This window comes from Canis lupus, chromosome 7, assembly GCF_003254725.2.
Source record: "Canis lupus dingo isolate Sandy chromosome 7, ASM325472v2, whole genome shotgun sequence".
NCBI lineage: Eukaryota > Metazoa > Chordata > Mammalia > Carnivora > Canidae > Canis > Canis lupus.
The window spans coordinates 13827704-14077380 of NC_064249.1; the positions used below are offsets into that span (position 1 = coordinate 13827704).

General features: G+C 36.2%; 1 protein-coding gene, 2 long non-coding RNA genes and 2 pseudogenes across 7 annotated transcripts; 2 read left to right on the top strand and 3 right to left on the bottom strand.

The window, feature by feature from the left end:
- The first annotated feature begins 11858 nt into the window (after positions 1 to 11858).
- Positions 11859 to 230057, top strand: XPR1 (xenotropic and polytropic retrovirus receptor 1). Of its 2 annotated transcripts, XM_049112115.1 has the most exons (16): positions 11867 to 12147; positions 40663 to 40714; positions 88505 to 88535; positions 143683 to 143784; positions 156181 to 156404; positions 158475 to 158624; positions 158891 to 158974; positions 163519 to 163600; positions 172156 to 172346; positions 172559 to 172738; positions 176454 to 176625; positions 177761 to 177955; positions 210011 to 210177; positions 214297 to 214436; positions 220763 to 220984; positions 224185 to 230057. In XM_049112115.1, the coding sequence occupies exons 1-16, from the start codon at positions 12143 to 12145 to the stop codon at positions 224243 to 224245; spliced, it is 2058 nt and encodes a 685-aa protein (XP_048968072.1). In that variant the 5' UTR covers positions 11867 to 12142; the 3' UTR covers positions 224246 to 230057. The 2 variants fall into 2 exon arrangements, with proteins under 2 accessions (XP_025285749.1, XP_048968072.1); XM_025429964.3 differs by lacking the exon at positions 88505 to 88535 and having other exon boundaries at positions 11859 to 12147.
- Positions 26890 to 27159, bottom strand: LOC112648448 (60S ribosomal protein L37a-like; annotated as a pseudogene).
- Positions 92550 to 103201, top strand: LOC112648633 (cullin-4A-like; annotated as a pseudogene).
- LOC112648452 (uncharacterized) lies at positions 203442 to 226044 on the bottom strand. 3 transcript variants are annotated; one of them, XR_007411858.1, is made up of 4 exons: positions 225971 to 226044; positions 212392 to 212500; positions 211727 to 211848; positions 203442 to 204697 (listed from the first exon to the last, which is right to left on the bottom strand). It is a non-coding gene; the product is annotated as an uncharacterized LOC112648452 (long non-coding RNA). The 3 variants fall into 3 exon arrangements; XR_007411857.1 differs by lacking the exon at positions 225971 to 226044 and adding an exon at positions 220749 to 220887 and having other exon boundaries at positions 211727 to 211800; XR_003129058.3 differs by lacking the exon at positions 225971 to 226044 and adding an exon at positions 220749 to 220887.
- Positions 230058 to 230420: 363 nt separating the features above from the next.
- Positions 230421 to 237838, bottom strand: LOC112648451 (uncharacterized). Of its 2 annotated transcripts, XR_003129057.3 has the most exons (4): positions 237711 to 237838; positions 237092 to 237225; positions 236199 to 236349; positions 230421 to 230550 (listed from the first exon to the last, which is right to left on the bottom strand). It is a non-coding gene; the product is annotated as an uncharacterized LOC112648451 (long non-coding RNA). The 2 variants fall into 2 exon arrangements; XR_007411855.1 differs by lacking the exon at positions 230421 to 230550 and having other exon boundaries at positions 236059 to 236349.
- Positions 237839 to 249677: the final 11839 nt, after the last annotated feature.

The following is a 249677-nucleotide window of genomic DNA, read 5'->3' on the forward strand; positions in this document are numbered from 1 at the left end:
TACATTTGATAAGAAAACCCCCATTCCTTGAATGCTTCAGACTTCTCGATTTTCTGGATAGTCTATATTACCCTTTGCTTATGAGTCTCCAACTCCGGCTTCAGTTTCTAGCCCCAAGTATTGGGGAAAGAGCTTAGATTCTAACAACATGTTGTAATAACAAGAATGGATCTTCTTGGATCCAAAAACTGCTTTTTACTACTGGGGATGGAAAAAAGCATATGTTAAAGAACCTATTTATATTACCATGTGGAATCTACTCTGTTAAGTGCTGTTAAGAGTGAATAGGATATGGATGGTTCCTGTCCCTAAGGAGCTAGCTGTAATTTGGGAAAGGTTATTTCTCCAACTTTAAAGATGTAAGTGTTGGCAGAAAACAGCAAATCTCGTCCTTTGATCAAGACATCTGTGAGACTTTATAAAGACAAAGCCGTGTCAAAGTGAGCTACATAATGGCCTACAGCAATTTTTATAGCCTGAATAATAAGCAAAAACTCTTTTAAGTAATGAAAACAAATAATCTAAACCACTCTTCCCCAACCATTTTGATTTAATAACAAAATAAACATATTTATATTTTTTCAGTCTTTGCAGTACTGTCTTTGTTTTGCTTTTTGGTCAAGGCTTAAGCACAGATAACAGAAAACCACTATAGCAATTTTAAGCAGGAAAGACTGAACACAGGGAATTAGGTGCTTACAAAACATTGGAAAGGCTGGAGGAATGGGCTGCTGTCTGAAGCAGCAAGAGGAACTCCTGGCTTCTTGGGGATGTTCATCCCTCTTCTGGTTTGGTCACAGTACCACCTTCATTTCCTGTAACCTAAGGTCTAACTTATAAAGCACACCACCTCCAATTCAGTAAAATGAAATACTAGAGAAAAAAACGGAAGGGTAAGCAAAGGAAGTTTATTTCTATTTGCATAACAAAGCTAGGAAGAAAATGGGGTACCTAGTACAGGCCTTATTTCTGTATTTGGTCCCAAAGGCCCATAGTTGGTGTTTATAACTTTTTTCCACTCCTATTTCTGGTTCTGTTTTATTTTGTTTTTTTGTTTGTTTCTAATTTGTTTTTAATTATTTGTTTATTCATGAGAGACACACAGAGAGAGGCAGAGACACAGACAGAGGGAGAAGCAGGCTCCATGCAGGGAGTCCGACGTGGAACTCCACCAGGGGTCTCCAGGATCACACCCTGGGCTGCAGGTGGTGCTAAACCCGCTGCGCCACCGGGGCTGCCCTATTTTGTTTGTTTTTACCTTCAGCCAGCTCATCAGCTAGTCATGCTACTTTAACTGATGGGGTAATTCAAATTTTCATTTGAAGGGGTCTGAACCTTTGGTGATTCTGCCTGTATTGGGCTGGGCCATCTTCAATGAACTTTTTACCCCTGGACAGAGCAGCACAAGGGAGTGCCCTGGAGGTTCCCCTTGGTTTTAGATCCACTCCTACCCATCCATTCTGTTTGGAGGAGAAATTCTGTTTTCCTTGAAAATTAGAACTGTTCACTCCAATAATACAAGAACCCCCTTTTGCTTGTTGATTTAACATCACAAAAAGCCCAGATTGGCAACAGCTTCTCAACTTCCCCTTTAATGGAACCATTGTTTGGTGTTCAAATGGAAGCAATTTTTCTATAGGTGAAGACTTCTAACTAGGCAGAGAGCAAGCATTACAAGCAGCAGAAAAACAAACAAACAAACAAACAAACACTTGATGATAGTGTTCTTATATATAATAATAAAAGGTGATGCTACTATTCCACTCTTGGGCTTCCAGACTCATGTCATCTGACAAGAAGCAGCAGCAGCATGTATTGGCTATTGGCTAGAGCATTATCTCCTTCTATAGCATAGCCCTCCAACTACTCAGAGCGGTGTCCCTTAGCTGATACCATAACTGAGTCTTCAAAAGTTTTAATACTATCTTGTAAGGGCACATGCTTATAGATGATGGGATACATGGTGAAACCAGTGAAATCCATAGGTATCGTCCCTTTCTTTCAGTTCTTTGGTAGGAACCATATTAAATGGGGCACTGTAATGGTAAATAAAGATGTTCACAGATGGTATTGCTGGCAAAAAAAAAAAAAAAAAAAAAAGATAGCTGGCAAAAAAGGCCAATCCATATCTAGAATCATTACCTATTGCAGTGAAGATAAGTTACTTTCTCTCTCTCCAACTCCCATGATGGATAAGGATCAATGTAATCAATCTGCCACCAGGTATCTGACTGGTCTACCCCCACCCCAAATATGGCTTTAAATTAGAGATTCAGTATTGGTCTCTTCTGGCAGGTTAAAAAATCAGCAGTTGGTAGATCAGCCTTGGTGTGGGGAAGGCCATATTTTGGAGCCCTTGTATATCTCCTATCACTGCTACATTTGATCCATGAGCCCATTGACCAAGCCCCAGGGTGGATGGGAAGAGAGGCTGACTGACATTCATAAAAATCGTTATGTATATCTGATTATTGAGTACCCCCAGAAAACAACTGTAGGCAAAATTCTTAATCTCTATCATGCATTCAGAGTTCTTGGCTGTATGAAAAAGCTGACTCTTGTTAATTTAAACAGAAATTGATTTTATTGTATGTCTTTGGGTTGCTTACAGTATCACTGTGAAGGCTGGTGAACAAATCTAAGAAAAAGGCAGAAGTCAAGAAAAAGGCACAGCCAAGAACAGAGCAGAGGTCATGCCAGAAAACAATTGGGTTATGACTCTGCTTTTGACAGTCCAACTTTGGATGCTCCCTGCCATTGTCACCACTGGATTTTCAAATGTGCTGCAGCCTCTGAGAATATGTTTTTCTGTTGCCACATCTTTAAGAATGTCCACATGAGACAAAATTCCTGGCAGAAACATCATACTGGCCAATTCCGGGCCCTCAGGCTTCTTGCCAAGGAGTTGGCATGGGGATTATCTGCCCACTTTAGGCTTCCTGGGAGCTGAGGTCTCGCCTCCCATCAAGACCTAAGTGACGGGGTATCCTGCCATCTAGAAAAATAGCCCTCAAACCTGACAAACATCTACCCTACCCCCCAAAGTTTTAGTTTACTCACCAGTAGAAATATCCTTTTTTAATTTTTACCCTTTGCTATGATATTTTAACCTAATATACTTTTTATCCTTTTCCATTGCTATGAGGATTAAATTAAATAATACATGTGAAATGCAATAAATCTTAGCTGTTATTATTTTGTTTCCATTAGTATTTCAATGTTTTTATCTCCTTGTCCTGAGGCAATTTCTGCAATTCCTAACCTTGGATCACTTCACCTATCCTTTCCCTTAGCTCCTGCTCCTTGACTGCTGAGTACTGCTGGAAAAAATTGATATAAACTTCCCAGTTGATTCTATCACAAGTAAATAGTTTCCAAACTCAAGGGGCCCTCCATGCTACTTGCATACCTCTTGTCCCACTCTGCTCTCATTTTCCCAAGCAAAATGGATGAATTCGTCTCCTTTAGAGAGAGGTAAGAGGGATTTCTCAAATTCCCTCCTTTTCATCTACAAACTTATGTGTTCCTGTCCCAATAATTACTACCACCTCTAACCCCAAGTCTCAACTGATATCGAGTCTCTCTTCCTTTTAAGGGCTGATTTTTGGTCTGCATTCTTTTTCCTCCTCTGGGCCCTTGCTTGAGCCTCTGTCCCCTGGATTTTCTGGGTCACCTTGCCCACTGGTATCTTCCCTTAGGCAGGCAGTATCAAATGCTGCAGAGACAACTTTTCACACTCCTTGGACATTACTGGTTCTAGGATTGTCTAAATAGAACACTTACTGTTTTTGTAAATTTGATAAATGTACTTTGTAAAAGTGAAAGCACAGAAAAATACAAGGAGTAAAAATCCCTTGATATCTCTAGCCCAGAGGTAACCATTGCAAACATCCTTCTTGATCCTGTCTCACTATTCAAACACAGGTGGATTTTATGTCTAGTTTTACACAGAGAAAATTTATGTCCCCTTTCTTTCCTGTATAATCATTTTTTTTTCTTTCTACACTGAATCATTTCTACCAGAATATATACATACCGTTACTTCTCCAATCTTAAAAAAAAAAAATCCCCTCTATTTTCACATTCCAATTTAACTATTACCTTATTACTCCATTCCCCTTTACAGAGATATTTACTGAAAAAATGATCATTTCTCACTGCATTGGCCTCCTCTCATCCTAATCTCTTCTTCTTGGTCTCCTTTGTGGATTCCTCATCTTCTGAACCTTTAAGCACTGAGTACTCCAGGGATCTGTCTTCACACCTCTTTTCTATCTATACTCACGTCCTGGGCAATCCCATGAAATCTCACAGCTTGAAATATCATCTTGATTCTGTTGACTCACAAATTTATATCTCCATCCAGTGCCTCCCTGATGACCTCCAAACTCTAAATTGCCCGTTGGACATTTCCACCTGCATGTCTGACAGGCATCTTCAACATAACACACTCAAATTACACTCTTGAGTTATACCCTACACCTCAAACCTGCTCCTTCTGTAACATTCCCCAATCTCATTCTTATAATTACTCAGGCTAAAGAGCTCAAAGTCATCCTTGAGGCCTCTCTTTTGTTCACATGCCACATCTAAACCCCAGTAAAGCCTATTGACTCTATCTTCAAATAGAAGCCAATTTCCAATTTTTCTGATCCAAACCACCATTATTTCTCCCTTGGATTATTCCAATACTAGTGCTCCTATATTGTGGGCTGGCTTGTATTCCCCCCTCCAAAAACAAAAAGATGTTTCAATTCTAGTCCCAAGTACATGTGAATGTGATCTTATTTGGAAATAGGGTCTTTGTAGATGTAATCTAGTTATGATGAGGTCATACTCAATTAGGGTGAGCCCTAATCCAATAAGACTTTTGCCCATATAAGAACTAAAAACAGACACAAGTGAGGGAGAGCAGCCCTGCAAAGATTCAGAGACATACAGGAAGAATATCATTTAATGATAGAGGCAGAGATTGGGGTCATGTAGCTGCAAGCCAAGGAATGCAAAGGATTGCCAGTCACAATAGAAGTCAAGAGAAAGGCATGGAACAGATTGTTTGCTGGAGACTTTGAGAGAACATAAACCTGTTGAACTCTTGATTTTGGACTTCTAGCTTCTAAAACTGTGAGAGAATACATTTCTGTTGTGTAAGTTACCCAGTTTGTGGTTATTTGTTATGAAAATGCTAGGAAACTAATTCACCTTGCTTTTTCTTTTTCCCCTCTGAAGATTACTTTCCATACAGAAAAAATTTATATATATATAATGGTATTATATAGAATTATATATATTATATGTTTTAAATATATGTATATAGTTATACATATATAATCATGTATATATGATTTATCTGATTAATGATGTCACTCAAAAAAGTTAAATGCAGAATTACCATATGACCTAGCAATTCCACTGCTAGATATATGTCCCAGAGAATTTAAGGCTGGGACTCCATCAGATACTTGCACACCCATGTTCATAGTAGCATGATGTGCAAAAATCAAAAGGTGGAAATAACCCAAATGTCCATCAACAGATGAATGGATAAACAAATGAAGTTTATTTTATCACTAACAAATGGCATAAATGATTATTGTTCACCACTAACAAATAATATATTTATCTCTAATAAATGGTTAGAGTAAAATACTATTCAGACTTAAACCAAACACAGAAGGACAAATATTGTATGATTCCACATATATGAGGTACCTAGAATAGACAAATTCATAAAGACAGGAAGTAAAATAGAGGTTATCGGGGGTTGGGGGAGAGGAAGGAATGGGTAATTATTATTTAATGGGCATAGAATTTCTATTTGGGATTATGAAAAAGTTCTGGAGATACATAGTGATGATGACTGTACCACGTTGTGAATGTACTTAATGCGACTGAGTTGTACCCTTAAAATACGATTAATATAAAAAATTTTGAGTTCTGTATGTTTTACTACAATTGTTAGAAATGCATAGAAAAAAAGGTAGTTATTGCTGCATGTGAAGGGAAAAAAAAAAAAAAACTCCAAAAAACTAAAAAACATAAAATCTCCAAAGGTTCAATTCACTTAGAGTCCAAGTCTTTACCTTGGCCAACAGGCTTTAAGTGATTTGGCTCCCAACTACCTGTCTGATTTGATCTTGCTTCCTGAAACATTCCTTCACCATCCTGCATCCTTGCTATTTCTCCAACACACACAACAAATTCTAGTCTCAGGGCCTTTGCACTTGCTGATTCCTCTGCATTGAATCTTACTCCCCAACTTGACTTCCATTTTCCACCCATATCTACATAGTTCTCTCCTTCCCTTCCTTCAGGTCTCTGATTAAAAATCATCTTATTAGTAAGGCTCTTCCTGACTACCCTATGTAAAATTATATGACAATATTTCTGTACCTTATTCCGTTTTATTTTTCTCCATAAATTTGTCCTCATCTAACCTATTGTATACCAGTTGCTTTGTTTGTTGTCTGTATCCTCCCATTTGAAAGCAAATTCCATTAGATCAAAGACTTTGTTTTATTCACTACTCTATCTAAAACAGTCCTTAGAACAATGCCTGGTAAGTAGTAACTGCTCAATAAATATTTGTTAAATTAATGAATGAATACTTTAAATGCTCTTTTGTAATTTGCAAAATGCCCTCTTTGCTCCTTAAAAAAGCACTCACGTTCTATTTAATCAAAATTGTGTCCAAATAAAGGTATTTCTAGAAATTACTGAATTGAATCATTTGAAACTTCATTTGTAAATTCTTTATGTTAGTTTTTTTTTGGGGGGGGGGTTGTTTCTTGAGAGACACAGCCTTGGTGCTGTTTTCTAAATATTTTTGGAGTGTGGAAACTTTTGGGAAATTATGTGGATCCTTTCTCCAGAAACACATTCAAATAATACACAAAGTTTTACATGTGATTTTATGGGGGTCATAAACCATCTGAATTCCATCTATCGAACCTCTAGTCACTCTATAAGTCTATCATATTTTATTTTTTTAAAGACTTTTATTTATTTATTCATGAGAGACACCGAGAGAGAGAGAGACAGAAAGAGAGAGAGACAGAGAGAGGCAGAGACACAGGCAGAGGGAGAAGCAGGCTCCATGCAGGGAGCCTGATGTGGGACTCGATCCTGGGACCCCAGGATCACACCCTGGGCCGAAGGTAGGCACTAAACCACTGAGCCACCCAGGGATCCCCTATAAATCTATCATATTTTAAAGCTGAACTAGGCCCCATAATTCAGAGTCTGGGATGTATGGAGAGCATGGCCTTTACTCCTGTGACACCCCTGCTCGTTCAGCCTCAATGGGAGGTGTAGTTCAAGATTTGATCTCTCTGCAGGCCCTTACACTTCAGCATGATCACCAGTTTCATTTGCTCAAGCAATAACAGTTTGACTTTATATTTATCACACATAATTTTAAGCTTTAGAACAGTTACTTTGTGGTAAGTATACCTGTTCCCAAACTTAGAATTAGATGTGATAAATATAAAGTGTTCAGACTCAGCACTTATGAATTTCTAGATAGATTGCTGAGTATACTATTAAGTTCTCACTCTTGGTTATTCTACAACTTGTACACAGAATAAATGCAACTTAAGATATTTGAAAGCAAAATGCCATTCACTGCTCAGCCTTCTGCAGCCCTTCATGTCATCAAAGCCACTTTCTCTGAGGTTACCAGTGACTCTTTAATTGCTAAGCTCAACGGCCTAGAAGTCATTCTACTCAACTTCTCTGTAACATCTGACATTGTTGATCACTGTTTCCCTTATGAAACTTTCATCTTTTTTTTTTTTTAATTTTTATTTATTTATGATAGTAACACAGAGAGAGAGAGAGAGAGAGAGAGGCAGAGACACAGGCAGAGGGAGAAGCAGGCTCCATGCACCGGGAGCCTGACGTGGGATTCGATCCCGGGTCTCCAGGATCATGCCCTGGGCCAAAGGCAGGCGCCAAACCGCTGTGCCACCCAGGGATCCCCGAAACTTTCATCTTTTTATGGCTTCTTTTATACTACTGTCTCCTAATTGTGTTGTTACCCCCTCTGGCCATACCCTAGCCTCCTTCCTTGTCTCATCTTTTCTTTTCTTTTTTTTTTTTTTTTTAAGATAAGATTTTATTTATTTATTTGAGAGAGAAAAAGAGAGCATGAGCAGGGGGGAGGGGCAGAGAGAGAGGGAGAAGCAGATTCCCTGCTGAGCAGGGAGCCCAATAAGGGGCTCCATCTCAGGACCCTGGGATCATGACCTGAGCTGAAGGCAGATGCTTAACTGATTGAGCCACCAAGAATCTTGAGCAAGAGTCTTAGGTACTCTGTCTTAGTTTACTCATCTGTAAAATGAGAATAATGACAGTAGCTACCTCCTGGGGTCCTTGTGAGGATTAAATGTGTTTGCATTTATAAAGCACTAAGAACAGCATCTGGCACAGAGTAAGTGCTATATAGGTATTTGCTCATAAAGTGGTCTCCGATTTGTCCTCATTCTAGTCCATCTTCCACACTGCTTACAGATGTTTTCAAGGAGCTGCTCATTATTGAGAGGTCAACCAGTCATTGTGGTAAGGGCTTTATAAGCAGAATTTCATTTAATCCTCATAACAACCTGCTAGGGGGGTGTTATTATTCCCTTTTGAGGGATGAAAAAACTGAGGCATTAAAAGCTATTGTACTTTGGGGTGCCTGAGTGGCTTAGTTGGTTAAGTATCTGACTCTTGCTTTTGACTCAGGTTACGATCTCAGGGTTGTGAGATGGAGCCCCATGTTGGGCTTCATGTTCACTGCAGAGTCTGCTTGAGATTCTTTCTCCCTTCTTCTCCTTCCCCCTCTGCTCTTTCCTTGCTCATGTGCTCTCTCACTCTCAAAATAAATAAATGAAAAAAATCCTAAAGAAAAAAAAAAAAGCTAATATACTTTGCCCAAGATCACAGAGGGAACAATGCCAGAGTTGGGATCTTGAATCAGGTCTGTTTACTCCCTGAGCTAGTGCTCAAAACCAGGAATCTACACTACACTGTTTTCCCAAATGTGAGTTAGTCACTTACTGCTTAACCATCTTCAGAGACCCCATACTGCCCATGCTGTCATGATATATTTCTTCAGAGTCCTGTTCCAACTTATTTCTTGTAACTCCTCTCCATGCAAGCTGCCCTTTCCTTCCTCCCCCTCCTCCTTGCCACATTCTTTCTTTTGTTTCTTTGTTCTTCAACATTTACTGAACGCCAGGTACCATGCTAAATTGGAGAAAACAAGAGAAACAAACAATTTGTCTTCAAGGAGCTCATAGTCTGACACAAAGTACCATTGACTATACAGTGAGGGGATTGCACCAGGGCAAAGTGGGAGCCAGACAGGGGAAAGGAGGGATGAGACCAGGGAGAGTTTCTCTGAGGAGGGGACATTTAGCTGCCTTAAAGGATATTTCAGTCAGACAACTTCTTGCCATTCTTTTTTTTTTTTTAATTTTTTATTTATTTATGATAGTCACAGAGAGAGAGAGAGAGAGGCAGAGACACAGGCAGAGGGAGAAGCAGGCTCCATGCACCGGGAGCCCGACGTGGGATTCGATCCCGGGTCTCCAGGATCGCGCCCTGGGCCAAAGGCAGGTGCCAAACCGCTGCGCCACCCAGGGATCCCACTTCTTGCCATTCTTTACCAATCCTGACTTCTTGCTTTTTGCCTTTGAGATTTTTGAGGTGTTTTTCTCTCCATTAGATTGTTGTTTAAGACTATATATTTCAAAGCCACCTTTTCTTGAATTCCATCCTTTCTTTCCCAGTCTGTTGGATGTTTGTTTCCTTAAACATACCACACATTCAACCTGTACCACTGTAGTCTAGTTATTGGTCTATCTGCCTTTCTCTCTAACAAAGCTGTGATGTCCTTGGGGCGGGCGAGGGAGGGGGGCAGATAGGCAGAGTCTTACTTATTTTTGAACTGTCCTTCATTCCCAAAGTGGCATGACAAGCATATTATAATACTCAGTATAATTTTGTTAAATTAACAGTTATTTGCCTATTTACAAAAGAAAGTGTAAGGCAAGGGGCTTTTCTGATTCAAAGTAAAACTATTTGGACTATTATTTATAGTATCTAGCACAGTGCTCTGCAGAGAGTAGGTGTTTAATAAATACTAAGTATTTGATGGTTCTGTCAGTGAATTATCTGAAGTAATGTTAGGAATAAGGAAACATTAGATCTTCTTCTGTAGATACATGAAGATTTTCATGTCTAGCTGAGTATCAGGGCTCTGGATCAGGCATGAAAAAAATTAAGAATTGTTGGCTATAGAGCTAGTATTGAGGATTTCCTTCCTTCCCTGGGTCAAGGCCATGTATCCAGAATCTTGTGCACAGCTAAGACAGTAAGGTATGGCTGTTGGGAGCAGGATGCTTGGTCAGCAGGAGTTGCTGCCAAGAATGTGGCATTCTAGTCCATACCTGGCTAAAGGCCCAGCAAACTCTTTTGCACCTGCTTCTGGTTCCATCATTTTAGGTGCACCATCCCGTCATTTCCTCCCTGTGATTGTGTTTCCTTACTAGGAATGTTTACCTCCAATGGAGAGGGGATTGTTATGGTGGGGAGAGGAGTTATGGTCTTGAGGTGAGAGGAGTCCTCACTTCTGTTCTTCTTCTTACTGTGGCTACCCTTTCACCAGCATCGAAGCTTTTGAGTCAGAAAGCCTCGTAGCCTATGCCTATTTTCCATCATGCCTCATCCCTCTCCAGAGGAAATGATTGCAGAACCCCTACTGGCATGACTTAAGAGGAAGGGAAAAGGGAAAAATACATGGAGAGAGAGAGAGAGAGAGAGAGAGAAAAGTCAACAGCAAAGATTGATACCTCAGAATATTGTCCTGGTCACAGTAGTCCCCTGGTCTCTTTGGGTTTCATCAAAATTGTTAGAATTAAAGGACAAAGTACACGTAAGGGGTTTAGAATAGTGTTTGGAATGTACACTCTGAGTACTTAACGAATGTTAGCAGATATTATCCAGGGCTCCTTCACTTAGGGAAGGATCTGGGTTTCTGTCCCAAATCAGGTCCTCTAGGACAATCATTCCCACGCTCAAAAGCAGCTCCAAACTATGTGAGTTAGCTATTCCCTATGCTTCCCTTGGACAGTTCAGTCTGGACACCAGATGCATTTCTGGTCTCCCTAGGGGGTGGGGTTGCCACGGTATCCCTAGGGGATTCTCTTTCCTCCCAGTATTGGTTTCCCTCTCAACCTCACCCGGAATCCCCAGGAAGCTCAGCATAGGCCCATTTGTTAACTTCCCCCCAGAATGCCCCCTCCCAGTAGTGATTTGGGTGCAGGTGTTGTTATTGACCTTTCTGGTAGCCCTGGGACTAGATAATTACATTGAAATTCAGAAACAGCATGCAATTTTTGGCACTGACGTCTTTAATTAAATCCAACAAGCATTTATTGAGCACCTAGCGCTCAACAAATTGTGTACAACACAATTCCTTTAAATACGTTTGATCCTTAACTACTTAGCCTGTTTTTACTCGCTCAATTTGGATTAAAGTTGATCCATTCCTCAAGAGTTTTATGAAGAACAAATATCAAAATGAGAAACTGTTTGCACAATTCTTTGCAAACATAAAACGTCTTGTACGACTTATTCTCGCTACGGTATTAATATTAATTGCAATAACAACCCGGCCGCTTCCCAGGCAGGCGGTAGAGAGCAGCTGGAAGGCCAACGCGAGTCAGACGGAAGAGGTCAGGGGAGGCGCCTCAGCGCGCCCGGCCCAGGAGGGGCGGGGCCTCGAGGAATGTGCCCCAGCCCCACCCCTTGCCCCGCCCCTTTCGTCGGTGCGGCGTAGGCGGTTACCATGGGGATGACGTCTAGAGGGCGGGGCGGGGCGGGGCTATGGAGAGGAGGAGGAAGATGGCGGGAGGGCGGCTCTGAGGAGACCTCGGCGGCGGCGGAGGAGGAGAGAAGCGCAGCGCCGTGCCGCGCCGGGGCCCATGTGGGGAGGAGTCGGAGTCGCTGTTGCCGCCGCCGCCGCCGCCGCCGCCGCCGCCGCCGCCCGCAACTGCTGGACCCGAGTGGGAGTGAGGGGGAAACGGCAGGATGAAGTTCGCCGAGCACCTCTCCGCGCACATCACTCCGGAGTGGAGGAAGCAATACATCCAGTATGAGGTACCGGCGGCCGCCGGGGTGTGGGAGGACTCGGAGGGGCCACCATCTCGCCAGTCCCGACCTCCGCTGCCGCCTTCCGCTCCCGCTGCTGCCTCTCGGCGCCCGGGCGGACTTTGCCCCGGCGCCGCGGGGAGCCACTGCGGCATCCCCGCCGCGGCCGGCCCCCTGTGGGCCCCGCTGACCTTCCCCTCCCCCGCAGCCCCGCTGCCGCCGGGGTAACGGATATGCGGGCGGCGGGCCGGCAGGGAGGGCACGGCTCGGCCGGGGCTGCGGAACCGGGGTGGGAGGGCGAGCCGCAGGTGGGGGGGTCGCGGCGGGAGGGCAGGCCGGGGTCGCGGCGGCCCGGCGCTAATCCCCGCCTCCCCGCTCGCTCTGACCTCTCGTCCCCGCCCTGGGCGAGCGCCCCCTCGCCAAGGTTAGGTTTTGTTTCTTCTGCTCACCTCTCCCCGAGGATCCTTCTCTTCGGAGATGAGCCCCTTTAGTGATTTTCTCCCTCTCCACGGAGCCCTTCCGCTCTTCCTCACTTGTCCACTGTTGACAAAGGCTTCGTAACAAGGGTTGAAACTTGACTTAAACGTACATATCACCTTTGCAGTGGTTCCCGTGGGCAAACGTCTTGTAACCATCTATTCTGTTTTGGTAAGACGGTGACTGGTCTTTCTACTGATTGCATGAAGTATACAAAGTAATCACATCTCTGGTTTTGACTCTCCCCTTGTTTTGGAATGGAGTGAAGGGGGAAGAGGAAGCAGGGAAGAGAAGATCATTGAAAATTTCAGATTTTTCTCTCCTGAGATTTTTGTTAGCTTGGGAGGAAACTGTTGTAAACAATTACTTTTAAACATACCTGTGTATTACAGATATGCCCTCCCCGCGCCCCCCCCAGCCCCCCCCCGTCCCCCGTCCCCCAATTTCTGCAATAACAGCTCCAGGAGAGTATTCGATAGATAGTGATAAGGAACCTTACATTAATATAGGGAAAAGTAAAGGTAATGAACCCTTTTATATGTTCAGAAGGCAGGATACCCGAAGAGCTTCAAGAACTGCAATAGGTTATTCTCAGTAGCTGGCAATTCAGCTCCTGGATAGAGAAAGAAAGACTTCTCTGTAACCTCCAGGAATTCACATCTATGTGTGTGCAGGAACAAAGAGTGTAAAATCAATATGAACACAGATAGGTTAGCTACATTTTGTGAGTTGCAATATTTTAATTCTCTTTTTAATTTCTATTTAAGTTCAGTGATAAGGATGTTTAGGCAATAACAAGTTTATTTTTCACATAGAGTTGTAATAATTGAAGAAGACAGGGAAAGGGGTGTGTGTGTGTGTGTGTGTGTGTGTGTGTAGGTAAACAGAACCTTGAAGATTGTAAAATAAATTCACCTTGTAAAATGCAGTATTTGATTATTGCTAGAAATGAAAAGCCCAGAATTATTAATGCTTTCTCGTCAGTTAATTTTCTTACAGCCTTTTGTGGCTACATTTTGTAAGAATGAAATAAGGCACTAGCTTCTCAGCCTGTGGAGTTTTTGATTTATTGTTTCTAATAACATTCGGTCAGTTTTAAAACCTTGGCTACAGTCCAGATGATGGTTTTTATTGAAAGGAGGGTATTGGTCTTTCATCTTGTAGTAGTAATTTTCAGCACCACTGCCAGTTCTTCATAGAGGCATAGGACACAGCATGCTGAAGCAACATCTTATACTTGTTATATAGTATGGAATGCTTGATTTGGGGAAAAGTAATAGTGGCTGATTGTATGCTGTGATTCATTTTAAGTATTACAGCACTTAACCGTTTCATAGAATTATATTAATTTGGAATATCTGAAGCTGGAAGGGGAAGCATCAGGTTTAGTTTGAAAATGCAGTTACCTCTTGATTTGTAATGTCAGCTTTCTGGCTGGAGTAACCACAGTAATTCTGGGACTCCTCATTCACTCCGTTTGGACACTAACACTAATTGGTTAGGTTGGTTACAGAGGGAATGTGACTGGATTGTCTTTCCTGGGGCAATTATAAATTGTTTCTTTAAAAAATTCATTTATTACGGATGATTGAAATTTTATTCTGCAGAGTCCCTGCTACATGACTCCTGTCCCAGATAAACTCATTGTTTGGTAGGCAAAAATAAATAAGGAGGACTTTTCTTTGTGAATTGAAGCCGTTAAAGACATCTTAAAGGGTTGGGGTCTGTGTTGTATATTGTTTCTCAAGAGCTGGTGCTATTCCTTTAAAAATACTTAAAGGGCCATAAATAGGAGTTTTCCGAGTCCAGGCATTTTGGCAACTTAAAAACTTTGGGGAAAAATGACATCTTAAAAAAGCTTAGCTGTTGCTAGAGAAAAGAACCTTCTTGTAATGCAGTAACATGTAGTTGCTCATGTATGAAGATCATGCCCTGAAACACGGCTAGTAGAACAGAGTTGAATTTGTTTTTCAGGCTCTGATGGTGAAATTTTGGAGTATTACCCCTGATGTGTAGCCTATGGTGCTTTCTAGTGCTGTGAACCACTACAAACTGTTCAGCCTCTTTGGTTTTTATGTCATTTCACTATACTAAATTTTATTTGAAATAAGAGCATTAGAGAGAAACTGAAGATTTTGTTTTAACTCTATAATTATTTGTATTATTGTGTATACATGGTCACACAACAAATGCTAGTTCTTGTATATGTTAGCCATGAGACCCTGGGGACAATCTATTCAGGGCTGTTTCCTTTTTTTCATAAGATAAGAATATAGGGCCAGAGCTTTCCAAGGTCCATTGTGGTTCATAGCTTTTCGGTTTAACTTTTGGTGGTTTTTGTGTTTTGGAATGTTAAAAATTATTAAAGTGACTCATCAATACCCTAATAATTATTAGAGTTTCTCCACAATAAATTGTGGAGTTCATAAACTCAGTTTTCATAGGCAGAATAATTAAGCACAAGAGAGCAACAGGAAGAAACCATACAAAGAAAGTATATTTGATACATTTGTGAATAGCTTTTACAGAGAGTAAACACAAATGAACAGAGACCATCCCTGTTTCCAGTAATCTATTTGAGTGTAAATCTTGGCAGAGAAAATAAAACATCAATAAATCTTTATGAGAGCACTTAAAAAAAATTTAGAATCACTGATTGCAATTTTAGAGCTTTGTAATTGATTAATCAAAATTAACAGACCAGTTTCAACCACACAGACTAGTAGGACTGTGTTAATATTTTACAGAATATTAGCAAAAGAAGCAAATATATTTGGTGCTTTAGGCTGCTGACTTGTGTTTTCATCCCTAGGGTCCTGTGCTGCTTTGATTTCTGAGGAATTAGAGATGGTTTTTTCAGTGTATACTGTAGTTTTGTAAGATACTAGAATAATGAGGTCCCTAAATTTCAGGATTTTAGAGTTTAAAAGGAATTTAAATATTAGCTGCCTCCTTGTTTTTTTTTCAGACAGGGAAACAAAGGCCCAAAGAGGTTAAGTTGTTTGTCCAGGATCATTTATAGATAGATAGTCTCTTGAGCGTAGATGTGTAAGCATTGGGAGTCAGGCTGCCCTAGCTATGTGACCCTGATGAAATTACTTCCTCTTTCTGGGCTTTAGGTTCTTCATTTGTAAAGTGAGAGAACTGGACTTGATGGTTTCTAAACTCACAGGGCTGTATTTTCTAAGGACCCATCTAGCTTTAAATTTCTGTATGTTTTTTTTTTCTCTTAATTTATATATTTATTCATGAGAGAGAGAGAGAGGCAGGGAAACAGGCAGAGGGAGAAGCAGGCTCCATGCAGGGAGCCTGATGTGGGACTCGATCCCAGGACCCCAGGATCACGCCCTGGGCTGAAGGCAGGCGTTAAACCGCTGAGCCACCCAGGGATCCCAAATTTCTGTATGTTTTTATGGTTTAATTATGTTTGATGTATGAAGAAGACTTAAATTTAGGACTATTACTAAATTTTTTAAAAATTGGAATTCACTTTAATTAACATATACTGTATTTTTAATTTCAGAGGCAGAATTCAGTGATTCATCAATTCCATATAGCACCTAGTGCTTATTAATTCAAGTGCTCTCCTTGATGCCCATCACCCAGTTATCCTATCCCCTCACCAATCTCCCCTATGGCAACCCTCAGTTTGTTCCCTGTAGTTAAGAATCTCTTATGGTTTGCCTCCCTCTCTGTTTTCTAGGACTATTATTAATAGCGTATTTTTCAGGTTAAGGTTCTTTCAGAAAATTTTGAGGAGATTTTAATCTGTGAAAGGAAAGCTGACCCAGTGAAACTTTTATTTAACTTAAATAAATAAAAAGTGATAGTCCTGGATTAATTTTTTTATCGCAGGATTTGGAAAAGGAGAGATTCTGTACAAGCTATACATCTCTTTTTTTCAAGTGTAAGGAAACATTGCCCTGACATTATTGTGATTTTCATTTATAGAACTATCCCATGAGAACACTTGTGTTGCAGGCTTCAATTTCCCAAAGGTATTATGTTGATTCGTTAGGGTTAAGTTGTCTTGCTAGAACTTGTTTGAAATTTCCAGTTTGGCCACCCGATGGGGCACAAACCACTTTTTCTTTCAGGCACTTCTGCAAATGAAAGTACAGTATATCATATTTAAGATAACACTTGTAAATAAGATGCTTGGCATTTACCGATGTTTCTTAAATGAGTAAATGGATGTTGTATAAGGCAGGAACCTATTACTATTCCTTATTATCTTCGTATAATAATGTATGTTAGGGTGAGTATCCTGGAAAGATTATACTTGTCCATCCATCCCTGAAGGTTGGTTTTGGATCAGCTTTTGGGTAAAGGCCCAGATCATAAGAACCTAAGAATCTTATTTGACCAGGGGTGACCATGGAAAATTAGTCCTGGCTTCAAATCCAGTCCTAATCTGGAAAGCATTTGAGAGACTGTTGAGTTGTGCTGATTAGGGTTTTTAAGTATATTTGGGTCATAGCCCCCAAAGGAGAGTACCCCAAACTCCCATGGAGTAAGAGAAAGATAATAGTTGAGCTATTCATTATATTCGTTTTTATTCTAGTTATATTCATTTTTATTCATAAGACAAGGAAGAAATAGAATTTTACTAATATTTAGTAAATGGATCAATTTGATGACCTTGTTAGGAGGTCTTCTGAGAAAAAGAGAGAAGGATTCCTTAAGATAATCCTTTGAAATAAGATTTTACATCCACTGTCATCCACAATGAACTTCACCCTAAGCACATATTATGCATTAAGAGTATCCTGCCTTTGTGAAGTCTGTTTTTCAGTTTATAACCATTATTATTAAGTTTCACAATCAACTAATTCCTGAAGTTTGAAGTAGAGCTTCGAAATACTTTATCACAAAATATTAAACTCAGCTTTTAAAAATAATAAAGCGTTTCAGTTATGTTGTTCTCTGAAATATTGTTATTGATGGTAATTTCTTAGATTAAAAATATTTTTTAATATAAGTGAAACAAAAATTAATTATTTTATCATTGTCTCAACTTTTAGAAACTTTAAAAAATTCTGTTTTAGGAGTATCTAGGTGGCTCAGTTGGTTAAGCGTCTGACTTAGTTTCAGTCAGTTCATGATCTCAGAGTTCTTGGATCAAGCCCCACGTTGGGCTCTGCACTCAGCATGCAGTCTGCTTGAGATTCTCTCTCTCACTCTGCCTCCACTTGTACGTACTTTCTCTCTCAAAATAAATAAAAACTTAAAAAAATGTTTTATAAGAGACACAGTTGTAGAAGGCTATAATTTATCAATAAATATACATATACTGGAGGTACATAATAAGCTTTTGTTTTTGTATTTGATAGGGATATGGTATAAAAAAGGGTTTGGAAGACTTTGCTCAAGTTGTGCAGCTTATTAACCTAAGCTGGTTTGTGGGTTGCCTGGTACTGAACTGGCTTTAGGGATTGAGAGAATGTCAGAATTCACTAGGTTATGATTTGCCTTTACACATATTCCTGTTACCTAGTAAATGCTGAAAGAAGCTAAGATGACAAAGCTCATGAATAAATGACTTAAATTATCCATTCATTCCAAAAAATATTTATGGGGGTTCTATTTGCTGTAGGCTGATAGATTTGTCCTGAAATTCTAGCTCTCTCATTATCTTAAAAACCGAAAAAAACAGTTTTTGGTTTTGGGTTTTATATTTCAGTCAATGCAATGTTTTTAGAATTAAAAATGGTGTAGAAAGGGAAGATTGCAGATGGAGGACTTGGAGCATTGTTATAAATTTGGATCACTTTGTAAATGATGTGGAAGATTTCTCCTTAGCTTTTCAAACTTTTTATGTTATACACCTTTAAATCTAATTTGTTTTTATTTTTAAAATATTTATTTATTTTTAGGGAGACAGAGAAAGGAAGGGGAGGGGCAGAGGGAGAGAATCTCAGGCAAAACTCCTTGCTGAGCAGGGAGTCCAACTCTGGGCGAGGTTTGATCTCACAACCCTGAAATCAGGGCCTGAGCCGAAATCAAAAGTTGTGTACTTAACTGACCGAGCCACCTAGGCGCACCTAAATCTAACTTGTTTTAGGAGTAGATTTCTTCCCATCACCATGCAGGTGTGATTTGTCTATAGGGAGTGATCAGAAAATTTAAAAAAAATTGTTCATTTATTAGAGGCCAGAGGAAAGGATAATTAACCTGCTGTAAGCATAACTTAAACCTGTATATAATAGCAAGAGGACAATACGCTTATTATTGTCAATACTTGTTGAGGATGACCTGCAGTATTTAGAAAGACCATAGATTAAGAATGAGAAGATAAGGCCTTAGACCTACTTCTGTCACTGACTGTTCATAAAGAATTGGTGAACAAGTGATTTTTTTGAAGATTGAAGGGCTGAAATGTAATCATTCAGGAAAGTGGGAAGTTTTTAGATTATTCTATGACTTAAATTTAGGCTAAATTGGTAAAGTTGTAATTTAGAGTGATCCATGTGCTTTCTTGGCTTTTTCTGTACCTTAGAACAGTGGTTCTTAAACTTTTTGGTCTTGGGACCATTTGAAACTTGAAAATTGTTGAGGATTCCAATGCCTCCTGATATATGCTGTATTACAAATTAAAACTGAGAAATGCGTAAAACACAGGAGTAGCACACCTACTAGAGACATGTTCTCTCACTTCATGCAGCCTCTGGAAAGCACTGTTTATTTGTGAAAAAATGAGTGAAAAAAATGAAGTTTTGTACTATTATTAAAGAAAGTTTGGATCTTTTGGGCTCCCTGAAAGGGTTTCTGTTTTTTTTTTTTTGTTTTTTCTAAAGATTTAATTTGTTTATTCATGAGAGAGACACACACAGAGAGGCAGAGACACAGGCAGAGGGAGCAGTAGGCTCCACACGGGGAGCCTGATGTGGGACTGGATCCCGGGTTTCCAGGATCACACCCTGGGCTGAAGGTGGCGCTAAACCGCTGAGCCACCAGGGCTGCCCGGGTTTCTATTTTTTTTAAGTTTATTTAATCTGTACACCTAATGTAGCGTTCAGTCTCACAACCCAAGATCAAGAGTTGCATGTTCTTCCAACTGAGCCAGGCAGGACCCCTCCTTGAAAGGGTTTCTGAGAGTTGCTGCCGTAGACCATAGAACTCCTTTCAGAAAGTTCAGAGATGGCCTGAGAGAGTTCTCTAGTTTTAGGAAGCACATAAGGGGTATAAGGGAATCTCTTGGGTCAGAATTCTCTGGTATTTCCCCTACTACAAAGGATGTTTTTTTGGGAAAAGTGAAGGCGGCTTCCTTGGGATTCCCAATTCCATTCTCTTTTCTTTGAATTGAATTGAATTTAGTAGATATGTGGTCAGCTTGTCATTAAGGAGAACGGAATTAATATTTATTGAGCAGTTAGGAACCCAATGTCAGCTGCTTTCCATAGGTTAATCTCACTTAATCTTCATAAGATAGATGATTTATTACTTTCATTTTAGAGAGATTAATCAATTTGTTCATGGCTACACACCTAGTAAGTAGTAGAGCCAGAATTTGAAATTGGATCTGTCATACTTTGGAGCTCTTGCATTTATATAAGAATTGTAAATAATAACAGTGGTGATAGCAGGGGCAGTAACAACAGCTGTGATTTTTTTTTTTTCAGCTGTGATTTTTTTTTTTAAGATTTTATTTATTCATGAGAGACACAGAGAGAGAGGCAGAGACACAGGCAGAGGGAGAAGCAGGCTCCATGCAGGGAGCCGGATGTGGGACTTGATCTTGGGACTCCCAAGATCACGCCCTGGGCCAAAGGCAGGTGCTAAACCACTGAGTCACCCAGGGATCCCCAGCTGTGATTTTTTTGAGTGCTTATAGTGTTAGGCACTGTGGTAAGTTTTAAAAACATTATCTCTCTCTCTCTCTTTTTTTAAGATTTTATTTATTCATGACACACACACACACACACACACACACACACACACAGAGAGAACATAGACAGAGGGAGAAGCAGGCTCCCTGTGGGGAGCCTGATGTGGGATTCCATCCCAGGACTCTGGGATCAGGTCCTGAGCCAAAGGCAGACACTCCACTACTGAGCAACCCAGGCACCCTAAAAACATTTTCTCTTTATAGCAAGCTATTTAGGTAGATTCTGCTTATAGCTGGGGAAACTGAGTCTTAGGTCCACTGAGGAAATAATATGCTAATTGTGGGTAGGCTTCTCTTAATTCCTACATCCTATTGCCTTATGAAAAATAAATCAATAAATTCATTCATTTATACGTATGTACATACATACATACATACAGTTAGATGTGGTCTGATCTGTTCTTGAGCACCTGTTGAAGTAGTGACTGGTCTGTTTTTAGTCCTGTCTCAGTCTGCATGATTTGGAGGTAGTAGAGGGGTCTGGAGGTCAGAGTTAATTTATATTTTCCTCAAGGTTTTCTGTGTAACTATTATTAGATAGGCAACTGATAAATAGAGGACCTTATGAAGATGAGGCCATAAGAAAACGATAATAAGATATTAGTGATAAGAGTGAAAAGAGGAAGATAAAGAAAAATGGGCATAACTATTGCTATGCCAAGTTGTGGTGTTTGGCTTCTAGATCATAGATCATAGAATTAATTAGACTTTTTGAGGAATTTCAGAGATTAGCCCAATTCCCTTTTTTACCTAAATGGGAAATGAGGTTTAGAGGGGTTAAGTGATTCAAAGTTACCTGGTATGGTTAGTGGCTGAGTTAACACAATTACTCTGATTCATTTTATTGCTTATTATTTTGCCTCATATGCTAGTATGTTCATAATGCACATAGAGAACAAACTCTGAAGCCAGACTGCCTAATATTCCAGCTCCACAATTAGCTTAGAGACCTCAGGCAAGTCATTTAACCTCTCTCTGCTTCAGTTTCCTTATCTGTAAAATAGGGATACTAATAGCTTTTATAGGACTTTGTGAGGATTAAAGGGATTAAAATATGGAAAGTCCATAGAGCAATGCCTATCAAATGCAGGGAGCCCAATGTGGGACTCTATCCTGGATCCTGGGATTACACCCTGAGCCAAAGGCAGACTTTCAGCTGCTGAGCCACCTGGGTGTCCCTATATATTTACTATTAAAATTATTTCTCCATCAAAGCTCAATGGTATTAAATAATGTTGGTTTAACAGTATCTTTGGAAGGGAGACTAAGCCTTAAAGCTTGTCACTTTATGGTTATCCAGTTCAGGTTTTCTTGGAAAATGTCTTTATTGATTTTAACTATTACTCCTGTTATCTGTGATACTTTTATTAATAAATTGTCCTTAACCATTTTATATATAGTAAGAAAATCAGTCGGGAACAATTATGTAGTTTTGAAAATCCATGGTCGCTTGTAACTTAGACCTTATTTATTTAAATTATAGACCCTCTCTGTTATTTTAGTTTTTTTTTTTTTTTAATTGGGGTAAAATTCATACATGTACTCTTAAGTATGACCAAATAGCTTTTTTTTTTTTTTTTAATTTTAATTTTTTTTTTTTTTAATTTATTTATGATAGTCACAGAGAGAGAGAGAGAGAGAGAGGCAGAGACACAGGCAGAGGGAGAAGCAGGCTCCATGCACCGGGAGCCTGATGTGGGATTCGATCCGGGGTCTCCAGGATCGCGCCCTGGGCCAAAGGCAGGCGCCAAACCGCTGCGCCACCCAGGGATCCCTTGACCAAATAGCTTAAGTGAGCTTGAGTTTTTAGTTCAATTTTCTAATGAAAATTTAATTTCTTTTTTTTTTTAAAGATTTAATTTATGGGACGCCTGGGTGGCCCAGTGGTTGAGCACCTGCCTTTGGCCCAGGGCGTGATCCTGGAGACCTGGGATCGAGTCCCACATCGGGCTCCCTGCATGGAGCCTTCTCTCTCTGTCTGTGTCTCTGCCCCTCTCTCTCTGTGTGTGTCTCTCATGAATAAATAAATTAAATCTTTAAAAAAAAGTTTTAATTTATTTATTCATGAGAGACACAGAGAGAGAGAGAGAGGGGGGCAGAGACACAGGCAAAGGGAGAACCAGGCTCCATTCCATGCAGGGAGCTTGACACGGGACTCGATCTGTGGTCTCCAGGATCCCGCTCTGGGGTGAAGGCGGCGCTAAACCGCTGAGCCACCCAGGCTGCCCGAAAATTTAATTTCTAATACTAGAATTGGGTTTAGAGTTGAGAAAGTCTTTTCAACCCCTCTATTTTTTTTTTTTCAAGATTTTATTTAATTATTCATGAGAGGGAGAGGCAGAGACATAGGCAGAGGGAGAAGCAGGCTCCTTGTAGGGAGCCCGATATGAGACTCAATCCCAGGACTCTGGGATCATGTCCTGAGCTGAAGGGAGACACTCAATTGCTGAGCCACCCAGGCGTCCCATCAACCCTTCTATTTTACAGATGAATAAATTGAGAGTAGAGAGGCCAAGATTATGTGGTCAGAGTCTTAAAAGTAGTTGATAGGAGAGCGTGGAATAAGAATATTGGCCTGTTGCTCACTGCTGTACCTTGCTGATGCTTGTCACTGCTGTGTAAATTTTTTTTTTTGGTTTTAAATTTTCAGAATTAATTTTCTTTGTAGGAGTCAATTTAAATGTTCTAATGATTATTCAAATACTCTGCATTAATACATTTATCTGACTAATCCATTAGATCACATTTTCAACCCAAGATAATTCTTGTGTGTGTCAGTTAAAAGACTGAGTAAATTAAGAGACTTAAACCTTAAGAATACTATTGTTTACTCAACTACAGAAAATTAGCCATTTTCCTGTCTTGGTAGAAACCTATCTTAGTTGAGGAGACAGGACTGAGAAATTATGGTAAAGCTTGAGAGGTTAGGTAGGAATGAGAGCAAGGTTCAGGAAAGTTGAAAAATCATTTGGCCATTCCTCTGTAATATATCTGTGTTTGAACATTAACTTAGGTTTATTTGTTATCTGTACATGAGGAGTAACCCTCCCTCCCCATTAAGACCTCTTATTACTTGTTACCAAGCCAAATCAGGACATATATGACTAGAGAAGATTAGAATATGTATTTTTTTTTAAAGATTTTATTTATTTATTCATAGAGACACACACACACACAGAGTCAGAGACACAGGCAGAGGGAGAAGCAGGCTCCATGCAGAGAGCCTGACGTGGGACTCCATCCAGGGTTTCCAGGATCACGCCCTGGGCTGCAGGTGGTGCTAAGCTGTTGCGCCACCGGGGCTGCCCTAGAATATGTATTAAATCAGTTCACAAAGTATTCATTAATGACTGCTTCCTTTTTTTTTAATTTTTAATAATAAAGAAATAATAATACTACCAGCTAATGTTGACTGAGTGTTTCTGATGTCAGGCATTTTACATTTAATCCTTATCCTCTAACTCTAAGGTGGGTTTTGTTATCGTGTTTTTTTTTTTTTTTAAGATTTTGTTTCTTATTCATGAGAGAGACAGAGAGAGGCAGAGATATAGACAGGGAGAAGCAGGCTCCCTCTGGGGAGCCTGATGTGGGACTTGATCCCAGGACCCCGGGATCATGCCCTGAGCTGAAGGCAGACGCTCAACCATTGAGCCACCCAGGTGCTCCACGTTATCCTTGTTTTAAGAAGACACTGAGTCTTTGAGTATCACCTAGTGAGTGATTAAAGCCAGAATTCAAACACAGGTATGTCTTATTTCAGAGCCTGGATTTTTAAATATGGTATTACATTGTCAGCATCATGCAAGGGGCTAGAGAAGTAAAGATAAGAGCCTGCCCTTGAGGAGCTAATAACTTGAGTGGGTTTCCTCATCATAGTATACTGTGATTGTGTTACAGAAGAATACCAATTGATTTTGCTCTGGATATCTTTGAAATTCTCACAGAGGTGATATTTGAACTGGGTACCAGAGATTGAGTAAGGTTTGATCACATAGTGAAGAGGAAAAAGGGCACTGGGGGCAATCTAGGCAGATAGAATAATATTAAACAAAGGCATAAATAGGTGAAAATAAGTGTATTAATGAACTCTGGTTTAGTAGATATGTTGGAGAACTGATGGGGTAAGGTTGGAAAGGGGGGGCTAGAAGGGATCAGGGGGTGAAGGGATGAGTATCTTTCTGAGTTTAAACACTTCCTGGGTGTGAACCATCAAGAATTTTATAGGAGAGGTTAGTGGGGAGGAATTAGTACATAGTGAGATATATAATTTAGTTCTTGGAGGATGGCTTGGAGAGAACAAAACCAAAGACCCAGAGGCAGGAAAACCAGACAGTATGGCCAAACATATTGAGGGCTTGGATCAATAGCTTATTTAATCAATTTTAGTGTGTATTTTTCTCATATTTTAACACTGAAGTCAGGATACATCTTATAATTAATGCTGTGTCATAGATTAATTGGCAGACATGTTTTTTTTTTAGAAGCACAAAAAATAATGATGTATGTTACTCTTAGTGACATTTTAGATTTGATTAAATTTGATAGTAATAATATATAGTATTTACTTAATGCTTACTGTGTCTATGTCATGCAGAGTAGTAGATACCTGCCAGCATCCAGCATCTGGCAGTGTCTGCCATATTTAGCAACTTTTTTTTGAAATAACAGAAACTGACCAAAAGGCTTGGGTCCCCCTGAGATGTCATTAAGGGTTGAAAAAGAGATTCATAAGAGTATGGTTGAAGAGTGAACGGAGAAAATAAGAAAAGTTCATGTTTGTCCTTACAGAAATTGGCTAGAGCTCTAGAAAGAAATTATTTTGGTATCAGTTTAGAGTTTTCTTGTTTTGTTTAGTCAGTGAGTGCAGATTTAGCCCTTTTATGTAAGTAAACTCAAATGCAATCACTGATAATGAAATTGAGATACAGTCTTTCCCTTGTTTTTCAAATGTTTTTATAATAGGTAGCAAAGGTGTTTATAAGCAGGTGAGATACCACTTCTATCACAGAGCTCGTACATCTTCTGATAAACCTTTCTTTCTTTCTTTCTTTCTTTCTTTCTTTCTTTCTTTCTTTCTTTCTTTCTTTCTTTCTTTCTTTCTTTTTTTAAGATTTTTTTCATTCATTTATGAGAGACAGAGAGAGAGGCAGAGACACAGGTAGAGGGAGAAGCAGAGTCCACGCAGGGAGCCTGACGCGGGACCCGATCCCGGGTCCCCAGGATTACGCCCCTGGCCGAAGGCAGGCACCAAACTGCCGAGGCACCCAGGGATCCCTAAACCTTTATTTTTGACTCAAATATACTTACTGGAAATATGAATATTGAAATATAAGTATCTCAAATTATACTGCCATTAGATATTTGCTAGAAAGGGCTCTAGCCTTTTTTAACCCTGTATCAAAAATTATTAATAATAATTTCATGCATATTTTGTGAATCTGCCCTGTTAAATACAGAATATTCTATTAAGGTTAGTATCTTCCTTCCAAATGTATATACACAATATTATAGTAGTTGGATCATTTTATTATCATTAATATTTGAAATTAAATAAAGCTATCATTGGGCAGCTCAGGTGGCTCAGAGGTTTAGCACCGCCTTCGGCCCTGGGCGTGATCCTGGAGACCTGGCATCAAGTCCCGCATTGGGCTCCCTGCGTGGAGCCTGCTTCTCCCTCTGCCTGTGTCTCTGCCTTGCTTTTTCTCTCTGTGTCTCCCATGAATAAATAAATAAAATCTTTTTTTAAAAAAAATAAAGCTATCATTGGTAAAGATAAAGTAATACTATTACACTTTTTTTTAAAGAGGAAGGGGGAGGGGCAAAGGGTGAGAGAGAATCCCAAGCAGGCCTCACACCCTGAGATTATGACTTGAGCTGAAATTAAGAGTTGGACACTTAACCTACTGAGCCACCCAGGCACTCGCTATTAAACATTTTTGAATGCATCACTTTCTAGTACTTAGCACAGTGATTTATTTTGTCGGTGCCTCAGTGTTTATACATTTTATAGGGGTGAAGGAAGGAAGAATTCACTGTAAAGGTTCAAATCTAGGGAAACTGGTAAAGAATAGTTACTTTGGGGGATGGTAAACTCATGAAATTAGAACTTAAATAGGCTTGATTTTATGTGTGAAATGTCTATGTGTAAAGAAGGAGCTAGGATTTTAAAAATCGTGTCAACAGATAAGATTATCATAATTGAGATAGTAATACAGAATTAACTCATTTCAGGGAAAATATTTAGGCAGAAAAGTAGAGATGCAAATAGAGGAAGTCTTGGAACATACATTGTCACAAGAGTCAAGAGGGTTTTTTTTTTTTTTTTACATAAATTAGCTGATTTATTATAGGCTAGCGGTGTTTCAAATGGAGCTTCTACTGGTCTTTCAACTTGTCTTCAGTCTTCTGATGGCAGACTTTACTGTGACAGCAGAAGTGGTGGTATAGGTCCAGGCGCCACCAGCTACGGTTTTCATGCAGGAGCCACAATGCCAGATGCCCACAGCTCATCTTTTCATGTTGGTTTTGCCAAGGAAAGAGCAAGTGTACTTGGCGGGCTGGCTAATTTATGTCTGCTTCACCATTTTCTGGAGGGAGGCACCATAACGGGTCCCGTATTTACCCACGATTCTGACCTTCTTGATGCGTTTAGCCATGTTGCTGCAAACTAGGTCCCACAACAGTCAAGAGTTGTAAAGATAAGTGGATTATTAGCAGTGACATGCTCTGTATATAGGTCAGTGAGAATGAGAATTAAGGATAGGCCTTGAATATGACAAAAAAAGCTTATTGGTAGATTCTGAACATAAATTGTCTTTTACAAACTGTCTTCCAGGTTTTTTTTTAAGATTTTATTTATTCACTTATGACAGAGAGAGAGACACACAGAGACAGAGACAGAGACAGAGACAGGCAGAGGGAGAAGCAGGCTCCGTGCAGGGAGCCTGACATGGGACTCGATCCCAGGTCTCCAGGATCACACCCCGGGCTGAAGGCGGTGCTAAACCGCTGGGCCACCGGGGCTGCCCTGTCTTCCAGGTTTTAAGAGGTTAAAGTCATTGAGCAACATGTGTGTAATTTTCAGTTGAGAAATGTGGCTCTTTTTTTTTTTTTTTCCAAAGATTTCATTTATTTATTCATAGAGACAGAGAGAGAGAGAGAGGCAGAGACCCAGTCAGAGGGAGAAGCAGGCATTATACAGAGAGCCTGATACGGGACTCGATCCAGGTTCTCCAGGATCACGCCCTGGGCTGCAGGCTGCAGGCTGCAGGCTGCGCTAAACCACTGCGCCACCGGGGCTGCCCGAGAAATGTGGCTCTTAACAGAGTGAGGAAAAATAGGATAGAACCTTTAGGAACAAGTAGAATAAAGCAAAAGGTTCTTTGAGGATATATGAGATCTGTTCATATATGAAGGCAGTGGAGAAAGTGGCTTTAATTTTATCTAAAGTTTTGGATTTATTTACATTTCCCTCAGTTATTCGCTGTGAGATATTCACAAAATTATATCTCTGAACCTCAGTTTTCTTGTGTGTTAAATGGGGGTACTATTTAGCTTTCAGGATTATTGTGAGAATTAGATATAATATATGAAAGTGTCAGCAATGGCCTAAACTATAGAAGATGCTCATCAGTAAAGTATAGCTGTTAATTTGTCATTATTAAAAATTAGCCATTGGAGTAACTTATTCATTTATTCAACAGTCATTTTAGAGTATTAGTACTTAATCTAATAAGACTCTCTTTGAATCTTATGAAATTTCTTGGAAAGCAAATGATATAGCTGGACTTTTAGAATCCATTGCTTTATGGGTGCTTGGGTGGCTCAGTTGGTTTGGTATCTGCCTTCAGCTCAAGTCTTGCCAGGATCCTGGGATTGAGCCCCTTGTTGGGCTCCCTGCTCTCTGAGGAGCCGGCTTCTCCCTCTCCCTGCTGCTCCCCCTGCTTGTGCTTTTTCTCTCTCTGTCAAAATAAAGTCTTAAAAAAATCCATTGCTTGAGGAACTACCTTTTGACAAGATGAAATATTGTATTTCATAGATTCTAGGATGTACACATCCCTCTTCCACAATCCAACACCTTTGAAATTGGGATTTGTCTTACAGATGGCATAGTGTAATTGGAAGTGTTTTTCTTTCTTAATGATTCATAAAATAATGGTGTGCCTTGACAATTGATGATGTCTTAGAGTCAATGAAATACAGTAGTATTTTATTAAATACAAATATCTTCGTGTATTTTGACAAGTGGTATTTTTGTGGGAAACATTATTCAACCTATAGAGAATACCTTGTCTATTAAGGTTTTGTGATATTGAAGTTAGAGCTGTGAAGTGGTTTCACACCCCTAGGTTAGAAACCATTTTTTTGGGCACCTGATTAGCTCATTTGGAAGAGCACGTGACTCTTGATCTTGGGGTCGTGAGTTTGAGCCCCATGTTGGGTGTAGAGATTACTTAAAAAAAAAAAAAAGAAACCATTTGTATAGACATATAGGAAACACCATTGCAAAGCTTTTGGATTCCTTTTTGTTTTTGTTCAGATAAACTGGCAAACTGTTACTAAGAGCAAAAGTGAGAATTTTATGTTGTGATAACTATTATTTTTGGGCAAAATCCAACATGTTTTACCAACCTGTATAAAACTTATATGTTAAAGAGAGCTGGAAGCCAAAAGCATTAAGAGCTTTTCTTTTAACTAGTAAATGAAAATGGTTTGATTTTTGTGTAGAAATAAAAGATAATAGAAATTGGGAAACATAAGAAAGGACTTCGTGTTTTGATACTTTATGAAACTGGATCTGCTATAAAAGAATTTAATAAAAATAATAGTAGCTAGCACTTTAAAAAATTAACTGATGTGCTGATATTGGACATCTATCTAGGTTTTGTGTGATAAAGTCTGTGAAATTTACCAATCCATTTTAAATTTGTACTGTGCTAGATACTGGCATATAAAAATTGAAGTGAGATTGCTCTTTGCCTTCAGAATTTATAGCTGTTACTATAATATGTAAGAATGAGCCATATAGATTTAATTAGAAGAGAGTATTTATTGTCAGCGTTATTTTATAATCAGAATAGTGCCCTTAGACAAGGAAGATGCTGATTTATCTGTCAGACCTTCTCCAGCTTAGAAGCGTGGCTGCATGACTTCCCAAGGGCATTCAGTGTAAGTTAAGTTATAATGGTGGTGGCTTTGACATATGGGAATGCAATTTTGTTTATTAATGTTAAATAAATCACTTAATTAAAGTTGTCATAATTTTCCTTAACATAATTTTGTATATTTGTGGGAATAAAAATATTAGCTACTTTGATCAAGACAAGCAGATGTTGGTGATTATCTAATAACATGTACATTCTGTGTTATAAAGATGTTTTTCAAATCTACCTCATCTATTAACTGTCTATTGCTATATTACAAGTTACCTCAAAACTTAGTAGTTTAAAACAATAATAAACATTTATCTCATGCTGTTTCTATGTGTCTGGAGTTTGGAAGGAGCTTAACTGGGTGTTCTGGCTCAGAGTATTATGTGAGGTTGCAGTTAAGATGTCAGCTGGAGCTGCAGTCATTTCAAGGCTTGACTGGGCCTGAGGATCCATGTGGGTTTTTGTTTTGTTTTGTTTTGTTTTGTTTTGTTTTTGTTTTTCAGGAGGCCTCGGTTCTTTACCACTCAGAACTCTCTTTTTTCATGGCTGGCTTCTCTCAGAATGGGTGATCCAAGAGAGAGCAAAATGCAAACCACAGTGTCTTTTATGACCTAGCCTCGGAAGTAGTACTCTGTCATTTATGCAATATTCTGTTGATTATACAGGTCAGCTCTATTTTGTGTGGGAGGGATTACACAAAAACATTATTACCAGGAAGGAATCTTTGGGAGTCATTTCAGAGGCTAGTTGCTACACCTGATAAAAAAATCTAATGGTTAGGAAAAGTTTTGGAAATAAAAGGAAGGATATCAAAAAATTGAGTTGCCAAAAATAGAGGTAAGTCTTAGAAAATAAGGTTTCATTAGAAATAGTGGCCTATATGTCTTTTTCTTAAGCATGAATTATAGAATGTGTAATACTTGGGCAGGCTACTTTAATAATCTGAGTCTCAGATCTTCAGTGGTAAAATGAGAAGCACAGTTACATTCAAGAGTTAAGGCTCTGTGTTTTAAGAGTTAATGCTTTAAAGAGTTAAAGCTATATGTTCAAAATACTCAAAACGATCTAATAGTAGATATTCAATATATTCAATAAATGTAACTGATTGATTTTTTATTGATCAGTATTTGTGGCCATCATTTCCTCAGCTCTCATGTATACTCATTCCCATCTAATCTAAGCCTGATCACTCTTCTGAAACCATTTATTGATGGTTACGGATGAGTTCCTGATCCTCAGATCTAATAACTTCACCTTCTCTCTTTCTTTTTAATCTCTAAGCAGCTTTTTATTTTTCTTTCCTTTAAGGTTATATGTTTTAAATCTTACATATGGATAATTTAAATTACAGGCTCTAAAGTAGAGAGTAAAGAGTGTAGGCCTTCTAATGTTAGCTGTTTTTATTTATAATTCAGTTGCAGCTTTCCAGTTAGATAGGGAGATGGCATTCCAATTAGATAGAATAGACACCTGTATTCACCATCCAGCTGAAGAAACAGAAGAATTATTAGTATAATGAACCCTTCCTAGATTGTTTTATTTAACTCAGATGTTTTCAGTTTAATTTTTAAATTATTTTTCCAACTTTCTTGAGATGTAATTGACATATGACACTGTGTAAATGTAAGATGTACAACATACTGGTTTAATACATTGATATATTGTAAAATGATTACTATTGTAGTATTAACTAACACTTCCATCCCATCACATAATTACACTTTCTTTTTTGTGGTGAGAACATTTAAGATCTGCTCTTTCTACAACTTTCAAGTCTATAACACAGTATTATTAGGTGTTATCATCATGATGAACGTTAGGTCCTCAGAACTTACTAATCTTGTAACTGGCAGTTTGTACCCTTTAATGAATATTCCCCGTCCCCACGCCAATACACATGTGTGGTAACCACCACTCTATTCTCTGTTTTTCTGAGCTTGTCTTTTTCAGGTGCCACATGTAAGTTATATCATATGGTATTTGTTTTTCTCTAACTTATTTAACTTAGCATAACGCTGTCATTATCCACGTTGTTGCAAATGGCAAGATTTCCTTCTTTCTTGTAGCTGAATAATATTTTCCATTGTATACCACATCATCTTTATTGATCCATCTGTTAACACTTAAGTTGTTTCCATGTCTTGCTTGGATATTGTGAAAAATGCTGCACTGAACATAGGGATGCAGAGATGTCTTTTCTAAGCAGCTTTGGTAGTTTTTAAAGCACTTATTTCTTTTTTCAGTGTTACATTAGTTTCAGGTATATAACATAGTGATTCCATAACTTTGCACATTGTGCTATGCTCACACATGCACATCAATGATCTGTTACCATACAACACTATATATTAATTTTTATGGTCCTGTGTATATATATCTGATTTTTTCCTCATTGTCATCTCTGCTGCTTTGTATTCCAAAAATTTATGTCCTTGGCCCACTTCTCACTTTCTGAAAATTTCATTTACCTAGAACTTATGTCGTTTCAAATCATCTTAATATGCAGATAATTTCCAACTCGTAACGTAACTCTGAGCTATCTTTTAAATTGTAAATCTCTATTTTCATCTGTTCACTAACAACCTCAGTTATCCTGTGGAAACCTAAAATGTTTTGTCACCCAAACTCCTATCTTTTTTTTTTGCTCAATTTTTTTCTTTGCTGTTTTTTCAGGTCAGTTAATAGTATCTGGAATCATCCTTCTTTTTACCTGGGCTCAGAATTTTGGAGATCTTTAATTCCCTTAGTTCATGTTTAGTTGTTTTTGCTTTTGGTATTCCCTTAATGCATGTTTAGTTGTTTTTACTTCTTGGTATCCCCTTCTTTCCCATATTTCACTTTTTTTTTTCCCTATTCCTACTGCTTTAGACTTTGAATATGCTTTGTTTATTTTTTTAAAAGTATTTAACATGTCATATTCTAATTTACCTATTTATGTGACTTTGCCTTGTTTGAGTTATCATTTCTTTAGAGCCTGGCATAGTATATAGGGTAGACACCTAGGGGTGTTACTGAGTAAATAAAACTTGGTAATTTCCTTAATGATGAGATTAGTAATCTAGAAATATCTATGGTGTGCCTTTTTAATACAAGTACAAGCAAGGTGTCCAAAACCCTGACTTTACATTAATGTGTGAAACAAGTGATATGGATAACTAAAACATAAGGTAGAGATATTAAGTGCTATAAATGGTTTCAAATAGACTACTAAAGGATTTCAGGGGAGGGAGTGATGATTTCCAGCTGGAGTATCTCAGACAAAGCATAAAAGAGGTTAAATTTGTTGTAGACCTTGAAGAATGGTTAAGATTTGGAAATTAGATTTTAGGGATGTGGGTAGGGTAGGGGATTTTAGTAGAGGCAGTAGTTGTTGAATTATAAAAATAATTCATTTTGACTTGAGGATCAGGTTATGAAAATGAAAGTTATTTCTTCAATTTGGAAGATAAGCCTAAAAAGATAGTTTGGACCATTCTGGGTACCTTGGAGATCAGCAGAGGATTATGATTTTTTTTTGTGGCCATTGGGGAATCCTTATAAGTTTAAGGAGGAGAATCAGACTGGTGCTTTGGGAAGGTTAATATGGCAGCAGTTTGTAAGATGTTTTAGTTTTAGAGAGATGAAAACCTATAGGTTGGTAAACCAGTGAAGAGTTTACTGAAATAGTGTAGGTAAAAGGATAAGAGAATGAATGTAAGTGAGGTTGTGATAGTGCCATTCACTGAACCAGATCACTAAACTCATAGGTAGAAAGGAGAATGTAAGAATGTTAACACTGCTAGGACAGGGATTTTTATTTTCCTCATGATGTATTCCAGGTGTCTAGAGCAGTGCCTGGCACACAGCAGATACCTAATAAATGTTTGTTGAAGAAGTGATAACTGAGATTGTGAATCTGTGTGGTTTGGATATTGGCAATAACATTAAAAGAAATACAGAGCATGAGCAGATTTTGGAAAGAAATGAATTGAATTTTGGACATTCTGAGTTTGTATTAGCACACATGTGGCTGAGGATATAGTTTTGGGAGATATCCACATAGATATAGTAAATGCCATGTCAGTGGATGTCAGAATATATTACTGTAGACATTTATAAATGTAAATATAACATGACATATTCCAAATGAGTTCTTCCTATTATATATGGTTTATACATTTAATAATTTCAATTATAATTTAATGTTATAACAACTTTTGCATATTGAATTGCCTCTTGCTGATGGGGTGCTTTTAAATTCCATAAAAATTGAGTCATGTATAATCCTAATATTCTATAGGCTTTGGATTAAGTATGCACAAGAGTACATTACTTTTAAACTTTAATGTATTAGATTATAAGAATTTATATAAGAGTTTTTATTTTACAGATTATTTCTGTCATCAGAAACAGAGCTAAGTTCGTTTATTTGGGGATACAAATAACATTAATTAGTTGGTGATTCTTTGTACAGGACACATGAGAATGCTAGCTGCCTTCTTTTGAGGTTTATAATTTGATTTACAAAATTGCCCTTAACATTTCAGTATCATGAAAACATGACTGATTTCTAGATGATGAGTCAAAAACTAGGTCACATGTAACCGACTTACACATTCACAGACTACCCAGTATTTTTGGTGAAAAAAATTAAAAAGTGAATGCAAAAAGAGAAAGTAGAAGCTGAAAAAGAAATAATTGGAGAATGTCTAGGGTGCTGTAAATAAGTTCATAATGTACATATTTTGAAAAATATGTCAAAATTTTGTTATTTAGGAGTTCCATTTAGAAAAGTTTTCAGATTAAAAAAGTCTAATATAAACTTTATCTAATTATTAAGCACCATTAATAGAGATTATGACTATTTTAAAGGTTTATGACATATCCCTCTCCTTCCTCTTTAAATGCCTTGTTTGTTTTACTGCTTAAATCAATAATTAGATTCTAGTGTGCTTTGAATGAATATTGAAGCCAATGAGAACAACATAGGTTAGATATTTTATTGAGGGGGGGTGTTAATATATATAGTATGATATATATAAGGCTGATGGTAAATTGATAAGGTTTTTTTTCTTTTTTCAGATTTTTATTTAAATTCTAGTTAACATACATTGCAATGTTGGTTTTAGGAGCAGAATTCAATGATTCATCACTTCTATAGAATACCCAGTGCTCATCATATCAAGTGCCCTTCTTTTTTTAAAAAAATTTTATTTATTTATTCATGACAGACACAGAGAGAGAGGCAGAGACACAGGTAGAGGGAGAAGCAGGCTCCATGCAGGGAGCCCGACGTGGGACTCGATTCTGGGTCTCCAGGATCATACCCCAGGCTGAAGGCGGCACTAATCTGCTGGGCCATCGGGGCTGCCCTCAAGTGCCCGTCTTAATACCCACCGCCCATCTAGCCCATCCCCCACCCACCTCCATTTGTCAGCCCTTTTGTTCTCTGTTGTTGTCTCTTATGGTTTGTTTCCCTCTTTTATTTTTTTTTTCCTCTCCCATATGTTCATCTATTTTGTCTCTCAAATTCCATATGAGTGAAATCCTATGGTAGGTGTCATTCTCTGACTGATTTTGCTTAGCATAATACATTTAGTTCTATCCATATTGTTGTGAATGGCAAGTATTCATTCTTTTTGTTGGGTAATATTCCATTGTATGTACCACATGGAAGTAGGAATTTTTCTAGCTTCTGATCTTAGTTTGTGAAAAGGCCTGTGAAATGGCCTGTGCTTTTGGAAATAGATTAATGATCTATAATGTGTAATAAAAAAATAACTACATAAGAAATTTGTAATGGTAGTATAATTGAACATACATGTTAGGTTTGAACTATATCCTATTTCATACAATAGATATGTGTGTGTGTGTGTATTTGAAAGTTTAAATAATATAATTAGGAGACCTTGTTATTTAAAGCATATGCAAACTGGGATTTGCATGTATTTTCTTAGGAGTCTGTAGATTTCCTATAAGAATTAAGAATATAGTGGGATCCCTGGGTGGCGCAGCGGTTTGGTGCCTGCCTTTGGCCCAGGGCGCGATCCTGGAGACCCGGGATCGAATCCCACATCGGGCTCCCGGTGCATGGAGCCTGCTTCTCCCTCTGCCTGTGTCTCTGCCTCTCTCTCTCTCTCTCTCTCTGTGACTATCATAAATAAATAAAAATTAAAAAAAAAATTAAAAAAAAAAAAAGAATTAAGAATATAGTATGTTCATGACAGTGATTTTCTGAAAATATCATAGCATATTCTATCTAGATCATCTAGATGACTGCCTTATAAACTACTAAGTATGAGGAGATTGCAGTGACTGTGTTTATGCTTGTTTGGTCATGTTGGCTCCAGGCAGTATTATACTACTCTATGAAATTTAATAAGGACTGAGGCATATCTAAAACATAAATGAGGGACACTTGGGTGGCTCAGCAGTTGGGTGTCCGCCTTCAGCTCAGGGCGTGATCCTGGAATCCTGGGATTGAGTCCTGCAAGGAGCTCCCAGCATGGAGCCTGCTTCTCCCTCTGCCTGTGTCTCTGTCTCTCTCTGTGTGTCTCATGAATAAATAAATAAAATCTTAAAAAAAAACCCAAATAAAACATAAATGATGTATTCATGTCCAATAGTAGATTGCCAAATGATGCCACAACCCACGTATGATACAAGTTTTTTGATAGTTCATATTGGATTAGCTAACATTCTTTGAGTCTCTTTCATGTTCTAAGTACTCTTCATGTATAATCATGAATTATAATTAATATAAGGATTTGTGTTTTAAGAGTTTTTAATTCTCATAACGGACCTGTGAGATATGTGTGATCACTTCTGTTTTATAGATGAGGGCATTGATATACAGAGAAGTTAATTTTCACAAGCTTACATAGCTATTAAGTGGTAGAGTCATTTTGCATACTCATTGTCTGACTCCGTTGCTCCTACCCACTGTGCTATGCTACTTCATAGTAGGGAGACGTACTAGGAGTATTTATATCACAACTGATAGTCATATAAGTATTCCAAATTCAGAACGGATATAATTACAGTATTGTATTCATTTTGCTAGTTGAGGTTTCAGCAGATATCTTTTTCCTGTCATGTTAATGTTATTGGTTGAATAGTATTGGTTTTGTGGTTGTGTTTGGATTTAATTTGGAAGGTCTTACTGTTATATGAGTTGTTATAAGTACTAAGGACTTTTGTCTTAGTATACCTATATTTATTTCAATAGCATAACAAAAATAATTTAACACTTATAGTAGAGATGCTGATATAAAAGATTACTTTGAATCCTTTGAAAATCAAAGAAATCTATTTTGGGGTACGTGGGTGGCTCAGTCAGTTAAGTGTCTGGTTCTTGATTTCAGCCCAGGTCATGATGTCAGGGTGGTGAGACTGAGCCCCCTGTCGGGCTCTGTGCTCTCAGGAGAGTCTGCTTGAAATTCTCCCTCCCTCCCCCTTTCCCTGCACACTCACTATCAAAGTAAATAAGTCTTAAGAAATCTATTGTAATGCACATGAATGTATATTGATTTTATTACACAAATTCAGAGGTTTTGTTTTAGTTTTAGTTTTAGAAGGGGGAGGGGGAGAGGGAAAGAGAATCCTAATCAGGCTCCATGCCCAGGGCAGAGTCCAACATGGTACTCAATCTTCCAACCCTAAGGTCATGACTTGAACCAAAATCCGAGTTGGACACTTAACGGACTGAGGCCATCCAGGCACCCCCAAATTTAGAGTTTTATGAAAAGTACTGGATTTCCTTAAAGGAAAACAGCATCAATTGAGGAAAATCTTTTTTTTTTTTTTTTTTTTAAGGAAAATCTTTAATGTGTTGTTTTGTGTATTTGTTTTGTTGTTGCTGTTGTTTTGTTCTGTGTATTTGGATATACTGCCCTTAACCCAGGTAAGTGCCCTGTTATAGGTAACAATCTGTAGGTACTAATGTAGGCATTACTTTGTAGGCTTTTTTTCCCCCTACCAATTCCTAATTGGGGGTTGTTCTCCTGTCACAGGAATAGAATGGTATCCTGTTGTGGAGATCTCTAGACACTTATTACAATAAAACACTTAGAGGGACTGTTATTCAGAGGAAAACAAGTAGTAAGAAGCAGAAAGAATTGTCCCTGATTTTATTGAGAATTGTCTAGATTGAAATGAAATTATGATTCAGTTTTATAATAAAAATGAAGACTCATCGTTTTTCTCTTTATAAAATTTTAATCTTTTTTTTTTTTTTTTTTTTAATTTATGATAGTCACACAGAGAGAGAGAGAGAGGCAGAGACATAGGCAGAGGGAGAAGCAGGCTCCATGCACCGGGAGCCCGACGTGGGACTCGATCCCAGGTCTCCAGGATCGCGCCCTGGGCCAAAGGCAGGCGCCAAACCGCTGTGTCACCCAGGGATCCCTTAATCATTTTTTTTTTTTTAAACTTAATTTGGTAACAAGCTTCCCTTTTGCAAATTTAATTTATTTTCATTATATGTCACTGAGGTACTGCTTAGTATGCTTTTTCAGTGTGCTTTGTTCATCTTTAATTTTCTCCAAAGAAGAAAGGCTTTTGAATTCAAGAACTATTTATTGAGCTTCTACTATGTAGAAGCTGCTCTGCTAGTCCTTAATGGTTTATTTGGTTCCTAATAGTATCATTTAATTTTGGTACACCTGTCTTTTATATTTCCAAAGTAGAAAGACTTTATTTAGATATTTGAGTCTCCAATATTACCTCTTTCCATAATAATTTCCATAAGTATTCTCTAGCTGGGTTTATGTGTTCCTTCTTATATTTTTCTATCTAGAGATTTACTTTGCTCTAAGCAATCTTCATTTACTCTCTTAAAATACATAATGCAAGACTGTAAATACCATTCTGTACTTGTGTAGGACTTTAATATAAAATTCTAATCCAAACTGACAAAAATTCTGATGTTTAATAAAATCTTCTGGATTAATTTTTTTCTAGACTAGAAGTTATTGATCCCCCAGGTAGCTGAAATTGTAAAGAAAATAGTGTATGTATGTTTTGTTCTTAAAAGAAGTTCCATACCTTTGTCATACTCACTTTAATTATTAATGGTCAGTAAACATGAGGCTGAGTTTCAAAGGTGATTTTAGAAAAGTTGTGGCCCAATAATGAAGGTTTTGTAGAAAAGATTTCTGTTTGTGTGTTTTCTGTCACCACTTCTGACCAGTTCTTTTTTCTGATAAAGTAACCATTTCACTGACACCAACTAGGTGGTTAATAATTTCAGTTTAATTCTGACACTAACTATCCAGAGTTAGCATAGATCTCATGGGTAAGGGCTTAGTCCTACAAGACTGTTCTCCCTTGGGATGCCAGCTATCAACGGGCTACCCAGGATACCCATACTTCTGCTTGGGTGACTACAAATCTTTGGCTATTGGTGATTGAACTAAATCCCCAGCCATTCTCTTTTCCTCAGAGATCTGAGGGTGGGGCTGAAAGTTTTAACCCACTGATCACATTAGGCAGGCAGTGGTTTTTCTGGGGACCAACCTCCATCTTGAAGCTATTCCCTGTCCCAGCTGTCTCATTAGTATATAAAAAAGATTAGAATCCAAAAGTTTTCAGAGATTTCTGTGAGGTTCTGTGTTATTAAAAATTTCATTCATTAGTCACTGGTGTAAAGCAAATGGTAAATTTACTTGGGAAGAATATAATTTACTAGACTTGAATATAGAATGAGTTACTCTGGAGTTTTATTTCCTCTTTTTTGGGTTTCAACTTGAGTGAATTTAGGGCAGTGGTTCTGGGCATGGGATATGTGTTGATTTTGTGTCCTCCACAGGACACTTGGCAGTGTCTGGAGACTTTTGGTTGTCACAGTTTTGGTGGAGGTGTTCCTACTGGTATCTAGATGGGGCTAGTGGGTTGCTAGATGCCAGGAATGGTACTAAAAATCCTATTATACACAGAACAGCCCCCGTACTTCCCCCAAAGAATTGTCTGACTCTAAATGTCAGTTGTTGAGGGAGTCTGGAGGCCACTTTGGGAATCACCCATGGTTAAATGGTATTTGAAGCCTTAAAGCTATGGGACTGGGTAAAGCTACCTGTTTATAACCGGCTCTTCAGCACTGGAGCCTTATCCACTCAGTTGATTCTACCTTATTGATAGGTATGGGGATATGCTTTTCATTCTTGTCCTGAAAACACTTATTAGGAGACAAACTGCAGCCATTCCAAGTACCTAAATATTACTGATAGTTAATTCACTGATTTGGAAAAACAATAAAACCTGTAAATGTTGGGGATCCCTGGGTGGTGCAGCGGTTTAGCGCCTGCCTTTGGCCCAGGGCTCGATCCTGGAGACCCGGGATCAAATCCCACATCGGGCTCCCGGTGCATGGAGCCTGCTTCTCCCTCTGCCTAAGTCTCTGCCTCTCTCTCTCTCTCTGTGTGTGACTATCATAAATAAATAAAAATTAAAAAAAAACCTGTAAATGTATTTATAGTCTTGAACTCTTATGGGGGACTTTCCAGACCTTCATTGAAGAGTATTTGTGTCCAAGATAAAAAGAATTCTGGAGATTGTCTACACAGCAATGTGATTGTACTTGACACTACTGAATTGTTAACTTGAAAATGGTTGAGATGGTGAATTTTATATTTGTATTACTACAATTAAAAAAAATTGTATCTAGTGTTTCATATTTTCTTAAATAGTGTTCCATGATTTCTCTAGGACCATTGTTCTCAGTTTCTGTTCCTGTCTTCTTTTAGTCGAGAGAATTTATGATCTCAGGAGATTTTTCATTCTTTTCCAAATGCCCTTTAATTTTTAAAGTGTAACTATTAGCCATTTTCTTAAAGATTGGACAGTGCTGGATTTATAAAAAAGTATAGCATTTGGGTTTTAGCTTATTAAAGTTAATTGAATATTTTACTAAATTCTCATTTTAGGGAATCCTGTCATTGGATACTGAAAAAGAAATAATTGTTTAGCTTCAAATGCTTTTAGTGTAAAGATTACTCATGATTTCATGCACTTTTCTTTTTTTTAAAATAGGCTTTCAAGGATATGCTGTATTCAGCTCAGGATCAGGCACCTTCTGTGGAAGGTAAGATGCATTAATCCCTAATTGAGTCACATAAAACCCCTTTAAGGGAAGATGTTTTAAATTGCATAATATAAAACTAAAATATCTTGCTATATTATATAACTCTTTTATGCTTTTTAAAATATATATTGATTGTATTTTAATCAAACTTTCTGTTTGTTAAGCTCACATTTACCCTATGATGGATCTCTTATTATGTCCTTGAATCATCTTAGCATTGTGAATCACAGATAACTGGTTTAGAGTCAAAGTTCTTATCTTCCCTCCCCCCAATATATTTTCATACCATCTCTCCATCTATCTTTCCTCCCATCCATTTATCCATTCATCCATCCTTTAGTGAATCCTTAGTCCATAATTAATCTGGGCAATATAGTTTTTCCTTTCTATTTATGTAATATCTTTAGATTGGGATTAGTAAAAAAACAGTGAATCACATTTACTATGTATATGTGTGTTTAGGCAGGTATATATTTGCATGTGCACAGTTAGGCAGTTGTAAAATCACTAATCGAAGGACAGTAGTCCTCTCTCTAGTAATCTTTATTGATCTTTTCTGTTACCTCAGCTTCTACTCACTAGCTCATTCTTTATGGGTTTAACCTTTGATAGGTTTGGAGAGTTGTAGTTCATAGTTGTGTGAGTTCTTGTGTCATTAAATAATGGAGCTAATTCAACAGTTATTTCTTGAGGAAGTGTTTCCTCTGAGGCTTGGTAATCTTTTAAAATTTTCTCATAAATTTTTTTTTCAGGAGAGATGAATATAAAGTATATGCCAAGAATAATCTAGATAGTGTGTACAGATTAATATATTTATGAGATACCAGACTGTAATTTTATGAAGTCATTCTAGTGACAAGCTTTTGGAGGCTTATTTTTATGACATGTAACAGATGCTGATGTTGTTCAATAAAAATGTAGATCTATAATTAAAAATTTCATTTCTTTGATGAATCACTGAATTCTCCTGAAACCAAAAAAACAAAACAAAACAAAAACTCATTTCTTTAGTGACATAGAAATGTACATCTTTTATCTCTAACCATTCTGAATTCAAAATGTGCTTCCTTTAACATCTTGAAATCTTTATCAGGATTTAGTACCTAAGTATTAGTTTTATAATATATCACTGAATTTTAGATTATAATATATTTAATTTTCTAATGTTTGAAAGCACTTAAGAAAAATGAGTAGTTCTTTATTAGGTTATTATTTCTTATGTGTCTTAAAGAGTACCTCAAAATTTTTTAAAAATAATTTTCTTAAAATTTCATTTTAAGAAAAATGAAATTACATGGAATTTTTTTTTTTTTTTTTTTTACATGGAAGTTTTAACTGGTTCCCTCAACCTTTGTAAGTTGCTTTATTATTGGTTCTTTTAATTTTATTCTCAAGGTTGAACTACTTATATTTGGTTTTTCTTTAAAGTTTTACCATCCAATTTGTAGCAAGCATTCTGATGTGTTTTGGTGATCCTCATTCATCCCTTCATACTGGCTCATGTTGCTGGTATTTTTCATATACTTTTAGCTGTTATTAGAAAAAAACTGAATTCTGTGAAAATATGCTAATGAAAGACAAATGCTTATAGTTAAGAACTTTTTTATTCTCATTGCCTAGAGACATTAACTTCTTTGGACCCTGTTGTAAAGAAAGTATTGTGTGGGCTGATCATGCAGATGTGTATGCTATTTTCACAAGGAAATATTCTAGACTTGTTTGTTTTCCTTCTCTCAGATTAAAACTGTGTATGTAACTTTTATTTCTTAAAATCAATTCTTCTGACGTACTTGAGAATTGAAGGCATTGGAAAGTGGTTTAAAAAAACACTATTCTGTGTAGTATTGAGGTTAGAAAATGTTATTAAAGTGACTATAATTTTGTCTCATTTGGTTGTGATATATTATCTTACTATCTTTCTATAGTATTAAATTTGAATGATAATCATTTCTGTCATTCATTCTTAGTATCAAGTTTGCGTTACTAGGCTTTTATTTAGCTGTTATCTATAATGCAGCATAGGTAGATTTATCAACAAAGTCTAAGATGAGGATTTCAACTTTGAACATTTTTAAAGGCAAAAATGTTTGCTAGACCTCAGTTAGTTTTTGAATATTGTCTTTTTTCTCTTCACTGTCTTTTTTCCCCTATATCTTAAGTTTTTAGTAGACTTAAAACTTTTTTGATGCCAGTGAACAAGTTTTTTTTTTTATCTTAAAACTGAAGTATGTCCTGAATTAGTAGTTCTCAATTCTGCTGTATGTTTAATTCAGTTTACCTGTATTAGTTTTGTTTGTTTTCTACAAATACTGATGCCTGATTACCATCTCAGACCAATTAAAATAGGATCTGGGAGTGTAGCCCAGGCACTGGTAGTTTTACACTCTCCAGGTAATTCTACTAAATAGCCGAAGTCCAGAACCCCTGTCATAAATCTTAAATAATTTTAGATTAATATGATTAGTGCTAACTTCTTTTAGACAGTAATTAGCCAGTAGGTTTATAGGCTTAAGTTCATTGATAGTTTGATTATTCTATTAGAATACAGGAATATTTGTTTATAGTGTCCAGAGGACATTTATATTTTTTAAAATGTTTATTGTATTGAATAGAATCTAAGTAATAGCTGTATTGATTAATTACATGTTGAATGGTTATAACTTAATAATCATTATTAAAGTTAAAAAACATTTTTGCTGGGGTGCTTGGGTGGCTCAGTTGGTTAAGATCTGCTTTTGGCTCAGATTATGATCTCAGGGTCCTGGGATCGAGTCCCACATCAGGCTCCCTGCTTGGTGGGGAGTGTAGAGCCTGCTTCTCCTTCCCTGTACCCCATGTTCACTTGCTCTCTTTCAAATAAATAAAAATCTTTAAAAAACATGCTGACTTTAGATGAGTTATAGTAAAATAAGCAGCTGCCTCACATTTCCTATTGTTTAAGATGGAATGGATTCATAATCATAAGTGAAAGAAAGTCAGTGAAATGGATTCTGTAAGAGTGAAGTGATTTATTGGATAAAAGGCATAGTATTTGAAAGCATTTGTTGATAAGAAGTTGACCACAGACACAGTTTTTTTTTTACTGGTGAATTATTTTCTTGCAACTTTGTAAGAAATTTCAAGGTAGTGACTTTACTCTTCATTAATAAAATGAGCTTTTTCCTCATTTAAACATAAACCAACCAAACAGTAATCTCAGTGCATTAAGAAATTAAGACATGTTCACTTAAAGCTGCCTTTTTTTTTTAACTCAAATATTCAGATTTATGGTATTTTGCTTCATTCATTCTTTGAGAGTGAACTTTGTTAATCACTCATTTATACATTGATTCATGAAAAATAGATTCCCTTTTTATTTAAAATAGATGTCTTTTTAAAAAATGATTTTTATTTATTTATTCATGAGAGACAGAGAGAGAGAGAGAGGCAGAGACATAGGCAGAGGGAGAAGCAGGCTCCTCGGGACTCGATCCCCGAACCTGGGATCACGCCCTGAGCCAAAGGCAGATGCTCAACCACTGAGCCACCCAGGCATCCCAAAATAGATGTATTATAATTGTAATTCTGCAGTGCTCATATTTGAAAATAATATACATAAGAAAGCTTAAGGACTTATTCTTGGGCATTCCTTATCAATTCATATTTAATCTCTTTTGATATATGTTATTACCTAGTCTTCTGTATAATCTCTGTTTTTTTTGTTAACTGTTTACATTTGAAAATATTATATGACTGAGGTGACCTAAAATTCTATGTTAAAGTTTAAATTTATTAATTTTTAGGTAATGGCATAAATAATTAAACATTTTAATATTTAAATTGGTATTTTTTTTCTGCAGTAAGACTTAGAGTAGCATACCATGAAAGTAGAATGAGAATATTAAAGTGACTAGAATTGTAGATTTTTTTTTTTAAGATTTTATTTATTCATGAGAGACAGAGACACAAAGAAAGAGAGAGAGGCAGAGACACAGGCAGAGGGAGAGGCAGGCTCCATGCAGGGAGCCTGACATGGGACTGGATCCCAGGTCTCCAGGATCACACCCTGGGCTGAAGGCAGGTGCTAAACCGCTGAGCCACCCAGGGATCCCCCCCCCTTTTTTTTTAATTGCAGAGAGCAGATACACACTTAGTATCCTTGGAGTCAGTCTTTTTTTTTTTTTTTTTAAATTGAAGTTTGGTTTGTCAACATATACTATAACATCCAGTGCTCAGTCCCATCAAGTGCCCTCCTCAGTTCCTGTCACCCAGTTACCTCAACCCCCCGTCCTTTGTTCGTTTCCCAGAGTTAGGAGTCTCTCATGGTTTATCTCCCTCTCAAATTCTTCCCCCGCAGTTCCCCTTTTTTCCCTTTTAATCCCTTTCACTATTTCTTTTTTATTTTTAAGATTTTATTTATTTATTCATTCATGAGAAATAGAGAAAGAGAGAGAGAGGCAGATACACAGGCAGAGGGAGAAGCAGGCTCCATGCAGGGAGCCTGACATGGGACTTGATCCCGGGTTTCCAGGATCATGCCCTGGGCTGAAGGCGGTGCTAAACCACTGAGCCACCCGGGCTGCCCCCCTCCCGTTTTTTTTCCCTTTCACTATTTCTTATATTTCCTCTATGAGTGAAACCATATGATGATTGTCTTTCTCCCATTGTCTTACTTCACTCGGCATAATACCCTCCGGTTCCATCCACATCGAAGCAAACGGTGGGTATTCGTCCTTTCTGATGGCTGAGCAATACTCCATTGTATATATAGACCACATCTTCTTTATCCATTCATCTGTCAAAGGATATCATGGCTCCTTCCACAGTTTGGCTATTGTGGGCAATGCTTCTATAAATATTGGAGTGCAGGTGTCCCGGCGTTTCACTACATCTGTATCTTTTGGGGTACTCAGTAGTGCAATTGCTGGGTTGTAGGGTAGCTCTATTTTTAACTCTTTGAGGAACCTCCATACTGTTTTCTAGAGTGGCTGCTCCAATTTGCATTCCCACCAACAGTGCAAGAGAGTTTCCCCTATTCTGCATCCTCTCCAACATTTTTTGTTTTCTGTCTTGTTAATTTTCACCATTCTCACTGGTGTGAGGTGGTATCCCTTGGAGTCAATCTTTAGTGTTTTGAGGAACAGTGTTTTAAGGAATAATTTGTTAAGGAATTTTTGGAAAATGATGCTAAAAACCCTTAAACTCTATTGTGTTTTTACAGTTCCTGCTGCCAGTGAGGTATTGGGTATTTGGGACGGATTAAATGAGACTGTCAGCTAATGGTTCCCCAACAGTGAATCAGTGACATTTTAATAGGAGTGTTTTGAGACCAAACAATTTAGTATAGATGTGAAAACAGACCTCTTAATTCCAATACCCATTTGACACAGTTACATTTTCAATGATCGACAACTAGTGGTAAATATAAATGATGAATTGATGTATTTTTTTTCTCTCATACTTTTTTATTCCTTTCCCATTTGGTATCTCAGTCACTTTATGGAATTAATCTACTTGGATAAATATTTACACCTTTTTTGGGGGGAACTTCCCCTTTCCTTAGGGTACTTTTGATTTATATAATTTATATACATATAAATTTGTACACTTACACATATAATTTATACACCATATTAATCTTTTTATTTTTCTGAATTCAAGTAAAGTTTCAGGCTTTGGCATTCTTTTTTTAAAATGTACTATCTTAAAAAAATAAAATGTACTATCTTTTGTTTAGAAGCATTAATGTTTTCTGCTCTTTTGATGGCAAAATATAAGAATGTGAGTCAATTTAGGTCACAGAATTAAGAGATCATTGACCTTCTAACTGAAGGGACTTTAAAAGATCATTTTTGCCTCACCCTCATTTTAGATTTGTGTGATCTGAGACCATGCTAAGGCTGTATGGCTCAATAAGGACAATCAGGATTGCTAATACTATATGTGCCAATAAAAGAATTCCAGAGATAAAACTAATATTGAAACATAAAACAGACTTTTTAATATTGACTTTGCATTTTTATCCAAGTGATATATTTGAATAACATTTTGTAAGTGGATAGTTTTTCAAATCTCTGTATTTTCAAAAGATTTGTGAAGTGTTACTTTTAATAATCCTGAACTGTATGACTTATTGGGAAAAAGCTAATTGTATCTTTCAAGAAATCTCTCTCTGCTCATTTTTGTTGTTGTTACTCCACATGGTTTCCAGAAGTATTGGGGAACATTTATAGAATTAGAAAAAATATATTAGGTATCAGTAGTTATAGAGGTTAGAATACGGGGGAAATTAAGATAAATAACAAGATAAAGTTCCAGTAAGTTTAGTATATAGACTAGATATTGTAAAGAACCTGGAACAGAAAAAGAACATCAAGTAAAAATTAAAGAAATCTTGAGTAAATTATAGACTTGAGTTTGAATACTGTTTCAGTTTTGGTTCATTATTTGTGACAAATGTACGATATTTACATAAGAGGTTAATGAACGGGGAAACATATGGCAACTGTCTGGATTATGTTTGTAACTTTTGTAAATCTAAAACTATTCTAAAAGAAAACATTTATTTAAAGAAAATAGATGCCAAAAAAACAAAATAGATGCCATAAGGTTTTATATAATTGCTAGAAGCGAATTGTACATTCAGCTTAGTTTTCTGGGGTTTAGGGGATAGATGAGAGCATGATTAGTTTCAGAGTTCACATAAAGTAAATTTATCAGGATCACGCCCTGGGCCAAAGGCAGGCGCCAAACCGCTGAACCACCCAGGGGTCCCCGTGAATAGTATTCCTAACAGCAATTTTACAAAGAGCAGGACAGTGGAGTTTCATAAGGCTCCTTCTTACAGTCTAAAGATATAAGGTAAAAATTTATTACTCTGACCTACAAAGCCCTAAATAATCTGGTCCTGTGGTCATGACCTTACCTTTTACCATTTTCCCCCTTGTTTACTAGGCTCTAGTCACATTGCCTTTCTTTCTGTACTTAAATCTGGCCAAGCTTGCTCTTAGAAATAAGGCCTTTTTAGTTCTTGCCTGAGGAGAATCATTTGATCATTCTGTGGCTGTGTCCTTTAAAGGGCCTTCTGAATATCCAATCTACATAGCTACTCAGTCACTTTAAATTGTGTCACCCCATTTTATTTATTACTTTGCATAGTATTTGTCACTTTCTGGTATCTTATGTGTTTATTTTTCTCATTGATTTATTAGTTTTCTTGAGACCAGTAAAAGTCCCTTCACATCAGATATTTTTGTCTTTTTTTCTGTTTTATACCAATTATCTAAAATACCTTACATATTTATTGAGCACAGCAATGAGTATTAATACAAACAAATCATTTTCCTCAATCTTCCTTGAAGCCAAAATACTATTTGTGGGAAAAAAGGGAGTAAATTAACTTAGCTTGCTTCTTGTTTTTATTTTTGTTTTTAAATTTTTTAACTTGCTCTTTAGATGCAGAATTTTATTTTATTTATTTTTTAAAGATTTTATTTATTCATGAGAGACACACAAGGAGAGAGAGAGAGAGGCGGAGAGACACAGGCCGAGAGAGAAGCAGGCTCCATGCAGGGAGCCCGATGTGGGACTCGATCCCGGGTCTCCTGGACCATGCCAAGGGCCAAAGGCGGTGCTAAACCGCTCAGCCACCTGGGCTGCCCTAGATGCAGAATTTTACTTGCTGGTTGGATGGCTAAGCATAGTTGTTGTTGTATAATACTAACATTGTAATTTTATAAGGTATAGTCTGAGGTGACAGGTAGCATTTCTTAAAAACCAGTAGGAAAGCAGATGACATGAGAGCTTCATTTAAAGATTTTGTATTTTTGTGGCATTGTTGTTTTGATGCCAAGCATAGAGTTTCACTTTGTTGCTGAGAAATCATATTTTATAAGCTATTGAGTTGACTATTTTTTGTAAGACATTAACCTACTTCTTTTTGTGTTTTTACATGTTTGATATGCTTTCTTTCAAAGGTTCATGAAATAAAATCATATGAATTATTGGAAACAATTTTTTTCATGTATGTCTGTACAGTGGAATATGAGTTTTAGACTATTTGAACTAAAAGGGAAAGACCTACTGATGCTTCGATTGTTATCCACCTCTTGCTATAAGGTATTCTTTTTGATGAGTATATATATATATATATATATATATAGCTAATATAGCCTAATACAGCTCTGTGATTCAGTTGGTGTAATACAGCTGTCTGATTTTCTGAAGTGAAATGACTAGATACAGTGAAGGACACAGTCATTGACTTCCACCCTAGGCTCTGCTAGTCTGCCTCACCTTTAGTTCCCCCACCCCCTCCCCAATCTTGAGTACAGGTTTTGTTTGATCAGTTTTGCTTAGGTTCCCTCTGCTTCTTCATCTTGGTTAGCAGATGTGTTATAGTCTCCCTAAGCTCCTTAGAATTCAGCTCTTAGTGGCATTGAAGATGAAAGTATGCTTGTAAATTATTCATTCCGATTATACGCTTGAATGGACAGAGTCCACTTCAGGCATCTTCTTCTACCTCACCTCTGTTCCCAGGTCTTTGTTGTTTTAACAGATGTGAGCTTGAGCTTGCTTTTTAGTTCCAGAAGATGGAAGACTGAATTGCATTTTTAAATTTCATGAAGTAGTTCTTTCATGTATATGTTTACTGTCAAATCTATGCATTCATAATGTTACTTTACTCATGTTATTTATAATCTTGTATCTCTCCTCTCCTCAGTATTCCATTTTGTTATCCTGTATCATTATCTCCTTAAAAATTATTTCCGTGACTCTGCTGAACTGGAAATAAAACTGTTTTATACTTATAATAGGGAGAGCTAGATCTAATTTGCTACATATTCAGGTGATCAGTGGCAGGAGACTGCCTTTTCTAAGTTCCACTTATCTGTTAGTGTTGCTTAGTCACTTATTATCGATTTTCAAAAATCTTTCTGCTTGTAATGGGTTAATATTACATGAGAAGGCTATATACCAGCAACTAGCAGAGAGTTTAACCCAAAAAATGAAATATTAGATTCATTTTTAATCATTGCAACCTTGTTTTGAAAGCCATTGAGAACTACAGATGGCTAAGAGTGAAAGTTGAGATAAGAGCCAAGCCAACAAGTTAATTATCATCTCTGTAAGAAGATGGACTTTTAAATCCTCCATTAACTTTAAGAAAGGGTAAAAAAAATCAGATTGATATTCAAGCCATGTAGTGAAATTTTCCTTCCTTCCTTCTGTCCTTCCTTCCTTCCTTCCTTCCTTCCTGGTTTAAAAAAAAAATTGAAGTATTGTTAACACACACTACATTAATTTCAGGTGTATACTGCAGTTGTTTCTGAAAGGTATTATTTCATGTTTACAGTGGAGTTGAATTGCATATTCATTTATATTGTGGAAATGGCCACTTCTAAGTAGTATTATTACTTGAAAAGATAATCTGTATTCTTCAAAGGCCACTAACCTCAAGCTAGTTCACTAATAGAAAAGGTGTGCTTCTGAATAGTATAGTATTACTCTTCAAGTTAACAAAGTTCCTTCTTTTCACAAAAAAAGAATTAAATGTAATTGGATGCTCATTGCTAAAACATGAGATAAAGATATAAATAGGTAGTAAAATTATGTGACAAAGAAGCTTATCAACTTTGAGTAACTGTAAGAAGGTAGATGAAAGAAATGCTTGGAACACAGGCTTATAATCCTTTTTTTTGCACACCACAGAGTAAAGTGTTTTCAGTGTTTCAATTTTTCCTTTCCTTGTAAAAATAACATATAAAGATACTGTCAGTTATCACACTGCTGGTTATTTTGTGGTAAATTTGAGGGGATTATTACAAAACATTAAATCACAAAACAAAAAAAGCTCTGGGAATTATTGGTATATACATGGTAGAGGAAAAGATGATAAACCAAAAGAATGAACCTGATGATTTCAGTTAGAGTTTCCCAAATTAACAATTGTTAAAGTTTCAAGATGGCAGAGTTTTAAAGTAAGGTAAGTTCTTCTTTATGCACTTTTTATTTTCTTTCGGCAGGGCCACTTTAGCTGTTTAATGAAAGAATGCCACCGAGAAAGGTAGAAAGAAACATAAAAAGTTACGATCCATAAGTAGTTTCCAGCAGCAGACATACATCATTGAATACAAGAAACAACAATTCCTGCCCTCAAAATGGAAAAGATGCTCAAAATATTATTTAGATTCACAATAACTTCTAGTTATTGAGCCAACATGAGGAAGGAATAGGTAGTCAATATTTGAAAGAGTAGATAATTCTTTTTATTAGTTTTTGGTGGCTGTTTTAACAATTTACCACAAACTTAGTGGCTTAAAAATGAGAGAAATTTATTCTCTCACAGTTCTGGAGGCCAGAATCTGAAATCAAGGTGTTGGCAGAGCTACACTTATGGAATTTTGGAGGGAGAATCTGCCTCTTCCAGCCTCTAGTGGTTGTGAACTTCCCTGGCTTGTGACTACTTTATTCCAATCTTTGCCTCTTCACTTTGCCGCCTTCTTTGTTTGTTCCTGTCCATGTAAGGCCACCTTGATAGCAGAATGATTTCATTTTGGGATCATTAATTACATCTTAAAAATCCTTTGCCCAAATAAGATAACATTACAGGTTCCAGGGATTTGACATGGGTATCTTTTGGTTAGGGGTAGGGGTGTATTTTTGTCCTACGGTATCTCTAAATCTAAATTGAAAAAAAAAAATACATTGTAATATTCTTACCTTAAATTGTGAACCACATCTATAGGTCCAATGAGGCATTTGCTTTTACATTCTAATCTAACCACTTTGAGAGGAACCATCAAATGAGGTCAAAGAAAAATTCAGGTATGACACCCAGAAAGTGAAAATTTGGCCAATAGATAGATAGTCAGGCTTGAGTTTATAAAATAAAGAACAATTTGGGGCATCTGGGTAGCTCAGTTGGTTTATGGTCTGACTCTTGGTTTTGGCTCAGGTCATGATCTCAGGGTTGGGATGGAGACCCATGTTGTACTCTATACTGAGCACGGAACAGAGTCTGCTTGAGATTTTCTCCCTTTCCCTCTCCCTCCCCTTCTGTCCCTCTCCCTCCTCATGCATGCATTCTCTCTTTCTTTCAAATAAATAAATAAAATCTTTTAAACGATTTTAAAAAATAAATGAGAGTTTATTGGCTTGTAGCCAGAGTTACCTGCGAAGTATTCCAAAACATCCCTCCTAAGAATTTCTTTTATACTTTGTATGTCTGATATCCTTCCTGGGGAAAACAGACGAACAAAAAAAAACCCCAAACCTTTTCCTAGCATACAGCTAAATGTCCCCTCTTCCCTCCAGAATTTCTATAATGGGAATTTTCAGACATGCAAATATAGAGAATGTATACAGGGTCCTATTTACCCATCACCTAGCTTCAGTCATTATCAATACTATGCCTGATCTTTCATTCCCCTCCTCATTAGTTTGAAGCAAATTCCAGAAATTATATCATTTTATATGTAAATATTTTTAAAGGATAGTCTCTGGCCTCATTACCAAAATAAAGTTATTACACATAAAATATTAATAGTAATTTCTTAATATTATTAAATAACTGTCAGGCTTTACATTTCCCTAATTGTTTATACTCTTTAAAAGGATTTATTTATTTGAGTAGAGACCAAAATAAGATCCATCCAAATTGCAGATTGACTAAGTCCCTTAGTTCTCCAGTGACTTATAGCAGCACCATCCAATACAGTAGCCACATGTAGCTATTTAAACTTAGAATAATTAAAATGGAATATTTTAATCCTTAATCATACTACCACCATCAAGTGCTCAGTAGCCACATGAGGTTAGGGGCAACCTTATTGAACAGCACAGAATATTTCTCTCACTGAGAAAAGTACTCTTGGTCAGAATTGATCTGACCAGAGTTTCTCTTCTACCTCTTTTATTTATTTTGCTTTTTCTGTTTTCCTCTTTAAAATTTATTTTTATTGTTTTTTTGGTGGAACAGCAAACTGGGTAGTTTGGTTTTGTCTCCCAGAGTCTGGAATTTACTGATTACATTCTTGTGGTGTACCTTAATGTGGTTTCTGTTATCTCCTGTAAATTTGTACTTAAATCCAGAGGCTTAATCTATAAATTTTTTTTTTTTTTTTTTTTAATTTATGATAGTCACACACAGAGAGAGAGGCAGAGACACAGGCAGAGGGAGAAGCAGGCTCCATGCACCCGGAGCCCAACGTGGGACTCGATCCCGGGTCTCCAGGATCACGCCCTGGGCCAAAGGCAGGCACTAAACCGCTGCGCCACCCAGGGATCCCCAGAGGCTTAATCTAATTCAGATGAACTGTTAGGCATATATATATATTTTTTCCCTAAGAACATTTTATAGGTGCTGGTGTATACTTCTATTAGGAGAGGGATATGAAATACCAGATTGTGTCTGTCTTTGTAATGTTAGTAGCTACTGATGATCAGTGCCTAGCCCTAGATCCATTGAGGTTTATAGAATGGTAATATTCCAGCATTCCCATGTTTATTAGCCAAAATTTTATAAAGAAAAACTCCCTTCGTAAACTGGTTCTCTTTCACTACAGATTTAGGAAAGGTAGGGTAATTGCCTAATTCTTATCCTTTATTTTCTAATTTTCAAAATAATGTTGGTTCTCTAACATTTTCTGAAGATGACTAGTGAAATTTTTAAAAGTGTATTAATGAATTATTACATTTAAACATACTTGGTATGTTTTGGCTCAGTATAGTTTTTATCCTTATTATGGATAAAATTTTCAACTGTGGCCCAATAGGATCCTCTTCAGGTAGTTTCCTCATTTGTTTTGATATGGCTCTCATAACTTTTAGATAGCTTCTTTTCTATCTGATATGATAGAATTTTTTCACATTCATGTATTTCCAAGGTTGGTCCTGTGATTAGCTATTTTGCAAAGGAGTCTTAGTTCTTTTAGTGATAACCAATGATTCTCATTTCTTTAGAAGCCACATACTGGGCACTTCTTTCAAAGTATCAGTGCTACTGAGTTATTAATTGTTTCAGGCTTTCTTTTTTAGCAGAAAGAAATATATACATATATGCTCACACATGCATGCACACATACACACTTAAGATAAAAAACAAAATTATATATATATATTTAAAAGATAAAATACTTGTTCTTTAAAACTTAGATTTTTAGTATACTTTGGACTTGAAAGTATCTACTCTAGGTGAAAAGATGAAATGTGATTAATTTTAAGATTGAGTAATACTTTTGGGCATATAGCCACATACACAGATTTTTGGGATTCGAGTGTTGGGGGTAGGGAATCTACCTATACTGATTAAATTTTCATTTTTTTTTCATTGAAGGTTGAGAGGTGAAATATAGTTTATCACCTGTGAGATGGAGTACCAATTTGTGGTTCTTGATGAGAAATTGATCAGTTATGTGCTTGTTACAAGAGGTGCAATCAGTGAGATTAGAAAGGGAAATTGAATTTTTATTGGTGTGTTATCATATGCAATTAATTTTGCATATACCACAGACACATGAATCTTGAGTTTGAAATATCTACACTTTGAATCAGGCATTGCAAACCTAGTGTGATTAAGTATATTTAAGAGTTTCTATAGCTTGACAGTTGCTGTGCAGTTCCAAAATACATTCTTATTAGGCTCTTCACAAAGGAATCTTTTGATTGCTATAATGAGAAGATGAAATAGCTAAATTTGTGTATTCCTTTTAGAAAGGATGGAACAAAATAAGGTGATTTATATTGTAAGATTTATTATTTTTGTACTCTTATTTTTTCTGAACAGGATGTCCATCATTTTGGTAGACGGATGGATTGTTAGCTTTTTAAAAGACTACAAAAATTAGTCCTTCTACTTAAGGAAAACCATGATACTGTTCACTAATGACACAGTAAATAAATTAGGGTATTTACAGCGAGAGGAGTTTTTAACAATATAAGAATAACACAGTATACTGGGTAGATATTAAGAGCAGTTTATCCACAATGGCCATAAAAAATTTTCATAAATCAAGTAGTAAGAAAATGATAAATGAAAGAGGTGAGATTTGAATTGGGCCTTAAAGCATAGTTACAGTTGTAGGAGAGGGCTTTCTAGCAGAGAGAAGCAACAGGACAAAACCGGAGGTGCAAGACATTCAGGGAAGATTCAGTAGAGCACTTTAAATGAAGTGGAGGGTTATTACAGGTGAATAGTGAGCTGTAAGGATAAGGCCAAATTTCCAATGGGCTTACATTTTTTAAAAGTTGGACTTTATTTGGTAGACCAATAAACTCCAGCATTTGGGCTATTAATCTAATGCAGGTTAGAATTAAGAGATATCATCGGGAGTTCTTTGTTCTACTTCAGCATCCAAAAATAGCCTTGGTGCTGTTTTGAATGGATTTCCCAATTTAGAAATCCAGAGGAATGCAGGCTTTGGTTATGGTACCATCCAGTTCCCAGTTCTGCAATTTTTATGTTTTTTTTATAGTTGTATCTCTTTCATGTTGTGGGTCCTCCAGCTGTCTGCCATTAACAATTAGGGCCACATGCTTGCTTCTTCAAGAGTATTGGGAAAAGCAGACTCATAATTTTTAGTTAGCTATGTGACCCAGAATATGCACAGAAGCAGTCTTTTTTTTGTGTGTGTGAAGCTAACAAACATAACATAAAATTAATGGTTTTAAATGTACTGAGATTCAGTGGCATTTTTAATACATTGATTTTTGTACTGCCATTACCTTTATCAAGACACAGAGCATTCTTTTTCCCCCCCAAAAGCTTGTTTTTGTTTTGTTTTGTTTTAGTAAAATATGTACACCTAACATGGGGTTTGAATTTATAACCCCGAGATCAAGTGTCTCATGCTCTTCCGACTTTGCCAGTCAGGTGCCCCAGGACACAGAGCATTCTGTAAATGGAATTTGCTCAAACAGAAAACAAGATTAACTATCAAGTAATTTTTGACCTGATTTTGCTTGCTCATTTCTCAGTTTGTATCACTTGTAGAATTATTTTTTTTTAACTTCTTGCATTTATATTTAAGCTTATAATTTGGGGGATTCAGAAAAACACTGTCAGAATGAGATTTTTCTTGTTTTGATGATAGTTGAAAAAATAAGCAACAAAGTGAAAAACCTGAATTGATTTTTTTTGTTCACTTTTGAATAGAATAAAATAGTTTAATTTATTGGAAAAATTGTTTTTTAAATTAGAACTGTCCATGGTGGCATTTGGATTTGGATTCTTAATTTTTAGCATGCCTACACAACATTGTCTATCAGGGCTGTGGACTATAGGAGGACCTGATTCTCTTCTATTTTTATTATAGACTGTGTGTTACGGACCTAGAAGAGTAAAGGTTATGCTTCATGATCTTCATTTTCTTTTTCTTATTTTTACCCCATCTCTTCAAAATATCTACACAATGTTTATTTGTAGTATTCCAGTAGAAGAAAAGTGTTGATTATTGTGGGTTTTTTAAAAAAGATTTTATTTGTTTATTCACGAGAGACAGAGAGGTAGGAACATAGAGGGAGAAGCAGGCTCCCTGTGGGGAGACTCATGCAGGACTCGATCCTGGGACCCGGAGATCAGGACCTGAGCCAAAGGCAGACGCTCAACCACCAGCCACCCAGACATCCCAAAGTGTTGATTATTATAAACATAAATTCTGAGCATGTGTGTAAAATATCTTAGAAGGATTTTAGCTTTTATTTCTTAGTAAGAAGAGATCTTTCAAAGGGATTCTGCTTTTGCTTGTGGATATCTTCAATCTGTGTACTAACTTTTTCTGTAATCTCTTTGTTCTCTATGGAGGTGTTGATGTTGGTGCTGAGGTAGTAACACGAAAATGGCAGTGGTATTTCCAATTAGTGTTTCTTATTTAGGTCCTTTTTTTTTTTTAATTTTTTATTTATTTATGATAGTCACACAGAGAGAGAGAGGCAGAGACACAGGCAGAGGGAGAAGCAGGCTCCATGCACCGGGAGCCCGACGTGGGATTCGATCCCTGGGTCTCCAGGATCGCGCCCTGGGCCAAAGGCAGGCACCAAACCGCTGCGCCACCCAGGGATCCCAGGTCCTTAAGAACCACTAGTGAGAAATTAGAATAAAACAATTAGGTCACATTAATTAGAAAAGATAAGTAGATGATTTAAAAAAATATTTTATTTATTTTTCACGAGAGACACAGAGAGAGGGAGAGACACAGGCAGAGGGAGAAGCAGGCTCCGTGCAGGGAGCCTGATGTGGGACTTGATCCCAGGACTCCAGGATCACGCCCTGGGCCGAAGGCAGGCGCTCAACCACTGAGCCACCCAGGGACCCCCGTAAGTAGATGATTTAAGGTCACTATATTCAATCAGTATGATACTGTTTTTAGATTAATAAGTAAAAATGCAGTGTAATTGAACATATATTACAAATATAAATTTTCTGAATTATCAGTTGGATTTAATCACTAGCCAGTAATTTCTGCCTGCCATTCTTGTGGACTTATACATCATCTGTGACTTATAAGACTGGTTCTAAAGAAGTAACTTTAATTTCCTGCTGTTCCTTCACTTAATAAACATTTTTGTCATTATCTACTACAGGAGTATATGCATTTGAGGTAATCAGAAAGTTTGAAAATAGTGGTAGTGGTTGTACAACATTGTGTAGTACATTTAAAAATAAAGTGGTACATTTTATGTTATATAATTTTACTACTATAAAAAAGGGAAGAAAATCTAATCAGTAAATATATATTTCTGGAATGGTTTCTTTGTAGTTATGAAATTTTTTAGTTGAGATTTTTTTACAGGGTGATTTTTTTTTGAAAGATTTTATCTATCCATTCATGAGAGTCACAGAGAGAGAGGCAGAGACATAGAGGGCGCCCAGGGACTCTGTCCCAGGACCATTCCAGGACCCCAGGATCATCCCCTGAGCTGAAGACAGATGCTCAACCACAGCCACCCAGGGTGATTTTTAATTCTAGCATAACTGGCTTCTACTTTTAGCCCTAAGTATTCAGAAGAACAGTTAAATGGAATCTGGTTATGAATTTTCTTAAATGTTTTTATAAATGTATTTATCATGGGATTAAAAATTATATACTGTTTCATAAAGATAACATTTTTCTATGTTGTAAAATTAAGCATTTTGTTTTTATAAATTTTCCCCAAAATAAAATGAAGTCTGTTTCATATTTTATAAAAGATAATCTTTGAGTACCTGTAGTCTTACAAGCATGTAAAGTGACAAGCATTTTTCTGTCTTTTTCCTGGTTAATATATATTTTTAACAGCTTTATTGAGGCCTTTTTCACAAAAGACTGTTTTTTACATCTTTAGTCAGATTTATTCCCAAGTATTTAACGTTTTTTGATGCTATCATAATAGTATTTGCTTTTCCGTTTCAGTTTCTTGTTATTCACTGTTAGTATATAGAAGTACAGTTGGTTTTTGTATATTGATCTTGTGTTCTGCAACTTTGCTAAACTCACTTGTTAGTTCTGGTAGCTTATTTGTAGATTTTCTATGCATACCGTCATGTCATCATCTTTTTTTTTTTTTTTTTTAAGATTTATTCATTTGACAGAGAGAGCATGCATGCACATGCAAGTGGGGCAAGGGGCAGAGGGAAAGGGAGAGAAGTCCCATGCATACTCTGCACTGAGCATGGAACCCAACATGGGGCTTGATCCCACAACCCTGAGACCACCACCTGAGCCAAAGTGGAGAGTCAGATGCTCAACTGATTATGCCACCCAAGTACCCTCGTCATGTCATCTTCTAATAAAAACAGTTTTACCTTTACCTTTCCAATCTGGATTTCTTTTTCTTGCCTGATTTCACTGGACAGAATCTCTAATAGAATGCTGGATAGAAGTAGTAAGAGTGGACATCTCTTCTATTCTTAATTTCCTGAGAGTTTTTATCAAGAGTAAGTAGTGTTAGACTTTGTTGGGTACTTTCTCCACATCTGTTGAGATGATCATACAGTTTCTGTTTTTTAGTTTGTTAATATGGTGAATTACATTGATTGTTTTTTATTTTTTTAAATGTATTTATTCATGAGAGAGGCATAGACACAGGCAGAGGGGGAAGCAGACTCCATGCAGGAAGCCTGATGTGGGACTTGATTCCGGGACTCTGGGATCATGCCCTGAGCCAAAGGCAGACGCTCAACCACTGAGCCTCCCAGATGTCCCCATTGATTGTTTTCTAAATGTTAAATCAACTCTGTATTTTTGGGATAAATGCCATTTCTTAGTTTGCACTCCTCTACCAATGTACTATAAACTTGAGTGGCTTATAAGCAATAGATATTTATTTCTCACAATTCTGGAGACTGTGAAGTCCAAGATCAATGAACTGGTGGCAGATTTGGTGTCTGTCAATGGCTTACTTCTTCACTAATAGCCATCTTTTCACTATAACCTTAACATGGTGGGAGGGTGAGGGAATCTTTTTAGGGTCTCTTGTAAGAGCACTAATCTCATTCACGAGGGCTCAACTCTCAGAACCTAAGCAACCTCCCAAAGGCCTCATCTTTTACTACTATCACATTGATCATTAAGATCCATATCAATTTTTGGAGGATACGAATACTGAATATAGCAGTCTTTGTTATTGCATACCTTTTTAATATAGTGCTGAATTAGATTTGCTAACATTTCATTAAAATTTTTAGATCTGTATTTGTCTGCAGCTGTTTTTTCTGGTATTATCTGTGTCTTAGTTTGGCCTCATGGTAGTGGCTGGCTTTATAGAATGAGTTGGGAGAATTTCATTCCTCTTCAATTTTCTGGAAGAGTCTGTATTGAATTGGTATTGTTCTTCCTTAAATGTTTGATAGAATTCAGCAATGAAAGCGTATAGGCCTAAAGCTTTTTCTGTAGGAAGGTTTTAATAGGAGTGTTTAGATTATCCATTTCTTCTTAATTAAACTTCGGTAGCTGATCTCTTTCAAGTAATTAGTGCACTTAATCTAAATTGTTGAATTTATTGACATAAGGTTGCTTATAATATTCTTGTATAATTCTTTTACTAGCTGTACTAAGTTACCTCATTCATTACTGATACTTACAATTCTCTGTCTTCATTTTGTTTCCTGATCAGTCTTGCCTAGAGGTTTATCAGTTTTATTGTTCTCCTCAACCAGCATTTGGTTTCATTGATTTTCTCTCCTTTTACTTTCTGTTTCCTATTTAATCGATTTCCTTTCTAACCATTATTACATCTTTTTTTCTGCTTACTTGGAGTTTTTTTTTTTTTTAATTTATGATAGTCACACAGAGAGAGAGAGAGGCAGAGACATAGGCAGAGGGAGAAGCAGGCTCCATGCACTGGGAGCCCAATGTGGGATTCGATCCCGGGTCTCCTGGATCGCGCCCTGGGCCAAAGGCAGGCGCCAAACCGCTGCGCCACCCAGGGATCCCTGCTTACTTGGAGTTTAGTTGCTCTTCTTTTTTAGGTTTTTGAGTGTAAGCTTTATTTTCAATATTACCCTTTTCTGTTGGTCATCCTTTTTTTTTTTTTTTTTTTAAAGATGCTATTCATTTTTTTGACAGAGGAAGAGCGAATGAGAGAGAGCACAGTTGGGGGGTGTGGCAGAGGGAGAGGGAAGAAGCAGGCTCCCTGCTCAGCAGGGAGCCTGACGTGGGGCTCAATCTCAGGACCCTGAAATCATGGACTGAGCCAAAGGCAGACGCTTAATCAACTGAGCCACCCAGGCTCCTCCCCCATTATCCATTTTAATCAGTGTCTTTGTTGAGAATGCTGATAGTAGTATGCTATCAGAATCAAATACTTCATAAATTGGAAAGAATAACTAGAATTCTGGAGCATTCATGCTGCTCGAATTTTCCCAATATTAAGTATTACTGCTATCAGTTTATAATTCCCAGGGGTGACTTGTAAAATGCACTCTTTGCAGTTCTAAGGCAGAAATATCTTTTTCTGTCCACATTAGAGCCATTCTCTTCTCTCTTTTTGTTTTTCCTTCTGGATGTCAGGCAGGATCTTTGGGACGATTCCCTAATTCTAGTTTTATAAGAAGAAATAGGCTTTTTCTCTACTTTGTTTAGAAGATGACGTCTTCCCTCTAAAGCATTTCTTCTCAGAAGCATTCTCAGTCTTGTTTTCCAAGTTGGAACTGGAATTTCATTGTTCTTTATACATATTTTGTGATGAATTGAGAATTTTTAATGAGAAATATAACTTAGATTTACAGATGTAAGTAATAAGACATTTCAGAGATTATTTGGTCCATGTTTCATAAAGGGTGTTTTCTGGTATGTTGAAGGATTTATGAGTAAGCATTCTATGGCCAAATAAGTTTGGGAAAAATTTAGTAAAACAAAATAGGATTTTCTACTATTGTTTATTAATTTTATGATTATTATCATTATTAATTCTGGGGCATTTTCAGGGCCTTCCTATTTAATATATATTATATTGTGAATCTCAAAGGAGATACAGTATTTAATGTTTCCCAAATTTGACTATGGAACCCTTTTTTCTTTTTAGGAATTAAAGTTCTTTAAAGCACTTGGGGAAAGACTGACCTTGTCTTTTCCCCTTAATTTAGAAGATGAGGTAACTGAAACCTAGAGAGGTGAACCAAATTCCACAGAGTCACTAGTTAGTGATTGAGTTAATCACAGTTCTAATCAGTTTTGGGCCTCTTGCAAGTAAAAGGTAATATACCTTCTATTTATATTTTATATGTTTCTCATTCATTTATTCTTTTTCCTTACCTCTTACCTACTCTTTCCCCTCATCCAACTCTTTTGCTCTTTTGTCAATCCTCTGTCTTCCTTTTATATAATTAAGATATTTGAAATTGTGGTTTTATGTGGCTTCTTAAATTATTTTTTTCCTCTTGGAATTAAGCTTCCATTTTTGTTGGTTGAAACCTAAATACATTGTATTCTTCAAAGGCATACTCCGTTATATAATTTTTTTTTTAAAGATTTATTTATTTATTCATTCAGAGAGAGAGAGGCAGAGACACAGGCAGAGGAAGAAGCAGGCTCCATGCAGGAAGCCCGATGTGGGACTCGATCCCAGGTCTCCAGGATCACACCCCAGGCTGTAGGCGGTGCTAAACCGCTGCGCCACCAGGGCTGCCCCCGTTATATAATTATTAAAAAATGTCCTGAGAATTGTAGAAATCTTAAAATGGGTGAGAATAATTTTTATTTTCTTTAGCTTCTAACAATAGAAGGTTTGACTCTTAAGGTTGCTGTCATTCTGACATCTAATATAGGCTAACTATGGAAGTTTTGGTTGATTGCTAAGGTAAGTAAGACTATGAAGAATTTGGGACCATGGATTGTTTTGAGGAGTTAAGGTTGGAGTGGAGGTTGACCTTTTTGATATGAATAGCCCTATTTAAAGTTAGTGACCTTAGGAGGCTGGTTTTTCTCCTTGCCATTTGCAATGAGAAAAATGAAATAAAATGTACTTTGCATTGCTAAGATACTAATACTAATGTATGTAGAAATATTTTCAGTATGCAGTATTAGAACAATTTTTATTTCTGGGTATTCTCAATTTCACTTATTTAGTTTTAACTTAATGGTGAAAAAAAATATCTCCGTAAGACATAGTTCCAACTTTGTAAGTGTGTAACACTGCATGGGTTCAAATAATCTTGATATCAAGATTACACAGATCACATACATCTTGAATTTTTATAAACTGATTTTAAAGATGAAAATTTACTGTTGCTTTGAATCACTTGGTGGTCCTCAACCATGTAAGGGAAGCTTGATACCATGGAGGGACATGGAGCTGCTCCCTCACAGAAATGAAGCTGATCTCTTACTTTCTTGGCTCTTGTTTGCATGCCCTTTTACCCGTCTTCACAATGCTTTGTACTCTTATATCCTGTCTTGTAAATGGACCTGAAACTCATTCACACTGAGGTACAAATGACTTAAATGTAATTTATATTTTAACACAAGACACCACAGAGTTTAAAAGAAGTAATGGAATTGTAACAGTGACATTTCAGATTTTATCTAGGAGTTATGTCTCCTCCAGGACATACTTCATTTGGTATATGTAAAGTACAACTTGGTCATTTATAAGGTCAGAGTTTGGTCTTTGATCCCTCTAGACACTTTTCTCCAATTATGTACTTTGCTGATTAGAGAGGTTTTTGTGATGGGTTACTATGGGTATTTCCCATACTGCTCTAAGACTGTAGAATCAGGAAAAATAATCATGCAACTCTTCTATTTCCTTTTTAAAAAAATTCTACATATAAGTGAAATTGTGTGGTATTTCAAGTGAAATCATGTGGTTTTTGTCTTCATAATCTGACTTATTTCACTTAGCATATCCCTGGATACGTCCATCCATGTTTTTGCAAATGGGAAGATCTTTTTTATAGCTGAGTAGTATTTGTGTGTGTGTGTGTGTACACACAGCTGCTGCTGCCCTTTTTTTAAAAATATACACCACATTTTCTTTATTGTTCATCTACTAATGAACACTTGGGTTGCTTCCATATCTTGGCTCTTATAAATAATGCTTCAGTATACATAGAGATGTATATATCTTTTTGAACTAGAAAAGAAATGAACCATCTTTCATTCATTTGGATAAATCATACAGCCTTTAGCAGTTGAGTTCAGCAGTTGACCAGTCAACAGCTAGTTATTATAAATATATTTTAACAAACTAGGTAGGTGCTAAACTGGTGTCTTCCTACTTCTGATCATAATAGTTATGGAGCAGGAGAGGACTGAGATGGAAAGAAGGAATTTTGATTTTTGCTGTAAGTATCTTGCTGTAATTTATTAAGTGGTTATTTTGTATTGTTTTAGCTGAATTTACACCATGGACAATTCCAGAGACAGAGCTAAGCTTGCTGAAATTAATAGATCTGGTTCCAGCCTCTAATAGTGACCATCTAGTATATGCAGTCCTCTAATACGTGAATGTTTGAAATCATCATGTGAGACTGGAATATCTTTTCTGTTTGTTTCAGCAACTAGAAGGAGCTGTGTGATACGCACAGCTATATGACAATGACAACTCAGAATGCTATCTACCAGAGTAAGCACAAGGTTGTCTAATTACCATGCCACTACTCACCAAAAGAAGGTTTTAAGATTAAGGCAATAGGCAGTAATGTATAATGCATCTTGCAATAGTGACCTTTTAAAGACTTCAAATGTCTGAAATATCTTTAGTTCACTCCTCTTAGTTTGGCTGGTTTGATGAGGCATTAAATTCTTTTTTGGAAGTTAATTTTCCCCTCAGAATTTTCCTGCTGACAAGTCAGATGTCATTCTGTTTCCTGTTCCAGTGAATATGAATTTTCTCCTAATTTGTCAGGCTCTCTTTCTCTGTCCCTCTATCACTGTTATCACTTTTCTATCTCTGATGTTATGAAAATTAATGATAATAATCTCAGTGCCTCTTTTTCATTGAAGTATTGTTGGCACAAAATGTTATATTAGTTTCAGATATACAGAATAGTGATTAAAAAACAATATACATTATGCTGTGATCATCCCAAGTGTAGCTACCATGTGTCTTCATAAAATGCTGTTGCAATAGTGAAAAAAAAAAAGTTTGAATAAAATTGCAGGGTACTGTTGGGCAGTTGACCTGGTTTCATTGAACCAATAGGTTAATTCTTTAATAACATGGTAAAACCTGGAGAACTGTAAATCATTACCTGAATTTTTGAATTAGATTCTTTCAGAGAAGAATCCTGAGTGAGATGTACTTACACGTATGCCCTTAAACATGGAAAGGAAGATGTGAGTGGTTAGCAGATGGTAGACCAGCATTATAGTGGAAGATGTTGGGGACATTTGAGCAGACGTCAGTGCACATAATTTATATATATAATGAACATTATGGAAGGACAAAATAATAGTATGGAAAAAATTTATAGACTGATAGATGAGAGAGTAGGAGGAAGGAGGCACCAAGTGAAATAAGCGATATAATAATTTTGTCTAAAAAATAGGAATAAAGAGAATGAGCCAGTTTTGGGAAAAGCCAAATAATAATTTTGGCTTTGTGTAACATGCGTACAACTGATTAGATTGAACTTTTGATAGTTCTTTATTTTTTGTTTAAAGTTTAAAACAGTTTCGGGTACCTGGCTGGCTCAGTTGATGGAACATGTGATTCTTGATCTCAGAGTCAAGTTCAAGCCCTTCATTGGTGTACAGCTTACATGAAAAAAATAAAATAGTTTAAAGTTTAAAAATCTCATTTTTATTAATGTTTTTCTCCCCAAATAGATTGTTAGCTCATTGAATCTGATAGCAGTTCAACTTAAACTTCATTATGTCTCCTTTGTTTTGCTTTGGGGATTTAATAAATATCAACTAATTAATTTTGTTGATGAGCAAAAAAAAAAAAAAAAACCCTGATGGATTTAGAAGACCTTTCATTCAGAGGCAAATAATTATGCTTGGCCTCTCAAAGTTTTTGTGAAAAGTAGAATCAGTTTAGTTCCAGAAATTCAGAATGTCTTCAAAAAGAGCTGTAAGACAATAAAGAGTGAAAGAAGAAATCTATAAGGAGACTTACTGGTCATTAGGTAATGAGCATTCTCCACAAATGAGAAGGATGCAGTTTGCAAAGAATAGTACAATTCTAATTTATTGTTGTTAGAGTTACTACTATTGCTTTTACTTCTGTTTTTAGATCTGTTGTAGACCTTCTGAATATCACACTGAAGCAGTAATTCTTTTCAATAAAATCCTAGAAGTGAGTATGGAGACACTGGTGGAATGAGTAGTTGTAGGTGTTTGTTGATACACTGTCACATTGAGAAAGTTGCCTTTTCTATTTCTGTTTAATGAGGGATTTTATCAGCAATGAATGTTGGTGTTTTTCAAGTTTTTTTCTGCATATATTGAGGTAATCGCTTATCTTTTCTACTTTGTTTTGTTAATGTTGTAAATTACATGGATTCATTTTTGTATGTTACACCTAACCTTGTATTCCTGGGATAAATCTTACTTGGTCATGACATCATCATTATTATTATTATTATTATTATTGCTATTATTATTTTATATATTCCTGAATTAGATTAGCTAAAATTTAGGAAAGGGTTTTGTGTCTTTGTTCATGGAGCATATTGGAATAGTTAAATATAATGTTGGTCTCATAGGATGAGTTGAAACTTGTTTCCCCCATTTTTATGTTTTAAAAGAATTTGTAGTATTATTGTTTTTCTTAAATGTTTGATAAAATTTACCAGCAAAATTATCTATCCCTGTGGTTTTCTTTATGAGAGTTTTTTTTTTTTACTAGAAGTTTAATTTCTTGAATAGGTATCATAGATATTTCTTTTTTTTTTTTTTAAAGATTTATTTATTTATTCATTCAGAGAGAGCGAGAGAGAGGCAGAGACCCAGGCAGAGGGAGAAGCAGGCTCCATGCAGGAATCCCCATGTGGGACTCGATCCCAGGTCTCCAGGATCACACCCCAGTCTGAAGGCGGCGCTAAACCGCTGCACCACCAGGGCTGCCCATCATAGATATTTCTTGAGTGAGCTTTGGTAGTTTGCTTCTGTGAAGGAATTTGACCATTACCTCTAAATTGTCAGATTTATTTGCAAAAGGCATTTGTAATATTCCCTTATTATCTTTTTGATATTTCCAGGGTCTGTAATATAACAACTTGTCTTTCATTTTGATATAGGAAATTTGTATATTATCTTTCTTTCTGATTGGTATATATAAAGGTTAATCAGTTTTATTGCTCTCTTCAAAGTACCACGTTTTGGTTTCATTATTTTTCTTTATTGTTTACCTTGATTTGTATTTTACTGATTTCTGCTTTTTAAAAAATTATTTTTATTTCCTTCTTTTTCCCTCTCTGGGTTAACTTACTCCTCCTTTTTCATAGTTTCTTAAAATATAAGCTTGTTTCTCTGTTAAAAAGTTGTTTCTTTCTTTGGTTCCCAGCTGTAATCCTTTGTATAGACAAAGTCCACGTTATTGGTTTCATGCCAGAGCATCAAATAGGCCAATGGGCAAGTCTTGGCAGATACAGAAGGTCAACTCACCTCTCTTAAGGTTCTTCCCTCTCTGGAATTGGGTCTTTTACCTCTATCTTTGTTCTTTCACCATCTATTTGCTAGTTTTTGTGTTTTTTTTAAAGATTTTATTTATTTATTTGACAGAGAGAGGGCAAGCAAGTGCACACAAGCAGGGGAAGTGGCACATCAAGGGAGAGGGAGAAGTAGGCTCCCTGGAATCATGACCTGAGCTGAAGGCTGACGCTTAACAGACTGAGCCACCGAGGCACCCCCTATTTGCTACTTTAATACAGATTACTTATGTTTATTATTCAGTATCTAGTTGTTTAGCATGTGTGTACTTAACATTTATTTTTGAGTGTTCAGTAAATTGCTCATCTTTTGGGAGTGCGTATTGGTTCACAAAAGGAAGTCATGCTGAACGCACCTATTTTCTTTTGAAGTTGGTTTTCCTAATTGGGTAGGAGAATGACATAAGCAAAAAATTTCGGGAACACAGTTTTTTAACTTGTCATGCCATGTTTGTGGACAGGATGAAAAAATGTGAGATGGCTGATAATATAGTTAGGGGGATTTATGGCTGATTAAACTTCTACTATTGACAGATTTGTGCTAGCTGAAAGGGAAGGTTTCAATTTAATATTCTTAGTAATTATTTTAATGAAAACTAGAGATGGTTTATTTATTTTTTTATTTTTTTAAAGATTTTATTTATTTATTCATGAAAGACACAGAAAGAGAGAGAGGCAGAGACACAGGCAAAGGGAGAAGCGGACTCCATGCAGGGAGCCTGATGTGGGACATGATCCTGGGACTCCAGGATCTCACCCTGGGCCGAAGGCAGGCACTAAACCACTGAGCCACCTAGGGATCCCTTAGACATGGTTTAAAATTGTTTCATGAATCAATTAAAAATTTGTTTCCCTTGATTGCAGACACACAAAAAAATCTTCATGAGTTAAAACAATGATATTTTACCTGGGTGTATCTCTCAGAACCACCTAGAGATTGTTAACTATATACAAATGCTTGGATTCCAGTCTGTATACTACTGCATCAGAATATTCATGGTAGGATGTTCTGGAAAACCCATTTTCAAAATAGGATTCTAAAGATTGTTACATTTTGACCATAAGAAGTAAAATTCTGAATATATTCATAACTTTTAGTTTCTTAATTTTTAATGCATTTGATTTAAACATAATTGGACTTTAAATCAGTTATTTTACTGCTAGTCATTATGAGATTATCATACAAATATTTAATTTGGGTTTCCAGAATTAGAACCTCTGTTCTTAGATTCAATAAATCAGTGTCTGTGCATTTCCTTGGTACTTATACATCCCAGGTTTTCTAAGTGTTTTACAAATGCAGATTATTGAAAATCTGTTTCAGGAAAACAAAGTGTTACCATCCAGTGATCAGTATTATGTTTGTAAAATTAAGCTGAAAAATACATTAGAGTTTATCTAATCCAGTGATTCTCACACTCAGCTGCACAGTATAATAAGCTGAAGGCTTTAAAATATACAGATGCCCAAGTTCCAAAATTCAATTAAAAAGTTATGAATATATTTAGAATTTTATTTCTTATGGTTAAAATGTGACAATGGTAATGGCAAAGTGTTAATAATTGTTGAAGCTGGACATTGAGCACATTGGGACTTACTATTCTCTCTACTTACTCCTTTATTTTTTTTATTTTTTTATTTTTTACTTACTCCTTTATTAATTTTGAAATGTCAACAAACAGCTAAAAAAACCCTCAGCTAAATCTAGTCTTAATACATTAAAAAAACAATGTGTTGCTGGTGTGTCCTCAAAATGTAATGAATTATAATGTAATATTTGCCTCTTATTTTTATTTTTATTTTTTTTAAAGATTTTATATATTTATTCATGAGAGACACAGAAAGAGGCAGAGACATAGGCAGAAGGAGAAGCAGACTCCCCACAAGAAGCCCCTGTGGAACTCCATCCCAATATGCTGGGATCATGCCCTGAGCCAGACAGACACACTCAACCTCTGAGCCACCCAGGTGCCCCTATTTGCCTCTTTTATAATTGGTTCTTTATTTTATATGAATGTAGTCTTTCTAGGAAAAACAAATTATTGGTAAATTACATTGGATGCTTGGAGCAGATACCCTTGGAAGTTCACAAAGCTCTACAAAATTCTGTCAATGAGGATATTAATATCCCTAAGTAAGAGAGTGTAGATTATATTTGCTAATAATATGCTGAATGAGACAGTTTCCACTATGGCCAGAAAAACCCTTGGTGTTCAGAGCTCAGCATCATAATAATGGTTATGCTAATTCCCGGTTCTTTTTCATGCACTGTTTAACTATAGGGATCATGCCTTTAATTAATGAATAGATGGTAATATAGGAAATGTTGGGGGTTTGGAGCTGATGGCCAGGAAAGAATTCTTGAGATATCTTCTGTGCAAAAGGATGGTTTTATTATAGCATGGAGACATGACCTGTGACGTGTAGGCAGAAAGAGCTGCACTGGGTCATGAGGAATGACTGATTATATACTTTCATGTTGGGAGGGGATTGGGGATAGCGTAAGTCTCTAAGGAATTTTGGAAGCAAGATTTCCAGAACTTTAGGGACTAGCTATTATTAGGAAAAGATCATTTATTACAGTCTAGTAAGACCCTAGTCATGAGACCCTTCTGATGTATCAGTGGGCCATATGCTTGAAGGATGATTGCCAACATGTATCTTGGGGAGTAGAGATCAAGGAAGTTTCCAAAGGAAATTTTTTTTTTCCAAAGGAATTTTTGTATCTTAAAGTAGACTCACAAGATCCTGCAGGGCTGGGATAATGTTGAGCTAGGATTGCCTTTTGTTCTTAGCAAAGTATTAACACTGAGGCAGCTGAGCTCCCAGAAGGAAGGTCACTCTACCTGTTTCAGGGACTTGTCAGTGAACTATAAGTTGTAAGGACATTTAATTTTTTTTCTTTTGCCTTTATTTTCCCACATCAGTACAATCCTTATGCTGGGTAGAGGTGATGTGAGGGGAAGCTTCTTTTTCATTTGCTTTTATTTATCTCCCTGAGTTCCTTTTTTTCTTCCTGCCTGCTTTCCTTTCTTCTTCTCATGTATGCTCACTGCCTCTCTCTCTTAATGTTTTCCTCTTTCATTGTTCCTTCTCTTTCCTGGTAGCTGTGTCTGTCTTTGCCTGTCTTTTTCTCCCTGACAGTTTCTTCTTGTGTCTCTGACTTACTCTTTCCCTTTTTCTATCTTGCTTTCTACATAGTGTCTCACCCTGTCTGATCCTCTCTGGTGTCTTCTTGCATTTGCTTATCTGTTTCTTTTTATCTCTCCCCACACTTCACTGTGTCCATGATCTTGACTGCCAGTCAGCCTGTGTCCCTCCCCCTCTTTTGTTTTTTCTCTGTCCACTTGTCTCCCTCTTCATTTTGTCTCTTCCTGTTTGTCTTTCTGCCTCTCTTGGTATGTCTTTCTCTCCCTGAGCACCTGCATCTGTCTCTGTCTCTTCCTATCTTTGTCTTGTTTTCTAGGCTGTGTTCTGTTACAGCTCTTTTTGTTGTTCATTCTTGCTTTCCCATACCTTCTTTCTGTCCCCCCATACCCCTTTAACTCCCTTGCTCATTATGTGTTATGTGTTCAGCCTCTGTTACTAATCTTTTACCCATTCTTTCACAGAATAGAGTCATTGCTGATGTCTACTGTACCTGAAGTACCCACACTGTCTGTGCACAGAGATGCTCTGGGGTGCCATAGGAATAGCAACAGAATTTACATTTTTGAGGGAAATATAAGTGGTCAAACTACTAATTCTAGATAGTTCACAATTTCTCTACATTCCTTTTGATTTTATGTATTTGTGAAGATGGATTTTTCAATGGTTTTGAGATAACATGTAAGTACTGCATGAAAACCCCTGAAATCAGGCATTGACCATGATGGTGTCCAATGTGATTTCTGTGTTTGAGAAGTTACATGGTGCCCAACACGACCTAAATACTTAAGTTATTTAGATCTAACTATTTAGTAAATGGAAGTATTAGGTATTTCTTTTGGCCTAGAGTCACCATGAAAAAATTACTAGGACAAATTGTGGTGTGATTCAGGTAGATTCTGAAACTCTGTTTCCAAAGAGGATACAAACTGAGGTATATTATGTGACCCATGGTTATGTTAAGAGTTAAGAGGAAGTCTGCATTGTACGAATGGAGGTCTTGGTCCTTGGATTCCCGGTGACAAGATTTTCTTGGGGAGCTGTGCTCAAATAGGCAGAAGGAAAGTAACAAGGACAAAGCAGTTTATTAAAGTGAAAGTACACTCTCTAAGTGGGAAAGCCGGCAGATTCCTCAAGATAGAACTGGCCCCTAAGTTGTTTCAAATTGGCTGTTATTGGGTGTTTTGAGGCTGGGAGATGCTGTGATGTACAGCGAAATGGTCTCTAATGGAGCCTGCTTCCAGTCTTTTGGGAAACTCCTCCCACAGGTTGGGAGGGGTAAGTTTTGATCTTATGAGGTTTGTAACAAAACTGTCCTGGCAGCCTTCCTGGCGGGTTGGGGTGGAGTGAGGTGGTGGTGGGGGAGGAGTGCTGTGCGTGTAATTCAAATGCATTATAATGAGTGTAGGGGCTACTCTGGGGGCAGAGCTGCCATTCTGTACGTGTGGCTCTTGATCTGTCTGGCCCAAAGTCATGGAAGCCACAGATCAAGATGTTAACCTCCTGGGTTTATAATGTAGCTTTTTTTTTTTTTTTTTTTTTTAAATCCTCATCCTTGCCTCCAGCTCAGGTCTCTATCACTTCTGTTCGAAGACTCTACCTCCAGGTATTTCTTCCCTGATCATATCTTCTACCTAACAGTTATAATGGTAAACTTGGTAAAAGCATAAATTCCTTGTGTAGGGGGCACTTCAATTTAGAAGTGAGTATAATTTCTGAATATAGTTCCAGAGTGGGAAAAACTCACTTCCCCTGTATGTCTCTCCTTTACTACTCACACCGAGTAGTAAACACTCTACCCATTTCAAGGACTTGTCAGTGAACTATAAGTAGTAAGGAAATTTAATTTTTTTTTCTTTTGTCTTTGTTTCCCACATCACTACAATCCTTATTACGCTGGGTTGAGGTGGTGTGAGGGAAAACTTCATTTCTGACTCTTCTGGTCACCAAGTGTGTAGGTTTTCTCCCCCCCCCACCAAGTAGTCCTTTGTGACACTGTCAGTGTCCCATAATTCCTTTCAATTTTGACACTATTTATCTGGAGTTAGTCTTAGATCCCGCAAGTTAGGGGCTCAAGTCCCACTTGAGATGCCAATCACAAGTCCCAGGTTGTAACCTGTATTTCCGACTGACTGGCTATAAATCAGAGTTCTCATGACCTGTTTTTTGGGTTCAGGAATTTGCTAGAATGGTGCACATAACACAGGTAAATGCTTACCTAATTTAATGGTTTATTACAAAAGAATATGATAAAGAATACAGATGACTATCCAGACGGAAGATATACATGGGACAAAGTATGTGGGAAAGGCTGTAGAGATGCTATGCCCTCTTGGGGCACATTATTCTCTCAGCAACCCAGAAGCTCCTGAACCTTGTACCTTGGGATTTTTATGGAAGCTTCATCCCATAAGTGTGATCGATCATTAACTCAATTTCTGGATTTTTGGCCCCTCTTTTCTTCCTGGAGGATAGGAGAAAGGGCTGGAAGTTCCGAGTTTCTATTCATGGCTTGGTCTTTTGGGTGTCCAGCCCCCATCTAAGAAGCCCACTAAACATTTCCTTATTAGAACAAAAGATGATCCTATCACCCAGGAAACTACATGGGGTTTAGGAGTTCTGTGTCAGGAGTAGGGTCAGAGACCGAAAAATAGAATAAAAGATCTTCTAGTGCTCTTACTGCTTAGAAGATTACAAGGGTTTTAGGAACTCAGAGTTTTGTTCCAAGATCTGGGGACAGACACTGAAACATGTATTTTTTTCTCTTATTTCCCAGCTCCCTAAATGTATCATCATAAAATTTTCCTATTGACTTAGAGTAGAACTTTAATAATTCTGTCACTCTAATCACTCTTGGTTCTTAGCATACATCTCTTTGGGGTTGTCTGTGTGACTTATTACATTTTCTGCCCACAAATTTACAGCTACTTTCCCCCAGTAGATGTCCTGGTATACAAACCATGAGGTGTAGGTCTCCTTGGATTATCTCTAATCAGACCCAAATTTAGAGATGCCTAGTTCCTGTGTGAGTATGGAATAAGTATGTCTTAACATCTTCTGTCTTCTTGATTATATTGTTAGACTGTCTTTCTTCAGGTGATTCTGCCAACTGACGTAATTTCCCTTTATGGCTGTTAGCCTGAGCATATCTGTGTTGTATTTATAGCCCCCTTTTTAGTTTTATACCTGAAGTATTTCTATGAGAATAAAAGATTTCTTATAGAATTTTACTGTCACTTTTTAAAATTTTTACAGATTCACATCAATAATTATTTTGGCTTTGAGATTATGCATTATGTGTCATAATTAACTAATTATGTAATTTTAAGTTATTTAATTTATGATTTTATAATGGTGGATAATATTTATTTTACTACACATCTACTGGCAGAAAATTCTGCTTGGCTTTGTTTGTCAAAAAGGTTCATTTCACCATCCTTTTTCATGGATGTTTTCACTGGGAGTATAATTCCAGGTTGACAGTTTTTCTTTCAGCACATTAAAAATTCCATTCCATTGGTTTTGGCTTCAGTATTTTCTGATGGAAAGGCAGTTGCCTGTCTTACTGTTGCTTTTTGAAGATAATATGCCTCTTTCCCTATGGATGCTCTAAAAATTTTTTTCCTGTTTTTGATTTCCAGCAATTGTACTGTAATGAGCCTAGATTTGGTTTTGTATGTATTTATTCACCTTGGAGTCTGCTGAACTTCTTGAATCTGTGGATTTTTTTTAAGTTTGGGCAGCTTCCTCAGCCATTATTTATTCAAATATTGCTTCACTCCATTCTCTCTGTCTTCTTCATGTCTGCTAGCCTGTCCACATCTCTCACATGTCTCCAACACTCTTTTCTGTTTTTTCCATTCTCTCTTCTTAACATATTTGATGTTATCAGTTGAACTGTCTTCCAGGATACCAGTCTTAGATTCCGCCGTTTCTAGTCTGCTGTTAAATCAACCCACTGAATTCTTAATTTCATGTATTGTATATTTCAGTTGGATAATATATCCATTTCATTTGTTTCTGTATGTTTTGTTTTTCTGATGATTTTATCTTTTCACCTATTATGTACATTTCTCCCAATATGTTCTTGAAATATTAATCATAGATATTGTAAAGTCCCTGAATTGTTGTTGTTTTTTAGCATGAGCAGGGTGGAAAGGGGCAGAGGGAAAGAGAGAATCTTAAGCAGGTTCTAGGCCCACGTGGATACCAGTGTGAGGTTTGATCTCACAACCCTGAGATCATGACCTGAGCTGAAATCAAGAGTCAGAAGCTTAACCAGCTGAACCACCAGCATCCCTAAAGTCTTTGACTTTTAAATCCTATATCTGAATGATCTTTGAGTCTCCTCTGTTGTCTGGCTTTTTTCCTCTTGGTTAGCGTGTTTTCTTGCCTATTTTCATTCTATGTAGAACACCGTATGTAAAAAAAGCTTAAGAGTTTTCAGATGAATAACATCTTTGACTAGAGATGATTTTCTTTTCCATGTTAGGCTGATAGGTCAGTGGCTGAGTACTTCAGTCAGAGATTGAGCTGGGTTTGGGCTTCACTACAATTTTAGAAGTTTTATTAAAATTCTGGTTGCCCTTGTTCCTAAGTCCTGGCTTTCAGGTGCTTTGGTTAAGAGCCTGGCAGATCTGTCTCCTCAGTCCTGAAATGCTATATGAAATCAGCTTTGCTTTTCAGTGGTTCTCAGCCCACTCTCTAGCCTCTGCCCCATGTACTTTACAACTTGGTAAATATTTTGAGGAGCAAGCATACTGATTAGTTGTATACTTGAGGCAGGGCCTCTTTCTGCCAGGTTTTTCTGTATGCTCGAGTTTGTGATCCCATGCAACCACTAAAAAAACTAGTTCATTCCCCTTCCACCCCCCCACCCCACCCCCCCATTCCCAGATCAGAGATTCCCTGGCTAGGCTAAGCCCAGTGTTTAGCCCATGCCTTGAATCAGAAACGGTCTTAGTCTGGAAACAAAAAGGCAATTGGTGATGATTAGTTCTACTCTGAGTAGTTCTCCTCTGTCTCTAAGTCTTTGTGGTCCCATGGTGCTCTGATACTTATACAAACAAGGTTTTAAAATTTATTCAGCCCTTTCTAGTTGTTGCAGTGTGTTTGCTTTGACCTACTTCATTCTTCCTGAAAGTACAAATCTGTAAGCATTTTTTAAAATTAAAAGGATGCAGTTATAAGAGCCATTTAATAAAATATAGACTTATTTCCCATATATAATATGATTTAGTTGAACCATTTCTCCTTACAAGGAATAATTTTGACCTTTATTCTGAAAATATCAGTCACTTTTATTACTCCAGATGCAGAATACATATTGAAGGAAATTTTGTTTACTGATAGCGGAGGTGACCTAGGTAGTAAAAGCAGCCAAAGTAACATAAGACATTTTACAAAAGAGCTGTTTACTCTTCTACAGTTGCTTGTCCAGTAAGTAGCACTTCAAGAAAAACAACTGACAGTATTTGTTGCCAATAAGAAATTTGAGATTTTAAATGAAAATTAGAATTTTGAAAAAAACCTTTATCTGCCACTGTAAGCTTGACAGCTTCCTAATACTTAACACTTCTTTTGAGACCAGAAGTAGTGTTAATAACTAAGGCCCTTTTAAAATTTTACATGTTAGAATGAAATGTATCAATTTTTGGAACTCTGAATAATCCAGAGAACTGATATTTTCCAAATGACTAGTGCATGATTTTACAAAATAATGAATGGATGCAAGATCCATTCAAAGTATAGGATAGACAAAGGATTTTAATGTTAACAGTGTAAAAAAGATCCTATGCATTGCAACTAAGTTTAAGAAGCTACCAATTGTTGAGTTTTGGTATGGTGTCAAAAAGAATATCTACAGTTATCTGTAAAGAATATTAAGATATATTTCCCTTTTCCAGCTATGTATGTATGAGGCTTTTTTTTTTAAAGGTTTTATTTATTTATTTATTTATTTATTTATTTATTTATTTATTTATTTATTTATTTATGAGAGACACAGAAAGAGAGAGGTGGAGGGAGAAGCAGGCTCCTTGTGGGGAGCCTCATGCAGAACTCGATCCCAGCCCCCAGGAGCACAACCTGAGCCGAAGGCAAATTCTCAGCCACTGAGACACCCAGGCACCCTGTGTGAGGCTTCGTTTTCTTCAATCACAACATAGTGAAACAGACTATATGCAGAAGCAGATAGGAGACCACAGGATACATTTGTCTCCTGTAAGCCAGGCATTTAAGAGATGTGAAAAAACGAAGAACAGTGCTAATCTTCTCACTACATTTCTTTTGTTTTGGAGAGTATAATTATTTCTCTTAAAACATGTTACTTATGCCAACGCATTAATGGGTGTATTTTTTTCTTGTTTTAATTGAGATATAATTGACATGTAATTTTATATTAGTTTTAGGTATCTAACATAATGATTTGATATTTATATATATTGGGGAATGATTACCACATTAAATTTAGTCAACAGCTATCACCATTTTAAACTGAATTAGTAACTAATTATTATAAATGTTTGCATTAATTTTTAGTATGGTTTATATCCATAGATATAATCTGTATAACAATGCTTTGGGGTCATCGATAATTTGGGGTCCCAGACCCAACTGTTTAATAAGCACTGGGTTGGGTACTGTAATGTAGTATCCTAATTGGATTTTCTAACTCTACCATATTATGCTTCCAAAATTTAATCTTGTTACTTTCCTGTTCAAAACTTTTTATTGTCTATCAGATAATACTTGTTTACTTGGTTTGCAGATGCGTTTATCTCATCTAACTTTCTAGCATGCTTCTCAGTATTTTCTAAGGTTAAACTCAATTAGTTGCTGTTTCTTGAAAATTCAGCATTTTTTTAGTGAGTTGATGTTTGCTTATGCTGTACCTTCCTAGGAGGAATGCAACTGTCTTCCTATATCTACCAAGAGGAATTTTGTCCGAGTTTATAGATTCATTTAAATGTCATTTTTTCCCCCTAAAGCCTTCTATAATATTCTTCAAAGTAATATTTTCCTTTTTTTTTTTTTTTTTTTGAGAAAGTAATATTTTCCTAATACTCCTAGCTCTTTCTTTTTCCCTCATGGCACTGACTAGATTCTAATTTGTATTGTAGTTACCTGTGTATACGTTTTATTTATAGGTTTATACCTCTTCTTCCCAGTACCTTCTGCTTGTATACAGTATGTGCCCAACAAACATTTACTTTATGAAGATTATTACCGTATATGAATTATGCTACTATAAAAGGGTCTTCCTCAAGTCTGGTAAATAATTTCAAGGTTTATATGGTGTTTATTCTTTTTTTTCTTGTTTTTAACCTCTTAAGTCATGAGTTTAACATTATCTGTCTAGGTAAGTGGCTTTGAGTTTTTCCTGTCACATAGTCTAACTTACGTGGTTCCTAAAATGTAATATGTATCCAACAGATAGGATTATTTTAAGAAGTACTCTTAATAAACATTTTCTCTCTAATATTTCTGTTATCTTAATGTGCAGTAGAAAAAATAATACTAGCACATCATGATTTCACCAGGAGTTGTATTTTTTTTTTTTTACAAATATGTTCTAGAAATTACTAATACTTTTAATCTGGTTTATCCTCTTTTGACATAATGAAGCTAAAATTATGGCACAGAAATAAGCATATATGATTATCATATTTCCTTAGCTAACTAAGCACATCAGACACTTTAAAAGGCTAAATGCATTGATGAAATAACACAAACAAGAAACAAATATTACCCTTCATTTACAAATGATTGTCATTATTATCCCTTTTGTATAGAGCAGAGAAACTGAAGGGATATTATGTGTAAGAAGGAAAAAAAAAGGTGTATTTCTCATAGTTTTATTCTTTTTCATTTCAAGTATTTTGCTCGCTAAGATTCATTGCAACTTTTACTAAAAATCAAATTAGGACAGACAGCCCCCCCCCCCCCCAGCTCCATGTCTGTAACACTTTCCTCATGGTGCATAGTGTATTCATAGTGTATTCAGTGACATATTAGAATTTGTTTTTTATGTTTAATTCTTCACTAATATGATTTAGTTATACTTTCTCCTTTTTGAGTAACATACAGTGTTTGTGTATATGGACTAGGGGGAACAGCTTAACCTTGTAGCAGAAATGAAATTTTTAACGATAAGAGCCTAAGAAGGCTGCTTCTTAGGTTGTGGTTAGTCAGTGGATGGTGGGACATAAAAAGTTTCCTGAATACATTCTGGATTTCTTCACCAATACTACTGTAATGGTTTTCATTAAAATTTTTAACTGTATTAAGTAATTACTTTGTGATAGATTATTAAGGTTTGGGAGGTGACTGCCATTTGAGACATGCTCTATACATTTAATAGAGTTTTATAGTTTCCTCTAGTACTGGGGGGATAACCTGTTAGTTCTTAATTTCTTTGCCTTTAGAAAGACATGTTTTTGTTAGGAACATTTTATCTTGGTAATATCAGTTATAAAGCCAGGAAGCCAGCCAGTAAAACTGAGGACTGTCATAAAACAAGAGTCAGAAAATTAGGGTCAACATCTTTTTTTTCCTTTTCAATTAAAGGCTAGGTGCACTTACTGAATAGAAAATAACACTAGTCAGCATAATTTGGTCTTTGTGTGATATTGTCTGTTAGGAAATCTTTCTGGTATCCTTGCTGATTCTTAGAAATCTTAAGTCGTATTTTAATTTTTTAACTTCATGTGGTTGGTATACTTAAAATTATTTTCCCTTTGAGGAAAGTTTTTTTTTTAAACCAAGAAATTAAATGATTTTGATAGTTTGAATCAGAATACACAATTGGGGGGCACCTGGGTGGATTAGTCAGTTAAGCATCTGCCTTTGGCTCCAGCTCCCTGATTTCAGGGTCCTGGGATTGAGCTCTGCATCTGGCTCCCTGCTACTTCTCCCTCTCCTCCCTGCTTGTGCTATCTTGATGGCTATCTCTGTCTCTCTCTTTTAAATAAATAAAATCTTAAAAAAAGAAAAAAAGGAATACATAATTGGAATTATTCCTACTTCATTTTTTCTGTTGTTTGTAGCAAATGGTTTGTGTGAGTGTGCGCAACATAATTTTCAAGACAGTGAATGTTCTTACTATTAAATGTTTTTACTATTTATTTTGAATCAGGACAGTATGACAGAACATGATGTAGGTATTGTGGCTTAAACATTAACACTTGTTCCCTACTAAATGGAATCAACCTATTCTGGTCGCAGTATTAGTTGTTTTTCTCTTTTTATTTGAAAATTTACTTTGCATAGGTCTTAGAAATAAGGAGCCCTTATAAGGGGTTCAGATATAGTTTTATTTCCAATATGAATAAAATATTATAAGTGCTCTCATAACAAATACTGTGTAAGAAATCATTTTCTTGGGGATCTCTGGGTGGTGCAGCAGTTTGGCGCCTGCCTTTGGCCCAGGGTGCGATCCTGGAGACCCAGGATCGAATCCCACGTCGGGCTCCCGGTGCATGGAGCCTGCTTCTCCCTCTGCCTGTGTCTCTGCCTCTTTCTCTCTGTGTGACTATCATAAATAAATAAAAATTAAAAAAAAAAAGAAATCATTTTCTTTCTTTTTTTTCTTAGAAATCATTTTGAAATACATTTTAAGTGCCAGACTATGTCATCTACTTCATTGTACTATACAATGTATTTTAATAATATAGTAATGCTGATTTCTGAGTGAAAAAGACTATTAATACTCTATGACTGTACTCAGGACAATGCACAGTTAAGTTAAATCTCTGGGAAATTGCAAAAAAAAAAGGGGGAGGGATTTCTTTAATTTCCTGAACACTATTGGCTGTATTGATAATAATGCCAGTTTTGTAACAGATCAATCCAAGTTTCTGTGGCTTAACCTAATGAAGGTTTAATTCTCATTCACACAAAGTTTAGTATGGATAAGCCTGATTAGGACATTTTCCTAGATATATTCCTTCCAAAAAGTGATTTAAGGGTTCAGCCTTCTTCTCTCCTATATTTCTGTCATTTTCAATATGTGACCTCTAAGGTCACCACAGAAATGGAAAGTGGGTTGGATATTGTGTGGGAGGTTTTAATTGCCGAGGCTCAGAAGTGGAATATATCACTCACATCTGCATTCTACTGGCCAGAAGTCTGTTATGTGGCCCCACCTAATTGCAGAGGAACTGGAAAGTATTGTTTATTTGTATGCCAAGCAGAAGAGGAGTTACAATTATATTGGTAAGCACTGACATTCTTTTCCACACTGATATTTAGTAAACTTGTTTATTTGTCAAAGTTGTGGTATTCAGTAAGTATTTATTACATGCTGTCTTGTATGAAATAGTTTTCTTTAAATGAAGGAATAAAAAAAATCGAAGAACCTCACAATTTTTTTTGAACATGAAAATACACAGTGAATGCCTGATAAAAGCAGTTTTTGAAGGTACAAAACAATATAGTTCATATGTAATATGTGTTAGCAGATAAAAAATTATTGGAATGAATTGAATGCAGTCAGGTAAAAGTGAGTTAATACTTTCAAGCTTTTTTTTTTTCTTTCAAGCTTATTTTAAGCATGATATTAATTGAAAGGAGAACATAAAACTTTTCACTTGAGGGGAATGAAATCTAATGGACAGTTAGCAGCAGATAGACTTGCAAGAAAAGGGATCATATCGTATAAGAGAATCTGAAAGAAGATTGGAGAGGTATGTTAGTGTTTTGTCTGCTGGATCAAAATGTTTGAATTTGATGTTTAATAAATATTGATGTGTTTAAGCATCTTTCTAACATTTTATTTCTTAGAGATCAATAGAGCCAAAGTGTGGTTTATGAAAAGATAAGTGGTTCTGACAGAAGAAAAGAGAGCAGAAAGTACTAGGAGATAGGAGAGGAGCTGCCTTAATGATAATGTTTATTAGTTTATCTTTCAAGAAATATTTAAAGGAAAACTTAGTTATCTAAACCAAACCTAAGCATAGTGTCTTAGAGAATAAATTTCATTAATGAGGAATGGCAAATTATATAGTGACATGATAGAATTACTGAAGACTTTGAAGTTCCATTGTTTTAAAACAGTAGGTAATGTGACAGCCTCTTCTGGAACCCTGGAACCTTTTTTTTTTTTTTTTTTTTAAGTAGATACAGCATAAAAGACTGGAGAAAATACATATTGTAAATATCTATCATCCAGTAAGAGAAATTTGAAAACTGTTAGTATAAAGTAACATTTATAAATTGGTGGGTTTAGAGCAATCTGAGGTGTGATTTTGTGTGTAGAACACGAAAATGAATATTACAATTTCAGATTATTAGACTAATGATTTTCAGAATGTGTTCCTCTGAACCAATAGCATCAGTATCACCTAGGTACTTGTTAGAAATGTAAATTTTAGGGGGTACCTGGGTGGCTCAGTCAGTTGAGCTCTTGGTTTCTGTTCAGGTCATGATATTGGGGTTAGAGATGGATCTCTGTCTGTTGGAGATTCTCTCTCTCTCTGCCCCTCCCCTTGCTCCTGTGCAAGCTCTTTCTCAATATAAATAAATAAATCTTAGATATGTAAATTTTTGGACCTCACCTTGGACCTACTAAATCAAGGGAAGGGCTTGGCCAGCTGTGTTTTAACAAACTCTTCAAGGGATTCTAAAGTTTAAAAACCATAGAGTTAGAATGTTATTGTCCCTTTTTGTATCAGCCAGTAAAATTCAGGAGTTTTGCCCATATAGAGTGCCTTAATCAGTGTTATACTATCCATATCAGAATGTGGAAAAGGTAGAATTTATCAGAGAGTAAGATCAGAGCATGGGGTGGTGAGATGTCACTAGCATTTATAAGGAGATTCCTCCATTCTGTGCTGACTCTGGAGAAAATAAGAATGTAAGATTTCAGTGTTTAGATAAATTTATCTTCCCGTTTTTTCTTTTTGATACTATTTGTTGACATTAAGCCAACAAGTTTGAGAGTGTTGAATTTGACAGACTGACAAGTAAACTTAGGTACTTGTTAGTAGTTGGTTTGCAGTGCACTTGGGGTAGTATCAAAGTAGGTCTTTGAGAGAGGTGAGGAAACAAGTTGTGCCTGTCTTGGGTTTGAGCAGGAACTGGAAGTGTCGTTTTGCCACTGGTTATGTGGGTCATAGTTTGAATGTCATTGTCCCAATATAGGTAAAATATGTCCTTCTAAGGCACAGTATTAGAATTTAGATTTTTGTTACATACAATGATCATTTAAACAGAAATGTGTAGGGACGCCTGGGTGCCTCAGCAGTTGAGCATCTCCCTTCGCCTCAGGGTGTGATCCTGGAGTCCTGAGATGGAGTCCCACATTGGGCTCCCTACGGGGAGCCTGTTTTTCCCTCTGCCTATGTCTCTGCCTCTCTCTCTCTGTCTCTCATGGATAAATAAATAAAATCTTTAAAAAAAATGTGTAAAGGAGAGAGTTAGACCTTAAAATGTTACTTTAATTTATACAATCAGTAATACATTTTAATTTTATTTAGAACTCTCATTTTAAGAAAGGACTAAATGAAACTGAAGAAATTAGTTGACAGATTGGCCTATGGTATAAAATGATCTGATATATAATGTAACCTAGTTGAATGAAAATGTAGTTTTACTTTGTTTTTAACTGATAAGTTAATTTATGGTTATTAACCTGTGATTTGACAATTCTTTTGAAAAATCCTGCCTAAGAAAGTTAAATGCTTAACTATCAGAACATGGTCCCAAAATAGAGTTCAGACTGTTTTTCAACCTGACACAGTTGTCTCTCTTGCTTTGCTTTCCTCCTGAAATGATGTTTCCATTTTGGGGATGCGAAGAGCTATGATTATTTATAGACTAGTGTGTTTTGGACAGGTGGTGTATTTACACAGGTCAGTGGAATTATCAAATGTCCCCAAGACCTCTAATGTAAATACATTGCATTTTATCATTACTCTGTATTTTAAAGAATAAAATAATTATGTTGGGTAGATGGAGAACATTCTCTTTAATTTTATATTTTAATACAGCAGATGTCCTCTGTATATTAGTTATTTTCCCACAGTTTTGGAATGATAGTTCCTGGTAAACCATATAGCGTTGTCACTGAAAAATGTTAAAGGCCTTTTTTGTATTTTCTTAAAGACCAACAAATGAAAAACATCTCTCCCCTTTTTTAGTTTCTGCTTTATATTTGACAGGAGATTTTAGGGAGTCATACCCTGTAAGTACCTAAAGCATTCATAAATTATTGAAGCTTTTTATATTATATAACTCCAAAATGGTGATAAAGTCATAAAGTGACTGTTGGCAATACTACATAACAAAAATTATAACTTAAAAAAACTCCCGAAGTTTAGCATGTACACATATTTTTTAGCTCTAAAACTATTGCTTTAATTATGTAAGTAACCTAAGAGTCAATATTCCAGTTATTATGCTAGCGCCATTTTGCCACAAAAGGCACCAAATTCTTTTAGACAACCTATATGTGATAGCTATCTTCTCTAGTAAGATAGATAGCTGTCTTCTCTGTCTTATCTACTAGGAGGAGTAGTTAGCTTGTCTTGAAACATTTGGCTATTTCATGATCTTACATCACATAGTTTTTCTATGTGCATATTGTGTGTGACCATTTGTATTTATTAGTCTTTTCTGTTCTAAGGGTTCTTGTTACCCTTCCTTCTACAAACAGAGATGGAAAGAAGACTGGGTTCTCTCCTGAATACATTAACACACAGCTTAATAAAAAACCAGAATCATGTGCCAAATCCTAGAGGTGAGAGGTGGTCAAAAAAATAAGTAAACCATGGTCCTTAGAAGGGAGTAGACTGTTAATTATCTAACTCAATGAGATAAATGTTACAAGGAAAAAGAGAACCAAGTGCTGTGAGAGTTAGAAGATAACATTTGGCTTTGAGAATGTTTGGGAAGAGATCAATGAATATTGAATAGAGTTGACTTTTAGCACAGTCTTGAAACAGGCTCTTATCCATTAGGCACTGTAATATAAGCACAGTACTTAGGGCCCATATCTCTCTTGGGAGCCTGCAAAAAAGTTTTTAGTTTATTTTAAAATCAGAAGAAAATGAATATTAGAATAATGAATCCAACCTGGATTATATTCACCTTTATAATAGTGCAGTTGTAAAATATAATTTTCAATATTTTATGCAATAGGACTAGCAGTTTACCAAGGCAAAAATGCCTGGGACTTGCAAAAGTTATAATGCAGCGTGCCTTAAGGATAAGGAAGGGTTTGTGGATGCTAGGAACTGGGATATTATGTAAGTAACCTAAGAAAAAAGAAAAAAGAAGTTTATAATTAAATCACATATTCACTTTAAGGAACTTAAATAAATATGGTTTCTCTTACATATGCCGCTGCTGGTTGAAGTGCTATGATAACTAGATAAATAAACACTACTTAACTAAAACACTACCTGATATGCTAAACTCCAAATAGAGATGCCATTATTTAGTAAATGGAAAAATCATTATGTTGAGAGGCAGTATCAACTTTAATATTTCCTCAGTTATCATAATTTAATATCAGCTTTTCAGAAAAAAATTATAAGATGTATACTTTATTGATAACAGAAATGCTGTTAAAACATGGTGGTATGGGAAATACATCTTTGATTCTTAGAAGCACTATAGTTTTGGTTCTACAAATCCATTGCCATATAACTCACATTTTAGCATAGAATAAACCTCCATGGTGAAATAAGGATTGACCATTTCAGACCTTGATTTTATTCACCATTATAAACTATAATCTGTTAGGTGTAGGTTGGTTATTCTATTTTATAGAAAAGAGAAGGAGTCAAAGAAAGAGTCAGAGGATCTTTTCCCTGGTTGGACACTTTATAAGAAAGAGGCAGGTCCAGGATTTTAAGTAGAATAATCTTGATTCCAGAGGTTTTGCTCCTAACCTGTACACTTCCAAGTTGATGAATTCAATTTTGTTGTTGTTGTTGTTGTTGTTGTTTTTAAAGATTTTATTTATGCATTCATGAGAGACAGAGAGAAAGAGGCAGAGACACAGGCAGAGGGAGAAGCAGGGCTCCATGCAGGGAGCCCGACGTGGGACTCGATTCCTGGTCTCCAGGATCAGGCCCTGGGCTGAAGGCGGAGCTAAACCGCTGAACTACCTGGGCTGCCTGATAAATTCAATTTTGGATTAGTTGAATTTAAGATGTCTGTGGGACAGCCAATAGCAGATGCTCAGCATGTCCTATAGATCTCAGTAAGTGGTAATATGAGCCAGAGATAAAGATTTTGATGTCTTCCCCAGTAGGTGGTAGACTTTAGTAAGAACCAACCCTAAAGATTAGTATGTTGGAAACCAAGATGAGAGATAGAGTGTCAAGAACTGTGAATGGTCAGTATTGTGAAATGAGGCAGAGGGGTCTCAGAAGATACGGATTGAAAAGGGTCTGTCTTAGCAGCAATAAGGATGCCGTTGGTGACTTGGAAAAAGAAGTATTTAATCAGCACTCCCTCTCTATATTAGAAGGGAAGTTGAAGCACAAAAAGATTAACCTTAGAATGTGACCTTCATTGAAAATTTGTAACTTTTTATTTATTTATTTATGTGGTCTTTGCAGATGTAATTAGTGAAGGATCTTGAGATCTTTGTAATGTGACAGTGAGGAATGACAGAGATGTAATTTAGTTCCCTTTAGTACTCATAAGGGAGATTTGATCTTTAATATGTTTTTAATGTGACTTCATTGAATAATGCCTGTTGTATTGCAAAAATCCATTTGAATTCAGAAATACATATTGTCAGACAGAATGTCTGTGTTTGATAGTCCAAGTCTATTTGAAAACTGGTCAAATAGTGTCTTTTTAAATGATTTTAAACAGATTTGAGTATTGCATTATGGCTCTCTCTAAACATTTAACTTGTTTAGTTAGACTTAAGAAAAATTGATTTCCAATTAACACCAGATTTCATAAGAAAGAAAATATTAGCTAAATAATTAATTCTGTTAGAAGATATGTATTCCAAACAAAAACAGGCAACATCTGTTAATTCAGTGGGAGGACAAGATTGAGCTTGGTCCTTTAAATTTTTAAATATTGTTCAGAATTTTTATTTCAAACATCTTTTAGGCGCATTTAGTACTAATACTGTGTCTCACCAGAATTTGATTTGTATACTCATTAAATATTTTAATTGATTGATCAAAGGGTGAGAGCATGTCAGCTGACATTCTCTTTTTTTTTTTTTTTTTTTAAGATTTTATTTATTTATTCATGATAGTCACAGAGAGAGAGAGAGGCAGAGACACAGGCAGAGGGAGAAGCAGGCTCCATGCACTGGGAGCCCGATGTGGGATTCGATCCCGGGTCTCCAGGATCGCGCCCTGGGCCAAAGGCAGGCGCCAAACCGCTGCGCCACCCAGGGATCCCCTGACATTCTCTTAATTTGAACTACCTCTTAATGATTTCTTTCATCTACAATATGATAATTACATTTATATTAATTATTTTCACTCTTAATAACTGAGGCACTGGTTTTAAAAATTGACTTATAAATAAGATAGTAAAGAATAAATTATGTTCAGAATATTTTTAGTATGTGTTCCCTTGTATTCTAATTACATGACATTTTGTAATTCACACTATAATAAGGTGTTTCAGAGGATTTTGAAGATCTTCTAGCTTTAGACCCCATCCATTGCATGAATCTTTTTTACATTATTATTGAGATGGTCGCACAGTCCTCTTTTCACACCTCTGGGGATAGAGATATCATTACCTCTCAAGGTATATAGCAGCCAGTCAGTCTTGTGTGTCTTCCATATACTAGTCATGACAATAAATGAAATAGATACTTGTCCTATCCTTTTGGGGTCTATGTAACCCAGCAGTGATTTTATTTTATTAATTACTTATTATTTATTATTTTTAAAAAGATTTTATATATTTATTCATTAGAAACAGAGAGAGAGGCAGAGACATAGGCAGAGGGAGAAGCAAGCTCCCCATGGGAAGCCTGATGTGGGACTCGATTCCAGGACCCTGGGATCACCCGCTGAGCCACCCAGATGCCCCTGTTTTTTATTTTTTTGAAGAGTTTATTTATTTGACAGCACAAGCAGGGAGAGAGACAGGCAGAGGGAGAGAGAGAAATAGGCTCCCAGCTGAGCAGGGAGCCCCATGCTGGAGCTTAATCCCAGAACTCTGGGGTCATGACCTGAACCAAAGGCAGACAAGTAACCGACTAAGCCACCCAGGTGCCCCCCCCCCCAGCAATGATTTTAAATAAGTAATTGAAAGAATTTAAGTATTGTGAAGAAGAAATACAGAGTGCTGTAGAATAATATGACAAGAGAATTTATAACATAATCTGGAAGGGTCAGAGAATGTTGTTTTAAGATATTAATGTTTTACCTGACACTTGGAGGATGAATTGGCTAGGAAAAATGTGGGGAAGTTTTTCAAGTTGAAGAAAGAGAGTACCAGAATCTAGAGATGAGCATGGAACATTCAAGGAACCTGAAACAATTACAGTGAGAAGGTGTTCTCCTCATCTCTGTAGGATTTAGGATGTCTTTTATTTTTATTTTATTTTATTTTATTTTTAGCATGTCTTTTATATATTGAGGGCTAAAGGAACCTTTTAAGGACTTACAGATTTGGAAGGTCAGCATTAGCAATGGTGAAGTGGCTTTTTAAGGATTGAACATAACTAAATACGGACAGAATGTGAAGAACCTAAGACCACCTCTCACAAATAACTGGGTTAGAGGTGGGGGAGTGGAGACCAAAAGGAGATAGGAGATAAGCAAGTAAGGGCAACAGGTTGTAAACATTGGAGTTATCACTAATACTCCTTGAGGCTGGTAAAACTGGAGAAAATACAGGTTATATATATCTGAAATGGTATTTTTTAAAACAAATGATTTGACAAAAATTATGTTCTTCCTTTTTGATTGGTGTCTCTCCTTGCTGGGAAATGGCCTCTTGCAGTAGTGATAGTATAAATTGATACAGTTATTTGATTGCTTGACATTTTAAATTTTATTTTTTACACTAACAGTAAGGTTTACTTTTTTTTAAAAAGATTGTTTGTTTGTTTGTTTGTTTGTTTATTTATTTATTTATTTATTTATTTATTATAGACAGAGAGAGAGAGAGAGAGGCAGAGACACAGGAGGAGGGAGAAGCAGGCTCCATGCCGGGAGCCCAACGTGGGACTCGATCCTGGGACTCCAGGATCGTGCCCTGGGCCAAAGGCAGGCACTAAACTGCTGAGCCACCCAGGGATCCCCTAAGGTTTACTTTTTATGGGTGTACAGTTCTATGAATTTTAACATATGTAAAATCTGTGTAATCACTACCATAATCAGGGTACAGAATAGTTCTGTCATCCTCAAATCCTTGAGCTATCCCTGTACAGTCACACTCTCCTCCTACACATAAGCCCCATTTCCCATCACTATAGTTTTGTCTTTTTGAGAGGGTCATATAAATTGAATAATATGTATGTAGCTTTGATACTGGCTTCTTTCATACAGTATAAGTCCTTTGAGATTTATGCAAGTTGTTACTTATATCAGTAATCCATTCCTTTTATTACAGGTTTTTGTGTGAATATAAGTTTTTTATTTCTCTAGATACCCAGAAGTGGCATTGCTGGGTCATTTGGTAAGTCTGTGTTTAACTTTATAAGGAACTGCCAAAATGTTTTCTGGAGTGGCTGTTTCATTTTGCATTCCCATTAGCAACATAAGAGTTCCAGTTGTTCTGCATCCTCACCAACACTTGATACAGTATTTTTTATTTTAGCCATTCTAATATGTATATAAATGGTAGTACCTCATTGTAGTTCTATTTTTTAGAGTCTTTCTTATAATTTACAGAACATAAAATCATTCATTTAAAGTGTGTGCAATTTAGATGTTTTTAGTATATTCAGCATCACTACAGTCTTAGGTTTAGAACGTTTTTACTGTGGTTTTCTTTTGCATTTCTCTAGTGTCTAATGGTGTTGAGTGTCTTTTCACTTGTCATCTGTTTCCTAGTCTTGTCCATTTTTTATTTGTGTTGCCCATATTCTTCCTATCCAGTGTTGAAAGTTTCTTACGTATTCTGGATACAAGTCCTTTGTTGATTATGTGTACTGCGAATGTTTTCTCCCAGTCTGTAGCTTATTTTTCATTCTTTTAACAATATCCTTTGTACAGCAAAAGTTTTTAATTTTGATGAAGTCCTACTTTTCAGTTTTTTCATTTTGGTGTCATCCTTAACATCTCTTTGCCTAACTTCTGGTCACAAAGATTTTCTCCTTTATTTTCTTCTAAAAGTTTTATAGTTTTACATTTAGTTCTGTCATCTCATCTTAGTTAATTTTTATAGAAGATGTGAGGTTTAGGCCAGTTCATTTTCTTACATATAGATAGATGTTCACTTGTTCTCATGTGATTTGCTGGGAAGAGTCTCCTTTCTCTTTTGGATTGCCTTTGCACCTTTGTTAGGAACTAATTTGCTTTATTTTCGAAGGTCTATTTATGGACTCTGTTTCATTGCTGTATGTTTCTGTCCATCCTTTTGCCAGTACCATAGTATGAACATTGTCTTGATAATGTATTACAATCAGATACTGTGATTTCTCTGACTTTATTGCTCTTCTTCAGAAATTTAATGATTTTTCTAATTCTTTTGCCTTTCAATATGAATTTTGGACTCAGTTTTTCTCTATGTAGAAAAAAAATCCTGGCATATTGATTGAAAGTATGTTAAGTCTATGGATCAATTTAGGGAGAGTTGACTTCTTTATGGTTTAGTCTTCTAGTCCATAACTTGTGGTAAGCCTCTCCATTTAGGTCTTCTTTTATGTATTTCATCAGTTGTTTACATTTATTTTTTCTTAAAGATTTTATGTATTTATTCATGAGAGACACACACACACACAGAGGCAGAGACACAGGCAGAGGAAGAAGCAGGCTCCCTGCAAGGAGACTGATGTGGGACTTGATCCCCGACCCCGGGATCACGCCATGAGCCAAAGGCAGCCTGCTCAACCGCTGAGCCACTCAGGTGTTCTTAGTTTAAAAAAAAAAAAAAAAAAAAAAAAAAGAACAGGGAGATAGGTAAGGGGAGAGGGAGAAGATGAGGGAGAGACTGTCAAGCAGAGTCTGACACAGGGCTTGATCTCATGACCCTGAGATCATGATCTCAGCTGAAATCAATAGTTGGACACTCAACTGACTGAGCCACCCACATACCCCTGATGTTGGTTTTTAAATTTAATTTGCCAGTTGTCCATCAGTGTTATATAAAGATATGATTGACTTTTTTTTTTAATGTATTGACCTTGTATCCTGTGACTGAAAACTCACTCATGAGTTTTAGGGGTTCTTGTAGATTCCTTTGGATTGTCTATATAAACAGTTATGTTATCTGAGAACAGGGGAAGTTTTATGTCTTCCTTTCCAGTCTGTATGCCTTATCTTTTTCTTAAATTATTACACTGACCAGCACTTCCAGTATGATGTTGTATAGGTGTGGTGAGAATGGCCATTCTTTTTCCTTATTCCCATCTTAGTCTTCACCATTAAATACATTGTTAGCTGATGTTTTACCCTTATAAATGCTTTTTCATCAGATTGTGGAAATTTCCTTCTATTCCTAGTTTGCTAAAGTTTTTTTTTACTGTTGAAGGACATGGGATTTTATCAGATGTGTTTTCTTCATCAAATTATAGGATCATGGGTTTTATATTTTATACTGTTAATAGGGTGTACTACATTGCTTGATTTTCAAACATTTTTTTAAAGATTTTATTTTTTCATGAGAGACAACAGAGAGAGAGGGGCACAGACACAGGCAGAGGGAGAAGCAGGCTCCATGCAGGGAGCCTGATGTGGGACGCGATCCTGGGTCTCCAGGATCACACTCTGGGCTGAAGACGGTGCTAAACTGCTGAGCCACTGGGCTGCCCATTGATTTTCAAATATTGAGCTAGTTTTATATTCTTGGGATATACCCCACTTAGTTGTGGTATATTATTGTTTCTATATATTGCTGGATTAAATATCTCATAGTATGTTGAGGATTTTAAAAATTTCTATCCAAGAAGGATATGGGTCTGTAGTTTTCTTTTCCTGTACTATCTTTGTGTGGTTTTGGTATCACGTTAACATCAGAATCTGGGTTGGGAAGTATTTTCTGTTTTTTTGGAAGTTTGGTATGCCTCATTAAATGTTATGTAGAATCCACCATTGAAACTGTCTGGGTCTACAGATTCTGTTTTTTGGAAGAGAATTGTTTTTGTCATTATCCAGTTTCTTTAGCAGTTATAAGACTTCTTAGGTTATCTGTTTCATTTGGTGTGAATTTCGGTATTTTGTGGTATTCAAGGAATTGGTCCATTTCATCTAAGTTGTTGAATTTATGTGCTTAGAATTGTTTGTACTATTTTTCTATTATCTTTTTAATGTCTAGGGTCTGTAGTTATATCCCATTTTATATTAAATGCTGGTAATTTGTGTCTTCTTTTTTCTGTTAGTTTTGCTTGACATTTTTCGAATCAGTTTTTTTTTTGTTTGTAGAGAACTAGCCTTTGATTTCACTGATTATGGAGTTTTTTGTTTTCAAATTCAGCAATTTCTATTATTTTCCTTTTATTTTATTTTGAGTGCATTGGGTTTATTTTGTTCATTTTTTAAAAATTTCTTAATGTGGACGTTTAGATTGATTGAGACCTTTCTTCTTTTCTCATATAAACATTTTATTGGGACACCTGGGTGGCTCAGTGGTTGAGCGTCTGCCTTTGGCTCAGGGCGTGATCCTGGGGTCCTGAGATCAAGTCCCACATCAGGCTCCCCACAGGGAGCCTGCTTCTCCCTCTGCCTATGTCTCTGCCCCTCTCCCTGTGTCTCTCATGAATAAATAAATAAAATCTTAAAAAAAATTTTTTTTTTATTCCAGAAGTTTCCCTCTAGGCACTCCTTTGCTCTATTTCTCGAATTTTGACAGGTTGTCTTTTCATATTCATTCAATTCAAAATATTTTATTTCCCTTGATTCCTTTTATATTCATGGGTTATCTAGAAGTGATCTTGATTTCAGTGTGTTTAGAGATTTTGCTCCTATCTTTTTATTATTAATTACTAATTCTTTTATGGTTTAGAGGAACATACTTTATATAATTTTAATTCTTTTAAATTTGCTAAAGCTTATTTTATGACACAGGATAGGGTCTATCTTGGTGAATGTTCCATGTACATTTTGAAAAGAATAAACATATTCTGATGTTGTTGGGTGGAGTGTTCTTTAAATGCCAGATCCAGTTGGTTGATGCTATTGTTCAGTTCCTCTGTGTTCTTGTTAATTTTCTGTCTGTTCATTTTACTGATTATTGAAGGAGATATGTTGAAACCTCCAACTATAATTGTGGATTTGTTTATCTCTCCTTTCAGTTCTGTAAATTTTTGCTTCATGTATTTTGAAACTTATTGTTAGGTACATACACATTTAGGAATTTGTAAATTCTTGATGAATTGGCTTCTTTTCATTATATGGTGAATTTCATACGTGATAATTTTCTTGGGTCTGAAGTCTACTTTGATACTAATATAGCCCCTTAATTTTTCTTTTGATTAGTGTTTGCATGGTATGTGTTTTTCTGTCCTTTTACTTGAAAACTATTTATATCGTTATGTATAGGTGAGTTTCTTGTAGACAGAATATAGTTGGATAATTTTTTAAAACTCATTATAACAATCTGTCTTTTAATTTGTGTGATAGGTCATTTACATTTAATGTAATTGTTTGGAATTATATATCCCTTTATTATTTGATTTTTAAATTTTTCTCCATTTTTAAATCTATTTTTCTCTTGTTTTTGAGGAGGCAAGTTACTTGAATATATTTAGAATTGTTTTAATTTATTATATTTTTACATATGTATTTCTGTAGTTTTGGTTTTTAAAAATGGTTGCACTAAGGATTACAATACATGTTTACCTTACCTTTCACAATTTACTTAAAGTTAATATTTTACAATTTTATTTGAAATGTAGAAACCTTAACACCAAATAGGTCTCTTTTCCTTTTCCCCTTTATGCTGTAGTTGTCTTATATATTATATCAGTATATATTGAAAACCTTACTAGAAAAGGTTCTAATTTTTTTCAACTGTCAAACATTTTATTTTTTAAAAAAGACTTTATTAGAGAGAGAGAATGAGCAGTGGAGAGGGGCAGAAAGAGAGAGAGAGAAAAAAAAAAGACTCCTTGCTGAGCAGCAAGTGGGGCTCTATCCTAGGACTCTTGGGTCATGACCTGAACTGAAGGCAGACACTTAACCAGCTGAGCCACCCAGACCTGTCAAACATTTTAAAGAACTCATGGGGGCAGCCCTAGTGGCACAGCAGTTTATTGCCACCTGCAGCCCGGGGTGTGATCCTGGAGACCTAGGATCGAGTCCCACGTCAGGCTCCCTGCATGGAGCCTGCTTCTCCCTCTGCCTGTGTCTCTGCCTCTCTCTCTGTGTGTCTCTATGAATAACTAAATAACATCTTTAAAAAAAAAAAAGAACTCATGGAAGAATAGTTCATTACCTATACCTAAATATTTATCACTTCTGTTGCTTTCTTTTCATTGCTGAGGTTCTTGGTTTCTATTGGTATTATTCCTCTTCTGCCTGAAAAACTTCCTTTAGCATTTTTTTTTTTAAGAGTAGTCTGCTGGCAACAAATGCTCTTGGATTTTCTTCCATTGATATTACCTTTGTTTCACCTTCATTCCATAAGGATGTATTCATTGGATATGTATTCTGGGTTGGTAGTTCTTTTTTTAGCGTTCTTAAAAATATGAATCAACCTCTATGGCTAGCCTCCTTGATTTCTAGTAAGAAATCCACAGTTACTCAAATCATTGTTCTGTAGTAACTAATGAGTTGTTTTTCTCTGGCTACTTTCAAGAGTTTTTTTTAGTTGTAGTTTTTTACACTTTGATTATGATCTGTCTGAACATGTATTCAGATCGATCTCATTTGAAGTTAAAGTGATTTTCTCTGCTCAAAACACTTCTGACACTACATATTTGGGTTTTCCACACCAAGCAATTCTCTAATTCTCGGTGGATACCAATTGGTTTTCTACAATTTAATGCACTTATGACTCTACCTAGAGTTAGCAAAAAAAAAAAAAAAAAACACACAGGTTAAGGTCTTCATCCTATAAGACTGCCTTCAAGTGAAGATGGCAATAGCAAATAGTATGTCCCCAGGTTACCCATACTTCTGTCTGACTTAGCTACAAATTAGGATTCCCACAATCCCCTTCTCAGGTTCAGTAGTTTGCTGCAACAGGTCACAAAACTTAGGAAAATACAGTATTTATTACCAGTTAATTTCAAAAGATATTATAAAGGATACATATGAATAGTGAACAGCCAGATAGAAAGGTACAAAGAGCAAGGTCTAGAAGCATCCCAAGCACAAGAGCTTCTGTTACCATGGTGTTGGAGTGCACTACTCTCCTGGCTTATGTATGCATTCACCAACTTGAAGCTATTGGAACCCTTTCACTTGAGATTTTTGTGGAGGTTCCATTATGAAGGTATGGTTGATTAAATATTATAAGTAATATTAGCCTCTCTCCCCTCCATGGAGCTTAAGAGTAGGAAGCTCTTTCACCCTTCCTCCTATTTTATTTTTCTCTGTGGTTCAGATTGGATAATTCGTGTTGATCTATCTTTAAGTGTATTGACTCTTTCCTCTGTCATCTCTATTCTTTTGTTGGATCCTTTCATTGAATTTTTATTTCTATTGCTGTTTTTCTATTCTAAATTTTGCATTTGATTCTTCTTCTTTTATCTTCTGTTTGTTAGCTGGAGCTTTCTGTCCTTCGCTTCCTCAAGAATATTTGCTCTTATTTGATGAAACATTTTTATAATAGTTTTTGTAATATAATTCCAACATCAATGTCATCTTGGAGTTGGTGTTTGTTGTCTTTCCCATGCATGTTGACGTTTTCCTGGGTATTTGTGTGCCAGGTAGTTTTGGATTATGCCGTGGATATTTAGAATATTATGTTATGAGATCTAAGGTCTTGCTTATATGTTGTAGAATGTTCTTCTATACGGATGATTGATTTGTTCAGGTTGACACAAGTCTGAACTTCACCTTCTATGGTTTGTGATATTTTTACATGAGTGCCTTTTTCAAAGCCTTTGTTGTGCTACCTCAGGTATGTCATGTCAATACCTCGTGTGTTGTCAACCAATGTCAGCCTGGTATCTGTATACTTCTCAATGCCTATGGTGTGATGTTTAGACTCAGATTTTCACATATGCCGCTTACAGATAATCCCAGGAGATCATAAATAACTTTATGGGCTTGCTTTCCCAAGGTCTTTTCTCTGTACATTGTCCTTAGTACTCTAGTTCTCTGGAGTTCCTCTTTTTGTTCCTCTAGCCAGGTAACTAAGGCTTTTTTATCCCACTTTGCTGAGCAATTCCTGGGACTTGCCAGTGTCTGAGGCCAAGCAGTGGAAGTTCAGAGAGAGAAACAGGGGTCCTTCCCTCCTTCAGTGTTTTTTTTTTTTTTAATGTTTTATTTTTTATTTAAAGATTTTATTTATTTATAGAGACAGAGAGAGGGGGGCAGAGACACAGGCAGAGGGAGAAGCAGACTCCATACAGGAAGCCTGACGTGGGACTTGATCCAGGGTCTCAATCCAGGGTCTCCAGGATCACACCCCAGGCTACAGGCGGCGCTAAACCGCTGCACCACCGGGGCTGCCCTCCTTCAGTGTTTTATGTTCTGTAGTCCCTATTACCATCATTGTTACTACCACCACTACCAAGGAGTTTCTTGGGTGGTAGGGTGAAAAAAAAATGGATAAAAGAAAAGTAGAAATTTCCTCCACTGAGTGTTAAGAGATTCCTTTCTTTTCCTCAGGTCAGATTTACAAGAGGTTTTGTGCTCAATTTGTCTGCACTGATGCCTACTTTTGTGTTTTGGAACTACACTGAGTCCAGGCCACTGGATATCAAAAAGGAAAAAAAAAATTGCTAATCCTGTGGCTGCTTTGCTGTTACTTTAAATTCTGGTCTTTTCCCCCAAACTATTTACTCTTATTTACTTTTCAGAGCCCTTGAATAACTGCTTGCCGCATGCATTCTATGTAGGTTTTATAGAAGAATTAAGTGGGAGAGACAGATGGCATGTGCTTATTACTACATCTTACTCAATACCAAAACCTTGATCGCTTGTTTGTTTTTTTAATAGGACATTAAAAAAAAAAAAAACCTTCTTCCTCTCTAAACAAAAAAAACCGATCTTGCTAGAACCTAGTTATCTTTAAAACATTTTCTTAGGGGGACGCCTGGGTGGCTCAGCGGTAATCTTCCAACAGCAGTGAATAAACTTCTGAAAGGGGGGTTTTTGGAGGGTGCATGGTAGGGGACATGAGTATAAGAATTACTTAAAAATGTGTTGCTCTGTGTATAAAATGCCTATCTATCTAATGGGATTAAGTTACATTTATTTTATGTAGCATGATTGAAATCAGCTTCATGATTTTTACAGTTCACTTTTCAAATTGAAATCTACTAATTATATTATTTTTATGACAAGTAGTCTTTTGTTTTTAATTATGAGTAATCAGTGTATTGTGTTTTAATATTTGCAACAGCTATGTCTTCACTCACACCCTGTTTAGTAGATAGTAGATCAAGGAATCTAATTTCATTGCCTGAATCGAAAACTTAGAAATTGGTATACTTTTTTTTTTTTTTTTTTAAAGAATACTAGTAATCATTAACAGTTTTCCCTCAGTGGGTTATTGTAGCTGCCTGTAAACAACTTATATCTCAGTTTTTATCTTCACTGATTATCAGGATAGGCACTGGCTTTCAGAAGATGTTAAAAGTATGGGGTAAAACTGTATTATTGTTCAGAGCTCTTATTCATTCATTTGGTAATGTATTGTTTATTTGTACTTTTTAGCCCATAGTAGTTCACAAATCAGTCTATTATTTAATTTGTAATTTGTCTTGTTAGATTTTTTTTTAATTTTATTTATTTATGATAGTCACACAGGGAGAGAGAGAGAGAGAGGCAGAGACACAGGCAGAGGGAGAAGCAGGCTCCATGCACCGGGAGCCCGACGTGGGATTTGATCCCAGGTCTCCAGGATCGCGCCCTGGGCCAAAGGCAGGCGCCAAACCGCTGCGCCACCCAGGGATCCCAGTCTTGTTAGATTTTTAGTGTTCTTAATTATAAGGGATTATTTGTTGTTTCTTTAGTACTTATTGTTCAATAGATCTGAAATTTGGATAGTGAAGTGTTTTTTTTAAATAAGCTAATAGGGAAGGCTCTGTCACTAGTTAAATATTAGTCCTTGCAGAGATATTATTCTGACTTTAATTGAAATCTATGAGGCAGAAACAATGAGATAATATAAATACATAGAGGGAGTAAACACACGTATGCAGAAAAATAGAGATTTTAAAAATAATAACACATAAGAAGACTGGCCAGTCCCTTAGTTGTGATAGCTTACCACTTCCCAAGAAGCATACCTCTATTAATATTTCTTTGAGTAGGCCCCTATCTTTCCAATCAAAACTCTTAAGTCCATGTAGCAAACTATTCCTTATTTAGAGTGGTTAAAGTGTTCTTTGAAATAAAAAAGACAATAAAAACAAGTATACACTTAAATATTTACATAGAAAAACATCCTTAATGACTTTTAATATTAAAGTTTGGTATAAATTATATCTTTGATAACCAGATATGATACAACACAGAATTAGAGGCTGTCATACTCCAGCTTGAATCAGTGTTACCATTTACCAACCATGTGATCCTAAACGAATCACTGCTAAGTTTTAGTTCCTTTGTTCGTGAAACATTTATGTAATCTCCAGCCAATAGTACACTGGAGCCGGCTTGTACCCCTGCATAAAAGCTGATTGTTAAAGTTTTAGATATCTTATGAGGTGATTGTTAAACATAGCCATCATTAAAAATTAAGTTACACAAACTTTATAATTAAATTATGTTAAAAGTGGTTCTTGGTTTCAGTTCAGGTCATGATCTTAGGGTTGTGAGATTGAGCTCTACGTGGGGCTCCATCCTTAAGGTGGAGTCTGCTTGAGATCCCCCCATCTTGTGCCTCCCCCTGCTCATGTGCTCTCTCTAAAATAAATAAATTCTTAAAAATAAAAGCAAAGACAATAAATGCTAAAAACTCATCACTTTATAGTTATTTTGCTACATTGTACATAGTTTATACATTATTCATGTCTCTTACATCTGTGTGGGGAAATACCATATAATGATGTGCTATTGCGTATCTCTTCCCTACTCTGTTCAGTGTGTTCATATTGGTAGCTTGAAATCTATCATGATAGTATTCATACCATAGAAATTGGTAAATACCGTAGACTGGAGCTTGATTTATTATTTTGTTGGATGTCTGCATTTAAGAAAGTGATGGAGAAACTAGCAATAAAGCAGATTATATTTAGAAGTTTGTTGTGTCTGGGGGGTGCCTGTATGGCACAGTGAGTTAAGCCTCTGACTCTTGGTTTCAGCCCAGGTTGTGATCTCGGGGTCATGGAATGAAGCAGGGGTTCCCTGCTCAGCGTGGGGTCTGTTTGGGATTCTCTCTTCTTCTCCTTCCATGCATGAACATGTGCGAGTGTGTGCATGTTCTCTCTCTCTCAAATGAATATACCTTTTTTTTAAAATAAAGTTTGTCATGGGACGCATCTGCCTTTGGCTCAGAGCCTGATCCCGGTTTGGGAATCGAGTCCCACATCAGGCTCCTTGTGAGGAACCTGCTTCTCCCTGTGCCTGTGTCTCTGCCTCTCTCTCTTTCACTGTCTCTCATGAATAAATAAATAAAATCTTAAACAAACAAAAAAAAGGTTTGTCGTGTTTATTGCCTGTTATTGCTAGTAACACAAAAATGGAGGAAGTAGTCTAAACTCGTTCTATTGCACTTTATTGAGCTTCACAGATACTGCATTTTTTACATATTGAAAATTTGTGGCAGCCCTCCATTGAGCAAGTTTATTGGTGCTACTTTGTCCAACAGTGTTTGCTCATTTCATGTTTTTGTGTCACATTTCGATAATTCTTGTGATATTTCAAACCTTTTCATTATTATATTTTAATTGCTACAGTTCCGTGATAAAACTTTAATGGATGAGGAGTTGCTTTGAATGGATGAGTAGAGATGGTAGTTTCTTGAGATGGAATCTACTGGTGAAGATGCTTTGAAGACTGTTGAAATGACAACAAAAGATTCAGAATATTACATAAACATAGTTGATAAAACTGTGGCAGAGTTTGGGAGGATTGACTCCAATTTGGAAGACATTCTTCTACAGGCAAAATACTGTCAAATAGCATCACATGCTACAGAGAAATCATTTGTGAAAGGAAGTCAATCAGTGTGGCAAACTTCATTGTCTTATGTTAAGAATTGCCTGAGCTATTGGGCATTGGTGATTGGGTGGCCAGTCAAGGTGGATCAGGGCAGTCCCCCACTTTTCCTGGCTGCAACAATGACAAACTCCCAGGAAGGCCATCTCTTGGCATTTGTGCTCACTATTGGCCTTACCACGTCCGTGTCCCTCAAGAAGCGGCCATCACCTCCAAAGCGGGGGTGGCAGTGCCTCCAAGAAATTAGTGATGAAGAATTTCTGAGATGAGCCTAACTTGCCTGATAACTACACTCAAGACACCTGGCAGTGAAAGCCATACAAGTAGTATCTCCATCAAATACAACCTGGAAGAACTCTATTAAAATGTTGAAAATCTGTTGAGTTTCCTCAACACTCTAGAAACAGCTGTGCCAGGTCTGTGAAGATCATGTCTAAGCACAGATCCTTCAGTTTAGAGAAGACTCACCAGTTAGTGTTTTATTTTTAAAGAAGATTAACAAATGCTGGCAAGAGCATTGCAGACAAAAGATCAGAAATATTTTCCTGAATATATATTTTTTCTATTCTTGAATTCAGAATTCCATGCTTCTTTTTATCTAGGATATGGGATTGGAACTTTTTAGAAACCAAATCATTAGAGATAAAATGGTTCAGAGTAAAAGAATTGATGGAATTCTATTGACTGAACAAGAAAGAAGTGGCAAAGCAGTGGATTGAAGCTTATTAAAGAGTCTGCTGAGTATGCTCCCTGACCTTGAGGTATACAGAATTTATTTGAAGTGAAATTTTTGGAAGAAACTAATTGTTTATATGCTGCAGAAGGCCAGAGATTAATGTAAGAAAGAGAGGTTCCAGAATATCTTAACCATGTAAGTAAGCATTTAGAGAAGAAGGGAGACTGAGTAATCATGTATTTAGACCACAGCACACACAAACCACTGATTGCTTATGTGGAGAAACAGCTATTAGGAGAACACTGAACAGCAATTCTGTAGAAAGGGCTTGACCACCTTCTTGATGAGAACAGAGTGCCTGACCTCACTCAGATATACCAGCTGTTCAGCCATATGAAGCACAGGCAGCAGATTCTGCTACAGCACTGGAGCAAGTACATCAAGACTTTTGGGACAGCAACTGTTATCTGTTTTGAAAAAGACAGGGATCCCTGGGTGGCGCAGCGGTTTGGCGCCTGCCTTTGGCCCAGGGCGTGATCCTGGAGACCCGGGATCGAATCCCACGTCGGGCTTCCGATGCATGGAGCCTGCTTCTCTCTCTGCCTGTGTCTCTGCCCCCCTCTCTCTCTCTGTGACTATCATGAATAAATAAATAAAATCTTTAAAAAAAAAAAAAAAAAAGAAAAAGACAAAGCTATGGTACAGGACTTGGTAGATTTTAAAGATCTGGTGCATCATGTGATAGAAATGTGCTTTCAGAGGAACAAAAAGTTTGTCAACTTGGTGAAGGAATCCTTTGAAGCAGTTATCAAGAAGAGGCCAAATAAACCCACAGAATTGATAGCAAAGCATGTTAATTCAAAATCAAGAAAAGTAATAAAGAAGCAACAGATGAAAAGCTGAAGAGGATTCTCACATGGTCATGATAATATTCAGGTTCATTCGGGGTAAAGATTTCTTTGAAGCCTTTTATAAAAAGGATTTTGCAAAAAGACTCCTTGTTGGAAAAAGCACCTTAGTAGATGCTGAAAAAGCTATGTTGTCACAACTAAAGCAGGAGAAAGGGGTACCTGGGTGGCTCAGTTGATTAAGCATCTGCCTTTGGTTCAGGTTCTGATCCTAGGGTCTTGGGATCCAGCTCCACCTCTGGCTCCCTGATCAGTGGAGATTCTGCTTCTCCCTCTCCTGCTCCCCTGCTTGTTCTCTCTCTCTCTCTCTCTCTGTCAAGTAAATGAATAAAAGTCTTTAAAATAAAGCATGAGTGGGGTGCCTGGGTGGCTCAGTGGTTGACCATCTGCCTTTGGCTCAGGTCGTGATCCCAGGGTCCTGGGATCAAGTCCTGCATTGGGCTCTTCACAGCGAGCCTGCTTCTCCCTGTGCCTATGCCTCTGCCTTTCTGTGTCTCTCATGAATAGATAAATAAAATCTTTTTAAAAAAAATAAAAATCAAATAAAAAAAAATAAAACTAGAGCATGAGTGTGGTGCTGCTTTCACCAGCAAGCTGGAAGGCATGTTCAAGAACATGGAGCTCTCCAAGGACATCATCGTTCATTTCAAGCAGTATATGAAAAATCATAGTGACCCAGGCTCTATAGATCTAACAGTGAGTAGACTTATGATGGGATACTAGCCAACATACACACCTATGGAAATGCCTTTAACTCTAAAAATGTTAAGCTTCAGGAATTATTTGAGACATTTTATCTCAGAAAAAGCACAATGGTAGAAAACTTCAATGGCAAACTACATTGGAGAATGCTGTTTTAAAAGCTGAGTTTAAGGAAGGAAAGGATTTCCAGATGTCCCACTTCCAGATGCTGGTGCTTCTCAAAGAAGGGGGTAGGTTCAGCTTTGAAGAAATAAAAATAGGCATAGGAATAAAGGACAGTGAACTGCAAAGAACATTACAGTCTCTAGCCTGTGGCAAAGCACGAGTTCTGGTTAGAAGTCCTAAAGGGAAGGAGGTGGAAGATGGGGACATGTTCATGTTCAGGGAATTCAAACACAAGTTGTTTCAAATAACAGCCAGATCCAGATGAAGGAAACCGGCGAAGAACAGGTCAGCACCACTGATAGAATGTTTCAGGAAAGACAATACCAGATTGACCCTGTTATTGTCAGAATAATGAAGATGAGAAAAACTGTCATAATCTTCTAGTTTCTGAATTGTATAGCCAGTGAAATTTCCAGTATAACTTGGATATTTGAAAAAGAGAATTGAATTTCTTATAGACAGTATATGGAGAGAGACAAAGACTATCACCACTACTACATGGCCTGATTATTGGCTAGCTGCTTTCTCTCAATGAAACACTAGAATGTATCTTCAGATCACTTAAGCATTTCTTTGCTGTTTCCAAGACTTCTGAGATTGAGCCAGCACAGACTTGGATTAGAAAGAAAAAGCGAGGATTCTTGGATCACCCTCCACAAAGCTTAAGGGTTTGCAAATGGCATATGTGTCTTTCCCCCCAGTTCTTCCTCTTATCCTTCTTGTTGTTTGAATTTTGTTGCTCTGTGCAGAATGACTTTGAGATTGGACAAGAAAATATTGGTTAAAAGAGGTTCCTTTGTAAGGTGTTGCTCTTGTGGCAGAAAGCTGAACGTTTGGTTTGGTGTCTGTGTGTGCTCAACGAGTCCATAGTTAAGATGACCCTCCCTGCTGCCTTCATGGGCTGCAGAGATGACTGGTGTATTCCTGAAGGCAGGCTCTCTTAGTTGATGGACATTTGATTTAGAAACAAGATCCCTTTGTTGGCAAGCCTTAGGAACAAACAGTGTCAGGAGCTGGCTAATCAATTATGAAACGTAAATATTGGCATCTGTTTGTTTCCTTTATGTTCCATACATTTTAAACTGTGATGACTGACTTTTTAGAGCAAGATTTCTCAGTGAGACCTCTCATGTGTGCCAAGACGACACCAGGTTTGGTGTGCTTGCTGTGGTGAACCCATGAGCATCTTTGTTCTACTTCTGCTGAGTTGTCTGGATTTTCTGGTTAGGAGTTTTGGGGATAGTGTGCTTGTGTTTACTCTTCTAAGATTGATCCTAGTAGCCCCTGTTTTTCGCATTGGGGTATCTGCTGTTTAATTTCTTTTCGTTGCAGTATTTGTACCATTGCTCTAATAAAGTTTGGTTGTTTTTATAGACATACCATTGTTCTTTGTGCTATAACCACTGTAAAGAGTTTTATAGGAGAGTTAAAGTCTTGATATTGTGAAGCAGAGGTTATTTTTGTTAAAAGATTAAAAGGATTCTGTTGCCACCTGGTTTCATGTTTTGTGTATATACAGGTGAGGTTGAGCAGAGGACAATAATATTAGTACCATCACTGTAACAAAGATACTTTTCTAAGTAACATGTAAAAGTACTTTATATTTTTCATAGTAGTGTGCTTCATTTTGATTAAAAGCTACCAAAGGAATTTTATTCATGGTATAAATGTTTAAAGCAGCATTTTCTGGGATATTCCAAGTTTATTTAATTTGATTTTGTGCTGAATTACTAAAAAGTTTCTCCCTTTTAGAAACGTGTACTTAAAATAGGTCATTTTGGGGGTTTCCATGAGAAAATCCTCATAATTTAAGTATTGTCATTATTTTTATGTTTGTAAATTTTTATTTGTGAGTTCTATAATATGTGGTCTATAAATTGACCAAATGGATTTCTACTTCTTAAATTTTATGCTAACTCTCGGGATTGTTAATATTGTAATTTAATGTAAACTTACTCTGAATAAAGTTAATTTAATTGACCTTAAAAAATAGAATTGCCTGAGCCACCCAGCCTTCACCACCTACCACCCTCATCAGTCAGCAGCCATCAACACGGAGGTTAAGATCTTCTAACAGCAAAAAGATACCACTTGCTGAAAGCTCAGCTGATGTTTAATTTTTTTTTAGCATATAAAATATGTTAATTAACCTTCATACATTAGTTTTTTAAGGTGTTATGCTGTTACACTTAACAGACTACAGTATACTATAAACATAACTTTTATATGCTCTGGGACCAAAACATTTATTTGACTTGCTTTTTTGCAATATTCATTTTATTGCAGTGGTCTGAAACAGAACCCTCAATATCTCCAAGATGTACATGTATTATCTAATTCAGCAAAGAGGTTGCTTATATCAGTTGATGAACAAACTAGGCTATGACATATATCATTGTTATTTCACTTTGCTTTTATTCTTTAATGTAAGTGAAAATATTAAATAACATTAAGATTAGAATTACATTTATCTCTTGCAACTCTAGGTTGGCTTCAGGAGTTTGGCAAAATCAGTAGAACATTCTGTGAGAATTAGTTGGCTCTAAGAAGTTTACAATAAGGAGTATTGTATATTTTCTTAAAAATTTTAAATGATATCCTACAGCCTTCAAAATTTATAATAAACATACACTTCATACACACACACACACACACCCTCGAGGGCTGATTGTTAAACATTTATCAGCACACCACTGTGTCTGGCACAGGACAGGCATTCAGTAAATACTGCTTTCTCCTCTCCTTTTCTCCCCTTTGGCTTTTTCAAACAGAATAAAAATATCGGCCATACTTTGTGTAATCAGGGTTGATGAAAATAAAAATAACACTGGCTTTAACTTCAAGGTTATTATATTCTTTAGTATTGTCACTTTCACCAGTATTAAAAACATTTCTTAGTTAAAAGGACAAATGAAGATTTGAGGGAGTATGGTTTTCTTTTGAATTCTATTGCTGGGAGCTTTTGGTTAAAAATACCAATATTCAATTGTATTTCAAAGAGCGACATTAGAAGCATAAAGAATATAATATTTATTGACTATTGAAAAGAAACGGTGAATCATAGCACATGTCAACATTTTCTTGGAAATGTTTTCCCAAGAGTAATTAAAATTTTTGCTTTTATTTTGAAACTTTTTGTTCTTTTTCACCCTTCTGTCCCCCTTCCGGTTTAATAAGGAAATGATTTTATTTAAAAAAATTTTTTTTAATAGTGCTTATAGCCACAGACTGATTTTCTTTTACTCCAAAGATGTATTATAGATTCTTTGACAACCTTATGTTTTCTGTCATTATGATGACTTTTCTTCCCATTTTTAGAATGGAATAAAAAAAAATTTTTTTTAAAGCTCCTGTTTGACAGGTTTTCTTTTCTTGCACATTAAGAGTATATTGTAGGGGTCATATAGTCAGTCTTCTCACTTCCCACCTTCATCTATTTTAAATAAAAGCAGCTGCATTTCTGTAGTGCATAGCTGATTGCTTTCCAGCTCCCATAGGAGGACGAACTAATTGCTAAACATAGAGAAGATGAAACACTGAGATACCTTTCTGTGTGGATTAATAATTACTAATCAGGGAAAAGTAAGCCTTTACACGTTTTAATCCTATTACTTCCAGAAGAATAATATAGAGTAATAGTGTTTCCTCCTCACGTATGTTTGCAAATATATATAGGAAGGATTGAATTATGTTGGCATCTTTGTAGAAAACCAAGTGACCGTACATACGTGGGTCTGTTTCTGAGCACTCTGTTGTATTCCATAGGGTTTATCCTTCCACCAGTATAATACTTGTCTTCATTACTATAGCTTTATAGTAAGTCTTGAAATTGGACAGTCTAAATCTTCCAGCTTTTTTCATTTTCAAAATTGTTTGGCTATTCTAGGTTTATTGCATTTCCAGATAATTTTTTTAAATCTTCTCAAGTTTTGTAAAAAAGCCTGCTGGGATTTTGATTGGGATTGCATTGAATCTGTCACCTATGATGAGAATTACCATGTTAACAATGTCGAACATTGTAATCCACGAACATGATGTATTTCTCCACTTATTTAAGTCTTGCTTACTTTGTCTTTGCAACATTTTTAGTTTTCCAAGTATTTTTAGTTCTCTACACTTTTTTTCTCCACACTTTTATGTACATACCTTCCACATATTTTGCTCAGTTTATTCCTAAGTATTTCATATTTTTTATGTTATCATAGATGATAATATTTATAAATTTTATTTTCTAATCATTTGTTGCTTAGAATGTAGAAACAATTGAATTTCCTAGTTAAATTCACTTACTAGCTCTTGTAGTGTGTTTATAGGTTTCTGAGGATATGGTACATACACATTATGTTGTTTGTGAATAAAAAATTTTTTTCATTTCTGACTCATATGCCCATATTTTTATAATTGTTAATACACAAGCTACAGGGCGTTTCTTATTCAATTATGTATTTTTTTGTCTAATCCTTAATAACTTCCTTAATTTGAGATCATAATGACCAAATTTTCTTACTATTAGTAGAGGAACTCTTTGGTATTGCTTTTCTAATATGGCCAGTCCTTCAAAACATGCCTTTCATATCAATACATAATAAATAATACTTGGAATGAATGTATTAGAAACTGTAAGTTTCTAAAACTAAAAAACTAAAACTAAAGCTAAACTAAAAACTATGCTATGTCTAAAACTAAAGCTATGTCTTTGAAACTTTTTTAAAGTTATGTCTTTAAAACTAAAGCTATGTCTTTGAAACTTTTTTAAAGTTATGTCTTTTATATGCTACTGTTTAAAAATTTAAGACATATTTTATATTAGCATATTTACTTTGTGAGCCAGGTATGATTTACTTTTAAAACAGCCAAATCTGCTGATAGTATTTTATTTTATTTTATTTATTTATTATTTTTTTTTAAATATTTTATTTATTTATTCATGAGAGACAGAGAGAGAGAGAGGCAGAGACACAGGCAGAAGGAGAAGCAGGCTCCATGCAGGGAGCCCAATGCGGGACTCGATCCCGGGTCTCCAGGATCACACCCCGGGCTGCAAGCGGCGCTAAACCGCTGTGCTACCGGGGCTGCCCTGCTGATAGTATTTTAAAATTTTGTGTGTTCTTCCATAATATTATAGTTGTCACAATGCATCACTACTGTATACATTTCCTGGGAAATTAAATGTAGGTCACTCTCAAAGGTAGAATAATTGAAATGAACCAATAGTTTAGTTTGCAGTGCAGACCCTCTTTCCTGTAAAATAGAGCAGATGGCAATAATCATTGAAATAAGTCTCACAAGCATGTGTATAATTTTAAATGTATAAGGGATGTTGAGCTCATCTTTCATATAGACTGTTGAAATTTGTTTCCATCATGGAGGAAGGAGAAAGGAAGAGTTAATGTCTAAGGGGAATAAACATGTCGCCCATAAGTCTGGAGATATGAGCTTGGACCCTTATAAATATAGAAAGCAATATAATGATAGCATCATCTATGACACTTAGTAATGGAAAAAGAGGAAGGACATAGTATGAGTATGAGAGAAAATAAGATTGAAGCTCCAAGTGAAAGTTCAATGTTTATTATATTAATAATTAAAATTTCCTTGCAGACTTGAATACTAACCTTGGTTGGCAGAAGGTGCACAGGGATGGAAAAGGAATTTTGGTTATAAATCAAAATAGAAGAATTGTGATAAAATAAAGCATAGTAGTTAGCTTAGATAACTAAATTTTTTAAAGGATTATGTATTCTCTCTCTTTTAAATTATATGGCTAAATTTGTTGGTTCTTTTGCTATAGTTTCATCGTAGATGTTAAAATGATTTGGATATGAAAATTTACCATAAAACATTAGACAATATCAGTATGTTCCTATTTTTTATATTTTCTGAGAGCTTCACTAATAGCACCTTTTTACCAAAAGTCTTATATACTTGATTTTTGGCATGTGGAACATGCCTTACTTTCAACCTCTAAATGTAACTATTCCTGTCATATTTCTTTGGAGATTTTTAGGCATTTCCTCATTGCTGTACCACACACCTTGGTTAAACAACTTGATTGTGGTGAAGAGGCTTGAATGACTGTAATTTTTTATTGAGGATTAACAGATTCTAGTCTATGCTCTTTCATAGACTGTGCCTCTGATATGCCTTGATTGTGCAGTAAAATTGAGCATTCTGTTATATATTTTAGAAATACAGCAATGTCCAAATCACACATCTTCTGGCTTGTCACTAACTCTCATCATAAACAATATCAATGTATTTTTAAAGAATACTCAAATAACGGTAAGGTTACTGATAATGGTTTTAGATAGACACATCAAATGGTAGAATTAAAAAATAATTATCTTATTATATATCAAAACATTAAGCCTTAGAAGTTAATATAAATACCATGTAATAAAGAAGTATCAGATGTCCCTTTTAATGTCCCTTTTAATTATTTAAAAACAAAAGCCCAAAGCAGTTATGTAGAAAGACCATTGTGTTAGCAGTGGAATCTGAATTTGAATCCTAACTATATCACTTAGTTGACTTTTAGCAGATCACTTTGACCCTAACTTTGCTCTGTACCAAGTGGTAATCGGCATTCTAACAATTCAAGATTCGTGTGTGCAGGCCCTAGCCCAGGACTGGCATAATGTAGACACTCAACAAATCATAATTATATCTCTTTTGAAAAAAAGTAAAACAATTAGGAAGTGCTTGTTAAGGTAATTATCTTTAAAGAGGCTGTGCTGAAAATATTAGAACTATCACTTCAGTTGCATTGCTAATAGATAATCTAAGAGGAAGACAAATTTTCCTCTTTTTTGGCAGTAATATAATCTTTATCACTTACATATCCTCTTATATTGTTATCAGTTTGACATATGTTTGTATAATGAACATGCTGTATTTTGGCTGAGAAAAGGAAATGTCTTCCACTTTTAGTATAGTCCTAGCACAGGGCTAAACATACATTCCTATATATGGTTAACAAATTGGTGAATATGTATTTTAGGTTGCACCTTTATTTCTTCAACTCTCATAACTGTTGTTCTTATAGTTCTACAGTACTGTTTCCTACCACTAAAACCCATTTGTCCTCAAACATGGCAAGCTTTTGTTAGAGCTTTTGTATTTTCTATTCCCTTTGTCCTTAGATTTTTGCCAGGCTAGCTCCTTCTTGTCATTCACGTCTCAATTCAAATGCCACCTCTTTACAGAGATGTTCTCTGACTTCCATTCTAAAGTTACTCTCCCTGCCCCTGTTACAGTATCATACTATCTGGTTTCATTTTCTTCATAGCAATTATAACAATCTGAAAGTATCTTAATTTATTTATTTGTTTATCCTTCCTATAAAATATGGGTTCCATAAGAGTAGGGCCCTGGGCCCTAGTGTTTCTTATACTACGTAAATGCCCCCTTGTGGAATAGTTAACATCATTTATTTTGACTAATAGTGTCTTTGCTTGTGTCCAGTGTTTGTTTTATTTCTGTTGACATGTATATAAGAGCTCATTTCTCTTCTCTCTAGTTTTGTATATGTTTGAAATTTCCCACAGTATGGTGTTTTATAAAGGAAAAAGTTGATTTATATTACAGAAAAGTGTTTAATGATATGGAACCCAAGTTTGCCCTGTATTCTTCTCCTTTTTTATATTTTAAAATAACTTTGTGGGGCACCTGGGTTGTCTCAGTTGGTTAAGTGTGTACTTTTGGCTCAGGTCATGATCCCAGGGTCCTGGAATGGAGCCCCACGTCAGGCTCCCTGATAAGTGGGGAGCCTGCTTCTCCCTCTTCCTCTGCCACTCCCCTTGCTTGTACACACATATACTCTCTCTCTGTCAAATAAATAAATAAAATCTTAAATAACTTTGTAACAGTGGGCTCTTAGCCCTCAAAGTTTTTCATGTCTCCTTTTTTGTTTTCTCCTCTTCTCCCCTCCCCTTCCCTCTCCCCATTACTCCCTTACCCCCAATAATTTAGTCCAAAAGCCCAAATGCACAGTATTGGAACCCGAATAGAATGAGGAATGCACCTGTATGGGTGGCAGTGAGTCACTGCAGCCATGGAATATTGGTTACACACAGAGGATTGATCAAATAAGTAAATATGTTGAATTAATAGGAGCCAGGTTTCTTTTGGAGAAGGAAATCACAGATATGGAGTATAACACTAGAATGAACCTTATGGTGTTCGACTGGCACTGCTGGTATTACGATGAGCTCATCGTTTTCAACATATATAGGTAGATGTTGTATGTGGGTATCTATACATAGATGCATTAATTCTGTGTCCTAAGAGGGACTGGGAATCAACACCCCAATAACAATGAGCACACTAAGCATTCAGATGTTAGTTTCTAAATATAATTAGTTCTACTTTAACACATATTTTGAACATGTGAGTTTGCTCCAATACAATTACTGTATTGGGGAACAGATTAGAACACAGCATGAATTTTGTGTTTATTTATGTGTGGTTTTGCCCTTAAGAAACACTAGGTGAACTCCGAATATTATACTCAGCTAAAACAGCCTCTGTAGAAAGACACAAAATGCACACATGTGCACACCTCAAACATTTACCAGTTACCGTATTTTTACTACTTGTGTTATGTGCCATACCCATCCAAATCTGGTTTAAACTTTCCCTGATTTTATACAGCTAGCCCTCTGTGAATCACAGTAAGTCACAACTACAAGCCTTCTGGTTTCTTTAGTGAAGAAAGGTTCAGTCAGTTTACTTTACTTCCACAAGCTAATTTTTAGATCTTTTTGAAGGTAAAAGGCCATGTTTACTGTGGCATTTATGTATTTCTTAGCCATTTAACATATATAAAACTGTTGCTATTTTTATTAGATTCCTTTTTTTTTAACGGCCCTGATAAAGATTTTGAGTTTGTGCTCCTAACCGCTTTACCCATAAGCCTTGCGATTTTTACTGAATGACTTTACATAGTTGCAGTGATTTTGAGGAACAAACGTGTATGTCACTCTATAGAACTGACTGAACCTTTCTTCACTAAAGAAACCAGAATTCTTTGAAGAAGTGGCTGATGGCAGGAGTGGTAAAAGTAGCATACGTTGGAATACCTTGTTGTGCCAGAGAGAAAGGAAATGATTGAAGAATAGTGAGGACATATCAATAGTGGCAGAGAAGCCTTGAAGAGGTTCTGGCTTTCACTGGCCAAATCTAGGACATTTTAAGTATCAAAGTGAGTAATGATGGTAACAAATAGAGATCTGTAAGTCTATACTGATTTAAATTTTAAAATGAGTACATTTAATTCTGATGAGGAATAGGATTTACATGGCTTCAAACTACTTCTCCACAAAATACTTAATTACAAAAGAGAGAAATGAAAATAAATGAGTAAATTTAAAATTTGATTGGGATTAGAATATTCATATTAGGGGATCCCTGGGTGGCACATCAGTTTAGTGCCTCCAGGGTGCGATCCTGGAGACTTGGGATCGAATCCCCACGTCGGACTCCCGGTGCATGGAGCCTGCTTCTCCCTCTGCCTGTGTCTCTGCCTCTCTCTCTCTCTGTGTGACTATCATAAATAAATAAAAATTAAAAAAAAGAATATTCATATTATTGCAAAGTACCTGTTTCACAAAATGCTTATTAATTACAAAGAGGGAAAAGAATTAATTTATAATGGAAAAGCTGCCACTTTAAGGTACAATCTTAATCAAATAATGAATTAATATTACCATTAATTGGGCAAATCTAAATCATGTGCCGTTTGATCAAATGCAATAAGAAGAATACAGCAGTACTTCTGTGAAATTCCTGCTAAAGATGCATAACTTGAATCTAATCATGAGGAATTATCAGACAAACCCAAATGGAAGGGTATTTTATAAAATAATTGTTTGCTATCTTCTAATGTATAAAGGTCCTAAAAGCTTAAGAAAACTAAAGATTCAGGAAAGATTAAAGAGTCTTAAAAAGGCATGGTTGCTAAATGTTAAGAGGCAACCCTGGACTGATCCTTTTAGTATAAAGCACACTATTGTAACTTTTGGAGAAACTTGGAGTCTGAAGATTAAATGATACTATGTATCAGTATTACTTTTTTGGTTTTTTGGTTACATTGTAATTATGGATGAAACGGCATTTTTTGTAGAAAAATACCCTAAATTATTTGAGGGTGATGCCATCATTTACAACTTATTTTTAGATGTTTTAAGAAAATGAAAGGCTTATTTCTACTTGTATGATTTTTGTATCATTTTTCCACATTGACAGTCAACTCTAACTCACAGTGGGTGTCCAGTAATTCAGTTAAATTCTGATATTGTGGGGATCCCTGGGTGGCGCAGCGGTTTGGCGCCTGCCTTTGGCCCAGGGCGCGATCCTGGAGACCTGGGATCGAATCCCACGTCGGGCTCCCGGTGCATGGAGCCTGCTTCTCCCTCTGCCTGTCTCTGCCTCTCTCTCTCTCTCTCTCTGACTATCATAAATAAATAAAAATTAAAAAAAAAAATTCTGATATTGTGTACCTAGAATTAGCCATCAGATCCTACAAGTTTAGATGGGATCTGATGGCTAATTCTAGGCACATAGTATTAGACCACAGGCCTGGCACCACTTTAGGTGCTAGCTGCAAGTAGAGTCCCCAGCCTGATCAGCTGCAGTTCTGGGGGTTCCCATGACCCATTCCCTCTCCCGGTTCAATAATTTAATAGAATGACTCGCAGAACTCAGGAAAGTACTCTACTAGATATACTGGTTTATTATGAAGGATGCAGCTCTGGAACAGCCAAATAGAAGAAATGCATAGAGCAAGATATTGAGGGGTGGGGTGGTTGGTGCAGAACTTCCATGCTTTCTCCAAGCACGCACGTTAATATATTCACCAACCCAGAAACTATCTAAACCCAATTGATTAGGGATTTTTATGGAAGTTTCATTATATAGGTATAATTGATTAAATCACTGGCCTTTTGTGATGAAAACTCAGCCTGTAGCCCCTTTCTCTTCAAAGAAGGTTGGGGAGTTGGGCTGAAAATTCTAACCCTCTAATCACTGACTTGGTAATCTTGAAGTTATCTAGGAGGCCTACCTTTCATAACCTCATTAGCTTAAACTCAGATAAGTCCTTAAGGGGCCTTGTTTTGAATAACAAAAGACATTCTGATCACACAGGAAATTCCAGCAGCTTTTATGAACAACTATGCTAAGGCACCTGGGAAGACCCAATGTATATTTTTAATTATACCGCACTATTTAGCACCTTATCTGTAAGTTGAGATTGTTTTAAAAGAAAACGTTTTTAAAGGTATTCTGTCCTTTTAAAATTTAAAGATGAAATCAGCAAATTCTAGACAAAAGAGGGAATTCCTAAATTCCAATAAACAAATGAGTTTACCGTTAAGATTGGAAACTAAGATATAAACATCTGGTGAGATAACATTGATTTAAAGAAATGATTTGAGTGGGCAGCTCGGGAGGCTCGGTGGTTTGGCACCGCCTTCGGCCCGGGGCCTGATCTGGAAACCTGGGATCGAGTTCCGGGTCAGGCTCCCTGCATGGAGCCTGCTTCTCCCTCTGCCTGTGTCTCTGCCTCTCTCTCTGTCTCTCTCTCTCTGTCTCTCATGAATAAATAAATAAATAATCTTTTAAAAAATGATTTAAGTAATCTAATATATAAAAGAATTGTGCTAAGGAAGTAAATGAGTAACTGCTGAATTATCTTTTTTTAAAGATTTTATTTATTTATTCATGAGAGAGATAGAGAGAGAGAGAGGCAGAGACACAGGCAGAGGGAGAAGCAGGCTTCATGCAGGGAGCCTGATGTGGGACTCCATCCCGGGTCTCCGGAATGACGCCCTGGGCTGAAGGCAGGTGCTAAACTGCTGAGCCACCCAGGGATCCCCTGAATCATTATCTTTAATTATAAAACCTGTATTGCTGAGCTTTTTAAAAGATTGAATACCTCATCAATAAAAAGATTTCTTGTGTACAGGTACCTTTAATAAAACTTTTATTTATTCCTATAATATGAATGCTATGTTCATTATAAAGTATACAGGAGCAGGAATTTTAAGATAAAGGTGAGAGGTAAAATTAGCAATATATTTTATTTATTTTTATTTATTTTGGGTGGGGAGAGAGAGAATCTTAAGCAGGCTCCACACCCAGCATGAAGCCGATACAAGGCTCAGTCTTACAACCCTGAGATCATGACCTGAGCCAAAATCAAGAGTCTGGCGCTTAGTTGACAGAGCCACCCAGTCACCTCTTCAGTGTATTTTAAAATAATTTATTTTATGTTTATTAACAGTAGTTTGAAATGACAAAAATAATACAATTTAGTAATGAGTTTGATGTTCTTTATTTAAGGGAAAGATCCATGGATTAGAGGAGTCACAGTGCTTCACAAGCAGTGGAGCATTCTTCCCAAGGGATTTTGGATAAGAGCAGGTTTTATAGAGCCTTAGAAGGGGCAACTCAGAAACAAGGTGTGATTGGTTAGAAGGGTGGGGATTTTCTGATAAAGCTACTAGGTCTTTTCTAGGGTAAGGTAAGCTAGCTAAAACTGAGTTGGAGGATGGTGATTGGTGTTTGTTAGGTTTCCTTGATAGGCATTTCCCATAAATGCAGGCTGACTTAAGTTTAGATTGATGATGTGGGCAGGGCCACTAGAATTGGTCCCAGCATATGAAATAACTTTATCAGTACAAAACCATTTTTTTTTTGTGAAATTATTATTTTTTTTTTTAGATTTATTTATTTATTCATAGAGATGCAGAGGGAGAGAGAGAGGCAGAGACACAGGCAGAGGGAGAAGCAGGCTCCATGCAGGGAGCCCGACGTGGGACTCGATCCCGGGTCTCCAGGATCGCGCCCTGGGCTGCAGGCGGCGCTAAACCGCTGCGCCACCGGGGCTGCCCCAAAACCATTTTTTAAAAATCAGAACAATGTGATGGAATATGCTTCATTTTTCAATTGAAGTTTAATTCATAGACCATACAGTTCACCTATTTAAAGTGTATAGTTCAGTGCTTCTTAGTATCTTCACAGAGTTATATAGCCCGTATCACAGTCAATTTTGGAACATGCTCATTACTAGCGCCTCCCCCTCAAATCTCTGTACCCATCAGCAACTATTCTTTCCTCCTTTTCATTTCCTCCAGTTGTAGACAACCACTAATCTATTTTCTGTTTCTATGGATTCACCTATTCTGGACATTTCATACTGTAAGTGCAGTCATAATATGTGTTTTTTTGTGACTGTCTTCTTTCACTTAAAATGTTTTCATAGTTCATTCATGTTATAACATATCAGGTTTCATTCCTTTTAATTGCCATATAATATTCTATTATATAAATATCCATATTTTACTTAGCTGTGTATCAGTTGATAGACACATTGAGAATTTTTTGGCCATTATAAATAATGCTGACATTAACATTTACATACAAGTTTTTATGTGCCCTTGTGTTTACTTTTCTATATAGCTAGATGTGAAATTCTGGGTCACATGGTAGCTCTGTGTTTAAGCATCTGTATTAATTTACATTCTCTCAGCCATACATGAGGGTTCCATTTTCTCTATCCTTGCCACTTGTTATTTTCACATTATAGGCATCCAGTGGACATCAAATAGTTTGCCATATGGTTTTAATTTGAATTTCTCTTCTCCTGAACCTCTTTCCATGTGCTTATTAGCCATTTATATCTTTTTTTAAAAAATAGATTTATGTATTTTAGAGAGTGCATGAGCCAGCAATAGGTGTAGGGGGAGGGGAAGGAGAGACAAGAGTGGGAGAGAAACGGAGAGAAAGAATCTCAAGCAGACTCCCCACTGAGCAGAGACCTGATGCAGGGGGCTCAATCCCAGGACCCTGAGATCATGACTTGATCTGAAATCAAGAGTCAGGACACTTAACTGACTTAGCCACCCAGACACCTCAACATTTATGTCTTTTTGAGGGTAATGTTTATCAGATCCTTTGCTAATTTTTAAATTTGGTTGTCTTTTTATTATTTCGATTTAGAGTTCTTTACGTATTCTGAATACAAGACTCATCAATTATAGCATTTTCTCCCATTTTTGTGGTTATTTTTTAATGTCCTTTGAATCACAGAAGGTTTAATTTTAATAAAGTCTTAATTTATCAATTTTCTTCTTTCATTGTGCTTTCAGTGCCATATTTAAGAGGACTCTGCTTAGTTCATGCTCACAGAGATTTTTTTGTTTTTTCCTAAGAGCAGTGTAATGTTATCTTTGACACCTATCAGTGGAATGGAACCCTGCCAAAAGAATAAGATCCTTAATCCATTTTGAGTTAAATTTTGCATATGATATAAAGAAGGACTCTTACCCCATTCTTCCACATGTGGATAATCAGTTGTCCCCTTCACCATTTGTTTAAAAGATTATTCTTTTCCTGCATTGAATTGTCTTGGCGCCTTTGTTGATAGTCAGTTAACCATTAATTTGAGGATTTATTTCTATGCTGTCTGTTGTATTCCACTGCATCTATATGTGTCTTGTTATTCAGTATTCTGTATCTTTAATTATTGTAGCTTTGTAGTAAGTTTTGAAATCAGGAGTGTGAGTTCTCAACTTTACTCTTCTTTTTCAAGAATATTTTGGCTATTCTAAGTTCCTTGTATTTCTGGAAGAATTTTAGGATCAGTTTGTCTATTTTAGTAAGGAAACTGGCTGGGATTTTGATAAGGATTATTTTGAATCTGCAGATCACTTTGGAAAGTATTTTCATACAGTATTGAGTCTTCTGATCCATGAACATGTAATAGACATTACAGTTCTATTTATTTGGATGGTCTTTAATTTCTTCCAAGCAGTGTTTTATAATTTTTAGAGTAAAAGTTTTACACTTCTTTTGTTAAATTTATTCCTAAATATTTTATTCTTAGGATGCTTTTATTAGTGGAATCAATTTATTAATTTCATTTGGAATACACTTAGTTTTTAATATTGAATATGAAAAATATTGAAATATTGAATATTAAAAATATTGAATATTGATATTGAAAATACTTCTTGTAAGTTTAGCTTCTTTTGATATTTTGTTTTCCTGGCCATCATATTTGAAAAAGATATCTCGCAAAGAAAAGTAGATTTCGATGGAAGTAGTTTATGGTGTAAACTAATTCAAATTATTTATTTTTAAACTCTGTCCAGTAATTTAAAGAATTTTAAGCTTGCCTACTAAATTTCCATCTTCTTTTGATATCTACTAGTTGCTGTTATAAACCAGTAGGCTTGGTTCCATCTTTAGTTTTTTCAGATGAGTTCAAAATATCCTCCATTTGGATGGTTCTTTCTGTAGGTCTATAAAATTATTTACAAATTTTTTAGTGTGCAGACAGGAGGGTGTGTGTGTGTGTGTGTGTGTGAGGAATAACAATTTAAAAATCTCATTTCTAAATATCCTTTTTCAAAAAGCTGTCTCCATTAGTACAAACCACTTTTGAAAAGCACATGCTTTTTTCCTGATTGAAATGTTATCTTTACTTTAGAAGATTCAATGTCTTTTTTGTTTGTTTGTTTTTAAATTTTAATAATCTATACTACTGACAGTCACTTGTTATAGAAAAGGTCAGCAAATGCAAATATGAAACTTTTTCTGGTTTTATGCTCAACAGTTTTTAAAAAGTACTTTTACAAAATGAGATGACCAACACACTTTTGTATTCAATGAATGATTTTTTTTTTTAAGATTTGTTTATTTGAGAAAGAGCACACTCATATGTGCTTGTGTATAAGTCGGGAAGGGGCAGAGAGACAGAGAGAATCTTAAGCAGACTCCCAGCTGAGCATAGAGCCCCACATGGGGCTTAATGTCATGACTCTGAGATCATGATCTGAGCTGAAATCAGGAGTTGGATGCTTAACCGACAATCACCCAGGTGCCTGTACGAATGATTTTTGTTGTTAACCTATTTTATTACAAACTACCATAGGGATTTCATTACACTTTCTCTACTACATTTTAAAGGTATTGCTTTTTTAAAATAATTATTGACCTCAATGAGTTTGTGTAGCTTTTGGGTACTTCTGACTTCCATATCTTTATTGCAATAGCTTGCTTATGAATGCTACAGTGGAATATTTTTACAAATTCTGTTCTTCCTCTTTTGGTCACCTTAATCCTGTAATTCTTTTTGTTTCAAGTCTAAAGAAGTTGATTCATCTATTTATAAATGCTTTTTCTTGAAACATTGCTTTTATTGAGGTTATTTGCTATTAAGAATATATCTTCTCCAATACATCTTTCCTTCGTGTATCACCAAAGAAATTGTTCTTGTATTTCACCATTAAATAAAATATGGCAATTTCATAAGCTGATACATATTAGAAAATCTGTTTTATTTATTCAACCACATAGGCAACATTGTATAATTTATTCTTATTTCTTCAAGCCGTCAGCCATGTTTTTTATGTGTTTTTCAGTAGAATATAATGAAAAGCAAATGTGTTTCTGTTTCCATATATTTTCTGTGCAATGTTTTAGCATTTTTCTTTCCATGGCAGGAGGAATCCATTTCCTCACTGGTATGTGCCTTTTTGTAACTGAAGAAGTGACAAAAGCAGCTTCTAAACATTTTTTTATTATGCTTTCTAAAATGTTATCAAATACTTTGAGTATCTTATGACTTTAAGTCATTGCTGACAAATTTATAAAGCCTTATCTCTGTGTTTGTGTACTTAGTTGTTAAATGCCTCTGTATCTTGATAGCTTTTTTTAAAAAGATTTTATTTATTTATTTATTTATTTATTTATTTATTTATTTATTTATTTATTTATTTATTTGAAAGGGCACAGAATGAAGGGAGGGATAGAGGTAGAGGGAGAGACATAAGCAGACTCCATGCTGAGGCTGGAGCCTGACTTTGGGCTCAGTCCCACAACGCTGAGATCCTGACCTGAGCCCAAATCAATAGTAAGATGCTCAACTGACTGAGCCACCCAGGCACCCCTAGCTTCATACTTTCATTAGCTAGAAAGTACACATCACAATAAATAATTAGGACAAAGTTTGTTCTTGATAATAATGGATGTAAACCCATATTTCAAATAGCCTTATTTCTATTTTTGAATTTCAATCGTCAAATTTGTCAGGTCTAGATTAGATCATTTCTAATTTTACTATAAAGTGTGACTGATTATGATATTATATTGGGAATGAAAGTGCTGGCTCTACTCCTTTTAAGTTGTTTGCTTGTGCTTACATTATTAAGATATTCTATCCATGGCTTAGCTTTATTTTTTTGCAGTACTTTTTTGATATTTCAGTTTCTTCAATAGACATATATAGGTTGTATACAAATGCAAAATACACAGAAATGTGTATAGTGAAATTAAGTCCTCCTTCCATTGCTTTTCCCTAGCTACGTGGTTCTCTCCAAAGCATCACTACTAGAAATTTCTGAAAATTTTTCTTTTGTTTTACACAATATTTTGCATCCTATTTTTTCTATTTAATATATTTTTAGAGACTTCTCTAAATATAGGGACCAACTCCCTTGTTAAAAATGCTGCATTGTATTATATTGTAAAAATTTCTTTTGTTTGGTGTTACTCTTAGACATTTAGGTTCTTTTCAGTCTTTTGATATTACAATTTTTAAGATTGATTGATTGATTTGAGAGAGTGTGTATGAGAGGAGGAGAGGCAGAGGGAGAGCAAGAGGATAAGTGGATTCCCAGCTGAGTACTTAGCTCAACACAGGGTTTGATCCCAGCACCCTGAGATCATGACCTGAGCTGGAACCAAGAGTTGGATGCTCAACTGACTGAGCCACCTAGGCGTCCCCATAGAAGTTTTTTATGCTCTTACCAGGAATGTATGGGTGCTGCTTTCCCTCACACTTTTATTAACATGTTATATTATCAGACTTTATCTTTGTTCAATAGATACATAAAAAATGGGTCATTGTGTTTTTAATTTGCTTTCTCTTCTTGTGAGCAAAACTGAATAATCCTCATATCTTTAATAGCTGCACATTTTTTTACTCTGAATTGCCTTTTTATAACTACTACCCAATTTTTTTCTGATGGATTGTTGCTTTTTAAAAATTATCAGACACTCTTCGTCTATTAAGAGACGCAGGTCTTTGTTATATGAGTTATATATGCTTTTTGCCCAATTTGTGGTTAAGGTTTTGACTTGTGATGATTCTTTTGTCATCCAGAAAATGATTTTATTTTTAAGCAGTCAAATTTATAAAACTTTTCTTAGGATTGGAGACAGGGAAAACTTTTTTTTTTTTGTATTTCCTACTAGTGCTTCTGTAATTTCACTTTTTATGGTTACTTTTGATCTCTTCAGAATTTATTTTGGTGTAAGGTGTGAGAGAGAGATCCAACTTTTTTTTTTTTTCCTCATATGGTAACTTACCTTATTTGATTGAAATGCTTGTAAGAATACTTTTAATTTGCTTATGCATTTTGTGAGAGTGATTCGACATTTTATAAAATGGTCCACAAGCCCACTTACTAAGGCACCTATTGATCTCAATGTGGACTTGAATGAATGAGCCAGGGTTTTGTGTGTGTGTTTTTTGTTTTTGTTATTTAGCATAAATGTGCTTTTTAAAAAATAAATCATCTTTATGAGTGACTCTTTCTTTATATAAGTGCTGTAATGGCAATCAGATGGCATTAACATGACATTGGTCATGTTCCTATTGTAGCTTTTTAGCATATACATCTCTAAAATGAATTTCATATCTGGGAATATCTTAGGTATTTTGAACTCTAAAATTATTTCAGTGGTATCAGAATGCTTTGTAGAGAAAGAACTTTCAAGGATGGCTAGATTTTAACTAGCCAAAGGATGTGCAGAGAGATTACATGCATATAACTGGATACCACACCTACTCAGGATAATTGATAAATAGATCCACTGCTTTGGTTCAGTTCTCTTTCTACTGCTATATTGCTTCTGTCTAGGAATAGTGGAAAGAATTAGACCTTGTACAAGCACTCAGCTTGAACCTAGACAGTCTGGTCTCCAGAACTATTTTTTGCAGTTACAGTATAGTCCATCAAATTCTAAATGATCTTTACATTTACATCAGCATCAGCTAGTCTAATCTTATATACACTGTGCTGATTTCAGTATTCAGGTCCTTATGCAAACGATTTCCTTTATTTGTTTATATTTCTTCTGTTCTCTCTGACTTCTAGATTTTTCCTAATCTTCAAAAATCCAGATCAAGTTCCATCTGATACTGCTTTCAAATATATGCCCCCTTTTCTGAACTTTTAATATGTTAATAGTATTACAGGTTTTACCATTTCATCATTTTTGGGTTTTTTATGGCATTAACTTCTAGTCTTCAAGGAGATAATAAACCCTTGAAATCTAAAAGAAAGTAGAAAAAAAAGAAAGAACATAAGGCCCCTGTGATACAGAGAGTTTAACTCACTGTGGTTATATAGCTTTATCATTAATAGAATTGAGAATAAAATGTAAAATTTTCTGTCTACTGGCCCATGATCTTTTTCATCGTGCCGTTCTGCTTCCTAGTATTTAGTAGGTTACAGTTTAATATCTGTTATCTTAATATCTAGGAAGATTGCACTTATTGGTGCTGTAAACATATCCTAATGCTGTGAGATCAATGAGGTAAAAATGACTTGACTTTCCAAAAAAAAAACCAGTATAGAGGTACGTAACAGATGTTTTCTGTACAACTTGGAGCCAATGGAAAGGAATAAAATTAAAATTAGGAGGAATGAAGATAGTTTTTGGTAAATTGTATTACTTTTCTGATGTACACATCATAGTATAATATCACTAAGGAAAGGAACACTGACTCTGATGCATAACCAACACGCAGTAGGCATTTGTTGGGTATGTTTCATTGTCAAATACAATTCTAGGTAAGAGATAAACTTTATTGCTTCTGGATCAGGTATGAGATGTGAACTTAAAAGAATGAGATATAATTTCAGAAAAATTTTAAAGAAATTGTCATTGTACTTATAAGTGAATCACTAAGTATTTCTAGCTGTTTTTTTTTTTTAAACCTTTTAGTGAAATTGTAATTTGAAAATAAATTATGGTAGATAAAGCTTACAGTGGCTTGAAGCTAAAAAAGGGAAGAAGTGATTTCAGGGGCAAAAATAATCAACAGTAGTTTTTCATTTTGTTTCCTACATTAACATGTGTATATCTTTTGCCCTTTACCTCTTATGCTGAGGTAAAAAAATGAACCAGTGAGCAATGAACTACAAATTTATTGTTTCATAACTTACTTTAACAGAATTTTTTCATAACCTTGTTTAATATAGGTTTTATGTGTTATCAAATAAATTTTCCCCCATTAATGGTGACCAAAGAGCCATGATGCTATATATATAGTTTCTGATGCTGAAGATACAAATGCGTAAAAGGGGGGGAAAAAAGCAAATTTAAAAAACAAGTTCTCTTGTTCCTTTTCTTTCTCCTTCTGTTCTTCATTTGACCAAATTCAAGTTAGAACCAACAAATTAGGTATACGTGGATAGCTTAGTAGTTAAGGATCCAACTCTTGATTTTGGCCCAGATCATCGTCTCAGGGTTGTGAGATTGGGCAGATTTCACAAATCCCTCAGATCTGTACTCAGTGGGGAGTCTGCTTAAGATTCTCTCCCTATCCCTCTGCCCCTCCCCTCGCTCACGGGTGCTCTCTCAAATAAATCTTAAGGAAAAAAAAAAACTACAAATCAGTTTTTGGATTTAAGAGTAATAAGAAAATCTTACGAATTGAGTTCCAAACACACAGTTTCTCTTTGTTATTTTTCAAAAAGAAATTTTTGTGATAAGCTTTGAAATACAGCATTAAAAAATTGAATTGCTGACAGTTTTAAAGCAGTTTAAGTAAAAAAATATTAATAAAAAGAAAAAGCTCCCACCTACTCCCTTCACTCTTATTCAAATTCAGTAGGAAGTTGAATTTAGCTATCGTAGGGATGACTGCTTAGAAAATAATTGAGATTTTGTTCATTTGAATGGTAATGGGAATTGTTTTCAAGACACAATGAACTGTTAAAAGATGGATCTATTTAATCATTTTGATAGTGTAAGAATTGTAAAAATATGTTAAATGGTAATTTTCAGTGCATTTCTCTTTGTTGCAGATTCCTATAGAATATTAATTAGGTAAAAGTTGCCTGTGGCTTCTCATTGTATATATTATTTTTAAAAACTAGTATTTGGTGATCTTTTAATGTAATAATTTCCAAATAGTGTTAGGAGATAGGGAATTAGAAGAATTGTTATGTGTCTGGCATAGTTATATTTCTCCAATTCTTTTCAGGATACATAGGCATTTGGGTTATGATAAAACTTGATTTGGGTTAATTTCTTACTTCTTAATGGTACTTTTACATTCAACTGTTTGAACACTGAGAAACAGGTTCTTATAGCAGTTAAAAGTTTGGGCCCAAGACCTAAGCTGTACTCCTAGCTCTGCCACTGGCTACCTTTTTGTCCATGGACAAATTTCCTAACATCTTTAGGCTTATTTTTCCATTTTAAAACTGGGAATAAAAGTATTATCTGCCCTCTGGTTGTATATGTTAAGAGAGATAATCCACACAATTTACCATTAAATAGTATAGAAACTAGTATATATTCAATAATTGCTAGCTATAATTGTATTCTTTTAAACATTTCTTAAGGCTCCCTCTTAAAACTAAATGTTCTTATATTCTTTTACTTTATCTTAAGAGTTAGACTTATGAGGGGCATCTGGGTGGCAGAGTTGGGTAAGCAGCGTCTGTCTTTGGCTCTCATCATGATCCTGGGGTCCTCGAATCAGCCCTGTACAGGGCTCCCTGCTTGCAGAGCTGCTGCTGCTCCCTATCTCTCTGCCCCCGTCATGTTCTCTCTCACTCTGCTCTCTCAAATAAGTACATTTAAAAAAAAATCTTTTAAAAAGAGATTTATGAACAAAAACATACGAGGATAAAATTATTCCAGGATGGCTTGAAGTAGCAAAATTTTGAAAGGAATAATGTAAATTCCAAATAGTACAAAAACAAAATAAACTCCAGAATATTCACATGAAAGAATACTATGGACCTATTAAAAGGTGTTAAAAGGATATATAATAACATAGGAAAGTACTCGTAACATAATGTTACATAAGATTTAAACTACTTAACTCGTAGATAATGATCCCAATTCTATACAGCACGTACACATACATATCAATTCATGGAGAAAATATGACAAAATAGTGGCTGAGATTGTTATGCATGATAGGAGTACTGATGAGTTTTCATAACAAAGGCTAATTACTCTTACCCACAGGGAACTTAAAAAAAAATTCTGTTGAAACCTGGTGATTAGAGGTTTGGTCTAAAACTAAGTTTTGCTATGGAGTTTATTTAGTTTGAATACTGTGTAAACACTGGATACTGTATATGATCATGTCCTGTTCATAGATAGTTTTCTAGGGAAATCTGCTTCATTCATAGAAGATTCATAGGTCTGTTTCTGGACTTTTTTTTTGCCAGAAATAAATGGTCATAATTATTGCTTCTGTATGAAACTCTCAAGTCCCATAATTCTATTAAACCTTTTCTTGGGGGAATGCACATGAATTAAGATTAAAGACAGGGCAGCGCAGGTGGCTCAGCAGTTTGGCGCCGCCTTCAGCCCAGGGCCTGATCCTGAAAACCCAGGATCGAGTCCTATGTTGGGCTCCTTGCATAGAGCCTGCTTCTCCCTCTGCCTGTGTCTCTGCCTCTCTCTGTGTGTGTATCTCTCTTGAATAAATAAGTAAAATCTTAAAAAAAAAAAAATTGAAGGCATAAGTAAGATTACATTTATGTAGTTCTTTATGACTTTGAGAAGGATAGAACATGCGGAGGATTTTTGTACAATGAAATCATAATCATCAGGTATTTTACTCTGCAGGATTTATGCACACTACCCTTTAACCAAGTTAAATAGAAAATATTAAATGTGAGTCTGAGGAGCACATAAACTTTGGTATAAGAATTAAAGGTTTCGGGATCCCTGTGTGGCTCAGTGGTTTAGCACCTGCCTTCAGCCCAAGGCGTGATCCTGGAGTCCTGGGATTGAGTCCCACATCGGGCTCCCTTCATGGAGCCTGCTTCTCCCTCTGCCTGTGTATCTGCCTCTCTTTCTGTGTCTCTCATGAATAAATAAATAAAATCTTAAAAAAAAAAAAAAGAATTAAAGGTTTCTTATTCCACTGAATATATTCCAGCCTATTTAGGTATTTCAGATTCCTTCCTTTATTAACTAAATCCATTTCTCAGTGTCCTTAAGCTCTAAGTTGTTTATAATGTTTCTCAGCATCTTGCCCAAATAAAAGGAGTTCTCTTTATGTGAGTAAAAATTCTACCACTAAAGATTTCAATAAGTTCAGAAAAAAGCAATGCTTTTCACTGGCTTACATTCAGTAAGTTCAGTCAACTGCAGTCTGCTTGCACTAATTTGTTCCAGGCATCCTGGAACACGAAAGACTTGCTGTTGTGTCCCCTTCCCTTGAGAAATTTTAGCATTCTGAAGCAGTAGGTCTTAATTTTCTGTAAGGGAAATAAATCACCTTAAGTATTTTAAGAAAAATACAGATGTCTCCTAGGATTTTATATCTAGTTTCAGAAGGAATTCCTTATAGTTGATCTGTGAGCTTCTACTTACAAATCCAGTTTTAAGGGTATCTTTGATTTTCTTTTGTGCCTATTTTTATGTCATAGGAACTCTTTGAATAGTGTTTGTCCTTTTCTAAAGGAGAATTCCCACCCTATTGCTTCCTAGATATATGGTATTATTTATATTTTAAAACTTTTCCCCTTAATTTGATGCTTTTTAAATGTTAAACAAAAGGTTTAAAGGTGATTTTTTTTTTTTTTTTTTTTGTAAGAGTCAGTGAGGTACTGGTGCATGTTCAGAGTTAAACAGAGAGGATATGGAATTGCAGCCCAGTAACACAGAGCATATCCTCCTGTTTAGCAAAGGAGCACATCATTACTCTGAAGCTGACAAAGCAAAGGTAGTATTAAATACTTCTTACTGTCAAATTAAGTGAAATCCTTATTGGAACGATGATGATCTCTCCTAGTACTTAGTAACAAATGTATTGCTTACATCAGGCCCCTGGGAGAAATACAGGAGCCAAGGCTTGTACAAAGTTTGGTGACTTTGGCATAACACAAAAGCAAGCTGAGGGGTACCTGGGTGGCTCAGATGGAATTTTTTTTTTAAGATTTTATTTATTTATTCACGAGTGACACACAGAGAGAGGCAGAGACATAGGAGAAACAGGTTCCATGTAGGGAGCCCATGTGGGACTCGATCCCGGGCCTCCAGGATCACACCCTGGGCTGAAGGCAGGCGCTCAACCACTGAACCACCCAGGCGTCCCCTCAGATGGTTAACTAAGTGTCTGCTTTGGGCTCAGGGTTCTGGGATCAAGCCCCACTATCAGACTTCCTACTCAGCAGGGAATCTACTTCTCCCTCTTCCCCCTCCACCCTGCTCATGCTTTCTCAAATGAAAAAATAAAATCTTTAAAAAAAAGAGCTGAAAGATATTTAGATGAATCGAGTTTATTAATAACTAAGTCGTCTGAAGAGACTTGCACTTTTCCTATGGAGTATATGCATTTGTTTTAAGATCTTAATTGTGTAATAAAGTTGCCTACATGTAGAATTTAAGCTTATACTTTTTTATTCCCCTAAACATGTGCTATGCTTCACCTGGTGACAGATATCCTAAATGTAGGTAGAAATGAGTCACGTCCATGGATGTGTGATGTGTTCTATTTTAAGTGCAGAAATGATTATCAAGTGAGTTCTTGCATTGCAAGCAATTGAAGTTGAATAACTAAAATGGGGATTTTTAAAAAGATTGTATTTATTTATTTGAGAGAGAAAGAGCAGAGGGAGAGAAACAAGCACACCTTGCACTGAGCATGGAGCCCAACATGCAGGGCTCAATCTCACAACACTGAGAAGACAATAGGAGCCTAAATCAAGAGTCAGAGGCTTAACCGACTGCCACCCATGTGCCCCTAAAATAAGGATTTATTGAAGGACGTTATGGTAGTACATAGACTTGAAATAATTGAATAACCAGATCAATAATAGAATAACAAAGAAAAAAACAGGTAAACTTTGGTGCTCCCTGCAGTAGGGCCTGTGCATTTAAACTTTTCGAACAGGTCTGTTAAATTGTGGTGAAGGACATCTATATCTGTTCTTTTATTAATTCAGTTTTCTTTCTTTTAAATAGTTATTTTGGTTTTGAACTTACTGCTATGTTTATATGTAAATGCCATTTGATTTTCATAGCTTATTACTTCATTAGCCAGCATATGTTTGCACGTCTTTGGTGTAGCCTTTTGCTTCAGTGCTCAGTTCCTTCTTGGATTTGTGTTTTCTCTAGGTTTTTGGCCTCTGAAAGTGCCTCTTTCTTTTAGCTTTGCATTTAAAGACTTGAGATGGTTTTTCGGTTTTATCCAACATTTTTAGGTGTTCTGTACCATGAAGATTTCTCAGTCTGCTTTGTTTCCAGAAATGGAAGTCTTAATCTCTTCATCCTCAAGTCAAAATAATCTTGATAAAAGTTTATCAGATCATACTATTACTCTGATTACTTTTACAAATCTTACATAGCCCCTTCATCTGCCCTACCTCTCTTTAGCTTCATTTTAGATTACTTTCACTTGGTATGGTCCTGTAGTACTAGATATTTTTCTCAAGTAAGCCAGCGGTCTCAACACTCACATACTTTTTCTTGCCCCATATCCCCCAGTTCTTTCTTGATATCTCAATTTAAGTGTCATTTCGTCAGGAAGATTTGCGTGATCACGTTACACTGGCTTAGTTCCTGTTGTTATGCTCCCCCAGCATCCTGTGCTTTCTTTTTTATTATATACATTGCTCTTACAATTACTTTTTAATGATCTGTTTTCTCTCAAGAGGCAGTGACTGGGGATCCCTGGGTGGCTCAGCGGTTTGGCGCCTGCCTTTGCCCCAGGGCGCGATCCTGGAGTCCCAGGATCGAGTCCCGCGCTTCAGGCTCCCGGCATAGAGCCTGCTTCTCCCTCCTCCTGTGTGTGTGTGTGTGTGTCTCTCATAAATAAATAAATAAATAAATAAATAAATAAATAAATAAATAAATAAATAAATAAATCTGTTAAAAAAAAAAAAGCAGTGACTGTTAGATTTTTGATCACTGCATTCCTAGTCAATAGCATAGTCCCTGGCAAATAGTTGGCATTTTAAAAATATTTGCTGTTGAATACGTAACATTGATATTTAAGATTTTTTATTAGACTCTATTATTTAAGTAGTATGGGGAATATTATAATTAAATCATTCTCTTATCTATGTTTAAATTGTTTATTTTTTAATTTGTTTGCCTTCAAACCCTAGACAATTTAATCTTTTATATTTTGAAATAATTTTAAACTTAAAAGATGCAAGAATAGGGGTGCCTGGGTGACTCATTCAGTTAAATATCTGACTTCAGTTCAGGTTATGATCTAAGGGTCCTGGGATCAAGTCCCATGTTCTGGGAAGGCGTCCGTGCTCAGTGGGGAGTCAGTTGTCCCTTTCCCTCTGTCCCTCCCCCACCCTGCTCGCTGCTCCTGTGCTCGCTCGTTCTCTCTCACTCTCCCTTTCTCTCCCTCTCTCTCAAATCTTAAAATGTTGCAAGAATAATACAATTTATGTATCCTCTGCACCCAGTTTTCCTCAATGTAGACAGCTTCCTTAACCATGGTACAGTTATCAAAACCAGGAACTTAATAACATGTTGGTACAGTACTATTCACTAAATGATAGACCTAATTAGAATTTTATCAGATTTTCTCCTCATGTGTTTTTCTGTACAAGAATCCAGTATAGGATCCCATAATCCATTGAGTTGTCTGTTTCTTCTTCTACATCTGTGACAGTTCCTTAGTTATGACTTTGATACTTTGATGAATACTAGACTTTTATGAATTATTTTGTATAATATCTCCAAGTTTATTTTTGTCTGATTTTTTTCATTAGTAGATTCAGGTTATGCGTTTTTGTCAAGAATACTGCAGAAATGATATGCCCTTCACAGTGCATTATTTAAGGGAGTATATGATGTTGATATGTCTTATTTTCTGGGTGATGTTTACTTTGATTACTTGCTTAAAGGGTGTCTGCCTAGATTCTGCACTGTGAAGTTACTACTTTCCTTATTGTATTGATAAATATCTTAGTGCTCCTCAAACTTGCCCACTGATTTAAGCATCCATAGGTTTATCTTACCTGCATCAGTTTAATACTGTGGTGGTTTGCTTAATGGTGATTTTGCATCCTTATCATTCCTTCTACTTTTATTAATTAGGATTCTTTTGTAAGGGAGAGCTGTCCTTTTCCCCACATTTATTTACTTATTCAGTTATATTTATATCAATATGGACCTGTGGATAGTTTTTTATTCTATAGATCATAATATAGTAATATCATTTGTTTTATTGCTTTGAACTTTCAAAGCTTCTTCATGCTGGCTCTTGTGTCATTTTGACATGCCCCCATCCTTTTGTGAGAATTTATTTTCTGGTATCATAAGACATTCCAAGTTCATCTTGTATTTTCCCTGCACCAGCACTGGAATCAACCTCTTTTCCTAAGAGACCTGACTCCTTTTATTAGGTAATGCTATTTAGAAATCAAGATCTAAGGACTAGATGTGTTCATTGTTAGAGTATCATTTCTCCTACATTCTGACAGTGGATAGAGTCAGGGGTGTGTGTGTTAACCCTTGCATATACACATAACTATTTCTATGTCTATTTATTTATATATATTTAACAACTGGGAATTTATTTTGATACTTCTGATTCCACTCCAATATATAAAGTTCATCGTAGCTCTTCTTTGTTTTTAGGTCCCCAAGGCACAGTTCCCTAGTACTCCTTCTGTTCTCTGCCTGAAATTTACCTGATACTCCTTGTCCCAAGAGATATAGACTACTTAGAGTCAATATAATGTGTTAAGTCTGCTCAGGGTTGTTATGGTTAATAATGTTTCTGAGAAAGATTATTTAAGAAGTTAAGTGTCAGGGAAACGAGGGAGATAATCTGAATAGGAATGTTGGGGTTAGGGGAAGAGATGGTTTTGGCATCCTGAGGGAGAAAGTGTTCAGGCAAAAGACCAGAGTGTGTTAAGATTAAAAGGTAAGAAAAAGAAAAGTACAGCTGACTCAGGAAAGTGAATACAGTTCAGGATAGCTGTACAGATTGAGACATAGAATATGTAGTTTCAAAAAAAAAAAAAAGAATTTGTAGTTTCATTCCATTGCAGGTGGAAAAGATGCTTGTTATGATTTCAGCCTTCTTAAATTTATTCAGACTTATTTACTGATTTAACACATGACGTGTCCTGGAGAATGTTCCATGTGTGTTTGAGAAGAATGTATATTCTGCTATTGTTAGATGTAATGTTCTGTAAATGCCTTTTAGGTTCATCTGGTCTAACTTGTCGTTTAAGTACAATGTTTGCTTACTGATATTCTGTCTGGATTATCTATATATTGTTGAAACTGGGTTACTGAAGTCTCCTGTTACTGTGTTTCTTCCTATTTCTCCCTTAGATGTGGGAATCAACCACCGCTCTACTCTAGGATTAGCTGGGAGTTGGGAATTCTCTTCGGATTGTCTGGCACTTTGCTAGGGGAATGAGGTTTATGGCAAGAGCATGTCCCAGTCTCTCCTGATCATTTCAGGAAGAATAGTGTGAGCATTTTCTCATTTGCCTGATATGTAAGAGTCACTGAGCTAGTTTCTGGATTTTTTTTGCAGAGGGAATTACTCTGTAAGTAGCTGTAGATTCAATGTGCCCTTGGGAGGAGGTGAATTCAGGAGCCTCCTATGTCACCATCTTGGACTAAACCACCAATCCGTATTTTGTTTTAAGAGAGATGCAGCTGGAAAGTATGCTTCAGTTGCTTAGATGATAAATTTGTTTATATGTAATTAACCCAAAAGGTGATTTCGAGATGAGAAATTAGCTAAGTTTTTTTGTAATTGAAGTGAATGTGTTCTTTTTTTCCTCAAGAAAATAGAACTTTACCACCTGTCCAAATCTTCTATTTAAATATATAAAATCACTAAGCGTTTTTTAAAATTGCATTTTAGTAGCCAGTTGTTATTTCCTTAATTTCATTGTTTTATATACTTTTCCTTTGCTCTCATCTTTCTCAGTGTGATTCTGGGATGTGTTTTGATAATTTTCTGTTATTCTTTGGAAGAGTCTCTTCATAGGTTGTTGCTTTTCTGCCCTAATTTGAAGAATACTGAATAGTCCCAGAATATAGAGGAGGAGGAGGAAAGCGTAGAAGATCCTGGCTTTGAGGGAATTTGAGCTAAGAATTTAAGTGTTTTAGTTGGTATATTGTTATGAAATCAGAATAAAATTTGGGAACATTGGGGAAATGTTTCAACAAAGATGTGGTTTACAGATCTTAGGGAATTAACAAAAAGTAAAACATACCTTAATTTTTCAGTACTTTTTTGTTAGAAACCTGTGTTTCACTTTTTATGTCTAATTGAACCATTGATGTTCTAGTCATCATAAATGCATTCTATTTTTAGATAGGGGCCTGGCACTCCAGAGAGAAATGAGATAGTTACATAACTGTAGTTCTTTGAAAGCTTTATTCCTGGAACAACTAACCAGAGTGGAACAAAAAAATAAAAATTTTTTAAAAACCTTGAAGATTCAGCTAAACTAATACTATTATTAATCTTGTCTAGTTAGATATTTTCTATTTGCTTTGTTTATAATAACTCAAGTCTTAATAATATATATGACCTGTTGCTTTACGGAAGTAAAGAACTCTGTGATTAGTAATAATTCAGCTAACGGTGGATTTAACTAGATAAATTGAATTAAGTGGCTTTATGTAATGGCATTCACTTTCCAATTATATGAGTAATTAATTAGGCTGTCAGAATTAGCAAATGGAAATCCTTCAGTAAAGAAGATAATTCTCTTGAAAATATCATGTGTATACAAATTTGTATTTTGTCATGTTGATTTAATGAAGAACAGTGCCTCAAAAAAGTTCTTTCTTTATTGTCCTTTAACAATTTCCTTCAAGGGAATCCATTTCCAGATCTTTCATTTATATTAAATCCTGAAATCGGGATCCCTGGGTGGCGCAGCGGTTTGGCGCCTGCCTTTGGCCCAGGGCGTGATCCTGGAGACCCGGGATCGAATCCCATGTCGGGCTCCCGGTGCATGGAGCCTGCTTCTCCCTTTGCCTGTGTCTCTGCCTCTCTCTCTCTCTCTGTGTGACTATCATAAAAAAAAATTATATATTTATATCTATCTATATATATATAAATCCTGAAATTGATTTGTCTTAGTAATTGCCAGCAGTCAGGTAGTTCCTTTTCAAATACCCTTTCCCTGATTTTACAAATGAAAGCTTTATCTTTTGCTAAGTCTGATTTTTGTTACAATGCTTTACTTTTGGAACCCCCCCCCAAAGAAATAGTCTGAAATACTCAAGTTGTTGGTATAGATGCTGAGAAACTAAGTTTAACAAACAGGGTAACCAGTTCTTTTGAAATCAAATTGCGTTCATTGTTTATTTTCAGTGAATTGAAGGAAGACTTAATTTACAGCTTATATATGTTAAAACTAATTTCTTACAACAGATTTCTGAGCATTTTTGGAAGACACTTGGAAGGAGTTCAGAGAATTGACATTACTACAACAGACTTTCATTCTGATCGGTTTACTTATGTGAAAGGATTTCTCAGCACTTAACATCTTAAGATGAAAAATAGTGATATCAGTACTTCTTAATTGTCTGATTCTACAATATTTGTCATATTGTACCAGATGTGATATTCACCATTCCAACAATAATGTAACCTTCATCAATGGGCACATAAACTAACTGGGAGAAAAAGTTCTATTTAAATTTTAAAATTAAATTAATTTTCAAAGTCCTAATAGGATTTTACTTTTTATGTTTAATATTAAAGTTTATTACATATTTATGTTGTGTTGATGTACTGTACTTCAGTAATTGAAATGATAGCCCAATACAGAAGAAATTTTAATATTTAGAGTTTTATGGTTAGGAAAGTGTTAGTATTTAAATTTTAATTTATATACATTTAATGGCTAGGAAGTGTGATAGGATCATCAATAAACATTCAAATCTAAAGATATATTAGCATAAATTCTGTAATAGAAGTAGAGTGGAAATACAAATTCAAGAAAACAAAATGGAAAAAAACACTAAAATGATAATAAAATTTCCAACTGTTAGAGAAGAGCTTGTGTTTATGTTCAATAATGAATGATGGTAGTTACCATATTGCTATGGTATTTGCATTCTATTAGCCACATTTAAAACAATGTCATTTTATTTTAAAATACAAATTACAATGCGCCAGAGATTACATTTTAACTATTTAAATGTGAACAAAATCTTTTGTCCTACAAAAATATATGTAGGAGAGTTTTCCAAAATTCTTTTGGAGGTTACAAGGGTAAAAAACATTTGAAAACACTGATTTATATTTGCTTTACTACTGAGTTATGCTCATGTTAGAATTATTTATCACTATTTCATTTATGGTGTTTTTTGCCTAGCAGACATTAGGTAAAATAATCATTGGAATGATAAACAGTTTTGATTGTTATCAGAGCTAGTGCCAGTGAGATTAATTTCATCTCAGTTAATATGTCACTATGTGAATTAAAAGAATCTTTTGTTGTTCTGCCACTGAGTTTAAAAGCACATTTAGTTAAACTTGATATGAAACCTCAAGATAGGTCAGAAAATTTTGTTTAAGACCACTTTAGCCTAGTTGGATTTTGCAGAAATCAGCAGCTTTAATTATGGAATAGGAAATTTGGAGCTGCAGGGGAAGTTGGAGGGTCCCTTACTCAAGCAAATACAGGTAATTGACAATAGAACCGTATCCAATCTGTCACTAAAACCTGTTGATTTTACCTCCAGACTGTCTCTTGAGTTTTCTCCACTTATCTCTCTCTCTGTCCTTCACCCTAGGTATGGCTGTCATGATCTCTCATTTGATATCTACTGTACTACATCTGAGTAGTCTCCCCACACCTCTTCATTTACAAAAGCATATATATTCTTATATATATTCTGCTTAAAATCCTTCAAAAATGTAACCTTGGTCATAGGAAAAAGATTAGTCCTTTATTCTGCAAAGCTGTCAGTGATCAGACCCCTGCTTGCCTGTTTGGCCTTTACCTGCCACCTTTGTCCCCCTTCCTCCCTGGATTCCAGTCACATAGACCTCTTCAGTTTCTCAAATACACATCCCCATTTCTACAGCATCTATATGCTATTCTTGCATATATATGCTTAGAGCACTTATGCTCTGTCTAAATGCCTACTTAAACTTCAGATTTCATCTTAGATAACACTTAAAATCCCACATCTCCCTTCCCCACAAGTCCTTGCAGACTAGATAGATCCCACTGCTATTTTTTCTCATCTTTATATTTTTTTCAAAATCCATATTACATTTTATATATTTGTGTGATGATTTAATTAAAGTCTGTTTCCTCGGGTAGAGTGTAATCTCTGAGGGTCGAGTTTACATGTATTTCGCTTATCATTGTATCTCTAGTGTCTGCCCCATTGCCTGGTACATAGAAGGGACTTAATACTTGTTGAATGAATGACTCCCAGTTAGTTCTATTTCTACTACACCAATGATTTTAGAGTAACATTTTTATTTTTGAAATCTTAGCCATATGCTTTATATAATTCACCCATCTGTTGATGAAGTAGCATTTGAGAAAAAATAGAATTTCAAGTTATTTATTCCTAATTTGTAAGTCACACTTAAAAAAAACACCTTTTTTTCTTAAAAACGTAAAATCAGTAGTGCTAAATATTCTTCCTTATTTTTGATGGAAGCCAGTCACATGTTAATTTTTATTCATCAGCTCTTTCATTTATGAGTAGTTTTTGAGAAGCTAAGAAGTCATAGAAACAATTGGATATGGAATATAAAAATGCAAAAGAGATGGTGGTAATATTAAAATTAGTGCCTTTCAAATAATGTTCCACAGAATAATGTTCTTGGAAATTTTACTAGATACTCTCCACCTTTTCCATCTTTTCCCTGCCATTCACCCACTACCCCAAAGGAAGATTGTATTTTTATAAATAACTTTGGGAAGCATAATATAGTATATCTCCTTCTCATAGAATAATAACAATGTATATTAGCATAGTAAAGCTTCTTTTGCCTTTAAGCAATTTTTCAGCATTGGCACTGTTGACATTTTGGACTATTAGGTAATACTTTATTGAGAGGGAGAGGTGAGACAGGATGATGTCCCTGACCTTGTAGGATGTATAGCAACATCCTTGTCTTCTATGCATTCAATGCCAGTAACACCCTTTCTGTTATGACAACCAAAAATTTCTCCAGACATTGTCAAATAATTCCTGGGAGGCAAAATCCATCCCCAATTGAGAACCCTAGTTGTTGTTGTTGTTGTTGTTGTTGTTTAAGATTATTTATTTATTAGAGAGACAGAGACAGAGCACCTGCATAAGCAAGGCAGAGAAGGGTAGACAAGCAGACACCCAGCTGAGCAAGGAGCCTGCCAAAGGCTGGATCCCAGGACCCTGAGATCATGACCTGAGCTGAAGTCAGACACTTAACCAAGTGAGCCACCTAGGTGCCCTGAGAACTGCTACCTTAAAGAGATCAGCTGACCTCTGTTTACCCTATTTCCCAAACTTATTTGAATTCCTCGGATTTCTCCTTCTCCTTCTTCTCTTCATTTACATACCCGATGTCCTGGAAAATGCTATTTTAAATGATCACATAGTGAAAGTAAACTAATTCTACTTTGAGATTCCTGCTTAAAGATTCCTTTAATATTTTTTCATTGCACTTAGAACAAAATTTAGACTCTTTAACATGGTCTTTGCCTACCGCCCTAATCTTACCTCCTATCAATCACTACCTTCTATTAACTTCCATTGTAACTTGCCTTTCAGGTCATCAAGCACCCAATTCCTTTCCTAATATGTTATTCCCACTCTTAGGAATCATTTTGCCCCTGTTGTTTGTCATCCTTTAGGTTCAGGTTTCTGATTAAACTCCATCTCCTATGAAGTCTTTTCTGATCATCTCTTACCTTGCCAAAAGGATAGCTGTCCATACTAGGCTAGTACCTACATTCTGTCTCATACCCTGTTGTCTTACATTTTTCAGTTTGTAATTCTTTTGTTTATTTGTGTGAGTTTCTTTCTGTCTCAATCACTGGAATGCAAACTCTGTAGGGGACAGGAGCCACATCTATCTTGTCTGTCTATCTATCTATCTATCTATCTATCTATCTATCTATCTATCCCCATCATTTAGCACAGAGCCTAACATCTAATAGGCACAATAATTATTTGTTGAATAAATAAACGAATATGTTTTAGTTTATCATTATGTTTCTGTTATAGGATTAAACTTGGAGCTAAAATATATTTTATTGAGATATAATTCAGATACTATAAAATTTACCATTTGAAGGTATATGCTTTAGTGGCTTCTTATACATTCACAAATTTCTATAACTGTCCCCACTACCTAATTCCAGAACATTTTCATCACTCCCCATTCCCCCCTCTCTGACCCTGCCAACTACTAATCTACTTTTTGCCTCTGTGAATTTGTTCTGGACAATTCATATAAATGGAATATGTGGTTTTTAGTGCCTGGCTTCTTTCCCTTTACATAATGTTTTCAACATTTATCCATGCTATGGCATGTAGTAGTACTTCATCCATTCTTTTGGCTGAATAATATTCCATTATATTGATAAGCCATATTTTGTTTATCCATTCATTAGTTGATAGATACTTAGATTGTTTTCACTTTTCAACTGTTAAAAATAATGCTGCTATAGACATTTGTCTATAAGTTTTTGTGTAAGCATGTTTTTACTTCTCTTGGGTATATACCTAGAAGTGGAATTGCTAGATCGTATGGTAACTCTATATTTAATTTTTTGAAGAACTACCAAACTGTTTTCCAACATGCTTGCTCTATTTTTACATTCTTACCAGCATTGTATGAGGTCCCAGTTTCTTCTTATTATGTCAACATTTCTTATTGTCTGTCTGTCTCTTTTTAAGTCATAACCATCCTAGTGGATATGAAGTAGAATTGTGGTTTTGACTTGCATTTCCCTAATGATTGGTGATCCTTTGCCCATTTTTTAATTGGATGATTTGTCTTTTTATTGTTGAATCCTAAGGGTTCTTTATATATTCTGGATACTAGACCTTATCTGATACATGGTTTGTAAATGTTTTTCTCCCATTCTATGGTAGTTCTTTTACTTTCTTCATAGTGCTCTTTTAAAAACAAATTTTTAAATTTTGATGAAGTCCAATATATCAACTTTTTCTTTCATCTCTTCTGCTTTTTGTGTCATATCTAAGAAACCATTGCCTCAGCTACAGTCTGGAAGATTTATGCCTCTTTTGAGAGTTTTAGAGTTTTAACTTTTGCATTTACGTCTTTGATCTATTTAGAATCATGGATGGTATGAGGTTGGGTACAATTAAATCCTTTGTGCATGAATATCCAGTTGTTGAAATTTCATTTTTTAAAACTTTATTAATACATCATAATGATTAAAAAATGATTAACATTGTTTTAACACGTGCCATTAAAAAAAAAAAGTATGAAGCACATACTGTCTCCCAGACATTATGTTAGGCATAGGATCTAAAAAGATTAAAAAAATCCCTGTTCTTCAATATCTTAAAGATCTAGAAATAAAGAACATTGAAAATTGTAATAAAAAGTTGAGTGGAACATATGAGATATGTGAAAAAATTAATAATGGTTTTAAGAAATTGGTTTTTGAGAGAATGCATGTGAAAGTAAGATGACACTTTTGGTATAAAAATAAAAATATTCCTGGGGCAGTTGGGTGGCTCAGTTGGTTGAGTGTCCACCTCTTGGTCATACCAGATCATGATCTCAGGGTGGTGAGATTGAGCCCCACATCAGGCTCCTCACTCAGCAGAGAGTCTGCTTGAGTTTCTCTCCCTCTTCCCCTTCTGTTGCATGAGGTTGCATGCTCTCTCTTCTCTCTCAAATAAATAAATAAATCTTTTTTAAAAATTAAAATTAAAATATTCCTGACAATTGCTATAAAAAGCACTTGGTGGTGGTTGCTATGCAATAGGAATGTTTTACCTTGAATAGTACTTTTAGAGTCATTTTCTATTAACTTACTAATTTGCGGGGTGGATGAGAAAGAAATTTTCTGTCATCTATAAATTTGAGATGAAATTTTGACCATAATAGAAGTGACAAAGAAATCTCCCCATCATATTCTCTCTCTCTCTTTAGTATAACTGACTGAATTAATATTTATTTAGCTCACAGTGAAAGATTCTCTACAGCAAGGTTCTCTGAGTCATTCTTCACTAATTCTGGACTTTCCTCCCCTTTGTCTGCTTTTTTTTTTTTCCTGTTGATGCTAATCTTGTAATTGTTGATATATCTTGTTATATGTTTGCTACCTTTTTAAAAAGTAGACTTAGTCTTTTGAGACTAATTATTGAATTCAGAACATGTTAAATTCATTGTATTAGTGTACATGGGCTTCCATTGCAGAATACCATAGATGTGTGGCTTAATCAATAGAACCTTTTGTTCTCACAAATCCTCAGGACTGAAATGCAAGGTCAGGTGCCTGCTTTCCATAAGGCCTCTCTTCCTTCTTTGCAGAGGGTCTTCTGGATGTTTTTCACATGCCTTTTCTCAGTGTCCACTGAGGCTATCTCTGATGTCTTTTCCTCTTTTTATAAGGACACCAGTCCTATTGGAATAAGGCCCAATCCTTATGACCCCATTTGATCTTAATTACCTCCTCAAAGGCCCTGTCACATTGGGGATTAGGGATTCAACATACAAATTTTGGGAGGTGGTGGCTGCACAGTTAAGTAACACATAGTAGACACTTTTATATTCATTATTTTATAATAAAATATAGTGAGTTTCTATAAAACTTAAATTGTTACTGGAGAGGGGAAAAAACCCTCTTTTTTATCTAGGTTCTCTGCACCTGTGTTTTCTTACCTCTAAACCAAGGAAAATTGGCTAGTTGGTTTCTGAACACTAAAATTCTGTTTCTCCAATTTAGAGTTATTGATTTCTACCATTATCCAGCAGGTAGGTTATAGTTATAGGAAGCAGTCCTTATATAGGTTGTAGTTATAGGAAGCATTCCTATATATATATTATAGAGATTGATGTTTTGTAAAATCAGCATTCTCCCAACTTCTCGTAACAGAGTGAAAGGCTTAATCATCCTGAATACCTCTAAATTCTTAGTTAAGGGCAGCCCGGCTGGCTCAGCGGTTTAGTGCTGCCTTCAGCATGATCTTGGAGACCCGGGATCAAGTCCCACATCGGGCTCCCTGCATGGAGTCTGCTTCTCCCTCTGCCTGTGTCTCTGCCTCTTCTTTCTCTCTCATGAATAAATAAATAAAATCTTTAAAAAAAAAATAATAATAATAATAAATTCTTAGTTAAGTCTTTTCAACTAGCTATGCTGGTTAGGTTTTACTATGTATAATTTAAAGCTTTGGATGTAACATGTTTCTTTTCTTCTTCCAGTTAATAATAATACTCTTTGCACAACGCAATTTGTTTATCATTTGTGAATACATTTCATCGTAATGGATTCAAGCAATACAGTAAATATAGATAGCAAAATGAGAGACTCCCTCTCATACCTACTCTTTCAAATGAGATAACCACAACTAACAGTTTGGCATGCATCCTTCCAATCTTCTCTCTGAATGTACATATGAATATTGTTTTATGCACATATCTTTTCATAAATGAGGTCATGCTGTATATATGCTGTTATTTAAATTTTTCATCAGTAGTGTGTCTTGGGATTTTCATACATACTGGGATGTATTTTTTTTTTTTAAATGGCTGCAGAGTGTTATATGATGTTACTATAATTTGATTAACTGTTCCCCTTTTGTTGGACGTTACTTTGTTTTATCGCTATTAAAAACAGTGCTTCATGTACATCCTTGCGTACACATCTTTTTGTGCCGAGATTCCTTTAGAGTATATTTCTTACATGTGGGATTAAACACGCTGAATGTTTTGATGGCTACTCTCTGATTGCCTTCCTAAATGGCTTTACACATTTACATTCCCACCAATAGGGAGTGAGAGTTCATTTACCTTTACCATTGCTGAAATAATATTTTAAAGTTTATTTCAGTCTGATGGTTTAAAAATTACATTTCATTATTTTAAAGTCACATATAACTGATACCCGGGATATTGAGCATTTTTCTTTGTTCATTAGCCATTTGTATTTATCTATGAATTGCTCTAATTTATCTAAAAATTTCATTTTTCTTATGAAATATCTTTTAAATATATTGATTTGTAAGACATTTTGAAGTCTATTTTGCATGTAAATCCTTAATTTAAATGTTGCAGTTATGTTTTCCCTGTCTATTGCTTGTCTTAAGTTTGCTTATGGTATTTTGTGGAGTGGAGATTTTTCATTTTGTGAGATGTTGGTCATTCCCTTTATGGCCTATTTTGTGTAATGTTTAGGAAAACTTTCCTCATTGGAGTTATTTATTTTTCTTGTGTTTTATGACATTGTTTCAACTCCATTTGGAGTTTATTTAAATGAATAGCTCAACCCTATTTTTTATATGGTCCATTCTTTTCTCACTGATTTGAAGCACCCTTTATCTTAATCTTAAATCCCCGTGTACATGTTTTCCCCAAAGTAGACTGTTCCTATGAAACCTTTTTTTTTGTAAGCCAAAATGATATGAATGGGACCTCTGGGTGGCTCAGCAGTTTGGTGCCTGCCTTTGGCCTGGGGCATGTCCTGGAGTCCCAGCATCAAGTTACATCGGGCTTCTGTGTGGAGACTGCTTCTCCCTCTGCCTGTGTCTCTGCCTCTCTCTCTCTGTGTCTCTCATGAATAAATAAATAACATCTTAAAAAAAAAATGATATGAAGACGCAGTTAACATTAATTTATGTAGAAACATTAATTTATTGTTCCCAGAACCAAAAAATATCTTATCTTAGGCTTTTCTGATACCTTAGGACATACTTTGGTAACAGATGCACAAAATAAATCGAAATAAAGCATAGATATGCTCACAGACACAGTCCAAAGCTTTGGCGACTTGGTGTTGAGATGCTAAGTGCAATTCCCAGGGAAGGAGCTTGGGGGTGCCACTCGTACTGCCAGGGTGCTTGATGCCTTTGTAATGGCTTGCTGCAAAACAAATGCTGGAAACTATTTTTTGGGGGAGAGGGTAAAAGCAAAAATCCTCTACAGATTTCTTTTTAGTTAGCAAACAAAACAAAACAAAAAACCCCCAAAAAACCTCATGTCTTTTGTAAAAGCAAAGTGGTGTAACTTGAACTTTCAAAAAAGGGGGGTACCTGTATATGCAGATCTATTTTTATGTATTGTTCTTTCCTCTTTTCTTTTGCTATTACTTTTTAGTATTGCTGTAACCTTACTCTACCCTCTTCTGATTTGTGACTATTAAGTTATATGTGAACCAGCAGTCTACATAAGAGACTACTAATATTTTAGATAAAACAATCTTTAATCTAGGAAATGAAGGATTCATATGTGATTAATAGGTAGAATATTCATGCTTTAATACATGAAACTTATGTGTTTTAGTTTATTAGAGGCTTACTTAGATTTTTTGGTTTCTAGGCTCAGTAATCCTTTTTTTTAAAGTAAATCCCATGCTTTTATTTATTTATATTTTTTTATATATATTTTTATTTATTTATTCATAGAGACACACAGAGAGAGTGAGAGAGAGAGGCAGAGACACAGGCAGAGGGAGAAGCAGGCTCCATGCAGGGAACCCAATGTGGGACTCAATCCCGGGTCTCCAGGATCACACCCTGGGCTGCAGGCAGCGCTAAACCGCTGAGCCACCAGGGCTGCCCTCAGTAATCTTTTAAATAGTTGATGTTGCTGAATATGCAACCTGTGTGTAAATATTAATATGTTAAAATTATTTTTAAAATAAGCTATATTTAAATTGCTTTGGTGAACAACTTTGTTCTTTTTATAAGGAAACAAAGTAAATATGGCTAAGCCTTTATTTTGCTTTTGGGTTTTTTTTCCCCTAACAATCCAATAAAGTAAAAATTTTAAAAATGGGTAATAAAGTAGAATGAGATACTACTTTTATTTTAAATCAGCTATAGCTAAATGCTATTACAAGAGCAGCATCTGTTACCATGGGTCATCTCTAACTCAAGGTCACCTTAAAAGAAAGCTTTGACCTGCTTTTTGCTTTGAAAAAATAATTCTCCGTGACCTTGGGCAGCTATAGCCTTTATTATACCTAAATTATGGAGCTTACATGAAGAACTTAAAGTGGCCACCCTTTCTTTACTTAAAATCAATACAATCCTTTGTTATCTGTTAAGTTCTAAAACATAAGAAGTATAGAAGTAGATATATAAATATTTCAAGGTTTTGTGTAGTGTAGTTTTTATTTTTTTTTAATGTGTTACTCAAAATAAGTGAATAGATTTGACATGCTTTTTAGAACTTCATTTTAAGCTTTTGTTTTTCCTTAAACTATCTCTGGTACAAAGAATTAGTATGTATATGTATGTACTGCATATTACTCAGGGAAATACTGTTTCTCTTCCTCCTGGACAGATGATTTGTTCAAGAGTTTTTGGGATTGCTCTAAGATTGGGGAAACATAAAAGGACCTATATTTTTCTACACATTTGAAGCTTAGATTGCCCCAGAGATCCAGAAATAGGATAGTTCTAAATTATGATTACTATCTGGAGTCTAGGCAGATCTCACTTGGACAAGAAACGTACCCATTTAGGTTTGGGGGTTCCTGAGGCTACAGATATCTATACTTATGGTATTCAGTAAATTGACAGCTACATAACAGAATTCACAAAGTGGATCAAGCCTCCAGAGACATATATTGATTAGTCTACACTGTATTTTTAAAATATCTAGATTTTATGACTTCTGAAAATTGGAAGATCTGACAACTTTAACCCCCTGTCACCACAGGGCAGCAACTAACTAGATGTACATCTGTTCTCACTTGCCAGAATCCATACTACTAATCCCGAAGGTGTCATTTGCTGTTTATCACCATACTTGTACAATATTCCATTTGGTCAACTCACTTATCTTCCTACCCAGCAACTGTAGTCTTAGAATATGTAATTTAGGGTAGCCCTGGTAGCTCAGCGGTTTAGCACCACCTTCAGCCCAGGGTGTGATCCTGGAGACCCAGGATCAAGTCCCACATCGAGCTCCCTGCATGGAGCCTGCTTCTCTCTCTATGTGTGTCTCTGCCTCTCTCTGTGTGTGACTCTTGTGAATAAATAAAATCTTTAAAAAAAAATAATATGTAATTTATAACCATCAGTCTATAATTTTTTTCCTGTATTTGGTGCAGCTAAGTGAAAATGAGTAGAAAGCAATATAATATAGTAGAAACAATCAACTCATTTTTTCCTGTAACATATTATATATTCATGTATTCATTTTCTGTTTATTTATTCCCTGAAATATTTACTCTTGCTAAATCCTACTCATTTCAACTCCCAACACTTTAAGTCTTTCTTGATCACCTTTATCGACAGTAGTGTCTTCCTCTCCTGAAGTTTTAGAACACTTTTTTTTTTTTACCACTATAAGTTTATTATAATAGAGACTTAGTGAGTCTTATTCAGTTAAAAAATAATGTGTTCCTATTAAGAGGCCTTTCAGTACTCTTTTCTTAATATGGTTCACAGTTCATTGTTGTCATTTTGAAGACTAAGAAAGTAGTACCTTTAGATTTTATTTCCTTAGTTTTCTTTATTAGTCATTGGATATTTAAATTTTTCCTTGCCTTCAGTTACAGATGAAGACACAGTAAAGAGGTATTTTGCCAAGTTTGAAGAAAAATTCTTCCAAACCTGTGAAAAGGAACTTGCCAAAATCAACACGTTTTATTCAGGTGAGTAGGTTTTTGGTACAATATACAGGAGACAATTTCTGCTGCTAAGGAAAGAGCAACACTGCCATGTTTAACTTTTTTATCATCATTTTTAAACTAGGGCTTGTTTTTCTCCTGTACTGCACTTAGAGATATTTTCTTTAGCTGGGGGTAGTAATACATCTAGCACCTCAATATTTAAGCCTAATATGGTCATTGCCTAGAATATGTTGCATTTGCAAAGATTTGGGAACCTCATTATGAACCAGTACTTTGATAGAGCTTCACTAAAGTCCAGTCTGAAGCTGTAAAGAGTCAGATGTTTGATTTTATTATTTCAGAGCTGAATTACACAGTTCCTGCTTATTAATTACATCACTTTACCTTTCCATTGTATTGAATATTCATTTCTGTCTCTCTAGAGCATTGTCTCTATAGTGTCCTCTACAAGATGCTATTGAAGTTGAGCAGAAAATACTAGAACTTCCATTTATTTCTGTCTGACCCTTTAAAATTCTGTTATATGTATTCATATACCACCCTATTCCTTTAATATCTCTTTTCATCTCACAAAGCTCAAGTTTCTTGACTCCCTCATCTATTCCAGTAGATAAGGCCCCTCCCAGGGTTACTTCCTTCTCCATCAATTACGTTAAGCACCTTGTCCCTTGTGCTTTTTAATGTCCTCACCTTCATTGCCTTATATGCTTCTGCCTAGTGAAATTCCAGCTGTGGACCAATGCAGCTTTTTTTTACTGTCTTTATGCTTATGCACAGGTTGCTTAGGATAGTCAGGGGGGCAGAAATCACAGTAGAACAAATATGAACTAGTATAAATTCATTATTACATTCTTAACTATGTCCTCAAAGCTGCCCATGGGTCCTAATCAGTGCCCTTTTCCATGCTCCAATGTGGGGTTTTTTTTGTTTACTTTTAAGCAGGTTTCACACCCAGCATGGAGCCCAGCACAGGGTCCAAACCCACAAACCCATGACCTCAAGATCAAGACCTGAGCTGAGATGAAGAGTCAGATGCTCAACTGACTAAAGCCACCCAGGCACTCCTCCAAAATGTTTTTATAAACCCAACACCATTCTCTTGAATTCTCTGACCCTACCATCTTCTCCATCATGCTCATTATACCTCCTACTCTACAAATAAAAATAAAGTACTTCAGGGGTGCCTGAGTGGTGCAGTTGGTTAAGTGTCCGACTTGGTTTTGACTCAGGCAGGTCCTGCTCCTCAGGGTCATGGGATCAAGTCCTGTGTCAGACTCTGAACTCAGCATAATCTTGAGTTTCTTTCTCCATAAATCTTAAAAAAAAATTTTTTTAAATAAATTTTTTTTAAATAAAGACTTTTAGCTCCTCTTGGTGTATAATATAGTATGCATATCTATGCCACCCTTCCCCCTAAATACTTGTTGACATTCTTACCCTTCTTTATTTTCTTCCAATCTTTTTAGAAAGATATTTCTCTTCAATCCGTGGCAAATCTGTACAACTACTGACTAAATTTTAGCTCCTTAAGACTTTGCTCCAATAACTATTTCTTCTAAGAATTAGTAAATAAATGCATCATTGACTTCCCTTTTTACTGGTTTAGTCTTAGGAAGTCTAGCAAAAAAGAAACAGAAAAGGAAGCAAATGCCTTAATTCTATGTTTTTCTCCTCATCTTTTACTTATGGCTGGACTCCTAGGCAAAGAGAACAGTTCATGCAGAGGCACAGAGCCATGAAAGGGCACAGTATACATGCATGTCCTTTTCACTACATTGTAAGCACCTAGAATGCAGAGACAAAATAGAAATATTTTTTGAAACTGTGATGAATAGATTTTCAGCTAGGGAAAAATGTACAGTGAAATGGCAGTGTGCAAGAACAAAGATAATTTCTGCAGTTAGGAGGTAGGAGGAAAAGAGGAACCAGCAGTATAGACAGAGAAGGAGAGGTCAGCCATGTAATGAAGAATGAGGAAGAGGAAGCTAAAAGAGGAAGGCACTTGCAGGGGAAAGAGTGTTTAGACTGAGAAAAGCCTGTAGTATATGACCTAAGGCTGTAAATGAAAGATATACAAGGTCAAGTTTATTAGCATTTTTCTTTTGCTATGATTTGGGGAAGGATCTCTGAGCCCCACTCTACTTGGGTAATTTAGTTTAGAAAGAGTAAATAATACTTCTTGGTAGATACAGCAAAAGAAATCTCTACTGTTAACAATAGTTACATATTTTTTATATGTTAAGTTATAGTAAAAACTGTATATAAATTGTGACCCATTACACCTAGTCAGATATGTGTGTTTTATGTATGTTTGTATGCATCTATATATGTGTATATATGCAATATATTTAAACAATTAAAATTATTTTCATAGAGTAATATCCTTTCTATGTGTAATATATTCTATTTTCTATATTTATTTCTATTTGACTTATAAAATGCTGACTTATGATCCACACAATTGCTTTTAATGACCCCATATTGGTCTTACAACCCTAGTTTGAAAAATGGTATCTTTGATTTGATTCTTTGTCAGAAATAATTTTAGGCTTTCTACAATTAAAAATTTGGAGGCTATGATTATTAAATGACTTCCTTTTTCTCTGTGTATTGGCAGGGCCACTAGGGCATGCCACTTGATGTCACCACAGAGTAGGTACAAATTGATAGTCTTCAGACTGACTTTTTGCCATGTCAGGAAGTGATGGGTAATATGAAGACATGATTGACAGAAATAGAATTTGGCACTTGTCCTAGACAATATTATTTTTCTCCTTATTTAGCCACCTTCTCCATGGCAGTTTGTCTCATAGACTGCAATTCTCAGACACTAGGGCACAGAAAACCTAGAAAAAATAATACAGGATGAGTTCAGCCTACCTCCACCCACTTGTATCTCACCAATTATTTAATTGTTAGCTAAAAACAGTCACTTTTTTTTTTAAAGATTTCATTTATTTATGAGACACAGAGAGGGAGAGAGACAGATGCAGAGACACAGGCAGAGAGAGAAGCAGGCTCCATGCAGGGACCCTGACATGGGACTCGATCCCGGATCTCCAGGATCAGGCCCTGGGCCGAAGGCAGCCCTAAAACGCTGAGCCACCCGGGCTGCTCAGAATGGTCACTTTTAAGTGAGATGTAGTCTTGAGTGAAACTTTTAAATACCCCAAACAAAATGCTATAAAAGCCAAACAAAACAGTGAATACTACTAAAATGTAGATACTTATTTTCATATCAATTCTATTACCTACCAGTTACATTTTGGATTTTTTAACCTTATTACTATTTTTTTAGAAGTTTACCATTTAACCTTTCTAGGCTTCCATGTACTTGCTAGTAAAATGAGCAAATTGATTCCCAGCCCTCTTGGGTTCCACCTGTGAGGAATCAGAAGCTATTTGTCAGTATTTCACAAAACCTGATGTAAGTCATTTTATTACTCTTTATGTTTTATTACATAATTTTGGTTAATATAATATGAACATTTATATTAATAGATGAAATATTTTTTAATTAAAAAAATTATTTATCTTAGGGAAAGAGAGTACTCAGGTGAGGAGAGGGTAGAGGGAGAAAATCCTCAAGCAAACCCCACACTGAGCACGGAACCTGGCACAGGGCTTGATCCCAGGACCTATGAAATCACTGGCTGAGCCAAAACCAATAGTCAGAAGCTTAACCAACTGAGCCACCCAAGTGCCCCAACAGATAAAATCTTTTAATATTTGAAGACCATGGGAAGAAAGGGAAGTTTTCTAAAGGAAGACTCCTTTTTGGTGATAACATTACTAGTCACTAAAGTCTCCTAGATCTCTTCTAGTACTAAAAATGGTGTCAATCCTGAAAGCTATAGTGTTAGAAATCTTTTTTGTGGTGATCAGTAATGTCCTTTTCCATGGGTAATATTAATCACTTTATATTACAACATTTTTGTCTTTGCTAGAACCAGTTTGCTTTCTCCATTCAAAATACTTAGCTTCGAAGCAGTGTTTTTATGTACTTAAATAAAAACAAAATCTTAGAATATATCTGTTGCTTTTAATATTCCACAATTAAAACAGGCAAGGCCTTATTTATTTATTTATTTATTTATTTATTTATTTTTGGTTGGAATGTTTTAAATAGTCTTTTTCCTTTGTTTCTAAACAATCTCAGTTTTTTCTTACCTGTCCTAATCTTTTGGCTTCAGTTACTATGAATTCAGAACAGTGTTACAAGCTTATAGTAAAAACTGTACCAAAAAACAGAGAGAGAAGGGGGAAGGAAGAAGGAAAGGAATTACAGTAGTGTTCTTTGTAAGTATGAAAATTATGGCAATAGAAACATTTATTTCTTGGCTGTAAAATATTTTCAGGGTTCATATATATGCAAGACCAACTGTATATTAGAACTATTTCTGTTACAGTTATAACTATAATCCTGTTATGTGTTTGTTCTTTATTATCGAGTTTGAGGCATTTTATATTGTTATGCCACTGAGTGTAATAAAACATAAGCATCTCTTTCACTGAAATAATAAATATTCAGTTTACAAGTGATTATATGTGTCTAGTACCCACATAGCTAAATTATGACTTAATGGCTGGTTTAGCTCTTTGCTTCTATGTGTCTAAAGACATGGATTAGTATATATTAATCAGGTTGATCATAGGTCTGTTATATGGTTTAAAATTCCCATTGTTTTACTGTTTTGCCCTACATCATGATTCTCTTGAGTTTATTACAACAGAATCCATTACTTAAGAGCTTTTAAAAAATGGGGTTTGGAGGGAAGGTTAAGGTCAGGGGAGAAGTAGGGGATGTGAATTAAAGCAACCACACTGGCTTGCTTTCTTATTAACATACCTGATGAAAAATAAAATTACAATTATTTATGTACTATCCACTATCATTTCCTCCTATTTTATTTTATTTTTTTTCTTTCTAAAACTGTAAGTTGGGGAATGTCCCTGGTCATGGAGTAACCCAGTTGCAGGATGGCATCTTCATAAAAAAAGTCGACTATCATCTAAATTAATGTTTTTAAACTGTAGGTTATGACCGAATACATAGGTCAGGAAATGAAAATACCTGGGGTCATCACAACCATTAAAAACATATGTATGAATAGAATATAGTAGAATAAAATATACCTGATTATATCTAATGTGTTTATTTACCAGTTGTATCTATTTCTTTTAAGTTTATGTATACTATAATAACCTGATGTTTTAGAATTTTGCAAAGTACAGTGGAAACTGACAGGAAGAAGCATTGACTTTACTTGGAGCAAAAGAGAGGGATTGTGGAAAAGCCTCCAGAAGAAATAAAGTTTAAATTGGATCTTTGAAAATGCAGAGGCATTTCCACATGCTCTTGGAGGAGCATATTGGGGATAAACAGTGGGAGAGGACGTGGAGTGCAGTTTTCCAAGGAAACACCTATCCAGATACAATTCATTGTGACATCAAAATACATGACATATTTGGGGTTGAGGAGGATAACAAATAGTCTACTGAGGCTGGAGTTGTAAGAGAATAAGGATCCAATTATTATTATAGAGAAAATTAAAGAATATTATGTTCTATTCATACATGGAGATTTTAGAATTCAGTATTTTGAGGTGTAACGATTCAGGTAATAATTCCAGATAAGGGACGCCTGGGTGGCTCAGCGGTTGAGCACCTGCCTTTGGCTCAGGGCGTGATCCCAGAGTTCCAGGATCAAGTCCCACATCAGGCTTCCTGCATGGAGCCTGTTTCGCCCTCTATGTCTCTGCCTCTCTCTCTCTCTCTCTCTCTCTTTCTCTCTCATTAATAAATAAAATATTTTATTGAAAAAAGAAAAAGAATTCCAGATAAATGCAGAACAAAAATTTCACATAATATAATAAAATTAACTATCCTGAATCATCTAGTATGGCTCACCCTTCTTACAAACTTATTTTTTATTTCAAATAACACTGAGATCCATAAATTGAATTAGCAAGCTTATACCATTGCAAAATAAGTATAAAAAAATAAATATATTCTTGGGGATCCCTGGGTGGTTCAGCGGTTTAATGCCTGCCTTTGGCCCAGGGTGTGATCCTGGAATCCCGGAATCGAGTCCCGCATTGGGCTCCCTGCATGGAGCCTGCTTCTCCCTCTGCCTGTGTCTCTCATGAATAAATAAATATATAAAATTTAAAATAAATAAATAGGGCAGTCCCGGTGGTGCAGCGGTTTAGCGCCGCCTGCAGCCCGGGGTGTGATCCTGGAGACCCGGGATCGAGTCCCATGTCGGGCTCCCTGCATGGAGCCTGCTTCTCCCTTTGCCTGTGTCTCTGCCTCTCTCTCTCTCTCTCTCTCTCTCTCTCTCTCTCTCTGTCTCTATGAATAAATAAATAAAATCTTTAAAAATAATAATAATAATAATAAAATATATAAATAAATATATTCTAAAAAACTAACTTTATCAAGAATTATTCTTCATTTGCATAAGAGTATAATAGCATATCTTCAGAATAGGTTATAATTCTGAAATCACTTTTCTAAAAATAAAATATGTATAAATCTGGTGAAAACTAAGAAAAATCTTGTAAACCCAGTAGCTCTTTGAGGAACATATAGGTGCTTTGAAAGTTTTTGAATGGTTCTTAGAAATTTTTATCAAATATTTTATTATCTGAGAGCTATGGCATTAAACATATTAAAGTAATAATCTGCTTTCATTCTTGATATATTGGCATGAGTAGAAATTGGAATTTATTGCCAAAATAGGCTATTTTCATCAGCATTTATAAAATTACCTAGAAATATTTGTTTTTATTTTTAAGTATATTTTTAGACTTTAATTCACAGGCCAAAGTACGTTTTTATGTACACATCTACCTTTTTCCAGATTCTGTGCTGCCGCAGATGTTTGAGATTTTAGAAGATCTGACTCTAGGAAACTGAAGTGTCATTGAAACATAGGTTTGGACACTTGGTATCAAAAGCAGTGTTTTTCATCTTTTTTAAACCTGTTGATAAGTATTAAACTCTTCTGCTAAGTATAAAAATCTCACACCAATAATTATAGTAATAATGATTTTCTTTTCTTTTTTTTTTTTTTTCAAATTACATATGCTTTATACTCCCCTATGCCCAACCAGGGATTCTCCCTCTTATGCTATTCTAGATAGTCTTGCCCTTAAGGAAGACAATAGTTCAAAAAAGTAGCAGAATACCCCTGGTATTTATTTCTCCTCTATTTCTATATGGGAACTTGGATTATTAGAGAGAAGTTTTTCCTATACATTCAGTCAGTCAGCAAAGATGGATTCAGCCTACTATATGCAGGCTCTTACAATACAAAGATGGTGATGATGGTCTACACAAAAATTTAAATGTGAATGTTAATAGCATAATTTATATAGTAAAAAAAGATTAGAAACAATCCAAATGTCTGTTAACTGATGAATATTTAAATGAAATGTGGTATATCCACTCAACATAGTATGATTCAACAGAAAGGAACAAACTATTAATACATGATACAAAATGGATGAACCTCAAAATCATGCCAAGAAGCCAGACAGATATAAAAGACAACATATTGTATGATTCCTTATTTATAAAAGTGTCCAGAAAAGGTAAATGAGTAGAAACAGAAAGGAGATCAGTAGTTACCTGAGGCTAGGGGTAGGAGTGAGGATTGACAGCCAGTGGCCATAATAGAAGTATATGGGATGTTAGAAATGTTCTAAAATTATGTTGATGATTACACAACTCTAGAAATTTACTAAAAATGGACAAACTATGTTTACCGCAGGTGAATGCAAAGTATATCCGAAAAAGCTATTAAAAAATTTCTCACCATTAAAAAATGAAGTTTTTTTGTTTGTTTGTTTGTTTGTTTGTTTGTTTTTTGCCTCAGAAGCATTGGCTTAGAGAGCACGCAGTCAGTGAACAAACATAAAAGAATTTTGTTCAGTGTGCTTTGTATGTGTATTTGTGACCTCATGAGAAGGGAGTTTCAAGTGGTGCCTGAGAGTTTTTAGGTAAGAAGGACTATAGATAGAAAATGATATTTGAGATCAGCCTTGTAAAATGAGTAAGGAGTTTACCAGATGGTGCAGGATTTGTTTCTTGACTTGCTGCTGGCACGCAGGAAGTAATGGTTCCTCTTTCTTTCCAGTTTTTGGACTTCTTTCATTTTTAGTATCTAAGTAATAAAAGATGTAAATAATTACAAAATTTATATATTGACAACCCTGGCTAAGGAAGGTAAACAAATGGCAAGTTCATATGTTAATTTCCCAACAATGAAAGTTTATTGTTCGGGAGGCCCCGGGTGGCTCCACAGTTGAGCGAGCCTCTGCCTTTGGCTCAGGGTGTGATCCAACGTCCTGGGATCAGTCCTGAATTGGGCTCCCTGTGAAGAGCCTGCTTCTCTCTGTCTCTGGCTCTCTCTGTGTCTCTCATGAATAAATAAATAAAATCTTTTTTTATAAAAGGTTTATTGTTCATATTACTTATGATTTTCTGGATTTTGGGTCTCACTAATTACCTGAAGTTTTTAATCAGCCAACTAATTTGTTGACCTTGGATAAATGCTCACATTCTTTCATTATACGAGTGTTTGTATTTGTGTATGCTGTTTTTTCAAATGGCTTTTAAGTGGTTAGGACATAAGTACTTAAGTTGTTAATAAAACAGAAGTGTTAGAGAGCAGCCCGGGTGGCCCAGGGTTTAGCGCTGCCTTCAGCCAAGGGCGTGATCCTGGAGATCCAGGATCCAGTCCCACGTTGGGCTCCCTGCATGGAGCCTGCTTCTTCCTCTGCCTGTGTCTCTGCCTCTCTCTCTCTCTCTCTCTCTCTCTCTCTCTCTTTGTCTCTCATGAATAAATAAATAAAATCTTAAAAAAAAAAAAACAGAAGTGTTAGATATATCATTTTTTTAGACAGATGTATCTTTTAATCTAAGAGTATCATGAAAAAAATACTGAATAACTAAGTATACAGTGAACTAAGAAAACCAAAAAGTTCTATATTGTTTTTGATCAGAAGGATAATAAGATGAACAATTTTGCAATAGAAATGCTTGACTTCTATAAAAAGAACCTTGAGATTCATTTTGCCTTTTTAGTATGAGATTTGAAAATTAGGTGAACAGTTCTCTTTCTCATAATATGGAAGACTAGGAAGAAATTCTGAAAACCTCTTAGTATAAAACAGTAAAATGCTGCATAAAATATGCAAAATTATTAGATACAAAATAAAATACATGCTTAATCGGGCTAAAGACCTAAAAGAGAATATCAAAACCATGCACAAAAAAGAAACTATCAAAACTGACTTTTAAAAAAAAAAAACTGACTTTTTAAGATAACCAATTAGAGAGGTGCCTAGGTGGCTTAGTTGGTTAAGTGTCTGCTCAGGTCATGGTCTCGAGGGTCCTGGGATAGGCTGGCATTCTGCTCTTTGCTCAGCAGGGCGTCTGCTTCTATCTCTCCCTCTGCCCCTTCCCCTCTCATGTACATGGCACGGCTCTCTTGCTCTCTCTCAAATGAATAAAATCTTAAAATCAGAACTTTTTCAAATGAAAATATAATCACTGAAATTAATATCTTAGCCAGTTAAGCCTGTGAATTAGGTAAAAATTAAGACAAAATTTATTCACTTGTACATAGAGCTGAAGTAGTTACCCAGAATACAACAGAAAGAGATAGAGAGGAAAATATAAGCTATGTAAAAGAACAAGAAGGTCAAGAGGCCATAGTTGATATCTATGATTTGCTTTTTCCACAAACCAATCCATATTTCTTGTGCCCTCAGCCAGAAGCTCAGCTGGCTGGGGTTCTTTACTGAATGGAATGACCCAAACTGAAATTACTGAAGGGTCTGAATCCTCAATTTTTGACTTTAATTTCTGTAGTTTTCCACTAACTTTTATTACTTGTCACGGAAATACTAGGATGTGTTTGAGACAGTTTCCTGGGTTATGGACACAATCCTCCTTACTCTTATTGTGTACCAGCAACTCACTTTCACCTTGGTAATCAAGATGAGTCACTAACCAGTAAACAACTTCTTTGCCTGCTGGGTCCAAAATGTCCAGGTGGCAGTGTCATCTTCTAATTCAGTAGAACCATTGTTGCATTCCTCTGAAAGAAGCATTTTCTTTTGAGAACTAACCAATAGGCAGAGCTCAAGTTACAGATTGGTAAGCTAAAATTGAATGAATTTTTAGCATAATAGTGAGATGAGCCACTCCCATTTCCATCCCTTGATTCTTAGACTCTGTATTTTGGGTATGTTTGTGAAAGCATCAATAAGTATAATAGTCTTAATACTGCATCCTGTAAGACAGAACCCAATTATTACTGAGGTTTGTCTCCCAGCTCACTTTGGAGTGTCTCTCTTTAGGCCAGCAATTTCTGGATATGTAGTAAGATCATTTTATTCCATGGATATGCTTATTGCTTTACTACCTTTGCTGTTAATTGAGTTTCTTGATCAGAAACAAAGCTGTGGAGAATACCGTGAAAATGGATAAGGCATTCCAGTTGATGGTAGTGCTAACCAGGAACATTAATGAGCAAGAAAGGCACAACCATATCAAGAATACATTTAGTCCAGAGAGGACAAATCTCTGCCTCCTGCATCCAATGCATCCAATGCATCCAACCTGCTACTAGGTGGCTAAGCAGTATTTATGGGGAATGGTGTCATTTCTAGGGCTAAGACCATGCAGGTGTCTGTTGCCAGATAAGAAGCTGCATAATTAGGTGCATAGCTTCATACTAAGTGCTATAGGCTCTGTTGATTTGCTCCAGTTATGATACCACATCTAAATAATAGCTGCCAGAGTGACCACTTAAGTTTACTCTAATCCACAGTCATTCTTCAAGATCCATTCAACTTCCACACAGACTAAACAGATGAATTAAATGAGGATATCATAGATACCAACATCCCTGTGTCTTTCAAGTCCCTGGTGGTGGCACAACCTAGGGATGTGTTTTTGCCTCTTGGTTATTATTGTGATAGGAAGAAGTTTTAGGAACTTCCATTAGTCCTTCCTACAATAGTGGCTCTTAACGCCTGGGTCATAGTCAACGTGGAGATTTCAACAAGTGGCCTGATGTTTCTAATCCAATTATACGTTCTAGAATGGAGAAAGAATCATAATGTGAGTGTGTGGACCAAGTGGATCCATAATGAGTTAAACCTTGGTTAGTATTTCATCTGTCACCTGAACACTATAAATTTCCATTTGACTGCTGGACCAAGTGGCATTTGGAATCTCCAGAAATTTGTATCAGTTCAGAAATACATGGCATAATTCTAAGGTGGAATCCAAGATCCCTTCCTTCTAGTGTATTCTCTACCTTCTCCCAATTATTTAATCAAACATCTACCTAGGTGTTGCTATGAAGGAATTCTGCAGCTGTAATTAAAGTCCCAAACCAATTGACTTTAAGAATGAGTGATTATCCTGAGTGAACCTGACCTACTCACATAAGCCTTTAAAAGAGACAGAATATCTGTCCTGAGGAGAGAGATTCAAATCATAAGTATTCACAAGGTTGTACAACCATCACTATTATATAATTCCAGAACATTTTCATTGCCTCCAAAAAAACCCATACCCATTAGCTGTCACTCCTAATTCTTCCTGCCCCCTAGAACCTGGCAACCACTAATCTACATTCTGTCTCTGGATGCCTACTCTGGACATTTCATATAAATGGATAATAATAAAACAATATGTGGCATTTTATGTCTGGCTTCTTTGACTTACCATGATTTCTTTAAGATACATTCATGTTATGGTATGTATTAGTACTTCATTCTTTTTTATGAGTGAATATTCCATTATATCTATATTATGCATGCCATGTTTCACTTATCCTTTCATCAGTGAATGGACATTTAGGTTGTTTCCACTTTTTGACTATTGTGAATACAAATTTACGTATATGTACACGTTTTTGTGTGAACATATATTTTCAGTTCTCTTGCGTATATACCTAGGAGTGAAATTGCTGGATCTTAAGGTAACTAACTCTGTGTTTAACTTTTTGAGAATTGACAAATGGTTTTCCAAATTATAATGTGGCTGTACCACTTTGCATTCTCACTTTTAGTGGCTTTTTAGATTCTATATCTTCATCTGCAAAAAAAAAAAAAAAAAAAAAAGGTACACTTGAGGTTTTGCAAGGGAGGGAAATGTGGGATAGAATGGTAGGATGAGATGTTATACCAAAAACACTTTTTTTCGTATCCAGTTCTAAATACTACATGTTACATTTTTTTCCTAAAAGTTTTAGGGAAGCAGAACAAAATTAACAGTAAAAAAAAAAAAAAAAAAAAAATCAAGTCAGTGAGAACTTTACCAGCTTTTTTATCTTAATTTGAAATTTTGTTTTTTGGGTTTTGGGGTTCTTTTGTTTTTTGTTTTTTATAGAAAAGCTTGCAGAGGCTCAGCGCAGGTTTGCTACACTTCAGAATGAACTTCAGTCCTCACTGGATGCCCAGAAAGAGAGCACTGGTGTTACTACACTGCGACAGCGCAGGAAGCCAGTCTTCCACTTGTCCCATGAGGAACGTGTCCAACATAGGAATATTAAAGACCTTAAACTGGCCTTCAGCGAGTTCTACCTCAGTCTTATCCTGCTGCAGAACTATCAGGTACTTAGATTCTTATTCTGGAGAATGGAACTTTCAAATAATTGGGAAATTTGGAATCAACCTTGAACTATACTAATGTGCCAATCCAAAAAGGGAACTCTTTATTTTGCATGTCATTATTTTTTAGGTTCTTAATGTGATTTCACATGTTTTAATTGGCTAAAAAACATGTATTAAAGGTGACAAAATAATGTTAATAAGACTTCTGTTTTTGAAGATTAGTTTCTAAAACCTTCTGTACAGTGTGCACAAGTAACCCTTGATTCATGGTTTGCTTCCTATTTTTAGAGGCATCTTTGGTGTAGTGGTAAGTAGAAATAAGAAATTATATATGTCTATCCAGCTGCTGCTGGCTGTGTAAGAGCTTTACATTGCTCCAAGCCTATAGCAAAATTTCACAAAGGCAATTAGACAGTTAAGTTCTTGAAACTAACACTAATAATATAATTATTAATTATAAAAGTTTTGTTCTATTCGCTATTCCTTAAAGCTGGCTATTCTGTAAGAATATATTGAGAGTGAGGAGAAAGGAAACTTAATTGAAGGCAATCTCTAAATCAAGGTGTATGCACCTAGGAGTGTTTAAGATGATGTGTTAAAGTATGAGACAAAAATTATAAGCAAACTAGCAAGCAAGCAAAGTCTCATTCAGAGGGAGTGCTCAGTTTTTTTACTGATAGGGATATGTGATCAGCAAATTTAGAAACCTTGGTTTAAAAAACTATGCAAATCCACAGTTTCCTGCTTTTTTTTGCATGTATCAAAGAACAGCAATTTGAGAATGTAGAAAACTGTAGTATTAAAAAAAAGAAGAAAACTGTAGTATTTTGATATTACACAAATGGAGAAGTGCAAGCTCCTACCCATTATCAACAAAACCCTGTATGTATGATTACTGCTTCTGACTCTTTTCGCACTCCATCCCCAAACTGAGAATCGATGGAAGCAAAATGAAAGTTAAAAGAAAAAGATAAGGGATCCCTGGGTGGCGCAGCGGTTTAGCGCCTGCCTTTGGCCTAGGGCGCGATCCTGGAGACCCAGGATCGAATCCCATGTCGGGCTCCCAGTGCATGGAGCCTGCTTCTCCCTCTGCCTGTGTCTCTGCCTCTCTCTCTCTCTCTCTCTCTCTGTGTGACTATCATAAATAAAAAATAAATAAAAAAGAAAAAAAAAAAAGAAAAAGATAATTGGGGCACCTGGGTGGCTCAGTGGTTGAGTGTCTACCTTTGGTTCAGGGCGTGATCCCGGAGTCCTGGGATCAAGTCCCACATCAGGCTCCCCACAGGGAGCCTGCTTCTCCCTCTGCCTCTCTCTCTATGTCTCTCATGAATAAATAAATAAAAATCTTTAAAAAAATAAGAAATAGATCATCTTCCCTTTTCTATGCTGTTTCATACATACTCTCATAGTAGAGGGAAAATACATACCTATACCAGTCCTTCAAAAACAAAGAACTAATAAATGTATTCAGTGTATGATAAATCCAAAATATTTTCTAATAATATTCTTTTGATCATGAAGCAAAATAATATAAATTAGCCTTCTTGTACATGAGAAAATTGAAATAAAAATGTAAAAAAATGTTTTGAGTTTAAGACTTCCATTAATTTACTTGATATAGAAATAATAGGATTCATAGTTCAAGGATACTTTTATTACTGATAGCATACTACTTTGAAATAAATGGATGGAATAAGAAAGAAGAGTTTTTTTTTTTTTTTTAAGATTTATTTATGAGAGAGAGAGCACATGGTGGGGAAGGATAGAAGGAGAGGGGGAGAGTCTCAAGCAGACTCCTCACTGAGCATGGAGCTTCATGTGGGGCTCGATCTCACTACCTTGAGATCACAACCTGAGCCAAAATCAAGAGTCAATCGCTTAACCAGCTATGCCACCCAGGCACCTCGAGAAAGAAGAATCTTATCCTTTTAGTAGTAAATGCTTATATGAAAGCATTGTTATTTCCTTCAGTACTCACTCTAAAGTCAGCTCATCAATGTGTAGTGCTTATTATTTTTCTTCTTTTGTGGTGGTGGAAATTATAGTAGTTTTTCCCATTTCTTTCTTTAGAATCTGAATTTTACAGGGTTTCGAAAAATCCTCAAAAAGCATGACAAAATCCTGGAAACTTCCCGTGGAGCAGATTGGCGAGTGGCTCATGTTGAAGTGGCCCCATTTTATACATGCAAGAAAATCAACCAGCTCATCTCTGAAACTGAGGTACAGTAATCTCACTTATGTACCACATATTTTCAAGAGCATTAATGTCTTATTTTTAATGAATTAATTCCTCATCTCTATTCTCCTTTTGTAATTAGTTGCTAGCTTTGAATAAAATATTCTTACTGATGATTTTTTTCTTTTGCTTTATCAGCATACATTCACCAAGAGGTTTTCAGAATACCATGTACATAAATGATTCACAATTATTTATGTATCACTTAAGATTAGTAGAACCTGTGTCAAAATTGAATGTGTCTTTCTAGGCTGTAGTGACTAATGAACTTGAAGATGGTGACCGACAAAAAGCTATGAAACGATTACGTGTCCCCCCTTTGGGAGCTGCTCAGGTTAGTATTTACTTCCAGTTGTTTGGTTGGTTAGTTTTGCCTATTTAGTTAGTAATCAACACAATTTGTTTAGTTGATAAAATATTCTAGTTTCACTACTTTAAAAAAATATGTCAAGGGCATCTGAATGATTCAGTCCATTCAGCTTAGGTCATGATCTCAGAGTCCTGAGATTGAGTCCCATATCAGGCTCTGCACTGGGTGTGGAGCCTGTTTAAGATTCTCTCTACTCCCTCTCCCTCTGCCCCTCAATGCTACTCTCTCTCTTAAAAAAAAAAACAAAAATGTCGACCAAATTTTAATAGTTGTTACTTTTGTTATTTTGTTTTAAAAAATGAAGTACCAGATCTTACTTCATGATGAATTGTAATGTCTTCCCACTCTTCTCTTCTTATGCTGTATTCCTTCTCTTATTTATTCTTATCAACATGCTAACTTCTTGGCCTCCCCAAATTACTGAGAGATTTATTTGATGATATGGTCACTAGATGTTTAATATTAGATATTTAATGATACTGGGTGGGAAGATTCAGTTATGCTGGGCTACAACATAACTTCATCCAAAGTGCCATAGTTACGTTAAAAAAAAATTATTTAATGACATTTACACAGTAATTATACCAAAAATATTTAGGTAACATATTCTGTTTCATAAAATAAATCTCAATAAACTTAAAAGGATTAAATCATAAAGTATTCTCCAACCACAATGGAATGGAAATCAATAATAAAAAGAGCTTCCCCATCCTAGTAAAAGGCATTTACCTAAAAACTCTAATCAATATCATACTAAATGGTGAAACACTGAGTACCTTCCCTCTAGTAACAAAAAAGGATATTCAGTCTAACTACTTTCATTCCACATTGTACTAGGGAGTCTAGCCAATATAGTAGGATAGGAAAAAGGAAGAGGCATTCAGATTAGAAACAAAGAACTAAAATTGGTGGGGTTTTTTGCTGATGACATGGTAACCTATGTAGAAAAATCTTGTGAAGCATTAGAATAGCTACTAGAACTAATAAATGAATTTAGCATGGTTGTAGACTATAAGATCAATATATAAAATAAATTATGTTTTTATATACCATCAAGAACAATTTGAAATAAAAAATGTTTAAATGTTATTTATAATTAATTATGTGGAGATAAATCTGACAATTGAGTGTAAGACCTTTACATTGAAAACTATAAAACTTTGCTGAGAGAAATTAAAAAAGACAAATGCATGAGAGATATATCATGTTCATGGATTAGAAAACCCAATATTTCTAAGTTATCATTTCTTTCTAAATTGATCAATAATGCAACACAATCCAGCTCAAGATCTCAATAGTCCTTTATATTTATTATATATATATTATATATACATAATATGTAATATGATAATATACATAATATAATATAATATACATAATATGTAATATAATGTGTGTGTGTATATATATATATATATACACACACACACACACAAAACTGGTTAGCAAATTAAAAAATTTATATGGCAATACAGAGGACCAAGAACAACCAAACAGTTTTGGAACAACTTAGTTGAAAGATCGATACTACCTCATATCAAACTTACTAAAACTACAGTAATCAAGACAATGTGGTATTAATGTCAAAATCAGTAAATCAATGAATGAAACAATAAAAATCCAAAATTAGATCAATAAATACATGGACAACTGATTTTCAATAAAGATGTAAAGACAGGTAAGTGGAAAAAGGAAAATCTTTTCAACAAATGGTGCTGAAGCAATTGGCTTCCAAGTGAAAAAAAAAAAGAACGAACTTCCACACATCTTTTATACTATACACAAAAATTAATTTTAAGTATACCATAGACTTACATGGAAACTAAAACTACACATTTTTGAAGAAAATATAGGAACAAGTCCTGATGACTGGTTTATGCAAAGATTTCTAAGAAATAAAACCAAAAGCACATCATTAAAATTTAAAACTTCTGCTTTCAGAAGACAATGTTAAGAGAATGAAAAGAAAAGCAACAGACTAGTAAAAAATACAGTAGATAAAAGACTTGCATTCAAAATATATAAAGAACTCCAGTACTCAAAAATAAGAAAATAAACAGCCCAGTTTAGAAATGGGCAAGAGATCTGAATAATCAAAGGTGTATGAGTAGCAAGTAAACATGAATAGTTGTTCAGTATCATTAGTCGTAAGGAAATGCAAATTAAAACTATAGGGAGGTAATATACACCTATTAGAATGACTAAAAACATTGACACTAATTGTTGGAGGAACAAAGCTCTGAGATTTCATATGCTGCTAGTGGAAAGTAAAATGATGCAAGCATATTGGAAAACAACTTGGCAGTTTCTTAAAAATTGAAACTTCACCTACCATATAATCTGGCCATTATACTCATAGGTGTTACCCCAAGACAAATGCAAGCATATTTTCATATAAAGATGTATACAAAAGGGGCACCTAGCTGGCTCAGTCAGTAGAGCATTCAGTTCTTGATCAGGGTTCTGAGTTTGAACCTCATGTTGGGTGTAGAGCTTTCTTTAAATTACTAAATAAAATCCTTTAAAAAATGTTTCATACACATGCACACAAAGTTTCACAAGTGTTTTGAAGCAACTTTATTCATAATAGCCTAAAACTGGAAACAACTCATATACATATCAATAGGGAAATGGATAAACAAGTATGATATATCCATACAATGGCATACTACTCAGCAATAAGAAGGAATTAAACATTGATATATAGAACCATGAGTGCATCTTAAAATAATTACACTGAATGAAAGAAGCCAGACCAAAGAAGAGAATATACTGTATGATTCTGTTTACCTAAAATTTTGGAAAATGCAGACTACTATATAATGACAGAAAGTAGATCCATGATTGTCAGGGGTTGTGGGGTGAGATGGGGTGTGGTAAGAATAAAAGCATTACAGAAGAGCATAAGGAATCTCTCAGGGTAGGGGGATCAGCGTGTTCATTGTCTTGATTATGGTGATAATTTCCTAAGTGTTTACATATCAAAACATCAAATTGTACACTTTAAATATGTGCAGTTTAGTATATGTCTTATAAAACTATTACAAATAAGAAAGGTAATCTTGAAAAATTCAGGTATTTCTGAATGCATGAAGAGGTAGTAAAGCTAAGAAAACATGGAAATGGTTATCCTTGGTGAGGAAGGAAGGTTATGGATCTGGCAGGGGTAGAGACTTCAAAAGTAATAGAAATGTTCTGTTTCTGAAGATGGATGATAGGTGCAGGTACATTTTATTATTCAATTCCTAACAGTCCAGATATGTTATTTGTATTCTTTTGTAAATGATAAATTACACAACTTTTTAAGCTAGAAAAATTTTTTTTGAAAATACAAATAACCATCTTCCCTCTGGATGCTTTCATTCTTTTTTTTTTTTTTTTTTTTTTTTGGATGTTTTCATTCTTAAGCTAACAATTCAGGTACCTATTACTGATGAATGTGTAAGTCAGAGAGAGTCTCAATGCTTTTTTTCATTTAAAAGTTTTTAGAGGGGCACCTGGGTGGCTCAGTTGGTTGGGTGTCTACCTTCAGTTCGGGTCATGATCTCAGGGTCCTGGGATTGAGCCCCAAGTTGGTCTTTCTGCTCAGTGGAGAGCCTGCTTCTCCCTCTCCCTCAGCACCCTCCCCCGCCCCACATTTTCTCTCTCTCTCTCTCTCTCTCTCTCTCTCAAGTAAATAAGAGAAAGAAAGGAAGGAAGGAAGGAAGGAAGGAAGGAAGGAAGGAAGGAAGGAAGGAAGGAAGGAAGGAAGGAAGGAAGGAAGGAGAAAAAGAATTTTTAGAAAACATTTAAACTGTCTTGAAAGTAATACCACCTTTAAAAAGAGAAGCTCTTTATAACATAGCAAATATTTAAATTCATAATATTTTCTTTCTCCTGTTTCTCATCCCTTTATGTTTAAAATATCAGGGCACTTTCTTATATAATTAGAAAACGGTTGATTTTCTTTTATCATTTCCTAAATATAAAACTACTATTAGAAAAATATTTTTTTTTTGTACCTACACACTCTGGAGATTCTGAGTCTCTGGAGAATCTCTATTATACCTTAAAAATTCACTTTAAATTACCCCAGTGTTAATAGTATAAGTAATATAGAAAATAAGTGTTCTTAATTTTGCCATTGTCTCCATGGTTCATAAGTACCAAATATGAGTAATAGTGACATACAAAATTTAAAGATACAAACATTGTAAAAATGAAGTTGCACTTAGATTTCTTCTATAAGAAAAATTCAGTGTATATATGATTTGATTTTTAAGATTAAATTATTTTTTATTTAGTAACTCAGATTTCTCTAAAGATATTCGAATAACTAGGAAATCTATTTTCTATTATAGGAGAATGAAAGGATGCTTCTTGGTTCTGATTTATAAAAATTCAGTTAATAAATTATTTTTCTTTTCATAGTAGAGCTTTGGGACTCATACTACTTAATTTATTGTTGCATATACTAAATATATGCAGTATTTTGCCCTGTACTCAGTGTGCTGTTTTTCTATCTACAGCCCGCACCAGCATGGACTACTTTTAGAGTTGGCCTATTTTGTGGAATATTCATTGTACTGAATATTACCCTTGTGCTTGCCGGTAAGTTGTTTAAATTTGGAATTAAATTATCCTTAGTGATATGCCTTTGTTATATTCTGTTCCTTTATCAAAACTAGTGTAAAACAAAGCTACTACTAAAAGAGAAATTTGTCAGGGCTAAGTTTTTTGTTCTTATAAATGATTGGGAGGGATGGAATGGTGTTTGGTCATTTGTGTGGCTTGTTTTTCCTTTTGAATATAGTTATCCTTTAAAACATTACTAGTTTATGACTTTTATTCCCCATCATTTTCTATTTTTTATGTACAATTTCTTTATACTTTTTCTAAGTTCAGACATTAAGAACCTCAGCTTCCTTGATCACAGTTGAGAATAAATAAGATTAAAAAATTCATGTACTAAAGCTCGTTCACTTTGCTTATTGGAGATTCTCTCACATCCTTTCCAGAATGTATTTGCAATTACTTTGAATATAATTTTAAGAAACATGTTTATATAATTTCCTATTCTATAGAAGTTAAGAATTAAAGGTAGGAGGAATTGCTGAAAGTAAAAGCACTCCCAGCATCAAGAAATGATATAACAGCAAGGGAGGTATTATCTTACTAAAACTCCCAACAGAATTTGACATACCCCTCAGCAGCATTTGACATTGTGGATCATTCCTTCTTGAAACTCTTTCTTCACTTGGTTTTGCTGGGAAATCACATTCTGCTGACAGTTCTTGACAATCTCCTTTGGTAGCTCTTCTCTTCTTTGTGACATCTAAATGTTGAGCAATACTGCTGGGCTAAATCCTCCAATCTCTTTCTCTGTTGACACTCATTTCCTACCTAGGCAATCTTTTTCAAGCCTATGGCTAAGTATTATCTGTATGCTAATGACTCAAGTATGTATACTCTATCCTCTGAATGATATCTGGTTGACTATTTGGATTTAGAGTGGGCATTTCTAACTTACATGGACAAATTTTTTTTACCCCAAAATATACTTTCTTTTCCATATATCATCACCTTTTATCAGATTCTCAGGCCAAAACCTTTAGCCTCTCTTTAACCTCTCATACCTCATCTCCAATCCATCAGCAGATTCTATGGCTTTATCCTTAAAATGTGGTTTTTTTGGTTTCTCAGCTCAGCATGGAGTCTGCTTGAGAGTCTCTTCCTCTTTCTCATCCTCTACCCCTGCTTACATGCAATTACATGCAATTGCATAAGAGGCTTTTCCCCAAGATGTCTGTGCGGCTTACTCCTTCACTATATTTATGTGAATATATTTATGTAGTGTCTGTTCAAGTGCCACTTCTTCACTAAAGCCTTCCCTAATTATCCTTCTCTAAAAAAGTCTGTTCTATCCCTTCAGCCTACATTAGTTTTCTTCAGAGCACTTTTAAGTACACAATATAATATTACATATTTATATTTCTTCTGTTTTCCCACTGGAATATAAGTTCTTTGATCCCTGGACTCTTGTCTCCTATTCACCATTGCATCTCCAGCAATTAGAATACCACCTGGGCCATAGAAAGGGTTCAAAAAATATTAGTGGAAGCTAGAATGGATGGAAGAGAAGGGCAGAGATAAAATTAAATGATAAACAGAAAGCACAAACAGCAAAAAGACAAATCTCAAAGGTTCTTGCATTCAAGGACTTCAAGAGCAAATAATCCTGGTATACCCCCAAGAGTGTGTGTACTTAGGCTTATAATAACTGTGAACCATTAATAAAGAATTAAATTCTGTTCCAGTAAATCTGCAAAGAAACATGACTTAGAAACAGATGGTATTGTATAAATATCCATCATATTCTATCTTCAGTGTTGAGTAATCACAATAGTGCTTGAACAAAGAAGTTTCTATTACTGTCGTACTGTTCTCGATTGCAGGGACTGTGTATTTTTCATTTTTGTATTTCAGGTTTCTAACACAGTGCTACACATATAGCAGATGTTTAAGAAAAAATTTACTGAACTTGTTTTTCCTCATTAACATTCTCCTTAATTAGGATTGTCAATTATAAATTATGACCCAAGTTGTAATGGCTCATAGAGAACATATGAACTTTACCTTCTGATAGTGTGTTTTCATTTGTGTTTTTAGAATTCTCTTTCCTCCCAGTTACTAAAAGTTGTATCTAATAATTATGGTCTACTATAAGCTCATGATTTAATATTGGTATAATTTATTATATTTTAATCTAGTTCTATTTCTTTAAATGAATGCAATCTATTTATATAAACTACAGGGAAATACTGCAATAAAAAACCCAGCCCTAGATTTTCAAGCTAGCTGTTAGGGAAGGAACACTAACTTGTCTTCAAAAGGTCTTGCTTGGATTTTAGTGTCAGCTCTACTGTTTAATTGTTTTGGCTTTAAGGATATCATTTAACTTCTCTGAAATAATTTCCTTATTTGTTAGGTGAGTTTATTACCTCAGATTTATAGTTTTGTTTTAGAAACTCATTCAGCAGTTAAATTTGATATATCTCATGACTATGCTTGATACTTTTTAAGTCTTTAGATAAGAGAATCCCTTTCCTTATGAAGTTTATTATGCCAGGGAGATTAAGACGTATATTAAAACAGTAGTAATATACTACAAGACAGAAAATGTTAAATGTTCTAAGCAGGCCAAAGGACTAAAGTGATTACTTTTAAATGAAAGCATCAGGGAAGACTTAATGGAAGAAATGGCATTTATGCTGGACACTGATGGAATGAAAAGCATTCCAAGACAAGGAGATAGTTAAGCAGAGATTTAGTTGATAGGGGAAGAGGGTGGGACATAGGAGGAGGGAATGGGTTATGAAGGAGAGAAATGATAAATTCACCTAGTGTGAAGGAGAATATTAGATGATACAGTTTGAGACCACTTCATGGAGATCAGCTAAGAATTATAAGTAAACATGGGATACCTGGGTGGATCAGTCAGTTAAGGGTTCGACTCTTGATTTTGGATCAGGTCATGATCTCAGGGTTCTGGGATTGAGTCTGCTGGAAATTCTGTCTCCCATCTACCTCTCCCTCTGCCCCTCCCCTCACTCGAGTCCGTGCTCTTTCTCTCCCTGTCTCTCAAATAAATCTTTTTAAAAAACAGAAGTAGAAGTAAAACCTGTTTATTGTTGTGAAGCACTACATCAATATAAATAATATGGTGTATGTGATAGTAGTTGTTCTTTCTAAGAAAAAAACCTCAATCATTTGTGTGTGAAGTTTTTTCTTTTATTTTCAAGATGAATGCGATGATAATTATCATCACTAAATAATAAGAAAAAATAACCTTCATTCTTTTTATGAGTGCATTGAAAGGTTTTTTTAATTCAGGGACAAATTGAGGTTTTGTTTTCTTTTGTAAACATAAACTGTTTTGTGAGACAGTCTAATTTTTTTTAATGTGTGTGGTTTATGCATTTAGTGTGGTGCGTTATGTTCTCTCCCCTCAGAACTCTTCCTTTGTTTGATCTTTGTGTGTGTATGAGAGGAGGCAGGGTAAATATAAAGCCAGCTGTCTATCTTTATTTATCTCCCAGCGGGTACTTAAAAGATAACAGTGTTGAGAGATGAGAGAGAAGTACAGCAGTAGTAATGCATGTACAAGCACGATTCTTTTTTCATTCATATAAAAAAATAATGTGTGTAATTGCTGTAGTTTCCCAAGGGGATATGACCTTTTTAATAATTTGTCTGAAATTCACATATTTCAGATATTTAGTTTCTTGAAGTTGAAAAATTACCTGATTCAGATTTTTAAAAACTTGTTCTCTTATAGATTTCTAGTAACCTTTACTCAATTTGATACAATAACAATATATTATATTTCATTTTTTGGTTTGCTAAAGATATGAATTTGGCCATTTAAAGTACATAAAAACGTGTGAAATAGTAAAAATATTAATTGTACCCTAATAGTAAAAGTATTAATTGTTTCTCTTTTTTTTTGTAATTGTTTCAATCTCTTTGGAGGATAATTTGGTAATGGATATAAAATTTTAAATACAATCACTTTGGTTAAGCAGTTTTATTTCTAGAAATTTATTTCACAGACATACTTGTATATGGGTGCAAGGACATACATGAGACAAGTGTATTCACTACCATTTTGTTCATAGTAACAAAATCTTAGAAACCACTCAAATTTCCATCAGTTGAGAATTGTTTAAAAAACTAAATGATGTTAGCTCAGTGCAATGAAATGTCATGAAGATTAAAGCGAATGAGTATAGGACTTCGGAGAATGGTTTGGTTGTATCTACCAAAACCGAACATGTACTATACTGGGTTGTTTCTACCCATTAATATGTACTGTGCTGCTGTGAATATGCAGATTCTTGGCTTTGTTTGGGTACCTGGTTTCAGATCTTTTGGATATATACCTAGGAGTGGAATCATTCAGTTATGTGATAATTCTGTGTTTAATCTTCAAAAATTGTTTTCCATAGAGGCTATACAATTTTTCATTTTCATCAGCAATTTATGAGGACTCCATTTTCTTTACACCCTTACCAACATTCGTGGTTTTCCATTTTATTTGTTTACTTTTTAATTATAGCCATCCTAGTGGGTATGAAGTGGTATCTTGTTAATGTTTTCATTTGCATTTCCCTAATGACTCATGGTATTGAGCATCTTTTTATGTGCTTATTGGCCATTTGTGTATTTTCTTTGGAATGGCTGTCCAAGTCCTTTGCTCGTTATATGAGTTGTCTTCTTAATGTTAAGTTACAAGAGTTCTTTATATATTCTGGGTACTAGACCCTTACCAAGATACATGATTTGCAAATATTTTCTCTCATAGTATAGATTGTTTTTTGCTTTCTTCATTACATCCCTTGATGCACAAAAGTTTTTAATTTTTTTTAATGATTTTATTTATTCATGAGAGGCAGAGACATAGGCAGAGGGAGAAGCCAGCTCCCTGTGGGGACCCTGATCTGGGACTCCATCCCAGGACCCTGAGATCATGCCCTGAACTGAAGGCAGATGCTCAACCAGGAGCCACCCAGCCATTCCAAGTTTATAATTTTGATAAAGCCTGATTTCTCTATTTTTTTTCTTTCTTTGAGCTAATTTTTGTACCTGGTGTGAGATAGGGATTCAACTTCATTCTTTTGCATGTGGCTATCTAGTTGTCCCAGCACCATTTGTTGAAGAAAATATTTTTTTCCATTGAATGGTCTTGGCATTCTTGTTGAAAACCAACCAGCCATTGATATATAGATTTATTTCTAAACTCCCAATTCCATTCCATTTGTCTGTATGTCTGGTTTTTCTTGTTTGTTTGTTTTTGTTTTTTTTGTATGTCTGTTTTAATGCCAATACCACACTGCTTTATACTAAATTTAGAAACCACAAAATGGTGAGACCTCTAACTTTGTTCCTCTTTTTCAGTAACGTTTTGGCTGTCTGGGGCCTCTTGTAATTCCATGTGAATTTGAGGATCAATTTTTCATTTCTGCAAAACAAAGGTGATTGGAATTTTGATAGGGATTGTAATAAATCTGCAAAACACTTTGTTGCCATCTTAATATCAAGTCTTGTAAATCCATGAACATGGGATTTCTTTCAGCAATATTTTGTAGTTTTTAATGAATAAGTCTTTCACTTTCTTAAGTAAATTAATTCTTAGGTGTTTTATTCCTTTAGGTGCTATTGTAATTGAAATTGTTTTCTTAATTTCATTTCAGAGTGTTCATTGCAGGTATATACAGAGACAACTGAATTTCATGTGTTGATTTTGTACTCTGCAATTTGGCTGAATTTATTAGCTCTAGTGGTTTTATTGTGTATTCTTTGGGCCTTAGGCGTATTATTTTTGTTTCCTGATTGTTATATCTATGGTTTTTGCTTAGGAATCAGGATGTGAAACCATACATAGTTTCTTATTTACAATTTGCTAATTAATCTTGCTATCATACTTGATCCTTTGTGGTCTCTTCTTCAATTAACAACTGCAATAGCCCTTTAAAGTTATTACTTGGTCATGCCACTTATGTGTAAAACCTTTCATTGGCTTTATACATTGGAGTAAATGTTTAAGTCTTGACAAAATACTATAAAATCCTGTCTGATTTTCCTATGGCTTTTTAGCACTTTACTTCTCATTTATTTCAATTATAGTGGCCTTGGTCTTCTTTCTGTTCCTGGAGCATCGGCCTCATACCCATCTTAGGGCCTTTTGTACTTATCTATTTGGAGCCATATTTTTCTGTATATTCACAGGATTCATTCTCTTTTTACTTAGGATCTCTGCAAATGTCGGGACATCTGGGTGGTGCAGTTGATTAAATGTCCACCTCTTGGTTTCGCCCCAGGTCCTGATCTCAGGGTTGTGGGATCAACCCCAATGTTGGGTTCTGCGCTTAACACAGAGCCTGCTTAAGACTGTCTCTCCTCACTCTGTCCCCCTCCCTCTCTAAAATAAGTAATTACATGTTTTTTATTTTGTTTTTTTTTTAAAAAAGGATCTCTACAAATGTCATCTGCTGACAATCTTCTTAACCACCATACCTAAAATAGCACCTAATATCATCATTATTCATTTCCTTTCCCTCCTTTTTTTTTTTCCCTTTAAAACCCTTTTGTAGGGCACCTGGGTGGCTCAGTGGTTGAGCATCTGCCTTTGGCTCAGGGTGTGATCCTGGGGTCCTGGGATCGCATCTCTCGTACCTGTGCGGAGCCTGCTTTTTCCACTGCCTATGTCTCTGCCTCTCTCTCTCTGTATCTCCTGAATAAATAAATAAAATCTTTAAAACAAACAAAAACACCTTTTGTTATCTGATATTATACAGAAAAAAGTTTCCAGAAGACAGGTATTTTTTTCTGTTGTTTATTACTGAATCTCCAGCTCTTTGAGTGGTGTTAGATATATTAGGCATCTAATAAATATTTGTCAAATTAATGGAAAAAACGAGGTTTCTTCAAGTGAAAGGAAAAAGAAACTGATACACTCTGAATATTCATCATTGTCTTAGTCATGTAATATATGTTGATCATATTTATCTTCTTAACAAATTCATGAGAATAGATATTATCCCCATTGACCAACAAGGAAATGAAGATGTGGAAAAATAAAATAATTTGCCCTAAAGTAAGTAAATTTGAAGTCTGGTCTATAGTATTTAACTCCAAAGCAAAGGCTTTTACTCCCCTGTTATTTTTAAATTATTAAGTAGGGGGGATCCCTGGGTGGCCCAGGGCACGATCCTGGAGTCCCGGGATCAAGTCCCACGTCGGGCTCCTGGCATGGAGCCTGCTTCTCCCTCCTCCTGTGTCTCTGCCTCTCTCTCTCTCTGTGTCTATCATGAATAAATAAATAAATAATTAATTAATTAATAATAAATTTCATCTATCATAAATAAATAAATTTATTTTTAAAAAATAAACTATTAAGTAGGCTACGTACTATAGAGAATACAAAGATAACTAAAATAGTTATTTAAATTAAATATAAGATAGTATATAAATTTCAAATGAGTCTAATAAATAATTTTATAGTTATTTAGAAAACTGAGAAATCATCAGTCAAATTGAAATGTTTGGCACATAGTAGGCTCAAAATGGAACACTGATTCAATAAATTTATGAACAGGTGAGGATTTGGCTCATACATATTAAGTAGAATTTGAATTGGTAGAGCAAGGCCATTTTAGATACGGGTGACAACATAAGCAAATGTGAAAAGCAAACTTGTGAAAAGGCTGATAAAATTCATCAGGAGGTAAGAATTAATGTTTAGGAACATTATGAGATAAGTTTGGGGAAAGTGAGTTGGACATCATATTGTGATGAGGAACTTGAATTCCAAGGCTAAGGTGTTTAAACATTAAAGTTATTGAAGAGCTATAAAGTAATAGTGGTACTGAATATTTATATAGGCATAGGGACAATAGAATGTAATGGTTAAGAGTGTGGGCTTTGGAGCAAAAAACTGTCTGAGTTAAAATTGTGGCTCTGCCCTCTACTAGCTTGGTAATCCTGAGCAAATTATTCAGCCTCTCTGTGCTCTAATTTCCTCACCAATCAAATGGAGGTAATAGCTTTTAAGGCACAGGACCATTGTGAGGATTAAATGAATTATTATATGCAAAAATAGAGAACAATCCTTAGCCACATAGTAAGTATTCTGTAAATATTAACATTACAGTTTTCACTTTTGTTTTCACTTGCTTTCATGTTTACTGTGTCTTTTAATTTTCACATCAACTCTGTAAGGTAGGTATTATTGTAACCAATTTAATGACAGAACAAAGCCAAGGAAGTTATATCATGGTAGAAATCCTTAGCTGACAGACCTGATCATTTGGTTCTAAACAATTTCACTGTGATTCTTTGTAATCTAAGAAACTAATGGAACAATGGACTAATGTGCCAAAAGGCAAGTTTTAGGAAAACTATTCTAGTGAAAATTCGCAAAATGAAATGAAAAAGAGAAAGAAACTGGAAGCAAGTGTGTCATGCTCTTTCAATGATCTAGGCTTAGGTTTTATTTATAAAAACTTTTTATGCCAGGGACTGTGTCATTGAGGATTAAAGAGTAAAGACAATTAAAGGAGACATTTTGAATTTTCTAACTAACCAATTAATTGATACTTTTTCAGCTGTATTTAAACTTGAAACAGATAGAAGTATATGGCCCTTGATAAGAATCTATCGGGGTGGCTTTCTTCTGATTGAATTCCTTTTTCTACTGGGCATCAACACATATGGTTGGAGACAGGCTGGAGTGAATCATGTGCTCATCTTTGAACTTAATCCGAGAAGCAATTTGTCTCATCAACATCTTTTTGAGGTAATCAAAGCAAGACATAAAGTCCCATGAATTTAGTTCACATAAGCTATATAGCTGGTTTAGTGGGTACTGAAATCCATCTTCTCCTTGAAGATTATTGACATAATATCTAAACATTTATCTAACCTTAGTTTTATTAAAGATATTTCTGAGTAATGGTTAAAAAAAAATAACAATTTTTCTCTTTTCTTGTCTTTACCATTCTTTATCAGATTGCTGGATTCCTTGGGATATTGTGGTGCCTGAGCCTTCTGGCATGCTTCTTTGCTCCAATTAGTGTCATCCCCACATATGTATATCCACTTGTTCTTTATGGATTTATGGTTTTCTTTCTTATCAACCCCACCAAAACTTTCTATTATAAGTCCCGGTTTTGGCTGCTTAAACTGCTGGTAAGTCCAGAAATTTGTCTGTCATTTTTAGAGTGGTGTATTGGTCATTGACTTCCTCCAGGAGGAAACCAAGTCTGCTGTATTGCACAACTCCAGAAGGCATGGTTCACTTTATAGTCTATGTGAATGGTGCTCTAGAGCCAGGGGCAAAGAATATAGTGTAATTGGTACACCTTATATTGTACAGTACAGTCACCCTGGGAAAAATACTCACGCATTTTTTCCTCCTAAAATGGAATATGAAGTGTCCAATAGTGAAATGATTTTGCAAATTAATAATAAATTCGTGAACAACTTAAGTACTTTTTACAAATTATTTAACCAGCTATGATAACATGTAGAACTCTATGAATTTCTTTTTCTTTTTTTTTTAAGAGGTGGTGAAACTATTCTTTTCCTGTAAATTGATAGTCAGCTATTTTGATTTTACAAAAGATTAGTTCTCTAAAATCAGCAAGAATATCTTACCAGAAAGCTTTAACTTGAGAAGCTGACTTGGATAATAATAAATTTATTTATAATAAATTCCATTTCTTCTTCTACTTTACCTATTTCTTAATGATCTCAAAATCCTGCAGTCTCAGCATTAGGATATAGAATTTCTTGGAAAAATAGTAGCTGCATTTTTTTTGTGATAGTGTAAGATAGCATGGGGAGGGGACTTCTGCTTACTCCTAAATTAAACCAGCTCTATTTTCAAAATTAATCAAGAATGCTCTTCTGTAATTATTTCTTGGGTTATGAATTACAACTAATAATAAAGTGAAGATTAGTGATTCAATTGACTAGTCTCTTTACATACTTTTAGAATTCTTATAATTACTATCTTACCTTTTTTTCTACCTTAGGAAGTATACTACCATGAAAACTGTAGTTTTAATTTCTTTTTTCCTTTTGTATGGCCCTTAAGTTTAGCAGAATGTTTTTGTTCTTAGCAATACATTTTCTGTATCTAGCATTGCTTAAATTTTTATCTGAAGACATGTAATACGGCTTTCCTATTAAAAAGCAGTAAGCACACAGCAAGTAAAAAGCCACTTATGTTCTAGTACAGGTTAAGTATTCATAGCAATCAGGAAAAGAAAATGGCCCAGATTTCTTTGATCTTTTTTCCCGCAAAGCTGATTATTATTTATTTGTATTTCTTATTTCCTCCAGTAGGATTTTTATCACAAATTGAGAATATCCCTCTTTTCCTCCATCATTAAGTATTAATAATTAAAAGAGCAAATCATTTCCATTAAGTATAGCACCACTAGCCTAACTTTGGGTCTAAATGTAGAACTTAGATGTGCAAGAGTATTTTGAAAAAAAAAAGTATGCAGTCACCTTTTATACATTTTGTCATCATTTAGAAAACATGCTTTTTAGAGGATTTTTTTTTAAGACACAAGAAAAATTTGAAGTTTTTTTAAAATTTAAACTAAAACTAAATCATATCCAGTTAGTACAATATTAGATTACCTTTTTATTTTGAGATTGTCATTTTATTGCTAGAATTTGTGGAGTTTTAAAACTTGCATAAAAATGTGGTATTCTTGTTACAAGGAAATAACCTTAAGATTATAAATATATAAGATTATAAATACCTATTGTCTCTTGCTTCCATTATTGTGAAATCTCTATAAAGTTGTTTTGAAACATAGTTTGAAGGACTCAGAAAACTCAGATGTTAATATGACTGTATTGCAATAACAGAATATTATCATTGTGTACATTGTGTTAAGTGAACATTTCCCCAATGCATCCTTCTCTGTTTAAATAGTAAGCTATGATTCATGCATGACCAGTTAGTCTTATTAGCAGAATGATTCCCCATTCAGTAGACATTTATCAATGCATCTGCTATGTGTTAGTAAATGAGGACTTACTGATGGAGTAGGTTGACAGTGATGATATAATAAGGAACAAGAGAATAGTAAAATGTACCATCAGAAGCAGTGCAGTGCAGAAAGAAGCATTGTGGTTTGTTATATTTGTAATAACATTTGTATACAGGAAAAATGTTGCTTATAGAGCATTTTAATATTAATTGACCAGTAGGTCTTACTGAGAAAACTTAACCTGAGACTTCTTTCTAGTGAATTAACAAAAATATTTCCACCCTAGTTATGTTTCTCTGATACAGCTTTTTAAAAAGTTTCATTATAAAGTAAAGGTACATTTCCTTCTTTTTTTTCTTTAATTTTTAGTGAAAAAGAACAAATCACCTGACCATAGTGGTAGGCACTGGATGACACTTATATCCATATTTAAATTCAAATTTATGTAATTTACATGCCATACACCTCCCCAAAAAAAGCTTTAAAAATTTATTATAAATTTATTTATTTTGATACTTACATGTCAAATTAGTAGTTTGTTTGCATTAATGATATAGCTTTTCTCTCTGGCTTATTGAAAGAGCAAGAGAATGATCAAGAAACTGAGCCATGGCCTCAAAATATATCAGCTCCAGAAAACACCGCAAAACCTTTACTATGCCCTGCAGATATCTGGTCTAACTTCCAAAGCCACAACCCAATTCCTTTCATAGATAGTTGATATCCAGGATGAATTCATAATATAGCCATTTATCTCCCTCAAATAATAAAGAGAAATGTTTACAGAACAAATAGAATCAGCCAAGTCTGAGGGGAAAGAACCATTAGTCTCCCATGCTGAATATGTCTGTTAAATGAATATAGCTAGGTGGCAAGAGAGCTGTAGATTTAGACTTATTTTCTTAAAACTGCTGCTCAGTGAGAATTCTTTGTTTTAGGAGTTCATTTTTGCCTGTTTAAGATAGAAAGGATCTGACAGGGTGAGGATTAAAGCTGCCTTCATTCCATCTTCACTTTCCTCAGGGCCTCTCAAGGCATTCTGCACAATTGGAGCCGGTTTCTGATGATTACATTAGTATCTAAGTTTTCCTCTCTGCAATGCCAGATTTCACTTTGCAGTGCAAAACAGTCTTCCACAGAATAGGTCAGGATGAGTTTGTTGTAGGTCTTCTGTAAAATGGGGATATGAATAGTACCAGGCTCATAAAATGGATTATGAAAAATACATTATGAGAAAAATATACAGCACAGATCAATGCTCAGTACTTTTAATATGAATTCATTTAACATCATTTTTATAACAGTGGGATATGGACTGATTTTTGTGGCATAATTTCAAGACAAATACCATTATTACCATGGCATTAGTGAAATGAAAGTGACTTTGGTTAGAGAATAGGCAGGCATGCCTCAGGTGATGTACCACCCTTCCTTTCCTATCTCTTGTAGGCAAAAGCTTTGTATTCAGTTAGTGAGATGGGAGGAGATTCCAGAAATTATCATAGCACGAGTCTCTAGCAAAATTTACCCTAGAGACTAACACTAGACATCCTCTCTGTGCTTCTACCTTCTGCCACCCTCTGCTTTCAGCTTCAACTCTTCCCACCCTCTCTGCTTTCTATTTTCTAACTATAGCTATGTCTGCCTTCTTTACCCTGCTTTAATTTCCTTTCTTGGTTATCTATTCAACTCATTCCCTTCACTACTAATTCTCAACCTAGTCACTGTTGCCAGCTCCCGCCCTGTGTTTGTGATTGGTTTATTGGTTTTCATTTTATCAGCTAAAGTAATCATGCTGCATGATCAGACACAAATTAGAGAAATTTAATATGAATTTTCTTGTTTCTGTTTTTTTTTTTTTTTTTTTTTTTTTTCTTTTTTCTTTCTCCCAGTTTCGAGTATTTACAGCCCCCTTCCATAAGGTAGGCTTTGCTGATTTCTGGCTGGCCGATCAGCTGAACAGCCTGTCAGTGATACTGATGGACCTGGAATATATGATCTGCTTCTACAGTTTTGAGCTCAAATGGGATGAAAGTGGGGGCCTGTTGCCAAATAATTCAGAAGGTAGGGTATGAATGTGCATCCATACCCTAAACTGCCAGTGTAAACCAAGAAATACTGGGAATGAGAAATTTAAGATCATGGTGAAAACTCATCCAATGATATTACAAACTTAATTAAATGTACTTGGCACTCTTTTAGCAGTCTCTTTATCTGATATAATTTGGCTCTTAAATTATATGCTATGATTTTAGCCATACATTTGCCAAGAGATTTGCAACTTACACTTAGAAGAATTCTAAATCTAAAAAAAAAAAAAAGTTCTAGTACATTGGTAGTTATATCACAAATGTTTTAGTGCCAGCAGTTTCCATCACAGTATTGCTTTATAATGAGCAAAAATACTGATTATTTAGGATTAGATCAGGTGCTTTGAGAAAGTTATTATAGATTCTTATTAGGGATTTTGTTTTCTGTTCTGGCTCTTTTTCTCACTCTTAGTGTATGCCAAAGGTTCAAGTTATTAAGGAATTTTGCCTTATTGACAAAGACCCAATTTAGACAGATTATGTAACCTCTGACTAACAAAAGTTAATGAAGCCAGTGACAACACATTTTCATCAATTGCCAGCAGACCACAATTGTATAGTAGCTTGATCACACTATAATGCATTCTCAGAATTTGAAGAAAAATTGATTTACCAGCTCCATTCTTCTCATTTAAAAATGCATACTCTGCTCTTCATTAAAAAAGGGTGAAGATGGGGAGCATGTACAACCCATTGCCATATATTATGGCAGTTTTGGAGTTCATGAAATTGGCTAGAGTCATCAGTGATATTTATATGTTGTCTGGATATTTCAAATAATAAAACTAACTCTTTTTCCTTAGATTAGTGTACTCCTCCTCTAATTTTCCCAGTTCTATCACATTCCAATGAAAGTGATTCCAGAACAAGTAGTCAGAAATATGAGAGGACAGATTTTCCCTGTAGATTTACCCTATGTATTAACTTTCTTTCCTTGGCTTAGCTATCACTAAAAAGTTTGAGAATATAATTGTTACAAAGAAGAAAGTGATTCTGAAACCCAGGCTTCTTGTTTTGATGGACTTAGTAGTGGTTATAATATATAACAAAATAATGTGAACGGTTTTTTTTTTTTAATTATAATTTTTTCTTCTTTGAAATCTTCACAGAACCGGAAATTTGCCACAAATATTCATATGGTGTGCGGGCCATTGTTCAGTGCATTCCTGCTTGGCTTCGTTTCATCCAGTGCCTGCGCCGATACCGAGACACAAAAAGGGCCTTTCCTCATTTAGTTAATGCTGGGAAATACTCCACGACTTTCTTCACAGTGACATTTGCAGCCCTTTACAGCACTCACAAAGGTATTCTATGATTGACTGTGAAGAGATTTTCAAAGCCCAAGGACTTCCCACTACTTAAGTCTGTTTCTTACTCTGGTTACTTTTCCAATTGTCATGCTCTTTTTCTCCATTGAAGTTTTAGTCCCCTCACTTATACTACTTTGTTCTTGAATACAATTTTAGTTTCATTCCACTGTTTACTAACAAGTACCATTAGAAAGAGTCAAAGTCATCCAGAATAGGAAGGATTTGTGATAATGTGTGAAATCCTGAATTATGTTTAATGTGCTCAGTCTTAGACACCTTGGGCTTTCATTTGGTTTTTTAGACTTCTTGTTCATTAATGAGGTTGGGAAATGCTAGGTGAAAAAGATTCCCTCAGGCAATCATGTATATTTTTAATCGCTTTCCTTCACCAAGTAGTAAGGATTGTTTCCAGCCCATTTAACTGCAAATTGAGTTCTCTGATCTCTCTAGTTTCTTATCTCCATAGCAACCAGTTATTACTTGAGACTGCTCTTCTGTTGGGAGGAGAAAAAAGCTTTTAGGTTCTGAGCCACATGCAGTCGGGCCTTTTGAATTTTTAACCTTTTTCCAAGAACTGTCAATCAAAGATCTCATTTTCTTTTACTAAAATACATTCTATCTTTGTCTGTGTAAATCAGTATCAGCCCACACCTTAGAGGCTGCACTTTTGTCTGTGGGTGGTAAAGTAATGTTACTTACTGAAATTATTATAATTATTTTTAAATACTTAAGTAAATTTTTTTCAGTGACTTTTTTTTTAATAGAAACACTGTAATTTTGGAACCTTAGCTAGTAGCTCTTGGTTACTTGTCTAAAGTATGTGTGATGGTCTTGAAAGACTAGGGCTGTGGTATTTTGGGGGCTTGCCGTTTGGTCCAGTAGAACACTTTGTAACATAACTTCCACTTTTTGCAGTAGATTCTGCAATTACAGTAATATTGATAATGCAGCCAATAATTTTATCACTTTGTAGGTACTCTTGTTAAATGATTTAAATTAACTAAGTGCCTCAGTGAAAGAAACACATCCTCAAAGCTCCCATAATTTTAATTCTTGCTAAGGAAAGGTATTCTTTAGTCTGGGCGTGCATCATGATTTACAAGGTTGTTACTAGAGAATTTATAAGTCAGGCAACTGATTCGATACCTGGTACCCTATGTCTTTCTCCCATCTTGAGTAACAATGTTTTTTTTGGTTGAATATTTTAGGATATAACTTATCTTTAACCATACTGATACTATTCACTATGAAGCTGAAAATCTGAATTCCTCAAATTTGCATCCAGCTTCATATTTAGTAACCTAAAGCTGGAAGCATGATTTGGATAGTATTGTGATCTTAAGACCTTTTTTTTTTATCATGTATTCTTCAAAGAAATTTTTAAACTATATTATTATTTTACCACTTTTATTAAACTATTATTTAAACTACATTGACTTTATTTTTTACATTGACATTTTTAAGTTTATATCTGAAATTTTTCATCTTAAGGTTAAATAATTTTTTAAATGTAGTTTACAGTGTAATTTAAATAATATTTTATTTTTTAGATTTTAAAAGCTATGTTTATTTGAGAAGGTGGGGAGAGTGAGAGGGAGAGTGAGTCTCAAGCCAATTGCACTGAGCACAGAGCCAGACAAGGCTGGATCTCACAACCCTGAGATCGTAACCTGTGCCAAAACTGAATTGGACACTTAACTGAATGAACCACCCGGGTGCCCCTTAAATATTCACGTTTTATTATTTTTTTTAAGATTTTATTTATTTGGAATGCCTATGTGGCTCAGTGGTTGAGCACCTGCCTTCAGCCCAGGGCGTGATCCTGGGAATCCTGGGATTGACTCCCACATCAGGCTCACTTCATAGAGCCTGCTTCTCTCTCTGCCTCTCTATCTCTGTGTCTCTCATGAATAAATAAATAAAATCTTTCAAAATATATTTTTTATTTATTTGATGGGACACCTGGGTGGCTCAGTGGTCCTGGAGTCCTGGGATCGAGTCCCACATCAGGCTCCCTTCATGGAGCCTGCTTCTCTCTCTGTGTCTGTCATGAATAAATAAATAAAATATTTTAAAAAATAAAATAAAATAATAAAGATATATTTTAAAAATATTTTATTTATTTGAGAGAGAGAGAGAGAGAGAGAACATGAGCAGGAGGAGGGGCAGAGGGAGAAGTAGATTCCTCACTGTGCAGGGGACCTGATGGGGAGGACTTGATCCCAGGACTCCAGGAACATGATGGGAGCCAAAGGCAGACCTCTTAACCAACTGAGCCACCCAGGCACCCCAAATATTCACATTTTAAAACTGCTGAAAGTTTCTACAAGACACCCCATAAATATTCACATTTTATTTCATTTTTTTGTATTTTTAAATTTTTATGCATTTATTAGAGAGAGGGAGGGTGAGAGATCATGTGAACAGTCAGGAGAGGCAGAGGGAGAGGGAGAAGCAAGCAGGGAGCCCTATGCGAGGCTCAGTCTCAGGACCCTGGGATCATGACCTGAGCTGAGAGCATCCTTAACTGAATGAGCCACCCAGGCATCCCAGATATTCACATTTTAAGACAAAACTGCTAAATAGGGCAGCCTGGGTGGTTCAGCAGTTTAGCGCTGCCTTTAGCCCAGGGCCTGATCCTGGAGACCCGGGATCAAGTCCCACGTCAGGCTCCCTGCATGGAGCCTGCTTCTCCCTCTGCCTGTGACTCTGCCTCTCTCTCTCTCTCTCTCTCTCTCTCTCTCTGCGTGTCTCTCATGAATAAATAAAATAAAAATCTTTAAAAAAAACTGTTAAATATTTCTATTAAGTGTGTCCAGGTAATCTAAATATAAAAGCACAATACTCATCATGATTTGTTTTTTTAAAAATGAAGCAACTTGGGGTGCCTATATTTGGTTGAGTGTCTGACTCTTCATTTCAGCTCAGGTTGTGATCTCAGGGTCGTGGAATCAAACCCTAAGTTGCACTCTGTGCTTAGGGTGGAGTCAGCTTGTCCTTCTTCTGCTCCTCCCCGTGCTCTTGCTCTCATCTTCTCTCTCTCAAATAAATGAACAAAATCTTTTTAAAAAAACGAAACAACTCTACAGTAGTCAAATTTTACATCTCTTTTCCATTGAACTTTTTTAAAATGTATTTTTATGTTTTGATTACTTTTGTTTGACCCATATGTATGTAAATTATTAATTTCCTGTTACTAGAAGATACTAAAGACTTTTCTTTCTGTGTTGTAATTATCTATCATTACCCTAATTGTCATTTATAGCTGGTCAAAGTAACATTACAAATATATTACAAATTTTAATAATTATCACATAAACATTTCTTATTGAGATAAATTTATATTACTTATTCTTTTTTTTAAGATTTTATTTGTTTATTCTTGGAGAGACACAGAGAGAGGCACAGACACAGGCAGAGGGAGAAGCAGGCTCCACGCAGGGAGCCTGACCTGGGACTGGATCACGCGTCTCCAGGATCACACCCTGGGCCAAAGGAGGCACTAAACCGCTGAGCCACCGGGATTGCCCTATATTACTTATTCTATTCCATTTTTCAGTTTTTATATAAGTAAACTCTGAAAAACCTTGTTAAATAGCTATATACGTGAGAATGCAAGTTTTATTGTTGCTGCGTCACTCAGATTTTAGGCAAATCCTCAGTTATACACTTAAAAAATTTGCATTGTAATTAATCATCAGTAATTTATTTGTTCTTCCCGAATTTCCTTATTGGAAGCAAAGAGTTAAAAATAAACTGAAGAAAGTAAAGAATTAAACATAAACTAAATGAATAAAGGATTTAACTAGCTAACTAGTCACTAGAATCATTCACTTTCTTTGTTTATAGGGAGTATACCAAAAAGCTGGAGTAGGACCAGTTATAGGATGTTTCATTTGAGATGCTCCTTGTTTAACTCAACGTGCTCAGGAAACAATTAGGAAAATTAAGATATTGTTAATTTCATTACGCATTTGCCAGTGCAGTATTTTTTGATACTTTATCAAAGGCATTTTTGATACTTTTATGCTTTATCTTATGATATCTTTAAATGTTTTTCTTTTTCTTTTGAATCTTGAAATTGCAGATTACACTCATCCATTTTGTAGAGGATATCTGCATATATATCCCCTAACTAGAAAACAGTCAGCCAAATTAGAAAAAGTTTTGACTTAACATATTTATATACACCCCTTTGTAAACATCTCAATTCTAATTCTAAGGTAGATGGATGAACGGGTAGGTAAGTGCATAGACAGGCAGAATAATTACACATTCAGTATTACTGAGAATATTTGTATATCAGTTGTGCTCAGCACTAAAAATAGAGCAGCAACAAACAACATACCATTCTTACTCTTAAAAATTTATAATCTAGTAGGGGAAATGGGTAAAAAGAGTAATTGGTTACACAACAATTGCAGTTGTCAATATGCTTAAAACTTCTGAACTGTATGCTTAGAAGTGGTTAAGATGGTAAATTTTACGCTATTTGTTTTTGACTACGAAAAAAAAGGTATTAGAATAGAGGGTAAAGAAGTAAGCAGGGTACCATAATAGCCTACAGATAGAACAAGTCCTAACCCAGCCCCCAGTAGAGACTTCCAGAGTTAGTAGTTAAGCTATCTTATTGTCTGTGTTAAGGAGAATTTCAGTTATCCCCTTATGTGCTTTGCCCAAGGCTATGTAATTTGTGAGTGGTGGAAGAGTTTCTGTTTCCCACTTTTGTTGATCTTCAGTCTAGGGCTTCCAGCTCCCTCTCCCCGTCAGACGGAACCACCCTTTTAAAGTAAAAATTATAGTATATATTGTTTACTTCCCAAATTTGTTTTAAGGATTAAATAAGGTGTAATGTGCGTAGAATCACATTATAAACCTTAACTTGCTACACAAATGGAATTTATCAGTAAATGAAATAGAATTTTCTTTGCTGTCTAGAGCTGGTATATGTGTGTCTTCTTTTATGGAAAATCTTTTTAAGAGAAGCCCTTATAATCCCTTGGGTGGGGGCGTTATGCTGGACAAGTATCAATTAAGAATGTGTTTGGCTTTTTGTTCATATAATACAGATGTTTACTCACTAAACTTGATTCATGTCCCACAGTCAAGTTTTTAAAAAGCAAGCATTTTTTTAGAGGGACCATTGGTTATATATCTTAATCATATCTGTAAGATTTTTTAAAAACCACTTTGTATTGTTGATACATATTAAATATTTATATCATTAATTTATTTTTTCCAAAAAGCCTAAAACAGAGGGGGTGGGGGGATTGGAAAGACAACTCTCAGGGACAGTTGAGTGACGGTAGAATTTGGTTTCTGTTGTTGTTGTGGACAGTGTTCCAAAAGAAAAAGTATCAGAAAGCATACACTTTAGAAATCATCCTTGAACCAAAAGAACAGATTTTGTATGTTTAATAGGGTAGATCTTTTTCTATTGAATTTGTAAGTGTTATGGTAAAAGATAAATTTTATGAGGAGAGGAAAGTGTAGGAGATGGTGAGGTAACCTTGTTCGGATTCAGGGATCTGAGTCTTTTCAGAGAACTAGCCTACAAGAGTTACCATAGTAACTGCATTATTGGGGGCATTTTCGAAATTGTTTCAAATGTTGTATCTTATGCTGTATGATTTATAGAATTGGAGGCACAAGGGTTACCTCTGTACCTAGAATCACTTTTTTAACAGTGAGGGAGGGGTTTAGACCCATTTTAGAGAGACTAATTATAGTATTTCAGCTAGTCCTTGCTTGTTATAGTAAGAAGGAAACACATTTTAAACATTTCAGTATATTTTCTTTTCCGTCATTAATTTTAGACACAAAGGAATTTAGCTTGCAGCCAATCTCCATATTTTAAGAATTCACATTTCATTACAAGCCTAAATTTGAAGCCAACTCCTACAAGTTTTTTGTTGGAATTAGGATTGGAGGAGACAAGAAAGTGTTTTGAATGTTTTTTGTGTGTCCTTGAGGTTTCTTGGCTTTGGCAAGAAAAAGCCTGTGGGAGGTACAATAATAGAAAAAGCCATTGTGTTATTTCTGACCCGTCAATGGGGAAGAAAGAGAGCACTTCATTAGATTTTCTGTTTTTTCACTTACAGTTTCCAACATTCTAAAATATTCATAAATTCTCAGTTGGTTTTGCTCTTTGCTATTCTCTGAATATATAGAAAAAACTTTATTTTAAAAATACCTAATATTTTACTTTAAACTTTTTTATTGGCATTTGCTAACAAGTATTTGCTATTAGACTTTTAAAAATACTTAGAAAATAAGAGATATCCTCTGCTCATTTAAAAGCTGAGTTCATTTATGTTTGTTTGCTTGGTTGTTTTCCAGCACCCAGATCCCTTCTAGATCCCTTCTTAACATTCTGTAAGGGGTGCTGTGCCCCCTAATGAGGACTCCTTAGCAGTAGTGCAGAGCCTTCAGTGCAAATAGTCATTTCATTGTTTTGAGTGAGCACACATAGTCCTGAAATGCTTCCTCTCTGGGGTATGGCCAGTATATTACTCTTTTTCTACCCAGAATAATAGGTTACTATGCCAGAATTTCCAAATTATTTTTATTCTTATTTTTATTCTTATTATTTTATAATAGAAACACTAATTTTTTTAATTCTCTAGGGAAACTTTAGTTCCATTAACTTTTTTTTAAGCACATACACAAAAATTTTAAAAACAACTCATTTGGATAAATGCTTTTTTTGGCATACTATTAAAAGTAGCTCAAATCCTTAATCCTTTTGAAATTTGATATATTCTGCTGTAATTTCTCTAACCTAAAAATGCAGACAAGAAATAGATTTTTTTTAAATTTGTTATTTGTCAATATTGGCTTAAATTCTGCTGATCCTTAAATACGAGATACAATTTGCTTCTGATTGTTAATTTGACTTTTACAGATATTTCTCAGGATGCTTTTGTCTACTTGGCATTATACTAATTTTAAATGGCTTTATAAATATTATACCAACAATTTCATTTATTTTTCACCTTAAATTACTTTAAAAATAGTAATTATAGCTTTGAATAAATTAAATTTCCTTTGTATCTTCCTTGTCATGTTAAAAAAAACTTTAAAAATAACACATATCTTTATACCTTGATAATACCATTTTTGTTGTTTTTTTTTTAACATATAGATTTTATTTATTTATTCATAGTAGATACAGAGGCAGAGGGAGAAGCTCACTGTGAGGAGCACAATGTGGAGCTGGATCCCAGGACCCCAGGATCACAGCCTGATCCAAAAACAGGCATTCAACCACTGAGCCACCCAAGTGCCCCTGTTGTCTTTTCTGTAGTCACTTTTGTTTTCTAAAGTGCTCATACACCTGATCCATGTAGTTTGTTAGCACTTCTATACAAATTATGTTGCTTCTATACAAATTATGTTGTACTCATGCACAAAGCTTAAAGTTTAAAAATAATCTGGATATTGCTTAGAAACTGGGAAAGAGGCTCTGTGATGTTTAAAATAAGAAGCTGAACATTATAAATTCAACTTATGGAACAATTTTATCTAATTGGAAAGGAATTTAAAGACGCTTGCAAACAATTTTTAACTTTCATTTCAATTATATATAATTTTACATGAGAATATTGGTGGAAAGTATAAACATCAATGAAAATTATTGTGTCTAGGTATTCTCAGCAGCAAAAAAGAAAAATGAGTAGGCAAATGTATTATTGGGTATGAATTCTAGCTTTTTTCTTGGGTAGTAGATTATATATGAATCTCTTCAGAGTTTTATAGTATAATTCAATAAGTTTACTAATCAGCTATTGCTACATAATAAGTCATCCCCAAAACTTATTAAGTTTAAGGTGGTCATTTATTCTCAATTATGTATCTGTAGGTCAGCTGGGAATTGGTGGAACTAGGCTAGACTCAGTGGACAGCACTGTTTTAGGCCACTGTGCCTGCTGGGCTTTTGGCTCTTCCCAGCAGGTTTGGTTTAGGTCTGTTCTATGTATTTCCTGTTGGAGCGGCAGCTAAAGAGGCAGTATTTAACCCCAAGGAAAACTCTTCACATGGTACTAGCAGAAACAATTCCTTTTTTTTTTTTTTTTTAAGATTTTATTTATTCATGAGAGAGACAGAGAGAGAGACAGAGAGAGGCAGAGACATAGGCAGAGGGAGAAGCAGGCCCTGGCAAAGAGCCCAACGTGGGACTCAATCCCGGATCCCAGGATCAGGACCTGAGCCAAAGGCAGATGCTCAACCGCTGAGCCATCCAGGCGTCCTCAGAAACAATTCCTATTGCATAAATACATTGTAAGCCTCTGCTTGCTTCATCATCAAGTTACATGTCTAGGCCCAGAGGAAGTCTGCCCATCCAAAAGCCAAAGCAAATTATTAGGCCCACCATCAATGGGGTAAGAATCATGAGAGAGGAGTGTTGGGGGTGGGGATGGGGAGGTGATGAATATTTTTAAACTGTAATATAATCTACCACAAAACAAATCAATTTTAACTGATTTTTTAGGTGGAAAAGGATATAAACAATTTTGTAGAGCAATTAAACATGGCTAATAAACATAAGAAAAATGTTCTACTTCACTGACAGCAAAAGAAATACAAGGTAAAATATTTAATCAAAGAAGTGATAATGCTTATTTCTATAAAGAATGTGGAGAGATGAACACTCATTCTCTTGATAGAGAATGGGCAGCCCAGGTGGCTTAGCGGTTTAGCACCACCTTCAGCCCAGGGTGCGATCCTGGAGACCCCGGATCGAGTCCCACGTCAGGTTCCCTGCATGGAGCCTGCTTCTCCCTCTGCCTGTGTCTCTGCCTCTCTCTCTGTGTCTCTCATGAATGAATGAATGAATAAATAAATAAATAAATAAATAAATAAATCTTTAAAAAAAAGAAAGAAATGAACTTATATTTATAGTATTATATAGTAAAAAGCTGAAATAATCTAATAAATATCCACCAATTGGAAAATAATATGGTACGTGGAATATTATATAGTGGCTTGTCAAAAGTAATGCAAAGCACCTGCAAATAGTAGATGAAGAATAGTAATATTATTAAAAGCTAATGTTTACTGAATATTTTTGTGGGTCAGATACTCTTTTAAACATTTAACATGTATTAACTCATTTAATCTTCCCAGCAGACCTATGAGGTATTAGAATCAGAGCTAGACAGACAGTAATTAAAGTGGCAAAAGCACATTTTACTCAGGAACTGTTGAAGTAGAGGAAAAAGAGAACAAGGCTCAATTCTGAATATAGAACAGACAAATAAGGATTTATAGCCAAGGAGAAGGGTGGGGGTCAGTGGATGGAAAATTACTAAAAGGAAGCATCAAGGGGGAGGATTCTGGTTAAACTGGCTTGGCAGGATTCTTGCTAAAAGAAGACCAGAATGATTAGATGAGGGATGGAGGATAAAGAATTTGATATCTAGAGTGATCAGATATTGAGGGCAAGGGGTCCTCCCTAAACTGACTTGGTAAGATTATTGCTACATCTGGGTGACATAAGCTTGACAAAGATAGACACCAACCAAGTTTGAGGCCTAGAAAGCACTAGTTAGGTAAGGAGAGAGTCTTTATCAGAGGTAAGCATTTGATCCTCATTTTACAGGTAAGCAAATTGAAAACAGGTTAAATTACTTGGCCAAAGTCATACATCTATAAAGTGAAAGAACATAGGTTATGAATACCAACAGTGTAGCTCCAAAACTAAGTAGCTATTAGGTGGCAAAGCTAGAATCCATATACAGATCATGGGTTGTTTTTATTCTACCATACTGCCTTCTCAGTTTATAGAATGCTCTGAGCTCTTTCCAGAGGTTAAATGTTAATGTTAAATGTTAAATTTGTGGTAGACAGAAAGATTAGATAGAACAGTGTGCTATTCCTACGTGTACCAAATAAATTTATGTTTGAAAAAGCACAAGGGTATATGTTGTTAGAGAATAAATCAGTTCTTTTTAAGAGGGTAGGCTCATTTTCTGATCCTTTGGTCCTAATGGCCACAGTCATGGAAAGCCAAAAATATTGCCAAGAATTGACTGACTATTTCACATTAATAGTCACAGGCTTTGTATTAGTAGGAACAGTGTGGATCAGCCCAGAAAATTGAAAGTCATTCTTGAATTAGAGGGAAGCAAACACTAACATTTTAGTGTTGTTTCAAGTGATGGGAAAATGGTTTGACATAAATAATTTACTTAGAGTTGTATTATTTGTTAGGGTCTTAAAATTCACTTTTTAAGCAATACCTGAGGCAATTAGGTATTTGTTAAAGCTCGCTATTTTCTTAATATATATGGTTAATAAACAAGGAATGTTGCCAGCATGCTTCTTAGAATGTAGTGAACAAAATATTAAAAGAAAGGAGTTAGCTAATAGCTCATTTTATGGGTACTTTGAATGAGGTATAAGGTATGGTTTTTATGGATATTTTTAAAGGAATTTTTCTTATATTAAACATTATTTTCTTCACATATAAAAAAAAAACAGTACTGCTACTTAAAGGAGGATAAAGCATCTACCTACTATTTAAATATCACATGGATGTGTTGCATTTCTATGTTTCCTGTCATTGGAATTCTCAGGGCTGCCTCTAAATATTTTTTAGTTGCTTCTGAATAATAACCTTGGGCAAAATTTCTTTTAAAGGCAGAATTGTACTGCTTGCAACTATTTTATCCCTACTTTCCTTAAAGGAAATGAATATCCATCAAACAAAGTGAAATACTGAAGAAGACAGAATTCCTGAAGAAAGTTGAACTGCAAGTCTAGGATCTGTTGCATAATCTTCCTCTTCCTTCTCAGTTATGAATATACAAACAGTCCATGACTTATGATATTTCAACTTAATGATTTTCAACTTTCTGACAATGTAAAACCAATACTCATTCAGTAGAAACCATACTATATGTTCTGAATTTTGATATTTTCCCAGGCTAGCAATATGCAGTATGATACTGTCATGATGCTGAGCAGTAGCAGCAGCCACAGCTCCCAGTCAGCCACGCAATCACAAGGGTATATGACCAACACAAACCATTGTGTTTGTCACTTTCAGTGTGGTGTTCAGTTATATGAGATATCCAGCACTGTATTATAAAATAGGCTTTGTGTTAGATGATTTTGCCCAACTTTGTGGGCTAACATAAGTGTTCTGAGCATGGTAGATGAGGTGTATTGAATTCATTTTCAACTCATGGTATTTTCAGCTTAGCATGGGTTTATTGGGATGTAACCATCATAAATCAAGGAAGATCTGTATGACTAGGTATATTTCCTTCCTCAAGAACTGAAAAAAATGATTTTAACTGATATTTGAAATCAATTTTTAAAAATCTTTCATTAAACCTTCTGTTGCAGAAAGTTAATCCACCTTGAGATACATCCATCTCTGCTCAATTTAATCAGGTCCTCTGCCAATAAGGATTTCCATTTTAGTGAAAGGCATAATTTTGACTGAGGGAGAGAACATGGGCTTTGGAGCTAGGTACACTTAAGACTAGGTTAACTTAGCCACTTAACTAATTTTGTTACCCTGAGAAAGTGACTCAACTTCTTTGAGTTAGAAGTTAGTAAAATTGAGATAATAATTCCTACCTCATAAATTTATTATGAGAATTAAATTGTGTAAGTATACTATAACTGATGGTAATTGGTTATTGGTATTCTTTCCATGATCTGAAAGTATGAAAAACTCTCATGTAAAATATTAGGAAAGAGGTTTTAACTACAGACATGGAGGAATTCAAAGTAATTATGAGTAGGTATCTGGATAAAATGGAGTTTATTTTTATGAAATTGTAAATCAAATGCAGGAAAACATAGAAAATCTAAATTATATGATTATAAAAGATTTTATTTATTTATTCATGAGACACAGAGAGAGAGGCAGAGACACAGACAAAGGGAGAGGCAGAATTCCCGCAGGGAGCCTGATGTGGGACTCCATCCGGGGACCAGGACCGGGATCATGCCCTGAGCCAAAGGCAGATAGATGCTCAACCGCTGAGCCACCCCAGGTGTTCCAGAAAATCTAAATTCTAGATAAAGGACAACTTTTCCTTATTCCTTTGATTCTTATTGAAGTATCAGGCCAAAATGTTTTTATTAAGTGAAAATTTTCAAACCATCAATGACAGTTGTGCCATTTAAACTCTTGCAAAACTTAAAGCATCCTTTTCCTTTTTTTCCTTTTTTTTTTTTTTTTTTGCATCCTTTTTTCTCTTTAAAAAACCAGAATAGGGGTGCCTGGGTGGCTCAGTTGGTTAAGCATCTGCCTTTGGTCAAGTCATAGTCCTAAGTTCCTGGGATGGAGCCCTGAGTAGGGTTCCCTGCTCAGCAGTGAGTGCTTCTCCCTCTTCCCCTCCCTCTCTTGTGCTCTTGCTCTTTCTCTTTCTCTCTCTCTCTGTCAAATAAACAAATTCTTTAAAACAAAAACCCAGCATAATTCAGAGAAAGATACTTCTCAGTAAAACTGTAACCTAGTCTTACTTATAAATATACCAGAAAAATTCCAATAAAACATTAGGAGCTCGAGCCCACCAGAATGTTAAAAGGATAATATACTGTGACTAAGATACTTTAGGGATATTTTACCATATCACTATACTGGAGGAAAAAAACCATGTGATCATCTTAGTAAATGCCAGAGACATTGACTAATTTAAAAAGTGTGTGTGTGTGTGTGCGTGTTTATGTATAAGTAAGTAAGGGTACATTTAAATACAGCAAGCACTGTATTTTTATACACACACCTATCATGACTAAAGGTGAAATATTAGAGACATTAAAATCTGGACTAATCTAAGGGTATGTGCCATCATCACTATTATTTAACATTCTTCTCTTGCTCTTATGTAAGAAAATGAAAAGAAAGTAAGAATATTAAAAATTTTAAAAGCATGAATAAAAATATATCAACATTTATAAATAATATGATTATCCAGTGCTTTCACTTTATTTGCCTTTTTTTGAAATTTTTATGGTGAATGTGGAATTTTCATATAAACAGGAAAAATGGGCATCCTGGGTGGCTCAGTGGTTTAGCATGTGCCTTCGGCCCAGGGTGTGATCCTGGAGACCCCGGATCGAGTCCCACATCGGGCTCCCTGAGTGGAGCCTGCTCCTCCCTCTGCCTGTGTCTCTGCCTCTCTCTCTCTCTCTCTCTCTCTCTCTCTCTTTCTCAAGAATAAATAAATAAAATCTTTAAAAAAAATAAAGATTTAAAAAAAAAAACAGGAAAGATATTTTCATTTAAAAAGTTAAAAGGGTGTTGACCTAGACTATATTTCTAAAGCTCTTTTAGCCCCTTATATTCTATTATTCTAACAGAGCTATTTGCCAGTACATAGGTTCTTGGCACTCATGATTTCATTTTGAATCTGATATCAACCTTGTAAGAGAGTAGAACAAATATATATATATATATATTTGTTTATATATAGATATAATATTTATTTATTTATCAGGTTAAATTGCCTGCCCCAGATCACATGGCAGTAAGTAGCAAAACCAGAATTCTCAGTCTTTGAATCCATTCCTTTTTACACTCTAAATATTTCCAAGGCAGCAAGATGTGATGCTGTGATTCTCAAACTGTAGTATGTGTATGAATCACCTTGGATTATTACTTAAAAATACTCTTCTTAGGCCCACTTTTAGTCTAATTCATAGGATTAGAGTGATGACCCCAAAGTTTGCCTTTTCAACATGTGCTTCATGATACTTCTGCTGACTAAGTAAATACTGGTAGAATGTAAGGAGTAGAGATTGCAAATGGTTGTGGTGTTGAGCAAATATGGAAACTACTGAGTTTGAATACTGCTGCTTCCTCCTGTACTATTTGTTAGATCTTGGACAGCCAAGCAATGAATGGTAGGGAGGCAATAGAACATACTGAAAGCATGGGCTTTAAATTATAGCACTTGGACATGTTCCCTGATAGTAACCGCCCGCACTCCATAAGAAGGTTCTAAGGAAATAGGTGTAAAGTTCCTAAGGGAGAAATGAGAAAGCAGGGCAAAGACAGACACTAACTAAAAATGTTACTCTCGTGGAAGTTTCAATAAAAAACACTCAAGAAAGAAATACCAAGGGTTCCTTACTGACAGCAAGTTTTATGTTTTCCCTATCAGCTTTTATTCTGCTTCAAGTCATTAGAGACAATTTAAACTTTTTATCTCTAATTATCTCTAAAGTCTAATTTAAACTTTTTATCTCAAAGTATATTGATGCCAATTGATGAGATGGTTCCTAAATTAAATATTTTAATAGATGTTTCAGAAGTACGGGTAAAGTTTGAAATAACACAGGTTTTACTCCTAATACCCAATTTGAAAGTAAGGTATCAAATGAAGGTTTCTATACAAAGGCATTATAGTCTTGGACTGTTTCACTCTGAGACCAAGAATTGTTTCAGAAGGCATTTTTAGAGCTGATATGTTAAACTAGTATAGAACGTTGGCAAGTTGTGTGAAAAATGGTGGAAAAGATTTTGGCATTCTTTCTCTCTATGCATGCCTATTTTATATATTTTCACTTTCTTTAAAAACTGTTAATTATCCATAATGTGGAATATATATTGCTATTATTTTTTATATTTCTGAATTATATTTTTGTGATCTATTTATGTTTTTTATTCATCTCTAATTACTGTATCCAACTATTATGGCTGCTGAAATCTTACCCAATCTTATTTTCATTTTTAATTGATTATAATTTTAGCTTGTGTTTATGACTTAATTTTTTTTTCAGTTCAATTAAGAAAAACGTTTCTACCCATATGAATGTACTACCTGAAGCTTTCTTACAGCTTAATAAAATAAGCACTTGAGACATTGTCAAAAGTTTATAGGATTCTTTCATTCCTTTGTAACGTGATTATGGCAAATAGCATTCCATTTAGTTAAATGAAATTGCCTCTTTGCAGGAGAAAGGCAGAAACGTGATTTTTAAACAATTTTAAATTAAATTTAACATTTACTATATTAGTAGTTTCAGAGACAGAATTTAGCGATTCATCCATCAGTTGCTTACTTGAGTGCTCATTACTTCAAGAGCCCTTCTTAATAAGCCTGTCAGTCAGTTAACCCATCCTTCTACCCACTTCCCCTCCAGCAATCCTCCGTTTATTTCCTGTAGTTAAGAGTCTCTTATAAGGATTTGCCTCCCTCTCTGTTTTCATCTTATTTTATTTTTCCTTCTCTTCCCCTGTGTTCATCTGTTTTGTTTATTAAATTCCACATCTGAGTGAAATTATATGGTATTTCTCTTTCTCTGACCGAATTATTTCACTTAGCATAATACCCTCTAGTTCCATCCATGTCATTGCAAATGGCAAGATTTCATTCTTTTTGGTGGCTGAGTAATACTCCACAAAATACTTGATTTTATCCACTCCAGAATTATTGTTATTTGGTTATAAAGGAGTTGGGAAAGGCAGCAATCAATCTTTAATAATCACCGAAGAGATCATTTTATTATTGATGAGCCAGTAGATAAGAATTTTACAAATATAAATACAATTTAGTAATTGAATTGCCTTCTTGATTACCTCTGTCACATCTATTTTATTCAACAAACATTTACAAAACACCTACAGTGTGTTGCTCTGTGTTTGATGCTAGGGATGTATAAATGAACATCTTGCCTTTAAAACACCCTCTTGGAGCTCCCAGTCTGATAAGGGAGAATGACAAAATAGCACATAAAAAGTGTGGTAATACTGTATTATCAGTATTGTGTAAAGTGTTGAGGTGGTTCAGAAGAGGAGTAGTTAACTCAATGAGGATTTTGAGGAACAGCCAAGTTTTATTTTTTTAATTAAACTTTATTTTGAGATAATTGTAAATTCACATGTAGTTGTTAGAAGTAATGAAGATCCCATATACCCTTCACACAGCTTTTCTAATAGTAATGTATGACATAAGTATAGTGCAGTATCACAGCCAGGATATTGACATTGATATAGTCTAGTACAGAAGGTATCACCATAAGGTGAGTTCCATCACTGTAAGGATTCCTCATGTTACCTTTTTATGTCATACTCTCTTCCCTCCTGCCCCCGCTTTTTTCCCTAGCCCCTGGCAATCGTTTATATGTTCTCCATCTAATAGTTTGTCATGTCAAGAATGTTATATAGATGGGATCATATAGTCCTATAGTCTTTTGAGATTTGCTTTTTTCATTTAACATAATTTTCTGGAGATTGATCCAGGTTGTTGCATGAATCAGATTTATTCCTTTTTATTGCTAAGTAGTGTTCCATGGTATGGATGTACTTTAGTTTAACCATTCACCCACTGATTGACATTTGTGTTATTTCCAAGTTCAGGCTATTATGAAGATAGCTTCTGTAAACTTTCATATATAGGTTTTTGATGAACATAAATTGTCATATTTCCACACTGAATCCTCACGAGTGCAATTAATTGCTGGTTAGTATGGTAGCTGCATTTTTTTATTTAATTTAATTTTATTTTATTTTATTTATTTTAAAGATTTTATTTATTTATTCATGAGAGACACAGAGAGAGAGGCAGAGACACAGGCAGAGGGAGAAGCAGGCTCCATGCAGGGAGCCTGATGTGGGACTCGATCCCAGGACTCCAGGATCATGCCCTGGGCTGAAGGCAGGCGTTAAACCGCTGAGCCACCCAGGGATCCCCTGTTTAGTTTTTTAAAAAAAACAACAACAAAAAAAAACTGCCAAACTTTTTTCACAGAAGTTGTACTATTTTACATTCTTGCCAGCAGTTTATGAATGGTCTAGTTTCTCTGTATTCTTGCCAGCCTTTGATCATGTTACTTTTTAAAATTTCAGCCACTGATAGGTGCATAGTGATATCTTACTGTGGTTTTATTTTTTTTTTTTAAGATTTTATTTATTTATTTATTCATGAAAGACACACAGAGAGAGAGGCAGACACACAGGCAGAGGGAGAAGCAGGCTCCATGCCAGGAGCCCGATGCAGGACTTGATCCTGGGTCTCCAGGATCGCGCTCTGGGCCAAAGGCAGGCGCTAAACCGCTGAGCCACCCAGGGATTCCCCTTACTGTGGTTTTAATTCTGTTAAACATCTCTTCATATGCTTATTTGCCATCTGTATATCCACTTCAGTAAAATGTCTTTTCATGTCCTTTGCCCATTTTTTAATTGGATTGTTTAGTTCTTTATTGAATTGTTAGAGTTTTTAAAATATATTTTAGATACCATCACCTTGTTGGATAATATTTACAAGTATTTTCTCCCGGTCTGCAGCTTGTTTTTTCATCCTCTTAACATAGTCTTACACAAATCAGAAATTTTTAATAAGTTTTTGTGAAGTTAAGCTTAGTTTTTCCTTTTATGGATCATGCCTTCCGTTTTAAGTCCCAAGAATTCCTTGCATAGCCCTAGATCCTATAGGTTTTCGGTGGTTTTTTCCTAAGAGTTTTAAGTCTTATATTCAAATTCATGATCCATTTTGAGTAAAATTTTATATAAGGTGTGTGACAGATTGAAGTTCGTATTTTTGCCTGTGGGTATCTAATTGCACCTTTTGTTCAAAGGGATATCTTTCCTGTATTAAATTGCTTATGTGCCTTTGTCAAAACTTCGTTGGGCATATTTGTGAGTCTATTCCTGAACTCCCTGTTCTGCTCTGTTGATCTGTGTATCTATCCCTCACTATACAGTCTTTTTTTTAACTTTGAACAATTGATTTTTTAATTGGACAAATTTGATGTATGATACTGTGTAAGTTTAAGGTATACAGTGTGTTACTTTGATACATTTGTATGTTGCCATGATTGCTGATATAGCATTATTTATCACATTACATAATTATAGTATATTATTGTCTATTGTCACTTCCTTGGTTAAATTTATTTATTAGTATTTTATTTTTTTGATGCTATTGTGAATGGGTTAGTTTTCCTTATTTCTTTTTCAGATTCTTCATCACTTGTGTAAAAGAGTACAGGTGATTTCTATATGTTGATTTTGTATCCTGCTACTTTACTGAAATTGTTGATGAATTCCAACAGTTTTTGACCCATTCTTTGGATTTTCAGTATGTCATCAGCAAATAACAACTTCTTCCTTTCTGATTTATTTTTTTATTTTTTTTAAGATTTTATTTATTTATTCATGAGAGATACAGAAAGAGAGAGAGAGAGGCAGAGACACAGGCAGAGGGAGAAGCAGGCTCCTCACAGGGAGCAGCCCGATGCGGGACACGATCCCCCGGGCCCCAGGATCACACCCTGAGCCAAAAGCAGATGCTCAACCACTGAGCCACTCAGGCATCCCAATTTTTATGCTTTAGTTCAGAGTTTAATATACTGTTCATAAAAAGAGTTACAGTATTACAGTTCTGTCACCTTAATCAATTTTGTGTTCTTTTCGTTTCAGCTTTAAGAGTTCCTTTCAACATTTCTTGTAAGGCAGGTCTAGTAGTGGTGAACAACCTCAGTTTTGTTTATATGAGAGAGCCTTTATTTCTCCTTCATATCTGAATGATAGCTTTGCCAGATAGTGTTTCTGGCTGGCAATTTTTATCTTTCAATATTTTGAATATGGTGTTCCATGGTCTCTTGGCCCATAGAGTTTGTGCTGGGAAATCTACTGATAACCAAGTGGAGGTAACTTTGTAGTTACTCTTTTTCTCCCTGGCTATCATTCAAATTCTTTATCATTGACTTTTGATAGTTTTAATGTAATAGTTTTGGAGAAGTCTTTTTGTGTTGAGATAATAAGTGTTATGTTAGTTTCAAGGACTTGTATCTCCAGTTCCTTCTCTGGGCTTGGGAGGTTCTCAGCTATTATTTTTTGTTTTTTTATTTTTATTTTTACATCTTTTCAAAATTTTATTGATTGTCACTGGAATATAGAAATAAAATTGGTTTGGGATATTGACCTATCCAATAACCTTGATAAATTCAAATATCAATTTTGATAGATAATGTATAGACTTTACATCTTTTTTTTAAATTTTATTTATTTGAAAGAGCAAGAGAGAACATGAGTAGAGTTGGGGGAAGAGGAGGGAAAAGGAGAAGCAAGCTCTCCATTGAATAGGGAATCCTGGGATCATGACCTGAGCTAAAGGCAGATGCGTAAGAGACTGAGCCACCCAGACACCTAGATTTTACATTTTCTGTATACACAATCCTGTTGTCAACAAAGACCGTTTTATGTTCTCTTTCAAATCTTAAAGATATTTTTTTTGATTTATTGCATCAAGTTATCACTTCTGTAAAATGTTGTTTAAAAAATAGGATTATCAGGCATCCTTGTTTCATTTATTATCTCAAGGGGAAAATCTTTAATTGTTCACCAATAAGTATAAAGTTTACCTTTATCAGAATGATAATGTTCCCTTCTATTCTTCTCTTTGAAAAGAGATTTTTAATCATAAATTGTCATTGAGTTTTATCAACTGCTCTTTTTGCATCCATTGATATTGAGATTTTTCTCCTTTATTTTTTTTAGTGAAGAATATTTATGTTTTGGTTGTTAACAGCTATTGTTTTTTAAGTGTATTCTCTGCTACTTTTTTCCTCTTTTCTCCTCCTGGGATACTCGTTATTCATATGATAGCTTTTCTAATGGATTCAGATAGTTGTCTTACAGGTTTTTTCATTTTTTAAAAATTTTAGTTTTCTTTCCTCTTCCACTTGAATTATTTCTGTATTTCTATTGTCAAGCTTGTTAATTCTCTTTTCCATATGATCTGTTCTATTTCTTCATTTCATTTATTGAGCTCCTCAGATCCAGAATTCATTTGGTTCTTTTTTAGAATTTCAGTCCCTTTGGGTAATGTACTCCTTCTGTTCATTAATTTTATTCCTGAGATCATTATATTATATTTCTGAGTTTTCTTCTAACTCATTGAACTTCTTCATTATAGCTATTTTAAATTATCAGTAGATTGCACTATTCCGTATCTTTGGATTCAGCTGCTGCAAAATTGACATTTTCTGTGATACTGTATTACCATGATTTTTTATGGTTTGATAAAAAGTGTCTCTACTGCTACATTTGAAGTAGCAAACAAACACCTTTCTTATTTCTTATTTAGGTAAGGTTTTATTTACTTTGTTTAATTTTGATTCTAACAGTTCAACAAGTTGGTATTAGGACCCTAACAGAAGTTTTTGGTTTCTCTTAATAGAGCTGACTTGCAGCTAAGGTTAGGATCATGCACATTAAAAAAGAAGAAAAGAAAAGAAAAGTCCAAGCTTAGGGGGAAGTTGTGTGTTTAGCAGTTGAGACTGGTGTGCCCTTGACCTGGTAAGAGTATCCTCAGGGGGTGGAGGTGGGGGACCACAGTAGTCCATAGGTAATCCTCTTGCCTTCTGAGGCAGGCAAAAGATACTTTCCTTCAGTTCTCTTCATCTGCCTACTTTATTTCTTTCCATTCCTTCCCAACACACAGACAGCCACTGCTGTTTTTTTATCAAAGACCAGCTGATTCCTCTAGCTGCAGCACGAATGGCCAAGCAGACCCTACTCCTTGCCTTTACCTCCACCGTCTCTGCCAAAAAGGTTTGTGCTAGCTCACTGCCTGACCAACCACTGCCTTCCCTGCTACTGCCTGTTCCACTACCATTTCCCTTACTTCACTGTCTTTTTCATGGAATAATAAGCCCAATTTCAGATACATATATGGATGGATCTGTCAGGTGTGCTGGTATCCCTGTGCAGAGGTGCTTTTTTTCAGTTATGGATGTCCACTTCGTTTTAAGTCAAAGGGAAGAGAAAAAGGCAACCACTGCCATGATGCTGTTATTACTCCACATAGTTTTGATTACTGCTACATGATATCTTAAAACTGGGCAGATTGATTTTGCCTATTTTGTTTTTCAAAATCATTTGAGCTATTTTAGTTCTTTTGTCTTTTTATATAGATTTTAAAATAACATGGTCTATATCTTTTTAAAAATCTTGCTACTGTTTTATAAGAATTATGTTAAACCTATTTATCTGTTTGTGGAGAAATGATATCTACTCTTTTCAGTCTTCTAGTCTGTGAATATCTCTCTACATTTATTTAAATCTTCTTTTATTGCTTTCATCAGTATTTTGTACTTTTCAGTGTACAAATCTTTGATGTGTGTATTTTTTGAGTGATTGTAAAGGATGAAATTGTATTGTTAAATTTTGGTGTCCATTGTAGTCATTGCTAGTGCGTAGAAAAACAAAATGAGTTTTGTATATTTATCTTATTATAGCCTATGACCATATTGAACTCATTCATTCTAAGAGGGTTTTTTTTTAATATGTCTTGTGATTATCTATATAGACAATTATGTCATCTACAAATAGAGACAGTTTTATTTCTTCCTTTCTAATCTCTAAGCCTTTACCTCCTTCTGTTTTCTTTCTTTACTGCTTTGACCTCAGCTTCCAGTATTATGTTGAGTAAGAATGGTGAGAGCAGATATTCTTGTCTTGTTTCTAATCTTAGGAGGAAAGTATTCAGTTTTTCTCCATAATAAACAAAAGTTCTTCAGCTAATGCTGTAGTGTTTTTGTTGAAGCTTTATCAAATTGAGGAAGTTTCCCTTCAGGATTCCTGGGTGGCGGTTTAGTGCCTGTCTTTGGCTCAGGGTGTGATCCCGGGGTCCTGGGATCGAGTCCCACATCAGGCTCCCTGCATGGAGACTGCTTCTCCCTCTGCCTCTCTCTCTCTCTCTCTGTCTCTCATGAATAAATAAAATCTTTTTAAAAAATAAATAAAATTTTTAAAAAAGGAAGTTTCCCCTCTATTTCTGTTTCTGTAGATCTTTTGATATGACCCTGTGGTTTTTCTTGTAAGCTATAGCCCATTAATATGGTGAATTTTTAATATGGTGAATTACATTATTGACTCTTGATTATTGGACCAGCCTTGTGTCTCTAGAATAAACCCCCCCCTGGTGTTTGATTCCTTTTTCTACATTGCAGAATTCTATTGCTATTATCTTGTTAAGGATTTTTGTGTCTATATTTATGAGGGATATTTGTCTGTATTTTGTGGGGGAGGAGAAGGGTACTGTTTTTTGTTTTGGTATAGGTAGAAAACTAATTTCCAAAAATGAATTGGGAAGTTTTCTGTCTTTTAATTTGTGGAAGATTTCGTCTTTAAAAGATTGGTAGGATTCTCCAATGAAAACATCTGGGTTCAGAGATTTATATGGGGGTAGTTCTTAAATTACAAATTCAATTTTCTTAATAGTTATAAACTATTCAGATTATTATTTTATATCCGGAGAGTTGTAATAATCTTTTTTAGGAATTTGTTCCATTTCATCTAAGTTGTCAAAATTTATGAGTGTAGAGTTATCATATTCCCTTATTATTCTTTTGATGTCTTTAGGGTTGGCAGTGATAGCCCCTGTTTCATTCCTAATATTGGTAATTTGTGTCATCTTTTCTTTGTCAGTTGTACAGAGTTTTGTCAATCCTATCTATCTTTTTCAGGAACCAGCTCTTTGTTTCATTGATTTCTGTTCGTTATTATTCCTTCTGCCTGCTTTGGATTTATTTTCTTTTTCTAGGTTCTTGAGGTAGGAGCTTAATTATTGATTTGAGATTTTTTTTTTGTCTTTTCCAATGTATGCATTTGTGTGTATAATATATAAGGCTATGTGTTTCCCTCTCAGCACTGCTTTAGCTGTGCCTCAGAAATTTCATTGTTTTATTTTCATTTCTGTTTAGTTCAATGTATTTTTAAATTTCCCTGAGACTTCCTCTTTGATTCATGAATTATTTAGTAATGTGTCATTTAGTTTCCACAGATTTGGAGATTTTTGTGTTACTGGTTTTTATAGACAATCTGCATATATGTTCACTGGACACTTGAGAAGAATGTGTATTGTTGGGAAGACTGTTTATTAGATCCTATGGGTTAATATTGAGTTCAATATCCTTACTTATTTTGTTTGTTCGTCTCTTTGTAGTATCAGTTGTTGAGGAGATTTAACATCTCCAACTATAATTGTGGATTTATCTATTTTTTCTTTCAGTTCTGTTTGTTTTTGCTACGCTAGTTGTTTGATATAGATACAATTAGAATTGTTACATCTTCTTGGTGAATTGACTGTTATTATTATATAATACCCCTCTCTGTCTCCAGTAGTCTTCTTTGCTCTGAGATATACTTTATTTGATAATAATATAGCCACCCTGCTTTCCTTTGATTGTTTATATAATACATATTTTTCCACCTTTTTACTTTTAACATACCTATATCATTATATTTGAGGTGAGTTTCTTGTAGACAGAATATAATTGGGTCACTGTGTTTAATCCACTCAGCTAATCTCTTTTAATTGGTATATTTACACCGTTGACATTTAATGTAATTACTGATACTTTAGAACTCAAAATATGCTGTTTTCTTTTTTTGGTTTTCTGCTGTCTCTGCTCTTTATTTCTCTGTTTTTACTTGAACAGTTTTAAAGTTGTATTTTGATTTATCTATAGGATTTTTGTTAGTGTATCTCTTTGTATACCTTTTTTAGTGATTGTTCTAACATACAGGATATGTACATAAGTTATTGCAGTGTTCTAGTGTTGTCATTTTACCAGTTTGAATGACTTCTAGAAACTTTACCTCCTTTTACATCTCTTTACCCTCTCCCATTATAATGTAAAGGTCTTGAATATTTCTTCTACATTCATTTAGAACTATATCCATCAGTGTTATAATTTTTGCTTTAGCTGTCAAGCATAATTTGTAAAACTTGAAAGAAAAAAGGAAGCCTATTTTATTTATCTATATTTTTGCTTATTGATTGGGTTCTTTCTTCCTTCTTGAAGTTCTAAAGTGTTTTTTTTTTCTTGTATTGATAATTTTCTGTTTAGAGAATTCAGCAACTCCTTTAGAGTAGGTCTTCTAACAAATTCTTAATTTCCTTTTATCTGAGAATGTTTTGATTTCTCCTCCATTTCTTGAGTGATAGTTTGAGTATAAGATTGTGGGTATATAGTTCACTTTTTTTTTTTTTTAATAGTATAGTTCACTTTTTAGCAGTTAATAAATTTTATGTTTTTCCTGTCTAGCCTCCAGAAGATTTCTGATGAGAAATCCATTGTTATTTAAACAGTTTTAACCCTGACAGCTAACCTATCAGATTTTTCTTGGCTGCTTTCAAGATGGTTATCTTTGCCTTTCATTTTCAGAAGTTTGATTATCATGTGTTTGGGATAGTTTCTTTAAATTTATTCTTTTGTTAAAAAAATATTTTATTTATTCATGAGCGACACAGAGAGAGAGAGGCAGAGACACAGGCAGAGGGAGAAGCAGCCTCCATGCAGGGAGCCCGACGTGGGACTCGATCCTGGGACTCCAGGATCACACCCTGGGCTGAAGGCGGCGCTAAACTGCTGAGCCACCCGGGCTGCCCTCTTTACATTTATTTCTGATTGAGTTTTGCTCAACTTCTTAAATCTGTATGTCTCTTACCAAATTTGGGGGAGTTTTCTGCTATTATTTCTTCAGGTACTTTTTCACCTCTTCTCTCCTGGGCTCTAATGAGACAAATGTTAGATCATTTAGGCCTTTTATTTCTTTGCTGAGGCTTTCTGTTTTTTGTTTCAAGCATTTTATAATTATGCATTAAAACATTTTTATCATTGCTGATTTAAAAGTCTTTGGCAAATAATTCCACTGTCTCTGTCATCTCAGTTTTGGCATCTATTATCTTTTTTCATTCAGTTTGAGATCTTCCTGGTTCTTGGTATTACTAGTGATTTTCAGTTGAAATCTGGACATTTTCTGAATTATCTTATGAAACTTTGTAATTGTATTTTGTCTATTCTTAAAAAAATAATTAGGAATTATAGTAGTACATATCATTATAAAGAATTTTAATATAATTAAAATAAATATGGAAATCATTAGCCATAAAGAAAGCAGCAACTTTTAAGCATCAGTGCCAATTCTCATTTGATTTGAAGACATTATCTGTGTTCTATTGTAAAGGGCAAAAACAAAGAATGTTTCTAAGGATATTAGGAATACTGTCATTAACAATTATGTCTGGGGTGCCTTGGTGGCTCAGTTGGTTATCCAACTCTTGGTTTCGGCTCAGGTCATGATTTCAGGATCCTCATGAGATTAAGCCCAGCATGGGGTTCTGTGCTCAGTGAGGAGTCTGCTTGAGATTCTCTCCCTCTCCCCCTTTCCCTGCTCATGTATGCTCACTCTCTCAAATAAATCTTAAAAAAATAAAAAATAGGTCGTGTCTAAAAGACAAGAGATACAATAGGGGCTTTATTTTCTTTATTTTTTAGCTCTTTGGGAAACAAATTCCTCATAAACATGTACATCTGTTACTTGATCTTTTCATATTCAGCTTTTTTTTTTCCGTTTTTTTTTTTAGGGGAGGAGGGAAAAGGAGAGATATCCTAAGCAGGTTTTACGCTCAGCTTAGAGCCGGATGCCAGGCTCAATCTGAACCTATGACCTGAGCAGAAATTGAGTCAGACACTTAATGGACTGAGCCACCCAGGTGCCCCCATATTCAGCTTTTTACAAGTTTTCAGGGACCCGTTGTCTATGAAGTATGCCAAGAAATCATGTTACTTTCCCCAAACTCTGTTGGAAGGTAAGGTGTTACACAGAAAATACAAAAATGAGTTAGATACAGCCATTGCCCTCAGTTTAATTTGGTAGGTATTAAATATTTCTACCACTTGGAATATAGTGCATAGGCCCTGGAAAAATGCTAACATGATTACTTTTCCTAAAAGACAGTATAATTTAATGGAAAAGACTAACAGGTGTACACACAAATATACAATTCACTCTAGTATAAAGCTAAATTCCTTTTAAAATGCTAGATAAGGTACAATCTTATAGGAAAGAGAAAAGAGATATGTGTACATAAAAATAAAAGAATATAAGCACAAACAAAAAGTGTTTTATGAAAAGAATATCACAGGAAGGGGGGGAGATTACCTTTTCTAAATTATAATTTTTTTTCTTTTTTGTTTTATTATTAAATTGTTATTCAGAAATATTAACTTGAAAAGGGGTCTATGATAACTGTTACTGATCTTCTCAAGCCCTCAATTCAGTTTTACTCTCTTACCTCTATAGACCACCATGGAGACTACGACCTTGAGAAATTGAGCCTATCAGCAGACATTTCCCTTCACCTGCCTTTTACCTACATAAGTGAAGGGAATCCATTTTCACTATGTATTTTTCCCAGTCCTGACTTCATTTCTTTCTGTCTCTTTCAGGATCTTGCTCTGGCAGTTATCCTTTTTCTCTTCTAAGTCTTCAATCTCTTTATCATTACTAGCACCTTTCCTTCAGCCTGTGTACATACTCAAGAATCTCTTACCTTATAAAGACTTCCCTTATTTTATTAAGCCATCTGGGATCCTCTCCTTTTTCTCTCATTCTTACATCTCCAAAATAGTAGCCTGCCTGTCCTCACTGTCTCTATTCTTATAGCTCCAGTAACTTTGTATAATAATATAAAATATTTTAAAGCCTTGAAATATATACAAACATTAGAATTTATATTTTGAAAGAGGTAAGGAGAAGCTCTATAACATTTGAGAATGCTTTTATTTCTCTTGGTCTTTGGTATAAAGAAACACAGGAGGGGATCCCTGGGTGGCGCAGCGGTTTGGCGCCTGCCTTTGGCCCAGGGCGCGATCCTGGAGACCCGGGATTGAATCCCACGTCGGGCTCCCGGTGCATGGAGCCTGCTTCTCCCTCTGCCTGTGTCTCTGCCTCTCTCTCTCTCTCTCTCTGTGTGACTATCATAAATAAATAAAAATTAAAAAAAAAAAAAAAAAGAAACACAGGATAAATTCAACCAAATTTAGTTAAATACAGTGTAAATAGAAGACTTTATTTCTGATTGCCTCCTTACCCTTTTCACAGAAGGTACTTACATTATTTTGGTGTTCCAAAATGGGTTCAACCACTGTCATATATATGTGACTCTCAAATATGTATCTTAAGCTTATTTTTATTTTTTTGTTTCCTGAGCATTTTCCATCTCGGTGTCTCACAGGTACCTTAAAATTAGCATGTTCAAGATTAAAACTGTTTTTTCCCTTAGCCTCCTTCAAGCCTCATGTTGTTTTCTATCCTACTGGTTCATGGCCTTGCGCCACCCAGTCACCGAGGTTAAACTAGGAGTTGTCCTTGACTCTACCCTTTATCTCACCTCACAATTCACCAATTCCTGCCAGTATTAGCTCCTAAATATTTTTCATTTTTGGCCTGACCTCCGTATACCCTGTACTTCCACTCAGTTTTAGTCTTCATCATTTCTCATTGGGCTACTATAACAGCCTCCTTATTAGTACAGCACTTTCAGTCTTCACCCCTCAAACTCATCCCCCTTCCTAGCATTGCACTATTCAGTAATGTAGCTACTAGGTATATATAGCTATTGAGCACTTAAAATGTGCCTAGGCAAAACTGAGATGTACTATAAAATACGAAATGGATTTTGAATGCTTATTGAAAAAAAAGAATGTAAAAGCTCCCATTAACAATTTCATTTTGATTATTAAAATAACATTTTAGATATATTAGAATAAATAAGATACAGTATTAAAATTAATCTTAGGGGCTCCTTTGTAGCTCAGTTGGTTAAGCATCCAACTTAATTTCAACTCGGATCATGCATGATCTCAGGGTTGTGAAATCAAGCCCCATGTTGGGCTCCATGCTGGGTGTGAATCCTGCTTAGGATTCTCTTTCTCTCTGTCTCTCCCCCTCCCACCACTACTGGTGCATATGTGCAAACTCGTTCTCAAAAAAAATTAATTTTACCTATTTCTCTTTACCCTTTAAAACATGTTTACTAGAAACTGTAATATTACATTTGTAACTCTTCTGGCTTTTCATATGACTGGCTCCTCATCACTCACTATAAGGTATCAACTTACAGACCTTCTCTGTCTAAACACTAAAGGAATTCTACCAGTCTCATGTTCTTTTTTTCTTCATGTCACTTTTCACGGTGGGAAATTATTTTGTTTATTTGTTTATCTGATAATTATCTACCCCCACTAAGTAATAAGCTTCACAGGGACAGGAAGATTGCTTATTAGTGAATAAGAGTTCCTACTGTGTGCTTACTACATAGAACATCTGGCATATAGTAGGTGCTCATTCATAGGATGGATGGATGGATGGATGGATGGATGGATGGATGGATGATTTCTACACTGCTTGACATGGCTCTCTCTGGCTTATAACTTGTTTTACTCAAGATTGTTAACTTTAAAGACTCAGCTTAAGCAGTACCTCCTTGAGGAAGCCTTTCCTGGCTGTTACCCCTCCCCAAAGCCTGGTTTACTGATTTCCCTCAAATAAATCAGAATAGTCAGGTTTTGGATGAAAAGAAAACCATTCACCTTCTCTTTACACAATGCCATTTTTTTTTCATTTTTAAAATATCTTCCCTGACATATGATTCAAGGATGATTTTCATATAAAATTTTTCTAGTTTCTCTCTCAGCACTTTTCCTAACATATTATTTTGCTTTGTCTCTTCTATAGTAACTATGGGTACAAAACTCTAAGAAGCTAACTTTTACTTGTTTTACATTCAGTAGATACCATTACCATAAATATTTCCAATATGAATTATGCTTCTGACATGACAGGTATATAATAGAAGCTTAGGGTAGAATAATAATGACTTGATATTCTGTGATTCTGAACATCACTAAAGTGGGCTACCAGAGGTAGCCAAGAGAGAATTAGATGTAATTGCTTGCCTAAAGTGATAATATCTTTCCAGTACATCCCCTGAATGCCAATAAAGGCAGATGATTTCAGGGAGAAGCACTCCTCATTTGGGAGATGGGAAAGATCAAATAAGTAATAATTAAAGAGAGACCAAAGTATAACACAGGTAGACTAGGTGTACACTAATCATTACTTGAAAAAGTATGATAAAACATTCATTACTTATTCCAAAATATTCTGTTGACATACTTGCTTTTTGAAAAGTCAGTAAGGGGTTGTATTTGTTTCATAGAAATTTCATGGAAATAATATGAGCTTAGAAAGGAAGGAAGCATTTGGCCCATTGTACCATTTTAGGAATTATACTCTAAGAATAGGACTTGTATTAAAATCTAGAAGACATTAAAGAAAACTAGCACACTGATTTTTGTTTCCTTATTAATTCCTTCCTTAAACCAATTTTTAAAAATATTTTATTTATTCACAAGAGACAGAGAAAGAGAGGCAGAGACATAGAGGGAGAAGCAGGTGCCATGCAGGGAGCCCGATGGAAAACTTGATCCCTGAACTCCAGGATCATGCCCTGAGCCAAAGGCAGATGCTCAATTGCTGAGCCACCCAGGCATCCCTATTAATTCCTTTTTTTTTTTTTTTGAACTTTTCCCCCTACAATGTCCTTTTATATAATAATTTGAACTTGATGATTTCTTTAGTAATTAGAAAAGAAAGTCAGCTTTCAGTAATAACACGTGATGTTGCCTATACTTACTTGAAAAATCTTCATTTTTTTTTAACCTCTTGCTGAATGTATCTATTACTTTATTCTCATTTCATTACTTTTACTAGCAAACAAAATGATGGTTTATTGTTATAAAAACCAAATGAGATAATATGTATAAAGTGCCTGGCTCATAGTAAGCATTCAGTGTTTTAAAAAAGAGTTGCAAATATAATTTACAATTAAATTGCTTACATTTATCTCTTTGTGTGGATCTTGTTTTGAAAATATGAGAACACTATTAATTTTATTAAGGTGCTACATTTGCTTTATTTGCAAACCTTAGTAGACAAGTTATAATATTTAATGCAATCATGATGCTAATTATTGAATAATACTACTCAGACTGTATCTATACGATGAAGTTTTCAGAACACATCCAACTAAACTAGATAGTAAGTATTTTTTTAGGACTTTTAAGCTGATAATTTATATGATACAGTGTTGTAGTATAAGTAGTCAACCCAATTTACTTTTGGTGAAGGAAGGTTTTAATGAAAATAGTTTAAAACTGAATATGTGTTTATATCTAAGCTTGACTGTTCCCTAGTATCATTTGTGGACCATTTAAAAAAAACTGGTTTTTGTTTCCAACTGCTGACTTTCCAGAAGAAGCTGAACAGTGGTTTGCTGGTAGGTGTTTAACAAATCAGCTCTTAGGTAGCAGTAGGGATAGTAGGTACTGATTTGCAGGTTTTGTTGATTTCAGTGGTATAAATACTTCCACCATGGACAGTTTAAGCTACTAAGATAATATTGAATGTTGGGGAAAGATGTATAATAGCACAGCATTATATAATGTTTCCATCATATAGAATCAGTAAACACATATAACCTTAAAAAACGGGTTATAGCAAAATGTAGTAAAATAATTAGGAAATAATGAATTTTGAGGTTTTTTTACCTGTGTTTTTAATATAACTAATCATAAGTTTACATAATTTAATTTTTAATAATTGTGTTTAACAGCTTAGTTTTTAAAAATGTAAGTCAGTTCTTATGAGCTGGTACAAACTGATTAATACTGGAACTCTAACTTAGCCTTATTTTTTAAATTGACTAAGTAATTCTGATGCAGGCAATCTGCCAGCTTAATTATTTTTCTAAAATACAGATCTGATCCTAAGTACCAAGAGGGTATTCCATGATCAGGCCCAAAATGTCTTTTCCAGCCTCGTTTTAAATCATACTCATCATCCATATTTCACCCACACTAGATTTAGATTATTTGCAGCTTCTCAAACACATCTTGTACTTTCCCACCCTCATACTTTTTCATTATCTTCCTTAAGCTTTGAATGTACTTGCCTCATCTGCCTGACTTTTGCAACACTATTTATTTATCCTTCTTCAAATAACTCAAACGCTACTTCCTCTTATTTCCTGCTGTTGGAAACATTCCCATTCTCCTTGATGTTCTCATAGTGCTTTGTTTATACTTCATTTTGAGCTCAACTTTATCATCAATAACAAATGGCTTTTTACTTAATATATTATAAATTTCTAAAGGGCGCCTTTGAATCATACTGTACTTAACACTTTTAATACCTAAAAATGGTTAATAAACACTTGTTTTAATAGGAAGGACTTTAATTTACTTTAATAGGAAGGATTGTGAATAAGACATAATACATCCTTTATTTTCTATACCTTTGGGAAACTAACCAAAATTTAAACTTTTTTGAATTAGATGTTTCATACCTTTCCTGATAATTCAGAACCATATTAGTACCTATATCCTGCACACAATAACAGGGAATACAAATAATATCATGATAAGTCAAACTTACCAAAGAATTTCATTAGAGAATATATGAAGCACTTGAGTGAAAAATACTAAATTATATAACTATATATGCAAATTATTTTTATTATTCTGATTTAGTGTACTCTATAGTGCTCTCAACATTTGTAAGTATAAACAACCTCTAAAAGAAGCAAAAATATCATGCTTTGTTTTGTGATTTGAGAGAAATTTGCTTTCATATATGTCCTTAGGGATAATCAGTCTCTTACTTTCTGGCATTTTATCTGGAATTAAAATTATCTGATTGCCTTCACAATAAGCATAGACATGATCTAAGTATATGAAGGAAAGGTTCTAAAGTAAAAACAACCCCAGAATTTCTTGAAGCAAATGTAGCACATTTCACTTGATCTTAGCCAAAAGGCCGAGAAGCAATAGCACATTTCTTATTAGTGGTGTTTCATAATTTTTTTTTCATCTTTGACCCTAATCTGCCACCTGATGGCAAAAACTAAAATGACATCTTTTGTAATATTCAAAACTCCATTGCAGTTATTTGGATTTTTATGTGTTCAGCATAGAGCCTCCAAAACTCCAAATGCACATTGGTACAAATTTTATGTATTTGGTAAATATTTGATGAATCTTTTGTACTTCAGAAGAATCAGAGTTACTATTTAATTTCTATTAGACAGTGTCACTACTAGATTTGTTTAAAATCTTACTTCCTTTATCGAGCTGTGTAAAGAATCTGCTTTTTAAGTTACTTTTATTTAATGAATAATTTTACTTAAATCTAGTAATTTTTCTCTTTCACCTTTCCCTTTTCTTCAGAACGAGGTCACTCAGACACCATGGTATTCTTTTACCTTTGGATTGTGTTTTGTATCATCAGTTCCTGCTATACCCTCATCTGGGATCTGAAGATGGACTGGGGTCTCTTTGATAAGAATGCTGGAGAAAACACCTTTCTCCGGGAAGAAATCGTATACCCCCAAAAAGTATGTACAAAGAATGCTTGTATTTACTTAAAAAAAAAAAAACAACTCCGGTGTATCACCAGCTAAATCTTATTATGATACATACCTAATCCTAACCTAATATATTTAGAAAAAACAACACAACTAATTACCAAAAACTACTGATTCATTCAGTCAGCAAAAATGTCAAGTTTTTACTATATGCTGGGCACTATAGAAAATAAAAATAAAGTTCTGGTTCTCAAAGAGGCCATAAACTATATTAAACAGCTAAGTAAACAAATTGCAGTAAAATGTGATAAAATCTAGAATAGAGGAATACATAACTTACTATAATTTATGACCTAATTTTGAACATGCAGTTCACTCGGTCTTAAATGCCATCTTCTCCCCGCTTTGTCTGCCTTGCAAACTCCTGTTCTTCCTTTTTTTTGTCTTAATTATTTATTTTTAATCGAAGTATAGTTGACACACAGTGTTATATTAGTTTCAGGTGTACAACATAGTGATTCAACACTCTATATGTTATGCTGTACTCACAAGTATAGCTACCATCTGTCACCGTACGGCACTATTAGAATACCATTGACTGTATTCCCTGTGCTGTACCTTTCATCCCAGGGACTTATTCCATAACTGGAAACCTGTATCTTTCTGCTCTCCTTTCACTCATTTTGCCCATTCTTTTACCTCCCACCCCTCTGACAACCATGAGTTCTATGTATTTATGAGCCTCTTTCTACTTTTTGTTTATTAAATTGTTTTTTAGATTCCACATATAAGTGAAATCATATGATATTTGTCTTTCTCTTCTGACTTATTTCACTTAGCATTGTGCCTTCTAGGTCCATCCATGTTGTTGCCAATGACAGTATCTCATCCTTTTTTTATGGCTGAGTAATAGTCCATTATAGATAGATAGATAGATAGATAGATAGATAGATAGATAGATAGATAGATGATAGATAGATAAAGAGGATGTGTGTGTGTGTGTGTGTGCGCACACACACACACACACACACACATCTTCTCTATCCATTCACATCTATCAATGGACACTTGGATTGCTTCCATACCTTGACTGTTGTAAAAGAATGCTACAGTAAAACAAAAGTATCTTTTCGAATTACTCTTTGTGTTTTCTTTGGGTAAATACCAGCAATGGAATTACTGGAATATGGTATTTCTTTTTCTTTTTCTTCACATGGTTTTTCATAGGGGCTACACCAATTACATTCTCACCAGCAGTGCACAAAGGTTCTTTTTTTCCACATCTTTTCCTGTTCCTCCTTTTAAAAAGTTAGCTCAAGGGTCACTTTCTCTAAAAAGCCTTTATTTTTCCAAGCATTTTAGCCATTTATCCTAAGCCCATTTTACAAACCTCTGCAAACTACTATTATAGCAATTATCACATTGTATTATAATAATATGCTTAGGTATCCATATCCCTCACTGCCCAGCATAGTTCCTAGCATATAGTAGATTTAATATTTTTGGAATGACTGAATAAATACTTGACTGAATAAGCAAGTACTGTAAAAGCACAAAGGAGAGGAAGTACCTGACTCACCTTTAGCACATCAAGAAGGCTTGTCTTTTCACTTATTTCAACCAGCTTTTATGAAAGTAATGTGCCAATTTAGTCTGAAAATATATGGATAATTCCTTAGGAATTACTTTAAGATTTTATCTCTACAAAAATAAAAGGATAAGAGAGCCTAAATTTAAAAAGTCAAAAGACCAAGAATATCATTACTCAGATAATGAAAAAAATTAATCAATGAACTAGGTATCCTGGTCAGTGAATTCTGATCCCAGGTCTCTCACTAACTAGCTACATAACTTTATGCATCTATACTATGGTGTTTTCTCTTCTACTAGATTATCTCTTGACCCTTTCCCAGTTCTAAAATTCTGTGATGATGAGGGATGTATAGATTGGGTCACTAATACTTTATACTATTATAATCAGAATGTCACCAGTACTTCAGAACTGTACTTTGAAAAGTGTATGAAGATGTAATATTCAGTTGGTGAGTGGGGAAGGCTGTTTTAAGTATGAGGACTAAAGGTAGATGGTAGGAGAGTGAATACAAAGAATGATATGTAGGGCAATTTCAGATAAGCAAATGAAGACAGAAAGGATTATTAATTTACAATGATTTTTTTAATGTAAGCTATAGCAATAATCCCAATATGCAAATTTAGAATATATGACCAAGGCACTAGACATACCTTTATACATCTCATTTGAAAAGAAAATCACGGAAACTTCAGTTGGTAGAGCATGCGTCTCTTGATCTTGGGGTTGTAGGTTTGAGCCCCACATTGCGTGTAGAAATTACTTTAAAAATTTTTTTTAATGAAAAAGAGAAAATCGGCATTATTAAATAAAGTCAGAGAGCAAACTTGAGCGCAGGTAAATGATGATCCTTTGGTGTTCACCAAATGTTATTATGCCTTATTGCTCCCTATATTGTTCTTGCGTAACTGAACAATATTACACATTTACTTCTTATACTGACTGCTTAGATATATTGTTCAAATTTATATATAAATGTTAATTCAGGCCTCCTTTTCAGTAGTTCTAACTTAATGGCTTCTCTGTAATAAAATTAGTGAATAGAGTTTTTCAGTTTCCTTATTGCATATTTTCATGACCCTAGAGAATAAAGTATATGGTTTCCTACACTGTAATTTGCAAATGTATAAGAAAAATGTTCTGGATCGCATCCCTTTCAATCTTAAGAAGACAAAAACTGGAATAAAATTCATTCTACTTGAAAAGGGAAGAGGAACTATTGGTAGAGTCCAGTGGAGCTTCATTTAAAAATTAAGAACACAGTTATATGCATCTTAAAATCAGTTCCTAGGGATTAACAGTACATATTTTTGAGCACTACATCTGGGTCCAGGAGGTATGTTTTATCTCTATATTAAAACAATTTTTCTGTCTCTTAATCTCATGTTAAGTATATTCTTCCCAAGACTCACAATTTGGGGAACGTCAGCTCCCACAAAAATTGATCCTTCAATTTTGGATCAATTTAAGACTGACTGTTAAAGTAACATGAAATTGCAGTTCTTCACTGAAGCCTAATAATGAGTTCACTGGATGTGGATTTATCCAAAAACTGCATTAGCACTGTATTAGATGGATGGGGGAAGGAACAGGGAGGTATGTAAATATGTTAAAATCTTCATAAAACTTATCATTATCAAGCAGTGGATAACAACTCCAATTGATTAATCAAGATAAAGCAATATATATACATTATTTAGAAATAATGGTGGATAAATACTAGGAGAGATAGTTAGAAATTTGAAATTGTCTCTAGAAAATGAAAAGAGAAGGTAGCAAGGGGACTGCTCTTTTTTTGTTAATAGCCTTCTAAACATGACTAGTATTCCTTTGTAAATGTTTTTTAAAAATAAATGCTGTGGTGTAAATATGTAGCAGTTTTAATTTCCATAAGATGTCACAACCTTTAAACACATATATTTAAAGAGCTGATTATCCAGAGATTAATAATAAACAAATCCATGGATTACAGGTCTAGTCTATTGGCAATTTGTGTACTTAAAACTTTTGTATAGCTAAAATTGGGCTCCTAAATATTGGGTGCTAGTACCTGAAAGAATTTCAATGCTGTCTTTCCCATGTAAAAATAGAACATTCCTTTAATTCAACCCATGTTTGTGATATCGAAGCCTTATTTTATTTAATGACCTTGAAAAGCAAGGTAAAAAACTTCCTTCAAATGTAGAATAAGGTAATTTGAGAATAACAGTGCAAATAACACAATTAATCTGCTAATCTTTTTGCTGTTGAGTCATTATTAGCATATGATATACACATTAATATATATCATTTCAGTCACATCAAGGATCTCATTTAGCATATATTTGTAAGGTGACTAATGAAATTCAATAAAACATTTTGAATATTATGCTATTTAAGAAAAAAAGCTAAATTGGTGAGATCTTCCTAAAATAGAAAATAAAATAAAAATAAAACTGTTTTTCCTCTTTAATCTATGCTTGTTGATGGGACTTATGTGAGTCTTGTTGCTGTGATAGGTGTGCTTATTTGTGAGAAACATAATGGTAAGTGTACTCAATTTGCTTATTATTCCTTAGGCCTATTATTACTGTGCCATCATAGAGGATGTGATTCTCCGCTTTGCTTGGACTATCCAAATCTCAAGTACCTCCATGACATCATTGCCTCATTCTGGGGACATCATTGCTACTGTCTTTGCTCCCCTTGAGGTTTTCCGGTAAGCAGACTACCAAAAAATCTATCAAAGTTTTTTTTCCCCTAGAAGACACCCAGTACTACTTACAAATTAGAATTTATTAAAATTTGAAAGGTTTTAATTTCCAACTTTTCTCAAAATTCTCATTAGCTTCAGAGTTGGAAAATCTTACTTGAAGGTCTAAGAGGTTAATTCTTACAAAGTTAAAAAAAAATGTTAATGATGGCTTATAAGCTTTTTTTAAGAATTGTGCTCCACTGGAAGGGTCATGAGTAGAAATTGGGAGGTAAAAAGTTTTAGAACAGAAATTGAAATGAAAATCTTTTGAGAATCATTTGCAATTTGACATTCTGGCAGCTTTTTCACTGGAAACAATGAAAATGCTAAAGGAATAGTTTTTTAAATCTTCCTAAAAACATCAGTTATCTAATAAGGTAGTCTAAAATCTAAGTAAAAGCAGGTACCCCAGGAGGTCAGCAAAGCATTAAAGCTAATTTTGCACTAAAGAAAGTTGCCAAACCTAGAGACTTTGAGATTGAGTTGTGATAACAAGTTCAAATTTGTTTGCACCAAATACATAGCTTGAAAATAGTAAAACAAAAGTTGACATTGCTAACTTTGTCAAATAGTCCACAATTAACCAACTTGACCTAATTGACATATATGGAATACTACATTCAACAACTAAATACACACTCTTTCATTTACATGTAGAACATTACCAAAATAACCACATGCTGGGCCATAAAGTAAATTTCAACAAATTTCAAAGGATTAAAATTCCAAAAAGATAACTGAGAATTCCCAGGTGTTTCGAAATCAAGTAATACATGCCTAAATAACCCACGGGTCAAAGTTGAAATTGTAATGGAAATTTTAAAATATTTTGAACATAATGAAACTGATAATGTGACAAAAGAAAATGCAGCTGAAACCATGCTTAGAGGGCAATATATAGCCTTAAATGTATACATTTGAAAAATATACAACTTCAAGAAAATTTTAAAACAGCAAATAAAACCCAAATGAAAGTAGAAGGAAGGAAATATAAAGAACAAATTAATGGAATAGAAAACATAGAGAAAATCAACAAGCCAAAGTTAGTTAGTTAAAAGGATGAAAAAAATGATAAAATGTCTGAATATGACTGATGGAGTAAAAAAGGAAAGAAGGCACAAATTACACAACAAAAATCCTCAAGATATTTTTTTAAAAGAGTAAGATGAGGGGCACCTGGGTGACTCAGTTAAGTGTCTTGATTTCAGCTCAGGTCATGATCTCAGGGTCATGAAATTGAGCCCTGCATCTGGCTCCGCACTGGGCATGGAGCCTGCTTAAGATTCTCTCTTCTTCCCTCTCTCTCTCTGCCTCCCCCCCTTCTCTTAAAAAAAAAAAAAAAAGAATTAAGATGATATTATGAGCAACTTTATGCCAATAAATTTAAAAATTAGGTGGAATGGACAAATTCCTTGAAAAGCACCGTTTATTAAAACGACTAAAGAGATGAACATTGGTGCGCCTAGGTGGCTCAGTAGGTTAAGTGTCTGCCTTCAGCTCAGGTCATGCTCTCGCAGTCCTGGGATCCATCTCCACCTCAGGCTCTCCCTGCTCAGCGAGGAGTCACTTCTCCCTCTGCCTCTGCCCTTTCCCTCACCCTACTCGTGCTCTCTCTCTCAATTAAATAAATAAAATCTTTAAAAAGAGAGAGAGATGGACATTAAGGAGGGCATGTGTTGTAATGAGCACTGGGTATTGTAGAAGACTGATGAATCACTGAACTCTGCCTCTGAAACTGATAATACACTATATGTTAATTAATTGAATTTAAATTTAAAAATCAACAAAGAAGAAATAGAAAATCTGACAGGTTTATATTTATTAAAGAAATTATATTGGACAACCTGGGTGGCCCAGCGGTTTGGCGCCACCTTTGGCCCAAGGTGTGATCCTGGAGACCCAGGATCGAGTCCCACTTCGGGCTCCCTGCATGGAGCCTGCTTCTCTCTCTGCCTTTGTCTCTCTCTGCCTCTCTCTCTCTCTCTCTCTCTGTCATGAATAAATAAATAAAAACTTAAAAAAAAAGAAACTATTTATTTTGAAATATTGATCTTTTTAAGATTTTTATTTATTTATTCATGAGAAACACAGAAGCAGGGACAGAAGCAGGCTCCCTGTGGGGAGCCTGATACGGGACTCGATCCCAGGACCCCAGAACTACACCATGAGCCCGAGGCAGATGCTCAACCACTGAGCCACCCAGATTTCTCAGAAATTATATTCATATTAAAATCCTTTTCACAAGAGGGGCGCCTGGGTGGTTTCAGTTCAGGTCATAATCTCAGGGTCATGAGATGGGGCCTCACATCATCTGCTCTGCACTCAGTGAAGATCTGCTTGAGATTCTCTCCCTCTCCCGCTGCCCCTCCCATGTGTGTGTCCATTCTCTCTCTCTCTCTCTCTGTCTCTCATCTCCCTCAAATAAATAAATCTTTTTTTTTTTTAAAGATTTTATTTATTTATTCATGATAGCCACACAGAGAGAGACAGAGAGGCAGAGACACAGGCAGAGGGAGAAGCAGGTTCCATGCAGGGAGCCCGACGTGGGATTCGATCCCGGGTCTCCAGGATCGTGCCCCGGGCCAAAGGAAGGCGCCAAACCGCTGTGCCACCCAGGGATCCCTAAATCTTTTTTTAAAAATCCTTCTCACAAGGAAAACTGTAGGCCCAAAGAATTCCTCCAGATATATGAGGAAATAATCAGTTTTGTACACAAAACTCTTCCAGAGAAAAGAGGCAATAAAAGGAACGCTTCCCAGTTCGTTTTGTGCAACCAACATGGCTTTGATATCTAAACCTACAAGGACATTTCAAGAATGACCAACCAGTCTGTCACATGTACAGAAATGCAGAACTCCTGAAGAAAGTATTAGCTAATGAATCCAACACAATAAAAAGGATAATACATCACAACCAAGTTAGTTTCATTCTAGGAATGTGAGATTTAATATTCAAAAATCATTTAACATTTAAAAATTAATCTGGGTTGAGGTACCTGGGAGGCTCAGTCAGTTAAGCATCTGCCTTTGGCTCATGTCCCGGGATTGAGCCCCACATTGGGCTCCCAGCTCAGTGGGCATCTGCTTCTCCCTCTCCCTCTGCCCCTCCCCCTGCTTGTGCTCTCAAATAAATAAATAAAATCTTTTTAAAAAATTAATCTGTGTTAACTCACCACACTAATAGAATAAAGGAGGAAAATCCTTCATGTGTGTATAGAAAACGCCATCAAGAAAAGTCAGTACTTGTTCATGAATAATTCAAAGATCATCTACAAAAATATAAATAAGATCCTATTTAATGGTAAAACACTGAAGCCCTCCCTTGAGATCAGGAATGAGATTATTATGTATGTTGTCACTTCATTTTAACATCATACTGCAAGTATAGCTAGTGTAGTAGAGGGTGAGGAGGGGGCAGTATAAGACTTGGAAAGGAGGGGGACATGGGTGGCACAGTCTATTAAGCTTCCAACTCTTGGTTTCAGTTCAGGTAGCAATCTCAGGGTTGTGAGATTGAGCCCTGTGCTGGGCTCCGCACTCTGCACACAAATTTTCTTGAGATCCTTTTCCCTTTCCTCCTATCCCTCCCCTCTGGCTCCTAGTACTCTCTCTCTCTCAAATAAATAAATACATCTTTAAAAAAAATTAGGGAAAAAAATAAAACTATTCCTCCATGATATGATTGCATATGTAGAAAATTCCAAAGAATTTACAAATAAGCAGTTAGAAATGTAACTGTGTCCCTGAGTACAAGGTCAATATAAATAAAAAATGTTCCAAAAACCAGTCAAAACAACTAGAAAATGAAATTTTAAAAAATACCATTTTGAATAACATCAGAATATATCATATACCTAGGAATAAATTTAATGAATGATTATGTGTACAAAAATTGACAAACCAGTTCTATAATTTATATGGAAACAGAATCAAGAATAGCCAAGACTAGGGGCACCTGGGTAGCACAGTCAGTTTGAGCATTTGACTCTTGGTTTTGGCTCTGGTTTGATCTTAAGATTGTGAGATAGAGCTCCGCCTCAAGCTTTGTGCTCAGTATGGAGTCCGCTTGGGTTTCTCTCTCCCTCTCCCTTGCCATCCACCCCATACTACTTTCTCTCTCTCGCTCTCTCTCTCTCAAAATAAAATCTAAAAAAAAAAAAAAAAAAGAAAGAAAGAAAGAAAAAAAAAGTAGAATAGCCAAGACTATGCTGAAAAGAGAAAAGTTAAAGGATTTATACTTGTAAATATACTTACTATGTAGCTACAGTAATTAAGACAGTATCTGGTATTGGTGAAAGCATAGACAAATAGTCTACTGGAACAGAATGAGAGTCCAGAAACAGAACCACACATACATTGACACTACCTGATTTATGACAAAGGTGGTTAAATAAGAGTATAGAAAAAGAGGTTCTTTAATAAATGATATTGAGTCAACTGGATATCCATATGGGGAAAAAATGAATCTTGACTCTTACTATATACTATATACAAAATCCACATGGATTGCAGAACTAAATATGAAACGTATATCAATAAACTCTAGAACATAGGACAGCGCCATAAAGGCAGCTTTAGATCTGTGATAATGTTATATTTTTAAATTCTGAGTGGTAATTACACAATGTGTCACTTTTTATTTATTTATTTTTGGGGTTTTTTTTGTCACTTTTTAATAATCAAGTTGCACACTTATGATTTGCACTTTTTTATATATCTTCATAATCCTTTCATTAAAATGCTCATTTTAAAGAAAGTAGCCTAAAAGAAAGGATTATTTATCAAGGAAATGGCTGTTAGGTTGACTGCAGACTTCTCAAAGGTAACAATGAAAATCAGAAGTCATTAAAATAATATTTCAGTGTGCTGAAAGAAAATAACTGTCTACCTAGAACTCTTTCTCCACTGAAAATATCTTTCACAAATGAAATAAAGATATTTTCAGACATGTTTATCACAATCCTCTGAGTCAGGATGGGCACATCTATTGAGATGGTCTGATAAAATAAGATGAAACCTGGAAACATTAAAATAAACCTGAAAGATAAAGATTGAATCTGGAAACAGTGTATTTGTCACTGTTACTCCTCTTTCCAAACCACCTGTCAACCCTCTTCCTCTTCACTTTCCCAGATGTCTAGGTTTAGGACCAGAAATTCTCCATCACTACAAGACCTACTCCACTCCCACTTCTTTCTCTTCCCATACATATGATACTGCTTTATGAATTTTTTTAAAAGTTTTTTCTAGTAAAAAATAAAGCTCACTTTTAAATTCTTGATTATTTTATTTCTACTTTTAAAATTATTTGCTTAATAGTAGAATCAGATGTTCTATCACCCATTTAAAACAAAAGCAAAAAGCCTCCTTTGAAACTACTTTCCTCCTTCAATTCTTGCCCATTTCTGTCTCCTCTACAGCAAAACTCTTAAGATGTCTGTACTTGGTATCTCCACTCTCTCATTCCTCCTCATTCACCCTTTAATTCAGTTCAGATCTTTTTTCTCAGTACTCAACTAAATTGCTTTTTGTATAATCTACAATAATAACAGTAATAGCAGCACTTACGTATTGCCCACTGCGTGCCTGGCACTGTTCTGAGCACTTTATGTGTATTAACTTATGAATCCTCACAACAATCTGACGTAGATACAGTTACTATCCCATTTTACTGATGAAACTGAAGCATAGATTAAATAACTCATCAAAAGTCATTATACCTAGTAAATGGTGGAGTTATGATTTGAAACTAGTCTTTCAGAATCTCTTGTATCATACTGCCTCTCTGTTTTGCTAAATCCAGCAGTCAGTTCTCTGTACTTACCTTACTTTATCTCTCAGCAAAGCACTTTTTCACTTCATTTCTCAGAAGCTATACCCTTACCTCTCTCTAGCCATTCCTTCTCAACTCATTTACTGGGTCTTTTTCCTTTTCCCAAATTGTAAGTGTCAGTAGGTTCTAGGGTTTAGTCCTCTGCCCTCTTCTTTCCTCCACTTATATTATTCCTAATCCCATGACTTAAGATAACTGTTTTTGTGCAACTCTTTAGCCCTAGACTCTCCCTTGAACTGCAGACGCATGTCCATCTAGCCACTGGAATTTCCCCCCTTTGCTTGGGCCTTCTTGTTTCCCTCCCACCACTATACCATCTTTTCCTGTTTTAATATTCTAGCCCTTCAGTCCTTATTTTTATTTCATGAGTAGAAACTTGACATACTGCAAGGGTTAGATGTTATAATAGTAAGTTCAGATTTTATAAATAATTTGCCTATTTACCCCATTTTGCTAAGGCGATTTGTGTGGAACTTCTTCCGCCTGGAGAATGAACATCTGAATAACTGTGGTGAATTCCGTGCTGTGCGGGACATCTCTGTGGCCCCTCTGAATGCAGATGATCAGACACTCCTAGAGCAGATGATGGACCAGGATGACGGGGTACGAAACCGCCAGAAGAACCGGCCGTGGAAGTACAGTCAGAGCATATCCCTGCGCCGGCCTCGCCTCGCTTCTCAGTATGTATGCTTCTGCTTTTCAGAAATGAATTTCCTACAGGTTTTAGCACTGGTTAACATTTAAGCTAAGGAAGGTATCACACAAAACCACTGACATTCAACCATTTTCACCTACAAAAAATGGCAATAGCAGCAATTTCATATAATCCAACTCATAGAATGTCTTAACACAGAGAGTAAAATGTCATTAATGTGTTACTTAATGCATAAATGCTACTCATTTGACATTAAAGTACCCTGGGGAAAATTTACTGACTCTTCAGTAAGTTTTTATATATTATTTGTATATATTATTTATATACAAATAATTTTCAAATTATAAACTTTAGGAATTCTGGCTCTGCCACTTGGCCTCCATGTAACCTTGACCAAATTACCTAATTTCTTTATATTTATTGTCCATCTGAAAATTAGAATTAACATGGCACCTGCTTATAGAGTAGTTATGACATGGGATTTAGACTAGTTTCCTCACAGAAAGAGTTCTTATATATAAACACCTTATATAAATATAAGCTATTATTATTTTTCTTTTCTTTTTTTAAAATTTTATTTATTTATCCATGAGAGAGACAGACCGAGAAGCAGAGACATAGCAGGAGAGCAGGCTTCTTGCAGGGAGCCTGATGGGAGACTCCATCCCCAGACCCAGGATCTCGCCCTGAGTGGAAGGCAGACACTCAACCACTGAGCCACCCAGGCGTCCCTTATTTTTGTTTTCTTACCAAAATACCCACAACAGTAGTTTTATAAATCATTAACTTTGTATGATCCTAAAAGAAACAATAAATATATTGCAGCTGCATTTGGAATTTAGAAACAGTAGATTTCACAGTGGGTCGGAATGGCAGAAGAGACTTAAGTGGAAGTGGGCAGTTGTCTAAAAGATAAGAGAGTGCTTGACTAGGTCAGAGGCACCGTCAGGAATTAAGGGGTACAAGGAAAACCAATGTGACTAGAACCTTAGTAAAAATTTAGCTGAATAGATGAAGTATGATTATAAAAGGCTGGATAATACAAATGCCTTGATCATATAGCCAGGAAGGAGTCCAATAATGTTTTTCATGGAAGAATGAAAGTAGTATTTTCATAGGTTTTTAATGGCATTGTGCAAGATATGTTGGGGAAGGGAACAGTAAAGGCCAGAAGACCAACTGGAAGGCCCCTGCATTTTTCTGAAGTATCAGACATTGAAGACTTGGGCTAGGATGTTTTACAGTAGGACTAAAAACAACCTAAGGAGATGTTTTAAAGGAAGTAAAAAATAAGAGATAGTAATAGTAACCCATGGGTATTGGAGAGCAGAATAGAAATTGCCCAAGCTTCTGATAGAATTTGGAAGTTCTCTAAAAGGACAAGGTAGAGAAAAGAAAAGCAGAAAAGTAGGGAGCTAAGACTGAGGAAACACAGGCAAAGAGAAAAAAGGAATAAACAAAAAGAACAGGAAAGGAATGGCCAGGGAGGTCATTGGGAAGAACACTAAAACAAAGCAGGAGACTATTGTGGTAAGGAAGCAGAGTTTGAAGAAGCAGGAAGCGGCCAGTGGGAGAGAAGGTCCACAGGTGCCACAAAGGCCTGGGACTGTAGGAGGCTGTCTCACTCTCGTTAAGCTCCTCAATTTAAATGTCTTATCCTCGTTAGTCACCAGCAGAGGGCAATCTAAACATACACTATTTCTGCTTCAGAAACAGAAACTCTTGATCTAGATTATGATGTTCAATTTCAGGTGTTAAGTGGAAAAACACTGAGATACTAGAGTGCAACCAGAGAAAGGTGTTTAGAACAAAGAAACAGGTTATGTGCAATGGAGAAAGCAAGAAATCTAAAATAGTGAATTTTAGTACTGACTTTATGACTCCTGTAGCCTTTAGCACATCCTTTACCTTTTGAATGTTGGTTTCCACCTCTATCAAGTGGGAATAATAATACCCACTTCACAGACTACCACTTGTACTGTATACGGCTTATGAATTGCAGAGTATTTTAAGATTATCAAATCCCATTTTTTCATCTGGTACAGGAATCTCTTCTGCGTTCTGATTAGTGATAATGAAGTTTATAACCAGATGGGGCACCTGATTTTATTGTTGGATGGTTATCGTGGTAGATGAACCTATCTATGTTGGACTGAAGTATGCTTCACTGTAACTTTAACCAGTTGGTCCTAGTTGGGCTTTCATAACTTAGTCTGCTCTGTCCTCTACATCATACCCTGTCAATTTTTTTACAACTCTCATGCTCATGACAGTCTTAGGTCTTTTTTTTTTTTTTTTTTGACAGTCTTAGGTCTTATCTTCTACTGGTTTACTCATCTAGTTTCATGTGTACCTCAAATGGCAGTATTTCTGTCATGCTCATCATAATTCCTTATATTTATTTCATACTTACTGATGGTTTTTACATCTATTTTCTCACTTGATATTGACACAGTCTCCATGAGGTAAGAGAACTATTATGTGAAATAGGTATTATTATTCCTGCTTTATAGAGATAAAAATTAACACTTAGAAAGGTACATCATACAAAGTCAGTGCTCAGATCCTTTTTTTTTTTTTTTTACTCAAATATAATTAACATGCAGTGTTATATTAGTTTCAGGTGTACAGTATAATGATTCAACATTTCTATGCATTGCTCGGCATGCATCACAGTAATTGTACTCTTAAACCCTTCATTTGTTTCACCATCCTCCCACCCACAGTTCCTCTGGCAATCAGCAGTTTGTTCACCGCATATAAGTGTCTGGTTTTCTTGTTTGTCTTTTTTTCCCTTTGTTTGTTCACTTGTTTTGTTTCTTAAATTCTACACGTGAGTGAAATCATATGCTATTTGTCTTTCTCTAACTTATTTCACTTAGTATTATTATACAAAGTCCATTCTTATTGTTGCAAATGGCATTTCATTATGTTTTATGGCTGATAAAATGGAGATCTTCTTCTTCTAGATTACTTCTCCCTGTTTTACACATGCCCAGCCATTTTTCTTGTTACTGTCCTCTGGTTGCACTCTAGTTTCTTAATGTTTTTCTAGTAATCCTGGAAATTGAGTGTGAAACTCCAGAATAGTCCATCTGATGCAATATATAATAGCCTTTTACAATGTATTTTTAATGGTGGTAAGATGGGAAATGTACCTAATACCATAGACCTGTTTGTATTTTAATAATGGACTAAGTACTTTTTTTCCTCTTATTCAACTAGATCCAAGGCTCGTGACACTAAGGTATTGATAGAAGACACAGATGACGAAGCTAACACTTGAATCCTCTGAAGTCTAGATTAACATCTTTGGTTTTCCTACTCTACAATTCTTTCCTCGACCAACGCAACCTCTAGTACCTTTCCAGCCGAAAAAAGGAGAAGACACATAACACATTTTCCGAGCTCTTCCAGATCGGATCCTATGGACTCCAAACAAGCTCACTGTGTTTCTTTTCTTTTCTTCTGGTTTAATTTTCATTTTCTATTTTTAAAACAAATATTTACTTCATTTTGCCAATCAGAGGACATTTTAAGGAACAAAAACATAGTATCTTATGGATTGTTTACAATCACAAGGACACAGATACCTATCAGGATGAAGAACAGGCATTGCAAGGACCCTCTGATGGGACGGTACCGAGATACCTCGGCTTCTGCTGGGCCCGGTTTTGACTGGTTAAAACCGGACATTGATTTTTAAATTTTTTTGTCAGTTTATGTGGAGAATTTTTTCCTTTCCTTCATACCCAGCGCAAAAGCACTGGCCGCACTTGCAGGGAAAGTGCAACTTAGAGCAGTACCTTCATTCACGAAGCTACTTTTTAATTTGATGTAACTTTTCTTATTTTGGGGAGGGTTGCTGGGTGGGTGGGAAATATGATGTATTTGTTGCATATAGTTTTCTCATTATTTATGAAACTTAACCATAAAAGAATGATAGAACTCCTGTGCAATGAAGGTGGTAACAGTGAAAGAAGACAGGGGAAACTAATGTCGGACAGCATTTGAGGGTTTAGTCCACAATACCTCTTTCATGAGACAACTTGCACCAGTTTGACTTTTTCTTTTCTTTCTTTCTTTTTTTTAATTTTAAGCCAAAGTTTTATTGCTGATTTTTTTTTTAAGTTGCTGCTGCTTTAGAATCCTGAGCATCTCTCATAACAAAGCATCTGTATACTTCCACACAACCGGTTAAAATTTTTTCAGAGGTCTGATACTTTTTTTTTTTTAAGGAACAGATGTGGAATACATTTGCCCATACTCCAACCATAACAACTGAAGTTATGCCTTATTAAGCTTTAGCATTTAGGGTAATTGAAGTATATAGCCTTTACTGACTCTGAATGAGAAGATGAAACTATTTCAGAGTCCCTACACCCTTACTGGGTAATTTTTGTTTTGGATTCACTTGCTTTAGCCAGAATTTGATCAAATTAAAAGTTTGTCTTGGGGAAACCATATTTTTGAGAGCAAAGAACAAATTATCCTTCCTCTTTCACATTTTATGAATGAAACAGACCTTGGTAGCCATTTCTCCCAGCAGTTTTAAAGGATGAACATTGGATTTCATGCCCTCCTATGAGAGAAAACCTGCTTTTAAGATTTTTTGGGTCTAAACTTGGTCGTAAACAAAAGGTGTATTTCTTAGACATTTCAGACTCTTGTGGTCTGTGCACAATGCCCATTTTAAATTCTTTGTCTAATTTCTTTCCTGTGTTCCTAAGTCATCCAAAAAGCCCTAAAACCTTAAAGGATTTTACTTTCCTTGAATGTGCTTGGCATTATATTGAGCATTTCATTATCTAACAAAATTAATGTGTTTTAATGAAGTGTGTTTTAATCCTCCCAACCCCCCAGATCCAAATGAGGATTCTAGCATCAACATCAGTGTATTCATGAAAGTAAATTACTTCTGTCATTTTCAGCTTAATCTTAGATAAAGAGACAAATGAGTGGAAGGGCAGTATTATCACGTACTTAGTCTTAAAAATAGGTAGTTACTGACCGTTAATATTCCCCTTTTGTCAGCCACTCTACTGCCATGTATTGCTAGTCTTTACTCATACCTGTCATGGTTCCAGTAGATTAAAGTTACTGTTACTACCAAAATTCTACTAATTAACTGACAAATAGTTCATTTTTAAAGGAGTTTATTCCATTTTTATTCTGACAAGCTTCGAAAATTTTTTCTCTTTCCAAATTGAGATTTTTTTTTTTCCTAAAAAATCTACAAACTTTTGGCTTTTATCGTTTTTTTATGTTTTGCCAAGCATGTTCCTTGGCCCAAAAACTGAGGAAGAAAAGTTTAATTACTCTTTTTTAGTTTAAATAAGTTAAATCATTTATAATAATCAGTGGTAACAATTTAGTGACCCTTAATAGATTAAAGGTTGCATTATTTATACTTGGGGGTTTTTTTCTAACTATTTTGTTTTTGTACTTTTAAACCATGGGGGAAGTATCACTGGTCTGTCAAGAAATAGCAGTAATTATTACTGAGTTAGAGAAGTCCAGTGGACCAGTCATTTCTTGTACAAATAAAACTGGTGGTACTAATATGTATCCAGAGCAATTTGAATTGTCATCTTCATTTTCTATTAATAGCACTATATAATGACACACATAAAATCATATAGTTGACTTCTGGTATTTGAACTCCCTGGTGTTTTTATTTCAGTGTATCCTACGGCCAATTTGGTCTTTTTTCAACTATTATGATTCTAGGCCCTAATCAGTATTATTTTTGCATAGATAATACAATGTTAGAATTTGTTCCTTTTCTGATGTGTTTGTCCTGTTAGCATAGTCTATTCAAGAATAAGGCTTATGTAACTTTCATCTTATGATGACAGATGCTCAAATAAGTATTTAAACACACAGCTCTATGTGCCTCCTAAAGTTAGAAAAGAGGATTTTCCTCATCAAGAGGAAACAGTTTGGGAGACAGAGTATACATTTAAATTTTCTTCCTCGAAAAAAAAGGCAATGTGCATTTTTCTCTTCTAAGTTTTAAATGCCCTAGCAGGTGCCAATGCTATGTCCTACCTAATATTTTATTGGAGATATCTGTACACCAAAACTTGCAGAACTTTTAGGAAATTAATAGCACAGAGTCATTTTAAAGGAGAGCAATCTAACCAAAAGTAAAACTTTATCTAATTTTAGGTTTAGAAATTCTAGTTTTATTTTATTTGAGAATCAGTTAATATCATCAGCTTAAATATTCCCCAAATGAATGAAGAGAAAATACTAATAAAGTTTATTGATGTGTGTAAAGAAATCAGAAGACAAAGAAAAATGGTTTATTTTCTACTCACAAATATGCACCTATACTTAAGACTATGTATACCATTAAAATGGAATCATTGATGATGTCTTACCATTCAGAGAGACAATAAAATGATCAAATTTAAGTCATCATTAATTAGGTTATAATGGTAATTTTTAAGATTAGAAACCCATATGCAACTTTCTTTTCCAGCATCTCTCATTTTTCCCCTGAAGAAAGCTGCTTCACTTTAGAGTCAGAAGCAATGATGTGAGAGAATGCTAGTCAACTCATCAGTAACCTATATGTACCCTTAAAGAAGGAAAATGGGGCCCTAGCCTCCAGGATCCGCAACTCCCCAAACTTACAACATGAGAGTTTTAAGCTTTTAACAGATTTTACTAGAATTAAATTGTTGATGTATGGTATTCTTCCACCATGGTTTGACCAAGTACATTTATAATAACTAAAGAAAGCAGTTCACCCTTTCTTAAGAAGTGAACTAAGCCAAGTTAAGGGGGGGGGGGGGCGGGGGAGTAACCTTTTACAGAGTTGTATGGACGTTAGATTAACAAATATTTAGCTGAAGAAAAATAAAGTGATTGTGGAGCTAGCAGAGAAGAGTGGGAAGGTATTGGATTTTGGCACCAAGAAGCTGGGCAGTTAAAAATTGTGTGAACTCAGTGACATTGGTCATGCCTCACTGTCTCTCCTTCCAGTGGTTAGTTGTTGGTAGAGACCTGCCTTTATTTTCCCTTTTTATTTTTCATTACTTTGCATTATTCAGAAAATAATACCCAAATGCAGTTTGCTAAGTGATGACCAGGAAAACTTAATCTAAGGAAACTAATTTAGAAAATAACCCTATCCATGGCATTACTTTATTCAAAAACTTAAAATTCTCTGAAGTGTTTGCACTGTGTTTGATAAACAATTTCAGAATATAATTCTCCTTAATTTGCATGAAATTTGCCTGACTCCGAAAATAAGGACTTCTTGCTATATATTTAAATTTTTAAAATTAAGATTGCTTTTCAGATTAAAAAAAAAAAATCATGTTGAATCTATGGCTTTTTCAACTACAAAATCACAGTTTTTTCAAACCTAATAAAAGAGCTAGCATCATTACATACAAGATCTATAGTCACTAGGTTAGGACAATAAAAGTTGTGGTAGAATTTCAGAAAGAGGTGAAGAAGGATAAATTTATCAGCTTAGTTCATTTTATGATGCATCTAAATTTTATTTCTTAATGATTAGGAGAGTTAAAATGAGATTTTAAATACTTAAATATATTTCTATGTTCAAGTATCAATCTTGATAGTAAATCTTAAAAGCTAACTTTCTGCATATTTTCAATGTATTTAATGTCAGAGCACCGAAGTAATGTATAGAATTGATTATATTAGAGCATAAGAAATTTGTAATGGTCAGTGCTACAGACCAGTAATTTAGCTGGCATTAAACTACACTCTACCACACATGAAAATGTAAAATCATCTCATTTGATTGTAAAGAGTTTAATTTAAGCAATATGAGAAGTTTGCCTGGAAATGGAGATGAGCCTGCTGATTGGTATAGTTCATAATGGCCTTGTATGAATGGGCAAAACTCTGATACGGAGTTGCTCCTTAAAAATAACCTTCCAGAATGTATTTGCTTACGTAAGGTGGAAGAGGAAGTGAGAGGGACAAGATGAGAGTTTCACCTGAAGTGAAAAGAAGCATTATACTAATTTTCATCTAAAGTGTGTTTCCTTGTAGCAGACCTTTGGTTTGTTTTATTAGTATTTCAAAGCCACCTTTGGTTTTTTTATGGTGCCATCAACCTAAGGAGGACAATCAAATAACCAATTGTTTGCCTTGGATTCAGTGTGTCTGCTAATTACAGTCTCATCTTGTAAACCTTCAAACCAGTTACTTGACTAAACTCCCACCATATTACCTTAGTTCTTCCTATGCCCTTTCCTCTGTACCACCACAAATCAGAGGGAAGACTTACTACCAGAAAGGTGTGGACTTCTAAGAAAAGAGCAAGAATTCCATCTTACTACCCAAACTTCCTGAAGTTCCTACCCAGACTTCCCTGATTGTCCTGTAACAACACCAGCATGGTGGGAATAGGAAGAAAGATTGTCGGGGAATCCTGAAAGAAACCTGTAATTGGTCATTGATATTGTTATTCTTTTTAACTGTAAAGTAAAACTTGAGCCACTCACATTTGCAAAAAGAGAAGAATTCAAGCTTTATCACATTGTTAAGATTTAATTTCTTGCTATATTCTGGATTAGCACAGAAGCTTGTATCAGTGAAGACTAGGAGGGAAATAGGGTGTAAAACGTATCTGTCTTTTCAAACCTTCTCCCTCTACTCATGTTTCCTTCACCCTCTACCACATTGTGTTGGTCAAATGATACTACTCTATGAAACCCTGAGCTATAGTTGTCAAAAGTAACTATGGAATGTGATTAGTCCTCTGTGGGTGCTTCTTTCCCTCTTTTTTCTCCCTTGCTTTCTTTCTTACTCTCTCCACTCTGGTATATGGAAAAGGTGACGTCAAAGAATTGATGCTTGCTTGGACTCATGTTGTATCTGTGACTATGCTATTAGCTGTCTCCTTTTTCCTTCTTATATGGGTAGAATTCTTACAATGTGTGGAGTTCCCTTCTTGATAAGTAGGTTAAATGCACAATGTGGTACTGTTTTATAGTTTCTAGATGGTTGTATAAAGCAAAAAGTTAATGTGGTTATGTGTTTTTAAGAAAATAAGTGATTGGTTACAAACTCTGTCCTTTTTTCATTATTACAAGCTTTGTTTTACAACAGTTTGCTGACTCCTTTGTCATTGGCAAATGGTTTGTGTGGTTGAGCGTTTTTCTCTTTGGGTTTCTTGGTTTCCCGGACATGATTCTTCTTAGGACTAACTTGTATGAGTTTAGGGCAAATATACTTCAAGGGTGGAAAATTCGTTAGCTTTTCACTAAATTAAAAAATAATCTTAAATGGCCTTTTGTTTTTAGGTAGTATTAGGCATCTAATGGATTGATGCAACAGCTCATTTTTTTCCACTCACACAGAATCTCAAGTATTAGGTGAAATGATATGTTTAGTTGTATTTTGAAGAGCTGGACTCCTGTTATCACTGCATATCCATGTAGAGAGGAAACAGTAGCTATAGAGCAATGAGATTGGATGGCTTTTCTAAGTGTCACTGATGCCTACAGAAGGATAATGAACAGCTGAGGGCAAGTACCAAGCAATTAATTGGCAGCCAGATGTGGAAACAGCCTCTCTGGTTGCATACAGCATTCTCATTTCCTACAGTGGGAGACAAAGGGAAAGAAGAGAAAGTGAAGGCCAAGCCAGGACTTAATAGCGTAGCTGAATTTCAAATATGGTTAAACAACAAAGGCATGTCTGTTATGCAACGTCAGGATCCTCATTGGGAAAATCAGACACATCAGATGTAACATCTAGTTGGACTCCCCAGCCCCCAAAAAAGATTTTGACTCCATAAGCCCCTGGGAAAAAAATTGAGTCTATGGACCTATTTCCCCATAATCCTCACTAGCACTTCTCACCCCTACTCCATGAGGGGAGGCATTAAAGACCCTTGTGCAAGATAACATATGCATCACTCAGGATTCTCATAACTCAGCTGGGGACATACTGAGCCAGCTAAGGGAAGATAAGGACTCTACACTAAAAGAGCCATAAGACAGTATACAGATACTGATAGGAGTTGGAGATCCTGAGGGTGAATAGAGAAGAATGTTTGACTTGGAAATGCTCCCGAAGTTGCAGAATTTAACTCCCTAGCAAAGATACCAGGAGTTGGTATAAACTTGCTACTAGCCCAGTTCCTAGAAACATGGGAAGAGTGATGGCCCATGCAAAGCAGTTAAATTTCCAGAATTGCTTTTGCAGACAGTGAAGGATGGAGCTAAAATTCCCAGGGGGAACAGGCATGCAGGATATACTTAGGGCTGGAAGGTCAAGAGAACACACTATGGACAAAGGTCCTGAGGAATACACTAGCATCACTAAAAACTCAGAGGTGACTCTTCTGTAAAGACACCACCACAGAACAATGTTGACTGATAACAATGGGGATGATAGGACTCTGAAACAACAGAGCCAGGTAGCAGCACAAAACCATCCAAAGCCAGGAAGTCACAATTAACTGTCATGACTGCAAGGTCAGAATTACAAGAATAATTCCTAGAACAGTGTCCCTAGAGACAAAGTAGATGGGCAGTCACCCAACTTGTACTACTGAGCCTGTAACACTAGTAGAAGTCAACGATGGACAACTTCAAAGCTGAGGGCAGTTGCCCCCAATAAAGTCACAATCCCTTGGCCAATTTCTGAACCTGCACCAGTTTTCAGTACTAGAGCTGCTAACAGAAGAGATGGCTGGGTCCATAGGAGGAAAAACACTGCAATATCATGGCAAGTATACACAATAATGATTAGGAAACTATGCATTAGGGGAAAGGGAATACCCAGATATTTTAAGGATGGTTGGACATAGGGCATGAGTTGTCAGTGATGGCCCAAGACCTGAATCATCATGGCCCCCTTGTTAGAGTGGATCCTATGGGGGCCAGATAATAAGTGTAGTCCTGACTAATGTCCAGTTTACAGAGATCCTCAGCATCCATGGACCTACTCAGTGGCCAGTTACTCAGTCTGCCAATATATAACTGGAATGACCTATTTGGCAGTTGGCCCAAGCCCCACTCCTGCATCCTTGGTCTGCAAAATAAGAGCTATCATATTGGGAAAGGCCAAGTGGAAGTCTCAACACCACCACCACCACCCCCAGATATAAATAAATGTAAAGTCATATTGTGGAGAGAAGAGAATAGAGATTTATTGTCACATTCTATTCATCTCCTCCTCTCAATCCTTAATTTGACCAGTCTGGTCCCTGAAGAAACCAGATGGAATAGGAAGGGACACCAAATCACAATCTCAACATAATAACCCTAGTTGCAGGCAGAGTGCCAGATGTGGTATCTTCATTAAACCAAATCAATACCACCTCAAGCATATAGTATGCAGCCATCGACTGGGAGAAGGCATTCTTTCAGTCAAAACAAAAGATGAACAATTCATATTTCCATGGAAATAATATACATTAACAGTTTAGCTCCAAGGTCATACTAAGTTCAAACGTATTTGTACCAGCTGGACATCCATAGAACATCACATGTATCTATTACATCAGTGATATTATATTGATTGGTTCATATGAGCAAAAGGTGGCTAGCTTGCTAGAGACCTTCATAAGACATGTGTCCCAGAGGGTTGGAGCTAAACCCTGCAATAATTCCAGATCCTGCCACAACTGTAACATTTTCAGGAGGCTACAAATCAGGTCCAGTAACCAGGACATCTGCAAAACAAAAGACAAATTATTACACCTTGTACCTCACTATGAAGAAGGAAACAGGCCTGGTAATCCTCTTCAAGTTCTCAAGTCAGCATATTCAATACCTAGAGATATTGTTCTGGCTCATGCACCTTGTAACATGGAAGACAGCCAACTTTAAGTGAGTCCCGGAGCAGAAAAGGCCTCTGCAGCCAGCCCAGGCTACCATGCAGGCAATCCAGATCCATATGGTCTGACCAACCTCATGGGATTAGAGCTATCAGTGGTGAGGAAAGACACCAGGTGAGGCTTGTGACCAGCTCCAGTTAGAGAAGCACAGGCAAGCCCCCAGGGCTCTGCAGCAAGGCCAGGCCATCTGCAGTGAAGAATCGTATGCCTTTGGAAAACAACTCCTAACCCATTAGTAAGCCCTAGTAGAGAGAATCACCAACTAACTTTGGGGCTAAAACTGCCCCTTCAATGCAGGGTCCTATAAGACCCAATGAGACTAACCCAGCAACCATCCATCATACAGCGGAAGCAGTACCTCCGGGATTGAGCACCAACAGGATGAGAGTCCAAGCAGGCCCCATGAGCAGGTAATCTAGATCCCCTCTCATCTACCACAATTGTGTAGGAGTTCTCTTCCTGGGCACATCTAGGGTGGTGTGAGGGACCCTGTAAGACCAACTGAAAGAGGAGGGAAAACCTGAGTGGTTTCATGGATGGGTTATCTCTATTTGTGAGTGCAAGCTGAAATTGTTAGCTATACTACAGCCTCACACAGGGGGAGCCTTAAAAGACAGTAATAAACCCTCCCAATGGTCAGAGCTTTGAGTAGTGCACTTGGTCATCCACTCAGTGTAGAAAAAAGCAGTATCCCAAGGATAGAATATAGAGTGGCAAATGACCCTGGCTAGCTGATGAGGAAAAATTGGAAAATTAAGGGGCCTGGGATGGAAGTATGTGGATGGACTTCTAGAAGCAGGCTTGAAGGAGGAAAATCTTTGTATCACATGTTTACATCCTCAGAGAACATCCACCATTGATGAAGAACTAAACCAAGTAGACAGATGACTCAGCCCGCTGACCTCAGCCAGCTTCTATCACCAGCCACTCTGGTGTTAGCACAGTAGAAACATGAACGAAGTGTGAGAGCAGAGACGAAGGCTATTCATGGACTAACAGCACAGATTCTCACTTACCAAAGATAATTTGGCTACTGCTGCTACTAAAGTTATCCTGTCTACAGCAGCGACCAACACTGAATCCCCAGCAGGGCACTATATTGGTTGGTCTTCCTCAAGAGACAAACCAGCCACTGGGTGGCAAGTTGACTACGTTGCTTTCCATCCTGGAAAATTCAGAAGTCTGTTCTCTGTTCTTAGAAAAAGAGATACATATTCAGGTCATGAATATGTATTGGGGTTGAATATGTCAGGGTTGGCCTGGCCTTTCCTGACCACAGAGTCTCAACCAGCACCACCATATGAAGGCTTATAGAGTGTTGGATCCCCTGGCATGGGATTCCATGGGATACCACCTCAGACCAGAGGACCAACTTTACAGCATAGAAGTTATGGGAGAGCGCTCATGACCATGGGATTTACTTTGTTGTAGCATATAATTCATCACCTAGAAGCTGCCAGTCCAAAAGAGCACTGAAATGGCTGAAGACATAAAGCACCACATCAGAGGCAACAGTCTGTATGGGTGTCATCCTCCAAGATTCAGCACATGCAGTGAATCAAAAAGCTATATATGGTACTGTGCCCTCAAAAAAGACACAAGGGCCTGAGTACAGAGGAGAAGCAGGAGTGGTCCCACTAACCATTATATTTATTCATCCACTTTCTGCTTTCTGTCCCATCTCTAGGGACCCTGAGCCCCTTTTGTAAGCTGAGGTTTCTATAGCTCTCCAACTACAGTCACTATTGGGCAAGGGAGCACCAAAGGTGCCCAGGTCACCTGAGTTAAAAGAATTTTCTTTTCAGAAAAAAAAAAAAAAAATCAGGACTCTCAGACAAAGTCCTGAGATGGGTATGTGTATATAAACGAAATTCAAGAAAATCTTTTTTTTTTTTTTACAAATCTTTTTTCTATAGTGGGAAAGAAGTCAATTAGAATCACTACCAAAAAAAAAAAAAAAGAATCACTACCAGACAGACAGAAATTACATATAATTACCTAAAATTTACAAAAAGGCAAAAAATAACTTGAAGACAAGGAACATGGCCAGAATCTGATAATCTGGAAAGGTGTGCTGGTTTTTTTTAAATTTTTTACTTATTTATTTATTCATAGAGACACACAGAGAGAGAAGAGGCAGAGACACAGGCAGAGGGAGAAGCAGGCTCCATGCAGGGAGCCCAACGGGACTCAATCCCAGGTCTCTAGGATCACACCCTGGGCTGCAGGGGGCGCTAGACAGGTTATTTGTTCCCCTAGGTATGTCAGGAGATATGAAAAGTCAAAAATTCTATTCTCTTCTGTAATTTTAAACACTACCTACAATCAGTTCTATGCAATTGTAGGACACGAAGCCTTTTGGAATCTGACCTGCTAGTAGTCCTCCCCTATCTCTATCTGTCCTCAAAATGGAACATGTTTCTCTGCCTCTGTGCAGAGGCTGATTCTCCAGAGAATTCTCCCCTCCTGATCTTCCCCTGCTCAGGCAGTGCCAGGGAGCACTACCTCACTCCTTCAAGGAGACTAGCAGGCCCCTATATTTATTCCACCTGTACCCCTCTCCATTAGAGGGCTCCTTATCTTTTTTTGCCCTTTTTTAAAATTGAAGTATAGTCAACACACCATGTTACATTAGTTACAAATGTATAACATAGTGACCCAACAACTCCATACATCATGCTGGGCTCACCACCAGGGTAGCACCATCTGTCACCATATACACAGCTATTGCATTATCATTGACTGCATTCCTCATGCTGTGCCTTCATCCCTACGATTTCTTTATGCCATAACTGGAAGACGATACCTCTCAGTCCCCCTCACCCATTTTGCCCATCTTCCCACCTCCTCTTCTCTGGCAACCATCAGTGTAATGTGTTCTCTGTACTTATGGGTCTGTTTCTGCTTTTCCTATTTGTTCATTTCTTTTGTTTCTTAGATTTCACAACAGAAGTAAAATCATACAGTATTTTTCTTTCTCTGGTTTGTTGTACTTAGTATAATACCTCCTAGGTGCATACTGTGTTGTTGTAAATGGCAAGATCTCATCCTTTATTAAATTGCTGAGTAATAGAGCACTCCTTATCTTTACCAAATCTGGTCACTGGTCAATCTACCCACCACTTCAAATTCCCCATACTAGACTGTTCTCAAGGGCTAGAATGCTATCTATTGTTCTATCTTTGGTGTCCAACCATAGTGCCTAGTTTACATTAGGAAATATTAGTTGAATAAATAAGTTGAATAAATCCATCAAAAGATAATTTTTGTGTTAATAGCAGCTTTATTCATAACTGCCCAAAACTGAAAAGATGAAAATATCCATCAATAAGTATATGGATAAACAACTTGGGTATATAGTCTTAGTGTGGTAAGGCTACCATAACAAAATATTACATACTGTGTAGCTTAAACCACAGAAATTTATTTTGTGTTGTTCTGGAGGCTGGAAGTCCAAGATCAAGCTGTCAGCAGATTTGGTTACTCCGGAGGCCTCTCTCCTTGGCTTGCGGGTGACTAGCTTCTCACTGTGTCCTCAAATGGCCCTTCCTCTGTGAATGTGTCAAAAGATAATTTCTTAAAAAGCGTAATCGTGCCTCTCATATAGCTATAAAATGAACACATGTCAGAGATTTTATTTCAGTCATTAATTAAGGAGAGAACAAGTAAAATGTTACAACCCGTTCAAAAAGAATCCAAAACGCAAATATATATAGACATCTGGAATGCTGAGAAAAATTTACAAATAAATGCAGAATCAGCAATATTTTGCTGGTCAGTATTCATAAGGGGCTAAGTTCCACTAAATGTAACTGGTATTTCTATGAACAAAAGTCTTTTGCATTACTATGCATTTTTCTACAACTTACAGAATTATAAAATAGCTCAGGTAATCTGGAAGGATGCAGCAGACAGTACAGTCAATAATCTTTTTAGTCCATGTCAATGTCTTTCATATTTTACCCTATAGTTAACCTCATCGCTAACTCCTCCACCCCAGATTATGCATTTATTTATTTGACATAATTTTTTAAAAACCACACAACAAAGTGCTTTGTTCTCAAATACCCTAGAGAAAAACCCTTTTCAGCTTTATCCAGTTAGCTAAAGCCACCAGCCTGGTTCAGATCCTGGCGCAGATGGAATCCCCCTCCGGTGTCCTCTTGTTCCCTCTAATTTTTCACAGACAGGGTCCAGTTCTTAGCAAGAGATATATTATTGATGATATCAATATTATTAAGGGGAAGATATTTTTGTTTTAGGTGCTCTGAAGAATTAAAAAAAGCTAACTACCTTTTTGGTGATGTGTAGGAATCTACCAACCATGATTTTCACCACTGCTTTGGAGAGACCGCTCATGGGCTGGGCTGCCAGGGCTGGTACCCAAATGGAGTTGGATGTTGGAAGAGAAATGCTGGGGGAAGGGGCTCCAGGGGGAGAAAGGAGAACAGGAATCTAGTGAGGTGATCTGAGTGGACAGAATCTTAGAGGGAAAAGTAAACAGCCAGGAACCATACAGACTGGCCTCTCTAAATGTGTATGAAGAGGTGACCCAGGGCTCAAGGGGGCAGGACTCTGCACATATAAAATCAGAACTTTCAAGTGCTTGAAAACCCGCAGACATTGGAACTGCCAGAAGGCCTTCTGAGAAGCGGCCTTGAATCCACTTTGTCCTGCTCCCTGAGCCCACTGGAATCGGCTGTGCTCCCCTCAGCTTAGTAAAGGTGGTGCTCCCCACCTGTCTCAGCCGCTGAGACCCTTTCCCAATATGCTCTGAAAAGACTACCAGGTCACAGCCACTTTACACCTGCAACGCACGCTCCCGCGCACAACTCCGGATCCCCCCTTCCCAGGAACTCCTCGGGGACACCCTAACCTCCCTCTGCCTCCCATCCATCCATCTGCTCTCTACCTTGGCATTTTTAAACTGTTTTTGGGCCCAACCGCTTGAGTCAGGAGCTCTTTACCAGCTGATCTTTGTATTACTTTCACAGACACTAAGTTTGTAAAAAAAAAAACAAAAACAAAAATTGTCTTAACAAACCAACCATATCTATTGCATAATAATCCTTGTCCCCATGACAACCAGTACTGCCATACTGAGTTGATACAATACCAGTCAAAAGCAAAGACACTTCTCATGGTAAATGTATAATTTTCGTTAGACTTCTTTAAATATTGGAAATAGCTTATGCTTTTCTTGCCATTGGGTGTCTGGGGACCCCAGGTGGGGAACTTGTGAGGGTTAATGTTTAGTGGGTGTCAATCAAGCCTCCTCAGTTCTCCCTTTTCACAGATGGGCACACTGAGGCTGTTAGTTTTAAAGTGAATTGACTTAAAACAACAAAGGATCAGAGTACAAACTGAGTTGTTTTTTTTTTTTTAAGTCTCCCCTTTTTGGTCTCTAACTCACAGCACTAGGCTTTCTTAAAAAATAAAATAGAGCCGGGAGGGGCTGCCACTTGCCCCCAAAGGAGGCTTTTCTACTTGCAGTGTGGACCTTTCTGTGGGATCTTAGAATTTGCTGCACAGCTGCTAAGTGCTCCTCCCCCTGGGGTGGGGAGGCCTAGCCTATCTGGGCAAGAAGAAACCTGAGAGGTCGTCTGGGCAGGTTGTCCCCAGTGGGTGTCCTAGGATGTTGATTGCTGTTTTGAGGGAAATGGCTTCTATGGTGGATTACTTTTGGGAAAATGTTAAACAAAGGTAAACTGGTTTCCTTTCATTTTGTTTTGTTTTCACTGGGGACTTCCCAGAGCCTTTGAAATGCCATTGGGCCCAATGGCCTGCCAGGAGTATGAGATAGCATACATTATCACCCTGACTTAGGGGAACGAATTCTCTTTTTCATAGAAGACCTATTAATACCTCACGGAACCCTGGGGTTCTGAGGAACAGTAGTTTGGGACCCGGGTGTCCAGTCCACCCTTTCTAGATGAGGAGAGTGACCTCCACAGAGTGACCAATGCTTGGCCCCAACAGTAGATGTGGCTTAGCCAGAGCTGACTCCAGGCTGCTAGAGACTAATCCTTGACATCTCTAATTTGGGTCTTTCCTTCCATATCCCACCCACCATGCACCTTAATTTAACCCTGGAAAAACTTAGCAGGGGACCACAGACATGGAGGGAATTCTGCTCAGAGGGGCTCTGCTTCTGAGGTTCATTTGTGTCCTCAGCAAAATCTCCCAGGCTGGTGGGGGCGGGAGGGAATCGGGAGGCAGGGACCCCACAGGACCACAGGACGAGGAACTGCACACAGACTGGGGGCTCGACAGGCTTCAGAGAATCCTAGATCTAAGGCACCCTCCACACAGGAAGAGCCAGCTCCCCTGTGCCCTGTAGACTGGCCTCCTCTGGTGTTGCCCCTACAAGCCCACATCTTGTGGCCTGGGCCAGAGAGATCCCGGCCAGAGACCCCTGGTGTCTCCAGGGGAAATGTCTTCAGGAGGGAGAGAGGGCCCACTGCTCCTCAGAGCCAGAAGCGAGGGCTTGGCAGGGCTCCAGGCCCCATATCCTTGCTCGCCTGGGGCAGCCCACCATCTTTCCCCTCTGCCCAAAACAGCTTCTGAGGTTCTGGGGAGCCCCAATCCCACCCAACACTGAGCCACTCTGCGTGGTCCCAGTAGACCTCCACTGGCAAAGCCAGCTATTCCCCCTCCCTGCCCGCCCCTGAGAGCGTATGAGGGGCACAGCTGTCCTCGTGCCCTGGGCCACCGCCCCCAACTCAGGCCTTGTTTCCCTTTGAGCACTGGGGGTGGCTCTGACTTGAGAGGGAAGCATTCTTGGGGGGCACCTCTCTGACTACAGCGATCTGCTGGGGCCATGTGTGGGGCTCTCCCTGAAAGGCAGACGCAGCCGGATGGGTGTGTTCCAAGCCTGGAGTGGACCTGGGGACCTGGGGACTGGGTCGCTCATCCGCCTTGTTCACTGTGGGCAAATTCAGGCCCACACATAATTTCCATTGGACTTCTTTAAATATGGTCTTGGCATCTTCCGCTGCAAAATCTGACTTGGGAGGGTTGTTGGAAGGTAACCTGCTACTCACTGGCATTTACCTTCCACAAGAGGAGCACAGGGGCGGATGGCAGTGGGTGTGCGAGGGGCGATGTGGGGAGGGGTGCCCACAATCCAGGACCCCAGTGCACCAGCCCTGTGTGAAAACCTCCTTAGAGAGTCTCTTCAACAAGCAAATGCATTTCCACCATCCTCTCACTTGATCCAGCTTATTCCCAGACCTTAGCCTAACCCTCGACCACATTAGTCCCTAGACAACCTGTGACGTCTTGGGACCACCACTTGCCAGGTGGGGACCTTGGGCAAAATAGTCTCTTTGAGCCTTGGTTTACTCATCTATAAAACGGGAATGATAATATCCATTCCTAGAGTTGCCTTGTGAATTAGACTAAGTGACAAATGCAAAGTGGGCTGATTCCAACGCTCTGGCCTTCACCTCTGCTTAGAGCTTACGGGCTCATGCAAGTGACAAAGAAATAAACCCACCCAAAAGGCACTGCAGTGAGTGGTGTTCGGACACAGGGAAGGGTATTTTACTCTGGCTGGGGGTTGCTCCTGAGGACTCCCCCAGGTGAAGGAGAGACCTTCCAGGTGAGAAAGGAAGGATCCTGCAGGTGGGGAGTACACGGACGTGTCGTTCATGGAGCGTGAACTCCAGGGCGATGTGGATGGAGTGTGGGGTACATACAGGATGTGGGACGATAGGAGACGAAGTTGGAGGAGGTGAGTGGAGGAGCTTTCAGTGCCGTGAGTCAGCTGTGAACTGCCTGGTCACGAGGACTGTGGTCACAGGTCTGAGAAAGATCACCAGGTGGCTGTACGGAGATGACCGTACGGAGATGGGCTTGGGGCAGGGCAGCCAGGTAGGAGGCAGGTTCTCCTGCTTTCGGTTCTGTGATGGAGATCCCGGTGCTCCAGACTGGAACAGAGGCAGGGAGACCGAGACAGGGCACCTCCAGGCGAGGGAAGCATTGTTGTCTTGGAAGGTGAGGGAGAGGAAACTTCTCAAATTGCTGGCTTGGGTGATTGATGAGGCTGCTCTCTGGGAGAAGATTTCAGAGAAAGGGAAGATGAACCGTTCAGATCCTCGCATATCAAGTGTAAAGTATCTGAATAGGTGGGAGTGTCCTCCACCCAGTTATGCAGCATGAAGTCGGAACTTTATAAATACCTGTCGGGGACCAGCATAGAGGGGCCTGCCCCGCAGAAAGGGCACCCCATGAGGGTGCAGAGGGGGGCTCTTCAGCACGCGGACGTGGACGGCTTCGTGTCTTGGACTCAGATGATGTCCCTCTGGAAGCCTGCACAATGTAAGAGTGGGGAGAAAGAGCTCCAGGCAACAGACCAGGGGCAGGCAGCAGGGTCGAAAAAGGAGCAATTAGAAATGAGCGAGGAGAACCAGGAAAGAGGGAACCAGGAAAGACAGATCCAAGAGGGGCGGGGTCACGGTGAGAAGCCTGCAGTGTCCTAAATCCTGCAGCCCTGGGCCCTGGCACTTGGGGGCAGGGCACCATCACTATGCAGATGCAAAGACTGGAGCTGTAATCATTTAAGGGAAAGAGTCATTCGGAGCTGAAACGAGCAACGTTGCTTCCTTTTAACATTTTAATTGACAAACCACAGAATTAACATGGTTTTTAACCACATGGCTGACTGTGCAAGGCTCTGGAGTTGTCTGAGACTTCACGGAGACTCAGGAACTCAGTAGAGAAAAGTGGTTAAATTGTATGGTCTTTGGAGGCAGACAGTGGTTCACTCACTTTGGGTCTGAGTCCTTTTTTTTTTTTTTTTTTAAGATTTTATTTATTCATGAGAAACAGAGAGAGAGGCAGAGACACAGGCAGAGGGAGAAGCAGGCTCCACGCAGGGAGCCCGACGTGGGTCTCGATTCCGGGTCTCCAGGATCACACCCTGGGCTGCTGGCGGCGCTAAACCGCTAAGCCCCCCAGGCTGCCCCTGGGTCTGAGTCCTGATGCTGCCCTTACTGCAGGTGATTGACCGTTTGATACCTCATGTCTTCATCTATGAGTTCTTACTGAGAGGCATGTTGAGAAGATTCTGCAAAATGAAGCACTTAGCATAGTCTTAGCATGTTGGCATTCAAGAAATGTTAGCTATGGGACACCTGGGTGGCTCAGGGGGTTAAGCGCCTGCCTTCAGCTCAGGTCATGATTTCAGGTCCTGGGGTCGGGCCCTGGGTCAGGCTCCCTGCTCTGCGGGGTGTCTGCTTCTCCCTCTCTCTCAGCCCTCTCTTCCCCTCTCCCCGCTTGTGCTCTGTGTTCTTCCTCTCTCTCTCAAATAAATTAAATCTTTAAATAAAAAAAGAAATATTAGCTATAATAATAATATAATACAAATTATTGTTAACCTAGTCAATAAATATTTATTGAGTGCTTACTATGTGCCAGGCAATATTGTAGGGCAGAGCTGTCCAGTAGAAATACAATGCAAGGGCAGCCCAGGTGGCCCAGCGGTTTAGCGCCGCCTTCAGCCCAGGCGTGATCCTGGAGGCCCAGGATCGAGTCCCACGTCGGGCTCCCTGCATGGAGCCTGTTTCTCCCTCTGCCTGTGTCTCTGCTTCTCTCTCTCTCTGTGTCTCTGATGAATAAATAAATTAAAAATCTTAAAAAAAAAAAAAAGAAATGCAAGCCCTGTATGTCATTTCAAATTACATATAACAGTCATACTCTAAAAATACATAAATTACATATAAGCATTTACAGATAGTATTAGACAGTATATTTTATTTAAGCAAATACATCCAAAACAGTATCATTGCAACATGTAATCCATATAAGACATTATTAGTGAGATTTTTACATTCTTTTCTTGTGTTACCTCTTTGAAACCCACTGTGTGGCCACCGTATTTCACAGTGCTTTTCTAGGGGCTGGAGATTCAATGATCAATAGGGACAGAGTCTGTTTTTGAAGGAGAGATGGACAATAAGAAAGAAAGAGAATTATAGAATAAAATAATTATTGACTATAATATCTAACTTCTTCCCCACCGAGGAATAGGATCTGACTCAGAGGGCTAAGGTATAGTTTACTGACTTCTTATCTCTACTCCACTATGGAGTACTGTTTCCCCAGTTCTATCTCCCTGATACCCAGGAGACTTTAACCCTGTTCTCTGCAAGGAACAATACCACAAATCAGGGAGGATGCTTACTTAAAACAAGAGTAAGTAGGAATAAAAATAACCATAATATTAGTTGTGGATTTCATAATATTGGTTGCAGATTTCATTAAACGAGATCGATTTTGAAGAGTCACTTCTTGTGTTTGAGGGCTACACAAGAAGACAGTGCTAAGTTGTCCTCTAAAATTAAATAGCAGGGAAACATTGTCTGAATTAGAGTCATTTGAATGTAAGTTTTGATTGTCAATTGCTACCTGAAAGAAAACTGGTTGTAATGTAGATCAGAATGCATGGAATACTGTTATGGGTTGAACTATGCCCCCCAAAACTCATATGTTGACGTCCTAACCCTCAATACCTAGAAATGTGACCTTATTTGAAAATAAGACTGTTGTTGATGTGATTAGTGAAGATGAGGTCACACTAGAGTAGCATGAGTCCCTACTCCAATATGACTGATGTCTTTATAAGAAGAGGAAATTTGGACACAGACACGCACACAGTGAGAACGTCATGTGAAGACTGAAGTTGTATTGCCACAGGGCAACAACCAGAAGCTAGAAGAGAGGGCTGAGACACATCCTTCCCTCGAGCCTTCAGATGGAGCATGGCCCTGCTGAGACCTTGATTTTGGACTTCTGGCCTCCAGAACTGTGAGACAATACATTTTTGTTGTGTAAGCCACCCACTATCAGGCTCAAACAAATATATAGATCGGTTCTGGAGGAATAATAGTTTTCTGATCTATGAATAACATTTCTTTAATTTCTCTCAATGTTTGTAGTTTTGGTTTATTTATTTATTTATTTATTTTTATTTTATTTTTTTAAAATATTTTATTTATTTATTTATGAGAGACACAGAGAGAGTGCAGAGACAGGCAGAGGGAGAAGCAGGCTCCATGCAGGGAGTCCGATGTGGGACTCAATCCTGGGACTCCAGGATCACACTCTGGGCCAAAGGCAGATGCTTAACCGCTGAGCCACCCAGGCATCCCATGTAGTTTTGTTTTTTAAAAGATTTTATTTATTCATTTGAGAGAGGGCACACGTGAGAAAGAGAAAGCACAACGGGGGGAGGGAGAGGAAGAGAAGGAGGAACAGACTCCCTGCTGAGGAAGGCACCTGATGAAGGCTCCATCCCAGGACCCTGGGATCACGACCAGAGCTGAAGGCAAAGGCAGACATTTAACCAACTGAGCCACCCAGGCACCCTTTTACTTTCCTCTTTTAAAGATTTTGTTATTTTATATATAGAGAGAGGTAGTGAGTGAGCAGGGAGAGGGGCACGGGGAGAGGGAGACAAGCAGACTCCCCGCTGAGATCATGAACTGAGCTGAAATCAAGAGTCCGATGCTTAACCGACTGAGCCACACAGGTGCCCCCCTTTTGTAGTTTTCAATGCAAAAGTCTTGCTAATGATCTTTATCAGATTTTGTTCCTAGGCATTTGTTGGTTTTGGATGTTTTTATTCTTTATTATTATTTTTTTTTATAAATCTCACTTTCACCTTATTTCTTGCTAAGTACATAGAAATGCAATAGATTTTTATATATTGATTTTGTAGCCAGAAGCCTAGCTAAATTTACATCTTAATTTTAAGAGTCTGTAGTTTCTTTTGGATTTTTCTAAAATCACGTAATCAGCAAATAATTTTATTTGCTTCTTTATTTATACTTTTTTTTTCTTTTTCTAGCTGTATTGCACTGGATAGGGCTTCCATTACAACACTAAATAGAAGTGATGGTACTGCATATCCTTTCCTTGTTCCCAAACTCAGGAAAAGTGTTCCATATTTCACTACTGGGTATCATATTAGTTATATATGTTTTTTGTAAATATCCTTTATTAGATGAAGAAAATGTAGGATCTGTTTTTATACTATGTGCATAAATATACGATGTATACTATGTACACATACTATATACATATTATATATATACATTGTGTTACGTTGCTCTGATGGTTTATTTTGTCATCATTTCCTATTTTATTATAAACTTATAATGCAATTTTATATTTTGGATAATAAACCTCCATTCCTTTTCCTTTTCTTTTTCTTTCCTTTCTCTTATAAAATCTTTTTCTTAAATTTTCTTGCCTATATATGGGATCTTGAGTGAAATCCCATTTAAATCTTTAAATTCAATGAAAATTTTCGTCTTCAAAATATACAAAAAGTGCTATGATCCCTCAGTAAATATTTCTCCATTCACTTAGGTCTTCTTTCACATATATGGTGAAGTGGGGTTTTTTCATATAGTTTTCATATTTATAAATTATGAAATATGCTGTATGTACATTATATATACTATGTATTATATACATTGTACATGTGATGTGTGTGTATATAACGTACATTGTAAAGAATAATAAAGTAAACATCCATATATTCACCACACACTTCAATAAAGCATTACCTCTGCCTCTGAAACTCTTCACCCCAATTGTTATCTGCCATTCTCTTCCCACACTGAGGAGGCCATTATATAATTATCTGTGTTAATAATTCTCTTGCTCTCCATTAGTTTTATCTCATATGCATTGGTGTGTGTCTCTAAAGAATTTATCGTTTAGTTTCATCTGTTTCTTTTTTCTTGCTCTGTTTGCTCAGCAGCCTGTAAGAATCAGCCACGTTGTTCTGTGCAGTTACTATTTGTTCATTGTCATTGATCTCTAATGTTCCATTTTACAAATACACCAAAATCATCCTTTCTACTATTGGTAACCATTTGGAATGTTTTCAGTTATTTTGAATTGTGAACAATGTTGCCATTACTTTTCTTGTAAATGCCTTTTGATATAAAGGTGACTTCTAAATGGGCTAGTATTTTCCTGGATTATACCAATTTATTTGTCTCATATGTCTTAGGCAAATTATCAATATATTTCCAAGCACTTTTCTGTCTTTTCTCAAGAGGAAAAACTGTCACAAACATGAGTTCAGGTCTCCGTCATCCTCCAATATCTCTCTCCCTGAATCGGCTTCATCTTGTAGATGAGAAAAGTGACTCGGCCAACACGATAGTGATATCGAAGGTAGGTTAAAGCCAGGTGTCCTCTCCTCCTATGGATGCCGCCATCCCCAGAGCAGGCATGGTAGAGTAGAAAGGAAAGTATTAAAATATTTTCCTAATCCCAGTCATTTCCCTGTGATTAGGATTATGCAATGAAGAGCTATGGTTTGGGTGCTCGGGCGTGGGAACAGATGCCTGGCAGAGTCAGGGCAGACGCATGTGAGTTGGGATCTCAGGCAGTGAAGGGCCCAGGGGGCTCCCTCCCACCAGCCTGGGGGAGTGGTTCAGGCTACCCCGGCCAGGTAAGCACCATGCTTCTGTTCTCCTTGGGATTTGGCCGATTCAGGCAGGTGTGGCATAGGAGAGCATGGCATACATGTGTTCGTGTGTGTGTGTGTGTGTGTGTGTGTGTGTGTGTGTTGGAGTGTATAGAGACACATAACAAGATGGTTGCTCTCTGGAGGTGCCCACTTGTCATGTTGCCGGACTGTACATATTTCTGGAATCCTCTCCCACCTTGTTTGTGCTTCTCGCTCATTATCTGCACCTCTCTCCTCCCCTATCCGTTGCTTCTGACAGCTGTTTTATCTCCAAATTTCCAGGCTCACTCAGAATTGAAGGCTAATGCCTATACCACTGTCTATGATCAATGACCATCGTGGGAAGAGGGAGGAAGGTCAGGGGGCAAGCAGGCCTGGGCATCGGGTGCAAATGAGAGGCAGGAAGCCTGGGTGCCAGTCCTGGCCCTGCCAGGGATGGACTTTCTCAGAGACCCTGGGGGCCGAACTGGCCATGTCGAGCAAATAAACCAAATCCTTTGAAAATGACCTTCATCCTTTTAGCAAGCAGTGGCCTCTCCCCTCTTTTCCTGTCAGGCATCCTTGCCTGACAGGGTTTTTTTTTAGTTTCTTTCTTTCTTTCAACTGCCTGGCATTTAGTCAATACCTTTTATGTGGCAAGCACGTGTCAGGGGCCAGGGACACAGATCCAGATCGGGACGCACTCTGCGAAGCGTCAGTGTGATAAATGGTCTGGCAGCAGCAGGCCCAGGGGGCTCTAACCTGGTCTGGCTGTGGAAAGTACTGGGGAAGACTTCCCCGAGGAGGGGCCATTTGAGCCGTGCGGAGGCCTAGCAGGAGACAGCCAGACTGGCCCGGCTGTGGAGTGAGGCAGGGTGCCTCAGGCTGAAGGAGAGCCTGGGCAAGGACGAGGGGACACGAATCGGCAGCGCCAGCCAGGGGAGCCAGAAGCAGTTCCGTGTGGCTGAAGCCTGAGGCCCAGGGGCCTTACAAAGGGGTTTGAGTTGGAAGGCGGGCGTGTGCTTCTCCAAGCCGACTGGGCCCCAAAAGCACTTGGGAAGCCTATGAGGAGGCCGACTCCGGGGCTTAGTCCAGCCTGGAGGTCAGAAGCCCCTCTCACAGGGCCCCAGGAGAGCCACACCGGCCCAGGACACACCAGGGCTGGGGAGGGGGGCAGAGAGTTCGAAGCAGGGGAGAGGCAGGCACAGGGGAGAAAGTCCCAGGGCTCTCTTGGGCCTGGGCTGGAAAGAAAAGGGGAGGGCCTGAGGGAAGCCCCCGGAACTGTGAACAGTATCCCCAGGAGCCGCTGCCAGGACCAACCACCACTGTGTGCTCCTCAGCCCGGGTGGCCTGCGGCCGACACGGGGGTGACCAGCTCCTCCAGGCAGGACGGTGGAGCGATGGCAGAGGCGTCCCTCCCACCCCATTCCCACGCCACCCACCTCTAATGGTGTGACCCTGAGGGGCCATCTCTCACCCATCCCTTTAACCTAAGTGAAACCCGATTTCCACATCCCACACGGCTCCTTATTCAAGGCTGCGTGTTCAGAGCATGTTGGGGGAAGGCGGGGAGGAGGGGTGAGGCCGTGTTTTCAGGCTAAGTGGGAGGAGGTTTCCCCAGTTGTCTACATGGAGGAAGAAGGCTGTGTGATCGCTACATACCATGTGTTTGTGATCCTCCTCGATGTCTCTCCAAGAAATGGTAACGGCGGACTCTGATACGCAGGACATAAGGTAGTTCTCCAGTCCAGAGACGTGCCATGCGCGAAGTAGCTCACCTCCTAGGGTCTCCCACTTCACAGGACAGCATCCAAGCTCCTCACCCAAACCCCAGGTACCCTCGAGCCAGGCATGCCACCCCTGCTTTGCAGCTTCAGCCCTGCTTTTGCCTTTGCCAGCCCTACTTTTACAAGTAGGACCAGTGAAACCGGGCAGTGTCACACCTGGATGCCTGTGTTTATGCCAAGTTCTCTGACAGAAACGGCTCTCCCACCCTTCCCCCTCTGGCTCTTTCTCCAAGACCCAGCTCTCCGTGATACCCCTCCAACCCCACACGCACCTCAGTCATACACCTCAGCCGTTCCTGGGAGCAGACCTACCCCACGGCCCTGTGTGAGCCTGACTGGGGAGCACTTACACAGGAAGTTTCTGTTTCCCTTCCCCTGCCCAGCTTGACCAGAAATTCCTCAAGGACAGGGCCTGTGGTATTACATTTTGTCTTTCCAGTGTCTGGCATGTAGTAGTAGAAACTCAACGGATATTTGCTGAACCAAACAGAATCCAGATGAATGAGAAATGCCTTCAGACGTGTGAATGTTGTGATAATTTAATAGCTCCTGGGGGCTTGCTTGTTGGTATTTGTAGGTGGCTTTTAAAACCTCTGTCTAGATGTCACACCCATCCCCCCTATACTAAGTGTAAAGCAACAAATTTAATGAGTAAACTGAAAGTGATTATTTGCATCTCAAAAGGTGGGAGGGGCAGGTTTCCTCTAAACATTAAGCCTTTGCTGGAACTTTCAGAAACTTGCTTTACAGATCATTAACTTCAGGGATGGGGGGGTGGGGGTGGGGAACAGGAGTCATGAAGTTACCTCTAAGAGTCTGAACTCTGAGATGCCTCTGAAAGGAAGCAGAAGGCAGAAGATCTTGGAGCGGGACAGGACTGGATTCAGACTCTGACTGTATTAGCCGGGTGGCCTCAGGCAAGTCCCTTAACCTCTCTATACCCCCATAACCTTATCCCGAGACACTACACTGACTTTGGGAGACTGTTGTAAAGATCTAAAGGATCCTATATGGAGTACCTTAGCTCATAGAATTTCTCCAATAATGGTAATAGTATTGTTGTTAGGATGTTGCACATGGAAGAGAGAGGAAGGAATCTTAAAAGATTATAGGACTTTACCTTGGATTGCAGGAATAAGGAAGGCAGAAAGTATCCAGACAGGAAGGACCAGACCACTGCGGCAGTCTATTTTTGGTCTCACAGCACTTCACAGTTTTTTTTTATTTTTTTAAACTAACTCTTTCCACGCTGAACACACACATACAGAGAGCTGGCCACAGCATTGTGTGGTGTGGTTGATGCAAGGGTCTCGGACTCTAGAAAGCCTACCACTTACTAGCTCTGTGATCTTGAGAAGATCTCCTAACTCAGTTTCCTAATCTGTAGAAAGGAGATAATAAACTACTCATCTTTCAGGGTTGCCATAGGAGATAAGGAATGTAAAGCGCTTGGCTCAATGCCAGGTGGGCGCTAGGTCCATAAACGGAGCATTGCTGTATTATGAAGTGACCCATACTAACAAACAGCAGTAAGTGCCCCGTTGGAGGAAGAGCTTGCTCTGGGAAGAGGGAGGGAGGGGGGCAGTCACTTGCAAGAGCACTGACCCCAGACTTTGGAGAC

Excerpts from the sequence above, each read along its gene's own strand:
- XPR1 (XM_025429964.3), top strand. The coding sequence starts at position 12,079 with ATGAAGTTCGCCGAGCACCTCTCCGCGCACATCACTCCGGAGTGGAGG. Across the intron at positions 163,601-172,155 it reads TATTACCCTTGTGCTTGCCG|CTGTATTTAAACTTGAAACA; the intron begins GTAAGTTGTTTA and ends ATACTTTTTCAG. Across the intron at positions 220,985-224,184 it reads CGGCCTCGCCTCGCTTCTCA|ATCCAAGGCTCGTGACACTA; the intron begins GTATGTATGCTT and ends TTATTCAACTAG.